The sequence below is a fragment of the Microtus pennsylvanicus genome, chromosome 15 (genome assembly GCF_037038515.1).
Source record: "Microtus pennsylvanicus isolate mMicPen1 chromosome 15, mMicPen1.hap1, whole genome shotgun sequence".
Lineage (NCBI taxonomy): Eukaryota > Metazoa > Chordata > Mammalia > Rodentia > Cricetidae > Microtus > Microtus pennsylvanicus.
The window spans coordinates 67,443,921-67,731,772 of NC_134593.1; the positions used below are offsets into that span (position 1 = coordinate 67,443,921).

Here is a 287,852-nt window from a genome sequence, read left to right on the forward strand (position 1 = left end):
CCCAACACGTTCCCTCTCATCAAAGAGAAAACAGTAACACATACTAAAAAATAGTGTGAGCAACACTGTAATAACAATGCCTGGGACCTGTGCTCAATGTTTCCCATATATGAATTAGTTCATCTTGTTCTAAAAACAGAACACTCACCGGGTGCGAGGATGCATGTTTCGAATCCCAGCACTCAGGAGGCAGAGACAGGAGGATCTCTGTGAGTTTGAAGCCACAGTGTGGTGGTTATTCTTGTTTGTCAACTTGGCTGCATCTGGAATTAACTAAAACCAAAGCAGTTTGGCACGCCCATAAGGGATTTTTTTCTTCTTAATTAAATCATCTGAAGTGGGAAGACGCACTCCTAGTCCAGATCTTCTGAGAGGAGATCCACCTTTAATCCAGATCTTCTGAGGTGGTAAGATCCACCTTTAACCTGGGTTACACCTTCTGCTGGCAGCCTATAGAACATGGGGAAAGGAAGCTCTCTCCTCTCCTACTCTTCACCCTCACTGGCAAATCTATTCATTCACTGGCGTCAGAGCCTACAATCAGGTGAGACATCCAACCTCATGAACAGAACAACTACTGGATTCTTGAACATTCCAGTGGTAGACAGCCCTTGTTGGAGTATGTGAATTATAGTTTGTAACCCATTCTAATAAATCGTGTGTGTGTGTGCGTGTGTATGGTGTCTATGTATTCATTCTATAAATCCTGTTCCTCTAGAAAGCTCTGACCAATACACCTGGTCTAGATAGTAAGTTCCAGGCTAACCAGAGCTACATAGTGGGACCTTGTTTTAATAAATAAATAAATAAATGTAAAATAGAACATTGTAAAAACAACAACAACAAAAAGGATAGCTATCATTGTTCTAATTAGATGAGGAAGCTAAGATACAGATAAACTGAATTTCTTGCCCAAGTCCCAAGTAGTGAAAAATTGGCAACCAAAAGAAGATAAAGTCAGTGGAGCTGGAAGCAGACATGTTCCCCAGGGAGGGGCGTTCTCTGAGTGGAAACAGAGCTTGCTGTCAGCCTGCTGGGAGGAAGCACAAAGGGAGGAGGAAGTCTACTTTGGAAACAGCGGTCTGTCTCCCTTGTAGGTTCCACTGCGGATGAGGCAGATGAGAAACTACAGTAGCCATGTCTTTCACGTGTGTGCTTTAACATGCCCAGAAGGTGGAAAAATATGTTTCCAGTACACGTCCTGGGTCCTGAGGAGGCTGCCATCCCCTGGGAGGAGGCACCCAGAGACACATAGGTGTGTACGTAAATATCTATGGAGCCCGGCAGCAGTGGCGCTCGCCTTTAATCCCAGCACTCGGGAGGCAGAGGAGGCAGGCGGATCTCTGTGAGTTCGAGGCCAGCCTGGTCTACAAGAGCTAGTTCTAGGACAGGCTCCAAAGCTACAGAGAAACCCTGTCTCAAAAAAGATAAATAAATAAATAAGTAAATAAATATCTGTGGAGCATGGAAATAAAGTTTTAACCTCTATTCCCCATGCTCTGTGAAACACACAGGGTACCCCACTGACTAGCAAGGCTCTATCCCATGTTAAGGTCTAAAAATGCCACCGTGGCTTTGTGTTGGCTGTGAATGAGCTATCCGACCTCTTGGCTGAATTGTAACTCTCTCATCACATGTTCCATGTTTATTACCCCATGGGCAACACCCCGTGGTCCAAGTGTCAGCAGCAACACCTTCCCTGACAGCTAGGCTGTTCCTGCCCAGCATTGTGGGGCTGTTGGACTGGGACGAACTGGCAGGGAACAGAGAGAGAAAAGAGTGACCTGATGTTCAGTGACAGGGACGAGAAGGTGCCTAACACACCCCATACCCTCCAGGGCTACAAGGATGCTTTCCTTCCACCTCCCCTCTGAGACTTCATTAACCCAACGTGGCAATCTCCTAAACCAAGCTTGTTAAAGTAAATGTCATGGCTCCCCATAGGGATGCTTTGGGCTGCTATGTTGCATGCGTTGGCCAAATTGTAGAGACAATGTTCAGAGTTCACCAAGCTGCTAGATTGTAAAAGCACTGTTCTCACCCAGAGAGACTGGAGTGAGACTGAGATGTAGTGTTTTGTGTTTGCTTTAATCAATGATGTGTTTCTTGCTGAACGGGCCTTTCCCACAAATATTGAAGACAGCTGCCTAATGCCTCTCTATTAGTACCAGCTCACATCAGCGGCTAGGCACCTTCCAAAAGTACTTAATAAGTACTATTAGAAGATTTGCTTCGCAAGGACGGCAGTCTCACCAGATGCAATGTTGTGTTATTAGACAAAGGCGGTCTTAAAATGCTTTCAAGGTAGCATTTTAAAAGTAATCTTTTATTAGATTGCTTAGTGAGATGCCCTGCGAGCACTTAAGACTCAGAAGAGGTTGAGTTCACACAAAGAACACGCTACCAGATGGTGACAGGAATTACCCTATCCCAAACTTAGATTGTTTTACCCCTGCCTTTTCACCTACAAGGTTGACAACACAATGTCTTCCTTTGGAGGGGAAGCAGGTCATGTCTGTCTTCCTGCTGGTCCAGATGTCTTAATGAACAGGTACTTTTTATTACCAAGTATACGACAAGAATGTTTCGGTCCTGCTAGCCTACACTGACTGATATGATCATAAAGGATAAGAATACATTTTAATCTGCAATAACTCTTTGGAGCCATGGTTCACTTTCAAAGCTTCTTGGCTTTCACTAAGTTATCAGTTATTAAATTCTCTTCAACTCCCGCTGGTGCTGCCAGGAAACACCCAGAATCTCTAAAAGAGGCACTCTCCTAATCCTTAAATCCTTAGCATCTGTTAAATGTCTTTTGCCTCCTAATCTGCTCAAAAGTAACAGGAAGAAAATGCTGGGACATTTCTTAATTAAACAGTAAGAGATACATAAGGGGGATTTGACATCATCGCCAGGGAAAAGTCAGAAAGATGAAGATAGATTAAGCACCCCTAAATCCTAAGACATCTGATGTCCCTTTGGATGGAACCAGTTGGCTTACCAAGTGATCTCTAAGACCACAGCCTCTAGTCCATGTGTGTGTTGTTCTGTCGGGGTGAATGTAAGCAGAGGTCATAAAACTAGAAAGGGAACCATGGTGGGGGAAATGGGTACACAGGTCTGCAGTGGAAAGGGGTGTGCTGGGAGTGGGAGGGTACAGGGTAGGGGAAGAAGGGGGATGGAGAACAGCAAGGAGGAGGGGTCAACAAAAATAATGTAAATAGGACATAGAAAGTTTGTCACTTGAAATCCTAATTGAAATACAATAAAGTCTCTAAACCTAATTTTTGGGCTATGCATCAGCAAGGACAAGAGCTAGAAACTGAGCAGATAAGCCTCTCAGCTGAACAGTGCCAATCGAGCCGCAACCTGGACCCAGTTTTTCCTACCGTGTTTATTCAGATTTGGAGTCAACAAATTCTAGAACTGTCTTTTGCATTGTTGTATGGTCCCCAATCTTGTGGAAACTGTACTCATGCCTTAGTGGTTATCAACACATCAGAGGATGTGATAACAGTCTGGACTGACTGTCATGTAGTTGACTTCATGCGTCAGGCAGCAGCATTAACCTTTGCTCCTCTGTTTGAGCATCAGTTTCACCTGCAGGAGCTCAGAATGCACCATCCCCACTGTCCCTTAAGACTGGGACTCTCCCGTCTCCCTGTTTCTAATGAAAATCTGTCATCTGTGTTTCCATTATAAATGTGTTTCCGTTTGTAAAGTTGTCTGCTCTGCCTTCTGAGAAACACTCTTATCTGTGCAACCTTAGGAGCAACAAGCTTTTGTTATCTTACATGCCGATCACCTTCTCACAATTTCCCTAAGAGCCCAAGCCTCTTCCTTCACTCACAGAAAGCGCCCCCCCCCCCCATGGCTCTTTGGGAGAGTGTGCAAATTCTCCCTAGTGGGCACTTACGTGTGTGACTGTACTCTCCTCTTCGTCCTTTCAAACTTGTCTTTTATCAATTTAATTTGCAAGTCTTGGTGACTGAACTCAGCAGAATAAAGGGGGGTTTCCTCTTTCATAGACTCCTATGAAATAAGTGTGTCTTGTGCCATCTGTTCGCAGATGGTTATTAATTTTCGGACCAAACTTCGGTAGTCCGAAACAATGCATTAAGTACTAAAGTTAAGTGACGATTGTTTGTTTGGTTTGTTTCTTCTTGGTATACATCATAGTCAGTTTTCACAGATTCCATACATGAAAATTCACCTATTCGTTGGAATGTATTTGGGAGATGCGGTACCTTCCGGCACCCACAGGCTTGCACGAGGTGGGGCATCAAAGACCCGACTCTCCTGATGGTCTTGCCTCCGCTGAGTTTTACACAGCTGTTCTCAATGCTCCCACTGAACAGGTGTCCTTTCTCCTGTCCGTTTTGCAATCTTTGGCTCATTTTTTTCATACTTCTCGCCAGCAATGTTGCTGTCCCATGAGCCAGCAAACTGCTCACAGCATAATTCTGAATCACTGTCCTTTGTCCCTAAATACAAAGAAATCTGTAGCATGTCCTACAGAGAAAATATCCTTCAGACAGGGCTCCTGGACAGGAGTTGTATACAATGTATATGTATTTACACAGCTATGATGAAACTTTTCACCATTTTTCTATACTCTCTCTCATCACAATTGATTGTTAATGTGCTATTTAAGGAAGTGTGTGAGCAAATAAAATACTGGGAGGAATTTAATTGTCATGTTTCTGCTGCATCCTGCCAGCTTCACATGAAAACATAGCGGCATAGAATTTATGAGAGAATCACTGAAACTGTACTGCCTGGATTCCACAACTTGTCCACGCATCTGTATCCTGTTCTTGCAGAGCCATGTAGCACTGCACAAGACAGCCTGGGCAGCTTTGATTTCATCCCTACCTTCAGCTTCGGGTGAGAAAGGACAAACTGAAAGGAAGAGGAGCCACAGGTGTTCCCTTTGCTCTTTGCTGCTAGGCCATCATTTTGAGAGGAAGTTCCGGACTAATGGGGAAACATGTGAGTAAGAGGAGACGCAGTGGCTTGCCTGGCGATTTGTTGCGTTATAACATGGCTGCTGTCTTCCCGAGGTGCAGGCAACTCCTCAATCAAACGGAAACATGGCCTGGGGGCGCTGGCTGCTCTGCCTTCTCTTTGCAGGAAGAATCTGCTCACTGGACTCCAGATCTCACCGGGCGCTGCTAACGTCACGAACAAGGAACAATAGGCATGCATATTCTGGAGTTTTCCTCTGTTCGGGGATTATATCATCCCATCAGACTTTGTATTAAAATGCAAATTTAAAGAAAGAATTACCAAGAATTTTGAGATGGCGATGACAGAGCGGCAATGCAAGTCCCTTCTGAGCATGGGACATCTGGAGAGTTCTACTAGTCAGCTTCATGGTATTAGAGGAAATACATCTAAGGAAAAGGGTCCATTTGGCTCACCAGGGGTTCATCTCTACAAACCAGCCCTCATGGAGCTGTCGGAGAGCAGGAACGTGAGCATCCATGTAACTCAAGTGCGTACAGCTTGAACCAGAGCATTGTGGGAGATCGCGCAAGTCTTCTCCCGCAGTCTCCGTGGAAGGCGTGTACGAAATCACCACAGACCTTCCAGTAAGCCCTACCTCCTAAAGGTCCTTCCAACTTCCAACTGTATGGATAACCCAAGGGCTCCTGGAGGACATTAACCCTATGTGAACCACAGCGTGACCACACAAGTCGCACATCTGTGAAACTGACCCTGACACCCAGTCCCCGCGGAGCTGTCCACCTGGAATTCATAAGTGGCTTCTAGTATAGAAAACACTCGCTCATCTAAGCAAGGACGTTTTCAAAGTGTCCTCTTCCTAGGTGACAATGAGACCCTGAATAGTGGTGGCATCATTCACCCTTGGTGTTTGCCAGTTACCGAAAAAGAAACTCTGGACCTTAACTTGGATTTAACTGAGCAAACTGGAGAAAATCACTGAAAAGCACACTGAGAACTGAGGTATAGATGAGAGGCAGAGGATCCGCCTCAGGCCTGAGACCTGGGTTCAGTCTCCAACATCACCAATACATGAGTGTATATATATGCACACACTTATCTGTTACAAGCTAAGTTCTGAATTTGAGTGCAGAGGCACGCAGGGAAGCTCGGCTGTATGAAATACACATCTTTACAAAGAGATGAGCTTCAGCAGGATTTTCGAAATCAATGGCGCCCACGGGGAATGTCTGAAAGAAAAAAGAAAATCTCCAGGGTATGAGTAGGAAGATGTTCAAAGCTAGAAGAGGGAGCAAACAGAACAAGAAAAGGAAGGAAAAGAGCCCGTGCCAGCCACAGCAGCAGCCGCAGCGGCAGCAGGGGTAGCCTTGGGAATGAGCAAGGCTGGGAAGTGCTGCTCCTGAACCCTCAAGGTGAGGCCAAGAGTTGAAACTTCAGAAAAATGAGAGGAAGAAATGGCCAGAAACTCTGAATACAGATCCTCAGGGGAGAGCAGCCTGGAGGGACCGAAGCATCAGTAGAAGGTTCTGCGGGCGGATAAAAGGAAGAGGCAGCAGCTGGGGGCCGGAAATGGTTAGCAATTGATCGCAGGTCGTGTGGCCTTGACACAAGCAACTGAAAGGACAAAGGGTTTATTGGGCTCATGGTTCCGAAGTGACAGTACTTCAGGACGGGGAGGAGGCATGATGACAGGCAAGGAAAGCGTGGTGGCCAGAGCAACAGACAGGCAGCTCCTGTTTCCGTTCCCACACGAAAGCTGACAGAGAGAGCAGAGAGTGAGATAAGATTGTAAGCCCTCAGACCCACTTCCCCTTACAAGACCTCCAGCAAGGCTCCACCTCCCAAAGCTTTTCTGTCCTTCCCAGATAGCGCCACCAGTTGGGGACCAAGTGTTCAAATACATGAGTGTTCCGGGGGCACATTTCTCATTCAAACCACCGTTTACTCTAAAACCATGCGTGTATCTTCTGCTTACACCGGGCTGCAGCACATCAGAGCTGGTGGTGGAGGACAGACTCTCAAGTGGTCCCTCTGGTCTGTCTTCTGCTGCCGTGCCCTCTCCATTCAAGGGGTGGCAGAACCGATAATTTGCTTCTAACCAGTTGAAATCTGTGAAAGCAAAAAGCACATCACATACATGAAATTATTTTACAGAAGATAGCCGTGCCTGTCACTCAAGTTTCTCTTCACTGCTGACTTGTAGTGGTGTTGCTAAAGGTCAGGTAGGGAGGAACAGGGGGCTATAACCAGAGAACACAGGCAGGGCCTGCAGCCCTGGGACTGACAGGGCAGGGAAACCTACTACTGCCAATAATCATGTGAACTCCCTGCTCTGACTCAAATAAGACCTCACCTCTCACTGAGACCTTGACTGCAGCCTCATGAAACCCTGATTCTATACGTGGAATCCAGAAAGCGTTTGTTTCGGTCTTGCTTACCCGCCAGAACTTGATCGCAAGACTGTTGTTGATGACACCGTGCTTTTGGCCACAGGAAACCAAGCTGGAGTTAACTGAGAAGCTTCTGCTCCTCCTCTGGCCTGTGCAGAGGGTGTGAGGCAGGCTGCTGTGGTCCAGCACAGTACCCGAGGGCGTGGTGCGGGCTGCTGGGATCCCACACAGTATCGGAGGGCATGGTGCGGGCTGCTGGGGTCCTGTACCCTCTTGCACAGTACCGGAGGGAGTCATGCAGGCTGCTGTGGTCAAGCACAGTACCAGAGGGCCTAATGCAGGCTGCTGCGGTCCAGCACCGATGGGAGTGATGTAGGCTGCTGTCAGCTGTAAATACCCCTAACCAGAACACTGACTTGTCAATCAGGATGAGGCCTGTAGTCAAAGCTGAGATTGATGACTTATTTAATATTTGCTAAGTGCCGTGTATATTCCAGGCATTGTTCTGAGTGCTCCATCTTCATACAGCGTACATCATTGCTCACCATCCACCATCTCAAAAGGCAAAGGTAGACAACGGTGCCTGGGTCTTTCCAGGACAGAGTGAAGCCACGCAGCCTGTGGATCAATTTACAACCATTATCTCAATATCCGCACCTTCACATGATGAGGAGAAACAGCAAGAGCAGACTCATAACTTGCTCGTGGTTTTATTCTAGAAGTGGAAGTCACACTGGAGAGCACATAAACCCCAGGTGGTTTTGGTTTCAAGGCGAAAGCTAAGAAAGAAATTCCAGGTGTCCTACTAATATAGCAAACGGGTCATCTATTAATTAACTGGAAAAGGGAGATGTCATATTTAGACCTCATGGCTGCAGACTGCTTTTGAAAATAGGCTTTTTAATTGGGGTCAGGAGCCTGACTTCCAAGTGTTCCATTGGTATTGCTAATGACTGATGATGGGAACAGCCCACACCTGCTTGAGTGTCCTCAACTTTCAAGAAAAGCAGAGATCAGCTGTGTTGCCTCTAGGAGGCTAATAGACGGTCCCTGACATGTCGGACGGTGCACTACAGTTCCAGCTCTCCCAAGCGTTAGCCAAGCTTGGGAGGCTTTGGTAACACTGCTGTCTTTGACTCATTTCTGTTCCCATATGTAACCCCTCATCCATATTCCTATAAGTCACCCTAACAAAACTTCACCAAGTTGGACTCTAGTGGCATCTTTGCTTTTGTGTCTGGTGTTGGTTATTTATCTAGGGTGAATAGACATTTTTTTAACATCTCCCTGGAAATAGTGCCACCCATAATCCCTTGGGCCAGATAGAAGAGCCTAATTTGCATGTTCTAACACAGTGAGAGAAGCATCCCCATACTAAGATGAATGGTATCCTGGGCAGTGATAGCCAAGATCGTCCTCTCCTCCCTGTGTTTGCATACTGGTGCTCAAGCTCTCAAACTCCTACCGTTCTCACGCACAAAAGTCTAATCAGCATTTCCAGGAAAATATGTCGTGCCACAAGAAAATGTGAAAATGTGTAAGAGGCAGCAGAAAAAGAAAAAAATGCAAAGATAAATAAGTGGCCTCTGGCAGGTTCAAATTATACTAAGTCTCCTTTGGGTCTGTGACTAAGCAGATTGAGAATCTTCCTCTCTCTCTCTCTCTCTCTCTCTCTCTCTCTCTCTCTCTCTCTCTCTCTTTCTCTTTCTGTGACCCAATCCCTTACTGTTTCTCTCGCAGTCCAGAGCAAAACAAAGGCAAACTAAGAAAAACCAGGCTCTGATTACCCAAGGCAATCTCCTTCTACACTCCCTGAACGCATCATCAGAGATCCTCATCTAAGAGAAGGAACCAGAAACTGGACTTCTCTGGCTGTACTGGAAAAGTAAATGAAACCAGTAACGAAACAGATATCTCACTGAACATTGCACACCCTCTCAATCGCTGTCCAGTAAACAAAAGGCCACGGTGCCCTTTGGGACTGAGCTTCCCTGAGCTGCCTACTCCTCTCTTTCTGCCATCTTCCACAGCAGTGGGGAGATCTTGGACCCACCTGAAACCATCAGAGCTCAGTGGGCCCTGGAGTGCCAGCAAGACACGCAGCTCCTATCTGGGTGAACGGAAAGACTTGCAGAGAAGCCTTGTTGAGCTTTTCTTTCATATTATTTACTTGTTTATTTATTTTAAGGTCTATTTGTTTAATTTTTATTTGCATATATGTATGTAAGCCTTCTGCCAGGATGACCAGAAGGTTCTTTGTGGAGTCACAGGTGGTTGTGGGACATCTGATGTGGGTACCAGGAACTGAACCGCCATCCTCTGCAAACACAAACATTCTTAACCGTGGGACCATCTCTGTAGCCCCCTCTTTTGTTTTCTGATCTCTTTTCATATACATCATGATCCGAGGGCCAGTATTTCCCAACTTCATTAGTAGAATTTAAACTTCGAAATTAGTTTCACACACCAGGCACTCCAGAGAGATGTGACAAATAAAACCTGCACTTATTGAGTCCTTTCTCTGTTTCAGGATGTCACAGGCTGGATTTTAGACCCAGAAATTCACATGTTGAAGTATGTCAGAATGCAAAACATCTGGAGACAGGGCTTCTACAATGTGTGATTCAGTAAAAATGAGGCCGTTTGCTGGTCTCAGTCTAAACTGACAGGTGCCTTTACGGAAGGAGATATGTGGGCAAGCAGACAGCAAGGATTTGCCCACGTGAAGTGGAAAGGGGTCGGATAGATAGATAGATAGATAGATAGATAGATAGATAGATAGATATAGATATCTATCTTGCTTTGTCATTGTTTACAGCTAATCTAATACAGTATTCTATCACTATCCTTTTGTAGGAAAAGAAATGAAAAGCCTCAGCAGTTAGGAAGGGTTTTAAAACCATGACACAGTGAGTGTCTTATCTAGAGTTTAATTCCTGTCCTCTGCCTGCCTCCAGAGGCCACAGGATGAACACCACACACTCCTGTGCCTCTCTCTGGGAAAATCCTTCACACCATGCTCACATCTGGCTTTAGTTTTCTTCATATCTTAAAAACAACAACAACAAAACCTTTGTGTTTGGTTCAAGGCAGGGATTAGAGTGTCTGGAAATAAAGAAGCAACCAGGCCAACACCTCTGCTTCCTCTGTCCTTCAGTAAGTGTGTTTATTAGTTAGAATCTTAGACTGTGGAAACAGCTCCACTCACACTGACTTGAATTTTAGAAAGAAAGGAAAAAGGAAATTGAAGACAGGAGTAACTACCCACTCTCCCTTCCCCCTGGTTACATCAGGGGCAGAGAACAAGGACTCTCTGACCATCTCTAAACCCCACCACTGGAGCTGAGACCGAGGCTTTGGTGATCTTTCCCAGAAGCCTCAGGGAAAACCCCCTTCCACCTCAGCCTTGTTTCAAGCTCCTCAGCAGGAACTCTGTGACCAAGGGCACAGAACAGAGGACCTGGTGTGAGATAAACAGGTTCTTAGGAGATTAGTAGATTCTTATGCAATCTCAGAGATCTTGGGGCTCCAGGCAGAAGGAGAGGGGCTTCCTCAAGCCTTTTCCGAGGCTGCCTGCCGCTGGAGAAGCCGGAGTGCAGTGAGTGTGTGGCAGGTATAGTGCCCCTGTTTGAAGGCTGAGACGCACATGAATAGCGGAGCGCTTTAGCAGCACGCCTGGGGCCTTGGGTGCCATTCCCGGAAATGAACAGACGCAAAGATGCAGTTAGGAAGCAGGCGAACATAGCCGGGTAGCAGAGCATGCCTGGGACCCTGGGTACCATCCCCCAACCGAAAGAAAGAGTTCCTGCGGGGGATGATGAAAACCCTCCGGATCCAGGAGGTGGCAATAGCTGTGGAACCGTGTGGGTGTAGTTAATGCCACTAAATTGTACTCTTAAAATGGTTCAAATGTCAAATTTTCTATTATCATTAATTTACCACCAAAGTTCTTTTTTAAAAAATGAAAGAAAAATCTCAACATGTTTCACTTCCCCAGAAGTTAAAGTAGTCAGGGTCTCCATCCTTCTGGAACAATGTGTCCACCTAACGACAGATCTGGAGCACCTCCTGGAGCCCTTAAACAGTGCAGAGTCAATGGGCATGACAGAGAGGTGCCTGCTGTCAGCTTCCAGCACTTATTACTGGGCACAAATGCGAGACAGGATTCAGGACAAATAACCACTTCTTGGGAGCCCAGAACCCTTGTCTTGGTCTTTCATATAGAGGAAATAATTAACATCAGATCACTCAGTGTTGGTTTAGATGGGTTGGACAGGATTAGCCTCCTTCATTGGTATCTTCCAACAGCATTTAGTTATAGTGTTGAGAGAAAAGTAGTAAGTGGGATGGTGGGGAAGGGTGTTTGCTGAAAGAGAAACACCAGGACTAGGGCCCTAGAGGAGACTGTTCTCCAGCAGCTACACGGTTGGGGACATACCCAACAGCCTCAGCGACAACAGATGTTTACTTTCTGAAGGTAACAACCGGTATGAGTAGACTGCTCTGGGAGGAGGACACAACCCCATTATCGCCCCTGCGAAGCGAAAAGGGAAGTTCAAGGCAGCCATCTAGCTGTAAGGTGATGGCGCTGGTGCTCAGGTGTTCTGAGAGACTGCGCTGAAAACAATGGCTTTACATCCCTTGCCGAGGAATGACTTTTATCACGCCTGCCTCTTTGCAGCTAAGCTGGGAAATGCCAGCTGTGACAGCTTCTCAGAAAAGGAACAAATTTGCATGTTCCTGGGTTGTAAGAGCCCTTTGGTTGTAGGAGAGGCCTGATAATGCTGTCAAGAGCCCAGCAGACAGAGAGGCACCCAACTGCACCAGCTCCTCTCTCATGGTAGCTGACAGCAAACATCGCAGTCAGCACGGGATCAAAGGGCTGGGAATATCTCAAGTGAAAATACTAAAAGCACAAAGAAGCCCGTATCTCACTAAGAGGGAGCCATTGAGGAGGGACGTGTGCAGAAAGAAAGGCAATGATGTGGAGCGCATAAAAGTTACAGGCCTCAGACTGCACAGTGACGGAACGAGAAAGGAAACATGCAGCAAGGTTTTGAACTAGGAGAAAGGCCCCGAGTTGGGTGAGGAGGAGGAACGGGCAGGAACCACCACAGTCACTAAGGGCACAGGCGACAATACCATTGCATTGCTGTTTTCTGTGCTGGCCATTGGCCCCTGTAAACAGCTCCGAAAACACACTGTAACTGGGCTGGCAAGAATGGAGACCTTCTACACAGACATTTGTGCCCCTCCCTTTCCATAGCTGCTGAAACAGGAGCTCCCAAGAGATTAGAATTTCCCAAGGAGTATCATTCGGAGAGAAGGGAGAGAAAGTTGGGGCCTGAGGTTATTCCCAGGAAGAGACAGGGCAAGGTTCTGAAAACTCACGCGGCGCCACTTGTAACCCTGAAGATGGACTTGGGGGAGGGGAGGAGGGATGACCACTGCCCCTCTTGGCTCCTCTTCTGGGTCTGGTCACATGGGCGAAATTTTCTTTTTCAGTGTTTCACTATTTGTTTATCCAGTGGCTTACTGAGGGCAGATGACTAAGCTGGCTTGCTCGAGTAGGTGGGTCCCAACCTCTGAGCTTTATTATGACTCTGCTAACATCCCCAACACATGGATTATTTTAACGGACCATTTTTCATTGATGTGAAATGCAGGGATGTCTAAATAGGAAAATAATCCAGAGAAAATCAGGGTGTGGGGGCACATGCATGTAATTCCAGAGCTTAGAAGGCTAAGGCAAGAGAACCAGATCATGCATTCAAGGCTAGCCTGGGCTACATAGACAGACAGTTTTTTTTAAAAAAAAGTGATGAGAAGGTGACAGGGAGATGGGGTAAAAATGGAGGAAGGAAAGAGGAAAGGAGAGAGAAAAGAAGGTAGCAACTAGTGATAATTAAAATAAACTAATTTCATAAATACTAAAAATCTAATTAGAAATGCCAGTAGTAAATTGTTGCCTTATAAGTGAAGTCTTCATTAAATGTGCCTGGTAACTCCATGCCTATGAATAAGGAAGCAGTTAACGGGGTCTTCTCAAAGGAAGACTGCATCTTCTAGCAGAATTTAAAGTATTTAAAACCTAAGTGCCAAATGTTTTAATTCATACAATATTTCTCAGAATAAACAAATAAGTGGGCTCCCCTGGAAAGAAGTTGTGACAGTAAAAACTGATTAGCCACTTAGAAGTTCAAGGATGTTGAGAGGGTGGACTGTTTCAAGTCCACAGCCTCGTTATCTAGGGCTATCCCGTCCTCCTTTATAGTCACTTGCTGCCATGCTCTGCACGAGACCTAACGTCTTTGTGACCTTAGGTGAAGGTCAGATGTGCAAACAGACCCCTTGATTCTACCAACCAAAAGACTAAGAACACCACCAACCAATAGACTAAGAACACCACTAACCAATAGACTAAGAACACCACCAACCAATAGACTAAGAACACCACTAACCAATAGACTAAGACCACCACTAACCAATAGACTAAGAACACCACCAACCAATAGACTAAGAACACCACTAACCAATAGACTAAGAACACCACCAACCAATAGACTAAGAACACCATCAACCAATAGACCAGCACCACCAACCATTAGACTAAGAAAGCCACCAATAAATAGACTAAGGACAGCACCAGCCAGGAGAACTAAGAATCCCTCCAGTAAGCTTCAGAGGCCTGTGACTGGAACATTCACTTCTCCAAAACCTGAACTAACCTGATGTTTCCATGCTGTGTTTGAAAAGTGTCTTTGTTTCTGATTTTCTTTCTTCTGTTACTGTATAAACTTGACTGGACTGTTACTACATTGGAACATGGAGTCTAGGAAAATTTGAATCTCTGTTTCTAGGCTCTGGTTATATATATGATGTATTATATTATTATAGATAATAAACTATCTCTTATTCCCTTTGAAATAAGGGCTGTGGTTTTTTTGTGAAGACAATATTATTTCAAAAGGGCAAACTTTAGACAAACTAGGTGAGGACTGTGTTCTCTGTGTACCTGAGTCCTCCTCTCAACCATGTAGCCTGAAACCACCCCAGACACCTAATAAACAGTTGCTCTCTCTACTATCAGGTCAGATAGGCCAGGTGTAAAAAGTGAACCCTCCACTGAAGGGCATTTTCTGATGTTTTACTTGCACGACTAATTCAAATACTTATTCCTAGTTTTGATCCATTTATTCACTCTCTGTTCTTAGAAACAAAACAAAACAAAAATCGTTTTTTCCCTTGACAATAGTTTCCGTCTGTTCTTTTTGAGATGCTGGAGGTTGAACTTGGGGTGTCAGAACATCATCCAGGTAAGCCCTTTAGCACTGGGCCATGTATCCCCAGCCCTCTTCTTATTTTTGCTGTGAGGAAAAGTGTGGTGTTTGAAAGAAAACGGCCCCCAAAGGGAGTGGTGCTATTAAGAGGTGTGGCCTTGTTGAAGGAGGTGTGGCCTGAGTGAAGGAAGTGTGTCGCTGTGCGGGCAGGCTTTGAGGTCTCTTTTGATCGATCTTCCCTCAGTGTGACACCAACACAGAGCAGCCCCTTCTCCAGCACCACGCCTGCCTGCAAAGCAACATGCTTCCGCCATGGTGATGATGGGCCTCTGGAGGTGCAGACCCCCACCTCAGTTAAATCGTTTCCTTTACAAGAGTTGCCATGATGTCTCTTCACAGCAATAGGAACCATAACTAAGACAGAGGTTGTACTAGGGACTGGGATGTTGCTGTGATGGGACTTTCATGCTTTTGTTTGGAGGAATTTGGACTTTAGTACTTTAGGTGAAGAAAGCAGTGGAATGCTCTAAGCACAGATTAATGGCCCATAGCAGTAGGAACATGGAGGACAATGGTACTGAGAATGATTTGAACTTGGGGAGCAAGAGGTTTCAGAGGAGAATACTAGTATGTGCCCTAGCGACTGGTCTTATGATATTTTGTTGAAGAATGAGGCTGCTTTCTACCCTTGTCCAAAAAGTCTGCTTGAGGCTAGAGTGAAGAGTTTTAGATTAATTCTGTTGGCAGAGAAAATCTCAAAATAGCCTAGTATAGACTCTGTCGTGTGGTTATTAGTGGTCACTCTAATGAAGATTTATAGTGAAAAGGAACAAACTGAACAAAATAAAAATACAGAATGTACAGATTGAGAAAGGGGGCACCAGGCAGTGGAATAGAGCTACGGCCTGTGTTTAAGGAGACTAACAGATTAAGAAATGGAATAAGAGGAGTTGTGACCTGGGGCAAGATCCCACCCAGCTAAGTTTCCAGCTTGTGAAAAGGCATTAGAGAAAAGCTTAGAGCCTGGTGTGGCGGAGCTCACCTGTAATCCCAGCTCTGGGAAGGCAGAGGCTGGCAGATCTCTGCGTTGAGGCCAACCTGGTTACACTGAAGAAAACAGAGCGTTGGTGAGGATGTAAGTGAGCAAGGGGGTCATGCTCCAGTTCCAGCAAACAACACAACTTCTGCTCAGTATGACACTCAGTCTATTTCCTGTGGCCCGCGTTATCAACATGTAGCTCCTCCTTCCGCACCACGCCTGCCCAATGTTGCCGTGTCCCACCATGGTGATAACGGACCAAACCCGTGAACTCTAAGCCACATCTTCAATTAAATGTTCTCCTTTATAATAAAGTTGCCATGAGCCGGGCGATGGTGGCGCACGCCTTTAATCCCAGCACTTGGGAGGCAGAGGCAGGCGGATCTCTGTGAGTTCGAGACCAGCCTGGTCTACAAGAGCTAGTTCCAGGACAGGCTCCAAAGCCACAGAGAAACCCTGTCTTGAAAAAGCAAAAAAAAAAAAAAAAAAAAAAAAAGTTGCCATGATCATAGTGTCTCTTCACAGCAGTAGACACCCTATCTAAGACCCAAAGTCTCTCTAGATTTCCCAAGCTAAACTTAACCCTCTGATCCTTCCCACCTCACCCTTCCAAGGAACTGGCATTTCAGGCCTGGAACTCGAGTAACAGATGTCAGTGTTTAATAGAAAAATAATTTTCTGAGGCTGGAGAGGGGGTTCAGCGGCTCAGCATGCTTGCTGATCTCGCAGAGGACCAGAGAACCAGCTCTCAGGCTCTAGCACCTGCATGGAGCTGGCAACTGTAACTCCAGTTCCAGGAAACTGAACACCCTTGTCTGGCTTGTGTGGGCACTGCATGCACATGGTACACAATGCATACATGCGGGCAAAACATCTGTGTGTGTAAAATATAAATAAATCAATCTTTAAAATTAAAAAAAAGCATTTTTTCCAGTCTCCTGATTGAATACACATCTATAAATAATAGTAACTAAATTGTATCTGGTACAGATTTTCAAGGAAGGAAAGAATTTTCCAGCAGCCTGAATTATATCCCAAAACTTTGATTGTTTACTACCAAGTAAAAAAAGATGAAAATGAAGTTCTGGCCATAAAATATTGCATTAAATTCTTCTAAAATTAATAAAATTGTTTTAGAAAAAGGACGTTCTGGACTGAGGAATGACTCACTGGTTAAGAGCACTTCCAGAGGACCTGAGCTGAATGACCAGCACCCGCACGGTGACTCACAACCAGCTGTAACCCTCACCCCAGGGCATCTGAAGCTGCCTTCTGGCCTTTTCAGGCAACCGGAATACCTGCCACTCACAGACAGACAAGACGCCTATATTCATTTAAATAAATGAATCTTTGAAAAAATGAAGTTCTGAGAGTTTCCCAGGAAACCTTTTCCTTTGTAAAACTGTGTGCTTCATCCATTCCAGTTTCTGAATTCATAGAGAATCTTCTGGTATTTCACACATACCCACTCCCAGAGAAAAGGGCCAGAAGCCTAGTGACGCTGTGCAATTTTCAAATCCAACACAAGAGGGCAGGTTTTGCTTTGTTGTAAACGTAATTCCATCTGGCTAGTGACGGATGAATGGTCATCGCAGTTAAGGGCTAAGTCAGAAACAGTCAACCGCAAGCGACGTGAATGAGTCAAGGGGTGGGCGACTTTGGCAGTGAGGTAGATATTCTTCTAATAAAGAAAGCCACGCTCAGGCCTTCTTCCTACACGACCCTGTTTACACATCGCATCCCGAAGGTCAGACTTGCATTGCTGTGGCAAAAAAAAAAAAAAAAAAGAAAGAAAAAAAAAAACAACACAAACGGCAATTGGCCTCTCATAGGAGCTATAGCTCACAAACTAGCACAAAATACACCCTCTGGATTGGGGAGTTTCTACCTTTTTGTTTGTTTTGTCTTAGGAAACCTTGACATCCGCTCTGGCTCCCAATTTTCCTGAGTGTTAGTTTCAAGATTTCATTTAATGACCTGCCAAAGCGTGATTAAGTTTACTGGAATTGGTTTCTATTCCAACTGCCATTACAGCCAGAGTCAAAGCATTGTCAGCCTTCCTGTCGGTTACTCCTCAGAAAAGTCAACCAATGAGACGGAAATTTCACAGGGGAAAAAAAGTTCTGTGGTGAATGTAGACAAACCCTTTCCCCGGTTGTCGTTATTACCTGAAGATTACCATGCAACATTTATTTGCCAGCATGAACCCTGGGCTAAGAGCCATCTAAAGACGGCAGGACAGGAATGAGGATGTGCGCTCACTATTTGCCAAGGCGAGACCTTTTTATAAAAGGGATTTGAGCATCCATGGACCCGTGGTACCCAGAGGCCTTGGGGTCATGGAAGTAGTCCGCCCCAATTATCCAGAGACCCTAGTTATCTTTATGGGGTGTTGCTGCTCAGATTGACAGTGTGGACACAGCTCCGGTGTGTCTGAATGAGCAATTCACCCTCTAGTCCCCTCCGCTGGAGCAAGGCTTCCACAACAGACGCTGGAAGGCTCTGCAGTCACGAGTGTGAAGTCTTAGAAGAGATAAGTAGACATCTTAATTTTCTGTTTAGTCTCTGTCGGCAGAGGGATCAAGAATTGCTGAGATTAGGAAAGCTCACCTAGAAACCAAGTGAAGCCAAAGTGTCCACTCGTCAGGACCACACCTCATGCGGGCATCACTCACAGCCTGAAGGGGGCGCTGTGAAACTTCATGGCAGCGGTGTCCTGTCGGATCTAATCCATATTAAAACACACCCCAGACGCTCTGAATGAAAAGTTTGAGATTGATACATCCACACATTCACCCAGAAAATATTTACAGGGCAGTCAGGATGAGCAAAGCTCCCTAAAAATGGGAAGGCTTGAAACTCAGTTTTCTCCCCGTTGTGTTGACGATAATTATCCCCCACAAGGCAGAGGCTCTTTTATGCGCATATCCCAATTAACAACGTGCATTTCCTGAGTAAGGAAAGATACTTACCTACAAAGACAACAGAGTGGTACTAAAGGGTTTACCACCTGACCTCTCTCCAAGTCCAGACAAGGACTGAATTGCCTCCACCTCACTGCCTCCACCTTCCTTCTGAAACTCTTCTTGGAGGCTTCTTGGCATCCTCGACCTGGGAGCTTGGACTGAAGAATTAGCAAGGTAACTCCAGCAGTGTCTCATGTCTGAGGGCAAGGATGAAGGAGCCACCCCACCCCAGGGTGGAACTGTAAAGACATGGCAAGAAACACTTCATGTGGGAGAGGCTGGGCTCTCCCTTTCCACCTGTACCTCAGAGATCCAGAGTCTGAAAAACTTACCCACAAAGTCAACCGTCCATCTAAGGGCAGATTTTTAGAAGTAACTATTATGTATGTGACATGTATACATATTTCAATATATTTGTGTTGAGCACACAACTTAAAAATCAATCAATGTCCCCCCAAAGCCAAACAATAAACTGGAAAACATTTATTCTTATTGTCCCCTTTAAAAGCTTTCTACTTGTTTGACAATATAAGATGATACAGACACGATTCAGATTGTTCATTTAAAGTATTATGTTCAACTATGAAATCCCAAGCAAGACACATCAAGGGCCAAGGATCTGAGACCTGTACGAGAACTCAATTCACAAAAAGGTTTGCTGCTGCACCCGATTTCACTTTGGGATGGCAACATCATGAATGTACCCTATGGAAACTGTTCTTCGGATACACATGCCTTCCCTTATACTGAGTGTGTAAGTGTATAAAGTGATTTGTCCCTTTTCTTTAAAGTTGAATGTGCCCCATCATTGAGAAGAATAGCCCTGAAACGCTCAGTGACATTTTCTGAGTTCATTTGCATAATATTCAATATAGGTAAACACCAACTCTTCACCATGTAAATTTATCCTACCTTTATGGCTGTTAAAAAGCTTTCCTAACTGATTTATTATGAGGTCAGGAGATTGTATTCCTTTTATGTGAAGTACAAAATTAGAAAATTATTTCTTTTAAGAAAACATAAAGCATAATATTTATTTTTAAAAGTTCCACATGCTCTGGATAAAAGAAGCTAAGTATGAGTGATTTCTATTTATCTCTACCTATGGTACACCTTGCTTTAATAAAATTTTAAGATAATATGATATATGAAAATTCTGATATGCCTGAAAAGTAAGATAGTGGTGGTGATTTGCATTATAGAGTTATGTATAAACACTCACCTTTAGAAACCTGATTTCCCATGGTACTTTTATTATATAATTGATTTATACATAACTTTTCCAGAGTGTATCTACTTTACACAATTTTATCTTCATTTTAGTATTTTTCTTTCATTTCAAAAGTAGGATCTGGAAATATAGAGTCGACAGCCCTGACCGCGTGAATGAGCATTGTTTGGGCCCCAGGAGCAGTGTGAACGACAGGATCCAGATGTGAACAGATGACTGTGGCCTTTACTCCACAATGGAAGCTGGGATTATCTGGGATGATTCGGCTGAGTTTTCCCTGGGATACTCCTCTAACTTTCCATGACTTGGAAGAAGTCCATCTCAGCTGGGCATCGTCCCTTTGTGCCGTCCCTCCGAGAGAATGGCACTGTTCTTGGTAAAGTGTGCACCTGTTTACCTCACAGCCCTCACTCAAGGCGGTTCCAGAGACTGTCTAACACCAATATTAGCCAACATGGCTTGGCACCTATTATCAGGGAAGCATTCTCATCTTGTTTCCTCTGTGTCTGGCTTCCTCTGTGATGACGGCAGATTTACTCGTTCCTCTTCCCAGAATTCTCCTGTTCTCATCACCCTACCTCTACTTCCTGCCTGGTTGTCCCGCTTATACTTCCTGCCTGGCTACTGGCCTATCAGCGTTTTATTAAAACAATATAATGTAAGTGACAAGGTATGAGACCATTGTCCCACAGCACTCTTGCCCAAAGACAGAGAGTTCCTGGAATGCTGGAGAGAGATAACAGCCACGCATCTTTCATTCCTCTAAACAAGTTTGTTTGATCCATCTGCACCAGATGTGCTTGATTGCATGTGGGTAAGATTCACAGGCAGGAAATACATCAGGATGTATGCTTGCCCCTGATTGGACCTGATGGGCATTAACTTAAGCCATTGCAGAACTTGACTGGAGACCATTTTTCTGGGCAATCAGACATGGAACTGGCCAGTATTTAATTAAAACTTGCTTCAAATTTGACTTTAAACTGTGGAAGTAGTCTCATTCTCAGTTGTGGTATTAACATTTTCTAGTGGGCCCAGCGAGATTCAAACTACCCACCAAAATTCTAAAGCCGAACCTTTACTCTGGAACTCTGGTGCTGAGGGTACACTTCAGGAGGCACTTGCCTTCAGATGTTGCAAGGCTCCATAGTTGCCTTCAGTTTGTGGACTATCAGAGTGGACTTCCATGTCAAGAAATGCAACAAGCACCAACAGAAGCCTCCTGATGAGTCAATCTAGTTCTGTTTTGTGGGATCCCTATCTGGGATGTGGAGGAGGTTTGATGGGACCCTAATATTCTTCCATTCTGGGCATATAAAATAGCAAGACATCACCTGCCTACCTGTTTCTGGATGGAAAGTTTTGCTTCTTTCCCATGTAAAGTTCTGTTTGTATTGTTGGAAAATTTCGTCTGTGTGCTTTTCACAGAAGTCATGTCTACCTGTTTTGTTGGAAAGTCTTATCTGTGCTTTATGGAGTATCCATAAGTTCTGCTGCAAGCATGGAGATGAGACAGAAGTGGGTCAGATGTTTTTGTTGTCTCCGTGTGCCAGCCATTGGTTACTACATGACTGTCTTCATAACTGGGCTCAGGTTTATCTCTGAACTCTCTGATCACTGGATTCAGGTTAGCGTGGGTTCAGATGTCTTTTTGGTGTCGATACCGTTAAGGTTGTTTGATGCTATTCATTTCATTTTTGAAAGCTAGCTCTAGGGTTGTGTTGTGGCTGTCTTCTCTAGACCCAGGAATATTTAAAAAGTTCCCTCAATATCCTATGTCACGAGAGCCCTGACATTGTGATGAAGAAAGGAGAGCAAAGAAGAACAGCCGAAAAAATTAGACCTGGTTTATGCGAACATTCTGTACCTTGGGGTTTACAAGTTATTTTATTAGCTATGGTTAAAAACCTATGAAAAAAATTAACTCAAAAGTGGTAACACTGGGAGTTGATAGTTAAAAATCTATCCGTAGGTAATCTTAAAGGAACTTTTGGGATATTAGCAACAACTGGCTTTCTGCCATCTTAGGCAGCCACATGGCTGGATGCCATCTTTGTTAGGGTTAGAGGGTGGATATCACATGACTTCACCACCATCTTAGGCAGTCATGTGGTTGGCAGCGTTTTGCTAGGATTAGAGAGGCAGATGTCATGTGACTTCACCACCATCTTGATTAAAGGTGACTACATGGACCGGGCCTACCAAGGAGGCAACAACAGGTCTTCAAGATATTTTGGATTAGGATGGATTTTTGTATGATAGTTCCTGTGCTGTCCTGAAAACAAGGTTATGAAAACTAGGATTTAATAACAATGCTTATTTAAGAGTCACCGAGGTGGTATTGGTTTTAAGGGATCATAGAGAACAGCTGAGGCTTGCCACTGCATGGCAGGGCTAGCGTTTCTAAAGAGAGACCAGTTGCAATGGGGGACCTCAGTAGTTTGGAAACGCCGCTGCCATGTGATAGTTGCCTGAAGCACCAGTTACGATGAAATGGTGCAGGCTGGGATCTATAAGGCAGGCTGTGTATTTGCTGCCAAGGATGGGGTCAAAGAGGTGATCCAAGCTCAAAAAAAAAAAATAACAAAAACAAAAGGATTGTGAATAAATCCCAGATATTGAGCTTTGAATTGTTTGTTTCTAGTGTATTGGAGCATGGTTTTGCCACATGCAGGTTATGGTTGTGCCCTGTACCTAAATCTTGTTTATTTTGATACTAAAAGGAGCTTCAGTTAAGAAATTGTTGTTCTTAACACTCCAACTTAACAGAGATAAAGTCATAAAGTCCTTTTTCCAAAGTCAGGCATTTAGACAAAAGCCTCCATTCCCTGAGGGCTTGAAGAAAACTTCTGCAAAAGCTAAAAAAAGAGTCGTTCCCCTTATCTCTGGCAAAAGGGATCTGTGGCCTTCAATTAACAGACTACTGTGCTGCTTATTAACTTCTCAAGGTCTACGCTAGACTCTAGGCTCCCCGGTCCCTGTTCACAAGCCCTAACCCAGCAGGTCCTAGCCTTATGAAAGCTAATAACTACTGTAAACTGCTAATGATAATAGAAACACATGCTAATGGTCAGTCATCTTATAAATGGTAGGATTCATTAATGTATTCAGAACTATACTTGCAGGCATATAAGTATTCATATGATTAATTACAGAAAAACGTTTTATTTAGTTTCATGTGTTTTCAAGGTTAAGCCTAGGTGTGTTTCGCTCAGATATACTTAATAGATAATGGTCTTCAAACTTGTCAGAGATCTGGTGAATATGGTATTTAAAATGTTTCATGGAAAAGCTTGCTATGACAGAGACTCCCAGCTCCTAGCAGTGACCCCAAGACCTCCAAAGAAGACGATGGAGCACCATGATGACTCCACCTGGATTGTGGTAACACTAATCACTGGGCAAGACCGCCCAGTGCCACACACTAATCACTGGGCAAGACTGCCCAGTGCCACACACTAATCACTGGGCAAGACCGCCCAGTGCCACACACTAATCACTGGGCAAGACTGCCCAGTGCCACAGCTGCTGCCGGGACCTGGTCCAAACTGTGTACAAGCAGAACACTGGAGACTTGGTTGCCCCACTTTGCCTAGACAAAGTAAGGTCAGCCACCACCCTCATGTATCTCCTTCACAGGAAAGCCTCTCACCTCTGGGCCTGATGGCCAAAGACTGATGCTGTCCTGGTACCTCTGCCCCCAATGCCATGGAGCCCACAAGAGCCTGGGATGATCAACTAGGTAATGGACTACATGTGTATTGACACACAGGCCATTTGTTATGTTTTTTGCTGTAATTTATCCTTCTCGGGTCTCTGGTGGTCTTGATGGCTAGGGTAACTATAGCTTTGTCACCTTAGCTGCAGCAGACAACCAGGTTATTTCCCCCAAGACTGAAGCCAGGAATTCACAGACAGGAATTACAGCAGGATGTATACTTGTCCCTGATTAGATCTAGGCTGAAGGTACATTAGGATGTATATTTGCCCCTAATGGGAAATACTCAACCAACTGCAAAACTTGATTTGGGGCCATTTTTCTGGGAAACCAAAAATGGAGCTGGACAGAGTTCATCTACCTGGCCAGTATTCAATTAAAACTTTCTTCAAATTGGACTTTAAACTGTGGTAGTAGACTTATTCTCAGTTGGTGGGATTAAGAGGATGTGGTCTGAGTATGTTCCACACCTCCCCAGATGGTGGTATATCTCGCAGATACCCTGTGAGTTTGCTCTACTCCCTCCCTTCCCTCCCAAAGTCTGGACATCATCTGAGTGTGATCCCTCCAGCCCCTCACACTAGCTTCATGGATTAACACCTAACCCCCATTATGAAGAATTAAGAAGGCAAAATTTAAACTATTGTTTTGGAGGTGAGCAAGTAATTAGGATTCAATAAGCCCACCAGAAAGCCCTTACCGAATTCTGGTGCATTCTGTAAAAAGGACAGAGACCACACAGATAGACACAGACACTTAATTCTTGCTATGTGATTCATGTAATGTTCTATACAACCTTAGGATTATTTCAACAACAAAATCACCAAATTCAACACTTTGTCCTTGACGCCTATAAAACAGTGATAAAAAAAAACTTCTTTTCTTTATAAAGTTAGCTTGCTTCATGTGTTTCAATATAATAGTGAAGTGCTGACAAGCATACTCCCCACAAACACTACTACATGCAAAGATATTTTGACTGATCTCATCCTGATTTCAAAACACACTTATCTGCAAGTTTAAAGGGATCTATTCAGTGTTTATACTGTTTTGGGTGGCAGTAGTGGTGATGATGATGGTGGTGGTGGTGATGATGATGATAATGGTGGTGGTTGATGTGGGATTTCCCTCTGTGTGCTGTGATTACCATTAATGAGTAAAGAAACTGCTTTAGACCTATAGCAGGGCAGAACTTAGCTAGGCAGAAAAAACTAAACAAAATGCTGGGGAAAAGAAGGACAGAGTCAGGGAGACACCATGTAGCCCCACCAGAGACAGACACCTGAACTTTAGCCGGTAAGCCACAGCCACATGGTGATACATAGTTTAATAAAAATGGGTTAAATTCATATGTAAGAGTTAGCCAATAAGAAGCTAGAGCTAATGGGCCAAGCAGTGATTTAATTAATATGGTTTCTGTGTGATTATTTTGGGTCTAAGCTAGCCAGGGAGGTTGGAAACCAACAAGCGACCTTCTTACAACAGGTGGTGGTGATGATGATGTGGTGGTGGTGGTGGTGGTGGTGATGGTGGTGGTGGTGGTGGTGATGGTGATGATGTGGTGGTGGTGGTGGTGGTGGTGGTGGAGGTGGTGGTGGCGGCAGTACTTTCAGAACAGGAAGAGGCTTAATCAATATAAGGATTTTTAATCAAGGTCACAGATAACTGACCCCATCACGCTTTGGTGATGTGATAGGTGCAAGCATCACTGCTAATATGAAATAAGCAAAGCAGCAACTATATGTAAGCATCTCTGTCAGGGGCGGGGTGGTCACCATCACTTCCGAAGATCACACGTGGGGTCGTCATCAGTACCAAAGAGCTCATGCAGGGGTCATCATCACTCCCAAAGAAAGCATGCTGGAGACTTTTACCGAAAGCAAAATCAGTGAAGATATATTTAGTTACTGCCTATGCCAGGACTATGGCTTGGCCAGCCTCTTTCCTAGGGTAAGACAAGAGCACTCTAGGCATCCTCCGTGTATCTCTTGCTGCTTAGATGTGTCTCCATTAAGGGTGCATATCCTTTGCGAAGCCTTCTGTATTGAAGGAAAGCCAGCATCCCCAAGAGACCGACAAAAGCTCCTACCGTTCCTGTGACCACCGAGAGGGTGGTAGTCCAAACTGGAGCTTTTTCCGCTGAAATGGAAACAGAGAAGAAGACCCTGTGATTACAGTTCCATCAGTCAAACACCGCTAGTGGAGGAAAGACTGTTTGCCTTTCGCCTGTACGTTTCTTTGCAAAGCAAAACTACCCTTGCCGCAATTTTATCTTCTGGTTTCTTGTAGTTTATCACACCCACAACTGTTTTTTCAGGGAAGCTGGAAATGTTATTCCATTATTTAAATAAGACTTATTAGATTTTGTAAATCTGTTCCAGTAAATGTTTAGGTGCAGAACAAAATCTCTAAGGAAATACAGAACAGCTTTAGTAAGCTAGAAACTCATTAGAAGACATAAGAGCCAAGATGGTCTTTGGGGGACTGTTAAACGAACAGCCCTCGGTAGGAAATTCTGCTATTGTCTCTACCCTTGCAATGGATGATAAATACATGTCAGAAATGCAATGGACTCTCCTGGCAGAGACACTCACCAGCAGAAGCAAACCGTATCTACTTCAGTCATGTGAATAAAATCTGAGCCTCTCACACGGCAGCCCTAATCCTCCACTCATGGCCATAGTGTGGAGTCTCCCATGGAGTCAATGTGGTTTTTAAACATATTTATAGCTACGTGTCATGTCCTTACAGCTTAGCAACTGCTGCAGGTCCCCTCCAAGTCATCTCTTTCCACACCTGACCCTCATTTCCAAGACACAATACATCTCATCCTTCTCCAGTCACACCAAGGGCTATGGCCTGTCTTGGCTCTGTCTCTCCAATTGGAATTTCATTGTCCTTTCCTGGTAGGATGCACAATCACTCATTTGATGCTGGTTCTAAGTGCTTTTCCTTTTTCCCTTTCATAATATAGTATTTTATTAATTATTCTAGACTTACAGGCACTGTCTTTGGCTATACCTTCTACACTTTCTCCCAACTCTTTTCAGATCCATCCTCTATTTACCCACCCACCTCCAACTTCATGTCCTTTTTTGTGATAACCCAGGGAGGCCAATTCATGCTGTTCATATTCCTGAGCACAGGGTCATCGGATGGCACATGCTGCACCTATCAGTGTTCCCACTCTTAAAGAAAACTGACTCTCCTCTCTCTCTCTCTCTCTCTCTCTCTCTCTCTCTCTCCAAGAAGCCATCCACTTGTGAGCAGTGCCTCAGCTGTGGATAATGGCTCATGAGGCTACCCACCTCAGTGGTAAACTGTAGACTGCCTTGATCTTGTGTGGGTGATTGTGTATGAGCTGTATTCTGTATACAGCTTCTTAAAACAGGAAATTTTGCCAGGCATGTTAGCACACGCCTTTAATCCCAGCACTTGGGGGACAGAGGCAGGCAGATCTCTGTGAGTCTGAAGGCAGCCTGAACTGCTATTTACATACCAAGATTCAAGCCTGCCAGAGCCACATGGGAAGACCCTGTCTTAAAAACAAAACAACAAACCGCAGATTTTTATACTATCCTTCCTTTAAGGAGACACCAAAAATGACTGCCTCTTACTGTCCAAATCCTGTTTGCCTTTTTAAAACTATTTTTGAATTGTGGTATTATAGATTTTTGCCATCGTGGCTTTTTAAAATGTAGTTTGGTGGTATTAAAATACCTTCACATTTGTATGTGACTGTCATCGCCATTGTCTATAAATGATTTCTTGTTTTAGAAAACTGAGATGTTCTAATAAACCTAGGGTGATTCTTAGTCTTCCATAAGACTCAGTGACTCTCTGCCTAGGCCCTTCCAGTATAGCAAGGTGTGGGAGCAAAAGGACTTTCATTCTGCTCTTTGAAGTTAAGATTGCTTGAGCCCATAAAAGAAACAGACCAACAATAAGCGTATTAGCAGGAGAAATGGGCCTCAAAAGTCATGGCTGCGTAACTGCATGGGAGCTCCACACAGTGTCAACCTCTGAGAACCATCCAGTGGGAACTGGGGTGATTGTAGGGAAAGACTCAGGGGGCTTTCAGGGAAAATTGATGGTGTCCCTGGAACAAGCTCCCTGGACTCTGAATGCACCATCAAATCTAGTCTGTTCTATTGATCCTCTGGAGCACCGGGCTTTAGGTGAATGGGGACTTCAGAGAAAGCCCCTCCCTGCACTGTGGGAAGGAAGGACAACAAAGAGGGCAGGGAGGGGGAGACGGCTCAGACACATCTGATAGCTCTAGTTGAGAGCATCCAGCCTGCCGACATGCCGCACTCTGAGAAGTCATCTGAGCGGAACCAAGCTTTCCTCTTCTAGACTACAATTAAAGCCACCTGTGCCCCTCCCTGTCCATACTCTCCTTGTGTCTGAAACACCTGCTCAGCTACTTGGTGGCTCCCAGTCTTCTCAAGTCCAGTTTTTCCATCCATCGTGTAGGGAAAGTCTTTCCCAAGTCCCTTTCTTTCTATCTTGGGTTAGACAGGGATGAGACTATCCCTCCTCACAACCCGCCCAAAGATACAGGGTCAATTTGAGACAGAAGTGTTAGCATGCAGCAGATGCCACGGCCTAGCGCTTCCTTGGCTACTGAATGAAAGAACTCAAAAGAAACAAGAACTGCGAGAAACCCCTGCAGGGAAACGGTCAGCTGTGAAGCTGCACAAGCTCCCAAACTCGCCCTCTCTCCCATTTCTCCCCACAGTGTGCCGTTCCTCAGAGGCCAAGCCCTTTGCTCTTTGTTTCATCTCCAGGACTTCCCACTCTTGGTGGAGAGTGTCATCTAATTCCCCGGGGCCATTGGCTTCTTTGAGTCTTCCTCCCTGTTCTAGAAAGATATCCTTCCCTATTTTCAATCAGTTGAAACCAGTTTTTCATGTAGCTACAATTTAAAAGCTAGACTAAGAAAGCATGGGTTTGGAACATAACCTCTGCATATCCCAGTCTGCTATGAAGCTCAAAGCCATCCTGGGTATACCTGTCCCTGCACATCAGCGTCACCAAGGCTGATTCAGAACACTTGGTGCAGATGCAAAGTCATTTCTCCGTATCAATCAAATAAGCAACAGTTGGCCTTCCAAACTACGCAGTGACTCTTTGTGACGGCTTTGCATGACCAATAATAATCTTTTCACATGCCGTATTCTATTACTTTCCACAACAGCTGAGGTTTTGCTATTTTCTGGCCTTTAATCTTGGGATGATTTGTCTCAGTAATCACAACCCTGCCTGCAGATGAGAGAACCGGCTCCTGCCTGCCCACAGGTAAGTGAAAGTCGCTTGGACTTCATCAGCTGCGCATCTCAACAGTCACAGGGCAGATTCATGGATCTGATGAGTGCAGATAAAACTGTCAGATCAGGCAGAAGAGTAAGACAGCAGCTCTGTAGAACAGGGTCTCTTAACAACTTACAGTTTTCCCAAATGATCTGCATCTAGCCCCTGTATGATGTTTAATTGGTAGCTTAATGACTTATCTTGTTAAATTCAAGGTATTCTCAAAAATAGCCAATAAACTTAACTCAGCATGAATGCTTCAATTAACAGTCTTGCTTGCCATTACAAAGAAAGAGAGAGAGAAAGAAAGCTGCCTTAGAAGTTGAGTGAGTCACCCACGTAGAAGCTGTATTCCTTACCTGCCAGATCAATGGCATAATTGTAGCCAAGTTGGTCTGCGGTTAGGAAGAGTTCCTCATTAGTCACTGGCGGGAAGAAGGGAACCATGTTATACATCCGATTGTGACCAATGGGTGCCAGCTCCTGAGGCCAGGCTTCTGTGGGAGGGTTGTTTCTCTTCAACCACTCGTCAAAGATGGCATCTGTAAAGGAATGGAGGACCTGCAAGACAATTGAACACAGTGCTGATTGGCTAACCCAACTCAAGCCCTCTCGGACAATGGAATGCAGTTCTCGGCACGGGAGAAGCCGTACCCAGCCTAGTCCTGGTGACACATGACTGATGCTTTCCTGTGCACTTTGCAATGACTTGTGGACACAACTCCTCAAAGGACATGGGGAAGCCCTTGATGGAGTGGACAATGAGAGTTTGTGTTGCAGATGTCACACTGGTTTGGAAACATCTGAGCTCGTCAGCATATTGTGCTAATTATTTCTCTCAGGAGAGAGGCAAATATGATAAATACGTATTTACTCAAGATTCACCCATTTGAGTTTAGCAGAACAGAAGAGGTAGCATTTACCATGACTGTAAAATAAATGAGCAATAAAAAGAGAAATGGAAACATTGAAAGTGGATTTTCAGATTTTGCTCACCCTTCACCTACTCGATTTATAAACCTTTCACTTGAATTCTTCGTATTGCACAGCAATAAAAAGTCCAAAACTGCTTGAATACACAAAATGCATCTTTTTATTTTCTCAAAGAAGCTGTAAACTGCTTTTCAAACACTGCAATCATTATACGTTTCAAAACATCACCTGTGCAATCCCCATATGCACAGCCCTGATCTTTTTTAACAGGGTGTAAAAGCAAGAGTTCAGCTGAGACTCACACCTAGCTGTGAGACTTCCTCTTTCTTGCCTGAATGGAAAGTTGAGGGTGATCATGGCTAATATCTGCTCTTCCTCCTATGTCCTAGAGTGGTCAATTCACAGACACCATACACAAGCTCTACCTTGCTGGAGAGGCAGCCATTTGGGGAAGAAGCCCAACTTAGTCATGCAGAGACACCACATGGAGAAGCCAAAGGGAACAAAGAGCTAGTCAGACCAATGCATTGAGATCCTGACACACACTGGCTCAGTAAAGCCACTGTCCAAATGCATAAGAAATCATGAGAAATTAAAGGGTCATGGAAGCTCCGAGCCAAGTGTCAGGTCATCCCTAACACAGCAGTAGATAACCAGAGGAGAGGGAGAAGGTCTAAACAGCCCAGGACAGACTTACCCTTACACCAACACGCAGAGAGAAAACTGTTTTTTGAACCCTAGTGTGGGTAACTGAGAAGGATTGGTCCATAAGGCTTAAGATGAGGAGGACATGGCTCACGAGCGATGACCACTGAGAGCATTGAAGACATCAGTAGTGGACACTGTGGGACACCCTACACAACACATGGCAGTGGGAAGATGGGAATAACACACAGCAACTATAATAGCTTCTGTCGTGTGGGAGCTGTTAGCAATGGTGACTGTCACGTCAACTACAGCATCAGTACTTGCACTAGTTTAACAAGGAACAATGGCTGATGGGAGAAGAAGGGGGAATTCGTATTTTATCACGATAAGCAGGCTACTCTCCCTCCAGCATCACGTCTTTGTAGATTCAGCTAATAACAAGACAACATTTAGGAGGGCATATGGTCCATAATTAGCGCTTAACAAATACACTAATTGATATTGTTAGTGCTTGTTCCATGTCAAATACTACCCTAAGAACTTTACATCTAATAACACATTGAAACCTCAAAACTGCCTGAGTTAATGGATGTTTTTTTCATGCAACGCTCAGAGTACTGTAAGGAAGGACCACAGCCTGGGGGCTTTAAACACCACAAACTCCTAGTTCTAGAACACAGAGCTCCAAAATAAGATGGGAGTAGAATGAATTCCCTCCAGCGATCTTTATCGAGGCTTCATCTCCCCATAATGCGTGCTGGTCATGTTCAGACTCCTTCTGTCAGTAGAGACATTAATTACCACTGCTTGCATGTCTCTCTAAAGCCAAGCTGGAATTCTGTTGCCACTAACGGTAACCGTCACGAGGGCTCTGACCCCACAGACGGTCACTCCTGAAGGTAAAGAGTCACGAGGGCTCTGACCCCACAGACAGGTTACTCCTGAAGGTAAACCGTCACGAGGGCTCTGACCCCACAGACGGTTACTCCTGAAGGTAAACCATCACGAGGGCTCTGACCCCACAGACAGTTACTCCTGAAGGTAAACCGTCACGAGGGCTCTGACCCCACAGATGGCTGACTGTGGAGAGGCTGCTCTGAGAGCCATTTCCTCACAAAAAGAATGATTTCTGCCTGCTCTTCCCTCCTTCGTCAGACACCTATCCACACACTGCCTTTCCGCCACTGCCACCATGCAGTGAAGACCCACACCAGACGCCTGTGCCACGCTCTTAGGCTTTCCAGCCTTCAGAACCATACACAACCATACACAAAATGAAATTTTATTGTTTACAATTCATGCAGTCTGGAATTCTGCTATAAGAGAGGGAAGTAAGCTAAGGTCCCTTGTATAATGGGATCAGGGACCTACAACCCTCTAACATGACCTTGTCTGAGCTCATGACATCCAAACAGTCATTTACCAAGTGGTTAGAGACTAGGGCTTCAGTATGCCAGTGAGGGGAGGGAGACACAGTCTAACTAGAATATAAAGTACAGAGGCATTGAGAGTTTTGTCCCAAAGCACACAGATGGCATGAAGAAGTAAGAGTTAGGACCCAGAAAGTCTAACTCTAAAGCCAGAGTTCATTTCACAATAAAATCTTTATCTCACTTAGAATTCACTGTACACCTCTGTACCTGAGGGCCAGGAGGTATGAGTGTGTGCTAAGTGCCTGCAGAGACACGGGAGCCAATGGAGCGAGAGCTACATTGATAGACCACTTGACATGGGTGTTAACTTAGGTCTTCTGAAAGAGCCGTCTAGTCTAGCCGCCGAGCCATCTCGACAGCCTATCCTCATCCCTTTAAAGACAAAGCCAGAGTTCTTAAACCACATATTTCTTTTCCCACACAATAAACTGTTTCCACCATTGCTCTAACTCTCAGGACTATGCAAAATAGAAATGAGTTTTTAAGGCTTGACAAGGAGGAAGCACAGATCTTGACTTAGGAGCTCCTAAGCCAGTTATAAACTGTTATGGCCACTGAATCCGAGTCAGAGATAACACTGTCATTAGGAAAAAGACAAGAGACCCTCAAGACACAAGGAAGATGCAGGGCTCATGCTGCAAGAGGCTAAGAACTTGTAGAAATCCTCCCAGTGCAGAGCATGTAATTAAAAAAATCAGACAAAACTCCAAAGCAATTTATAACAGGCAGAGATAAAAGAAAGGAGGAAAATGATGAAAGACAATAGGTCTCATAAGGGCCATAAAGCATACAATAAATGCTCTAGTAGGAATCATATATAGAGTGCCCAATTTACAGGATGCAGTAAAAGAGGGGGAGCAGTGTGTTCTGAAAAGATGCAAAGAGTATGGTTAATATACGGTGAGTAATAACTTATCCAAGGCTACAAAGAGACAAAGTGTAGCCCGTACAATGAGTGCTTTTGCTAAAGCTGTGAACATCGTTCCTCAGCAAGCAACCTTGGGTTTTCCTTGGGACATTAATTACATCTTTGTTAGACACAAGTTGAAAATGAACTTGGGTATTACTGCTGTAATAGCCAATGTTATTTCAGGGTCATCTATGAGGAGCAAAAGTCAAGTAAACGCACATTATTATGGACCTTTATCCACTACCTAGGGACATTACTGTATTTTGATATTAAAAATTTAACATTTAAGAAATAATGGGGCAAATTTTTGCACAGTTCTTTTCTGCTCTGTTTAAGCAAAGTAAGGAGAGGTACAAGGAGTGGGTGTACTAACTCTCATCTCAGAAGCACAGTGACAGAAAATGTGAGCACATGGCTAAGAAACTTTTTAATGTAACCCTTGCAGGAGAAAGCAATCAATGAACAAACATTCTTCTCACCAGCAAGAAAATACCATACAAGAATGCATATAAGGAAAAGGCTACTGCCAAAGGGCCTGAACTCAAGAGGGCTATAAATCCAGATTCTCACCATAGTAGAGAAATGAGAAGACTTTCTGCACCTGGAGACAAGAAGCTACAAACAGCTGAGCCCCGCTACAGAAGGATGCATGCTTTATTGAGGATCAGTGTACTGCAGCTTTGTTAGCCCCCAGGAAGACAACCTTTGGAGTCCAGACGCTCTCATGGTGGCGACATGTTAGTGCTAGAGGATCTAGACTCGGAACTCAGGGGTGAGTTCAGCTTGATTGTTGAGAAGTCCCAAGGGTGGGTGGGAGCGAGGACACACGGGTGTTACGCTCTAAATAAAACTTCAGGTGAAGTCAGGCAGTGGTGGTGCACACCTTTAATTCCAGCACTCAGGAGGCAAAGGCGGGTGGTGCTCTCTGAGTTCAAGGCCATCCTGGGCTATGGAGTAAGCTCCAACTATCTCAAAACCCACCCCCAAAAAATATAAGGTGATTGCTCAGCTTTGATACAGCAGGGAGGGCTTGATATGCCAGATTTTGTTGACTTCCCAAGAGAGCCCTTACCCACCCTGAGGAGTGGATGGAGGGAGGTGGATGGGGAGGCGGGAAAGGGGGTTGGAAGGGGAACTAGGGCTTGTATGTAAAATGAAAAAGAAATTAATTTAAAAAAGCTTAAGGTGAAAGGCATAAATAAACAAAAAGTTGAGCCAACCTGATACAGTGAAAGAATTCCTAAGGACACTTCGTTTTCAAAGCTATTAAGGCTAGTTGTGCTGGCTCATGCCTTTAGTCCCTGCCCTGGAGAGATCTCTGTGAGTTCTGGGCCAGACTGTTTTTCATAGTGAGTTCCAGGCCAGTCAGAGCTACACGACAAAGTAAAACAAAATCCGCGTATGCATATATGGCTATGACTAAATTGTATATACCATGCATGACGTACAGGCCAAACAGCATGAGTGGAAAGGGAGCTATGGTGAACACTGGAATTCAGTTGTTAATTCCTTGAGGGGAAAAGTGTCTATGGTTTTGAAATTTCTGAGCATACACAAAGGCTGGGTGCAACCGGGTTCTGCTATTAATGTATCGCCTTTCAAAGGGGTGGCCAGTCAGCATGCATCCCTGAAGAGAGGGAACTCTGGAGGTGTTAACATGGAGTCTGCCCAGAGCTGCCCCCAGGCCATGTTTTGTTGCCGAATCATCAAAGCCCTCTGCCTTGAGAACTGAAGCTGATGCTAGACCATCCTAGATCTTCACATAAATTACAGTTTGCCACTAGAGTCATACTTTATCTGATCGATAAGGAAGTGCATTTAATTCAGTTCTTGGTACCGACTTAGTTCTCAACTGTGTGTGTGTGTGCTTACAAAGCCTAGGGTTGAAAAGGCCTTTAACATCTGCCAAAGTAGCACTCCCAGATGAACCCACGGAGACTTCTGCCAGCAGTGGTCAGTCATCCTCCCCAGCACTTCGCCTCCTACTCAGACATGATGCTACTTCAGAGCCAGTGACTGAATGTCTGTTACATGAAAGCTGCGTATTAAATAAGTTGACACTGCATTTATGGAACATAAATATAGTAAAACCAATGGCCCCATCTTTTCAAAGCAGACATGCCCTTTGCCAATTAGCATTCGCTCTGCCTAGCATGACCTAACATCACTAAATTAGCTCAGCTATAATGAAAGCAATTGTGATGGGACCGAGTGAAGAACAGTCTCAACTGACAAAGGCAAAATTGTTGGAAGAATAACAGAGTAAATGTGAGTGGGAAACTCTGCTCAGGCACTTCCTACTCCTCAGCGTCTCTGAATCTTGTGTTCCAGGCCTTGCAAACAAGGAGTGTGGTTTAGCCCAGAGAGCTGTGTGAAGTTAGAATACTATGTCTGTATTCACACCTCTAGAATAGGAGCTGTCGTTGAATAAACGCTTGATAATAAAACAGCTTCTTAATAACAGAAAGTAAAATGGGGGATTTGGAGGGCTGAGCCCAGGACTCCACATCTGGCAGACAACACAGTGTACCAACCTCTGCCTGACCCTAAGAAAAAGTCCCTGAGCATGAAAGGGCCAGGCTAGATGTGGTATCAGTGACCACAACAGATTTGCATAAACTAAAAATAAGCACATAAAATGAAAAATTTAAATTTACATGAACAGGTTGCTAGATTTTACATAAAAATATCAACACAAAGAATGTTGCAACCTCTGAGTCACATAGAGAACAAATCCCTCTCACTAATTCTGATTCTATTGGGATTTGGGATTTAAAAATATTATATGTAAGTTATGATGAAATGAACATACAGATCATATAAAAGCAAGTGTAAACAAGTGCATAGAAAAGATACTTATAAGTTCACTTATAAGAGACATTCAAATGAAAATTTCTTCACCTGCCAAAGTAGCAAAGAAGGGAAGGAAAGACAGCATAGGGCCAAATACATAATGACAAAAGGAGGAGCCAGTGGTGGGTGAGGGTGGCTCTGCCACGCGGGCAAATGCCTTATCCACACTTCAGTCCAAGGACTCCATCCTGTCTGCTCGCCTTACCTGCTCATGTTATTTATCATGACATTTTTTGTAAAGCAAAGCATTAGAAACTATTGCTTTGACCTCAATGTGCTTTGTCTCCATCAAAACTCACGTTGACTTTCAATTCCCAATGTAAAGCTGTAAGGGGGTTGTGGGAACTTTAAGTAAGCCATGAGGGACCTGCTTCCTGATTGGCTAATACTCTCTTCCTGGTAGTCAAGTGAGTGCCAGAGCTGCCTAAGAGGACCAGAGTCCAGCTACTAGAGTGAACTATTATTGAAGGTGGCTTCCTCAACTCTTGGCTTCCTCTCTTAAGGAACCCTTTCTTGCTGTCTGTCTTTGTCGTGCGTTGGCTCTACATGAGCCCCTTAAGTCCAGGAGATCCCAGTACCTTCTCAGACCTCCAGAACATGAGCTAAATAAATCTGCCTTGTACAACTTCCCCAGCCCCAGGCTTTCTGCTACTGCCAAACACAGTGGACTAAAGCAGTGTCCACCTAGGAGAGACTGGTTAAAGTCTGATGATCAATCTGTGCAGCAGATCACCAACCAACCAGAAGACAAGGGAAAGAGAACACCGTTTATGAATGGGTGTGTGCTGGCATGGAAGGGAAGTAAAGGAGAATGGACAGGGAGGGGAGAGGAAAGGCAGGGAGAGAGGGTAGAAAGGGTCTATCGTACATTTCCATTTAATTAAATATGTAATTATTTGCTTATATGTCTATAAAATATTATGTAGGGTAAAAAACAGTAACAAAATGCCTGAAAGATAGCAATGATATTAAGATTTAATTTTAGACATTTTTACCTCTTATGTACTTTATTCAGTTCAAGATTCAAAATTTTAGGGAGAGTGGGAGGTACAGTCCAGGAGCAGACATTTGGTTAGCATGCTTGAAGCCCTGGCTTAAATCCCCAGCACTAAATGAAACTGAAAAGTTAAGAAACTATGGAATAGCTTTATAATTAAAATAGCTAAGTAGAAATATATTGCATATAATTTATAAAGTATAATATTACTATATACAACTTGAAACATGAAAGAAAGTATAAAAATTGAAATGGAGGCTAGAGAGATGCTTTGCAGAAGACCTGAGTTCAGTTCCTAGCTCCCACATAATGTTCACAGGCTGTAACTACTCCAGGTTTTCAATGCCCTCTTCTGGTCTCCATGGGTACTGCAAGCACATGGTGCAAAGGGGAATAAGCACACACACACACACACACACACACACACACACACACACACACACATAGACGTGAATTTAAAACATCTAAATGTAAAAACTGAAAATGGAATTACGAGATTTGAAAGCCTTTTTTCAGGCTGGGGAGATGTCTCAGTGGATAAAGGAGTTGCCACACAAGCATGAGGTCCTGAGTTCAGATCCTCAGAACCCACATGAAAAGGCAGGAGCTATTGTGTATACACCTATAGAGGGAATTTGGAAAGAGATGTATGGCAGGGTCCCCTAGCCAGTCCGTTTAGCTAAGCCACTGAGTTCCAGATTTAGTGAGACAATGTCTCAAAAAATAAGCGGAGACTAATTGAGACACTTTATAGTAATCTGTGGTCTGCACATGCACACACAGACACACTATCCTCACAACTCAGGTTTCTATCACTGCAATACAGACTATGACTCAAAGCAACCTGAGGAGAAGTGGTCTGTTTCAGTTTACAGTTGCAGCCCATCAGGAAAGAAGACAGGAACTCGGGGAAAGAACTAAAACAGAGACACGGAGAAGTGCTGCTCACTGGCTTGCTTCTCTTGACTTCTCAGTTTGTTTTCCTATACACCCAGGACTCCCTGCCTGAGGGTAGCACCACCTGTAATGAGCTGGACCAGCCTACATCAATCACCAATCAAGAAAATGCCCATGGCTCTATCTGATCGAGGCAGTTTCTTCCAGTTGATATTCCTTCCTCTCAGATGATGGTACCTTACATCAAATGACAAAAACTAGATGGGGATGGGTGGTAATAAGAGGTCTTTGGAGTCTCGGTGCATTTAGAATTATAGTAGATTTGGTGGAAAACAAACACATGAGTTAGTATTACCACCTAGCCAACTCACGGACTTCCCAACCAACTTGAAGAACTCATTACATGTAGCTTGTAAAAAGATAATGCTGAAGCCACAAAGAGAAGTCACCTCTTTCCAGCTAGAGGACTTCTACCAAGAAGATGAAGGGAAGAGTCCTGATGAGGCTGTGGAGAAAGGTGAACACTTCTACACTGTTGGTATGGACTTAGTAAGGCCATGATGGAAAACAACAGAGAAGGGCCTTGAAAATGAAAATGAGAGCTACTCCATGCTCCCAAACTCCACCCCAGGGTTTACATCTAAAGGACATAGCATGCCAAAGGACGCCTTCTATTTCTCATGGTACTAGTCACAGTAGCCAAAATGGGGAGTCAATCTCCATGCACCACAGAGGACTTGACCTTGAAAAGGTGGTACAAGGGCCAGGAACACAGCACAGTTGGTAGGGTTCATGCCTACATGGGATACCCCATCCCCCAAACCACATAAACTGTGTCTTGAAATATAACTTTAAATTACATGGAAAAGTAGCGTGTATATACAATGAAACACTGTTCAGTTACCTTTTTTATTTAACTTAGGGTCTCATGTAGGCTGGGTTAGCTCTAAAATTACTATGCAGCCAATGATAGCCTAGAATTGCCAATCCTCCTGCCTCTACCTCCTGAGTGTTGAGATTATAGGCATGTAGTACCATGCCTAGCTTCTGCTCAGTTCTTACGGGTGGTTTATGGTGTGGCCTTCAGTGAAAACACAGGTGATCTGCAACACTGGTGTGAGGTAGAATAAACTAGGCACAGAGACCAGCTGCATGCCCTATTTAAAGAGAGTTCCCAAAAGAGCATCCTGAGGGTCTAGCACAGCTTCCTTCTCAACAGGTAACTATTTAACGTTACAGTGTACTGGGTTTTTCATATTTTCTGAACTATATCAGAATCTGATACAGAAGAGAGCAGTGATTAGCTTTCCGGTGGCCTAACCTCATCTTCCATGATGAATGCATGGATTTGCTGTAACTCATAAGAATGATTAGAATTTCAGACATTGCTTCAGAGTTTTTCCCTCCATCTAAATGCTCTGCCTTCTCTTCCTTCTTATTGTGACCCTACACAACTGAGCAGTTTTCTTGCTTGTAGAGACTTCATGAGAATAATCTTAATAAAAAACAGTATGCAGCATAGTTCCATAAATTGCCTCACGAATCTGAAATTTCTGAAGCTATAACTCTGTCAACTAAAATAGTTTAAACCTAAATCTCAATATGAAAAATCATTTAAAGCCAAATTGACTTCAGCAGAACCTCTTTGTAAACAGCCTTAAGTACACATGGGTTCTGATACCAGTGCCAAAATGTTATTCCCTCCACCTAACGAAGGCTCCGGCTTTCTGTTTCATTTTATTTTTCATATGTATACAATAATATATTATTACTCCTCCCCTAAATTTTCAATATGAAAGGCATCAAAAGTAATAAAAAGCAAGGCAACCTGATGTCTAGTCCCCTTGTGCTGCATTTGAGCTGTAGTGTGTTTCATTAATAGAGCTAACGTGTGGCTCCCAGCTAGGACAGGAGAAGAATAGGACTAAAGGAAACATGCCACGAGCTAGGACAGAGGATTATGAGTTCAAGGCCAGCATGGGGGACGTGGTGAGACTCCATTGCCAAACAGAAAACATGAAAGGTATAGAGAAAGATTGGGGACGGGGAGAATGCCCTATAACCTGACTTCAAACAAAGAATGTAATTCCCTTGTTTTAAGGGCCAGCAACATGAAAAAACTATGAGCTCATAGCGTTGAGTGAAATAAGACAAGCGTGGTCCTCCTGCCTATTTCTCCACGTCGCCTTCTACTGGGACACTGCACTCGGTAGTTTACACAGTATCTGTGGCTGCTTTCAGGCTTCAGTGGACGTGCTGGGGATATAGCTCCACATCTGTTGAGCACACCCTAGAACCCAGGTTCAGTTCCCAGGACCAAGTACAAATAAATAATGAAAAGCAAGGGAGGCAGGGATGGAGAGAAAGCAACAGAAAAGGTGGAGGGGAGAGGGAAGGGAGTTGAGAAATTGAGTAAGTGCAACAGCGTCTCTCGGGCACAGAAACCCCAGAAGTTTGCTATCTGGCCATTTACAGAAAAATCTGCCCTGTGCCTGTAGGCTTTAATGAGGTTCACGGGCTTCCTCACGGAGATAGGAGTCCTAGAGAAAACTGGTTTACTAGCATTTTGCTATTATTTCCTTTAGGAGCAGGGGGAGGTTTGTGATCTCACTCTCAATGTGTTATAAGAACTGCACGATTCTCCTGAAAATCATTTGAAATACTGACAAAAGAAGTTATGACATTTTCCTAATGAACAGGGCTCAAGTTTATGGTTGAAGGTGCACACTTTAATAAAACCTTTGCTAGAGACCTAAGAGAAGAGATGACAGATAGATTCTGGAAACCTGGGCATGAGCTGAAGTGGAGTAGCCAAGGCCATGATCTGAAACATGGAGCAAGAGACAGCAAGCAATGTCTTAGCTAGGATTTCTACAGCCACGAAGAGACACCACGACCACAGCAACTCCTGTAAAGGAGAGCATTTAACTGAGGTGGTGGCTCACAGTTACAGAGCTTCAGTCCTTTATCATCCTGGCGCAATGGCCACATGCAGGCAGGCATGACGCTGGAGAGGTAGCTGAGAGTTCTGCATTTGCAGACAACAGGAAGTGAACTGAGACACTAGGTGGTACCTTGAGCATATAGGAGACCTAAAAGCCCACTCCCTCAGTGACACACTTCCTCCAACAACACCACATCCACTCCAACAAGGCCACGCCTCCTAATAGTGCCACTCCCTTTGGGGGCCATTTTCTTTCAATCCACCCCAGCCAGCATGATGGAAATGGCATAAATATGTCACAGATTAGTCCCCACCTGGTCAGAGACAGGGGCCAACAGGCCACACTCCTGAGAACCCCATCACGCATTATTACTATACATACTTGACAGGAGAAGCAATTTCTAGCAGGAATAATTAACCCATCATCTTAGACGTCAGTATTTACTAACACTCATTTTGGCCCCTGTAGAATCCACCCAGGATCCCCAGTAATATATTGATTCCTGGGACTGTACCCTTCACACTCCTGGGCAAGCTGATGTCATTGGAAACTTTGCTTTCACGGACACCCTCTTCTTTACTCCGCAGGTCCAGTAAAGGACAGTGAGTAACCTTTGAAATCCCAGGGACTCTGTAGCAGCTGCCTCAGGGCAGGACTGTCTGCACTAGATGAGAAGATAAGGAATGTCAATTAAGGTTTGGGAATTCAAACCCTAGGTGTAGTTCTCTAATCCTCGCCCACAGGCTACCACGAAAACCAGTGTTATTTTTAATGATAACATTCAGATTTTCTCTGGAGTGTGTAGAGCATCATCACGTTATCCCGAGGTAAAGTTACCTTAATAATTAATAAGCACGGTGTTTATCCCACTCAGAGAATAAGACATGTGACCTGCAGACGGGAAACAGAGAGAGGCCCGTGTTGTTCAGTGATACTCTCCTGATTGAACAAGTTGGGGCTAAATGAAGTCAAGCTGACTCAGAATCCAGTGTCCTTCTTCCTGGTGTCATGTGACCTCCCAGCAGTCTGTGAAGACAAACTTCTCTAAACTACTGAAGCTGTGAACTGACAAGTTCACTCAAGTTCACGTATTGACGATCACTCTCATTGACCAGCCTGCATTTAGAGATGTAGGAGGTAACTAGGGTTTGTTGAGGTCTTCAGGGTGAGGCCCTGATGTGACAGAATTCGTGTCCTGCTAAGAAATAGCACATGAGACCCCTCTCTTTCCACCATCAAGGTTACAGCCAGGAGGCCCAGGAGGAGAGCTGTTGCGACTTGAATGTGAAATGTCCCGTATAGATTCTTGTGTTGGGACGCCTCATTCACACCTAGTGGCACTGTTCAGGAAGATATGACGGACATTTAGAGGGTGGAAGCTGGCTACAGGAAGCGGCTCGCCAGGGGAGGACTTTGAGGTTTTATAAGCTGGCCCCACTTCCTGCTCACTCTGCTTCCTGTGTTGATGCAGGGTGATTGGCGGCTTCTAGTCCTTCCTGCCTTGCTTTTCCACCTTGATAGCCTTGCATTCTAAGCCACTTTCTCCCTTCCTGCTGCTTCTCCTCAGGTGTACTGGTCACACAGACGAGAAAAACTAACACAAAAGCCTCATCTGATGCTAACTGTGCCAGCATTTGGACCTTAAGCTGACTGACCCCCTGCCCAGAACAGGGGCGCTATTTTAAGCTAACAAGTCATTCGGGTGTTTCTATAAAAATCTGAGCAAGCTAAGATACATTAATAAAATCCAACAGATGAATGAAAAAATTCTGGAAGAATCTAAATCCAAAAAACTACCCAAAAGTGAAAGCACATTTCCTTTTATGAAGGATCCTAAATCATCTACCTAAGACACACGGCTCTGAGGAGAGACGGCGAGCTTGTCGTGTGAGTTGAGGGCCTCCAAAGTAGATGCCTTGCTGGAGCTCAGCACTAGGAAACCAGTGTTGCTGCTCTGTAAATCTTCCCAGCTGACTTTAATCAACGGCGCTTGAGAAAGAAAAAGCAACCTCAACACAGGAACTGGCCTGGTAGTGTCAGCTAGGCCTGGCTGTGCGCTGTCAGACAGAGCTGTTCCATGGAACACCAGCATCAGACAGGGTCCCCTGTGACTGTAATGGATCCGGACCAAGCCAATATAACCTATAGGCATGTCTGAGCACAGACAAAATACCCAGGGTCCTCTTTGCTGTCTGCCACAAATGACTGCAGCTGATTGACCGATAAACAGTGTCTAGTCTGCCTTCCCTACGGTTAAGTGCTTTGAGTCCCCAAAGATAGAATCACCCTTTCTTCCTGACAGGATCGACCCAGAGTGAAAATCCCATGCTTGTTTCTTCAAACCATCTGGCACAGACCCAAGGCTGAACAGTCTTCTCTAATGTCCCCTGGCCAAGAGTTTCCCACCTCTCTGCACTCTTTCCCTGGAAGATATGATAACCCAATGTGTTCGTCTGGGGCAGAAGTAAACAGCTGCTGTATGTTCCAAGCCCTCAGTGGATGCCTGAACTGAGGTATTTGTTAGGTAATAACAACCTCGTATGTAGCATGTATTTCCTCTACATGCATACCTATGATGAATATCACCCGGGAATAGTAAGAGATTAACAAACTAATAGGATGATATAAAGCAATAGCATATTACAATAAAATTGATATGACCATATTCATCTTTTCTCTCCTCCAGACCATGGTAGGACCACCTCTTGGGGAAACACATTGTTATGTGCAGCTGCATACCGTGGCCCTGTCTGGCTCTGTCCCCATTGGAGCCGTCTCCAGAGAACTCCTGGAGAAACTTCTCTTTAAGAATTTATGTAGCTTGGGGTTTTGAAGGTGATAACCCGTTGCCAAGCATTGCCAAAATCCCTGTTTGAAAGTGAGACTGAAATCAGATTTCTCAAAGCCAATCATTGCATGTGGGATGTTAAAGAGCCATAAGGACCCCGAGTAGCCAGTGCCAGCTCTTTCTAATGGCTGTCTTCTCTTCCCATAGAAGGATGAAGTCAAACAGTACGTGATTCAAAATCTAGGTTTCATATCACCACCATGATTGAAGCATTTTGGTTCTCATCAAGCCAGCATTCCTTGTCCCCCTTCTTTTGTCTAGCCACGCCTTTGTTGTCTATAGGCAACAAGCTAACGGCCATTTCATTTGCCGGTAAAACGTGATTTACAGTTGTGCTAATTTATGGTAAGCATTTTTGTTCTATGATTGACAGAACTCTGCTAATTGTACACTACCTTCTAGACCGTAAACTCCTAGGTAAGCTCATCTAAACCCAACCATCCCTACAGGATGGGCTTCTGAGGAGGGGCTTCACATGCCTTCCAGCCACGCTTCCCCTGTGGACTAAAATCAGTGGTTATGTACACCAAACCTTCACTGCACTGGGAACCCAATGAGGCCAACAGATTACGGAGGAGTTCCATCTGGTCTAAGTCTCTGAACGTACCACAAACACAGGGTCATTGGCAGCTGAGTGCGGCGAAGCATTCGTTCCATTCAGGAAGGAGTGGACCAGATTATGAAGGCTCATGACTTGAGAGTCCAGAGTGCCGTCTGCTTTATCAAAACCTTCCAGAGCATTCCTGAGAGAAACCAAAGCGTCAGTGACTTCAGTAAAGACTGGCACAGGACTCTGCTATCTCGCCATCTTCTAGTCTGACTCTGCAGCTGCCTGGCTGAGGGTTCTTTCCTTTACCCTTTTGTAAGGATCTCCCGGAAGGGGCAGGAACTCAGTCAATGCTGCCCTGCCCCCGCTTGGTTACATTGCTTTCTTTTGTGCGCAGTATAGCTATTTATCTTTATTCTTGTTTTTTAAGCCTTGAAAGACAGGGACTATGTTTCCTTCAGATTTTTATTGCCAGGGCTTCTTATCCTGTTCAACACATGAGCTGTGTTCAATAAATGAATAAATTGAATCAACACAGATAGGATCTTGTATTCATATTTCTTGGTGAAGGAGACTTTTGGCTTAGCTGGAAGACACTTATGCTTCTAAACGCACCCCAGCATTTCCCTTCTTCTTCTCTCTTTTCCATCTATATCTTCAGGAAATCTAAACATCTGCACACTGACACGGTGGTATTCAAAAGTAAGATGACCTTGGAATCACTGAAGAAAATGTTCATGACCTTTTCTTAGAGTTTCCCACCCAGTAAGGATAGGCGGGGTCCTAACAATGTTTGTTCCTTATCAACTTCTAAAGAAGCCTTGATTGTGACCCAAGAACCCCATTTTAGGGGCCACTCTCAGCTCAAGTCTAGGGAGACTGCAGCCTGGCTTAAGAGCATTTTTTTTGTCATAAGGAAAGATGAACACATGCTTAAACATTACCCTTGACCTACTTTTTTCTTAGTTTATTTCAGACAGGGTCTCATTATGTGTCTTTGGCCGGCCTACAAGTCACTATGTAGACCAAGCTGGCCTCAGACTCAGAGAGATCCATCTGGCTCTGCCTCCCCCGCATACTGGGATTAAAGGCATGCTCCACCATGGCCAGTTCTTTGCCTACTTTTGAAATAAATCTCAGGGCCATGTCTACTTCTAATACCAGCTCCAGAGCCCTGCAACAGTCAGTAGAATTCCTGGAAATACTGCGGCTAGCCCCATGTAAGTTATGCGATTTATGTGGGATGTGGTGAGTTCTAGAGAACAAGAACAAATCCGGCTAGGAGAAGGTCACACTCCCTTCCCGGGGGTGCTGCACGCTTTGTTAGAACCTTACGTGCATACACACTCTTAACTCTCACTTTTTAGGGTGAGAACCACTGCTCTCAGGTATTGTAGAAGAGGTAAGTGCCCACCTGAAGCTGAAGGTAGAGTTCTGGAAGAAAGGTGGATTGTCGAACGTCTGGAGAGACAAGCAATCTTGCACATTCTTTAAGGTTGGCAGTTTCTCGCTATTTCTTCCTACTTGGTTTCTTCTTAACAAGCCCTCATAGGTTCCATTACACAGTGTGACCCGGCGGTTGTAGTCATCCAAGCTAAGACGTACAGAATTGGAAACAATATACCTTAACTTTGTGAGTGACATCATGAAATTTTTTCCAAGCAACTCAGGAAGGGGCACAGTCATTAGTTACTTTACACGGTCAGAAACAGGCACGAAACTATGACCATTCAGAAGTCATCATGGACAGAAACACTTCAAAAATACAGTTGCCCAAAACATGAATGCAGGAGTCAATGTGATAATAATTTCCATTCCGTCCAAGATAATGTGACAGTGTTTACAAGCCAGATGGTGGCAGCTGTGATTGTAACTGAGTCTGAAAGAGTTAAAGGGGTAATATAGCAGCCTCTATTACACTGAACCAAGCCAGTTTGGGAGGGATATATGTGTAGAGCTGGGGGAAGCATTTAGGCCAACTGGAGACAAACAGGAAGCCAGAAAAACAGATAAAATTATACAGATAATATGCAGTACTGATGTGGGAAGTCCTTCTGTATATGTGCTGCTTTTATTGGTTAATGAATAAAGAAGCTGCTTTGGCCTGTGATAGGACAGAATACAGCTAGGCGGGAAAAATAAGCCTAATACTGGGAGAAAGAAGGTTGAGTCAGTGAGATGCCACGCAGCTGCCATAGGAGACAGATGCACTGGAACCTTGCCAATAAACCACGAGCCTCATGGTAAAATATAAAATAATAAAAATGTGTTAACTTAAGATGTAAGAGTTAGTCAATAAGAAGCTAGAACTAATAGGCCAAAAGGTGATTAATACAGTTCCTGTGTGATTATTTTTGGGTCTGGGCAGCTAGGAACGATCGACCAGTCTCTTACTACAAAGTACTAAAACATTTTTTAATATTTAAAGTGATAAAGGTCCCAAGAACCTTGATTTGATTGTCCTATATTAAATACATACATGCATACACATACACACACCCACACATACAAAGTTATCAATATTATACCTCATAATTTATATAATTAAAATAGTTGTAACAATTATTAAATAATTATAACTTTAAAATAATAGGTGCATATGTTTATAAATAAATCATAATGTATAAATAATAATTTTTAGTTCATATACTTATTTATGTGAGTCTGTGCACATGTGTGTAGGGTACACAAACCTGGGGGTTATATTTCCTTGGCAAGAAGCCAGCAAGCACCACCTGGCCTCTTAAGTCTGACCTCCATGAATCTGGGGTGACGGACCTGCCTGGGATGCCTGGCTTGTTATGTGGGTGTTGGGATCAGAACTCCAGTTTTCATGATTCTTGGTCAAGTCCCTTTACCATGATGTCACCTCTGCAGGCCATGAAACAAACATCTTTTAAAGTAAAAACTAAAAGCCACATGGGGAACCGAGTGAACGCAGTTGGATCTCAGTAGTTAGGCAGTAAATGTGAGGGTGAGAGGGGGTTCACAAGGCCTGCTGTGGGCAGCCTGGAGTCTCAGAGTACTAGTTCATGGGTAGAGAGAGATTTTAATGACATTACTCATGGGTTTCAAAGAGTGGAGGAAAAAATTTCCAAGTGAGAATAGAATAAAGACATGGGCAGAGATGGAGGACGCCAGGACCCTAACACCAGCTCACAAAAGGCCCCAAGGCATCACTTCCAAGGTGTGTTCCAGGGAGATGGTCTCTGAAATGAGCTCCAGATCCAGGCATGCTTAGGCTCCCCTCAACGAGGAATACTATGTTCACTTGCGGAGGCTGGAAGATGGTCCAAGTAGCCTTTAAAAACACGCACATTTTGAGGTGAGTATTCTCTAATCTCATACGATCACAGAAACTTCTTACCACATCAGTTAGGAATAGACATAGGTGTGGTGGGAAACGGTCTTCTATGTGACTGACTGAAGCTGTGCAAAGGTATCTGGAACATCCTGCCAGCTGAGGTCTGGCCTGAGAGTTTCAGGATGTGAAGAATACAGCAGACAGACTCCTGTGGCAGGGCTGGGCCCCTCAGAAGAGATACGTGCCCAGGAACCCTGACTGGCCAGGGAGGTAGTCCTAAAGTAACTGAATATGGGGGCTAGGGAGGCAGAGCAGTGCAAGTCAAAACATGGGCATGTGGGAGAGAAGAAATAAATGAAGGAAGGCAGAGGAGCCTGCTGGGGAATCTTTTTCTGATGCACAGTTGTTATCCCTTGTCCACAATTTTATTTTTCATGGGTAGTTACCTGCAGCCAATGCTGGTGTAAAATATTCTACAGTGAGCTGAGAAACTAATTGGAAAGAAAAAGAGAGACTGTGTTCACAACACTTTGTGACTGTGTTGCTTTATGATTGGCTTTTTTTGTTGATCTCTCACTGTACCAATTCATAAATTAAATCTGATCATAAGTAGGAAAAATCAGAGTGCTTAGGGTTTGGTACTACCTGCAGTGTCAGGGGTCCCTGGGAATCTTGGAACAGATCCCCAAAGGACAGGCAGGAGACTGAGCTGCACCTGAAAAGGACATGTTGAAGAAAGAATTCTTCCAGGACTCTGGGCTTTGAAGGATTAAGAGATGTTTTTGAGTCTCCCACATCCCAAGGTCTGTGCTTCTGTGCCGCACAACTCCTTGGGAACCTGTGAGCTAGCTTTTCCAGAGGCTTCTACAGAGTCGCACATGGGGCCCCCTCACCTAGCGCCTACCGTCCAGCAGCACCCTCCTCACCTCCCCCATGTGTATCCAGGGTCTAGATGGTCCTCCTTCTGTCTCAGAACCATCAGCTCCACATACCTGTGGACTTGGCCTGACTCTCTTCTTGGCTTTACACACACACACACACACACACACACACACACACACACAGAGAGAGAGAGAGAGAGAGAGAGAGAGAGAGAGAGAGAGAGAGAGAGAGAGAGAGACCCCTATTATAGAACTTCTCAAACTGGAAATTCATTTGCCACAAACTGATCTCTGTAAATGCAGAAGGCCTGGATCTTATTCATCCTTCTGTTCCCAGCGGTGTGCTTGATGCTCGGCAATTGCTGGCTGAAGGCCGGAACTGCTCCTGAGGGTAAACCCACGCCCCTGGTGTCCAAACGATGCCCAAGAACATTCAACCCGTTTGTATGATTTCCGCACATTTACTTTTTAAAATTTGAGAAGTTTGAATGTTTAAGCTCCTACCTCCCCTGGGGAGGCGGGGAGGAGGCTGCTTTAAGGACCATGTAAGCAAAGCTCCACATACCAGAGAGAGAAAAAGACAGAGAAGCACAGTCCTGTCACCCAGAACTGAGGGAAAGCAGTCTCCAGAGCTCCGTTGTGTTACCTGTCACACACAATCTCCCAGGTGGAGAATCTTGAGTTCTGACTGATCAGCGTTGGATCATCTTGTCTTGCTGCTCCGAACAGCTCGTCTGTGCAAACGTCACACTCCGTCTTTCCGGTTGCAAAGTTCCAGTAGGGTAAAGCAAAGGACTCATTGCCGATGAGTCTCTGAAAGTGAAGGTAGGTCCCGTCACTCTGTGTATGTGCCAGATACGACGCAGAGGTGCGTAAGGCAGTGGCTGGCATGTTTCTTGGCCAATTGTATAGCAAAACCAGAAATACCAATCAAATGGGTCTTTTAAAAGTCAGTATACAAAAACATGTTCGTATATGTCCACATGAATGCATAAATGTCTCATATGCATTTGTGCATATGTGTAGATAAGCACAAGGCAACTGTTCTGATTCAGTGCAGAAGATCCCACCATTTGCAACAAAGTAGACAAACCTTGAGGACATTACGCTAAGCGAAACAAACCAGATTTTAAAAAGAAAAAAGGAAAATGCTGTATAATCTTATGCACATGTAACATCTGAAAGAGAAAGAATATCAAATGCGTATAAGTAGGGAGAACTGGGAAGATGAAACAGTCCAGAACTGTAATTTCAACAGGAGGGAAAATTCACAACATTTTGACACATAACTAATTTGTCAAGAGAGCACACTTAGATACTCAACACACACAGAAAGGAAAGCCATCTGAAATGTTGAGCATATTACTTTCCTCGACTAGTTACCACCGAAATAAGTGTATCAAACACCGCGTATTCCTCAAAGGCAAACACTGTTTAGATGATGCATGCAGGGTTTTCACCAACCTGGAGATCTCTTTCCAGCCACAACAAATGGTATCTGTGCCAGGTGACAAACGCAGGTCCTTGGTGTGAGAAATCTATGGCCTTATAGGGGCGTCCTGGTCCTAACACAGTTGGGAAACAGATATCAGAGAACAGAATATATGAGATGTTAAACCTTATCCGGAGTGTGCCTGTGTCCAAGGAGTCCACAGTGCCTTAATTTAAAAACTATTTGTCTGTTAAAGAGGCAACAGTAAGAAGGATGATTAAAAGAGTCCCAAAGGCAATCTGCATTGCACAAAGGAGTCTCTTCCATTTCTCCAAGGTTTAATTTTTTAGCAGAGAACCCAGAAACTCAAGTCATTTTCAGTAGTCAGTGTCCTGTTACATAGTTCAATTTTCCCACAGTAATGCATGAACATAAAATGCTGTCTAAATGTGTGGATCATTAAGACCTAAATGAAATGTATTTTAAAGATATTTTCTGATTTGCATAAATTTATAACAGAGATATTACTTAGTAATGAAGCAACGGCGACCATGTTAATGCAGCCTTTGTACAACCAAAAGAAACCTTCAGGAATTCTGCCTCACCCATCAATCAGTGAGAACCAGCAGCTGACAAGCGTGGTCACTGAGACCAGAAGACTATGCTGGAACCAATTTAGCTGGCTACTGGAACTGCCAATTTTAGTGAGGCGCTGTGGGCAATTTAACGCCCTTCTTGGTGCCTGCTCCATCCTTCTTCTGCCTTCCACAGCAGCTTCTGATGACACGCAGAAGCCTCAGCTCTCTTTAGTTCTTTCAAAGCACCTGTAATAACTTCAGAGAGCTGAGCGGACATGAATATAAATTGAGTCCCTAGACAGGACCAGAAGCCACAGTTTTCCTTTCCTCCTGAGAGGCTACCCTCTCATAAAGCAAAAATTCTTCAGAGTAATGATGGGAAAGCGATAAAGGCTCATAGCCAGAGGAGCCCAGTCATCTGTCGAGGAAGGAAGATGGATGCTGAGCTGCGAGGCAGGCTTTAACAACGCTCTCACTAAAAACAGGCTCCTGCTGCTGCTGTTGGCCACGGAGCCTTCTTAATAAAAGGGTTTTTGGACTAAAGAAAAGTTTCAAGTTTTCTGCACAGAATTATGAGAGGGACAGCAAAGGATGGGAACCAGCAAGAAAGAGTGAGACGCCAAGGGAGAACTGCACCAGCCCAAGTGCGCTCGGGGACTGCGTCGACCCTCACCCCAGGGGAGCGGGGGACCAAGAAGGAGGGACAGCAGCAGAGATACCAAGTGTACAGACTACTCTGAGAAGTTGTGAGAAGAATCTAGAACGGATTTGAACTCTCCAGAAACAAACCAATGGCTTCTCCCGAGTCAGTCGGTCACAGGGGATGAAGCTGCGGCTGTTTGATTAGTGACGTTGCATAACCGTCAACCTCCTGTGCCCCAACGGACCCCCAAGGTTTAGGTTCCGGGGCAGGGGAGTCCTCAATATTTCATAAGCGCTACTGTTGTGGAGGCGGAGGAACACGTGTACAGTAGATAGTGCACGCTTGCGTGGGTGTCCAAGGACAACTCTGTGGACTCCGAGGAGCCTCCGAGCATTTTGGAATAGCAATGTCGAGTTCTTCTTGCTTAGCCTTGCGGATGAGTATGCCTCTGTTGGATGCTTCAGAAAGCGGTGAGGTGAAAACCATGCTGGTGGCCAGTGAGAAAGTAAAGACACTTGCCGAGTGAGCCTGAGCCTGACCCATGCAACCCACATCAAGGTGGAAGGAGAGAGCTGAACTCGGCAGAAGCCACCTGTCCCTACTAGGAAGCAACCTCGAGTAACTTCCAACGGAAAGTCAAAAGACGTGTGGGTTTCAGAAGCCCCACGCTTGTAGCCCAGAGACCGCAGTTCTGAACAGGGAAACGCTGCGCTCCTGGCATGCGTTCAGTTAATTCTCTCATTTGAAGAAAAGGCCAAGACCGGCTTTTAAGTCAAAGTTGATTTCTTTTTTTCTTTTCTGGAATCAAAAGGAATTTGCCTCCACTTTACCAGCTCGCGCCTTTGAGGATTAAGTTTCACAGAGAGCAAGGATTAGGCTTTGAACCAGGAATATAAGTGAGGAGGGGCTTGCAGTGTCTGCGGAACAGGAAGAAACGGCCCCATTTGAACTACGGGCGGTGTTTGGTGATTCTGCCAGTCCAGGGAGTAACCTCGCTTGAGGTTGCTTCCCGTTAATTAACTTGTATCGAATGACTTCCACCCCGTACCCAACCCAGACACACGCCTCTAATAACGGAGGTTAAACCTATGGGGAAAACCCACCTAATAACGTGTCTCGAACAGAATAGTAATGGAGCCAGACAAAAAAGTCATACACGCTGCAATTGGCGACCTGTGGCTGGGTCCCGTTGGGTCCCAGCAGTCCCAGCCAGTGCTGCGTGGTGATCACGTAGTCTGGATGGACAGTTTTCTTCGCCAGGTCTAAGGCGGTCAGGAACTGCTCCCTCTCCTGGGAAGTCAGGGAATGGATATTCTGCCGGAGGACTCGTGGCTTCCTCTCCTCACAGTTGGGTCCGGTCCAGCCAAACTTGCAGTCTCCACAGTTATAACCAGCGAAGTTTCCTGGTTGATAAGAAGAAAACAATAGGGAGTGAAGGTGAGGTTATTCACTTTGGAAGAAAGTTCTCAGTTGGAATTCCGGGTAGAACGGAAGAGACGAGATGTTAGGAGGAGCCAAGAAGGGTCCCGACACGTGAAGGAAGACCATGCCGCCACACAGAGAAAGCACAGGACAGGGGCCCCTGAGAACCCAGGCCCAATGCTGCTGCCTTGTTCTTGGGTTTACAGCCTCTATGACTATATTACTGTACGACAATCATTTTTCATTGTTAAAGCGAAACAGGAGGAAGATCTCATTCCCAGGACCTTAGCATGTGTCTAGTTTTGGAAATTAGGTTTTCAAGATGGCACTTAAGCCAAATGAGGACCCTGGAACATCATCCCCTCACCCAGTATGAATGCTATCTCTGTACACACAGAGGGAGGACCCCGTGAGAACACAGGGAGCTCATCTGGACCTAGGGATCTGAGAATCAGACACCAGCCCTGCTCACACCTTGTTCTCGGGCCTCCACTTCCAGAAGAAGTAGAAAATGAATTCTGCTCCTTCTGCCACACGCTTTGCAAAGGCTTGTTGTAGCAACCATAGCAAAGGGACTCTCCTGCCCCTTGTGTCCCAGAGCTCTCTCTTCTGACGTCTCTCTACACTCCAACATAGCATGACCTCGCTAAGCTCTGCTGTCCAACAGCCCACACCACTCGACTAGCACAGACTGATCCATTGGCTTAACAGTTCCACACACAGGAGACAGAGGCAGGTTGATCTCTGTGAGTCCAAGGCCAGCCTGGTCTACTAGTGAGTTCTAGGACAAGACAGCCAGGTTTGCACTGAGAAATCCTATCTCTAAATAATTATAATAGCAAAGAAGCTGACTTCAGCATTTGGGTGGTATCTAACTCTAAAAATCCTGGTTTATTTCACCAAGGAGACTATGTTAAGGCAAAAATCAATGGTGCCTGGCAGATCATAAAAGTGAATTACAGACCATGATGTCAAGAAGTGTAAATCGTTTAGAATTTGCTGTCTGCCACCAAACACCTGTGCTTTGCCATGCGCAGGGAGCAAGAACTAGTGAGCAAGTTCTACGGCGTCTCTGAGGACTGGTGGCCAAGTCCAAATTCTATGCCTGCCTTTGCCTCTTATACCTGTTGGTTTCCTTTGGGCGTAATCAGTGCCTCATTCCTTAGGGAGGGAAAGTTCAGCTATTATTCCCACAAAAAGATAAAGGCGCTTATCTCCAGAACATTAAAATGATTCCGAGCTATAATGCCAACGACCAGGCCCCTGCTCAGCCACAGTCTCTACCTCACGCCCCCACGATTATTACCTGTTCCTTCTCATGCCTGGAACACTTTCTCTTACCTTCTTCCTAAATCCCTCCCTGCATGAGCTACTCACCCATGTTCTGCCAGAACTGGCTGAGGAGGTGCGGAACCCAGAGCTTCACACGCGCAAGACACTGACCTGCACCCCCCCCCCCCCAGCCTGGGTCCCAGCAGACAGAAGGACCCGAGCTGAATTCAGCCACTTCCACTCCCCTTTATTCAAGTATTTATTTTTAATCATCAAGGAGACCTGGCTCAGTGGTGGAACTCTTGATTTCTACCCCAGCATCTTTAGGACAAAAAGGGAGAGGAAGAAAAGACATGCCACCCACTGGGGTAACTTTTACAGGGATAGCTTTTTTTTTATAAGTGATTGAACAAATTTTATCTCTGACAAATACTTACTATTCAATTGAGCACTCCGTCAAACTTGCAGCTGGTTTTAAAAGTCTACTCCAAAAGTACAAAGTCATCTATGGGATGGCTTCAATGGGAGAGAAACAAGACCAGTGTGGAGCCGGAGGCCAACAGCGTTGGACAGGGGGATGTACAAAGGCAAAGGATATATGTGCCTTTTGCTCTTGATGTGTGTGTTGTTGTTATTGTGTCCCATGTCTATGTGAGTCCGTGTACATGTGTGTATGTGTGCATGCCAAAGGTCATCATCAACTGTCTTCTATATCTCTCACTGTTTCTGTGAAACACTCTCTCACTAAGCCTGGGGCTCACCAATTCAGCTAGGCTGTCTGTCTGGCCAACAGGCTCCAGGACGTCATCTGTCTCTACCTCCAGCGCTGGAGTTACAAGCACACATGGAGAGCTGGAGAGCTGGTTCAGAGGACCCAGGGTGAATTCCAAGCCTGCACATGGTGGTTCACAGCTATCAGCAACTCCTGTAACAAGGGATCTGATGTCCTCTTCTGGCTTCCGCCATCTTCCGGGCACCAGGCATGCACACACCTGGTACATAGGTATACATGCAAGCAAATGCTCGTAGACACTAAATAAAAATAAACAAATACTTGTAAAAATAATGAAGTCTTTTAAGGGGGAGACCGGAGGGAAATGGAAGGCAGTCTCACCCGTCATGCTTGCTGGACCTTAATGAAAGACCTATAGTCCCAGAAACCCAAGTGGTAGGCACTAGGAACAAAATCGGAAAGGCTGATAGTCGGCATTGTGTTATCTTAAATCAAACACTCTCTTTCATAAAAACAAATCAATAAAGTCATAACAGAAGGTCAACAAAGTTCTGAACCTCTCTGAGCTTGCCATATCAAAATAAGGGTTCTGCTCCACAGAGTTCTTGTGAAAATAAGTGTGTTGGTATAGGGCACAGGGAACAGTGTCCGGGGCACAACAAGCTCCACGCTACTGTTCAGTCTTCCAATGGCAGCGCGATGGCTACTTCACTTATCCCTATCGTGCGCCCTTGAACATTACATCATTTCTCCCTTTCTGCACAAAACGGGATCAACACAGCTCTAAATAAATGCCATTTAGTGAGCGATGAGAGGAACACTGGAAATTGGGGAAGAGGCATTTTTAAGCATTGGGGAATACAAACATAAGTAAGGCACCGTTGCAGAGGAAATGGGGATGCAGGCACCAACACCACTGTAACTGTAGGAGAGGTAAAAATGGGAAGAACCCGAGGTTTGGGATCTGACAAAAGACAAGACCAGCATTCCTGGCTTAGAAGACAGCACTGCTTCACAGCTGAGAGGAACACAAAATTGTAATGGAAGCGAGTCACACACACACACACACACACACACACACACACACACACACACACGGAGTTAACCACTCACCAGAATGTACTTGCTACTTGTGTATAATCCAGAAGCTTACTCAGTTAGAAAATTCCTTTTCTACATGTACATTGGGTCCCTGGGTCCCTTCTACTTTTAGCTTACAGACCTACCTGGTCTGTAGAATTTGTCAAAAGACTAGAAACAACTAGAAAATGTAATGTGTCAGCTTGGCACGCATGCTGCGTATTTTTTTTTTATTTTTATTTTTCTGGTTGTATCTTGCACCAGGCTAATACAAGTTACTCCTCTCCTTCATGGGTCAGTGGTAAGAAGTGCAAGACGAACACACTTTTTAAAAAAAACCCTACATTTTGTTGTTGCTGCTGTTGTTGGGAAACAGGGAAGGAGAGAGGAAGACTCTATCTCACACTGAGTGTGTTCTTGAGCAAAAATTCAATTTCAAGAGTTAAAATTCTCCCCTAACTTAAAACTAGGATGAGGAGAGAGAAAACAGCTCCACACCACATGTCCCTACATGCACTGCGCGGCCCAAACTCAAAACGCTATTAGACTAACTAAGCTTAACGACCACCGATTAGCGAGTTTACAAGGAAGTCTAAATAGCCTACTCCTTTTAATTAGAGATTCTATTATTTTAATAACAATACTTTATACTCACAGAGTTTCTTTCATCTGCAGAGCTCAAAAAGGCTTTACAAGTGTGGTTTCATCATTATCCCCATTTCAGAGATTGGAAAATGAGGCACTTAGTCACTTGTACAAACAGGACGTTCTCAGCCAACTGTGCACAAACTATGTGGTGCCCAAGGATTTCAAAAGCCCAAAGGTACAGCTGCAACTGGCGTCTGCTCATAAATGCTAACTGTCAGGTGAGACCCCGAATGTGGTGGCCAACACCCGAGCCTCCCGACTTTACAACTAATTCCTGACAATTGCATTCAGTACTTTTCCCCCAGTTTATCCCAATAGAGAAGAGAAAAATGATTTATCACAATGTAGAATAAAGAAATGCTCTATAGAGAATTGGGGCACAGAATTTGCTTATTCTAGTTTAGGTTTTTTTTTTAAGTTTTCCTTTATGGGGCCTATAGTAGAAAGCTAGGAATCATTATTTTCTCAACAAATCAGCAAGTGCAAAGGTCACCAGCACTCTGGTGGCCAGATGCTAATTTCCATCTCTGCCTTAGAAACTTCGGGGTGACCAGGAGAGTCCCAGGTGCTCTGTTTGCAAGATATTTCGAGGGCTCCCAGAGCCAGGGGCCTTTGGGAGGCTAAAAGTCAGACACAAATTCCACAGAGTACATGAAAACACTACCCACTGAAGGTAAATCGCTCACTCTTTAAGGAGGAAGAAAAAGGCCATGTGTTTGTCTTTGAAACTTTGACATGCCACAAAATGGGGAAAACTACAACACAAAGCGGGTTTCCATTGCAAGTCTCTACGACTTGGTCCTGTGTCTCGAGACTCCAGGAAACAGACCATCCAGCCAAGAAAAGTGGAGCCGAGGGGGACTGAGCATGTAGAGCATGGAGCTCAGTGGGAGAATGTCTGCTTAGCGTGGGTAAGCCCCCGCTGGGTTCAGGTTCCAGAATTTCAAAAGGAAAGCTTTTGTTAAGTTGAGAAAAGGAGAAGGAAGAGGCGGTGGGTCCATCATCTTCCTCTTATAACCCGTGGACCGACCTGAAAGACACTGTGTTCAGTGAAACAAATCCCCCACTGTCAAATAATGCCTGGCCCCTCCTAACAGAGGCATCTGAAGTGGGCAACAAACAGAAGGGATGGGAGGTGGTGGTTAGCAGGGACCAGGGCGGAGGAGGAAACACAGCAGCTCCTGGTAAGGAGCACAGAGACAGAGTGGTGACTAAGTTTTGGATATCCACTCTATGTTCAGCATGGTTCAATATGAGATATTGTACGTGTAAGAATGTGCTGCCAGGCTAAAACGCAAGTGAAGTCTTCCTGCAAAGCCACAAAGTCAAGAAAGGCAAGGGAACTTCTTGGAGTTGGTGGACGTGTTCATTACCTTAATGTAAAAGAAACAGAAAAGTGAGGCTATCCTTATTAAATTGCACATATAGATTGTGTGCAGAATTTTCTGTAACAATTGTGCTTTTTCAGTCTTTATTTATGTATGCCTCTGGGTGTTTGTCTGGTTGTACATCTGCACACCAGAAGAGGGCATCAGATCCCATGGAAAGAGTTATAGATGGCTGTGAGCCATGTGGGTGTGAGACTTGAACTCAGGGCCTCTGGTAGAGCATCCCGTGCTCTTAACCACTGGGCCATCTCTTCTGCCCCCAGCAACTACACTTCCTAAAGCTGGATAAAGGGAATAATTTACCAAACTAAACATTACGAGCAGCAGCTCTTACGCCGTCTTAACAGACGTGTGCATGCAGCAGAGAAGGAACAGTGGTCTTGAGTGAGCTGCGGGCAAATGAGCCATGGGAAGGAGGCGAACACAGGCAGAGGAAGGGCCCTCGAGGGTGGTTATGGGTGATCAGTGCGGGGACTTGGAGACTCAGCTCCGTGAGGAAGTCCTGCTTCTAGGAATTGGCCTCTGGAAATGGGTTGTCTTCCATGTGAAAGGGTGTCCCTCTGACTCTTCCGATCAATAATCAAACACTTCCTCAACAAAGAGACACAACAAGCCTGCCTTCTATTCTACTATGCCCAGCCATTTTCACTTCCGCTTCCTAAAAGCGAGTGTGCTTATGCTCTCTGAGTGGAAACTACGCAGGTGGGGTAAGATGAGCTAACTGCTTTATCTGACCGACTAGAGCATTCTGCTCCTCTACCAAAGAGATCCTCAGCTTTTGGAAGACAGGGAGTTTGCCATCTATTGACATGGAAATCATTGCCATAAAAGGCTCTGAAGGGTTGGAGCCAAGGTTACCCATGTTAGTGTGGTTTCAAATACCACCAGCGTGGAATCCAGGGTCCCTCCCCCCAACGGGACTGAAAACCTACGAAACAATGTCTATGAAAACAAATGCTTTACTGGCTCAAAAATGGATAACACATATTCAATATGCAATCACAACTTTAGTCACCATTGATATGCAGAGCAAAACCAGGACCTGGAAAATCCTTTGACTCTATTACAAGGACTGGGGACACAGCTACTGTTAGAGCCCTTGCCTGGCAAAAACATGGTCCTAGGTCCAGTCTTTCGGGGCTTCTGACATGATGGCAAATGCATCATGACGAAATTATCAGGGCAGAACTTTCTAAGGTCTCACCCCTTCCCTTTCTGATAGCATTTCAGACCCTGACACAGCTAGACCCTGTGTTTCAGCAGCACATGGGAAGGCAGAAACACACCGGAAGGGAGGGCGGCATGCAGCTGGCCACTGAGGGACAATATCCGGGGGCTGTGGTGGAGGGGCTGTTCGTCCTCCCAGACACTGAATGCTCATCACAATGGTTTCTGGAAACCAGAAGGAGTGGGATAGAGGAAGAGTGAAGAAGCCCGGAAAGGCAGAGAAAATGTAGATTTCAAACAAACAGGTATTGGGGGAGACAGGATTGCACGGGAAGGACAGTGAGCAGGTCTGGTAGCAGCCAGGGTGGAGCTCAGACAACAGACGGAAGCTGCTGAACCCACACACTTCACTGAGGAAACTGCTTTGCTCCATCTCCCCAACTTTGGCCAAGTTACAGTCCAGTCCTGGCTTGAACAGGGCAGGCGGACAGTTAGTGGTCTCTTCAAATCATGAGAAACGCTGAGGCCAGGACTAGGCAGCACCTGCCTCCTCCTACCGCTGGCTGCCAAGCCGCACCCAACGCCCCAGCAAGTGTGAACCCATTGCAGGAGAGGCCCCAAACCATCTTGAAAGGACTTGTTCTTGTTTCAAAAGTAGGCTCCCCATCTCTACAGCCTCCCCTCCCAACAGACAAGCCAAAGGTATGTTGGCACGTGTTCAGAAATCCAGGTTTGGCCCACAGAGTGTTGATTTAGTTTTCCTAAGTACATGTACACGAAGTGGAAGATGCACCCAGTCCATCAATCAGCCTTACTAACTAGACACCAGTCTCATCTCTGCCTCTGGAGGGCTCACTTTCCCTGTGAGGATTCTCCACCAAGGACAGATTCCGAGGGAAGCAGCATCTACCCAAGGGCCTCACCTGCACACTTGCATGTCCGGTTGAAGAATTTTCTCGGCCATTGTTCACGATCATCCTGGTTCCGGAGGATGTAAGGGCCACTCCAGGGCCTGGTATCTGTCTGCACCTCTGTGCACTGCCCACGGCCTTCCAGAGATCCACAGATGTTGGACAGCTCGGGGCCCAGGGGTGGGCAGCACTCTTTGTTCAGCACCCCTTCCAACGTCATGCAGACCCGGGGAAACTGAGCCCGAACTCCCAGCAGAATTCCGCACCCCAGGCAAGCCAGCAGAAGTCCCCATTGCACAAGGCCCATGCCTTCGTAATTGGGAGACCTGAGCAGGCGTCCCACCTCTATTCTGCCTGGCTTTGCCTCTTGCCTTCGCTCACTCAAATCCTTCCCTTCCCTTCCCTTCCCTTTTCTTTTCTTTTTTCCTATTTGTTTTTCAGTTCCAGCCCTTTCCTCTCCCTCTCAAAATTCCCACCTAAATCGCAGAACCTGCACGTGTGCACATGGGTACACGCCCGTGCACATTTGTGTGACTCAGACAGCTAACGCAAATTTAATTTCGGCAGAAGCTCCTCCACCATCAGATTTAATGAGGGGAACACTTCTCGCCAGCCCTCCCCGTTAAATCAGGCCCCGTCTAATTGAGTTAATTTACAGAGCGCTCCAGCCATACTGCTTATTATGCTCCTGTTCCTAAGCCCCCTTCTTCTCCCCTCAGCCCTTGACTTTAATTGCCTTGAACTCAGTTCAAAAGCCAAGCACCATGCTGCCTTTATTCTCTCTGCCTCGCCAAACCACGGGGCCCGGTGGGGTTGGGGGAGAGGCTGGGAGAAGCCATCATTAGAGGGATTATAACTAGAGAAATCCTCTTTGTTAGCACATGACCCTAGGTACACAATGAAGCTGATAAAGTGTCTGGCTTTGTGTCAGGAGGGCAAAGCCAGCCTCTTTATTGGGCTCATGTGCCCCAGCCAAGCTTGTGACCTCAGAATGCCAGTGTGTCAATAGACGCAGTGAGCATTCCGTCAAAGGCCCCTTAGGGACCTGCACAACGGCTGAGCGCAGCTCCCCTCATGACTGCCTACTGACGTGGGAGAGAGGCCCACAGGAGATCATGCAGCCCCTGGAATAAAAAAGCGTTTATCTAAGGCAGTGTACAAGGAACTGCTTTGTTGTGCAATTAGGAATCCTCTTGCCTCCAGATAATAACCTCCTCTTCTCTTGCCTAGTTCATCCAGGCAGCAGGCTGGTTTTGATTTGCATGGGAGAGAACGGTACTGGCGATTCACAATGACCCTCTTGCTGTAAGGACGGCAATGGGACAAGTCAGAGTGAGGTTTGCAAGGAAATCTTTTGATTGCATTAAAGTTTGGCATAATCAAGCTTAAGTCTAGGAAGCAATGATCCTGCATGCTTCTTCTGGGGGGAGCTTGTGAGCGTGCAGATGGGCAATGGTGGCCATTTGTCAGGGCATTTGCTCCTTCGTGACGGGAACAGGACTGTCTTGGTGCTGGGAGATTTAGACAAACTACTGGAATTGCTCCTGCTGGAGTCTGAGAATATCTTCTACATGGACATAAGGCACCTAGTATTATTTCTAAGGAATTAAGAATTGCCTGCATAGTGGCCCATGAGTTTAAGCCCAGCATTCAGAATGTAGAGGCAGGTGGGTCTGTGTGAGTTCAAGGCCACCCTTGTCTGTCTGACGAGGAGGTTTCATGGATCTGCCTCTTTCTGCCCCCAGCACTGGGACTGCAGGGCTGCGCCGCCATTCCTGCTTTCTTCATGGATGCTGGGGATTTGAACTCGCGTCACCAGGCAAACACAGCAGGCACGCTCCTGACTGATCATCTTCCCAGGCTCACATGGGCATTGCTGAGACTCCTCCTGGTTCTGTTGCACAGCCAGCGTGTGGCAAGAGAGAGAATAAACTCGAGCCCCAGGTGGAGGCTTGCAGTGGCGTCAGCAGAGACCAGGTATATATATATTCCTTTCTTACGCCGTTGGAGCCGATTTCCACAAACTAGAGAGTGTCCACAAGAGACATTTGTTCTCTCACAGTTCTGGGGACCCAGGGTCTGAAATCCAGGCAAGGATAGCACGTATCAACCATCTGCAATCCTGTGGTAGCCCTGCCCCTTCCAGCTGCTGGCAGTCCTTGGTGTCTGCCTCTGACTTTGAGTGTACCTACCGTGCTGCAACTCCTGACATGGTCAGCAAGCATCTTCCTTTTTTATTTCTGCACCTGCCCTGAGTCTATCTCTTCCAAGGAAACCAGTCGCGGGATATTGAGCCAACTGGGATAGTCCAGGATGCTCCCAGCTTGAGATGATTATACCCACAAAAGGTTTTTTTTCAAACTGGATCACATTTGCAGGGTCTGAGATTCGTGTCTTTTGGAGGGTGATAAGTCAACCACTGACAGAAAGAAACTTAAGTATACTAGAATCATCATGCCTAAGAGTTGGAAAGGACCAAAGACTTTCTGGACCCTATCATGCCATCTGTCTGTCTACTGATGTCCACTCCAGGCCAGCACTGGGAGCCTGGGGATTTTAGTTTGAGTTCTGTGCAGTGGTGATGCTCTGTAGATGTCAGAATCTTCATTTCCGGTCTCAGACTGTCCCGTCTCCTTTTCGTGGGAGCCCCTGTAATCTAACAGCCCAGAGTCACTTTCCTGGCCCTGGTCAGAACTGTGAACCTCAGACCCAACTTTCACCCACACCAGTCCTGTCCAAGATCTAGACGCCGTCAAAGCAAAATTGTGCTATCTCATCACATCTGCCCTCCTCTGGAACCAGGACCAGATGCCACCACGGTCCTGGAATCTTCCACTCCTCTCTTTCCTCCTTCCCTGTCAATGCTTCCTAACGCACTTCTGTGAGATCAAACACCTCTCCACGCGCTACTCATAGAGCAGTCAGCAGAGCACAACCCGTGTTCCTGGCCTGCATCAGGATGAATAGAGTATGGACAGAGAGTGGGAACCGGCGTTTAGAGACTTGGCATTGCTCCAAGCTCCGGTATATGCTCAGTCAGGTGCGAGCCTCATGTGCACAGCGACCATGCGCGTTTTGATTTCATGTTGGCCTTCAAACTATGTTTCAGAACTTCTGTACCATAGGTAGTTTGGGAAGAACTAGACTAAAAGACCCTGCTGGTTCTGTCCAATGCCTGCCTCTCTCCTCCTCTGCAGAGCGCTGCAGACGCTAGGACACAAACAGGCCCATTCCTCTCCATCTTGGGCACTGTGCTGCCGTTTCTCCTGCCTGGATGGCGCTCTTCTGGCTTCTGTCACTCAAGCGTCAGCTCCTGAGAGGAGCTGGGCCTTGCCGCTTGCTTTCGCAGCTTCTCAACCCGGGCCCCTTGCTATCACATGCACGGTTTCATTTTCTCCACAGAATTCATCTACACGCTCATTGTTAGCCTGGCTTACAGAAGAGGAAGTGGAGGCTGTGAGAGCTCAGTTCACAAGGCAGTAGGAGAACCGTGTTTCCCTCTTTCGAGGTCCTTTATTCCCTGAGGACTCTGGGACAATCCCTCAAAATGAAGAAAAGAAGGAAACATGTTTCTTTTTAAGATTTTACCTTTATATGTATGTGTGTGAACCTATGTGGATGTGGATTATGTGAGCCTATGTGAATGCACATGTGTGTGAACCTATGTGAATGTATATGTGTGTGAGCCCATGTGGATGTGTGTGAGCCTATGTGGATATATACGTGTGTGAGCCTATGTGAATGCATATGTGTGTGAGCCCATGTGGATGTGTGTGAGCCTATGTGGATATATACGTGTGTGAGCCTATGTGAATGCATATGTGTGTGAGCCCATGTGGATGTGTGTGAGCCTATGTGGATATATACGTGTGTGAGCCTATGTGAATGCATATGTGTGTGAGCCCATGTGGATGTGTGTGAGCCTATGTGGATGTGTGTGAGCCTGTGTGGATGTGTGTGAGCCCATGTGGATGTGTGTGAGCCCATGTGGATGTGTGTGAGCCTATGTGGATGTGTGTGAGCCTATGTGGATGTGTGTGAGCCCGTGTGGATGTGTGTGAGCCCATGTGGATGTGTGTGAGCCTATGTGGATGTGTGTGAGCCCATGAGGATGTGTGTGAGCCTATGTGGATGTGTGTGAGCCTGTGTGGATATATACATTGTGGAAGCAGTTTCAGGCTCTTTGGGAAATGAAACATAAAGATAAGCTATACAAACACACATACACAAAGATTTCTGTACACATCTAAATGTGATAAACACATAGCGGAGACAGGACTTAGGAAAGAATTCAAAAGGATTGATCACTGAGAGGTGGATGGAGGTGACCTCACGCTGCAGATATAAGACAAAGGACTCTCCAAGCACAGGTATGATTGCAACTCCAAGACATTACAAAAGGGACATCTGCGGGGCACTGAGCAGCAGAATCCAGGAGGACACCACACAGGGAAGACTGAAACTAGCTGTTGTCAATAAGAACAATAAAAAATTAAGATTCCCGTAATGAATGTCTAAACCCCAGTGAAATTTACCAACATTTGAACTTGGATTTCCTTGGGCTCTTGGTTATATTTTCCTCTGGAAGCTTAGTTTGGCAAGTTCTGACATCTCCAAATTTTAAAAATGTCTAAGGAACAAAAGAAGAATCTCTGTGAAGAGAAGCCATGCGGATCACGGAGCTAAGTGATCTCAGAGAAGAACTCTCTGTAGAGAGATGTTCTTTGTACCTTCTCTTCATGGTTGAGGCAGGAGTGCATTTAAAAAGACCTTCTGTGGGCATTCCTTTTGTTGACAGCTCTTAGCACCACATCACCCAAAGACTGAATACACATCCGAGGAAGGGAGCTGGACGTGAGGATCTTTAAGCCCAGATGGTTCAGGGTCAGGGTGTAAACCTTTGTCAACTAGGATGGCAGTGCCTGGCTTCACATCTGAAACAGGAAACGACAGCTTGCATCTGGGCAAGCCGCTGCCAATCAATGGCTTAGAGTTGCTGCTAAGATTAACACAGAGAAAACACGTGTGTCTTTCTTCTGGCTGTCAGCAAGCTGCCTGCTCCTTTCTCAAAGGCCTCCGAATGGGAAAATCCTCCCCATGTTTCAGCCCCTGCTGGACTCCTCTGTCTGATGTCTTTTAATCTGTTCTCTACTGCCGCATCACGGGGGCCTGAGATTAGATTCTTTCGCCTCCTGTATCCAAATTGTTTACTAAATGGTGGGCATCTGTCCTCACATGGTTTTACTGTCTCTGTCTAAGCCCTTTTCTTTCCTGGTGGGGTGAGGCGTTTTGTTTCTGTTTTGTTTTGTTTCCAGAGGAATTAATGGTTAGGAATGGACTGTGTGGCTTCTGGTAAGTAGTTTTTCCCATGTAATTTTGATCGTCTACCCTGAGGCTCTGCTAAAGACCAAACTCCTTCTAATTCTGCACCGCTCACGCCCCTACCTCGGTCTTCGGTACACCCTCCTGGGCCTCGAGGGCTGATTCTGTCGTTGTAGCCTGATGCTTCATCTGGTCCTTGAGTATTTGGTTACATGCACATCTACACTTAATGAGAGATTTGGATGAGCAACTGAATGACTTCTGCTTCAAGTACCGATCTGTGGGAGGGAGACCTAACTCCCCATTTGACCCATTTTGCAATAAACCCAGTGTGCATGCACTCTGCACTTGCAGGAGGCTCTGCGCTGGTAAAATAAGTGCTGCACACATTCTAATTGGCATGAAGAATAAGAACCTGGAGTTGGATATTAGGGGGAAGCTGAGAGCACCAGAGAAGCAGAGCAGTCAGCCGCTAGAGATCTTCTTACTCAGCCCCAAGAGACCCAGCTCCTTTCTCCACCCCTCCTTAGCGCTTCCACTTGACTAACAGCCAGCCCCTTCCTCTGACCTTTAGGAGAGCTTCACCGGTAGAGTACAAAAAAAACATCACCACGAACAAACCCTCATTTAATCATCCTCAAAGCCGGGTGGTGGTGGCGCACGCCTTTAATCCCAGCACTTAGGAGGCAGAGGCAGGTGGATCACTGTGAGTTCAAGACCAGCCTGGTCTACAAGAGCTAGTTCCAGGACAGGCTCCAAAACCACAGAGAAACCCTGTCTCGAAAAACAAAAACAAAAAAAAATCATCCTCAAAGTGCTCACACCCTGTACTGGTCACTTCTCTTACTGTTGTGACAAACTACCTGGGAAAGGTAGCTTCATGAGGGTTTATTTTGGCTCCCAGGGTGTCCCTGTGGGGCGGGTGTGGCAGCGGAAGCTTGAGGCACTGGGCACAATGCATCTGAAATCCACGGAGGTAACTACCAGTGCCCAGCTCCCCCTGTACTTCTCCAGGGTTGTAGCCCACACTAATGGGATGTGGGGTGAAATGGGTACCAAAATCAAACTGATTGATATATCTTTTTTTGCAAGAACAATTAAGATTTATTTTCTGGGTAAGCTTCGTGCGCAAGACACAGTGTCATAACTATCATGGCTGTGATGTGCACGGGGCCGTTAAAACTCATCCATCTGCACATCGCAGCCCTGCACACTTGGGTCTGCATCCCTCCCTTTCGCCCACTCCTCCTCTCTGCTCTCAAGAACGCTATGTTTCATAGACTTGGTCCATGGCTGAGATCATGCAGTTCCCGTCTTCCTGTGCCTGTCATTTGACTTGGCACCATGTCATCCGTTTATCCATGCTATTTCAGACAGCAGGATTTCCCCACGCTTAAAGTCCGAATAACAGCCATTATGCATAAATACCACCGTTTTCATATCCTCATCTGTGCACACCTTGCTTGCTCTGAGCAATAACGCTGCCGTGAACGCCAGCTGTTGCTTTAAATGTGTTTTCATCTTTTACATCATACAGAAGCTAGGTATGGTGGTACACAGTCGTAATCCCAGCACTGAGGATGTAGTGGGAGGATTCTGAGTTTCAGATCAGCCTGCGTTATGTGGCAAGGAATGAAATAAAGGAGAGCAGGAGAAAATGAAGGAGGGAAAGAGGGAAGGGAAAACTGACCCTCAAATGATAGAGCAAAAATCTCTCCCAATTTCTTACATTTGTAAGAACCCAGAGCTGGAAGGGAGTCAGAGGCAGGCGCTTGATGTCTAAACGAAACTCCCTCCACTGCCTGAAGGACAGAGTTACAACCATTCATTAAGAAGAAAAAGCACGAACTCTCCACCGCCCCAGACCCATCCAGTTTAAGCAGCCTTCATCTTCCACAGCAGCAAACTTTCTCGATACATCATGTAGCATCCCAAGCCCTGGAGGGGAGCTCCCACTTGGAGGTAATCTATCATAAGATACTGAAAATGACCTAACTCTTGTCCACATCATCCCGTCCATCGCAAGCAAGGTTTTCACAGCTGAACTTCCGAGATAAAGAAGTACATGTAGGCCGGTTCTTGTCAGGAGTGGTCAGGCATATCTGTGACTGAGAGCAGACATGCCCCGCCATCACCTTGCTGCTGGTAGAGAAGCTGAAGTCAGCCTTCTCTCCCTCCCTCCTGCCTCTCCTCCCTACCCCCCTCCCCCGCCACACTACTCCAGCTTAAGTGACTTATAGAAACAGATGGAAGAATTCGGGCCTAGGGGACTGATGATTGGCACAGAGGTGAAGTGTCAATCTAATTAATCCTTATCAATAAAAAGTCAGGAGTCAAATATTGGGGTAAAAATGTGGATGATCATAGAAACCGGAGCAGCAACCAGTTACCTCCTACCTCTCTCCTTCCTGTATCCAAAATGGACCCAGATCCGCTCTCTGCCCGGCCTCATCACTTCCTGTCTCTCTGTACAAGTCCTCCAGACCTCTATGGTTAACTAGCAGCTGGCTCTACCCTCTGCCTCCGAACAAGCTTTTTTTGTTAGAGCACAAACAAAATGTCACACAACATAGAGGGAATTGCCTGCATCCCGTTAAAACAAATCACAGCAGTTGAAGAAATAGTTGGTTTCAAGATTGTCTTGAAATTAAGTTAGGGGAAGCAGGATAGAAATATCGGGTGGTTTCAGAAGATAAGGAAAGAAATTCATGAGACAACTCAAAGGGATGTAGGAACAACCGGAAGGGAACCCTTATGGCCAAATCTGAAGCAATATGAACAATAAAATAGTGGTAGAAACAAGACATAAGACAAATTCTCAGCAGCCTGAACTGATGTTAAGAAATTATAGATAAGCATGGAAGAAGAGGCTGCAAAGCCCAATTAACAAACACAGAAACAACTGAACAGATTCCGCAGCAGTCACCACGGCACGGCGATGGAAGTTTGAGCTGCTCGGTGTCAAAATTATCTTCCTAGAAGACTCTCATCCATTGGGAGGGGAGAGTTAGCTTTTAGGGGTGGGGGGGCTATCAAACACCACCTTAAACAGGTGACTAAATTTAATATAACCAATAAAAGAATTTAATGCCGCATTATCACCTATGACATGATACCATTCACTGAGAACACAATGCCACATTATGTCTTTGGCCCAAAATATTCAATATCCATTCATTTGTGAGAAAATACCAGACAGATACATTGTGGATTTTACTACTGTCATCCTGTCCAGTGCTCCTGGAGCATCGTTTACCTGTACAACAGAGGACTGAAATGGTCGGTCTCCTTCGATGGTAGCAGAGCCATAGGAAACAATAAAAGACGAGAGGAAATCCAGAGCTCTAGCAACTCAGCGCAGTCTGCAGATACTAAAAGAAAAGTTGGCGGAACTCGAGAAGATGCCTACATGAGCTGTATCGTTGTGTCAATCTTATCTCCGGGTTTTGGTTGTTATGTAAAATACTGACATAAGGGAAGCTGGGGCTGAAAAGAAGACAGGAATTGTCTCTGCATTTTACTTCTTCCCTTTTTCTGCAAATCTAAACTTATTTCAAATTTTAAAGTTTAGAAATAAAAACCATTCCAAGAATGGAGCCCCATGAAGGAGATAGGCAGCCTGAAGTAACACATCTACAAGCAGAAGAATGCTTGCAGCCAACAGGAGTGGGACGAGGCAAAGAGTGGATTCTAATTCCTAGAGCTGAACCAAGACAGCTGCTTTGAGAACTGTGAAGGAAGAGCATTTCTACTGCTTAATGGACGTTGGGAGAATTTGTCACAGTGGCCACAGGAAGCGGATACAGACTCCACCGCAACTGTCAGTCAGTCCCATCGGGACTGCTTTGCTTTCTCGCTACCTCCTCCACTTTGGCTTCAGTTCCCTCGCAATGCTCTTAAACTCCATTCCCCATCATGACCATATTGTAAATACAATTCCTTCACCTGTCTTCTTGGGATTAATCCGAGCACTCGGGAGGCACAGACAGGTGGATCTCTGTGAGTTTAGGGCCTGCCTGGTCAACAGAGCAAGTTCCAGGACAGGCTCCAAAGAGTTATAGAGAAACCCTGTCTCAAAAAAAACAAAGCCCAAGGGAAGGTCTTTGTTAGGTCTACAGAGCGAGTTCCAGGACACCCAGGCCTGCATAGAAAGACCCTGTCTCCGAAAACAAACAAAACAAAACAAAACAAAAAAGGATTTCCATGATCTCTCCCTCAAGCCAGCCCTCTTTATAACAGGGTTCAGGATATGGTACAAATTCTATATCCTGCTGACCATATTGGTTTGTGGTACTTTTCTACTCTTTCCTTTAGAAAATTCATCACCAATCTCTGGTGACTTTGTCATCTTAAAGCGTCAGGTTCAATCTTCTGTCCTTGGTCACCTGAATGGGGCCATGGCCTCTTCACTGGTTTTAAATCCATTCTCCATTTCCTTCAGTCGGTTCGTTTCCACAGGCAGATTTATTATCTAAAATACAGGTTTGCTTTAAATGTCTACATAAAATTAGATATTTGAATAGATTCAGTTACCAGTGGGATTAAACTCTCAAATCCCGAATGTGGACTCCAGGCCAAAGCGATTTGGCCTCTTGCCCTCTCTGCGGCCTCATCTGAATCCATGCCCTCTTCAGTCCCCACAGGCTTCTTTCTACGCTGTGGTTTTATTCCAGTTCTTAGAATACACAGAGGTTTCTCACTGGGAAGTCTTTGTGCACGCTCCTCCACTGAAATGAAACATTCTTTCTCTCTTGGTCATTTCTTCTTCACCAGTGTCATCTCAGGAAATCATTCATGATCTTCTTGTCTAGACATATCCGGTCATTATATTCTCCTAGAGTCCATAATAATTTACCTTCGTCATCTGTATCTAGGTGAAATGATTAATTACCCTTTGTAGCTGTTGGCTTACTATATTTCATTCCTCTACGCTGTGATGTTTTTTAACTGTTTTACATTTATGTCATTTTTGGGATGGGTGGTTTGTGGATCATGGCAATCATAGAAAGGTCAGAGGTCTCTCATCCCACCTTGTGGGTCCTGGGGATTGAACCTGGATTATCAGGTTTGGCAGCCAGTGTCTTTTGCTGTTGAGCCACCTCACCAGACCTGGATTGTATAATTCCACTAGAGTATGAAGCCTACCTGTCTACCTAGTAACAGCTTCTGCATCTAGGACAGTGCCTGAGCTTGATAGGCTCTCAGTTCATTGGAGATAGAAGATGAAAAGTAGGACCTTGCAAGTCCTGGTTTTACCCCCAAGAAGTTTGTCTTTGAGCATTAGACTTATCTCATTCAACCTCATGTCATCTCAGAAGACATCAAGAGTTTGATGTAGAGATGCTGGTGAGACGGCTTGCTTGATCCAGTGCTTACCTCCCAGTCATGAGGACCCAAGTTTAGGAGTGCCCAAGGCACAGGGACACTCGCCCTCACTGTAATCTCCTTGTCAGGGAAGTAGATATAGGTAGATACGGAGCTCACTGGCCAGTCAGCCTTACTCAGTCAGGGAAGTCCAGGCTCAGCAATAGACCTTGCCTAGAAAAGTAAAGTGGAGGGACTGGAGAGAAGGATTGTTGGTTTCAAGCCCTTACTGCTCTTGAAGATGACACAGGTTTGGCTTTTAGCACCCACATAATAGCTCACAATTGTCTGTAGCTCCAATTCCAGGGGATTCAATGACTTTTTCTGGTCTCCACTGTTACTCTATTCACATGGCACACATACATACATGTAGGCAACACAGACAAATAAAATAAAAATCACTTTTACAACAAAATAAAGTAGAGCTGATGAGATGGATTGGTGAGCAAAGGTGTGTTGTGGGATCATGCTCTTGTACCCTATCAAGATTTAATAAAGTGCTGATTGGCCAATAGCCAGGCAGGAAGTATAGGTGGAGAAACCAAACTAACAATGATGGGAAAGAGAAAGGTGAAGTCAGGAGATGCCAGTCAGCTGCCAGCAAGAAGGTCATATAAAAATGAAGTAAGAAGCCGTGAGCCATGTGACAAAGCATAAATGGAAATATGGGTTAATGTAACTGTAAGAATTAGCTAGTAACAAGTCTGAGCTATTGGCCAAGTGTTTATAATTAGTATAAACCTCTGAATGGTTATTTGAAAACTGGTGAGTGGGAGAGGAATGTCCAGTTACAAAATGTGCTTGCCACTATGTCTGATAACCTGAGGATAATCCCCAGAGTACATATGGTAGAGGGAGAGAACTATCTCCACATGCCTGCCACGGCATGGGCATGCCCACATTCATACACACACACAGAGAGAGAGAGAGAGGAGACTGATTGTTCAGTTCCCAGAAACCCAGACCTGAATAATCACACAGAAATTATATTAATTATAACACTGTTTGACCAAAGACTTAGGCATCTTTCTAACTAGCTCTTTCATCTTAAATTAACCCATTTCTATTAATCTATATATTACCACAAGGATGTGACCTACTGGTAAGGCTCTGATGTTCTGGTGTTCTTTCTCTTTCGGTAACTACATGGCATCTCTCTGACTCTGCCTACTCTCTCTATATATATCTTCCAGTGTGGCCATATTCTGCACTTCCATAGGCCAAAGCAGTTTTATTCATTTGCCAATAAAAGCAACACACATATAGAAGGACATCCCCCATCAACACACAGTATAGTGAGATGAATATCTAAGCAACTTAAAATGGAAATCGTCCTGTGAGTCATGGCCACTGTTATATGGGCTTTACATTGCCTGGAGTTAGCCAGGAGCTGAGGTCCAACTCTGCTCAACTTTACTATCTTCAAATCTATGAGCACTGCATGGGCTGAAACGATGTCTCTTTCCTAGATTTTGCAAGGTGTGGTTGGGTCTAATGGTCACCTTGCTTTATACGCCCAGGGAAATGCAATTGCCTAAAAGCCAACCACATTGTAGAAGAACCTAGAAAAACCCCACTGACAAAAGATGAACAGTTAGCACTGAGAGAAAAAAAATCTAAACACATAGAGAGCTCTGAGACACACTGAAGGACATCTAACAGAATCTTTAAGCGGTCCCTATCTGACTTTATGATGTCTCACGGAGGTCAGAAAGGGTCCAAAGGAGCCTTAGCACACAAATCTTCCTATTTAACATTCCCAATAATCTCCATGTTAACCCTTCAACAGCCTTCAGATATTGCGCCATTTGCTGCAAGATTATAATTAGAATCAATACAATGAATACTCACTATGCAAAGCAATTCAGGGCTCTTTCAGCGCGAAGTTCCATTTAAACTGGGGGAATGAAAAGAGCAGACAACCCTTTGTTCTGTTCATTTCACAGCCCTGCAAATGGCCTCTTGGCCAAAACAGCTCCTCTAATCTTTAAGTTTTAATTAGCTGCCCACAATTCATAAACTATCAAGAATTAAAAGGCTGATACCTCATCCTCCCGAGAAATGGCACACAATTAACCTCTTTTTTCTGGTCAAAGGCAGAAATTGAGAAAGGGTAATGACAAAATTAATCTATACTGGTGGCAAGGCCCGCCATAGGGCGGGAAACAGCATCGACTCCTGCATCAAAGGGGTCAGCCATGGCTAGTGTGTCGCGAATCACACATTTCTTCTGCCTTTTATGCCCTGACAAGGTATATGGCAAACATTGGGCCCCTGGTATCTAATAAAAAGGCTTAATGAGTCTGTAGAATAAATCATTTAGCTCGGCTTTCTTTTCTTTCTGAAGCAGGCACATTAGGCTTTGGACTGCATGAAAGTGCTCCTTTTCTGGGGAGAAAGAGAAGGGTAAGGAAGCCACACCTTCCCCGTATACTCCCCAAAGCAAAACTGACGCTGGCTGCAGAGCCACACGGAGTTGATGGCAGGAACGTTCTGCATTTCTCCCGTAATCATTCTCCCAGAAAGACAGATCCTATTTTTTTTTTAATTCTTCAGAGCAAATTACATGGTAAATATTTAACGAGAATCAGCCATGTCCACTTAAACTTAGTTGAAGACTCACAGGGCAGAATCAAGGCCATCCCTTAGAAGACAAAGGCTTTTCAGGACAGGCTGTCAGTGCAGTCCTGAGATGATGTCAGGATGAAGCCTGTCTGTCTGGTTTCACCCTCACCCAAGGAGAGGCTGTGAAAAAGGGAAAGATACTGAGCCTCCTGGAGCTTCTTTTGTCTCTAACTAAAGTGGTAATAAGATCCTGTGTTGAGAGGATGAAGCAGGAGTTGACTCAGCACCTGGTACGTCGTGAGCACCTGATAAGATCAGCTGATATTATGATTTCAGGTTTCACCTCCTAAGCACGTGCTGGGATCAATCCCCAGTACAGCAATACTGGGAGGTGTTTAGGTCATGAGGCTCATCCTTCCTATATGGATTACTATGGAATGAAGGGCTCAAGGGCACACGGTCAGGCTTTTGCTGTCTCACCCTCTCTCCACTATGGAATGATGCAGCAAGAAGGTCCTCACCAACCACTGGCTCATTGACCTTGAATTCCAGCATTTAGAACTGTAAGCCAATAAGTGCTCATTATCAATTGTCTTTAATATTCAGGCAGAGTAGCACCATGGACTAAGACATCTGCTATTTTGTCAACATTAGAATGCACATTCCTTAACAGGTTCAAGAGAAAAGCTCTTTCGTGTTGAAAATCATTTAGGACTTGCTGGTATGGAAGTGCAGGCTAAAGAGCTGCAATGGCTCTATTGAGATATAACACATGCGCGTGTGCACACACACACACACACACACACACACACACACACACACACACACACCAGCCATTCAAACTGCAAGTCAATTGTTTTAGTATATTCAAAGCATTGCAACTGTCAACACAATCTGTTACGTACTGCCAAAAGAAAAAGGTCCAATAGCATCTGTCACTGCTTCCATCTCTATAGGTTTATCTACTCTGCACTATTTCATAGAAAGAAACCATGGGCTGGTTTTCACTTATCATAATGTCTTCAAGATTCACGCATGCAGGGCTGGAGAAATGGCTAAGTGGTTAAGACCACTGACTGCTCTCCTAGGCATACCAAGTTCAAGTCCCAGGACCCACACAGCAGCTAATAACCATTTTCAAATTCAATTCTAGAGGATCTGATATATGTGGGCAAAACACTCATACACATAAAGTAAAAATAAATCTTTAATTATGGGATTTCATGCTTGTCATATAGATAAACTATTCTTTGCTTTTTGGTAAAGTATAAATACAATGTTAAACAACTAAGAAGGAAAGAGCACCATAGATCACCATACCAACCTTCGTATGCATAGGACTTTTTTTTAACTCACACTGTGTGTTGACATTTAAATGTGAGTGGCTTCATGTCTATGACACAATAGTTGTAAGTGGCTGATGTTTACACCTCATCCGTGAGCCCCCAGGAGTGAGAAGTGTTAGCAAAATAGGGTTCAGAAATTCAGGACTCAAACACGGCATGAGTCCAGCGCATCTTTTCCTCATTGCATTTGCAGTGACTGCAAAACTGCCTGCCTGTGGGTGACTGTGTGAAGCATATAGAAACACTGTCTTTGCCTGAGAGGAAGCAAACGTGATAAAAGCCACTTCCCATTGCTGTCGTTTGCCCAACACACCCTCGCCAGACCTAACTCTTCAACTTCAAATGCATCACAGTTGCAGCCGGGGCTGACTTCCTCCTTGGAGAAACAAGCCACTCCTTTGTTATATCTTCCATGTTTCCAGTCCATGGATAAATCCCTGTGTGAGGTCCCACAGCATCACCATCCCAAAGCCATACCAACTGCTCCGAGAGACTTTCGCCATGGATGACGGGAATGGATACAGTTCCTTCAGTACCTAAGCCCCGAGCAGAACTGCTACCCATGGTTTGTCACACATGTGTCCTTTAGTGTACACCCTTCCGTTACTCAAGTTGCCTTCCCTCCTAAAACACAGAGAAAGGACCCAACATTATCACAGCTGCAGAGGGAATATTGAGTACATCATCCTCTTATCATTTTATATTATCTTCCAGGCCCACATCAAAGTGATTTCTCAAGAATTGCTATGCCTAATCTTCACTGTCAGCCTGACTATATTTAGAATCATCTGGGAAACACAGCTCCGGAGTATCTGGAACAGTGTTTTCAGGGAGATTTAACCAGGTGAGAAGGCCCACCATGGCAGCAGGTGGCAGCACACCAGAGGCTGGAGTCATTCATCTGTGCTTCCTGACTAGGACGTGCTATGAATGACTACGAACTGTGAATAGGCCCTCCCCAATATCTATCCCTTCTATGACCCACTGGAGTGCTTAAAGGGGCTGATCCTTCATGCTCCTGCCTCTGTGCCTTTCCCCACGGCAAACCAGGAGCCAAAGCAAATGTCTCCTTCCTTGGGTTGCTTTACCAGGAATTTTGCCACAATGATGAGAAAAATAACTAAAACCTTACTAGTCTTCCTACCTAACCCCAGAGTCTGCGGATCTGTAGGCAAAACCTGGGTAATACCTTAGGAGAGGAAGAGGAAAGGTAAAAAGAGTTCTGGAGTTGATCTGTGGGTTTAAATTCAATAAAATGAGATAATAATTATCTCCCCCCAGAAAACACACGGATAGTGCTATTTACTTCTAGATTGTTCCTTCCAAGAAAGAGCTTCAGTTGCAAACCAGAAGCCAGCCAGGGCACAGTCAGTGTAATGGATTGTATTAAATGCCACCTTTCAGGACTTATAATCACCTAGGGATGCAGGTCTGTACACACCTCAGGGAATTTCTAGATTAGGTTAGTTTCTGGGCGTGACCATGAGGGATTTATTAAATGGCCCTAGTTGAGGCTGAGAAGGTCCCCAGCAAGGGTGGGTGGTACCACTCCATCGGCTGGGACCCTGGACTAAATACGAAGACAACAGCCAGTACCTGTCACCCTGCTTCCTGCCTATAGACATCATATGGTCAGCTCCCTCAAGCACCTACTGCAGACACCTGCCCTCCATGATGGACTGTACCCTCAAACCGTGAGTCACGTAAATATGCCCTCCCTTAAGTGGCTTTTAAGGGTCGTGCGTTCATCAACAAGAAAGAAAGTAATATACGTGACAACTACAGCAAAGAATTCTCAAGAGACACTGTGGTTAACGTGGCATGGGGAATCGGTGCGGTCTGTAGCACCTTCCAGTAAGGTTACACATCCAAAGCCCAGCAGCAGTGTCAAGGAACTGGCTGTGGTCACTGACTCTCACTGTGCGGGCTGAGAGGGAGGCCACACAGGTACACTGTCAGCTTTATCCCTTGAGACAGGTGTCCCTGCTCCCAGCTATGTTTCTCCTGCTTTGGTACCCTTTAGTCAGGCTGGCTCAAAGTTTTATACAAGTGGGGCAGAGTGTGCAAGCAGAGCCCACGCTGAACTACTGTCTGTTTTGTGGCCTTTCAGTGAGGAATGACAAATGTTGCATTTTGAGATTTTGCACATTTTTTTCTTCCTAATAGCAGAATCGTGTCTTGGTCTACGGTCAGCTTATTTTGTACAACCTCAGAAAGTTGACAGGGCCTATGAGATCCAATGGCATCTGCTGGAGACCTGTTTCCATGGGGTTCAGGACCCACAGAGGAGGTGTAGAGTGAGCAGGGTGGGGGTGTGGGCGTTAGGAGGTAGTAGGGGACTTAGGATGTCTACCCTTGAATTTATTGAAAAAAAGAATACAACTTTTATACTCTGTGGTTGCACATAGGATTAAATGGGAGAAAGGAGACATGTGAGCTGGGGCGTGGCTTCACATCAGGGGCTGAGAAAGCTAGTACTCACCTTGACAAGTTAATAGGCACCAGTCAGGTGTTAAAGAAAGGGCTACAAGTTCCTTTTGCCAGAGATAATACAAGCCCCTGGTACAAGGATTTTCGGGGAATGAGGGTGGGGGATCAGACACTCCATTACAGAATATTGCAGGGTTTTTTTGTTTCTTAGTTTATCCAAATATCGAAAACTTAAAGTGAGCAAAGATGAAGCTAGACAAATATTACTGTGAACCTACATAGACCTTAGGAATTTATATATCCCAGCTAACAAATACACCTTATTTGTCAAGCATAGTTACTTATCTAAATTTTCTAGCAGATTGGTATTAACTTGTGGGAGACTGTCATTGTATATATTTTCAACCTTCCCCAAAGCCCACAGAAAATGTCCCACAGGCATGATAGTGAGAATTATTAAAACTGGAAGCAAAAGGGTGCAGAATTGTGAGTCCATGGTGCAAATGCTGGAGCGTGGCCCGGCAGCGACGGTCACTCTGCGGTCCGTGCCCTGCAGCGACGGTCACCCTGCGGTCCGTGCCCACCATCACCTGTCTTCCCTAAGCCATGGAATCTTACCAGGACCACCAGTGCAGGCCTAGTCACCTCTTACCACCTCTAGCTGCAATGCTGGGTAGTTATTGGTTAATTTTTATTATCTTGACACAAACTAGAGTCGCCGGGGAAGAGGGAATCTTTGCGGAGGGATTGTCTTTATCACCCTGGTCTACATATATGTCTACGTGGTGTTGTGCTTTCCTGTCGCTTTAAGGGACAGGCCACGCCCACTCCCATTACCTCTGACCTGCCCGCCGCCATCTTGGGCCCTTCCTTTTCTGCTTCCTTGACGTGTGTGCTTTTTATTATAAGGAAGACCTGGGAATGTTATGGTTTGGGTCCCTTTAAGAGACAAGCCACACCCACTCCCCTCCCCATCCGCTGAGGCAGGCTGATCTTCAGCTTCCGGCCTGAGCTCGCTCTCTTTTCCATCTTCCTCTTGGAGAGGCGGCTTCGCTTCTCCCTCTCTCCCCACTTTTCTGCTTCTCCCTTCTCTCTCTCTCTCTCTCTTTCTCCTCTTCTCTCTCTCTCTCTTTCTCTCTCTCTCTCTCTCTCTCCCTCTCTCTCTGTCCCCCCCTTCACCCTTCCTCCTCCATAACCCCCTGAATAAACATTCAACCTCACCCTGCATGTCGTGTCTATCCATGTTTCTGTCTTCTGCCTGCCCGCCATGTGTCTCCCTGCCTGGAACCAGCCATTGCTCGGGGACCAGCAGCCTACTCTGCCTGGGGCCCGCTGCCTGCTGCCACATGGCCCGCCACCACTGCTCTGGGACCAGCAGCTGACTGGCTGCTCCCAGGGCCCGCTGCCTGCCACCACATGGCCCGCCACATGGCCGGCCGCCTACAGCATTTCTGCTGACTACTGCCACCAGGGATCTTGGAGCATTTTTTAAAAAAGAATAACACATGGGCTTTGTCTTCATTGCTGATTGATGTGGGAAGGCCCAACCCACTTTGGGCAATGCCATTCCTCGGCAGGTAAACAAACAGGTAGCCAGTGTTTCTTCGTGGTCTTTGCTTCAATTCCTACCTCTAGGTTCTTGCCTTAACTTCCTGCATTTGTTTCCCTTGGTGAGGGACTGTAACTTGTAAGTCAAGTAAACACATTCCTATCCACATTTTATTTGGTCAGTGTTTATCAGGTCAGTACAGCAGCACACGGTGGCATTTAGCATGAAGATCCAGGGCAATGACAAGTGTCTTTCCAGCAAGCCAACACCATCTCCATCCTCTCAGTCTTCACATACCCTGCTACCCCAGCCCTGCCCTTCCAGAACCATCAGCACCAGAAACCACAAAGAGATCACACTTAAATGTTTAAAAAGTGCTAAGAGATAGCAATCCTGTTCAATATAATCAAATCTACTCAATCATAATTTTCTACCCAATTTTAGACACATTTTCTATCAAAAAAATAGGTCATCTACTTCGTACCCATTCACTGTTACCCTTTAAAATGAATCTCCTCTTCTTTGACCTGAATAACCTCTTTAGGGTGGTGTGGTGATTTGAATAGCTATGACCCCTACAGTCTCACGCAGTTGAATGCCTCGCCCAGAAGGAGTGGCACTATTCGGAGGTATGGCCTTGCTGAATTAGGTGTGACTTTGTTGTAGGAAATGTGTCCCTGTGGGAGCAGGCTTTGAGGTCTTATGACTACACCCAGTATGGCCGAGAGTTCACTTCCCATTACCTGTGGATCAAGATGTTGAACTCTCAGCTCCTTCTCCAGCATGACATCTGCCTGTGTACTGCCATGTTTCCCGTCATGATGATAATGGATTGAACCTCTGAAACTGTAAGCCAGCCCCAATTAAATGTTTCCTTTTATAAGAGTTGCTTATAGTCATGGTGTCTCTTCACAGCAATAGAACCCTAGCTAAGACAGCTGAGTTGGTCAAACTTGAATAAAATCGTCTGTGTCATAAGGATGCCCATTTATGGGTGAACATGCCACAGATACTTTATTCTCTGTGCTCTGACCAAACATGTGTTTCTACATTAACCTCCATCCGGTACCCAAAGAAGCAAAGAAGCTTCTCTGCTGGGGACTGAGAGCTGCACTAATCTACGGTTTCAGAGATGTGATTTAGACGGTAGTTGGACACTATGTTCATTTAGCCAAGTAATGACAGTAGGTTCTCTCCAGAAGCCTGCAAGGCTCCCCTCCAAGGCTCCCCTCCATCACAATTCTCTATCACTAGGCATGTGGTTCCCCCTATGATGCAGGCATAGATCCGATCAGAAAACAGTTGGTTACCCCAGCACTATTGTACCTAACTATGTCTTGCCAGATTGGTCTTTCTTGTAGCTCAAAGGATTCATCACAGCCAAGCAGAACACCCCGTTCTCACAAGACTCCGGAAACATTGTAGAAGAAGGTGTAGAAAGATTGCAAGAACCAGAAGTTGGGGAGCTGTTTTGAAGGTGATTGGACCAATGAACTCACAACGCTCCAGAAGTTGGGGAGCTGTTCTGAAGGTGATCGGACCAATGAACTCACAACGCTCCAGAAGTTGGGGAGCTGTTCTGAAGGTGATCAGACCAATGAACTCTCAACGCTCCAGCACCTGTAGCTGCACGCATGCTCATGATCAAGTCATCCAACATACCTGAATGGAGGAGGGGATGGGTTTATGAGCTGCCATCCCTAGCTGAGGAGCTAGGGGCCAGAGAGGCTATTGTCCCTATGGGTGTGGTCTCTGGTAGGTGAACCCGGCTCCAGGGAATGGCCTCACCACACATAGGTGACAGCACAGCACAGGTTGGATGTGGTGGGCTACTAAATAAAACAAAAACATGGTCTTGCCCACAGTTTCTGAGAGTCAGTCCATTATCCTCATGGCACATGGCAGGACGCAAGGCAGCAAGCATAGCCCTGAAACAGGAGAGAGCTATGTCTGGATCTACAGTCAGAGAGAGAGAGAGAGAGAGAGAGAGAGAGAGAGAGAGAGAGAGAGAAATAACCCACCACAGGAAAGAGAGGGACAAGGGAGAGACAGACAGAGAGAGAGAGACAGAAATAACCCACCCCAGGACAGAGAGAGAGAGAGAGAGAGAGAGAGAGAGAGAGAGAACATGAGAGAACCCACTGCAGGAGAGAGAGAGGGAGGGAGAAAGAGAGAGAAATAATTCACCCCAGTTGCACACTTCCTCCAACACAGCCACACTTACTTCAACAAGAACATACCTGCTAGCCAAACTAATCCTTCTCAATCCTTCTCCCTGATGACTAAGCATTCAAATATATGAGACTGTGGTCTTCATTCTCATTGAAACCACCACAGGGGATAAATGTGTTGTATGCCTATACCACATGCCTCAATACTAAAACATTATTTTAAAAATTCTCTATGGAGGGGAGAGAGGGAAGGTGAAAGCTATGTAAATATGGCATTTATGTATGAAATTCTCAAGAAGGAATTTAAATTAATATTCTCTACGTAGATCCGTGGTGGGTGTAGTGGAAGCACTGCTTTATGTGTTGCCTCAGGCTGGTGCCTCACGCTGGCTTGTCTCAAGAGCAGGACTAGCATCTGTAACATGCAATAACGATGTTAATAATAATAATAATGTTAATTGCAATGTAACATGTAATAACATCGTTTATTCGTTTATAGTCACCTTGTTTTCAACTTTGAAGGACTGCTGACACGTTAAAGGGCATTATGTAAAAACAATGTTTAGCTGCACGCCTGGAAACCAGAGAGGACCCTATAAACTGGTGACTTCCGTTATTCTCGGTGCTTTGAACCTGGTGTCTGCCAGGGATGGGTTTGCTCACTGTGCTGTGGATAATATATCTGGGCCTCCCAACCATGCTTTAGCCTAGTCACGATAACACTGGAATGCATGGTACAGTTTGCCAGGACCCTACCTCTCATTTGGCAGTCTGATGTGACCCGTGGGCCACTGGCTGGCCTTCTTCCAAATGGCGGCCTCCTGTTGTCTGTGCTCACTCCTTAGAGACCCCCTAGAGAGGCACTCATCAGCAGGGCAATCCACTATCTCAACATGTATGAAGGATGACGGTGGGAGATGCATATCGACGAGACAAATCCAAGCAGTTGTATTTCTGGTCTAGCTTTAAACATCAAACAAGTTGAGATATGAATATTATAGCATGATCCATAGAAAAGGTGAAAGTATGATCCTAGGCTAATAAAAAGGGCATGATACATGTACATACTCATTCACGAATGGCCCCAATTAAATATTCAGTGCTCATCTCGTTTTACTGTGTGTTAAAGACTATGATAGCTTTTTTTTTTTTAATCATAGCTCTGACCTCAAATGAATGTTTGGACAGCCCCAGGGCAGACATGAGATTTACTCCGCTCCCGACGGCAGCGAGTTCCCACCTGGACCACCTTCTCAGTTCAGAGCAGTAGAGGCGCCCCAACCTCGACACGGGCGCGTTGCGCAGGCGCAACAGCGCCTCCGACGACACGTGGAAGTGACCGGCTGCGATTCTACCCCGCGGGCTGTCGACCACACATCTGCGAGTTTGAGACTGGTTTGTGGAAAGTCCTTGGGTGGAGGGATATTAGGAAGTGTGACCTTCGTCGGGCTAAAATTAAGTACCAGCTGCCGAAACCCGGGATCGAACCAGGGACCTTTAGATCTTCAGTCTAACGCTCTCCCAACTGAGCTATTTCGGCGCCGTGTCTGCTCCTCCTCTGGTATGCTATCTCTGAGTACTTCACGTCCAGTCGTCCTGCCCGTGTTCGTTAATAATTAACTCCAATTCCGTATTTTTTTTTCTCTTTGTTCTGTCCCAGTAACGATTCTCCGGTTTTCCCAGCCAAGAGAAACACGACCCTAGTCCCTCCTAGACACCAGCTCGGTGCTCAGCCCGAGCGCAGGCACAAGCGGGGATGCGGATTCCCGCCATCCAGGATTCGGGGGTGCCCTGAGCAAACGCGTTCCACGTTTGCACCGTGCGGCAGTGTTTCAGATCTGCGGGCTCTCAGAGTTTGCCCAGAGCTGTTGCGTGACCGTGTGGTGGGGTCGCCGGAGGTCAGAGTCCTCTGGCCAGCCCTGGCTGCGGCGTTTGCAGAGTACCTGCCACCCACGTCCTGCCACACCTCGGTTCCAAACTCTTGGCGTGGAATCTGCTTAGCAAACGCTTGGGCAGTTCGTGAAAGATGGGTCGATGTTCCTGCGCGAGTCACGCAGGCTACGAAAACTCCCACTACGTGCGTTCGGCCGTGCCAGGCATCTTACTGAAATTCCGTCTGCTTTCTTTTTCTCTCCAATTAAACAGTACTAATCTCAAGGCAATTGACTTTCTTTGACCGCCCACTTACGAGGCCTTTTCATTTACCCGGGAGCAGCGCAATCAGTTTGGATTGACGGATGGATTAAAATGTGAAAGGAAAAAGAAAAGTAAGGAAGTGTTTGCAGCCTTCATTGCGTCCCCGAAGTCTGCATTCTACAAACGAGTCTCTGAGCCCCCTACTGTAAAAACAATAAACAGAGATCAACCAAATCCAGGCAGCTAGAAAGTTCCAGAATTAAGAGGTCAGCGGATAAGGAGGTGAGAGACGGAGAAGAAAGGATCTGGAGATGAGATCGGGCTGCTTAGAATGGAGTGGGGAGGTAGGAAAAGACGCGTCCAGCTCCTTTCCCCGTTCTCCTGAACACTCCAGCAGACTCTTCGCAAGCGGCCGCTGTTTCCAGTGACTTCTCTGTGCCCCGACCAAATTGTGTAGCAACTCAATCTGTGGCTTTCTCTTACTCCATGGTGGTCGCCAAGACTCGGGGAGATGCGGTAGTAGTTTGAATGAGAAATGTCCCCTATAGTCTAGAACATTTGAACACCTTAGACCCCGTTACCGTTTAGGGAGGGTTAAAAGGTGCAGCGTCTCTTGGAGGAAGTACGTCAGTCAGGACCCTTAGAGCTTCTCCCGGGCACTCTGGGTGGCCAGCCTTCCCTCATAAAAAGTTTCTGGGGGGGGGGGGGATACCTTGCTCAGCCTAGATATGGGGGGAAGGCCTTGATCGGCCTCAAAGCAAAGTGCTAGGCTTTGTTGACTCCCCATGGGAAGCCATATCCTCTCTGAGGAGTGGGGGGGGGGGGGCTGGAGGAGCGGGGGATTGGGAACTGGATTTGGCATGTAAAATGAGAAAAGATAGTTTTTACAAAGAAACAAATTAATTAAAATAAAATTTAAAAAATATTTTAAAAAGTCACATTCCGGATTCTGAATCTTGTGTCAAGGACTGAGCTCTCCTGTCTTCCTCATATCAAGCCCTGGAGAAAGAAGCTGTGAAAACAGGGAGATTTTCACAGGAATGAATTGTTGCTGAGTTTGAGAGAAAATATTGGTTCATCAGAAAGACGGTAGAGGCCAGAAGAGCCACCATAGCAAACGTGGAGGGTCAGGTGACAAAGAAGTTGAGATCTGAAATATGGATAGGGATGTGGACAGGGATTCTAGCCTGAAAAGAAACTGGAGACCCGGTCCCAGACAGGAAACCGAGCGGTGGGTGGGAGAGCGAGACAGATAGGCACACCTTGCAGAAAGGGGGAAGAGGAGACACACACACACACACACACACACACACACACACACACACACACACACACACGGGGGGGGGGGGGGACTCAGGCTGGCACGGGAGAGGGAGAGGGCGGGGCTTGTCTCTTAAAGGGACAGGACAGACTATTATACTAGCCAGATCTAAGACTAATAAAACTTTTAAAAAAAAAGTGTTGTATATGTGTTTGATAAAATTTCAAGCTGCTGTCATTAATTATCTGTTCTTAACTTTCTTCTTTTTTTTTTACATTCTTTCTAGGACCCTATAGAACATACAAAACACACATACAAATCCAAACACTTTATTTTTCTCTTATTTTAGTATTTATCATAGAAAATTTTTTAAAATGATGGAAGTAGGTAAAAAGGATATAGGAGCACTCTGAAAGGATTCCTATTGGTCCAGACTGGGACAACATGCGCATGATGGATGAGTAAAACACAGAATAGGGTTGTGGTAAGGGCAGAGTGAAGACTCCTTCATAGAGCTGAACCACTTGCGCCATGGGTTAAATGTGGTGGCCCTGGCCATTTTCCAAGCATCATGGTAGATTCATTCTGTGACTGGGTGGCTGGGGATGTCACTCAGTTGCTCAGAGTGCTCGCCTAACCACACAGGAAACCCTGGATCTGATCCCTAGCTTTGCATGAAGCCATGAATGCTGGTACATGCTTGTAATCCAGGCACGTAGGAGGTAGAGGCATGAGGATCAGAAGTTCAAGATTATCCTCAGTGAAACTCAATGCCAGCATGGGAGGTATGTGTCTCTGTTTCAGAAAAAGGAGGAAGGAAGGAAAGGATAGTGACAAGAAGAGAGACAAAGAGTCACCTGTGGATGCCAAGCCTACATGGGCAATGTTCTATGAGGCCAGCAGCACAAAGCTTCCGACATTCCCTCCATAATCTATTTAATGGCAGCAAGGGGACAAGGAAAAGCTACAACATGAATAAATCCAACAATGGATTGGATTGGTCATCAGAGTTAAGATCAGCAATGAAGAACATTTGGGCATCGAGTGCCCCAAGACCCACACCCTTGGATAGAATCAAACCAGACATAAATATGTTGAATTTTACCATGAGTAACATCCAACAAGCAAAGGCCATGGGACCTTATCTTTAGGAAATGCACAGGATCCTATTCAGGAGGATTCGCTCTCAAATGGTTCAGAAAATAAACCAAAGGATAACATTAATTCATAGTATTTTATATGTGCATATAGATATACATGTAGACATAAAAAGTTGAAAAGATACTAACAATTGGTGTATCTGGGTAAAGTGTATACAATTTCTTTGGCTGATTTGTAATTTTCTTGAGAAGTTGTAACTCAGATTAAATTTTTCTTTTGGTTATTTTCTAGAGGGAGAAAGTTTTGGTTAAAATCATTGATGTTAGAACTGAAAGACAGCTTTGGTATAGTTAACCCAATTCACACATTTTGTGTAGCCAGAGGCTGCTTGTTTGTTCCCTGCCACCCAGACCCAAATAATCACACTTAAACTATATTAATTGCAACACCGCTTGGCCAATGACTCTAGCTTATTCCTAGCTAGCTCTTACATCTTAAATCAACCCATTTCTATTAATCCATGTATCACCATGTGGTTGTGGCCTAATGGTAAGGTCCCTTCCAGCATCTGTCTGTGGTGGCTACATAGCATCTCTTTGACTCCGCCTACTCTTTCCTTCTCTATCTGCTTGGAACTCATGCCTTGTCCTACTCTGTGCTGCAATAGGCCCAAAGCAGCTTCTTTATTAACAGCATACAGAAGGGAATCCCACATCAATTTTGCATGTCCAAAAGCTGAGGCCCAGAAGAAACACGGTACACATGACCTTTGTTGTATTAGTTGTATCTGTCTGCTTGAACAGCCACAACAAAACAGAGATTGTGTGGCTTACAAAAGAGAAATTAATTTTATCCCAGGTTGGGACTGGGAATCTAAGTTCACTGGGTTTCTGTTAGTGAATGTCTCTCTTAGCAGGCCTTGAGAAGTTAGCTCAAGCTGGCCTTGAACTTGGAGGCAGCTCAGGTTGTCATTACACTGCCCCCACGCTTCAACTTCTCACCTGTTGAGGGGATACATACACGCCACCACATCCAGCCACTTTCACTTTCTTTTAACAACCTTATTTTAATTAAAAGTTGTCGAAATAGTCTAATTTTAAAGCCAGAATTCAGGACTAGGCCACAAGCTTGTTTTTAGATATTTTCTTATCTGTCTATGGGTTTTGAAGCCTTCTGTGTGTCGAGAGTAATACCTTCACTTGATGAATGCAAAATGGTTTCTTCAAAATTATGTTAAAGCTATAGCTGAGGGGAGGAATGTTAGAAAGTTAATAGATTGCAAATATCATCAGTGTGTTGAATCGATCCAAAAGAAGTTAATTTATTTAAAGCCATTAAGCCACGGGTCGATGAAGACCTTATTGTCTTTTGTTTTTGTTCAATTACTCACATCAATATAAACCCTCTGGGTATACTTACCAGGCTGGAAACAGTGAAGTAAATTATACTCAAGAACAACCTACCAAGCTGCTTGTGTGTTCTAATCCAATCCTCCCCCATCCATCCCACAAGATAGAACTCCCCTTTGCAGATTTTATAGAATGCCCCAAAGGCCAAAACACTTGGGTTCTACAACTTGACCGTTCTAAGCTTGGGCACTCTAAAGTACGTCTTATCCTAACTGCTTGCGGCTTTCTTTTGTGAATCAGGCTGAAGCAGAACGCATATTTGCCCTTATTGCAGGGACTATCTATGGAAGTGACCGGAAAAGCAGCATCTTGCTTTGAAAATGGTTGATACTTGCTTGTTTGCCTCAAGATACACTTGCTTCTTTACCTTAAGATACACTGCCCAGGATTGTAGCCACCGGGGAAATGCAATTGCCTAAGCTTCAGTAAATGATCCTGTATCTATGCTCATGCAAGCAACTTAATTAAACTCAATAGGGTTCAGTGGGACGGACACACACACAGACACACACACACACGGTGTGGGGGTGAGTCATGTATGTAAGAAGAGCTTTGGTTAAGGGAAAGGGTTTAATATGACAGAAAAGGGGCTGAGAGAAGGTAACAGAGGGGTAAAATAGGACCAAAAATGTATCCATTATGTTGGTTTTGTGTTGCTATTCTTACCTCTTCCCCATGACTCCAGTGTCTGGGGCAGCTTGTTTATTGGGATAGCAGTTAATATATATATGTATATTTGGAGACAAGGGAAAAAGTGAAATACACCAGAATTTCCAGATCTTATAATCAACTCCAGTGAAACATTCAACAAAATCTTTAACTTTACAAGGTCAACTCAATGATCTATCATGACAGAGCATGGGGATAAAAATATCTTCATAAGTTAAGTTTATTCTTAACTTTCAATTTCCTTTCTGAATCAAGATGTTTTGACCTTCACAATTACCAAGGAAAGTCAGAGTGTGGTGATTAGACTATTGTAGCAGCTGAGGGCATTTGATTAGTGCCTTGGCTTCAGCAACCACAATCACAACTCCTGAGAATTCGAACCTGACTTAATTTCAGCTATGTGAAATATTTGCAGAGCAAATCAGAGGTCGAATGCATATTTGGAATGTGATGCAGACAACAGGAACAGATTAATTTAAGGAAATGCACATTTTATAAGCATTAAAAGCTTAGAGCCTACCTTTGGTAGGTAGCATGCAAATAGTTAAAATGGGCATTTTCTTCTGGAATATTTTATTTTTGACAAGGTAAATTTGCTTCATATTTTGAACTATGGTTATTCAGTTCTTTCTTTCTCTCTCTCTCCCTCTCCGTGTGTGTGTGTCTGTGAAGGGCAAATTTATTCCCAGGGCCTTAATTAACATGCAATGTTATTTTTCTGGAAACAGACACATCTTTTTTTTTGTTTAAATTTATTTATTATGTATACAGTATTCTCAGTATTCTGTCTGCATGTATGTCTGCAGGCCAGAAGAGGGCACCAGATCTCAATACAGATGGTTGTGAGCCACCATGTGGTTGCTGGGAATTGAACTCAGGACCTTTGGAAGAGCAGGCAGTGCTCTTAACCGCTGAGCCATCTCTCCAGCCCCCAGACACATCTTGAAGGTTTATTCAACCTAATTTGCTGGATATTCCACATCTCACATTTCTCTCATTTTAAAGTTGTACTAGCCTTTGTCCCCAACTTCAGGGGTTTTCATAACTCTGGACAGGAAGACAGTAATGTTTGTCCTCCATGCCAACAGCCAGCAAACGGGAGTCAGGGAAAGCACAGAATGTTGGTGGACATTGAATAGGGAGGGCGTCCCAGCATTTAGAACCAAGGGGACACACAGAACTAGACTAGCGGCTTTGATTTCTGAGCATTGACTTAACTAGGGGAAAATGATGACGGGGCTTCCCCATTCTGCACTTAGAATAGAGGTGTTACACTGATAAAACAGTATCCATCCCACTGTAACCGTTAAGTGTGTCAATTAGAATAAGGGAAGTTGTAATCTCAACTGTAAATTTGGTCAGATTTAAAATTAATATGTTGTTTGTTTCATTTTGATTTTTTAAAAAATATTCATGGGGGGCCCTGGAGGGGTAGAAAAGGGCATGGAGGGACTGGAAGGTGAGCAGAATTGGGGTAAATAATGTGAAATTTCCAGATTCAATAAAGAAATCATGTGTGTGAAGATGTTTCAAGCAAGGTTTAATGGATCCAGGAAGAGCCACCCTATAGTGGGTGGCAGAAAGGGAAAGTGGGCTCTGTGCCAGCCTTCATCTCCTGACTGCACCCATGCTCCGTCCTCCCCCCCCAGCTCTGTCCCCCCCAGCTCAGCAGGGGCTCCGGCCTTGACCCGGATTAGGTACAAACCACACCCAGACACCTGTTTTCACAGACTTCCTTTATTAGCCAGGAAAGAAAAGCTAAAGTGGCTGCTTTCTGACAGAGGCAGAAAAACAGCAGCAAATGACCTCGTGAGTGTAATGCTAAGAGAGGAGGGGGGGGTCTGTGTTATCCTGGGCTAGGATGCAGTGGAGGAGAAGGGAGGGCTGTGTTAGCCTGGGCCAGGATGCAGTGGAGGAGAAGGGAGGGCTGTGTTAGCCTGGGCCAGGATGCAGTGGAGGAGAAGGGAGGGCTGTGTTAGCCTGGGCCAGGATGCAGTGGAGAAGGGGGCGGGGTCTGTGTTAGCCTGGGTTAGGATGCAGTGGAGGAGGGGGGGGTCTGTGTTAGCCTGGGCCAGGATGCAGTGGAGGGGGGGGTCTGTGTTAGCCTGGGCCAGAATGCAGTGGAGGAGGGGGGGGGTCTGTGTTAGCCTGGGCTAAACAGAGCCACCAAATGGAAGCAAGCGTTCAAGTTCATGAGCCTCTGGGGGACACGGCTCATTCGAGCCACCACATTCTTCCGGAAGTTGCTTCTGTCAGGTACTTATGTAGCCGTGAAAAAAGTACTAACGTACATGATCAGCAGTACCGAAAGCAATACTGGAATTACTGATGATGAACACCAAGAAGGATGAAGGAAAAGCTACTCACAGGTAGGAAAGTAGGGGTCTCCTGACGGAGGCTCCGAAGGCAAGTCTTTCCAACCCAAACCCCACGTAATCATCAAAGAAAGCACACGAGTTACAAAGTGTGACATTCAAGGAAGAGGAGCTGTCAGTGGTCTTGGGGATGGGGTGGAAAACAGCAGGGGGCTCTGCCTGGAATGGGGTTTAGGGGGTCATGTGCTCAGGAAGAGAGGCCAGAGAAACAGAGACAGACTGCCAAAGACAAAGAACCTGCCCCTTTAAAGCCTTCCAGACAGAAATGCTGAAGATGCAGGTGCACCTTTAAGGCATTAAGGAATGAAGAGAGAGACTTTCTCCTGGAGTAGCTTAGACACGGTTGAGCCCAGTTTGAATTCTCCACGTCTCTCCCCGTGTCTTCTGTCTAGTTTGTGGTCTGTGGCCTGTCTGTAGTCTGTCTATTGTTGTCTGTGTCTCATCTGTCTGCCCCTGTGGCCTGTCTGTAACAAAGGGCTTTCCTTTGTGTTTACTGAGTTGCTGTGCGAGGGGAAGGAAGGAATGAGGAAGTTTCCTACAGAAGTCTTTGAGTTTCTCAAAGGAAGAGGTCATTTTACTGAACCAGGAGAGCACTCAGAATCACACGCAGATGTGATCAACCTTATCCACGTTTCCATGGGATATTTGCTTTTCCAGGTTGTTTCCAACCTGTCGGCCACTTTCAGCAAACGATTACCACAACACACATACGTACACTCCGCTGGGTCAGAGACATGGAAGAATACATGGGTCAGGGGTAAAGCGATGTACTTAGCTTAGATCTGGAAGCCGATCCCACGGAAGAACAAGGCACAGAAGCTCTGGTCACACTGTGCTCGTAGGAGCAGGTTAAACAGGCTGTGTGCACAGCAGATTGACGGCAAACTCGACAGTTTTAGATCATCTCTGTGTGGGTTATTAACCGGGTTTAAGGGCTGGCAAAAGTTGTCTCTTTCAAGGCAGGAGTGATTTTTCAGAAAAAGATAAGACATACAAATCCAGGAATTCAGAGATGATTGTGTTTCCAGGGGCTACAGGCCTAGCAGAAGAGCAAACCCATAAACATATGAAAAAGATAAACCAGCCTGGTCTACAGAGCAGAGTTCAAGGACAACCAGGGCCACCCCACAGAGAAAACAGCAACAACGAAAAACAAGCCTACAAAGCAGGGGAGGGGAGGATGAGATGGCTCCCTAGGTTAAGGCACTTGTCTCCAGTCTGTCCTGAGTTCAGTCCCAGGACCCACATGACAAGAAAGAGTCAATTCCCAGCTGTCCTCGGACCTCCACATATGCCCCATGGCCTACAGCCCTTACCAAATTAATAAAATCAAAGGACAGGGATTTAAACAGTGTGCTTTGGCTGGCATTTATATCTACTAGTGTAGTGAGCCGGACAGGATCGCCATTACAAGATGGCGCCGACATCCTGTCTTGTTTGTTACAAACAACTCCATATTTGGCTATTCACTGAGAGCTGCGTGTCCCCGCTTCCCGCATGCGCGGTGGATGTGGATTCTTGGGCCTATCCCGATGCGGTCTGGTGTCAGCTGTTGGTGGCAGCCAATCACAGGGCGACCCGTGTGCCAATTCCCTATTTAAGCGGCTGCCTAAGTGCACCCCCTTCCCTTCGCTTCCTGCTCTCTCTCCCCTTCGCTTCCTGCTCCCCTTCGCTTCCTGCTGCCTCTCCCCTGTGCTCCCTGCCCCTTTGCTCCCTGCCCCCTCGTTTTCCTGCCCCCTCCTTTCCTGCCCCCCATCAATCAAGGGCACTCCAGTAAAGCGTGATCTGAGTGGAATCCTGGTGTGGTGGTCGTTCTTCCGTCACCGGCAAAGAAGTCCCCCGCAACTGGTGCCGGAAACCCGGGAACTTCGGTCGCCAGGCGAAGGGCCGAAGAGGATTTATAACTCAACACGCGGAGTGGCGACGTCGGTAAGTTTCTCCCAGTATGCTGGTTTCAGTCTCCCCAAGTATGCTGTTTGCGGGAGTGGGTTCTTGGGTGTTTGGTCTCGTGTTCGTGGCGTTTGTGGTGTTGGTACTGGCCTGCTTTCTCTGGTTGTACTGCCTTAAGTCTGGCCGCAACCTCAGAGCGGGGAACAACGTGGACGTTCCGAGAGAGGGGCGAAAGGCCCGAATTAAACACAAGAACGGTTTTTCAGATTCAAAGGGAGGAAACTTGGAAAGGCCTGAAAGAAAAGTAAAAGAAAAGGATCCTGATACAATCCTCTCTAAAAGAGAGGCTAATGAGAAGAGGGGACGTCCCCTCTATCCAGTGCTCGAGGAATTTGCGGGCCTGGATCGGTCTGAGGAGGAGTTAGACCCTCAGGAGGAGGAAGAGCTGGAGAAAGCCGCCTCTGGTAATCTTAATGTGTCATCCTATGATAGGCTTGGTAGAGATCTGGCCGCTAAACAAGATATGCTAAGGAAGGGAATTATATTCTTCTGGTTCGAGTTACCGAGGCCTCCAGATTTTGTAGAATGTGAACAGCTGCGGCTCCAAGGCCAAGCAGCACGGAGGATCTGCAAAGCTGCAAACACAGGACCTGCCTTGAGGACCGACAGGCTAGAATGCTAGGCCACTCCCAGCGTGGGCCTCAGGGCATAGAAGCGCAGCAGGACCGTAGTAAGGCTCACCAGCTTAAACGGTTGGGCCCAGCCGCTCTGCTCAGCCACACATCCAAGCAAGGCTGAGCACATGTTCTTGTGGTTAAACAACTTTGTATTTAGGCCCAAAAAGGGGTATTGCTAAGTTTTGAGGTAGATATTTGCCTAATTTTAAAAAATAGACATAGTGGGAGACTCCCAATGCTGGGGAAACTCTCACTTGGGTCTTGGGATGGCGCGGGCCCCCGCATGGCTCGCCGGAGCCATCCTTGCTGAGGTCGCACACGTGGCCTTGGTTGGCGGGGGAGGAGTTCAACCCCGAGTACCAGGAAAAAGAATTTTTGAAAAAGGAGGGCACTGCCCAGTGGTCCAAAAGGGTCATAAATTCCAAAAAATCCGCAGGTGGTTGCCTTGGGACCACTCCCAAGGTCGTAATCGGCTAGTTCTTAAAACAACAAGCTGATAACCACAAGGAGGAAACTCACTGTTTCTCAGGATTGTTGTCAGGATTACAGGTCTGGCTTTGTCTTCAGCTGGTTCTTAGGGCAGGGTCGCTGAAGCGGCTAGTCCTGGATTTTTGGTTCTTCTCTTCCTGCTGGGAGAGTCTGGTTTGTTCAGGTTTTTCAATACGATGTGCGATCCAAAGATGACTGTGTCCGTTTACACTTCCAGCAAAAAAAGTTTTTTCTTTACCCACATTTTCTTAAACATAAATTGTTAATAATAATTTTTAATCTTGGTCATTTCTACAAGGATAAGGTAAAATCTTAGAGTTTTGGTTTGCATTTCTCTGATGGCTAAAGGATGTTATGTTTGAAAGTTTTTTAACTGTCTCAGTCATTTTTAAGTTCGTCTGTTGAGAATTTTCAGTTTAGGTCTGTAACAAATATTTTTTGGATTAAAATTTTTAATAACTAATTTCCTGAGTTCTTCATATATTTTTGGAATGGATTTATGATAAGTAAAGATCTTTTCCCACTATATAGCCATGTTATACAAAAGTTTCTCAATTCAGGAGATATAATTTATGGTTTCTCACAATGTTTGTGCCACTGAGGCTATGTTTGAGATGTGGCAAAATGTGCTTCAAAATTTTTTCTCTGAGGTTCAACATAATTTTTATATGATGAGGCCTTTGGCTCATTTAAACTTAAGTTTTGTACATGGAGATGGATGTAGATCTAATTTCATTTTTCTACATGTTGGGGCCTGGTCTTGGCACCCGATAAGATCCAACAGACTACTGCTATAAAATTTCTGGGGGCAGTTATATCCCCTTTGACGGTGACCCCTCAAGATTTCCATTCGCACCCATCATTTGAGGACACTTAATGATTTTCAACAATTATTGGGGGACATTAATTGGATTAGGGGTATTTAAACATCCCCCGGGCAAAGTTGTTGCCCTTGTTTTCTATTTTGGAAGGTGATCCAAATGTTAATTCGAACAGAACTTTGACCCCCTTGGCTGAAAAGGCTTTAAAACAGGTGGAAAAAGCAATGACTAAGGCACAATTGTGCCGAGTTGATCCTGATTTGCCTATATTCTTATGCATCTTAAAAACTGCACATTACCCTACTGGGGTGCTATGGCAAGATGGCCCCTTGTGGTGGATCCATGGTAATTCTTCAGGTACCAAAACCATTCAATATTATCCCGAGTTGGTTGCTTCTCAAGCGGTATTGGGGATAAAACATTGTTTAACATCTTTTGCTACCATGCCAGATAAATTGATTATTCCCTATACCAAGGGACAGGTGGAGACATTGGCAGCTACAGTAAATGAATGGGCTGTTTTGGTTTGCGCTTTTCCTAACCTTATTGATAATCATTATCCAAGACATCCCCTATTAAATTTTGTGGAAAGGAACTTAGTGTATTTTCCTAAGGTTACCTTTAAAAAGCCCATTAATATGGCCTTGACTGTTTTTACTGATGGCTCCAAAACTGGCAAAGGTGCCATAGTAATTCAAGGTAGGGATCCCATTTTGCTTGATTTTCGACCTGATTCCCCACAAGTCACGGAATGTATGACCGTGCTGGAAGTTTTTAAAAGATTTTCAGAACCCTTCAATTTATTTTCAGATTCTAAATATGTGGTGAATGCTGTTGCCTCATTGGAGGTGGCTGCCTTTGTTAGAAATTCAAGTACAGTTTCCAATATTTTGTGTCAAATTCAAGCATGCATTTTACAAAGAGATAATCCCTTTTTCATTGGACATATTCGGGCTCATACTTTGCTTCCAGGACCCATGTCTGAGGCCAATGATTTGGCTGACTGCCTTACCCGGTCCATGGCTTTGGTCGTCTCGGACCCTGTAGAATTAGCACGAGATTTTCATAAGCTTTGGCATGTGCCTGCCAATACCCTTAGAAAAAAATTTCATATTTCCAGAGAGATAGCCAGAGAAATAGTTAAAGCCTGTTCTTCATGTGTGACCTTTTTATACCCCCCTAATGTTGGGGTCAACCCTAGAGGGCTGCAACCTAACGCGTTGTGGCTAATGGATGTTACCCATCTGCCTGATTTTGGCAAATTAAAATATTTACATGTATCAGTGGATACCTTTTCGGGCATTATTCATGCCACGCCCCTAGCGGGAGAAAAGGTAACTCCTGTAAAAACAGGTTGCCTGGAGGCCTGGGCCGCCTGGGGAAAACCCCTATGCTTGAAGACAGACAATGGCCCGGCATATACCTCCCATGGATTTCGTGCCTTTTGTGCACAGCTCCAAGTGACCCACATTACGGGTCTTCCATACAATCCACAAGGACAAGGTATTGTGGAGAGAGCCAACAGAAATATTAAAGAAATTCTACAAAAACAAAAAGGGGGAATAGCTGAATCCGCTTCTCCCAGGGAAAGAATCTCCCTTGCTCTCTTCACACTTAACTTTTTAAACCTAAATGAGTCGGGTACTGCAGCAGCTGAAAAGCATGCAGCAGGCCCTATGGAACAAAAGGAATATGTGAAGTGGAAAGATGTATTGGATAACAAATGGTATGGACCGGATCTTGTGTTGGCAAGATCCAGGGGAGCTGTATGTGTTTTTCCACAGGGCCAAGAGGCTCCGCTTTGGGTTCCGAGCCGGCTGACACGCATGATCAAGGAAGTTCCTAAGGATGAGACTGAGTCTCTGGAGAAAGTTCCTACAGACATCCCTGATGACGTGGATCCAGTGGAAGGCGGAGCACTGAAGGGGAATCCTGTCAGCCTTCCCAAAGGCGATGCCTGTTCGGCATGATGCCACAGTTCTCCCCAGATTTTTACCTTTTAGGAGAAGCACGTAACTTTAAAGAGAAAGGGTCCCTGTGCTTTCAGTTGCGTGGGCATGTTTTTTGGCAAGCTGCCTGGGTGGCTGTGTGTTGTGCCTGTGGTTGGTTTGCTGCCTTCGAGCCCAGACCAATAGGGATAAGGCTATATTGGGATAAAGTTATAATCTCTCAGGCATTAGCTACTCTGGAGTGTGGCTCCTTCCCCCAGATATGGTTGTTAGCACTAAGAGACGCTTAGAGCTTCCATCCTGCACAGCCTTTGCACCCCATGGGATCTGTTGATCCATTGCACTTGGGTAGGTGTGCGGATGTAGGCTTCTTCTGCACAGCCTTTGCACCCCATGGGATCTGTCGATCCATTGCACTTGGGAAGGTGTGTGGTTGTAGGTTCCTGCGACACAGCCTTTGCACCCCCGGGGTTCCTCGAATACCCATTGCACAGGGGAAGGTGTGTCCATGGAAAATATTTTCCATCCTCGATCGACCAACACATCATGAGGTGGGGGTCAGATTGGATGACGTTAGTCCTGCGCTCATTGCTTACAAACAATAAGGGGGAACTGTAGTGAGCCGGACAGGATCGCCATTACAAGATGGCGCCGACATCCTGTCTTGTTTGTTACAAACAACTCCATATTTGGCTATTCACTGAGAGCTGCGTGTCCCCGCTTCCCGCATGCGCGGTGGATGTGGATTCTTGGGCCTATCCCGATGCGGTCTGGTGTCAGCTGTTGGTGGCAGCCAATCACAGGGCGACCCGTGTGCCAATTCCCTATTTAAGCGGCTGCCTAAGTGCACCCCCTTCCCTTCGCTTCCTGCTCTCTCTCCCCTTCGCTTCCTGATGTCTCTCCCCTTCGCTCCCTGCCCCCTCGTTTTCCTGCCCCCTCCTTTCCTGCCCCCCATCAATCAAGGGCACTCCAGTAAAGCGTGATCTGAGTGGAATCCTGGTGTGGTGGTCGTTCTTCCGTCACCGGCAAAGAAGTCCGCCGCATACTAGTGTCCTGCCTTGGAGTGACACACCCAGGTTATGGGCAGAAAGTTGCCGTAGCTTGATGGAAGAGGAGGGACCCATGCATCACTGTGAATGTTCAAGAGGAAGTAAGCACTGTGGGAGAAGTTGAGCCCAGGAGACAAAATGACTTGCTTTGAGCTTTGCCCAGCCTTTGTCACCGGTGACCCCAGTATGAGCACCCTCGGTATCTGCATGAGACCCTGGGACCCACAACACAGATCCTCACGGCCCGTGTAGTTAACCTACGGTGAACAGCCGGTCTCCAGGCACCAGCCACAAACGCTGGGCTCCCAGCACGGCACTATTCAAGCAGACCTGTTGCTTGGTGCCGAGCTGGCCCGAGGAGATGGTGGATGCTCTGACCACGAGGCTGCCTTCCTGCCTCCAAAGCCTCAGCCTGCACCACCGTCTGTCCACCGCTAAGTCCCTCATCTGCACTGAACTGCTCCCTCGGGACCCAAGCTCCTCTTTCTCTGCGGATAGGGAAAGGGCATGCACAGGTACCTCCTGGCACAGGGGGAGGGTACCTCCTAAATGCATGATTATTTAAAAAACATTACAACAAAATACATACTAAGAAAGCCACAATCTGCACAATTTTAATATATTAAAATATATTGATATTTTATAAATAAAACCACTGTAAACAGTAGATACATGATAAAATTTCTGGTACAGGTCATATGTAAATCAACAACTGATTTAAAAAAGGTGAGAAATTTTACCTTACCTTTTTAAAAAACATCTAACCGAATTTTACAAAATTATCAAAAGTTAAAAAGTGCTCAATATGCTTCATTTTTGTTCCATTTTCACACCATCAGGCCTGAAAGATTAGTCAGGACGTAAGAACCGAGACTCAGGTGCTGGGGAAGCAGGGGGGCTGTGCCACCACCTGCCTCTTCTCAGAACCAGGGGCCTCGTCCTGCCCAAGTTCACCACGTCTGCTGCTGAGGAAATCTCCACACGGAAGCCTGGACCAGTACTGGACTTGTGAGGACTCTGCACCGAATCCCATCCGGGAGGGAGAGCTGGCACATCATTAGGCACGTGATTTCATGTCACTGGGTGAGGTAGGAAATGTCCTTTTCTCCGACTGGCTGTTACATAAATGGCGGCTGAACTGGAAAGGGCTCCAAGGCCTTTTCTGCGTCCTTCCAGTTGTGGAAATTCTCTCGGTACCACTCAACTGGCAGGAAAATCAAGACAATGAGAAAGTAAACACTAGGCACTAACAAGTGTTTCCCGAGCCCCTGCTATGTCAGCAGAGCCTCACCTTCAAGCCGGCCAGCGGGACTCGCCCCCTGAAAACAGGAAACTGGCTGTTGTCTTCTGTCCACCGCAAAGGCAGTTCCTGCAGCACTAACTGTGCAGGATGCTGGCGACACCTGGACTTCAGCAGTCTCAGGTGAGCACAGTCACTATGCTGCCTTTAAAGCTACGCTACAGGAAAATGAACACTTATCTAAACATGAAGATACAGGATCAGGGAAAATGAGACGATGGGTCTCCCTATGAACAGGGAAAGTCGGTTTACGGTGCGCACTATTGGGGAGGTAGGTTTATGGTGTGGACATCAGGGGAGGTCAGTTTACAGTGCGCACTACTTGCTCAAGGCTTTGCATTAAGAAGCCTAAGTCTAGTTAAAAAAAAAAATGGAAGCTATCTTTGTTTTGGGTTTTTAATATTTGGACAAAGTATATTGCACTTAACATTTTGAATCAAGACCTCTTTTTTGTGCATTTGAGTATATCCTTTCCTATGAATATAATTCCAAATAGTTTTTTGTTGCTGTTTGGTTCTGTCTTTTGAGACAGGGTTTCACTATGTAGCGCTAGCTAGTCTGAAACTTGTTATGTAAACAGGCTGGCTTCAAACTAAGAGATCCTCCTGCCTCCACCTCCTGAGTGTTAAGATTAAAGGCATGTGACTGACACACACACAGTGTTTCTGATTTTACTAGGTTTTTCTGTACATGTGAATTTACAGAAATTTTCTTCCAACACCCCACTGATCTCCACACGGACCAGTCTGCAGGCCATAAGAAAGAAGAAAGCTACACTAGCAGGCCTGAGTGTGGACAGAACACAGAGGAAATGAGAACTGAGCACCCAAGATTCAGGAGGAGCAATGAGCAGCTAAGTCCATTAAACTCCAGAGACTCAAGAAACAGCTAAGAAATCGCTAGAAACTGATGAAGAGCTGGGGGGCAGTGGGTTTCTCACCGAGCTCTGCCAACCCTAGTGTTCTGAAATGAACGGCCTTTCCTTCCGCTGGTCTGCACTGCCCCCCAGATGGTCAACCGATTACACACCTGTTTTCTTTATTCCTTCTTCCCAGGGCACTTTGGGCTTCCATCCTAAGCTGTGGATTTTTTCAGACTTCATTGGATATCGCATGTCATTGTGAGGTCTTGGAAAGCAAAGATTTAAGATGACATTGTGAACACACATTTGCACATCTAAGACACAGAATGCACACCCACACATCCTTATTGTGAACACATATTCGCACATCTAAGACACAGAATGCACACCCATACATCCTTATTGTGAACACACATACGCACATCTAAGACACAGAATGCACACCCACACATCCTTACTGTGAACACATATTCGCACATCTAAGACACAGAATGCACACCCACACATCCTTATTGTGAACACACATCTGCACATCTGGCTAAGACACAGAATGCACACCCACACATCCTTATTGTGAACACACATATGCACATCTAAGACACAGAATGCACACCCACACATCCTTATTGTGAACACATATTCGCACATCTAAGACACAGAATGCACACCCATACATCCTTATTGTGAACACACATACGCACATCTAAGACACAGAATGCACACCCACACATCCTTATTGTGAACACACATCTGCACATCTGGCTAAGACACAGAATGCACACCCATACATCCTTATTATAATTCACATTAGAACAAAATCACGCCAGGGACAAGTTTATTGTGGAAAAATTTTATAAAATATACAAACCCCACAACTACCAATGCCTCACATTCTCTATAGCCTAGCCTTTCAATAACTTATTTATTTCTGCCACAACTTCAAGTACAAATGAAGTACCTGACATATAGAAGAAAATTTACAAATGTTTGATAAATGAATAAATAATCATCAACTCATACAGGTACAAGTGAGGGCTCCTGAGTGCTTACCTTGGGGACAAGATGCACTGTCTACATATAATTAACACTTCTGTAAGAAAATACTGTCCCAACTTCACAATGAGAAAAACCATACTGGGAAAGAGCCAACAGCTTTCTTTAGCCTGTGGCTAACAACAGTGCTATCCTTTACCTTTCTAACACTTACAACCAGGAAGAAAAGTTTGACAGAAAATCCACGAGTTGAACTGATGTGGGAGGTCCTTCTGTCTATGTGTTGCTTTAATTGGTTAAGGAATATAGAAACTGACTTGGTCTATAGCATGCGGGGGGGGGGGGGGGGGGGGAGGCGAAGTTAGAGAAAAGCCATGGAGCCACTGGAGACAGATGCTGGAAACTTTACCCAGTAAGCCACAGCCATGTGGTGATATACAGATTAATAGAAATAGGTCAAATTAATATAAGAGCTAGCCAATAAGAAGATAGAACTAATAGGTCAAGCAGTGGTTTAATTAATACAATTTCTGTGTGATTACTTTAGGTTTAAGCTAGCAGGGGGTGGGGGGGCAGGGGGGACCAACAAGTGGCCTCTTCAACACTGAACTACTTTCCCGGTGAGCTCACACAGCTTGTAGTTTTCCAAGCACCTGAAACGTCCTGTCTCTCCAGATATCCCAACTTGTCACTCACCTGTCATGGACGTAGTCCACCCAGCTTTCTGTTTCTGACTCGGAACTGGTCTCTTTGATCTGTCAAAACGAAGCAAGCTCCTGAGCCATGTTACGGAATGAGACCACAGAACAATTGTATCTGATAGCTGATAGAAGCTGGCAAGGAAGACAACCACCTACCTCCCAGAGGGAAGGGAGGAGGAGGGCCAGTGGGAAAGCTTTCTGTCCTTACAGACTACACGCCATCCAGAGCACGGAAAGAACACACACTACATAAACCACAGGAAACGCCCTCAAGCCTGTGGTGAAACAGGTGGAGGATGTACGCTAGCAGGAATTTATCTTGTCAGCTCTTCACTTTTAAGTTAACGAAATGGCAAACTATTGACTGAGCAGTAGTCTGCCTGAGAAATTTTCCCTGTTGGCTCGTGTATTTCAATCCTTGCTTCCGACTGGTGCCACTACTTCAGGAGGCGGAGCCTTCACTGTGTATCACTGGGGCCGGACGGAAAGGATCTAACCAGCTCCTGCTCTGGCCTCCAGGCCCTGTCGCTTGCCCCCACCAACACCGTTATGGACACTAGCCCTCAGGAACACTAAGCCAAAATTAACTCTTTTCCCTAACTTGCTTGTGGTCATGGTGTCTCACTGCAGCAGCAGGAAAGTAACCTATGCTTCATTACTGTCCTTAGTTTGGTGACAACTTCACAGATCCCCTTAGAGAGGATACGCACATACATACCAGCTGTATTAGCTCTTTCGCAAGCTGGACAACGGACATTTCAAAGTTGGTCCCAATGTTGTAAATTTCACCTGGCTCTCCCTTCCTGAGGACAGTGAGAAAGGCTTCCACGACATCTGCAGCGTAAAGGAAGTTTCTTCTCTGAAGCCCCGATCCATGAATACAGCTAAGTGGATCAAATGTCAGAATTACGCAGTGCAGAAAGAAGCTTCCAAACCAGGCGCAAGCGGTGAGCAGTGACTCCTGAAAGCCAATTTCCAGAGGCCCTAGAGGACTGAAAACATTAGTTCCCTTGAAATTTCCTCCTTATTTCATAAAACCTTTTTGAGGATTCTTAATTAAAAAAGTGGAAAATATGGCTCCCTAAGAAGCATTTGTTAATTTTAGACTATAAATTCATTTTGAAGAAATCCCTAAGTTGAGTAGGGTTACACAGAACTGTAACTCTGGTCGCTTGGGAAACCAAGACTAGAGGATTCCAAGTTCAAGGCCAGCTTGAGCAGTTTCAAAAAGTTAAAAAAGCAACAATACCGAACTCACAGGGCTGTAGAGGAACTGGGGCTACAGCCTGCCAGAGTGTGTGCCTGGAACGGGCGGGCAAGGCCTGCTTCCAGTCCCAGAACCGAAAAATTAGGGAAAAAGGAAAAGCAAGATCTCCATTTCTACATTAACCATTTGGAAATATAAAATTATATATAGATGTCAAAATTTTATTTTGCAACTCTAAGTTCCATGGCAGATAATTTCAGATTTTACCTTAGTAAATTATGGAGATGCAGTTTAGTTATTAAAATACTATCACATTAAATGGAGAAAGCGTTCCTTAGTTAGCAGAATGTTCCAGTCCATGGCCTTCGTAAGATTTTATGGCTTTCAGAGATTGCTACTGAATACTACCAGTATGGCAGAGAGCACACGAATGCAAAAGTGAAAAGCAACATACCATTTCCTGCCGTGTTGCAGCAAAGATATAAATTTTGGAATAACCTAGAAGAATATTTAAATGCCATTTCAGACTTTGAAAATGACATTAAAATGAATTTAAACTCATATATTAGAAATTATTACTGAGATACATGTGGAGCGATGAATACATTCTACTTCTTTTAACCTAAATTCATGATATTTGGCAACTAAGAGCACTCTAAGATAGTTTGTGATCTCCTAAAAGCCTGAGGATGAACACACAGGTGTAGTGGGCATTCAGAGGAAGCCGCCGTGGACAGTTTGCAGGCAGCACAGGCCGCTTCTTTGGAGATTTCATCCCCCACCTGAAGACAAAGGTTCGAGGCCCACAGGCTTGCCAGCTGGAATGTGTCAGGTTGATGGAGTGAAATCCGAACCCTGAGTCTCACGAGCTCCCACGCGACATCCACAGAGCACGTAATTATGTACAATTACAACATGAATTACTTCAGACAAATAACTGCTGGAGATTGTTTTAAGTAACACTGCAATCACTAAGGGCCACTAAGAACATGGAGATAAAGCTCACCTTCTCGGGATACTGATGTGGTCCATAGACGTTACTGCTTCTGGTGATGACAACCGGAAACTAGAGTGAACAACCGGCACTGATGTAAGGGAAGGGTCCAACCACCAGGGTCAGCTTAAAGATAAACAGCGTAGGAACACTGGTGCCTATCGGACGCACGGTCAGCACTCAGTGAAGAGCCTGTCATCCTGACATTCAATAGGATAACACGGGAGGATTTCTAGTTCAAGACCAGCTGAGCTATGTAGTGAGCCCCTAGGTTTTCTGTGTCTTTTTTTTTTTTTTTAAAGTCAGGCCTTGTGATGCATGCTTTAATACTAGGAGTCAAGAAACAGAGGCAGGTGGATCTCTTCGAGTTTGAGACCAGCATGGTCTACATGGTAAATTCCAGACCACCTAGGACCACACAGTAAAATCAAATTTTAAAAAAGACAGGAGAGTGTAGGGGTCAGACAAAAGCAGAGGAGCAGTAGGAAGAACAGGCTCCTTCTCTTGTGGAGACAATGGGAAGAGGGATGTAAAGGAGGCACAGAGTCAGGCTAAACACTGAGGCCTCCCACATGCTAATGCCAAGACGACTTCCAGCAGTCTCCATTTAATTCAATGGTAAGATGGTAGACTCTCTCCACTGAATCAACCCTTACAAGTAAAAAGGACCACCACAAAAAGCAAGAGAACACCAAGGAATTTCTGACTTGACCCCTAATAACCAATAATGGCCAGTGGGAAGCCAAATAGATGACACTGCAGCTGCTAACACTGTTCTGATTGAACTCCAGAATGACACTGTCAGACACTGGAGCTGATAACACTTGTTCTGATTGAACTCCAGAATGACGCTGTCAGACACTGGAGCTGATAACACCTGTTCTGATTGAACTCCAGAATGACACTGTCAGACACTGGAGCTGATAACACCTGTTCTGATTGAACTCCAGAATGACACTGTCAGACACTGGACTGCTAACACTTGTTCTGATTGAACTCCAGAATGACACTGTCAGACACTGGAGCTGATAACACTTGTTCTGATTGAACTCCAGAATGACGCTGTCAGACACTGGAGCTGATAACACCTGTTCTGATTGAACTCCAGAATGACGCTGTCAGACACTGGAGCTGATAACACCTGTTCTGATTGAACTCCAGAATGACACTGTCAGACACTGGAGCTGATAACACTTGTTCTGATTGAACTCCAGAATGACGCTGTCAGACATTGGAGCTGATAGCACCTGTTCTGATTGAACTCCAGAATAACGCTGTCAGACACTGGACTGATAACACCTGTTCTGATTGAACTCCAGAATGACGCTGTCAGACACTGGACTGATAACACCTGTTCTGATTGAACTCCAGAATGACGCTGTTAGAGCCACCACATTAGGCCCCCAGGTCTACCTCATGCAGAACCAAGACTGCTGATCACAGAGACAAGCAACTGCTGAAAAAGGACTCTGTCAGCCTCCACCTTGTAGGACCCTGGAGCATCTCGCTGGACCTGCTACAGTTCAGGTGAGCGAGAGGTCGAGCCTTTGTTTTAAGAGTTCAATACTTATTAGCCCTTACCACCTAAAGTTTTAATCTAGGTCTTCTATGCCAAAGCTGACTTAGAAGAACTTCAGAACTCAGGCCTGGTGAGATGGTTAAGTATCTCCTATCAAGTCTGATAACCCAGCTCAATGAATGAATCCACAGGGTGGAAGGAAGAAAGTGCTTCCATAGTTGCCCTCCGGCCACGACGCACATATTACAGAAAGAACACACAACATACATTCACTTACACATACAATACATAAATATTAAAACGGTTTCAGAAATCAGTTTTTACCTTGTATCGTTCCCAGTAAGACTGCACAAAGCACTCAGCTGCGGCTTTAGATGAAGCGTAAGGGTTTGTAGGTTGTTTGGGTGATGACTCATCAAACTCCTAGTTTTAAAAGGATACTTTTGAATTACACACACTCTCCAAATAGAAAATGTATTACAAGATCTAAGTGTGTGGCTTAATAGCAGTCTGTGTTGAATCCAGAGGACCTGGATTCAATCACAGCACACACCGTGAGTGCACATTAATATACACACACACACAGCAAAACACAATTGAAAACCAATCACACTACTAGTTTGAAACATCAATCACTACATCTAAGAAACATTTTTTTGTTTGTTCTGGTGGTATACATCTGTAATCCCAGCACTTGGGAGGTGGAGGGATGAAAACAGGAATTGAAATCTTGTCTCACTGTTACTCACTACCCATCCACTCCGAGAATGACCGTGGCCTGTTACTCACTGCCCATCCACACTGAGATTGAGATTGACCGTGGCCTGTTACTCACTGCCCATCCACACCGAGATTGAGATTGACCGTGGCCTGTTACTCACTGCCCATCCATACCGAGATTGACCATGGCCTGTTACTCACTGCCCATCAACTCCGAGAATGACCGTGGCCTGTTACTGAGCCCCAACAGAGCATGTATTTAAAAGAAGGACTGGAGGAAAGAAACGATAGACTGAAGAACGGTCCTGTCTTTTTGTTTAAAAAGTACAAGAATTAGGAATGATTTCGTATGAACACAGCCAGGTGTGGTGGCATATCTCTGTAATTCCAGCATTCAGGAGACAGAGGCAGGAAGACCGTCAGGCTAAGATCAAACTGAGCAACACGGAACTACAGGCCAGCCTGAGCTACACAGTGAGACCCCGTCTTCAAAACATCAACAACAAAGGAACAGATTCCAGTTTCAACAACAATTTGGCTGCACTTGTCATTGACATTCTAACGTGTTTTCTGCCCAGAGGAGCTGGTGAGCCGGTGCATGCCGCAGCGCATGAAATGACAGCATTGTGTTCTACAACTAAGACTACACATGAGACCTGCTGCTGTGCTGCACAACACTCCGACCCTGAGTAAACGTGTACCAATGCTAACCGTCCCTCACGTGACGTGGTTCCCTTGATAGAAGAAGCAAGTATCACTTTGGAGGGTGACACAAAGCATGTAATTAGAGCGCAGGAAAAGACCAGTGAACTTCAACAAGACAGTCTTCTATACTGGGTACAGTAGAGTGTGTGTGTGTGTAAGTGTGTGTGTAAGTAGAATCTACTTTCTAAGCTTACCTGATCGAGACTGCCTCCATATACTTCATCTGTGCTGACGTAAATAAATTTCTCCACTCTGGCTTCATAAGCAGCACTTACCAAGACATGAGTGCCGTAAACATTGACATATGTAAACTCGAAGGCACGGACAAACGAAAGATCTAAAAAGGAAGAGGGAAAAGCTACAATGATTCCGTTCACCAAAAAAACTGACTCAGGTTTTAAGAGTGCTCACTTCCCATTACTTAGCGCATGTGAAGTAGGCTTAAGAAAGAACACAACACAGGCTGATTCGTATTCGGTTTCATGTAGTCCACAATGACCTCAAACTTACTATGTAGCTGAGCACGACACTGAACTTTTATTTTAATTAATTTCTATGTGTGCGTGGGTGTTTATGGGGGTGAGCACATGCGTGCCACACCCTGGGTGTGGAGCCATTCTCTCCTTCCACCATGTGGGATCTGGTACCAAATTCAGGGTATCAGGCTTCAACGGGAAGAGCCTTTAATACATTGAGCCATCTCAGTGACCTAATCTTCAACTTCTGATCTTCCTGTCTCTCCCTCCCAAGTGCTGGAAAGACAGGTAAACATAAAGAACAGATAAGCAGCCTGGGACCTTATTTAATTTTGGTTCATGTGCCCCACTCCTCCTTTAACAAAGCACTTGGCACTGGCAACCTCTAACTCTACCTGCCCTGGGCTACACGGCTTCTGATTACATGTACACGCCTCTCTGAACCACAATACAAGCTTCTCTACCCCTAAGAATAACCAAGTACAGAGAGTTTCTACTCAGAGACATCCCTGGTTTGGGGCCCATATACAGGGAACTGCTAGGGTACTGTCTACTTACTATTCTATACCCACTGTGGTAGTTTGGTAATTGGCCCCCATAATCTCATAGGGAGTGGCACTATTAGGAGGTGTGGCTTTGTTGGAGTGGGCATACCTTGTTAGAGAAGTGTGTCACTGTGGGGCAGACTTTGAGGTTTCCTGTGCTCAGGATACTGCCCCGTGTCTCAGCTGACTTCCTGTTGCCTGCAAGATGTAAGACTCTCAGCTCCTCCTCCAACATCATATCTGCCTTCACACTATTCCCATGATGCTCCCCATCATGATGATAATGGACTGAACCCCTGATACTGTATAAACAAGCCACTCCAATTAAATGTTTTTCATTGATAAGAGTTGCCATGGTCACAGTGTCTCTTCACAGCAATAGAAACCCTAAGACACACATGCATAATTGGGCACACCTATGATTAAAATCAGATGCATGGGAAGGGCCATGCAAATTAGGAGAAATGATTATCTGACCTTACCTACCCAATCAAGATAGACAACCACCAGAATTATGCCCCTTAGTAACCAGCTCCTTCCCTACACTCTATCAACACAGAGTCATAACCTGGGACCTTCGAACACCCTTATCACACGCCCACTGTGGAGCACTAACACAGGGCACGTGGGCCGGCTGGACTTATATACTGGTGGAAAAGCGCTTGCCTAGTAAGTGTGATGCTAGTCCCCAGTGCGACCAGTATGGGGGTGGGGGAGAAGCTGAAAACAAAACCAAACACCCTAAACTAGAAACAAACAAACAAAAAACACAGGACAAGGTGGGAAGAAGTACTTGAACTTGCTGGAGATAAACAGTCCATATCAACAATCTACAAATAATTTATAAAAACAAGAATAACCCTACAGTAAAATACATAAAAGACACAAAACAAATAAATGGCCCTTAAGCTTATGAGGCCCAACTTCACTTATAATGAAGAAAACTCAAATTTAAAACTTTATCAGACTAGTAAAAAATAAAAACATTGACAAGAGGGCCCAGTAGTAAAGAGCACTTGTTCCTGCAGAGAACTCAGGTGTGATTCCCAGCACCCACATGATGGCTGAAAACCATCAAGACAGCAGATCTAGGGGACCGGATGCCTGCTCTGACCTCGACAGGCTCCTGCACACATGTGGCACACTGCTGGAAGACTCTGCTGCTTGAGGCTGTAATTCACAGGTAGCTCTCCAAGCTCAGCGGATATGGAGGACTCCCTCTGCCCAGGACTGCCTCCCTACCCTGTCTGAAGTGTCTCTAGGCGTGGATGCACGACCTTATTTGGAAGCTGTCCCTGAGCTTGAGTGCCTCACTCATCTTAAGTGATAACTAGGTGCTGTGCCCCAGGACCCCAGGACCACGCTGCCAAGTGCAAATTAGGTGATGCCCAGCTGTGATCCCCATTACCCTCACCCTGAAATGAGCCCATCTGTCTCAGTGAACTCAACTTCCAGAAGGCTATTTCTGTCATACTCAAGGCCGCACAAAGCCCTGCATGCACCTCTGCTCCCTCTGTCCTCGCCAACAGACCACGAGGAAAAGGGAGGCCCTGGTACACATATTTACACTTGGGAGCACACACTTCTAATAAAATATTTAAAAAATAAGAAAAGGTATTTTGTAGCTGAGGTAAGCAGATGGAGGATCACACTTTTGCCCAGCAGGAGTGAGCCTCCAACACTGTTCTCGGCCCTGCTACCGTGCGGCCCTTTACTGCAGTTCCTCATGTTGTGCTGACCCCCGCCACAAAATCATCTCCACTGCTACTGCAATTTTGCTAATGTTATGAATCATAAAGTATCTGATATGCAGGATATCAGCTATGTGACCCCTGGGAAAGGGGTATTTCACTCCTGAAGAGTTCACAACCCACAGGCTATTCAAACCCAGAGGAAGGGACCGGGGGATGGGCAGCTAGACTGGCTTGTGTTTAGCCCTTGACCCACACCTATGAGCTGCAACTCCACCTCTCAAAGGGCCTCAGAACGTGATGTCTGGAGGCAGGTTTCCAGAGGGACTCAGTCAAAATGAACCCTGTAGGTGAACACACATCCAGACGTGTGCCCTTACAGAAATAAAATCTGGACCCAAAACTGATGCAAGGGCATGAGCACAGAGGAAAAGCCATGGAGGCCATGGAGAAGCAGGGCATGCTGGGAAACCTTGAAGACAGTGTCAAGGGCAATGACGTTATGCCAAAGAGGACTCAGGCTGCTTCCAGTAGCTGACAGTAGGCATGAGCGCTACACCACAACACCACAACTGACCAAAACCAGCAAGAAAGAAAAGCTGTGTTAAATCCATGAATTCGTAATGACTCCTTACAGAAACAGAAGAACCATGTCAGCGCGCAGGCAGAGAAAAATAAAGCAGCTACACTGACTGCCATGTCAGCTGAACCCCAAGGTGCCCTAAGAGCTGACACGAAGAACCCACTCTTAAATTTTGATTTAACAAATGAATGGAAGAAAGACAGTGAGAAAATCATCATTGCTAAGACTCAAATATACACAAATGTTGACCACCCAAAATAGTGCTACAGAAAACAGTAAGACTGATGTTTACCAGAACTGAAAAAATGAAACACAATAGACCTAAAGCTTAGCTAAGAACAAAGCTAGCATGCATGATCTGGGAAGAGGGCAAAGGTCTCTGGACTCTGCACTCTGAAAGCTTATTACACTATATCAGGTGACCACAGACGGACTATGTCCTTTCCAAACTAGCAGTGGGAAAAGAAAACAAAAACAACTCCGAAGCTGAGTCTTTAAAAGAGAGCAAGCGGGAGGATACCAGGGATGACCAGACAGACTTTTCAGAAGAAGTAATCTAGGCTGAGGATAAGCTCAATGATCGAGTGCTTACCCAGCACGCACAAGCTAAGTCATGCGGCCAACAAGTGCTGGAAATGAACTATAGGAAAGACGTTCCAAGATGACATGGCCATACCAAACCAGCTAAAAGGATCTCGACTTCACCAGGGAAGAAAGATGACTTCAGAACTGGGGCGATGGCTCAGCAGGTACGGCTGCTGCTGCGCAAGCAAGAGGACCTGAGTTCAGACCTCAGCCCCACAGGCTATGCATGTGTGTGATCCTGAACTGTGGAGTGGACACCAGAAATCCCAGGAGCACGCTGGCTTCCCAGCCGAGGCTCAACAGTGGCTTCCAGCTTCAATAAGAGGCTCCATCTCAGATAAAGGTTCAGCTAGCCAGGAACACAGAAGAGATCGCTACTTCTCATTTTTTCTTATCAAAATACCTCTCATTAAGGTATTTCAATATGAAAAATGTAATAGACTCTTTTTTTAAAGTGGGCAAGTGATTTCAACAGTGATTTTAAATTATCAAAAAGCATTTATAAAAACCATCTGATCTCACTGAAACTTGGAAAAATAAACTTAGACCCCCACATAAATGAGTCTATCCACCACACAGTGCTGAATCTGAAAATTGCAAATCAGCATGACTTCTCGGCAAAACTGCTTGCCACAGCCTCGCTGCTGGAGAAAGCCAATCTCATGACCCTGCAGACATCAGACAGGAGGGATCCTTACAAGGACATGGTACATGGCCAAGTTCACAGCACTTCTGCTCAAAACTGCGCGGAATGAAAGTGAGCCAATGTCGGGCAGGAGCCAAAGTGGAGCCGCTGGCCTTTCTTACGCTGGAACACTGAGGCAGCACAGTGAACACACTGTACCACACCCATTCCCTAGTATTTCACATGTGGAAAGAAACTGACAAAAATGTTTTACAAATCTATGTTTGTATGCACATGTGTGAGTATGTGCACAAGGACACACGTAGTAGAAGATTTAAAAGTGGCCCAAACAAAAATATAACATCTAGGGCTAAATATTAGTCATCAAAACCATAGAGAAGGGCGGAGGGAAGCGCAGGGTTGCGGCTGCAGGAAGCAGGAGCAGCAGCTACTGCCAGCGGCAATGCTGCATCCAGGCACGTGAGGACCACGGTGAAGACCACACGGGAGGTCACTATACTTCCAATTCTTGCCGTATGTCCCAGGGGAAAGGTTTGCTGAATTATTAAATAGCATCGCAGATGCACGAGGTGGTGCGGATAATGCTAACTGGAGCACCGCCACTCAAGGACATAAAACAACACCTATGATCATCTTCTTCTTCCTTCCGGAAATAACCGTTAGTCTGAGTTTGGTTCAGCTCAAAAGTTTTTTAAAGCCAGTTTTCATGTTCTACTTCAGCACACACGAGTTAAAACATCACCTAGAGAAAGCCCCAATTGTCAGGTCTGAGGATGTAACTCAACCAATAACATGAGTGCCACTAAACAGGCAGGGGGGGCTGAATGGATTCCCAGGATCCACATAAAAAACAAACTAAGTCCTGACTCCCCCAGGGACAAGGGACTGCTTCGGCCCAGTGGGTGTATCCTTTTTAAGACTTTGCTACGTCCCTGCATACTCATCCCTTTACTGACTAGGGAGAAGAGGCCGGTCACAACCATAGCATAGAATAGTGCTTACCTACATGTGTCTGGGCAGCGAAATGTAGCACTATGTCTATTTTCTCCACCTCGAACAGCAGCTTCACAAAGTGTGAGTCGCAAATGTCACCCTGCAGGAAAGACAAACACGGACAGGTGAGGGTCCCTGAGCACCCGCACTCCGAGCAACCAGCCTGAGTCCAACAGAAACCGTCACTCAAGCAGCCAGGCAGGTACTCTACCGTGCAGTTCTTTAGCATCTTACAACACATGCACTTAATTCAAGATATTTTTGCAGATATGTCCAAGCAATAATTTTGCTGAATACCAACTTGTTAAATACTGTGCTGACTTTCATCACATACTTATAAAGCTAAGATTGCAAGAAAATTTTTTTTAGCATTAAGAAAAATAAGCCTTTCCAAGAGCTATACAAACATATATTTAAAACAGACCTAACTACTGGAATAATATTGGCAGTGTGTTTAATCACCACTAACTAACATTATAATGCTCTGATGCTTGTATGTATTTTTTTTTAAGACAAGATTTCTCTGTGTGACAGTCATGGCTCTGTAGACCAGGCTGGACTTGAACTCACGGAGATCCACCTGCCTCTGCCTCCTGCGTGCTGGTATTAAAGGCGTGCGCCACCACCGTCTGGCAACTGGTATATATTTTTAATTCATGTATTTTGTGAACTATTCATAGATTTGCCAAGGTACTGAAACTCAACTGCAGCTTTTTATGTGACCTCAATCGACAAGTAGAACTCTCTACACCATGTACTGTTCTGGGAACTCTCTGATCTTTAACACACAAAGATTATGATTTCTGCATGACTCGAGAGGCAACGTCATCGGAGCTTCCATACCTGTATAAATTTGTAGTTTTGCTTGTTAGAAACAGGTTCAAGATTCTTCAAGCTTGCACAGTAATCCAGCTTCAATGAGAGAATATGGTGGGGGAGGAAACACACAAAGCAAGGTCAGTTCTTTCGATGGCAAGTCAATACAGTTTGAAGGTCACACTCACTAATGCTAACACTGATACAAGAATCACCTTCCAACAACGCTTCCCCGTTCTACACAGTTTCCCACATCCTAAAAGTAAACCTAGGCCATTGCTATTTCCAAAAGAACAACTCCAAGAGAAACGCTGTTAGGATCTCTTGAAGACAGTGTTCCTGATCAAGCTCCTCTTCATCACCGATGGCTAAACACTAAAAATGTTTAGTTCTTCACAGAAAACAAGCAACTGAAGATTTTAAAAAAAAACCCTGCTTTATATATATTTAATTCATTGCACCTCTTCTTCTAGCACGGCAAATCAGCGCTCATCTATTTAAGAACTCTTTGGGGCTCAGGAGACAGCTCCGAGGTTAGGAGCTGAGGTTGGTTCCCACCAACCACATCTGGTGATTCACAGCTGTCTGTAACTCCAGTTCTAGAGGTCCAGATCCAACACCTCTGGCCTTGTGTGCACATACCCATAATTTATCTCTTTTTTAACTTTCATTTAGGTATTCTGAGGCAAGGTCTTACTATGTACCCTTGGCTGTCCTGGAGTTCCTTAGGCAGAGAAGGCCGGCCTTGAACCCACAGAGATCCGCCTGCTTCTGCTGGTTGTGGCATTGGACACCAGGAGGTTTGTTAAAGAGGCAGACGTGGGAGAATCAGAGGTTTGAGGGCAGCCTGAGCGCTATCCTTAGAGCAGGACAGATGGCTCAGTGGGTAAAGGCACTTGCCACCATCCTGATCCTGGGAGCTACAGAGCGAAGGAAAGAAATGACGCCCACAAGTGGTCTTACTGTCTCTCTATGCACAAGCTGAAGCTCATACACGCCCCTGCTTCCAAATAAATAAACGATATGAAAGAGAATTCTGTTCACCTGTTTATAACTTTAAGACAGAAAAAAAATGCCAACAGTTAACAACTGTTCTTTACCTGTACATTTTACTATTGCATTTTATGAAATTACAACCATTTGTATCTTTTGATTAAACTAAAAAACCATACTCTTCAGTGAGACTTCAACTATGACCACCAGACTGTCCAAGACTAAACTAATGTCACTGTAGTCAGGATCTCGCGTGTTCCTGGGCTGGCTTTGAACCTGCTATACAGTTCAAGGAGAACCCTGACGTTCTAATGCTGCTGCACTTACGTCCCTAGTACTCGGATGACAGGCAGCTGCCACTGCAACTCGTTTTATTATGTTCGAATGCTAGTACTCTCTAGTGTTCTAGAAAGGAGGTTGACTCTTGTACATGAAGCTCACTTTTTATAAACTTACCTTGTCTAGATTTATGATGAGATAGTTGGGGTAATCTTCTACTAAGGAGACAATCACGTGGGATGCACTACAAGGACAGAAGGACTTTGTGAGTGACAAACACTAACACCCCCCCCCGGCGATTCCTCAAGTTTCCCTGAGCTGTGGAGCAGCAGGAAAATACCAAGAGATGACATCACACTTATACTCTGGGTTCTTGGGTGTAATGGCAAGCACTGAATATCTGTGTAGATGATGCTGATACTTGGTGGCCTTGTCTCTTGCTTTCTAGGACATTCTTGTGGACCAGTCCTTCCAGGCAAGTACCAGCACTTTCCCACACCCACACTCCTGTTCATTAAGTGAACCGTGGCTTCCTGGTACCCTCAGCAAAGGGACTGTTGAAATTGAAAGGGCCACGGCTTGTCAAAGCAGTAAACAGGAATCTCTGTATCCTCACACAGGGGGCACTGTGTTCCACAAGGGGAGAACAGGTTCCTGTTTATTACCCATCTACTCAACTACTACCGAAGACCCTCACAACATAGACCGGGCCTTTCTGCAGGCACTTCATGGACACCAGCCTGCTCTCATAGAGTTTATAGTCTAGAATGGGGACAAGGCCATAAACAAGTAAACATATAACGAAATTTCAGGCCGTGTTAAGTGGGTCAGTTACCTAGGGTGGTCCCGTAAGAGCTCCTATGTCGCTATGTGGGTAAATTAACACCTGAACTGGACAGTGCAAACAGCCTAAGCAAAGAAAGAACGTGTACATGTCTCAAGGCAGGAAGGGCTCTCCAAGAGCCCTGAGAGGCTTGTGACAAACACAGCAAAGCAAGAGACTCGGTTGGTAAGCAGGGCTTGAGCACTCAAGTCTTCTAGAACTGATAAGAGATTTCGGACTTTATCACAAGCCGCACAGAAACCACAAGTATAAAACTATGAAGCAGCGGCATCTCACGGCTTTAAAAGCAACGACTTTAAGCAACGCTTGTAAGGCATCTAAAGGAAACGCGCGGGGGGGGGCAACCAGGGGAGGCACGGTAGCTGTGTTCAAGGCAAAAGACCGCAGGATCAGGCCTAACGTGGTGAGAAGTCAAGTTATGGGCAACCTTTGACACCAAGAAAACGGGCGCGCTCATGGAATGTGGGTATGAGTGAGCCTCGCACAAGCTGCTAAGAGGTTTTGCAAACGTGTTCTGAAAGAAAAAAAGACCGAGTCCCATCACGATCGCCGCATGGTGTCGAGACGCGCTGCTGGGAGGCTTGGCAGAGAGAGACTGAAGGAAATGCAAAAAGCTCAACGCGTGCACCTCAGAAAGTGACAGTGGCAAACGCCTCGGGCAGGTAGGAGGAGGCACACCACCACAGCACCCCGATACAGTCGCAGTTTCAAAGCAACCTCGTTCTCGTCGACCCCAAAGTGAGGGAAACTGGGAGGACGGTCCCGACCGTGCATGAGGAGCCTCCCCGCCTCGGATGGGGATAAACTGAGCGGCCAGCACCGTTACCTACATGAAACCAGCGCCGCCGGTCACCAGGACCCGCTTTGCGTAGCTGCCGGGAGGACCAGACGGCTCCTCCCGGCCAGGAGCCGACATCTTTCCGCTCAGCAGCGCCAGCGCCGTAAAGCGCGGAAGCCGGAGACCCGAGGGAAGCACCGTCCGTCACGACGTTTTCGCGACACGCCCCGCCCCCTCAGGACACGTTAAAGGGAAAGCCTCAGCCGCTTCCGGGTTCTCCCAGACCGCTGCCCGAGGGGCGGGGCCGGCAGCGGCTGCGCAGGCGCAGACTCTGCCTGGGCTAACCTAATCCAACTGAGGTCACTGGGGAGCTAGGGTCCTGAACGTGTTCTAGGCAACTGTACCGTGTGTGGGTTACTTCTGTAGATACTTAGACGTTCGGAGTTAAGGATGGGTGACTTCATTCTTCAGCTGTGTCCGTAGACTATCCCCCAGCCGAGCAGCGACACCTCGGGAATGGGCGCAGTCTGGAAATTGGAAGTTGCCCTGCAAAATTACATTTTACTGTTGTTAATATGATCACACATTGTAAAGGCTACTTGCAATCACGATTGAGATGTTTCGTAAATACCCCTATTGGAGCTTACTCTCTTTCTCGTTTGCTAACTCTGCCCCATCCTGGCCCACCTCGCTTCACTCTTATCACCACGCTGCTTCTGCCCTGGCCTACATGCCTTTCCGTCGAATGTCTGCTAGTGTTTACCTACTCCTTCAGTTCTCAATTTGAGGGCCAGCCTATTGGAGTCTTTCCTTGACTCAATTTAAACAGCAACCCATATCCTAACCGCGCGGAATCATTTAATATTAGCATTCATTCTTAGTGTTCATCAACATACAGACCCGTGATGTAATTGCTCACTGTCTCTGCTCCGTGGAGGTAAGGGTTTTCACTTCTCTGGGACCAGATCTATCAGAATAAACATTCATCAGCAAGTAGGTTCATGAAATAATTGCTCATTGCCCCTGGTATATTAGAACTGTTCTAATATAGTCAGCTCGTTCTTCATGAATTTGGAGGCTCTCCCAATTGAGAATGGCTGGCAGCTGTATTTTTTCAAATGAATGCAGGCATCAAAAGTGTGTCTTTGGTGTAAGAGCAGTATTACTGATCAAGAATGAAAACGTGAGATGAAAGGAAAAATCTGACAGTGGTCAAAGTCGGTTTTCTGCTTTTCTTTCGGAACCAACCCCACCCCTATTCTTGGCATATTATAATTCCATTAAAAGTTTAGACAAGCTAAGTTTACTAGAGTTTTATTTTAGAAATCAATGAACAAAAAAGCAACATTCAGGAAGAAAGTTTCAAAGAGCACCACGATGCAATGTAGGCAGTCAGTATGTATAGAAAAGGGTGGGGGTTTTGGTTCGGGGGCTAAGAGCAAGCGCTGATCTTCCAGAGGAGCTAGGTTGGATTCCCGGCTCCAGGGTATTAGAAGCCCTATTTTGGCCTCCAAGGGCACTGTACCTTTATGGTACATAAACATCATGCAAGCAAAATTCCCATACACAAGAAAATAAATCTCTCTTTTTTTAAAAAAAAAAGGTAATATTTAGGAAAGACTTAACAGATTATAGATCTAATTGCACCTTCTCAAAGGGAAGCCTGATACAATTCATCTTCTCTATGCAGACATAATTGATCAGTTGGCAGCCTGTTGACTAGTTGAAGTTACTAAGCTAAGCTGCAGTATTCAAAATACTGGGGGCCAGTCTTTAGGCAAATTTAGTTTAATAGCACATGTATTTGTAGAGGCTTATCTGAAAAGATCCACCTGAGACTATTAACAAAGGCTACCTTTCGGAGTAGGGTATTGGCAAGGAATTATGAAGTCAGAACTTAAAATGTTGCTCTGTACCCTTGACTATGAATGTTTTTCTAAGGTGCATGAAAATTACTCATATTTAAAAAGAACTAGGATAATTTTTAAAAGTCTCAAAATATTAATACCCTTATTCCCCTGGGAAGCCAGGAGTGCTGGAAATGCTGATAAGAGAGTTATTTAAATGGTGAGGTATGTTGTGAGCATGCTATAAAAATAACTTGCTGAATGGAAATAATTTGCACACACTTATTCATGAAACAATTTTTGGTTCCTACTTTTGCTTTCATCAAGATGCTCACTGACCTTCTGCAGCTTTACAATAGAGTGAGAAATTCAGAAGAACCAGAAGTCATTTACAGTACTCTGTGACCTGACAGGGGAGTGAGGTTTTCTTTTGTGTGTGTGTGGCGGTGGGGGGGGGGGGAGGGCTTCAAGACAGGGTTTTTCTGTAGCTTTGGACCCTGTCCAGGAACTAGCTCTTGTAGACCAGACTGGCCTTGAACTCACAGAAATCCCCCTACCTCTGCCTCCGGAGATTAAGGGTGTGCACCACCACTGCCCTCCTGGGAGTGAGGTATTCTGTTTCCAAGAAACCCAACTCAGACTCAGGGTGTCAGAAAGGCTTCTTGAGGTATGTTGGGGGATAAAGAAACAAAGCGAAGCTAAGGAGGAGCTGTCAACTAAGAAGTAACAGCCAAAGGAGTTCGCAAACCTCATCAACACAGAGGCTCAGAGTGTTTATGGGACCGGATAGCGGTAAGGATGGGCATTAATTGAGAGAGGGCATTTGAAGTATTTGAACCCATATTCTCAGGAGCGAGGGTTGTGGACTAAAAGCGATGAATACCCTTTGAAATGATGCTGCTGGGAAGGGTGGTTTGGTTTTGTTCTGCTTTTAGCATTCTATAACTTTAAAGTCAGAGGTGGAGTGTGGCTAAGAAGTAACATGGGGAGGAGGTCAGTTGCCACAAGCCAGTTAACTGATGGCTGGATAGTGTAGTGGCTGCGGTTTCATACCATCCCCAGAAGAAAAGCGCGTAATGAACGTGATCTTTAATTCTCAGCTGTCCGGCCTGGTGGGTGATGATATAGTTCCATCAGGATGGAACCCAGAATTCATGGAAGGAAAAATCGGCTTAGTGGCAAGAGAAATTAGTCTTTTCAGTTTGGGCCTGTGACGTGTGCTTGCAGCATTAAAGTGGGCTTAGGCGCGGGAGAGGAAAAGCAAAAGAACATTCTCTAACTTCGAGCGCGTTTTCCCGGCAGCAGCAGTGCGTTCTTTCCTGGAAAGCCTCAGACGTTGATGACAAGCGCTCAAATGCGCAGTGGCCTGGCGCGCAAGAGCTGCTAGGGTGCTCGTTTGCAGTGTCCCCAAACAGCATCCCAGAGGCTCCATTTAAAACTGGCGCCAAGTAGCGGCACCGCCGGGGAGCGCTGGGACCGGCCGACCAGCACGTCCCGCCCATCACGGCCGACGATTGGCTACCGTCTCCGGCTCGTGGCGACGAACCCGTGCCTCATTGGCTGTCACTCTCGGACTCCCGCCCCCTCGGCCCCGCCCCGCTCTCCGCCGCCGACGTGGGTTGCAGGCCCCAGGCGGTTGCCAGGCGCGCGAGCGAGCGGGCTGCGGGCATGGGCGGCCTGCGGCTGCTGGCGCTAGCCCTTACGTGCAGCTGCTGGTGGCCGCAGGGCGGCCAGGCCAAGACCCTGCGGGGCAGCTTCAGCAGCGCCGCGGCCCGGGACGCCCAGGGCCAGAGCATCGGCCATTTCGAGTTCCACGGTAGGTCCGGGGCGGGCCGTGGGCTGGAGGCGCGCGGTCTCCCGCAGGCCCGGGGTCGGTAGGCGGCGGCCGCGGCGCCTCCCTCCCGCCACGTCGTCCCGGCCTCCCCTGGATCGCCGCGGCCGGGCGCCTTCACCAGGCCGCAGCCCAATGCACCGGAGAGCGGTTTCCATTTCCCCGACGCTCCCCGGTGCAAACGGGACCGTCCTGATGCATCTTTCCAGAGCTGTGCCCCCTGCTCCGCACTTGGCCTCACTGTGTGCATTTGGGCCCTGTGGTGGCGAGTGAATGTCAGCGCAGGACCCGAGCTTTCCGGTTGTTTGTAACACCGGTTGCAGGAAACGTACTAGGAGCGGATTTGGGATCTGTCATTGCCTCCCCTGTTTGGTTACCGTGCTACCGTGCAATAGATTTACCCTGTGCCTAGAGTTCAGTTGGTGGAAATGCGTTTAAGTGTCGAGAAAGTTTCGTGGTTGATACACTCTAGCCTGTCTGAAAGGGCTGCATTTTATTCTTACTTCCTGATATCCCCCAGGAAAAGCAATAACGGTTTCATTTGATGAATTTGCGATTCGTCCTATTAGTTTTGCTCCAATTTATTTGCTCTCTTAGTTTTAGTGTTTTCTTGGCACTTTGAATTTGACACTACTGCATTTGAAGTGAGTAAATCCCTTAATGTAGCTCATCTCTTTGGCTTATTTGATCGAGCTGCAGCTGTGGCTGTCTGCGTACCTGCTTAGGGAGTCTCAGAAGAAGACAATGGTATAGAAAGGAGAAGCTACATTGCCGTGGGAAAGATTGTCAGGTCCTGGAAATGTGCAGAATTAATGGTGAAAAAGGATGCTTTAAAAACACAAAAATTGAAGATTTTATAATATATGGCTTAAAAAAATACCAATTTTTCACAATCTGAATTTCCTTCCTGGGTGAAGGAAGAAGAGACCCCTGAATAAGCAGCTTCACTGTGTTTCTGTCATAGTCGCAGTCCCTTACCTCCCGGTGCTCTGAGAACTACCAGTGCTGGTCATCAAGGCACTATGGGAGCTCATGCCCCACAGAGATACCCATAACCCTGATCGTCATTACCTTGTGAACACGAGGGACACATGAAATCTAGTTTACCCAACACCCCGGGTGTCATTCAGGAAGGGTTCCCAGGATAGTGTTACATGCTGTTGCAGGGGTCTCCTGACAGATCGGGGAAGGGATAACCTGTGCACAGTTGGTCTCTCTTACATACTATGCACATTTGATTCTCTTATGCGTAGTTCTTGCCACGTTTTGGTCGGTTGCAGTGTAACTGGGTAAAGCTGTACCGAGACAGAACTGCAGCTTACGCTGAGACAGAACTCCTACCATTTAAAGTGCTAGTGGAGCTCTCGAGTCACTTGGTAAAACCTGATGCCGTGTACTTAACTCAGTGACCAAAGAACTTAAGACTAGGAAACTGTACAATGTTGAGAGGTCCACGGCTTCACCTCTTTACCAACCTCCCATCTCTCTACAGGCAACTACTTTTGATATTTCAAGAAGAGCTAATACCTATACTCGTCAAAGTGTTACACATGATAGAAACAGAAGGAGCATTGCCAAAATCTTTTTATAAGGCTACAGTTACCCTGATACCGAAACCACACAGATACTCAACCAGGAAAGAGAATCACAGACCACTCTTACGAACATGGATGCAAAAATACTCAATAAAATACTGCTTTAGTTCTTTACATGACTGAACTAGTTGATAATTTTTGTTTTCATGCCAAGGTGACCATGCCCTTCTGTGTGTCAGAATCAACAACATAGCGGTGGCCGTTGGGAAAGAAGCTAAACTCTACCTGTTCCAAGGCCAGGAGTGGCTAAAGCTGCAGGAGAGCAGCCCTGGGTACAGCTGTAGTGAGAGGCTCACCCGGGCCCAGGTGACAGGTGAGTACTGGGCCTTTGTCTTTGGCCATTAGATGTATTTTCTCCCCTTTCCTGTGGTCGTGTAGTACAATGTAGTGCATGTCTGTCTTTACTAAGATGTCTATAAATTTGTAACCACATACAAATAACTGATGATATTTTGGTTAGCAGGAGAGGAGCAGGTTCAGAGCCTTGAGTTTGGCTGGTGGGAGAGGAGCAGGTTCAGAGCCTTGAGTTTGGCTAGCGGGAGAGGAGAAGGCCCAGCACCTCATGCTTGGCTACCAAGAGGGGTAGTTTGCCAGTTGGTGTTTGGTCTGGCGCTACAGAGACTTGTCCTTGTTTCACTGTAAACTTGTCAGTTGTTTAAAGCCTTGGGTTTTAGAACTGTCACTTGGTTTTCTTACACCACATGGTCCATACTGTACCATGTCTTACATCCATTTACGGAAGCACCATTTCCTCCATCGCCAGAGTGCAAACCCACAACTGGAAATCACTGTGAGTGACTTGGGGATACCTGTGCATAAAGCAAGCGGAGTGGACTGTGCTTAGGCCCTCCGTAAATGGAGACTTCCTCTGTCTGGTCTCTGGACTGGCTTCTCTCCACCCTCAGGGTCACAGCCACTCAGTACCAGTTATAATTGTTTGACCAACGTCTTAGACCTTTTACTGGCTAGCTCCAACTACAAATCAACCCCTTTCTATAGTTTATATTTACCATGAGGCTCTTGGCCTGTTACCTCACATCTTGCTTCTTGGGCAGCTGCATGGCATCTCTCCAGCTCTGCCTACTCTCTCTAGATCTCTGTTTGGATTTCCCACCTGGCTTTACTCTGCTAACCCATTAGCCGAAATAGCTTTATTCATCCACCAATAAAAGCAACACATATATAGACGGACCTCCCACATCACCTGCTCACTCTGAAATGCTACAACTGCAATTACTACCTTTTGGGGAGTTTTCGATCAGGGTTTCTCTGTATAGCCCTAGCTGTCCTTGAACTCACTCGGTAGAGCAGGCTGGCCTCAAACTCAGAGATCCACCTGCTTCTGCTGGGATTAAAGGCGAGCACCACCACCTCCTGGCTTGGAATTCTCCTTTTAGCATGGAGGAAGATACAGCACTGGAGTCCTGTGGAATCTGCTGTCTCTGTTGTAGTCGTGCATCTAATTTCCTTCCCTGTTCTCTAAGACAGGAATATTTTGGGGATTATGAAATGAAAGCTAGCAGGAGGGGCTGGAGAGACTGCTCAGTGGTTAAGAGCACTTGCTGCTTTTGCAGAGGGCCTGAGCTCAGTCCCAGCACCCACATCTGGCAGCCCATGATACCCCGCAAGTGTCGTGTCAGGGAATCTTTTTTTTTTTTTTTTTTTGGTTTTTCGAGATAGGGTTTCTCTGTGGCTTTGGAGCCTGTCCTGGAACTAGCTCTGTAGACCAGGCTGGTCTCGAACTCACAGAGATCCGCCTACCTCTGCCTCCCAAGTGCTGGGATTAAAGGCGGGCGCCACCATCGCCCGGCTGTGTCAGGGAATCTTATGGCATGTGAGTTCACCAAACTCATTCCATACACACACCAGTTAAAACAAAAGAAAGATAACAGAAAATAGCAGTTTTAGAGGAAATGGATATGATTTTGTTAAGTTTGGAGGCCTAAAATAAAGTACTAAAGAATATATGCTCATATGTATTACATAGTTTTATATATTTTTTTAACCTATGTATTTTGTATAAAATGTTGTGTCCTAATTTGCTTCTCTGTTATAATTAGCTCTGTGACCAGACGTTCCTTGGGGAGGAAAGGGTTTACTTCAGCTTACAGATAACAGTCAGTCTTCAGGAGAAGGCAAGGCAGACTTGAAGCAGGGCAGGAGCTGAAGCTGGATCCTGGAGGAGTGCTGCTTGCTGGCTGGCTCCCCGTGGTTTCTTCAGTTTGCTTGCTCTCTCTCTCTCTCTCTCTCTCTCTCTCTCTCTCTCTCTCTCTCTTTATTTATTTATTTTTTTCAGGACAGGGTTTCTCTGTGTAACAGTCCTAGCTGTCCTGGAACTAGCTCTTGTAGACCAGGCTGGCCTTGAAGTTACAGAGTCCTCCTGTCTCTGCCTCCCCAGTGCTGGGATTAAAGTCCTGCGCCCCCCACCCCCAGTGTCAGTTTGCTTTCTTATGTGATGCCACCCAGCACCTGCTCATGGAGCGCACCACCCACGGGGGCTGGGCCCTCTCTGCTCAGCCATCACTTAAGAAAGTGCCCACAGACTTGCACACGGGGGCCGGGCCCTCTCTACTCAGCCATCACTTAAGAAAGTGCCCACAGACTTGCACACGGGGGCTGGGCCCTCTCTACTCAGCCATCACTTAAGAAAGTGCCCACAGACTTGCACACGGGGGCTGGGCCCTCTCTACTCAGCCATCACTTAAGAAAGTGCCCACAGACTTGCACACGGGGGCTGGGCCCTCTCTACTCAGCCATCACTTAAGAAAGTGCCCACAGACTTGCACACGGGGGCTGGGCCCTCTCTGCTCAGCCATCACTTAAGAAAGTGCCCACAGACTTGCATACAGGCCTATCTGTTGGAGGTAATTTCTGAACCTAGGCTCGCTCCCTTTTTCAAGATGATTCTGACTTGTGTTGAGTCGACAAACCAGCTGGTGTGTGTGTGTATATATGTGTGTGTGTATGTTTTAGTAATTTCATCATTTTTTTTAACAAAATCCTAGCCTTAAAATCTGTTTAAATGTTTAAATTACTAATGGTCATATTTACAGTGTATTGCTTCTGAGGAGCCTTAGTGAGAAAAGCACATTCATTATTTCATGACACTGTAATAGGGCCACGTACGTAATAATCCATGGAACGAGTACATGTGCAGAGCAGTAATGTGATTTTTACAGAATAACAACCGTAATAAGCTTGTTATTTTTGCCCTGCCCTTATGTAAAGCCTTACTTCTGGTCCACACTGAAAATGAGATCCATCTGAACTCTCTGTGCTGAGTGCTGCTAATAGGCACCTGGAACTGAGCTAAGGGTGGCTGTGAGCACTGTGTGGTGGATGCTGGGAACTGAGCCCCAGGCCTCTGCAGGAGCAGCAGTGTTCTTAACCACTGAGCTATGGCTCCATCCCCAGCGGGAAAGACTTTCCTCGTGTGTGTGTGTGTGTGTGTGTGTGTGTGTGTGTGTGTATGTGTGTGTATGTGTGTGTGTGTGTGTGTGTGTGTATGTGTGTGTATGTGTGTGTATGTGTGTGTGTGTGGTGTGTGTTGTATGTGTGTGTGTGTGTATGTGTGTGTGTGTGTATGTGTGTGTATGTGTGTGTGTGTGGTGTGTGTTGTATGTGTGTGTGTGTGTGTATGTGTGTGTATGTGTGTATGTGTGTGTGTGGTGTGTGTTGTGTGTGTATGTGTGTGTATGTGTGTGTGTGTGTGGTGTGTGTTGTATGTGTGTGTGTGTGTGTATGTGTGTGTATGTGTGTGTGTGTGTGTGTGTGTGGTGTGTGTTGTAGAGCTGTTGGGTATTGGTGCAAGGTTAAGTTAACTGCCACTAAGTTATACCTCCAGTCCAGGCATTTTTATATACTAGAAACTACTGTCCGCTTTATTTAAAAGTAAGCACACAAGACATTTAAAGACACTAAAAATTAGTATAAATTTCTCTTAAAAACTAACATATGCCAAATAGTTTGTTGTCAGAATAATACAATATTACATAGAGAATAATTTGCTGTCTTATATAGCTCATACACATGATCCCTTTCATGTGTTTGGTATTCTGTAGAAACCATTTTAGGCATTGGTGCTTCACTATGCATTCTGGTTAGCGGTATTCTTTTCTTTTTATAGTGATTGGACAATTAGCCAGCCGTTCAACACTTCTTCAGTGATTCACATTTGTTAATATGTGAGATACTAATTACACTCTCATGGAACATGCCTGCCATGTGGTAGTCTTTTGTCTCAGACACAATAACAGCATTGCCAAGAGACTTGCTGCCAGAAGACAGTGAGACAGAAACCAAACCCAGTGTCCCTTTTGGAAGCAGCTCAGTGTCTCCATTTATGTAAGTCTGTACAGTTTAAAAAAGAAGCCGTCTCACCGTGGGACTGCAGCGTCACAGTTCTGTGTCATGCCATCGTGAGACAGTCTAGGTGCTAAGATGGCAGCCCCTGTTTTGTAAAGACAAGCCCACATTTGAGCAACCTCATTTGAGCCATGTGTTGATGTCATGGTGAAGTCTTACGAAGCGCCTTTGAGTAGTTAACACAGACCAAACTCTTAGCCAAGATTTTTCAAGATTCTCTCAAGACAGGGTTTCCTGCAACTCACTCTGTAGACTAGGCTGGTCTCGAGCTTAGAGCTCCACCTATCTCTGCCTCCCAAACACTGAAATGAATGTGTGTGTGTGTGTGTGTGTGTGTGTGTGTGTGTGTGTGTGTAGCTGAGAAAGATTCAGGTTCCCAGCTGTCAATTTCCTCCTAGCTGAGGAGACAGGTCTCACCAAAGCTGGAGCGGGGCTGGCAGGGTTGACATGTAGTTAGTCCTACATACGTGATAAATACCGTTCTAGAAGGTTCACAGAAGTTGGTCTTCACATCTGTTATCGACTGTGGGTCTTACCTTTATCTTGTCCACACAAGAACTCAGGTGGCATACTTGTCTCAGTTTGCCTTAGTGTCTAGAAGGTTCACAGAAGTTGGTCTTCACATCTGTTATCTACTGTGGGTCTTACCTTTATCTTGTCCACACAAGAACTCAGGTGCATACTTGTCTCAGTTTGCCTTAGTGCTGGGTCTCTACATCACAGTTCGTCCCTGAGGAAGTCAGGTCAGGAGCTCAGACAGGGCGGGAGCCTGGAGCGTGGAGCTGATGCAGAGACCATGAAGGAGTGCAGCTTCCTGGACTGCTCCTCATGGCTTCCTCAGCCTGCTTTCTTACGGAACTCTGGACCACCAACCCAAGGATGGTACCACACACCAGAGGCTGGGCCCTCCCCCACCAATCACTAGGAAACTTTCTTACAGCCAGATCTTATGGAGGTATTTTCTCAGCTGAGGTTCCCTCCTTTGAGATACCTAGTCTGTATGAAGTTGGCATAGAATTGTCCTGCTCAACGCCGAGGCCAGGTTCTGGTGCAGACCTCTGTGCCCAGTGTTCGCGGGTTTGTCCTGCTGTGTCTGACTCTGGTGCGCACCTCTGGCCCAGTGTTGCTGTGTCTCTCACTAGAAGAAACCTTGTTAGCAGGATCGTTTTCGGACATGAGGCTTTTCCCTAGGTAAAGCTTCCATTTTACATTTAAACTAAGGGAGTTACTTCCACAGCTGTGACTGCGGCGGCTGCGTGCTGTGACAACGTAGTTAAAAGGATTGTTTAGTTTGTATTTCACCGCATAATATAACTCTTAAATGTTACTAACCCACTGACAACTTTGTAAGTATTTATTAAAAATTCAGTTTCAGTGAAACTGTTTCTCTTTTGTGGTATGTTATTGATACTTTCATAGTGATTTCATTGCTTAAATTGATCATTTTATTATGCTTTATAGTCCATATGCTTTATTCTAATATTACACCAGGGCTTGAATTTTTGAGGCAAAAAAACCCCCAAAAACAGATTTTAAACTTAAATTAATTCTATTAATAAAACATTGAAAGCATTGCTTTGAAAGGTACTGTTTTCTTTCTCTCTAAGTGACCATGAACCAGACAGAACATAACCTGACAGTGTCCCAGCTCCCGGCTCCCCAGACGTGGCATGTGTTTTATGCAGACAAGTATACCTGCAGAGATGACGTGGAGAGTCCCCAGGTGGAGGATATCCCGTTTGAAATGGTGTTACTAAACCCGGATGCCGAAGGAAATCCATTCGATCATTTCAGCGCTAGAGAATCTGGTAAGATGTGTGTTTGAATATATCCTAAATACATGAGAGGTTGTGCACGCGTGTCTTCATTTTACAAATCCATCCTAAATACACGGAGAGGTTTGTGCACGCATGTTTCATTTTACAAATCCATCCTAAATACACAGAGAGGTTTGTGCACGCGTATCTTCATTTTACAAATCCATCCTAAATACATGGAGAGGTTTGTGCACGCGTCTTCATTTTACAAATATACCCTAAATACACGAGAGGTTGTGCACGCGTCTTCATTTTACAAATATACCCTAAATACACGAGAGGTTTGTGCACGCGTCTTCATTCTACAAATATACCCTAAATACAAAAGAGGTTGTGCACGCGTATCTTCATTTTACTGTCATAGAGTATTAAAAATGAAAAGCAGCCGAAGTTTAAAAAGCAGAGTGCTGAATTTTATATAGCTTGGCTTTAGTATTTTAAAGACAGAAAATAAAACAAGTTATAAAATATTAACAGGTAGCTGTATATACAGATAATAGAATTGTATCATTTCTAGTTTTCTTTATACATTTTGGCATTGTTTTTATAAGAAATGTTAATGAACTCCACAATCCACATGGAGGTATAAACTAAACTACTTTGTAGAAATCTCCCTTCCATTAGGTTTGAACAGGCTCAGACCTTGCTTCTCTGGGTTCTTACATTATAATGGTCAAGTCTGTGGTGTTTTCTGGAATCAGATTTATTCAATACAAGTCTTCATTAAGATTTTAGGTCACTGTGCCTTACCCTACTGAAGTGAGATTCTGACCACATAGAGATGATTGGCATGAACATGATAAATGTGCTCTTACATGACCGGTTTGTCAGTTAACATGCTGGAGTAAGCATCCCTGTAATCCATCCATGAAGGAAAAGGTTTAGGGTTCGCTCCTTCACGAGTCAATAAAGAAACTGCTGTTGGTCCTTGTTTGCCGTAAAGCAGTTGAACAAGAGTAAGGCCACATTAGACATAATTGATTAAGTTCACTGTGTAACTTTGCCAACATCAGGAAAACAAATCCAAGTGTGTAATAGGGGGTCACATGGAGTGTGGGAGGAAGAACAGTCAAGTGTTAGAGTGACAGTGGGGCGCCAGCTGTTTTAGACTGATGCCTTCAAACAGCACTCTGTAAAGGAAAAGTTTGTGAGGACAGATTAACTCAGGCCTTTGGCTGATGACACCGTAGGCTGTAGATGTGACTGGTAGTCAGACTGCCATGTCTAATCCTTGCCAGCAATGCCAGTGGCTGTTCTCAGTGCTGTAAGATGGCATCAGTGAAACCCAAGTCCATGGATAGCGTTGGGCAGGCAGGTGTCTGGACTAATGGCCCTCGTGTGGTTTGGGGAACCAAGCCTCCATTATTTCCCTGACAGTTATTTTAGGACTGCTCCGGGCTTATGAGGAAGTAACACCCTGCGAGGCCACAGGCCCCTCTCCCTGCTGCCTGTCAGCAGATACCAGACCTGCAGCTCTCTGAAACCTCTTAGACCTTGTTTTCCTTGTCCTGGCTTCTTGTCCCTAATTTGGTGTCTGAACTTCAACCCCACAGCATAAAGCAATCCCATTTGCTGTGCTGGGCCTCTAAATGCCAGTGAGTCATTCTTGCCCCGACTTTCCCTGAACTTGCCCACACCTCTGATGGTTTTCTGGCACCCAGGGTTACTGCTAGCTTTTCTTTAGAATTTACACAAATAACTCTAATCCATTTGCCAGTCCTAGGCTTGCTGGCCCCCTTTGCCTGTCTTCGTGACTGATTGAGTATCCAAAAGCTTATTCTAAAATGGGCAAGTTACCCAGGTCATGGCCTAACAGTATGTGATCAGTTATGAGATCTGCGCAGAGCCAGCCAGCAAGACTGTTTATTTAATAGTCGGAAGAACCCAGAGGTGCCTTGGATTCTTTTGACAACTTAATTTATTGAAATCCAGTCTGTGGTTGGCTTACTTTCTGAACGGTTTATTATTTTCTTGACTAAAATGCACAGAAGCTCTTGTGAGGAGGTCTATACTGAAGTGAAAGCTGGTGCTTATTAACCCATCGCTATACAGCTGAAGAAGATGTATATACCTAGAGAAGCCTTTTTGTTGTTAGTTTATGTGTTCAAACAATAAAATATTGAGAGGCAAAGGCAGGCAGATCTCTCTAAGTTCAAGGCACGCCTGGCCTACAGAGTGAGTTCCTGGGCAACCAGAGCTATTGTAGTAAGACCCAGTCTCTAACAAAGCAAAAAATAAAATAAAAAATAAATTCACTTCTCCCATGACTCAGACTTGTTTTGGGTGGTGGGGCAGGCGTTGAATCAGAGCTCTGAAGTTGTTTCTCATGTGCAAACCACTGTTGCAGAGAGCTGTGTCCCACATCCTGTGGAAGGTGTGTCAGCTTCGTGGCAGAGCTCCCGAGGGTCCTTCCTCTTGTGTAGACTCAGGATAGAATTTGTTTCCAGGGAACAGTCTCCAGTTCTTTGAGAAACCTGTTCATTTGTCTAATTATATCCTCTGCGGAAGAAAATTTGATTTTCTGTTTTTTCCTGAGAATTGACCCTAGTTGAAAGGTTGAAGGTAAGTAACCTGCTATAAACGACACAGAATTAATACTGCGTGCTATTCTCCCTAAACTTTATAGCCTGCTTTTTTTCTTTCAGTCCAGCTAATGCTTTCTAGACTTTGATTAGTCCCTGATTTGCAGTAAATCTAATTTTACAAAACCAACGGAGGCAAATCTGATGTCAGTTAATAAACTAGTAAGTAGGAATATAGGACTTTTCAGGTAGGAATACTGAAATCACTCCTTTAAAAGATTAATCATCAATTTGAGAGGGGCAGGTGGGAGGCGCTAGAGGAGGAAGGGAGTGGAAATGATAAACATATATTATTCATGAAATTCTCAAAACAAATGTAAAACGTTAAAAGATAATAAACTGTATTTTCTGCTCTTGTTTGAAGTACCTAGACTCTTGAGAGCATGTTGCCTAAAGCAGACAGCTAGTTTTTATTGAAATAACATAGTATTTGCAATATTTTCTAGATTTCAGCAGACATATTTATGCCTTTCTGTTTTCCCTTTTCCCCTACATGTTCTAAAGATAAGTGGACCACCACTTAACTCTAGTAAAATGTTGCAGCTGTGGGGCTTAACGCATGTGATGTAGCTAGTAAAGATACTAGGTATTTTAAGAAAAAGGTCAGGTGGCGGTGCACACGTTTAATCCCAGGACTCAGAAGGCAGAGACAGGTGGATCTCTGAGTTTTAGACCAGCCTGGAGAGAGAGAGAGAGAGAGAGAGAGAGAGAGAGAGAGAGAGAGAGAGAGAGAGAGCGAGAGAGCGCCTTTGTACGTCTTTGGTCTGACCAGGTTCACACATCTTCCCTGTGTCGGCACCAACAGTTTGCATGTTGGGAATCGTCAGATGGTTTTGAGAAGCGTGGTGGAATTGCTGGGCGCGGAGGCAGGAAGCAGGCTGGGCAGGATGGAGCCCCCACTGCCCTTCTCTCGCCTCTTTTGCTTTCCAGTTGCTCACTGAAGCTAAGGCTGCTGGATGCCGTCTATCTGGTCTCCCTGCTCAGTCTCTTGAAGCCTTCTTTACGGCTTGCTTTATAATCTACACGTTTCCTTCTAAGTGTTCACCATCTGCTGTGTGCTCGTCTGAGTTTTCTTTAGTGTATACTGACTTTTAAGACTTAGTTACCCACCTGTTTTAAAATTAGATTTTAATTCCAGGGTGAACAACACAAATTGCTTTCTTGTGACTGCTAGAGGCAAAACAAGTAAATTGGTAGCTGCAGAGAAGACAGTCTTAGAGCTGATCTGCTAGCCTGGAGTAAGTCCTTAAAGGGTGTGTGGGCGACAAGGTGAGACTCACTTAGTGAAGACTTAGTTAACAAGAGTCAGTGTCTTAGTTTAGTTAGTTTAATATATTCATCCAATCAGATGTTTTTCTTTGTTCTTTATAAGCTTATCCTTTTCTGGGAACTATATTTACCACGGAATAAAGTGCCTTTGTCCTTAAGTTATTTTGATTTCTCAGTAAATGGTCCCGGTTTTCTTGTGCTGGATCTCTGCAGAGCGCAGCAGCTCCTGAGCCTGGGATGGGCGCTTCACAAAGGGTTACAGCTGAAAAACTTAGTGGGTGCTTTGTACACTTTGTGTAATTCTTTAAGGCAAAGAAGGAAAACTAAAAACTAAGATCAATACCTGGGCTAGTGTAAGGAATTTTATTGGCCCACAGCTTTTATTGTGTTGGTGCAACTGTATTTTCTGCCTTTTTCCGGTGCTCTAGTAATCTAAGGATTACGGTGCCATTGTTCTAAAGTGTAGTCTCTTTCTATGAATGGAGCATTCAAATAGTTTTTTTTTTTTTGGTTTTAAATAGTTTTATTTTTTTTATTGATAAAAGAAGAATAAAGAAAAAAAAACAAATTTCCACCTCCTCCCAGCCTCCCCTTTCCCTCTCCCTCCTCCCACTCTTCTCCCCTTCCTCCCACTCTTCTCCCCCTCCTCCCACCCCTCTCCCCTTCCCCCCACTCCTCTCCCCCTCCCTCTCCAGTCCAAAGAGCGGTCAGGGTTCCCTGCCCTGTGGTAAGTCCTAGGTCCTCCCCCCTCCGTCCATATCTAGGAAGGTGAACATCCAAACTGGCTAGGCTCCCACCAAGCCAGCAGATTGCGTAGGATCAAAACTGCGTGCCATTGTCCTTGGCGTCTCATCAGCCGTCATTGTTCGTCATGTTCAGAGAGTCCTGTTTTATCCCATGCTTTTTTGGTAATAGTCCAGCTGGCCTTGGTGAGCTCCCAGTAGATCAGCTCCACTGTCTCAGTGGGTGGGTGCACCCCTCGTGGTCCCGACTTCTTTGCTCATGTTCTCACTCCTTCTGCTCTTCATTGGGACCTTGGGAGCTCAGTCCATTGCTCCAGTGTGGGTCTCTGTCTCTATCTCCATCCATCGCCAGATGAAAGTTCTTCTTACTTAGCTTCTTTAGGTTCACCAATTGTAGTCTCCGTGCCCCCTATTTATGGCTAGAAACCAATTATGAGTGAGTACATCCCATGTTCTTCTTTTTGGGTCTGGGATACCTCACTCAGGATAGTGTTTTCTATTTCCATCCATTTGCATGCAAAATTCGAGAAGTCATTGTTTTTTTACCGCAGCGTAGTACTCTAGTGTGTATATATTCCATACTTTCTTCATCCATTCTTCCATTGAAGGGCATCTAGGTTGTTTCCAGGTTCTGGCTATTACAAATAATACTGCTATGAACATAGTTGAACAAATGCTTATGACATGTGATAGAGCATCTCTTGGGTAAATTCCCAAGAGTGGTATTGCTGGGTCCAGGGGTAGGTTGATCCGTTTTAGTAGGTCCCATTTATTCAATGTTGCATTAAGGGCAACATTGAATAAATGGGACCTACTAAAACTGAGAAGCTTCTGTAAAGCAAAGGACACTGTCACTAAGACACAAAGGCAACCTACTGACTGGGAGAAGATCTTCACCAACCCCGCAACAGACAAAGGTCTGATCTCCAAAATATATAGAGAACTCAAGAAACTAGACTTTAAAATGCTAATTAACCCAATTAAAAAATGGGGCACTGAACTGAACAGAGAATCCTCAACAGAAGAAGTTCAAATGGCCAAAAGATACTTAAGATCGTGCTCAATTTCCTTAGCAATCAGGGAAATGCAAATCAAAACAACTTTGAGATATCATCTTACACCTGTCAGAATGGCTAAAGTCAAAAACACCAAGGATAGCCTTTGCTGGAGAGGCTGTGGAGGAAGGGGTACCCTCATCCATTGCTGGTGGGAATGCAATCTTGTGCAACCACTGTGGAAGTCAGTGTTTCGGTTTCTCAGGAAATTCGGGATCAAATAGTTTTCAAAACTGTTCCACTTCTAGCAGTTGATGATTCTTCTGCCGTCTTCTCAGCACTGTGTGGCTATCATCTGTGTAGAGCAGGAGAGACACCCAGTGGCAGAAGATCTTTTTGCTCCTCTGGCTCCCTTGCTGATGGCCCCACAGTGATGGAGTTTAAGCAGTTTGTTTGCTGGTTTTACTGGGATGTGTCTCCTGGTTAGGTTTCTAATTTTTTTTTTTAAAAAAATAATAAAAGTACTTTCTTTTTTCCTCATTATTTGGTGTTTAACCTAAGTGGGAAGCTAGCGCAATCTCAGGCTTCTTATTGGAATGGGAACAAATGCAAGTCCGTCCACAGACTCAGCAGAGAACAACCTGTGTGCAGCCAGTACTGCACACCGGGTTCGGGGGAATGGGAAAGCCCTGCTCTTAGGGAGCGCTGTAGTTTAACTCAGCGCAGCTGACCTCTGCGTGTGCAGTCAGCCACAGATAAGCAGTATCATATGAAAATTTGTCTATTCTGAAAACACGCCAGCTTTCTTCTCTCCAGTGGCCCCTAAACAATGTGACATGATGCCTCTTTATCTAGTGCTTACGTCACACAATAATCCAGAGGTGATTTAAAGTATAGCAGGGTATGCATTGGTTTTTATACATAAATACCATGCATTTTATTTAAGGGACTTGAGGATCCATGGGTTTTAATGTCTGAGAAATTCTAGGGACCAGTCCCCCTTAGATTGAAAAAGAATTCTGTAAATGAATCCCTTAAATTTAAAACCACAAAATTCCCAGTCTTCTAATTTTCCACTTGGAATTGTTGTGCCCAGATTACGACCCCCAGAGAGAGACCACCAGAGAGGCCCAGACTGTAATAAGCAAGGTTTAATTAGTATAATATGAACTAGTTCGGAATCCCTGTTTCCAACACCTCGTTGCAGTGAGGTAGAGAGAGGAGTTGTATCTCCTCTGTGGGGTAAGCTTTTAAAGGTGTAACTACAAAGAGGCTTTTTGAAGCTGTTTGGCACGGGTGCAAGAACTTTTGCTCCCCCCCCCCCATCCTGCTAAGTCAGCTTTCTCCTTGTTTTCTTTATCACCAGGTGGCTGGCTGGCTGGGCTAAGTGACCTTGGGGGGGGGGGTGCGCTGCTAGTCTGTGTTTCTAATTTTAAAATATTTTGCTAGGAAATTCTCGTCCCTTTGAGAATAAGGGTGAGGGTCTCACAGGAATGGTGGCCATTTGTTTGTTGTCGTAGCTCTGCTTCAGGATCTGATTGCCAGAGGGTTTCCTCCTCGGAAGTGCCAGAGAAGAGGGCTCTGGACGTAGATGCCTTAAAGCTTTGCCCCAATGAAAATCGAAGGTAACAGAACATTCCCAAACTGTGCTTCACAGGGTTATTATCAGAGTCACTGTAGGGCTTTGCAAACCAGGCTGCCTGGCTTCATCCTCAGTTTTGGGTGATAGATCAGAATTGGGACCCAAGAATTTGCGACACAAGTTCTGTGTTGATTTTGATGGATCAGGGACCACACTTGGAAAAGCATAGTCAAGGTCTGTTAAGCTACTGGAGACAACAAATGTTTTGAAGTTCTCAGAAAAGACGCACACTTTGACCTTATAAACTGTATCTAGGTGAGCACTGAAGTAACACTGGCTTTGTCAGGCGAAACAGAGTTTGCGTTTTCAGTGAGTCGCCATCCTGAGCGACTGCTGTTCCACAGATTGACTTTAATCAGCTTGTTTTATGTTGTCTTCTTATAGTTAAAGCTTGGTCTTTCCGTCTTTCTTCCTTACAGAAGTGAGTGTTTTGACTACGGTTTCAGGACAAGCACTAGAGGTCACTTGACAAGATGTAAAAGCTGTCTAGTGCTGCCCTGTGTTCCTGAAGCAAACGCCCTCTCTTCTCTTCGCAGGGTTGCATGAGTTCTTTTTCCTCCTTGTCCTGGCGTACTTCGTGACGGCTTGCGTTTATGCTCAGTCACTGTGGCAGGCTCTTAAGAAAGGAGGGCCCATGCACGTGATCCTCAAGGTCCTGACAACGGCACTGCTGTTACAGGCGGCTTCAGCCTTAGCCAATTACATCCACTTCTCCAGGTAACCACTGTGTTCATCATTACAGCTAATCAGTCCCAATTAGTCCAAGGCATTATGCTTGCTTAGATTATGAACATTTTTCACATCTGTAATTTAGATTAATGCTCTCAACGCTCTCTTCTTCAATTCCTCAGGTACTCCAAAGATGGAATCGGGCTGCCTCTAATGGGAAGTTTGGCAGAAGGTGAGAATCCTTCTGAGTACATTTTCAAAGATAAACTTGCCATCTTCTTTCCTTCTAGAGAGAGAGAGAACAAAAAAACTTTACTTTCAGCTAGCGGGGTAGCTAAGTAGTAGAGTACTTGTCCAGCATTGAAGGAGGCCCTGGGTCTGATCTCCAGCACTGTAAGATGATCATGGTGGTGGTGGTGGTGGTGAAATAATTATTTTTGCTGTATTTTTTTTACTTGCGGTTAGTCAGAACTCAGCTGAACTAGAACAGGACTGTAGATTTAGCTCTCAGATCTTTGATCTTACTAGTAAGTCATGTGTCTAGCTTAACTCTTCACGTCTGTTATTCACATGTACTTCCTCAGTTTATCCTCAGTGAAAAGTAGATGCGCATTGCTTAGATGCACAATGAGCACGTGGAGGTCACTCCACTAGCGAGCTGAAGAGCCCAGTTTCCAATCCCATAGGTGATTCTGTTTTCTCCTTGACAAACTTACTGTTCCTGATGCAAGGCCATGGTACACACCTATAATTGAGCTGGCTTCACATCTTCTTTTATTTATAAGAGAAGCTTAGTAATTTTAGGAAATTGTAAAGGTTTTTTATTCATGACATTTTAAAGAATACTTCTAAGAGAAATCAAGTCATGCACCGTCATTTACACTAAAAAATTAATGCTTTGCTAAGCAACAGGTTTTGAATATGGAAGCATAGAATTGACTCTTTCTTTTCTTCTGATCTCATCACCTATTTTGATTCAGAAACTTCAGGAGCTTTGCTACCTTGTGAAATCATGGGTACAGTTCCCCTTGGACAGGAATATGAGGTGTTGTCCTTTCTGAACACTGTTTATACCTTGGCCTCTCCCTTACTGTTCTTTTGAGCATATTTGGATATTTAATGGAGTCATGATCCTATGGCAGGACGAAACTGTAGAGATAACTTAGGCGGTTGAGGAAACTGACACCTGAAGAGACAAAGCGCACAACACAGACCTTAGCAGGAGCCTCTTTCCGAAACTGAGGGTCACTGAATATTAGTCCAAGTCTTCTGGATGTGAAATCACTGGGTACCCAACTTTTCCTTTTCCCTTCAGTTCTGGTAATTCTAAGACTTTTTGCCTGTGAAGCAAACATTCTATCGCTGAACTCTGTCCCTAGGTATTTGACAGTGGGGTTCACTTTGTGACTGTCTTTGAGCTTACAATGTAGCCTAGCTGCCCCCAGACTCAGAGTCCTGGCCCTGTCTCCCATGTCCTAGGATTCAGTGTGCACCAGCATGCTCTGTGCAGTGCTTGTAGGAACAGTAGTGAACTGATGTGGCTAAGTGTTTGCAATTCTTTCAGCAAAAGAGTTGGGTAGTTCCCTGGTTCAATTCAGGAGAGCAGAGCTCTTATGTGATAAAGTATAAATATGTATACATTTATATTGTACAAATATATACTTATAAATGCTTTATAAATATATCTATTTGTATATAAAACAGGTAGTTATTTTCAGCAACTATGAGCATAGGTTCTTCTATCCAGTTATGGTATTTTATTGATCTTTGTAACCTGGTGTATGACATAAGCTGGAAAATGAAAAGGATTGCCCAGGTGTTTGTTTTGTTTTGGAGCTTATATAGGAATTCCTTCAGTCAACTTTGTCTGGTTAACTGACTGTGCTTGTGAAATGGTTAATGAAATCCACTGACGTCACACGTAAACATTTGTGACGAAAGACAAATGTGATTGACCTGATTAGGGTGTGTCCTTCAAGTGTAGCGACAACTCGTTAGTAGCGTTCACTACCATACATATATGCGCATACTTACATAAACCTTTTCTGGGGAGACAAACATCTGTTCTCTGCAGAGAGCACACCAAGAACAGACCCAAACAATTACACCCAAGTCTGGGTTGGCAAGCCAGTGAACTGGTTCGGGTAAGCTGTGGTAGCCTGAACAGCTTGCAAGCAGCTGTACCCTGAGGAAGCCCCCGACTCATACCAGCCGTTAACTGTGCTTCACCAGGAATTTGGGGGCGCTGTGGGCCTCTCATCACTCTCAGGTTAGTGGGCCCAGTCTTGTGCAGGTCTCCCTGTAAGTAACCAGAGCTGCCAGGAACCCAGGAAGACAAGGAAGCCTGTGCCATGTCCAGAAGACAGTGTCACAGCAGTGCCTGTAAAACAGTTGTTTCAGTGTGGATGGCAGAGCAGGAGTAAAGCTGTCAAGATGCATCGAATGTGTACGATTGTTGATAAACTTTTGATGTGTAGCTCAAAAATATAAACATTATACCCCACCTGCTTCTGTGTCTCTACAGGAAGTCTCTTTCCCAGAGCATGACAGTTGTGTTAGCTGTGTAGGGGTGGGCAGATTGCTCCATTGTGATCACAAGCCATTCAGATACACGGTGATAAAAAGCCATAGCTTTCATTGTAAGCAAGCAGCTGTTAATTTATAAGATAAGTGTGTGTGGAACCGGAAGCATTTATAGATTTTGTTTGTTTCTGTGTGGTGTGAATCTATGTGCAGGCGATTTGTAGAATTCCTTTTAAAGAGGTAGCTTCCCCTGCAGTACAAGTGCTGGCCACCTGGGGGCACATGGCACTAGTTCGTGAAGCTCTGCATCTGTCTGGGACTCTGACGTGAGGGATGCTATGGCTATGGAGTCTTATACTGTTCTTTACAGTTTTCAAAATCCTCCCATCTTATAATTTATCCATCAAATGCCGTTAGCACCTCAGAAAGGATGCTGATATCATCTACATTGTAGAAATCACATTTAAATTTTGTCTCTTGTCAGAATTGTACACAGCAATAAAAGCTTTAAAGAGAAGACTAGCTTGAAGGTTAGACGAATATAGGCAGAATATAGCCGTGTATATACTTTTTAAAATGGTAGTACTTCCCTGCTTTTATAACTAATTACAAATTTTATGCCAAATATTGAGTGTGTTAGAACTATTATATATTAATATCTCTTACTGAATTTTCTTGTTTTTGTGGTTTGAAAAGGGGAATTCTCATCTCAATATAAAATGTGCCAGATTCTGTGAATTTGAAACTTTATTGATTTTGGTTTTCATTTTTCTCCAGTTTTTGACATTGCCTCCCAAATCCAGATGCTGTACCTGCTTCTGAGCCTGTGCATGGGGTGGACCATAGTCAGGATGAAGAAGTCTCAAAGCAGGCCACTGCAGTGGGACTCTACCCCTGCGTCCACAGGCATCGCCGTGTTCATTGTCATAACCCAGGTGAGAGCTGGCCCTGCAGAAACCACACCTGACCATGTATGTCTCGCTGCAGGACAGAAACAGGGAATTTAAGGAATGCTCACAAAATGATGAAATGCCCTCACAAATCTCCTGGGTGCTAGTGTATACACAGCAGGGACTGGCTTACTAAAAATACATTTCTTACTTTTTCTGTTTTCTTAAATATTAAAAAAAAATCTCACATTTCTTGGTGCTGGAGAGGTAGCTCAGCAGTTAAGAGTAGGGAGGCTGGTCTTCCAGAGACCCAGGGACAATTTCCAGCTTCCACATGATGGTTCACAGCCGCTTTCAGAGGCTCAGACACCCTTTTCTGACCTCTGCAGGCAAAAAAAACCCATATACATGAAATAAATTAAAAATAAACAAACTTGTAAAAAATCATGTACATTCTCATTTCTCAAATCACAGCTCTCTTAAAAGCCAGGTTTTAAATCATCATGTCTTTGTAATTTTAATCCATTGTCACAGACAAGTAGCTGACTGATAATTAAGGTTGCCATTGCACTGGACCGGGACATTGAAAGAACTGAAGCCTGTTTTAGACATAACTGTGCTCTGCAGTACCAGCCACCAATGCCAGTGATACCAGCAGTCTATCAGTAATAAGTGCATACGTGTGTGACCAGCAGTCTATCAGTAATAAGTACATACGTGTGTGACCAGCAGTCTATCAGTAATAAGTACATACGTGTGTGACCAGCAGTCTATCAGTAATAAGTACATACGTGTGTGACCAGCAGTCTATCAGTAATAAGTACATACGTGTGTGACCAGCAGTCTATCAGTAATAAGTGCATACGTGTGTGACCAGCAGTCTATCAGTAATAAGTACATACGTGTGTGACCAGCAGTCTATCAGTAATAAGTACATATGTGTGTTATTAATAGACTGACTGCATGTTAGCACTTGAATATGTAAACACAGAATTCAAATATGGAAAACCAACTGACAGGAAATGGTGGTTCTATAATCACACTTCTTTGTTGTAAAAGTCAAGTTTAGAAAATAGATAGATATAGTTTGGTGTAAAGAGAGAATAGGGTAAGGGAAGAAGAATAATAAAAGTATGTGTGTATCTGTGTGTGTGAGTGCATGCACACGTGTCTGCACATGCATGCATGTTTGTGGGGGAAGCGTGGGAGGTACATAAGCATGTGGGAGGGTACATGAATGTGTGTCTGTGTGCATGTGCATGTGCGTACACACACGTCTGCATGTGCAATTTAGAAATATAGTAAAGAATATGAAGACACGAATGAAAATAGTAAAACGGAGAAACATATAAGAGTATCAGGAGGGAATTTCTGTGAGTATTGAAAATTCACCCGCATTTAATTTCCAACTGTTTAAAATACCCTGACCTCAAAAAGTAGGAGTAAGACAAAAGACTGCATTACTATGATACAAGGAAAATAACGTACCAATTGAAAATCGCGGGCTTCAATCATAGTTAAACATGCTGTTGCTAGAACAAAATAAGTTACACTGGAGTAAGTTAAACTGGAGTAGCAGTGTACAGATGGGAGAGGAGGCTGCCCAAGACCCCTACAGCCAGGGAACTGGAGTAGCTGTGTGTGGGGGGGTACGGGGACGGGGATGGGGGACTGTCCATGACCCGTCACGGCCAGGGAACTGGATTTGTGTTTAGAGCTGGGCCTCATTATGTAGACCAGGCTGGTCTAAAATTCACAGGGATCGCCTGCACCTCCCTAGTGCTGGGATTGACTGCATGAGCCACCATGCCCTGCCCAAGAATTGGATTTAATACTGACTTTTATTTACCAAAGGTGTTTGGAAGTGACTAATGTCTCATTTTGAAAGCTGAACTTCCATAGGAAGCCCAAAAAGTATTTGATGGTAAAAAAGATTACAGTAATTTAAGTGCTTGGTGTTTAGTTGGGACAGAGGAGCATGGGTAGCAATAAACGGAACAGCAGAAAGAAAGCTATGTCCCAGTAACAAGACGACAGGGAAGGTCAGCAGGAGAGTGAGGTGTGTGGCAGTGCCCGGGCTAGCACCAGATGTGCGTGCAGGCTGACAGCAGCAACCTGCGCCCAGGCCCCAGTACCGCACAGCAATAGACCAACCCACACACATGCACCTTCACATATATAATAATGGTAAAATAAAATCTAAGTAAATAAACAAAACATCTTCCTTTACGTAGGGAAATTGCCAGAAAGAGTGGCATTTGACAATTTGGACTTGGCACGTTCTGTTAGAAAAGGTTGTGAGCTATCTGAAAGTGGTCTTAAATTGGGCATGGTGAGGCATGCCCATATTGCCAGATCTCAAGAGGCAGAGACATGAGATTGCTGGAAGTTGGAGGCCAGCTTGGTCTTCTTCATGAGTTTTGGACCAGCCAGCGATACACATCAAGACTCTGAAAAAAACAGGCAAGTTAGCCTTGAGATAGGAGAATTGGGGTAGAAGGAGGTGGGTTTAGAAGGAAGTTCCCATTCTTTCCTTGTCTCATGATGTGTCACCTGCTGGAAAGCCCAGGATCCTGAGAGCCGGAAAGGATCAGTAGTTGACAGCCTTTGCGACCGACCAACCTTGCGTCCCTCAGGAAGGTTTTTCTCACATATGCAGGATGCTCACAAGACTTGAGAACGTGTTTTGTTGTGGATAGGTGTGTATATATTTTTCTCTAACTGTTGTTGTTATCCACAGAGCGTTTTGCTGCTTTGGGAGCAGTTTGAAGACACTGGCCACCATAGCTCACATTCCCACCACAGCTTGGCTGGGGTCCTGCTCATCATCTTACGGGTTTGCCTGGCACTGTCGCTGGGCTGTGGACTCTACCAGATCATCACCATGGAGAGGAGCACGCTCAAGAGAGAGTTCTACATCACATTCGCCAAAGTATGCGCGGGGCAGGCAGGGCTTCCAAGTGTCCAGTCCCTCTGCTGTCCGTGTCCAGAGCACTGCTCTAAGCCTTCTGTCGCTCAGCTAATCTTCACGCATGCATGACCTGGTTACAATCCCATTTTACAGAATCCGAAACAGTATTTTCCATGTAATCTTTGAACGGCCCATTGGCCTACATCTTGGTTTTTCCTTTTCAATAGTGAGTTTTCTTCTCGTCTGTGGGAATTGAAAAACGTGTTTTTAGCAGCTGTTCCCTGTCTGAGGCACCCCTCTTGGAGCTCCAGTGTTCTGTAACCAGCTTAGGAGCTGTCCTTCCATACAGGATGCATGCAGCCTGGAGGCTGGCGCATGTACTGCGTGGCTGTCCCATCCCATCCGCCTGCGTCCATGCTCTGCATCCGTGTGCCTGAGAACCAGAGAGCAGACTGGATTCGTTCTGTGCCCATCTAATCCAGATGCTTTCTAGTAGCACAGAGTGAGCTCTCTCTTCTTAGTTCTCATCGCTTTCTCCTAGAAGCCATACCACTGGCCCTACATTTCTTTGTTGGAGGAGGCTGCCTGTTTGTCCAGCTGCTCAGAACCAAAATAATCACACAGAAACTATTGAATAAATCACTGCATGGCCTATTAGCTCTAGCTTCTTATTGGCAACTCTTACATATTAATATAACCTATTTCTATTAATTTGTATATTGCCACATGGCTGTGGCTTACCAGCTAAATTTCTGACCAGTATCTGTCTCTCTGAGTCCACCCCTCTTTCTCTCAGCATTCAGCCTAGCTTTCCCCACTACCTAAATTCTGCCTTGCTATAGGGCCAAAGCAGTTTCTTTATTCATTAACCAATAAAAACAACACGCAGACAGAAGGACCTCCCACCATTTCTCTGCCAGAGTTTACATGTCTTTCCCTCTCTTTCCTAAGAGAAGTAATGTACTAGGCGCTATCTTTCCTGTGCCTCAGTCTTCGAAGTGCCTCGAGCATTATGAACTTGTTTCAGATTTAATTTTGAAAAAGATACATTGTGACAGTTCATGAGAAACTAGAGAACAACATTTGGAAAACATAATGTAGAATTTCCTGTGTTCGCTCACCCTGTTGCCTCTCCTCTGTGCTACCATTCTGTCAATCAGAGCAATCGCTGGGAATCGTCGTGGGTATTGTTACGGAATTCATATGACGTCATGGCTTCATGGCTTTTTGCAGAAATATTATACATTTGTGCCTCACTTTTTCAGTGAGCACAGCATTGGTAGTGTATATTATATATATGTAACACTATAAATGTAATGTTGTAAGTACTCTAAAAGTTACCAATTTGGTCAGAGAAAGGAATATTAATGTTATAGCAAAATGCATCTATTTCTACATTTTATCTCAAGTTTACTCTGAAGTTCAGTTGAGGCCAGTCAGGACCTACGTGCGAGAGAGTGTTAAGATTTTATTTTTATTTTTTGAATATGTGTGTTTTGCCCTTGTGTGTGTACACACACACACACACACACACACGTATATATATACACATATATATATATATCACATCAGATATCAGATCCCTGGAACTAGAGTTACAGACAGTTGTGAGCTGCTGTGTGGGTGCTGGGGACTAACCCTGGGTCCTCTGCAAGAGCAGCAAGTGCTCTTAACTGAGTAGTTAAGCATTTGCTGAGCCATCTCTCCACTCTAGGTCCTAAATATTAATAACTGTTCTTTGATTTTTGATTCCTGATCTCAGTCTGTAGCCCTGGCTACCCTCCAGCTGCAGTGGGGTTTCCTAACCCTGAGAAGACTGCATGTATTCTACCATGACATGTGTGTTGGTTTTGTTTTTAACCTGATGCATTTCAAGTAAAGACAGCAGATCTTACTGGTTTGTCGATTTCTTCTAGGGCTGTATCCTGTGGTTCCTATGCCAGCCAGTGCTTGCCTGCATTGCTGTCATTTTTAATGACTACCAAAGAGATAAGGTAATGTTTTCAGATCTCTCTTTAGAATGTGTTAAAGCAGGAGATGCCTAGTTAGCCATTCAGAAGTTTCTTGAGTTCTTTATTTCTTTATTTTTTTTTTTTTGATTTTCGAGACAGAGTTTTTCCATAGCTTTTTTTTTTTTTTTTTTTGGTTCCTGTCCTGGAACTAGCTCTTCTAGACCAGGCTTTAAACTCAAAAGAAAATATTAAAACTGATGTACATAAGTAAGAAGTTAATAAACATTAAAAAATAACTTAAAAGTTAGTTCATAAGCAAAATGGTAGAAATCGTGTTTTTGTTGGTCTTGTTTGCTTTTAAACAGGATCAGAATATATAGCCCTGGGCCTCAGGCTGGAATTGGTCCTGCTGTTTCTGCTTTCTGGGTGTTGGGATTAAAAGCACAAGCTACCACACCCAGCCTAGATAGAAGTAGCTGTCATGGGTGTTAGCCTATTTCAGAATCGCGTTTTATAAATTAAATTAGGAGGATATGTAATGCATCTTTTTTAAAAAAGAGATGATTAAAATTGTTCACTGTGTACTGCCAACAGCCAAAATAGAAAATGTCATTGCTGTAACAGACTACAGAGTAGATTACCTGCCTGCCCTCATCAGCGTTCCAGCAGGAGCTCTGCCTAGTGTTTACAGATGTGAGTAGTGCGCCTACTGCAGCAGAGCTGTGGCTGAGGCAGGAGGATGTTTACAGATGTGAGTAGTGCGGCCTACCGCAGCAGAGCTGTGGCTGAGGCAGGAGGATGTTTACAGATGTGAGTAGTGCGGCCTACTGCAGCAGAGCTGTCGCTGAGGCAGGAGGATGCCGTACTGCTGTTACTAAAATGGCCGAGTCCTGAGTTTTGTAGCATGTGCACCCTGGGGAGACAAGGAACTTCTCCATCTACTGTAGTAGTAAACTAAAGGTCAGTCCCAGGCCTGAAGGTGGCCTGCTTTCTGTGGGAGGGGCTTCGTGAGATGCACCCGTGGCAAAGGTGAAGGATGCAGAGGAGGACGCATGGTAAGTTAAATGTAACTTTTCTCTTCCTGCACACAGTGAAACATTCCCGTTCCTTTTCTTTCTTTCAGGTTGTTACAATAGGTGTTATCCTTTGCCAGTCTGTCTCCATGGTTATTCTCTACAGACTCTTCCTGTCGCACAGTCTGTACTGGGAGGTTTCCTCACTCTCCTCAGTAACACTACCACTGACCATTTCATCTGGACACAAAAGTCGCCCTCATTTCTGATACTTGATTCTTGTTAGAACAAGAAGTGACGTGGACAAGTGCAATAAGGCTCCAGATGCGGTGACGTCCCTTCATGCCTTTGCCATGAGAGACAGAACGGGATAGCAGAGCATGCTATTTACACAGCTGCATTCCAGCAGTGCCAGACTCAGAGGTAACACATGTTCTGTACTCAGACAATAAACTCTGGAGAGAGGATCTTGTTCCGAGGTGACTGCAGCACTTTTGCCCAGGAGGTCAGCGTGAAAGAGCGGACTTGAATGGGTGTGGTCGAGTGCTCACACTCAGGTCTGATGGTCTCAAACAGTCTTCACTCACACGGTCACGCTTGTGCAGAGCCAGCTACTCCAGGTATGACGTCAGAGTGAGACGCTGATTTTAAAACTACTTTTTATGCTTTAAAGAACGTGCATTTCATATTGCAATTTAAAGGAATTGGAAGTGAAATTACTCCAGAAAATAAATAGAAAGTGTGTTAACAGTTAAATGAATCAGCTTCTGTTTATTCATAGGTAGAGTTATTCTGCAATTTTTGCTTGTGTTGTTGGCCCTAGTTCAGGCTTTTTCTTGGTAGGAAAGGATTTTGGAAAATCTTAGATACATTACATTGGCTGTACAAACAGAGGTTTTATATCTGAGCACTTGGGTAAAGGAACAAGCAGTTTTTTGTATTTAAAAAGAAAGAAGGAAAAAGTAGTATATTATATAGCACTAAAATTTTAATCCTGAGGTAATTCATTTCTCTTACGTTAAATCCTCAATTATAATTAAGCTGTATACACAGATTAAATTAACAGAGGCATTTCACATAAATATTGGTTTCAGTAATCAACTACCCATGAATTCCTGCCCAAGGATACTTAATCAGGATTATATTTTCGGTGAATAATTGAAAAACAAAATGCTCACTGGATTTGTTATAATCCATGTTGGCGCTGGATTGTAAGTAGTGCCATCTTGGATCCTTTGTAATAAAGCTGAGTGTGTGTGTGTGTGTGTGTTGTTGTCCCCAGATTGTCTGTAGTTTTCTAAAAAGTGCCCAACTAAAGAATTGCTGTGGTTGTCTGTCTGTCCTCTGCTGTGGTTGTCTGTCTGTCCTCTGCTGTGTCTGTCTGTCCTATGCTGTGGTTGTCTGTCTGTCCTCTGCTGTGTCTGTCTGTCTGTCCTCTGCTGTGTCTGTCTGTCCTCTGCTGTGTCTGTCTGTCCTCTGCTGTGTCTGTCTGTCTGTCCTCTGCTGTGTCTGTCTGTCCTCTGCTGTGGTTGTCTGTCTGTCCTCTGCTGTGGTTGTCTGTCCTCTGCTGTGGTTGTCTGTCTGTTCTCTGCTGTGGTTGTCTGTCTGTCCTCTGCTGTGTCTGTCTGTCCTCTGCTGTGGTTGTCTGTCTGTCCTCTGCTGTGGTTGTCTGTCTGTCCTCTGCTGTGTCTGTCTGTCCTCTGCTGTGTCTGTCTGTCCTCTGCTGTGGTTGTCTGTCTGTCCTCTGCTGTGTCTGTCTGTCCTCTGCTGTGGTTGTCTGTCTGTCCTCTGCTGTGGTTGTCTGTCTGTCCTCTGCTGTGTCTGTCTGTCCTCTGCTGTGTCTGTCTGTCCTCTGCTGTGTCTGTCTGTCCTCTGCTGTGTCTGTCTGTCCTCTGCTGTGGTTGTCTGTCTGTCCTCTGCTGTGGTTGTCTGTCTGTCCTCTGCTGTGGTTGTCTGTCCTCTGCTGTGTCTGTCTGTCCTATGCTGTGGTTGTCTGTCCTCTGCTGTGGTTGTCTGTCTGTCCTCTGCTGTGGTTGTCTGTCTGTCCTCTGCTGTGTCTGTCTGTCCTCTGCTGTGTCTGTCTGTCCTATGCTGTGGTTGTCTGTCCTCTGCTGTGTCTGTCTGTCCTCTGCTGTGGTTGTCTGTCTGTCCTCTGCTGTGTCTGTCTGTCCTCTGCTGTGGTTGTCTGTGGTTACTGATTGACAGTTACTCGGTTAGTATTTGTCAAGTTAATTGACCTTTTGTTTCCCTCTGGCTATCTTTAAATATTTTTATCTGCTTACCATGTTTTTAAGCAGGAAATGGTGCAATAGTCTGGTCATTGAGCTTTTAATGAAAGACTCCAGGTAATGTAGCATAATTAAAAAGTATCTGTGCTTTTGTCTTTATTTTTCCCTTGCATATGGTGTCATTGAAAATGAAAATATTTTGCTTCATTTGAAAGGTAAAATATATTTGCAGCTAGCAAATCTGCAGAGTAGTGGAGTCCAGCCCGTGACTAGCGAGGCTTTCTCGCAGCACTCTGGCCTCCTGCGGCACGTGAGCTGCAGGGCAGTACAGAAGTGTAAGGTTCTCAGGGAGCTGGGCCGGCAGGTGACCGCACACAGGACATGGACCAACGTGCCTGCATTTGCAAAGCTTCTAATAGGGCTTTTGTTTGTTTTTAATATATCCAGTTGCTGATAATTTATATTTTACTGTTAAGAGCTGTTACTAAGTCAAGAAAAATAGTTGTTAATGAATGTGTGGAACTATCCATTGCCTAACAGACTCAAAGACAAAAGTTTCTCATGACATAATGGTGCCTGTTTTTTTTCTTTCTTCCTTCTTTCTTTCACTCCTTTGTTTCACTCCTTTCTTCCTTTGTTTTTTTTTTGTTGTTGTTGTTATTATTGTTGTTTTGTTTTGTTTTTCGAGATTGGGTTTCTCTGTGTATCCCTGGCTGTCCTGGAACTCGCTCTGTATACCAGGCCGACCTCATACTCAGAGCTCTGCCTGCCTCTGCCTCCCAGTGCTGCCTGCGCCACCACCTCCCAGCTGGCTTTGTTTTCTTAACCACTCTCAATCAGCAGGATGAACCATCCCTGCCCTACCTTGTTTTCTCCTATCAGACAGACAATGCCTTTTAAGTTATGTTTTTTTTTTAAAAAAAATAGCCTTGGACACCCCCATCCTGTTAAGAAACACTGTTTTCTTTCTTTGAGAAAATAGGAAATGTTCGATTTTATTGACATGTATAATAATGTAAACGCCAACTATCATCAGATGTTTTAACTTCAGTGTGAGTAAACCAGGACCCATTTAACTGAGTAGGAATAAATAAATGTTTCTTTGGAGCCCACCAGACCTTTTTATTTATTTACTTTTTTACTTTACTTTCATGATTTATTGAGCATGTTTATTAGTTTTATGTTTTTAATTTGAATCTGTGTGTGCATGTGTGTCTGGGTACCTATGGAGGCCGGAAGAGGGAGCCTCATCCCCTGAGTTGGAGTTACAGGCATTGGAGGGCCTCGAGCTGTGGGTGTCAGGATCCCAGTCCCCTGAGAGCAGCAAGCACTTGTAGCTGCTGAGCCATCTTTCCAGCCCCCAGTGTGTAGTTTTTCATTAGGTTGAGTGAATGTTTGTAGTTAGGCGTGGCTGGTGTTTTCACGATTGCCCTGCAATTGTGCTCAAATTGGAAATGAACTTCAGTAGCTATGAACACACAGAGCACTTTCATGCCTAAACCAGTTTACAGCGGACAGGGAGAGTTCGTCCGGGGCTCGATCTCAAATGAAGGAAGCTATAGCTGACACAAGTCCAAGGTCAATACTGGTGAGACTGGACCCTGTATGTGAGCAGAACATGAGCCCTTCGGCATGTTTCCCTTGGGAGAATGCAGCTGTTTGTGACACATGCTTACACCTAGCTCTGTGGTCGCAAGTCTCAGAGGATTTAGGTTTCGATTTGAGATGATAGGATTGTTACAAACAGCCAAGCAGCTGCAGGCGTTATGAAAAGAGGTTTACCACCTTTAAACCCAGCTTGGACTCGTGGACGGGCTTTGCTGTGAAGTTTGCATCCTGCGGTCATCTCTAAGTGTCCTCCTCCTTCCGCATCTGGTCACTGTCCTCACAGCTCTGTGTCAATACACTGACATTTTGACCAGGGCAATAAGAAGTGAGAAGGAACTAGAAAAGGATACAAATGTGAAAGGAAAAAATCAAATTATTCTTTTTGGCAGATGATATTTAAAACACAAGAGACCTGAAAGATCACACACACACACACGTACATGTGTGCTCACACAGAGAGAGAGCCCTTGCTCTATAGTTTCAGCAGCAAAGCAAGATAAAGATACCTTGAAATAAACTTAACCAGTGAATTCAAAGACCTTTAAAATGAAACTTAAAACTCGGGAAAGGAAACAAAAGACATTTGGGGATAGACCTCCCAGAGACCCATGGCTTAGAAGAATATGAAAACAAATATTCCCAGAACAACATTCTGATAAAAGCATAAAATCAGCATATTCAGTTCAATTCTTATCAGAATTCCAATGCCTTTCTTTGTGCATTTTTTTTTATCTAAAAATCTCATGGGATTTAAAAGACCCAGATAACCCCAGAAATCCTGAGCAAAGAGTAATACTGGAAGAATCACCAAGTCCAATTCTAAGTTATACTGCCAAGTCATAGTAGCAAGAACAGCATGCTGCTAACAGAGCAGCAGTATTAGCCTAAATATAAGCCCACACAGCTACACTTTTTATGAGATGCAAAAAATATACACATTAAAGAAAAGATATTGTCTTCAACAAGTGGTGGTGGAAAACTATATATCCACACATGAAGTGATATAACTGGATCCCTGTATCATACCCTGTACCAAAAAACAAACAAAAACCAAAACCATCACTGACAGGATTGAAGCCCTTACTGGTAACCTAAGCTGAAGCTCCCGGAGGCGAAGGAAGGAAGGACACTTCTCAATAGGATTCCAGTCACTCAGGAGACAATGCCGATAACCGACAGATGATGCTGTGGGTGTTTGGTGTAACAACCTCCAGATACCCAAAGGAAATGGCATTACTAGGAAGTGTGGCTTTGCTGGAGGAAGTGTCACTGTGGAGGCCAGCTTTGGGATCTCACATATACCCAAGCCACGCTCAGGGATTCAGTTCACTTCCTGCTGCCTGCCTGTCAGGGTGTAGGATTCAGCTCCAGCACCATGTCTGCTTGTCTGCCACCATGTTTCCCTCCATGATGGTATTGGTTAAAATCCTGAAACTGTAAGCCACCCCAGTTAAATTTTTTTCCTTTATAAGAATTGCCATGTTCATGGTGTCTCTTCATAGCAATAGAAAGCGTGTCTAAGACACATATTTCATGAACACTAAGCTGCTGCACAGCAGAAGGAAATTGTTAGTTGAGTGAAGAGACACCCTACACCCTACAGAGTGGGAGAAAGCTTCACCAGTTGTACGTCTGGTTGATTAAAATCCAGTGTATATAAAGAACTCATATTAAACAAAAAAAATCATAAAACGGAGTAAAGAGCTGTTGAGTTCTCAAAAGAGGAAATATAAATTGCCAATAAATATTTTTTAAAGTGTTCAGTACTCTTAGTCACTAGAAATAAAACCGTTAAAATATTTTGAGATTTCATCTTCCTTTTGTCAGAATGGTGGTCACTAAGGAAACAGCAAGCTACAGAGATGGCTCACAGCTGCCTGTAACTTCATCCCCAGGAAGACTCAGTGCTTCTCGCCTCCTTGGGCCCCTGCACATACTCACACACATACACATCATTTTAAATCTTAAAATAAGAAAAGTACTGGTGAGGATGTAGACCAAAGACAACTCCTATGCCCCAATATGGGAATGTAAATTATTCTACCACCATGTGAATTCACATGTAGGCCCCTCAAAAAGCTATAAGTAGATCTACCATGTGACTTGTGTGCACCTGAGTGACTTGAAATGAGCACATTACAGATACAGTTGAGCATTCACTTTACTTGAGCAGCAATGCTTCCAACAGCTAAGTTACGGAGCTGAACTACATGCTGAATAACAGGAATGGATAAACAGGTCATATATACAACATAACCCTCTTCCATGAACAGAGTGAAGTTATGTCACATACTAGAAAATGGGTAAAACTGGAGATAGTTATAGTTCACTACTGAGTCCAAAACCTGCTTCTTTAAAATGAGTGATAAACTTTACAACCCTATATCAAGATTGTCAGAGGGGAAATAAAAGGGAAAATACAAAACACTGGTAATAAGAATAAAAGCTACCACACTGCAGAAGAGAGAAAAACTGAAGAGCAAAGGAAACGTATAACTGAGATAAATCATGACAATTAAGGTGAAACAGCTGGTGTGCTGTAAACTATATGCGTAACATGTGGGCCTGCTTGTTGGGGTTTCTGTCCTGCCCAGTTCCCACAGCTGGTAAATCCCAAAAGAAAATTACACAGAGGTCTCCATAAGTTATAAACCGATTGGCCCATTAGCTCAGGCTTCTTATTAACTCATAACTTATATTAGCACATTATTCTTGTCTATGTTAGCCACATGGCTTGGTGCCTTTTTAGGCGGGGCAATCACATCTTCCTTCTTTGATGTCTGGACAGGACTAAGGAAAGAGCTTCCTTCTTTCCAGAATACTCCTGTTCTCATTGCCCTCCTCTATTTCCTGTCTGGTTGTCCCACCTATACTTCCTGCCTGGCTACTGGCCAGCCAGTGTTTATTTAAAACACAATTGACAGAATACATAATTGTCCCGCACCATGTATGTCAAGCAATATTGGTCCAAAGTGCTTGTCATGCAGGGCTGCCAACCTGAGTTCCGTCTTCAGAGCTCACGAAAAGATAGATGTAGTCATTCACATCTGTAATTCCAGGACTCCTAAAGCAAATAGGAGGCAGAGACAATTGCCTGGGGGTTCGGTCCCAGCCAGCCTGGAGTACAGCATCAGCAGGAACAACGGAGACCCTGTCTCAACAATGTGGAAGGAGAGAACAGCTCTCTGTTCACCTCCACAGGTGTGCCCACACTGACGCCTCAGTAATTAATTGAAAAAGGGAATGTGAAGGGCTTGTGGGCTTGCCTGTTTTATCAATGGAAAGGTTGCTGTGACTTCGAGTCCTACAAATTTTGCTAGATGTTTGATCTCCAGTGCAGAAGTGTTGAGTGAGGCCTAATGAGATGATTAGCAGAAGCTACCTAAATGGACATCAATCCATTTATGTGATCTCTAGAGATCGGTTGATGATAAAAGTTAATCCATCCATTCTGGTTTTTTGTTTTGTGTCTGTGTGATCATTTGTCCTCCCAAGCCCTACCATGCTTTTATGCAACACAAAGACCCCTGCTAGATGTCATCACCAAGCACTTGACTTTCTAGACTCTAGAACCACAAGGTAAACTTTTTTCCTCATAAATTTTACAAGTTAGATTAGAGTATTCTTTTATAATAGAAAAGGACAAAGACTCTATCTATGAATGTAAGCACTAATACCAAGTAGGTTTGCATTAGTGAGGACTTACCGGGTTCATGATGAATTGCCTTTTCTAACATTGCACATGACCAAGACACACTGAAGAGTGAATAAATACCTCAAGAAGTTCTATAACTATTTAAGAAAATGAATCCTGATTAAAATACTAATGAAATAGGAATCTGGCCTAAATGATTTTACTATAAATTGTATCAAGTATCTAAGAAGAAATAGCAATTCTAAGTAATATGTTTATCTATGTTTTGGTTTTATTGCTGTGAATAGACACCATGACCATGACAACTCTTATAAAAGAAAACATTTAATTAGAGATAGCTTACAGTTTCAAAAGTTTAGGTCATTATTGTCATGGTTGGAAGCATGGAATGTGGAGGCAAACATGATGCTGGAGAAGGAACTGAGAATTCTACATCTTGGTCTACCAAGCAGGAGAGACTGTGTGCCACACGGGGCATAGCTTGAGCATATCAGACCTTAAGCCCCACTACCACAGTGGCATACTTCTTCCAACAAGGCCACACCTCATAATAGTGCCACTCCCTATGGACCAAGCATTCAAACACATGAGTCAATGGGGACCATTCCTATTCAAACCACCGAGCCTCATAGCTTGTAACCATAACATAATGCAGAAAATGAATTCAGTCTAACCTCAAAAGTACCCATAATCTGTAACAGCCTCAAACTTGTTTAAAAGTTCAGAATCTCTTCTGAGAGTCATGCAGTGTCTTAACTGTAATCCCCTATGAAATCAATTTAAAAAAAAAAAACAGATGATGGGGGCTGAAGAGATGGCTCAGAGGTTAAGAGCTCTGGCTGCTCTTCCGGAGGTCCTGAGTTCAATTCCCAGCAACCACATGGTGGCTCACAACCATCTGTAATGAGGTCTGGTGTCCTCTTCTGGCCTGCAGGCATACACACAGACAGAATATTGTATACATAATAAATAAATATTTTTTAAAAACAGATCATATACTTCCAACATATAATGGCACAGGATATACATCATCATTCCAAAAGAGAGGAAATACTGGACCAAAGCAAGACCAAACCAGCTGGAAAAACTCCAAACTCTTCATCTCCATGTCTGATGTCAAAGTGCTCTTCAGATCTCCAACTCCTTTCAGGTTTGCTGATTGCAACACACTTCTTTCACTTGGGTGGTTCCACTCCCTGTTAGCAGCTCTCCTCAGCAAATATCCTATGGCTCTGGCATCTCCAGCATCTTGCCAAGGCAATCCAGGTTTCACGTTGACAGCTTCAAGCAACAGCCTCTATAGGGACATTCAGAGACACCCCTGACACATACCTACCTGGTTTCAGTTGCTTTCCTTAGTCACAAGGGAGATTCCATAACCCCTTTCTTCTGTCCTAAAAGCCAGAACAATGTGGCTGAAGCTGCCAAGTTCTGCTGCATACTGGGGCTGGACTATGGCTCCTTGTTCAATTACATCTTCACCAGCTTTCTGTTTTCAGTGGCTTCCTTCACTACTTACGCTTGGCTGTCTTGGAACTTGCTCTGTAGACCAGGCTGGCCTTAAATTTAGAGATCCACTTGCCTCTATCTCCAGAGTGCTAGGATTAAAGGTGTGTGCCACCACACCTGACTCGAAATTGTTCTTTCATTCCTTTTCCTAAATTGGAAGCTTAGCTGAATGGGATCTTGCCCTGAGGTTACCGCTCCCTTTATTCCATTTCTTAATCTGTTTATCTCCTTGAACACAGAACTTAGTTCCATTCCACTTCCTGGTGCCCCTTTTCTTCTCAAATTGTTCTACATCTTGTATTTTTTTCTTTCTCAGCTTGCTCCCTTTCATTTTAAAACTTTGTAAGAGTGAATACTAATAATCACATGACAGTGTCTATACTAGGCTACTTTGGGAATTCATCTGTCAACAGAATTAATCCAATTCATTTTAGCCTAGGGCAGGCTCTACAAGAAAAGGCAAAAAGTATCCACATTCTTCACCAAACTATCACAAGAACAATCTTTAGGGAACATACTAATTTTTTTTTCCTCTGAAACTTCTTTGTTTTTACATTAAATATAAACTAATTGGCCTAGTAGCTCAGGCTTCTTATTAACTCTTATAACTTATATTAGCCCATAATTCTTGTCTATGTTAGCCATGTGGCTTGGTGCTTTTTTCAGCAAGGCAGTCACATCTTGCTTCCTCTGCAGCTGGGTCACGACTCTCCTCTGAAACTTCTTAAGTCAATCCCCCACACTTCAAATCACCCTTAGCACTACTGTCTTCCATGTACCTACTAGTATGGCCCATTAAGCAATGCTTCCTAATCTAAAGTCCCAAAGTCCACATTCCTCCAAACAAAAGCATGGTCAGGCTGATCATAGCAATACTACACTCCTGGTACCAACTTCTGTCTTAGTTTGAGCCTCATTGCTGTAAAGAAACACCATGGCCACTGCAACTTTTTCTTTCTTTCTTTCTTTCTTTCTTTCTTTCTTTCTTTCTTTCTTTCTTTCTTTCTTTCTTTCTTTCTTTCTTTCTTTCTTTGCCTTGAAGTTCTTGCTATACTGTCTTGGTTAGAGTAACACCAAGATATTTTATATTGTTTGTGGATATTGTGAAGGATTTTATATCTCTATTTTCCCTAATTTCTTTCTCAGCCCATTTATTGTTTGTATATAGAAGGGGTATGGATTTTTTAAGTTAATTTTGTATCCAGCTACTTTGCTGAAAGATAGTTTATCAGCTGTAGAATTTTAGGGTTGCTTCTGTATACTCTCATATCAACTACAAATAAGGATGCTTTGACTTCTTCCTTTCCAATTTGTATACTCTTATCTTCTTTAGTTGCCTTAGTGCTCTCACTTAAACTTTAAATATTGTATTGAGTAGATAGGGAGAGAGTGGACAGTAGATAGGGAGAGAGAGAGAGAGAGAGAGAGAGAGAGAGAGAGAGAGAGAGAGAGAGAGTGTTATGTACCTGATTTTCACAGAATTGCTTTAAGATTCTCTCCATTTAATTTGATATTGAGTATTGGTTTGCTGTATATTGCCTTTGTTATGTTTAGGTATGTTCCTTGTATCTTAATCTCTCCACGACTTTTATCACGAAGGGGTGTTGGATTTCGTCAAAGTTTCTTTCAGCACCTAATGACATATGATCATGTGGGTCTTTTCTTTCAGGTTGCTTTTACAGTGGGTTACACTGACAGATTTTCATATGTTGAACCATCCCTGCATCTCTGGGATGAAGCCAAATTGGTCATGGTGGATGATTTTTCTGATATGTTGTTAGATACAGTTTGCAAATATTTTATTATTTTGCATCTATGTTCATGAAGAAAATTGGTCTGTAATTCTCTTTTTTTGTTGAGTCTTTGTGTGGTTTGGGTATCAGGGTAATTGTGGTCCCATAAAATGAATTTGGCAATATTATTCCTACTGTTTCTATTTTGAGAAATAATTTGGGAAATATTGGTATTAGCTCTTCTTTGAAGGTCTGGTTGAATTCCTTATGGCACTGAGCTTTTTTTTTTTTTTTGAGACTTTTAATAACTGCTTCTCTTTCCTTAAGGGTTATAGGTCTATTTAAATTGTTTATTTGATCTTGATTCAACTTTGGTAAGTGATATTTATCTAGAAAATTGTTCATTTCTTGTACATTTTCCAGTTTTGTGGCATACAGGTTTTTGAAGTGTGACCAGTAATTATTTGGATTTTCTTGGTGCCTGTTGTTATATCCCCCTTTTCATTTCTGATTTTGTTAATTTGGATATTCTCTCTCTGCCTTTTAGTTAGTTTGGATAGGGGTTTGTCTATCTTCTTGATTTCCTCAAAGAACCTACTCTTTGTTTCATTGATTCCTTGTATTCTCTTTGCTTCTATTTTATTGGTTTCAGCCCTCAGTTTGGTTAGTCCCTGCTTATAGTCCTTTTAGGTATGTCTTTTTGTTCTAGAGCTTTTAAATGTGCTGTTAGGTCGCTAGCATGAGACCTCTCTAATTTCTTTATGAAGACAATGCTTTGAACTTTCCTTTTAGCACTGCTTTCATTGTGTCTCATAAGTTTGGGTGAGTTGTACATACATTTTCACTGAATTCTAGGAAGTCTTTAATTTCTTGATTTATTTCTTTGTTGTCTGCCAAGGGCCAACCCTGCCAGATGACAGGTTCCAGTGAGGAGGTAGGGAGTAGGCAAGGGGAGAAGTGAGTCAGGCCATAGTGGTGACAGGAAGCAAGCAGTAAGAGTTCTTTATTCGTGCAGAGTTCACTCCTCAGGGATAGAGCCTTATTGTTCCAAGGTATAGATCATATCAGTCTTGTTTCCAGACATGTGTTTAGCCTTTTCTCTTGCACATCTGGGATCATGAGTGTAGTCGTCATGATAAAACATGACAGAACATAGTTATCTTTTACAACCATGTCTCTTGACTTTAGTCATGATTGATAAACAGAGTTATCGTTTATAATTATTTTTACTTATCAAACCCATAGCCCAGTTTTTAAGAATCTAGAGGCATATAACAGCCTGTTCTCAGGCTGTAGCTCTTGTGGCTTCAAGGATGCTAAACAGAAAGAAAATCTCCAAGCCATCCTGGGCAAAATGCCATGTCCTGAGCAGTGTATTATTAACTCTTAATGGTCACAGTGCCCAAGAAAAATCCCCATGGCAATGCTGCTGGAGTTATTATTCAAATTCTGGCATAACACAATGTTCACATTTTACATCTTTATAGAATTTATTCATATGTCTGATCCTGGCATTCTTTTGTTCCTTGGTCATAAGACACCACATTGGCTTTGCATGAACTAGCTTTTCTAAAAAAGGGAGGTCCTGACACCTCATTTTTTATCATCTTTCCATGCCGTTCTTTGTCCATCAATATCAGTTCCTGTGTAGGGCAGAGGTAACTCCAGCTAGTCTGGCTTTGTTGCTGTCTATGCCACATAATTGCCTGAGTGTTTAGTGGAAAAGACTTGAAGTCTGATCTATGGCCAGCTCCTCTGGCCCACTAAATCTTACTGACCTTGCTAAGTGTACTTTGATTTGATTATCTTGTTTCTGAGTAAATACAGAGGCAGATGTTTTTATGAATATCTCAAAGCCTCATAAAAAGACTTCTGTCTTCGTTATGTGTGTCACAACCTCCAAGACATGTGATAATTGTCTTTCTGTGTCTGGGTTACCTCACTCAAAATAATGTTTTCTAGCTCCATCCATTTTCCTGCAAAATTCAAGATGTCGTTATTTTTTTCTGCTCTGTAGTACTCCATTGTGTAAATATACCACATTTTCCTTATCCATTCTTTGGTCAAGGGGCATTTAGATTGTTTCCAGGTTCTGGCTATGACAAACAAAGCTGCTATGAACATAGTTGAACACATGTTTTTGTGGCACGATTAAGCATCTTTAGATATATACCCAAAAGTGGTATTACTGGGTCTTGAGGAAGGTTGTTTCCTAATTTTCTGAGAAATCCAAAGGGGTTGTACCAGCTTGTATTCCCACCAGCAATGCAGAAGTGTTCTCTTTTCCCCACAACTTCTCCAGCATAAGTTGTCATTAGTGTTTTTGATCTTGGCCATTCTTACAGGTGTAAGATGGAATCTCAGAGTTGTTTTGATTTGCATGTCATGAAATACCTTGTTTTCATCATCTATGGTGATTGAAATTTTGCTGGTATAGTAGTCTGGGCTGGAATCTGTGATCTATCGCCCTCTTCTGGTTTTCAGAGTCTCCATTGAAAAGCAGCGTGTAATTCTAATTGGTCTGCTTTTAGATGTTACTTGGCCTTTTACCTTTGCAACTTTTAATATTCTTTCTTTGTTCTGTATGTTTGTGTTTTGATTATTATATGTATGAGAACTTTTATTCTGGCCCAATCTATTTGGTGTTTTGTAAGCTTCATGTACCTTTATAGGCATGTCATTCTTTAGGTTGGGAAAGTTTTCTTCTATGATTTTGTTGAATGTTTTTCTGTGTCTTTGAGCTGGGATTCTTCTTCTTCTTCTATTCCTGTTATCTTAGGTTTGGTCTTTTTATAGTATTCTTGATTTCCTGGATGTTTTGTTTTAGTAATGTTTTAGATTTAGAATCTTCTTTGACAGATGAATCTATTTCCTCTATCATATCTTCAGTACCTGAGATTCTCTCTTCCATCTTTTGTATTCTGTTGGTGATGGTATTCTCTAGTTCCTGTTCACTTACCCAGATTTTCCATTTCCAGAATTTCCACAGTTTGTGCTTTTTTATTGTTTCTATTTCCATTTTCAGATCTTGAACAGCCAGTTCCCTTCACTGTTTGTTTTCTTTATGGTTTTCTACACTTTCTTTAAGGGATTTATTTATTTTTCTCTAATTTTTTTGTTTGTCTTATCCTCAGTGTTTTAAGGGAGTTTTTCATTTTTTCTTTAAGGACCTCTATTATTTTCACAAAGTTGGTTTTAAGGTCCTTTTCTGGTACTTCAGCTGCGTTTGAATGCTCAGGCCTTGCTGTCATTGGATAGTTGGGCTCTGGTGGTGCCATATGGCCCTTTCAGTGGTTGACTGTGTTCAGGCATCTGGGTTTGGGATGATTATAGATGTAGGTGTTGATTCCTGAGTTTGTCTTTGTTGGATGAGTGTTTTGTTCCTTGGTTTCTGTTTTTTTTTTCTCTGATCTTCTGGCCTAAGTGGCAAGTGGTTCTTGTAATTAGCAAGTCTTCAGGTCTAGGAAGGTATCTCTTCTGGGGTTTTTGCAGCCTGCAAGACCTCTAGAGTTTTGGATGCCAACTCTGCCTCTGTGGTTCCAAGTACCTGTTGCATAAATAATAAAAACCCAGAGACAGATGTTGGGGTTCAAGCTTAAAGATCAGAGAAGCCCTACTAGTTCAGCTGGTAGTGCATGGACTCTTAATGCCAGGGTGATGGGTTTGTGCCCCACATTGGATGCCAGATATAGCACAAATAATAAAAACACAGAGACAGTTTGGAGTTCAAGTGGAAAGATTAGAGAAGCAAAGCAGCCGACCACTAGAAAGCTTTCACCTTTTCAAACTGAAAAGAGTGAGTTACTGTCTCATCTTGCCTTATATTCCCCTCTAGTGCTGGTATTAAAGGTGTGTACCACCACTGCCCAGCCTCAATGGCTAACTAGTGTAGCTGCTGGGATTAAAGCTGTGTGCCAACACTGCCTGGTCTGTGTGGCTGACTGGTGTGGCTAGCTTTGCACTCTGATCTTCTGATGGTCAAGCAAGCTTTATTTGTTAGGTGATAAACAAAATATCACCACAAGTACCTGTGTGACTCTCGGGGTCTGAGTGCTTGCTTGGTCTCTGGGGTAAGGCCGGGCCACGAGTAAAGCAGAAGTTTTCTGCCAGAGTTGTGGGCTGGGCTGTGATGCTCAGGGGAGGGTGTAAAATTGGAGGCTGCTAGGCCAGCTTTAGGGAGTGTGAGCTGTCAGCGGGCAGCTTCTTACCTTAGGTCCCTAGAGCCCATCTGGCCTCAGGTAAAGCAGAAGTCATCTGTCAACGTCGTGGACTGGAATATGGAGTGGGGGTTAGGTTGGGGGGCAGGTGCAGTCAGGGGCTGTTGTACAGGCTTTGAGGAGTGTTAACAGGTGGCGGGTGGAGTCTTACCTTGGGTCCCCGAACCAGCCTGGCCTCTGGTAAAGCAGTGGATTTGTGGACCAGAATCTGAAGGCAGGGGAGGAGGTGTGGCTGAAGTTGTTTTGCAGACTTTAAAGAGTATTAGCAGGCAGAACCAAGGCAACTCTTATAAAGGAAAACTTAATGGAGGCTGGCATACAGTTTCAGATGTTTAGTCATTATTGTTATAGTAGAAAGCATGACAGTGTGCAGGCAGACAGGGTGCTGGGGAAGGAACTGAGAGTTCTACATTTCTGATCCACAGCCAGCAGAAGGAGACTGTGTACCACACTGGGCATAGCTTGAGCATATCAGACCTCAAAAGCCCACCACTAACAAGGCTACACTGCCTAATAGTGCCACTCTCTATGAGCCAAACATTCAGTCAAACTCATGAGTCTCTGGGGGCCATTCCTAGTCAAACCATTGCAATATTCCAGAAAAATAGAAGAGACAGATAAGGTGCAGAGAGAAATGTTCTTTCAATGTACCTGGTCAGAGTCATTGGACACACAGGCCATGTGGAAGTGCGCCTCTGCCCAGTCTCACCTTAGACCAAAAGACAAATGGTCGGCACCTAAATGTAGAACACAAGACTTTCAGAGCATATAAATGAGATCTTTATGTTTTGTCCTCAGACACCAAATGCGCAATCTAAAAAAAAAAAAGAACTGATGATTAGCTTTGTAAAAATTAAAAACTTATGATGTGCAGAAGACAGCACTGATAGAATGATTAGAAAGCCGTAATCCAGGAGTCAGCATTGTAAGCCATACAAAGACTCTGCAAGGAGAGTTTCATAAAGGTCTCCTAAACCCTAGAGCGAGAAGTCAGCCCAGTTTAAAAATGAGCCAAAAGCTTGAGCAAGCATTTCACCAAAGAGAATAGAAGACGGCAAATCAGCACATGCAAAGATATTTGCATAATTAGCTGTTAGGGAAATGCAAATTAAAACCGTGGTGAAATACCCCTGCACATCTTAGAGTGACCTAGATGAGAACACTGAGATTACCAGGACCTGGAAAGGGTATGGAGCAACCGGGATTCTCCCAAAGCTCGGACAGCAATGGAAGATGGTGCAATCCTTTGGAGAACAGTGTTGGAGTTTCTTGCAAAGTCAAATGACCACGTGACTGAGCAGTATGATTAGTGGGCACCAACTCGGACAAAGGAAAGTTTCCATTCACACCCAAAACAGTGCATAGTACTTAAAACAGTCTGCCCATGCTCAACATTCTAGAACAAGACAGATACCCCTTACTGATAAAGCCTACTATATCCTGGCCAAGGAATACTACTTGTCAAGAAACATCAACAGATCTCAAAGGCCTCTGCTGCTTTCAAGAAAGTGATTGTCAAACTCTGTGCTGTGGGGTCCCATGTAAGTGGCATTCCCACTAACACAGCCATAGGGTGGAGGGGTCAAACTCTGTGCTGTGGGGTCCCGTGTAAGTAACATTCTCACCAACACAGCTGTAGGGTGGACGGAAGGTGGTGGCTGCCAGCACAGAGAAGTGGGTTCACCATGACTGGAAAGGAATAACAGCGATGTACTTCTGGGTGCTGATGGGTGGGCTCTGTATTCCCATTGTAACCAGCATGTATTTATGTAGTAGTTTTCTACTACAAAATTTATCTTAAAATTTAATTTTGAGATAAAGGAATGTTGAATGCTGTCATCTCCCAACATCCAAGAATATAGTGATAGACATATCTTTTGTTTTATGTGTGTGACTGTTTTTGTTTCTTTTCTGCTGCCCTGATAAACATTTCCAAGGTGACGGAGAGGATTATTTTGGGTTATAGTTCCAGCAGGAGGAGTCTGTCGTGGCAGGGTGGCGGGCGCAACACTGAGCAGCAGGCATGGGGGCAGGATCGGGAAGCCAAGAGCTCACGCCTCAGCCATAGCCGCCAAGCAGAGAGCACACTGGAAGTAGGCAAGGCTTTCAGCTCCAACCTTGCCAGCAGTGCCATAATCCCCCAGGAAGGCCGCACTGCCCACACCTCCCCAAACAGTGCCATCAGCTGGGCCAGTTGTTCACACAGACACACAGGAATAAAATGTTTAAAGTTAAGTTTTTGCCTCCTGTATCACTTAATATTTTGGATTTATTGACACTAAATGCCTCAGCGTATGGCTGTTTAGGAATAAAAGAAGCTGAAATCCTTCATAATTAAGATGTTAAGATACACTAGAAGGAGCATGGGCTTCGTCGCAGACCGACCTGGTTTCAAAACCCAGTTCTGCTAGTTTTTCCTCGACTTTCCTCGGTAATCTCTCCGCCACTGAGGAAGGGTCTCACGGAACAGAGAGAAGCACCGTCAGATCCGAGAGGTGAGTCCTAATGTCACTAAGTCCCAGGATCATCGTGGCAAGTGTGGACAGAGTTGTGACTACCTGGCTCCATGCTCCTATGTATAGGTCTAAAGGGTGTGCGGAATTCTTGGTGAACCCAAGGTTATTACTAATCTACCATTCATGGAGATGATATTTAAATGGCCCGAGATGAAATGTTTGTTTTAAATGATCATACATATGTGATTAAGACAGAAGGTAGGTGTGACTGGACGGTGTTCAAGATTCTGTCTAACTCACACACGACTGAATTCCAACTAACGCCCACACAAAACAAGCTTTTACATCTCGAGCCTAGCCTGTGAGCTCCATAGATCTTTTAAGAGATTAGCTTTTAAGACTTACTCAAAAGCCAGCGTTTGTAAAATGTCCCCCTCAGGGGCAGGCAGAGGGAATAAAGCTTTTAGTCTTCTAAACCTGGAAAATATCTTCTTTGTGGGTACAGCACACATTGATGTCGTTCACGTTCTCAATCGAGTCTCTGCACTGTGATCAACTTTATTCTGAAAAGACTCCAGGTTTCTTGGCTATGATAAAATATGTGACATTCAATGGTTGTGAAAATTTACTCTTTTCAAGTTTACAAGCCCTTCCTACAGGTGCAAATTCTGTCCTTGACTGTTGCTCAGAAGTGTGGATTATACAATGGAATCATGAAATTAACCTGAAAATTGCGATGCACAGCATTCCAGGGCAAAAGAATTCAAGTTTTAAGTGTACAGCAAATATTGCTGCTCATGACCTCTGTTTGGATTTTGTTACTTTCTAAATATGAATTCTCTTCACCAAGGCGGCCTTCCTCTACCTGCGTTTCAGCCTTCTGAAGCCAACTCTCAGATTCCTCCGTTTTCCAGTGAGCCCTCCCCCCCTTCCCTCCCGGGGCTCCACCAGTGGCTCAAGCTTTCCCTGAGTTCCAACAGCTGCAACGTGTCTAAACTGCATTGTCTTGACAGCGTTGGCTCTAGGGAGAATGAGAAAGGAGCCAAATGATGAAAACAAAACATTTCACAGGGTTCCTATGGATACGCCCTGCCACCAGGAAGCTCGCGCTGAATGGGGTTGAGTCACTCACTGCTGACGGCCTCTCCTGCTGGCCACCCCTTTTGAGTGTCTCAGAAGAATCACTGAATCTGTTGCCTGCAATCACACCACTAAAGGTGTGCCTTTTTGCCTATAAAATCCATTCCTAAGTAGGTTATAGTGTTTGAAGTGATTTGTTACAATCTGTAGAGATAAAATATGAATATGGAATAAGGGTTGTGCAAACCAAAGTGAGAAATGGTTTGCTTTCTGTAGGGGAGTAATCAAGAAATAATGAGTGCATTCCAATTAGGGTGCAGCCTGGGAACAGATGGAAAAGACTTCCTTTATTGCAGGTTAAACCTGGTGGAGCCAGACTTGGTGATAACGAGGTGGTACCGCATTCTTTTGCGTCTGATCTTAGGGACCACCACATCACTGTGACTCTCCTCTTCGGGAATTTGGGTTTTAGTTTTCGTATATCTGCTTCGAGTCAGGACGCAGGTGTAAACAGTGCTGGATGCCCCTGAGTTCCCGGTGGCAGTGAGCCCATAGGGAGTATGATGCCATGTCATTTAAAGACTTGAAAGGAAATGCTTCAAATCTCCATCGTGGGTGATTTCCCTGTAGCTGGCCTTTTCTATTAGCTCTTCCTGTATAATTTTTAAATGACTTTTCGCCTGTGACACATATGGGAAGCATATGCCCTACTTTGTAATTGGCTGCTCAGTTTTGGACATGAAGCAGAGACACAAGCGGTGTGACCCATACAGGTCTCGTGCTGTCACATGTAAACATGGCTTCCATGTTCTTCAGTCCCCCAGGATGTCAGCTCTGTGTGTTTTCACTCACGAGTTTCTTGATTTCGGGCTTTATTTTATTTCTTTTTAAATCAATTCTCAGTCTAATTGTAATTTATTCTGACATGAAACAATAGTGCTTATCCAGATGGGTTAGGGTTACAAGAAGAACAAATCGTGCCTAGAATAATTGAGAATCTCTGGGGTAGTTTATGACCTCTGTAGTTCTTAGAATTTTACAGGTGGTTGTAAAACCAGAGGGAAAGACCGCTCTGTGGAGTCAGGAAGAGTCTAACCTTTCCTCAAATTGATCCGGTTCACCTTGCAAACACAGTAGTGATAGCATGCATGGGGGATGGATATAAACTCACTGTTGACTTCCCAAACACCCTGGGCAATAAAGACATCCAATTACAGAGATTTTAAACTTTGGAAAGATAGATGCATCTCGGAATCAGTGAACCCTGGGTCCTTTTCTTATGAACACAGACTACGGCTTTTCCGGTATATCCAGGGATGAAAATTTGAACACTAGCTTGCTCTACATCATGCCAAGAATGAAGTTCTGAATGTTAGAACAGATTAGAGGGAGGGACTAGGTGTGCTAATTTGCTTAGAGACTTATTTGGTCCATGAGACTGAGGCTGTTCTACTGAACCAGCTTGAGAAGTCCTGGAGGCAAGGGACCCTAGGGATCTGTGCAGTGGTGTGCTCCCGCCAAAGCCAGCACAACGTTCCTCTGCCAAAGGCTTCAACTACATGGGTGACTTAGGCCTGGAACCTCCTCAGAGCATGCAGTGAGGTGAAGGTGACATTTTGTCTTAACGTTTGTGTCTGTATCGGAGCAGACAAGCAATCTAACTTAGTCGGATCTCAGGTTGGAAACAGAGTCTTAAAGATTATCTGAAACAGTTGCCTTCTTCTGCTGATAAGGTCTCAAGGTGCCAGAGGTAAATTATTTGCTGGCAACCCAGTCTGTCTAAAATACCTCTCTACTTGTTCATATTCCTGCCATTCACTGTCAGAGGTGCTGAGGATGATGTCATTGTAATAAGTGTGCTAAATTTAACTGTGTGCTTATTTGTACATATTTGTTTTATGTTTATTGTGGGGAAACTAAAAAAGAAAGAGCAGTGACATCCTCCTTATTTACAGAATTCAGGGAAGTGGTTAAACACATGTTATCTAACATAATTCTCTCATCTTCAAAAGGAAATTAATTCAAATACTTGAAGCAATTTACCGGCTGTCACATCGCTAAGTGGTGGACTCGGGAGGGCATCTCACGCCTCGTTGTGAACCTTATTCGTTGCTTCATTCCATCCCCTTATCTCCAGTGGAACAAACTTCAGGTGAAACATGGGTGCTGCCTGGAAGACAGCTAGTCTCGGACATTGACAGTTTCCTAGAACACTCGTGGGCCTTTGGAGCAGGAGGGCAGCCACGGCTTGGCGGGAATCCTGCCTGGTACCGCTGGGCTTCACTGGTGTGGAGAAGGAAGGACAGGCAGGTGTATTTCTTGTCTCTGTATTGCTGAGTTTGGCACACATCCTCTTCATCAGCAACTAGAGTGTCATTCATTCATATTAAACAGACTTTCCTCAGAGTATTCAGAAGGGAAATTCTCACTTTACACTTCGCTATATATTTAAGCTGTATACCTGTCCAGCTTGTGGTTTTGTTTGTTTGTTTTGCTTTGTTTTGTATTTTCAAGACAGGGTTTCTCTTTCAAAAATCTTGAACTGGCTGTCCTAGAATTCATTCTGTAGACCAAGCTGGCCTCGATCTCACAGAGATCCGCCTGCTTCTGTCTCCCGAGTGCACCACCACAACCCTGCTCCATCTTATTCTTAATCTACTGGCTGATTTGTGTATCAATTTGACACAAGCTAGAGTCATCAGAGAGGAAGGAGCCTCAGAGGAAATGCCTCCATGAAATCCAGCTGTAAAGCATTTCCTCAATTAGTGACCAATGGGGAAAGACACCAGCTGAGCTGGTGGTCCTGGGTTCTAGCAGCACCCTCCATGGCCTCTGCATCAGCTCCTGCTTCCGGGTTCCTGCCCTGTCTGAGTTCCTGTCTTGACTTCCTTTGGTGATGAACAGCAATCTTGAAGTGTAAGCCAAATAAACTGTTTTTCTTCTTCAAATTGCTTTTTGGTCATGGTGTTTTGTTGCAGCAACAGAAACTCTAAGACACTTAGCAAGTCTCATTAGCCTGCATTGCTTCTCCCTCTGCAAACATATGAACCCCATGTCCCTCAAAGGTTGTCGACCTTGGGTTCAACAAGGCATGATATTAGTGAGAGGTAGAAAATGCTCCCCCAGATACATAGCTTTGGTATGGTGCTCTCTTGCCATACAGTTCTCTCCACACACACAAACAAGTTTTAAATGAAATTGTAAAACTCAAAAGTTTTCTTTGCATTTTCAAAACCATGAAAGACTAAATTATAGTTAAACTTAAAATATAGTAGTGAAGATTACATAGTTTTGTGTAAGATAAATGGGACAGAACACAGAGCTAAGACGTTGACTGCTACTCACATCATCAATTGCGAAGACAATTAAAAAAGTTCTCTGCAGCAAACGCCACTGGATGATGGGGCAAATGGGAAAGTAACAAACTGTGACCCTGAACTCACCCCACAGTCCCAAAGTTCATAGGAGAGGAATAATAGGCATGGGACACAAGCGTTAAGGCTGCAAAGCTCCTCAGAGAAAAAGTTACGACAGACACACAGGAAGCCTCACGCGGGCAGTGGACATTGCATGCACGGAACCACGGAAGAATCTTAACCAGCCTGGATAGATAAGTTGGACACATAAATTAGGAAAAAACTCCCAGTGCAATTTGCAGAAGGGGTCAAAAATCTTGAACAGGCACTTCACGGAAAACAAAAAAAACGAGACACGGAAAGGACATGAAGCTGAGGAAGGGGGGATCTGGAGAAGGGAAATCGGACACAGGAGGATGAAAATATTTGTATACATTATGAAATTTTCAAACAAATAAAAATCATTTTAAACTTTTTAATAAAGAAACCGAGAGATGGGAGTTTTCAAATGGCAAAAGTATAAATTAACTGAAAGTCCCATAGGTTGCTGTTTGGAACATAGAAAGTCAGATGGTTTGGGAAAGTTATCGGCACTTTCTTATACCTAGGCTCTTAGACCTAGCAATTCTACTCCTGTGTCCTAACAGAACTGCTATGGGAAGAAAACAGACATCCACAGAAACATTTGCTGGAACAAATGTTCATAGTTGCTTTATTCCCAATAGTCAAAAACCTGGGAACAAACCAAGTGTCCACACAGAGGAGAAGGAAAAAGCAAATTGTAGTGACATAAAAATAATACCAACATTAAAGAGGAGTGGATGAACAGCAACGCAGTCATGTCACAAGATCGTGTGGAGCAGGAAGCTTCTATTCTCAAGTGAAGGAACATTCTGTGGTCACGTGAAGCTTTAGAACCAGCAAAGCTAAGCCATAATAAAAGGAACGTGGGCAGTGAGATCGGATTAGACAGAAACACACAGGAGCTCTCTGGTGTGCTAGAAACAGCATTTATTGGGTAACAGAAACCAACACTGTGGTCATGAGATCTATACACGTATCAAAACCCATTGAATTGTATATTTATAAGCTATGCATTCTGCTAAAATGATAGTGGAGACTATAAAGGCTGTGGTAGGTGCAGATTTGAAAGCAGCTAGCAAATGAAGTTGTCTGGCGTAAGCAAGGGAGGTGCAGAACAGAGACATCAGACTGCAGTGGAATGCGGCTGTGTGGATTTCACAAGGCAGAGAGAAGCTGGAAGGTGCTACTCCCGGCTGCTAGGATAGCGGGGCTCAACCACTGTAGAAGTCCGAGCACCTGCTGGGTGGCGGTGGTATGAAAGGACTAAGGATAGAGCAAAGCAGGCAGAAGAAAATAAACTGAAACAACATGAAGTCGAAGTCGATTGCATTCTAAATTTAAAAGGCAGGGCACAGGGATTAAGGGAAAAAGCCCAAGTCTATTTCTTAAAAGCAGAAATATGAGAGGGGTCAGGCACGGGGAGACATCCCATGTTGCACCAGTGGCAGAACTGTGTAGAACAATAAGAAGAATGATTTATGCTAGACTTTTAGAAAGAATTTAGTGACTCGACATGCTCTTGTCTGCCGAAGGTTAGTCGCAATAGCCTTGTGCCCACTGAAGCACCGGAAAGGGCTCTTGACGGTGATGCTTGATCTTACTGTACCTTTTAAAGTTGGCACAGCACGTGGTGCAATGCTAGGCTCGCAGAGCTTCACAGACAACATCCGGCTGTCGCGGTGAGTTTCTGCTCAGTCCTCCTCCACTGCAGAGGTGGGGATTAGAAGGAGAGAGAAAGGAAATGGTGAAGGAGAACCACGGTGTCAAATAACGTTTAGGTAAATGTCAAAGGAGCTCTGCCCAAAGCTGCCAGGAAGGCGGCAGAGAGTGACCGCAGGCTTCAGGTACACCCGCAGGGTTTATAGGGGAAGTAAAACTATCAAAATGATGACGAGTAGGCGGGGAAGTGGACGAGGCCCACCCTAGAAGGACTGACATTCTGGCAAAAGCACGCGGACGTGGCCTGAGCAGCGCACAAGTCTGGGTGCGCTGGGGTGGGGCAAGTCTTCTGCAAGGCCAGAGGAGGGCTGGAGTTGGCGGCTCCAAACACTGGCTGGCAAGCCGAACAGCGGACAATCATAATGTGCTGAACGTCAGATTAAGGAACGGTTTTACCCACAAATGCTTTGGGAGGAAGGGGATGGGAGAGCTTTGTACTGAAATGGCCAGCCTTGGATTCAGCTTTTAGTTGCTGAGGTTAAGTCCATGCCAGAAGCAGCTCAGAAGGTGTGCCAGTGTACCCTGGCGGTGTAATGGACCAGGAGTGGGCAAAGATGACAAAGAGAACTCCCAAGATTTCGGTTTAGTTAGGAGTGACAAGCTGGAAGCTTATTTCTTTCTGTTGTTGTTGTTTCAAATGGTGGTGGCTTAAAAGAACTCAAACGTCTTTGTTGCAGGGTATGTGGGTTCAGAGTCCAAATCGACACTACAGTTCTCGGTGGAGCTGCGTTCTCAACAGAGACATCCCCTGGTATGCTCAGTTGCTGGTGGCACTGAGTTCCTCGCAGTCCTAGGACTAAGGACACTAAGTTCTTGTTGGAGTCTCTGGCCATCAGCCATAGGCTGCTCCGTCCTCAGACCTTGCCATGGGAACCTCCCAAAGGCTCTCGCAGAACACAGTACTATACTTCAGAGCCTGCAGGGGGCGTCTATGATCTTTGGGTCTTCTTTAACCGTCTCTCCTATTTCTATTAGGCCCACTCAGGTTCCTCTCCCTTTTGATTAACTCAAGGTCAACCAAGGTCAACTCAAGGACTCTACCTGTGCAAAGCCCCTTCATCTTTGCCGCACAGCATAGCATCACCAACCCGAGGGCCATGTGGGGCACTGTGTCACCTTGAGTGGAGCCCTGTGTTCGGTGACTTTCTCTCGAGCACGTGTGATCCTTGGAACACATCCCACATCATTACAGATACTGAAGAATCATTTTTCTGGGCTGAGGACCTAACGCAGGGTTTTTGCCTAGCATGTGCGAGGCCCTGGGTCCAGTCCCACGTCTGCAAGAAACAGAGGCGCGCCTCTCTGTTTACCAAGCCTGCCTGTTTGAATATAAGCCGGAGCCTAAAGCAGAAATTCCCCCCAGCTGCAGGCTCAACACAGATTCCCATGTTGTGTTTACTCTTATGTGCGTTCTTGTGTTATGTGTAAACAAAAGCGCTTTGAAATAATATTAACCAGTTCCCATTATATATTTGCTTCTCTTTGGTAAGAGAAGTTCCCGGGGAAAGTGTGTTAATACCACTTTTATTTTTGCTTGCTTTAATCAGCTATATGTCTTTATTTTACTTTCTGGGCTCCCTGGATTCAGGAAACTAACACATCCTTTCTTGGGTTTTGGGCTCTGAGAAGTACCTTCATAATGACACATTATTATGTAACTCTCCAGAGCATGACCTCATACAGTAAATGGTGGTCGGTGTGATGCCTGCTACCACACAGTTGATGTCCATGGGCAGTATCGCAACTTGCTTTGACAGCCTGTGGGTTGGCGTTTTTTACAGAGAGAGCCCGTGTTCCAGCTGCAGAGTTGCCCCACAGAGGTGAAAACAGTTGATAGCTGAGCGTAGGCACTGCCTGCAGCCTCCCGAGTTTCCTTCAGTTGCAAGAACAACACTGAACAACTTGGTGGATGCCTTCATTAGCAGCCGTTTCACACCTGGAGAGATAAAAACATTCTCCAGAGCTCCTTTGGGTCTACCTGTGACTACAGCAGACCAGCTGCAGAACACCTGGGGTGAGGGGTGGCGAGGGGGGCACAGCACAAACAACCCTTTTCTGAACCGTCTGCCCTTGTGTTCAGGTGGGATGTGCATCTGAAGAGGCCCGGGATATGCACCCCAGCACCGTTTTGCTGTTGGCAGTTGGTTCCCCCACTTTGCTATGGAAAAACAACTGAGCTCTCTCTCCCAGTCTCAGATTATAATACACACGGGTCATTAAATTAGATCAGTATTTACTTATTAAACATCAACTTTAAGGATTTAAAAATCCTTCCTTCTTAAAGGCCCAAACTTTACATGGGATGTAAAATTCAAAGGTTTACAAACAAGTGTGCTCTGGTGTGTGCCGGATGAGCTTCAGTTACGAGGGAAAGCAATCTTTGAAGTCTATCAGCCCTTACATGTTCTCAAGATCTTGAGGATCAGGCCCTTCATTTGCATTTTCGTATTTTCTTTGGCTCAAAATAGATTTGATTAAAAAACAAAATTTGGCAGGAGATTAATCCATAATAGGATTTTATTGCCTCTGTTATTTAAAAAACAACAATGTTGCGCTTTGAGGTGTGATTAGCTCAAAGGTACAGCAGCTGCCTCCCAGATACGTCTCATTTCGCTTTCCTCTGTACCCGCCCACTGGCATCCATGTTTGCGCTGTGTGTGGAAGCGTGTGCTTTTATCTGCACCATTTTCCCCTGCCAGCGTGCGACAAGCCGGTCTTTGTAGTTACTGTGTGTGTGGTAAATGTATGGCAGGAGCCGGTCTGTCTGTCTAAAAGTGCGCATAACAGAGGTGAGAACTGCGAGAAGTGTACAGTTGGGGTTGAGTTGCCCGCCCTGTCTCGGGAAGGGATTCCTGAACTTGACTTGGATGGCTCATTTTTTCCCATATGACATTTTGACTAATATTTTCTGAACACAGCTGAGAGTTGAACAAGGCTCATGACGGAAGGTAAGTTCGACTCTTGACATATATGGTCTGAGGCAGATGTGCACTTCAAAGACAACTCCGGTAAACACACAGAGTGGGTCTGGAGAAGCTGTTCGGTTCTTGTCTGTGTTTGGGAGTACTACCGACTCTCTACACGGCTTCATCCTTTCCCTTTACTGCCTGTGCGTGCACCTGTGTATCTGTGCTTCTGCAGTTCACTCAGTAGGCATGTGCATACATACATAAGCATGAGGAAGGACAGCTATAGAGCACCCAGGCTTATGTCTAGTTCATGCATCTCTAAGTCAAGTTGTTTACCTTCACGGAAGGACCCGCTGGCCTTTTACAAATCCAGAACGAGTTCCACACACAGCTCCTGATGTAATTCTGGACAAGCCCTATGTCTGTGGAATTTTTTTTTTTTTTGCCACTGTGTCAGAAGACTAGGAATTGTTTAATCTTTGGTCAATGAATGCTGGACTTTCTCATGGACACCTACAAGCGATTTTCAAAGGTGTACATTGGAGGAGGGGAGGGGGTGCTGCTGGCCCCAGACAATGTGTGTACTCTGCTTGAGCCAAGTGATTCCAATTTTTTCCTACAGTGGTTCTACTGAATCACACAGCAACTGGTAGTTCATAGAGACTTTTTGTTCCTTTGAAATGACACTTCATATCTTTCCATAGAGAAAGGACAAAGGCGCTCTCAGCAGAGACTGTTGCATCTTCTCCCTTGTTCCCAGCGCTCTGTGGGGCTGTCACTTCTGCTCACACCCGTCAGCGGGTGATGCTGTCCACCTAGCTTGCTGGTACGTGTGTGTGTGTGTGTGTGCGCGCGCATGCGTGCGTGTGTGTGTGCGTGCGTGTGTGTGCGCGTGTGCATGTGTGGACGTCTTCCTCTCCCAGTAGATTAAACATGGCGAGGACAGGGAGGTAAATGTGGTTGTTGGGGCCTACCCAGTGCCTGCATCTGCCTCACTTCTGGCAACATCACCTTGGCCTCTCTTGAACATATCTGGTACCGCTTCTTCAATCCAATGTAGCTGCCCACTCCCTGCCCCCGCAGCGTGTGACTCCCCAGCCCTGGTTCTATCTGGGTGCGGGTTGGTCAGGCATGATGAAGGCTATGCCAGAGCCTCACACTGAGACAGCTTGGGGGTTCTGTGGGAAGGGTCAACAGACAGCTGCATGGACCCAAGTTAACTGAAATGAGACACAACACAAAAGGAAGGACACCAAGTGGAGGAAGGGACCTGTTCCTGGACTCAGCTGTGTCAGGTGCAGCTAAATCTCCATGGCTTTTCACCCACATAAGCTAGTGAAACTCGCTGTCCCGACTTCCATCTCCGACTAACTTAAGAAGTATCTGCTGTTCACCCATGCCAAGATGAAGAAAAGAACACTACGTGTGTCCCATGAATGCTTGCTTCAATCTGAATGTGAATTATCCCGATGATAGATAAAGTGTCAGTGTTTGCCTCTGATTATCTTTACTATATGATAGGGAAATAAGAAAGAACTTTGAAAACTTCCTCAGAAGAAATTAGTAAGTGTTTTCGTTCGGTGTGTTAAGAATATTAAGCCCACACTCTCAGCTCTGGTACCTGTCGTTGTTAAAGAAGATCGTGAAGAAATGGTCCCTAATTTGACTGGTTTGTTGCATTATCTACTAGAAAAGATAACACAGTCACAGCTGGGGAAACCCCTCAAGATCCTAAAATGAATCACACACTTTAGTGCCATGTACAGTTCATAGAGAGTTTGTGTGTGTGTGTGTGTGTGTGTGTGTGTGTGTGGTGTCCTAGGAAGATTATGGACTAAGATGTCCACATGCAAGGGAAATAACCAAAAGGGAAGGCTGGAATACGTCCAGTTTTCAGGATCAAAACTACACACACACACACACACACACACACACACACACACACACACACGAATAGCTTGAAAAATACCAGGTTAGGAGCTCGGAGCTCGGAATGGGCCTTCATCCACAGGTCTGGAGGCTGAAGACCCAAGAACACCATGGCATCCCCGCTGCTCCGGGAGGTCCCTGTGAATGCCTCATGTAAGCTTCCTTCAAAAGGAGCAGGTGTGCCTCATTCGCTGCAGTAAAAACGAAAGCTCATCCAGAGGAGGCAAATGACCGCCTCACTAAGTGGTTCCTGGGGAAGACCAGTCCTTGCAGGGACCTACAAGCTAAGTTAGCTTTCAGGTTAAAGCCTTAGGGGCATAGGGAAGGCTGCTGAGAGGAACTACCTTGTGGCTAGGTAACGATTCCTGACACTCAATTTAAGATAAATTAGTAAATCAGTGGATGGAGGCACAAGGTATCCAAAAGATATTCCTAGCAAAATGAATTGATTTTTGTAGACCTGGATGGATCCTGGAGAATACAAAAGGAAGAAAATGCAGCCACGTTCAATTGACGTTAGAGTATAGATAGATATTGGGGAGTAAAAATAGACTGGAAAACTCCGCATGATTTCTAGGCTGAAGTGCCAAAATACTATCCATGGATGCATTTTGTGTATTCCTTTTCTCACTTTTGCATCCTGACGTAACTTCTCCTTGGATCACGGTTTAGGGCGTTAGTGCTGTTTCACAGGGCTGTTTTCTTTTCTTGCACATGCACATTTGGTGCATAGCCTACTAATACAAGAATCTTGATACTGTCTCCATCTGGGCTATCAGAAGGCAACAGTGGACAGCACCTCCATGGCAGCACTAAGCTCCATGTCTTAGTATTCCGGAAGACACCAGGGTCTCTCCTCGCCTCTGTCACCATGTTCCCAGCTTCCACTGTCCCTCAGCGCCTACCCCGAGTGAGGCCTCAGCCTGGAAGGACGCAAGCCTGTTGGCTAGTTCTGCTCACCTCTAAGTCCCAAGCAAAAACGGCACTTCTCACTCTGTGTGACAAAGAAAGGATTACACACTGGAATGGCACCGATGAGCAGACATTTTCTTAGTGGTCACACTTGAGAAACACAGAGAGTTTTTCAATCATTTAAAGGTAATTCTATCTGAGAAGACTGAAATAATCCAGTTTGGGCCAGACCTTCCTGAAAGGCAGAGACCATTACAACTGCGGACTTTTCCCTTGAGAAACCCAAATCCACTACCAGAAATACTGAAAAGATGGGGCGCGCCCTCCACTCCCCCACACCTCTGTTTGTGACTTCCAAGGCCTGCTGGAAACCCCAGTTTTTTGTCCAGTCTGGAGAAACACCCGCAGATGCAAAGCTGTCTGGCAGGCAGGCTCCAGTCCATTCCCTCCTCAGCAATGGCTCCTGCCCCCGGAGTGGGGAAGGGGGATCCCCTGAAAACCCAGCTCGTGCTGAATGGTTGGATTTTGATTTCATCTGCTGCAGAGAATCTGTCAGCTAACCACGCGGTTTCAGAAAGGAACACCCCACAAGCCAGGGCGACAGGGAGTCAGACCACTAGGGGGATGGTTGGCCGTGCTGGGCTGGAAGAGTGACTGTTGACTTTTAAAAATGACTGCGGTTCAACAATTTTAAAATATTCATTAGTCAACTTTAAGGACACTCAGAACGAGAATTCAATCTTTTTCATGCTAACTCCTATCTCACCCAAAGCCACCAAATGCCTGTAAACAGCCCTTTCTTGTTTTAATTGCAAAAGGATTAATGGGCGCTTTGAAGTAAAGGCAGCTTCCACTACCTGCTTCTAGCAGCTTCCAAGCAGGTGCAGCCCAGAAGCCAGGCCCTGCCCTGACCGTGTAGCTCGCGGCGTATTTACAGAATACACTGGTTATTCCATCTTGAGTTTGCCCACGTAGCTATCTAAATTCTCCTCGACCGACTCAAAACCCAACAAGAAATCAGCCAAGGGTGGCTCTGCCCCGATGATCACAAAGGGATGGAGATCACACAGGATTTAAGAGACAGAAAGGAAGAACCTTTTCTGTTGTTGTTGACAAAGAGGCAAACTAGATTTAAAACGGGGGTGGCTATGAAGTAAGTCTGTGTGTGTGTGTGTGTGTGTGTGTGTGTGTGTGTGTGTGTGTGTGTGTGAGGGTTGCTTAGACAAATTCCCAGTAGTTTTTAGAGCGGCTTCTCCAACAGATAAGCCACCTTACTAGGGCTGTGTTCAGTTTCAAATCCTGGGCCTGGTAGCTTCACAGAGGCTCCTTGGAGAATGCAGGGGGATAGTGTATCTGGAAAGGAGAAGAGAAGGAACTGGTGGACATCCAAGAGCCTCACAATTGTTTCACCCATCAGACATCTATATTTAATTTGCGCTTATTTGGGTCCAAGCAAAATAAATAAATAAATAAATAGGATGGGGAAAGAAAGAAAAAAGAAAATTAAATAAGTATAATAGAAGAATAAGGCGGGGCCGGTAGTTCTGGGCAAAGAAGGGCAATAAAGAGGATCTTTGTAACTACGGATAGTGGAATAGGCTTTTCCCCCTCCCCACCAAGCAGAATGTCAAATTCTCTCCCCCTTTTTCCCCTCTTAAAGCATGCTAAAAGGAAAATTCTTCACAGAATCTTAAAGAACTTTTTTTAACACAACAGCTGCAAAAATCTATTTTCTAAACAAAGATTTATACATATTTATATGAGCTTAATCCAGATTTTTTTTTAATAAATCATCCTCAGAACTGCAGAGGTAAACTATATGTAAATACCTCAAGTAATAGGCTTGTAGTGCAAATCACATCATTTTATCTTCAATTTTGCATTCGTTTTTCTGGCTTAAAGGTGCATCAGAGATATGCATTTTAGCATATTCAGAACACGGGGCGTGAAATTAAATGTTTGACAGAGTGAGAAAAATATACAGACTTTGGAGATGCCTTAAAAATAGTAATTTATGTAGATCTAGAGGAGTGAAATCATTTGCAATGGAGTGACCCTCTCTCCAGGAATTTTGTGCTCAGTGTTCTTCCCTAATCTCCCGCTGTATCTTCATTTTTCATTGAACTAGCCAGTTTTCTGCGGCGCCGTCTTGTAGATAAGGAGAGTGCTGAAGAAGAAGAAAGGACGCTCGGTGGGTCCGTTTCCATTGCACTTTTACCCAAGGCAATGGGCAGAATTTAACGGATTCCTTCCAACATATGTTTTTGCCAGATAAGTAAACAGTGTGTGTCGGAAATGAAAAAGCATTTGCAATTTAATGACATTACGGCTCTCAGCTCAGGCTGGCGTGCTGCGAGGCGAAAAGCAGAAAAAGAGAGGAGAGCAGAAAGAGAAAAAGAACAAAGTTCATCTTCGCCTTTGTGCGTTTTATCAAGGAGAATATTACTTCTTTCCCCTCTTGTTCTCTCTTTCTTTCCTCGTCTTTTGGCTTTTTTGTCTCACTCATTTACATCTCCCCCCTTCTCCTGCCTCTCTGTCCTCCGTTCAGTCTTACCTTTTCTTATACTGCCGCGGACTCATTTTCCTTCTCTCCCCTTTGTGACTCCTTATTCATCTACTCGGGCCATTCAGCTTTGCCTTATGAGAAGCTGTTTATCCCACAATGTATCTTTTTTCCTGTGTGGGGCTGTTACTGCTATAGCTCACAGTCAACAGGATTGTTGGAGGGATTAGAACGTTTCATTTCAAAGCACTACAAATCTGCTCTCTTCCCTCTGTCCCTGCTCCCAGCTCCGCTGATACTTGTCATTTCAGTGCACACCCTTCGTAGCCTTTAGTCTCACACCTGGACACCGAAGCACCCTGATGTCTAACCACTGATCTTCACTGTCTTTGCCTTGTACGCCGAGGCCTCAAAGCTCTCAAACCTTCTTCTTAAAACCAGAGAGCCTTTCTCTCACTCCTAGCTGGGTTCAGACTGGTTCAGGAAACCACGCCATGGGTCAGAACCGTGTTTTCCTTGGCAGGGGCAGGGTGAGCTGCAGTCAGTGTTTGCCGACATGCAGCTACTGCGTGTGACACCCCTCTTCCTGTCAGACATCGTGCCAGTGACTACTAGAATCTGTTCTGGAGTTTCCCATGATGCACTTGAATGTGCATGGGGGTGGTATATGATCCAGGCAACACGGTAACTGTGCTCAGCTGTGGACTTAGGGCCATGGAAGTCTACACGGACAGACACACAGAAATATTATCTTCCAGCCTTGATTTGAACTTACATCCCAGAAGCAAGAGTTGACTGGAAAATCCAATATTTTTCTTCATTAGCATCCATAGCATTTTTATTTCTAGGGTTTATCTTGGCTGCCATATTTTTACAGCCAGAAATAAGATTCCCCTTTTGAGGCAGACTAGCTAGACTACCAGTCAGCCCCATTAGGAATGAGGAACATCTCCGAGGCTCCTTTGCTGCCTAGAGTTGGTCTGTCAATCTGAGCAGTTCCTAAAAAGACAACTTCTAACATGAAGATTAGGGCCCATCGTCGTCTTTTTATTTTCATGAGGCAAGGTAATGCGTTTCAAGCATTGTTATCATGAACCCTTGACGCTCAGCCCTCTAGATTTTTAACATAAATCTCATTCCAAGAATACACTTGAAAGTTACTTGTTCAGTCCTAAGGTTAACCTGCAGGTTACACGTAATTGAAAGGACCATAATCACATTGCAACCCCTGCCGCAGAAGGGCTTTTAAAAGATGCTTAAATAACACCCTCTTCTCTAAAGACATGCACATGTGTTTACCATAAAATTAGATCTTCCCCATCTTCCAGACCCAGCCCTTGGTAAGTAGAAAGAAAATCTATTTGGACATAAGGTTGTAAAGTAGCTGGAGGTGGTAATTTAATCAAGCAAGGATATATTTCAATGTTTCTCTGGTCTTCTGGGCATTAGCACTTTAAATTCATTATGTCGGCTTGACAGATATTTGCAGCCTTAAGGATGGAGAAATGAAATCCTAGAAGTGCAGCCTGCTAGAGGATATCTATTGAACTTAAGAGATTAAAATGGTATAACCATTGCAACAAAATGGAACACATCGCATTTCTCATTTGTTCCCCACTAAGCACGCGCATTTTGCAGATGTAAAATACAGTCTTCTCTAATTATAAAACCTGGCTCGAGAGCCGGGGCTCCTAACGTGTTGCTCATGAAGTGGATATCAGAGAGGAAATGCTGGCTTCGTACAGAGTCTGAAGATGAAGAAGGCTTCCATTTGGGATTTTCTGTATCAATCGTTGATTAAGGAAAATGGTTCAGTAGTTACATGCACCCTTCCATAAGAGGCAAGCACCATGCCTGTGTTTCCTGCGGCAAGCAAGTAACCAAATGGCCAAATTACAAAAGCAGGTCTTAACATACCTGGGACGTTAAAGCTGCTGTATCATTATGCCAATTTAGCAATGTTAATGATCTGTACTATTAATTCATCATCCTGAAAAATAGGGAAGAGTCGCCATAATTAACGATATTAAGCCACAATTAAGAAGCCATCCAAGCCGTTGTAAAGATCCTAGCGTTGATAAGGGCGTTTGTTGTATTACACACCTCTGACCAGGTACATTTTGTATAGAATACTGTTACAAACAACTCCCCAGCCTGAATTCAGATATGTCAAAAGAGCAGCCACCCACGGAGGCAGTGGCACCGGCTAGACGCCTTATCATCCCTTTCCATCGCTGGCTGCGGCTTCGCACTTTCTTACAGCAAGGACCAGCTTTGAAAAAGGTACAACCTTTTAGCATATCTGCTCTAATTCCTCACGGAAAAGCAAAATCGGGCTGTCTAGTGAAATTCACATGTGTCAGACAGAACCTCTAGTCCCCCGAGACTAGGGTCATCTTTGAAAGCCACATATCAAACGGCACAAAATGAACATTTGATGTTGTAAAAATGGAGATCCTACACAGTCTAAGTCTAAGCCAAAGTCGCCTATCACCAGATGTCTGATAAGTTCCTCATTCTCCTCCCTCCCTATTTGAAGTCTCTATTGTGGAGGGGAGTCTTTGGGTTACTAACAACACCAGGAGAGATAAATGAGGTCATATAAGAGCTGGGCTGCAGCCAAGGTGACAACCCTTTTAATTTTCCATGCCAAAGTACCCCCTTTGTCTTTGTCAGGATAGACCTGCTGGTGATAAGGGACTGGCTCAGCGCATGGTGTTTGCCATGCGAGCACACACTGGCCACTGCCCAAACACCCTAGCCGAAAGAGCAAGCTCCAGGTTTAATGGCAGACCCTGTTTTGAAACATAAGACAGAGAAGTGACTAAGAGACAACTCCTGGCTGCCACATGGGCTGGTATGTAAGAGCACACCTGTGTGTATGTGTGTTTGGCACAAACGACAACTTCCTCTTCCACTAAGGAGTTACATGAGCCCTTATATAAGGAGTTAACATGTTCCTTATATCCTTGCCGTTGAGGGGCCTACATTCTTTCTCCAGACACGTTTTATGTGCAGCTATCCAGATGTCCAAACACCCCGGTAGTGTGTCCGTCGTCAGTAACCGTCACCACTGTGGAGATCTGAGTGATGACGGAAGCTAAGGCACAAGCAGACACACACAGCTGACACTCGCTGGTGACGGTGGAAACACCACATCCCGCCTTATCCTGAACATGGTGTTAGAGACGGACATTCGCAGGGATTCACAATGAACGCCTGTATATACTCATATGGTTCTTTCTCTCTTCTTTTTTTTCTTTTTCTATGAAGCCCAAAGGCCCATTGCAAACTGAAGCGGTGCCCAATGTGTTCAGCATTTGATCACAAACCTACACAATGAAGAAGCTGCCACGAATCCCTTCCTCCCACACGGCATGCCTTCCCACCCTTATACTGCATCTCTAGGGAAGAGCACCCACACACTCCACACCCCAGGCCCTGTAGTAGGCAGTGCGCTAGAAAGGCCCGGACAACAGCGAGAATGCACTCTTAGAGCTGGGGAGCAGCTCTTGTCCACCTTGAGTGACAGGAGACTGTTCATCCCAACCTTCCAGCTCAGCGGGGATCTAATCACAGAGAATTATCCAAAGAACCAAATCAGTCTTTTGGCTAAGAGCAAAGGAAGAAGAATCAGCTTCTCCAGGGGAATGCTGGGAGCGTCATGACGGCTACTGTTGTGAATCTGTTTCCTTTGAGATTGAAACATTCCGTCCTGCAGGGAACGAACGTCTGCAACTGACCAGATTCTTTAGGATCCTTCCCCCACAGAACGTAATAAAAGCTGAAGGTCTCTCTCAGAAAAATAGAGTCAAGCTGCAAAGAAGAATCTCAAAAGAGAAAAGCCGTGAAGACTCCGAGAAAACGCAGAGACCAGCCACGCTGCCTGGAAGGGCTTGGACCGGAGTCACTTGGAAGGACTCTAACCTGTTGAGAGCCAGCAGTTTGTGCAGTGTTTCAGGTCCCCAGCTTTGTAAGCCGTCACCTTTGCTGGGGTGTGATTTTGTGCCGCAGCTTGCCTGGTCTGTAAGGCTGACCAGTGGGGCTGTTTTACTCTCTGATCTTCAGGCAAGCTTTATTCATTAAAAATACAAAAGAAGCCGGGCGATGGTGGCGCACGCCTTTAATCCCAGCACTCGGGAGGCAGAGGTAGGCGGATCTCTGTGAGTTCGAGACCAGCCTGGTCTACAGAGCTAGTTCCAGGACAGGCTCCAAAGCCACAGAGAAACCCTGTCTCGAAAAACCAAAAAAAAAAAAAAAAAAAAAAAAAAAAAATACAAAAGAAATATCACTACTTTTCCCCTTTTTGTCTAAACTTCCTGTTGCCTGCAAGCCAAGATGCAGGACACTTGGCTACTTCTCCGGCACCATATTTGCCTGCACACCGCCATATCCTACCACGATGTTAATGGGTACCACCTCTGAAAAAGTAAGTCATCTCAATTAAATCTTCTCCTTTCTAAGAGTTACGGTGGTCATGGAGTCTCTTCACAGCAATAGAAGCCCTAGGACAGAAGTTGGTGCCAGGGACTGCGGTATTGCTATGATAGGCCTGACCATGCTTTTGTTCAGAGGAATGTGGACTTTGTGGGTCTGGGTTAGGAAAGCAGTGGAATGCTCTAAGCACTGCTTGATGAGTTATACCAGTAGGAGCATGGAAGACGGTGGTGCTAAGAGTGATGTGAACTGTGGGGGGCTGGCTCAAGAGGTTTCAGAGGAGAAGAATTTTAGTATGTTGCCCATAGAATGATCTGGAAATATTTTGGTGAAGAAAGTGGCTATTTTATGCTCTTGCCCAAAGAGTCTTCCTGAGGCTAAAGTGAAGAGTTGTGATTAATTTTGTTGGCAGAGGAAATCTCAAAAGAGGCTAGTGGTTTTACTCTGTAATATGGTTATTACTAGTGACCCTTACATAGATTTATAATGAAAAGGAGCAAGATTTGTACAGGGGAGAAACAGAGCACTGAAAATGGAATGAGCTAAGTCCTCTGTTTAAGGAGATAAACAGATTAAGAAATGGGATAAAGGGAGTGGTGACTTCAAGGCAAGATCCCACACTGCTAAGTTTCCAACTTGTGGAAAGGAGTTAAAGAAAAATATTAGAGGGCTGGAGAGATGGCTCAGAGGTTAAGACCATTGCCTGCTCTTCCAAAGGTCCTGAGTTCAATTTCCAGCAACCACATGGTGGCTCACAACCATCTGTAATGGGGTCTGGTGCCCTCTTCTGGCCTGCAGGCATACACACAGACAGAATATTGTATACATAATAAATAAATAAATATTAAAAAAAGAAAAAATTAGAGTCGGATGTGGTGGTGCAAGGCTTTAATCCCAGCATTGGGAAGGCAGAGGCTGCAGATCTCTGAGTTTAAGGCCAATTTGTTCCACAGAGCAAGTTCAAGGACAGCCAAACCAGGCAGTAAAGGTAACCACCAACAGCAGAAAGCTGGCGAAGATGTAACTGAATGGAAGGTCATGTTCCAGTCCCAGGAAGCAGTAGAATGCGGCAGCTTTGGCCACATGGTTGTGGCTATAAGGGTGGAAGAAAGGGGCTGTGGAATTTGTTCCGGAAGCTAAGGAAAGCAGCTGAGACCAGGCATGTGTCAGGGGTGTCCCTGAATGGAGGTTCAGAGAGGCCATTATGTGAAGCTGTGAAGATGAAGCCTGGTTTGCCTTGGAGACCCCAAAATGTTGGACAGCCATGGGATACGTGCCAAAGAGAGCTGATAACAGGAAATGGAACCAGCCCAAGAGAAAGAAGCTGACAGGAGTGGAGCTCTAAGGAGCATTTGAACATCTGACGTGGAGATGAAGTCTGGAGTTCACCTAGCTGGTCTTTGGTCTTGCTTTGGTTCAGTATTTCCTCATTGGGCTCCCTTCCCTACATTTTTTAGTCTTTACAATCGACCTTTTCCAGGTGTTTGGTCAGCTGGGAAAGTGACGTAATAACTGGCTGTCCCTGAAGAGTAGCATCTAGTGTCACAACTTACATATAGTGTGACACTTGTCTTCCAAGAACTGTCTAAATCGAGATGCTTTGGGGTCAAACACAGACTCTTCTCTAATCAAAACAAAGCTTGAAGGACGCACCAGTTTGGTGTTAATTTCTTTTTTAAAACCCAGAGGTAGTTCATTCTTTGGCTCCCTCTGCTCTGTTGTGTTAACACTACTTCCCCCAGAGGATGTGGAAATCCTGATTCTTACTCACTTGTACACGTGACCTGGGTTGAAGGGAGGGTTCTTACAGTAGATCAATTAAAGATGAAATCCCTGGGTTTAACCCTAATCCCATAGAAGTGTGTCCTTATAAAGAAGCAAAGTTCTAGACTGGCAAATGACACAGTGGGTAGAGATGCCTGCAACCAGGCCTGACAGCCCGTGTTCGACCTCTGGGATCCGCATGGTGAAGGAGGACTGGCTGCCACAAGCCGACCTCTGGTCTCAGCACATGTGCTGTGACACATTTGTTCCCAAAATAAAATAAAATAAACAAATAATCTAAGTTTTGGAAAGAAAAGCTGCGGAGCTCTGTAGAGGAACATAGGAAAATGCGTGGGGAGCAGGATTGGAAAGCTGAGTCTGAACAACGCGTGCCTCACGTCCATCAGAGGCTTAAGAGAGGTGCATGGAGTGGATTCCTCCTCACAGCCCTCAGACGGAACTACCATCCTTTCAGAGTTCCAGCCTCCAGAAACAGTCAGTGCCTGTGGTTCAAGCTACTTCATCTGTAGTCCTCCGTACAGAAGGGAATCGATGCTTTCAAAGGAAGAGAGAATGCGGATTACCTTCTGTAAGTTCCCTGCGTGTTGTTGCTGTTCCTGGTTGACGGCAGCTCTGACGTCAGAGGCCTCCTCTAGACCCAGTCGCTAGTTGAGGTTAATGTCTGACCACTCCCACAAACACTCGTGTGTGCCTTAGCCTTGGTCTCTAATGTAGCAATATTCAGAGATGCGTCTCTGGAAGGTAACTGGAGCTTGTGCTGATCCCATGAACCCATGAAAAACTAATTTATCAATTTACAGCTTAATGGGCAATTAGGAGACACTTTAGGAGGTAAGGTCTAGTCAGGGTGTGCCTCAAGAAGTAGATGGTCCTTCCCACCCTACCTGCTAACTTCTCCTCCTGTTTTACTTCCCAGCCAACCATTATGAGCGCTCTTGCTCTACCATGGGATCCTCACGACGATGGTGCTAGGATAACGCCCCTTAACCCCCTGAAACTAAGAGCCAAGAAGAAACTTTGCCCCTTTAAGTTTACCCATTCAGGAGTTTTGTCTAAGTGATGGGATGTTAACACCACAGCCTTGATGACGTGAAAAAGAACCACCTTTGTGGACATCATGTTCTAATAAATCCAACTCTGCTTTTCAGGGGTTCTTTATTCTCTTAAACAGATTTTACCTTTATTTTTAATTCTGTGTATGTGGACCAAGGTGGAGGGTGCACTTGAGTGTAGTGCCCTTGAAAACCAGAAGACGGCACTGGCGCCCCTGGAGCTGCAGGTTGCTTAAGCTACCTAAGGCGGGTGATGGGAGCCAAGCACAAGACCTCTGGGAAAGCAGTGAGCTCTCCTAAGCACGGAGACACCGCCTCATTCCTAACGGTTCTTTAAATTTCCAGTATCATTTAAATTTCCCTCTAATTATTACTTAATAGCTATCCCTCTGGGGCCTGGAGAGATGGCTCAATGATTAAGATCAAATACTGCTCCTCCAGAGAACCTGAGTTTGATTCTCAGCATCTATCTCAAGTAGTTCACAATCACTTGTAACTTCAGCTCCAGGGAGTCCAAATTCCTCTTCTGCCCTTGGAAGGGCGTCATATGCTTAGACATAGACACACAGCTATCTGTCAGAGCCTGCTTAGGCAGAACTCAGCTGGGGGTTTTCTGGGAAGGGGCGCCGAGGCTGAGGAAATGTTAGATTAAGACAGAAACACAGATAAATGGGAGGACGGGAGGTCAATATTAAAACTCTGGGCTGTTTGGCTGATTTGGCATGACCAGACAGACCTCCTGATTCTATCCTGTCTTCTGTTTCTTTTATCTGAATTTCCTTTGGCCTCGAGGATCCCCTATCCAAACCCTTAGCTGACTTTGTAGGAGCTGGCTCCTACATCTAGCCACATAACTAAAAATAAAATAAATCTTTTTTAAAAAGTCCCCAGAAGTTATTATTGTATTTGATTTTTAACTAAGTATCCTCTCGATGAATGAGGTTTTAGTTCATGGAATAAATTCCTATCTGGCCTTATTTTGAAAGTATAAGAAACTGATTTATATGAGACATACCAGGAACTTTATAAATAGCGGATGAATTACAGAAGAGGCATACCTACACAGGCCAGCAGGCTTCATAGCAGGTGGATTAATTTAAGAAATTTCTAGAAGAGCCAGGAGATAGGGAGCAGAGCTATAAAATGCTGTCGTCCTGACATGACTGGGCCAAACACACAGTGCTATGGGTACCTACACAGATAGTGATATTTTGTGTTTTGATAAATAAAGCTTGTCTGAAGATCAGAATGCAGAGCTAGAGGCCAGGGAGTGGTGGCTCACACATTTAATCCCAAGCCATGCAGAGACTTGGGTTCCCAGCCCTCCAATCTTAGGCCTCCCACCCCACTCTGCCATCCCTCCATCCCATCCACTCCCTGTATCCCACCCCCTGCAAAGTGACTGGGCCATGGACAGCTCAGATACTTGGGGTTCAGATGCTCACCTAGGATTACAAGATAAAACACAGGATACCTAGTTAAATAAAAGTTTCAAGAGATTTTAAAGCTACAAAGCCTTAGTAGAAATATAGGCAGATTTAGTAAACTTCTACTAAAAGGCGTTTGTTGTTAATGAACCCCCCACTTTATTTATATATACCAGGGCGCCTCTGTGGCTTAAATGTCACTTTCTCAAAAGAAACATTCCGAAGACCCACTCTAAGGTAAGTTCTTCTACTGGTCTTCAGACGACACCATTGTCTGCTGTCTTCTCAATCACATTGATGGATTTGGAAGTGTATTTATGTGTCTGTATTTATTTGATCCAAGCTGGCCTTCCCCAGGAAGCCAAGCATCATGGTGCTTTTGTTTGCTATTATGCTACTGAGCCTGTGACATTTATTAGATATTCAGCATGTGTTTGGCCATTGACTGGACGTATGAATGAATGAATGAATGAACCAGGCAAAGTCTTATGTAGGAAAATGCCATGTTTTATTCCCACCCAATGTATTTGGTTAGACATATAATGAATCCATAGATTCACAGGAAAAGATCCATCGAGGAGTGAATGGAATTTTCACAGAATCTGTTGGGAGTTGCATTGTGTCTCTTTAGATCAGGCAGCACACAGCTCTATCTATAAAGGTGTTCAAAGAATTCCGGATTAACCGTAGCCTCCTCTAACATAGCGAATCTGCCCTTCAGATTTCTGATTCTATTTTACAGCAGAATTCTGAATAGATGTCTTCTTCGATTCATTTGTTTAAAATGTTCCAATTAAACAAAGACACACCGCTGTTTATTAATTGGAGAATGAGCACTCATACACACACACACGCACACACACATATATACTCATACACACGCTCACAAATACACTCACATACACACATTCACACACACTCGCACACACATACACTCACACACTCATACACGCTCACACACTCATACAAACACACTGACACACTCATACACACACAAACACACTGATACACTCATACACACACTGACACACTCACACACACACGACTTCTAAAGATATTCATTTCCACTCTCTTTTTAGCTGTCAATCTTTATTTAGTGTAGCACTTTAAAGGAATAAGGGGCAAAGGCAGGTGGATCTCTGTGAGTTTGAGGCCAGCCTAGTCTACGTAGTGAGTACCAGGACAGCCAGGGGTAAAGAGACCCTGCCTTAAAAAATACTGTCTTGTAGCCGCTGAAGCTATTTCCCGCCATCCTCTGTAGCTTTTCTTGTGTGTGTGCTGATATATACCACAGAAGTCTTTTTGCTTGTCATTAACTTTGCCAGCTCATGCTGGTGAGGTCCAGGCCACAGGCCGTGGAAGACGCAGCTTCTCAAACCCACAGGTCTATAGCCTAATGGTATGTTTCAAATTAGTCACAAGTTCAGCATGTCTCCAGGCTCACACAGACGCAGAGCCCTGCAAATCTGGAAGCGCTGTGGCTGCCGGCCACTGCAGAGTTGGTTCAGAGTCCCAAAGCGGTTTGAGAACTGCATCCACTTGCTTAGCTAAGCATGGAAATAAAATGTAGCCAAAAATACTTGCAAAGCAAACAAAGCAAAACCAAAGCCTTAAGATTATGTAATAGTTTTCTAGTCAGACAGACTGGCTTTTTATATATATAAGAAAATACAACCACATAGCAAATTATTTTAACTTCTATGGTTTACTGGAAGACATTGCAGTTTTCTGCCAGTCCCGGACCAGCTTCGTGTCATGGGAGAAACGTCACACAGCTGGACAACTCTGGGTTCACACCTTCGTCCTCCTGGCAGCCACTTTCCAGCCCGGATTCCACAAATTCCTAATTAGAGCTGCAGAGTGGGAGGCACTAGCCACTGAGGCATCTGGAAACCGGGAAAATGCGAGCTTTGGAGCTTGTGACAGACATTTGCTGTGCCAGTGAGCATGCCAAAGGATCAGATTAGGCAAACTTGCTATGGCCTGTCAAGGAAGTTCACCACCATTGATTTAAGTGTTTTGTTTTCATTTTTTTAAATCAGTACCTGAGATGTATACCTAGGTAAAATATATGAAATATATGAAATACATAAAAAATATGGGGAAGGGGGAGAGGGTGACAGGAAGGGAGGGAGGGAGGGAAGGGAGAGGGAGGGAGGGAGGGAGGGAGGGAGGGAGGGAGGGAGGGAGGGAGGGAGGGAGAGGGAGGGAAGGAAAGAAAATTTGGAGAAAAATCTTTAATTTTATGGAGAGGAAGCATTGTTTTTCTTTGCAGATTAGCAAATAAATTTAATGTGACTGTGCTACTATTTTTGCTAAATTCAATGGCTGCTTGCAACATGAATATGTGCTGACATGTCTTTTTTAAAATTTAATTTATTTTTATTAGCAATGCATTCACATAGTTCAAAACAAACCCTGGCTGGCATATAACAAAAGCTTTTTTTCTCTCTCTCTTTCCACTCCATTCCCAATCTTTCTTCCATGCCTCTTTTATTTTCTTTCAAAGTTTTCAGGATTTTCTTTATATTTAAACACAAGCGTCAGCACTTTCGGAAACACGCTCGGGTGAAAAGAATCTAAACCAAATTGTTGCGAACACAAAGCCTTGGTCAGATCTTTGAGTTTCCCAGTGGTTGGACCTTCTCACTCGCTCTGGTCTTTTGATTTCAAAATTAGGATTCTATGCTAAAATAGTTAAGATTATAGGCATGTCTGTGCAAAGTTAATTATTTTTCCATAGGAAGTGAACCAAGCTGGGTTCTCGGAAAGTTCCAAAGATGATTTTTTCTCTCGCTAGGTGGCGCTCACGTGCCTAGAGGTCTCGGTGAGTAGCCAGGCCTGGCATCTGCAGGTCAACAAGCCTTGGGTGGTTACCATGGAGACCTCCACTAGCACACAGAGAGCAGAACTTCAGTATTTCCCTCTCTGAAGAATGACTCTTCCAGCCATGGTTTTGCTCTTCGCTGTATGTAACCTGGTAAGCAAAGAGAAAACCTTGTTTCATTCGTATTTCTCTGCAGGGTGAATTATGTAAGGTTTGTGCCCGGGAGAAGGGACCCGTGGACCACTGCTTTGACTTGCAGGACAAAGCCTGAGAAAATTGGAAAGTATCCCTCATTGTAATGATACTTCACTTGTATTTTAATAAATAAAGCTCGCTTGAAGTGATGGGGAAGCTCTGCCAACCAATCACATCTAACTAAGGTGTGGCTACCTGGAGCCCAGGAAGAAAAACTGGGATGACCCAGGTTCTCTCTCTCTCTCTCTCTCTCTCTCTCTCTCTCTCTCTCTCTCTCTCTCTCCACGGCTCCCACCGGACAGATAGGAATTCAGACCTCCCACTCTTGCAGCATGAGTTTCCCCTTATAACCATTAAAATATAATTGTTATTCTTGAGCTGGCCTGGTTATTTATCATACCGACCTAATTCGCAACACTAAGTTCAGGGAGTAAAGCAACCCCACTGGTCAGCCTTACAGACTAGGCAGTGATGATACACACATTTAATCCCAGTAGCCACACTAATTTGCCATAGAAATTGGGCGGTAAGATGCACGCCTTTAATTCCAGCCCTAGAGAGGAATATGAGACGGGAAGAGACAGCTCTCGATTTCATTCTGAGATTCCTGAAGGCAGGATCGCCATTTCAGACTGAGGTAGAAGTAAGAGCCAGTGACTGGCTGTTTTGCTTTTCTGACCCTCAGATTGAACCCCAATGTCTCTGGGTTTTTATTAATCGTGTTACACATCACCCATAAATAATTTGGAAGGTGTTCTTACTTTTCTCTGAAGACCCTGAAGTTTGAATTTCATAACAAAACAGGCTTGAAGCATTTTAGAAAGATTCTATTACCCTTCTGGGTATAGAAATGACCACTGCCTTATAAAGGGGCAACAGTGATTTGTCCATCCAGACTCCTCCCACCCCATGTAGTGACTGCAGGATAACCCAAGCATTTCTTGCTTGACATTTAACCAGAACAAAAAGTCAGGCACTCCAACAGGCAACGAAAAGGGGGGGGGGAAATCCAACCAAGATAAAGGAGATATACATGGGATAATTTTATTAGCTACATTTTATATCAAACACAGGTTTTTGCATATGAGTTCACCCGCTATTACCCCCTTGTGTTCTGGTTGCCATGGATGCCATGATGGCTTAGACAAAATCCGTGTTCATGCCTAATGGGAAATGAACTTCCATCAACTCCTTCTGCCTCACAGGAACCACTCCAGTCAGCCTGGGTGACTTTATATACATCACCCTTTGTTTTCTGTCATCCGTGTCAAAGTGCATGCCATACACCCCACTTCCAGAATATTTCCTAATTCAGACAATGTCCCATAATGAAGTATTGTGTTATGATCACAATCATGACTTGTAAGTGTTTGTACCACTATAAGTTGGGGACAACCTCAACTCATGTGGGGTGTGAGTTCATCTGCTGGAAATTAATCTGACCTCTGAAGAGCAGAATCTGTTGACCTCTTGTACAAACAATGTGGTCTCAGGTCTCATTTACTGAAATGCCCCTTCCGTGGTTAAACACAGCGAGAAGCTTGTTGCAGAAAACTCTCTGGGAAAGATAGGGTGTCCACTGATTCTTTGGGGAATGGGGCCTGGTAGGGAAAGGGATCACATGGGGAACCCTCCACTGGGTATCCAGGATCACGGTGAGGATACGGTGAAGGGTTTTCACCTCTGGCTTCCAGAGACCACGAGAAAGGGCACAGTCCAGATTCCTGTTCCCCAGAGGTTCTTAGAACAAAAGTTGCGGGGAAACCCAACATTCTCAATCACCTCATGTTTTCATACAGTCTTCTTTTTCTTGATTCTTCCCCCAGAAAGTGGGAAAGACAGAAACTATGTGTTCTGTACTCAAATGGCTCCAGTCATCATGGTGTGTGACACAAGTCCTCTATCTCAGGGCTTCTTGTGCATGAGGACACAAGCAAGCTTTGGTGGGGTTCTGGAGGTGCAGGGTGGATGTTGGTGAGATACAACGGAAAGGCCTTTGAGAAGAAATACACAGCTGGCTAGAAGAGATGAGGGAGACACGCCGGTTGTTTTTAAGCAACCAAAGTCTCAGCACATGGTACCTGTGTTCTACAGAGGGTCTGGGAGCCAGTCACCTGACGTTTTCCTATGCCTGGTGTTCTGAGCTTTGCTCTGGTGTGGTCCCCGAAGTGCAAAGGCGGCAAAGTTTTCAGCCTGTGAAGACTCAAAGAGAAGGGTCCTAGAGGCATAACCACTGTCCCTGCTGTCCCCCAGCCTCCTGCCAATTTCCAGCTGCACACAGGAGTCACCATTAAATCTTCTCACAGTGTTCTACGGTGCCTAGAAAAGGAAAGTGGAACAGCCCTCCCTACAAATGAACACCCCTTTCCAGCACTGTGGCGACAGCTTGTTTGTACTCTAACAAATAAAGCTTGCCAGAAGATCAGAGGGCAGAGCTAGCCACTAGTTAACAATAGAGGTCTGGAGGTCTGTACAGACAGGCAGAAAGTGATATGTCTGGGCAGAGAGAGGAATATAAGGTGGGAGGAGACAGGAGGTTGGCCCTTTTCGGCTGAGGAGTTAGCAAGGCAAGAGTTGGCTGTGGCTTGCTCCTTCCCCTCTTAGATCTTTCAGCATTTGCCCCCATATCTGGCTCTGGGTTTGTTTTTTTAAAGACCAATTAGAACTCATGCAATACAGCATATCTTCTTCAATTCCATGTCTTTGAAACTGGCCAACTTTCCATCTCTTTGAAACTGGTCAAGTTTAAGTGACCGTCTATCCATACTCAATAAATGTCCTTTGCATAGAATGTTTTGCTTCAATCACCCATGTAATCATCCCAAATTAAAATGGCCATAGTGGAGATGCTGTGGCCACCATTTCCTTGGGCCATCAAACTCCAAGTACCCAAATAGCATCCTAATTATGGTTTATTGGGAATGGCAAGATAGCATGGTGTGTCTCTTGTAGGGGGATGTGTAAGAGGGATCTAGAACAGGTTTTCGACTTCTGATGATGTGGTCTGTAAAGGCAAAACACAAAGACGTCAACAGCGAATCCATGACTCATGGCATGCCATGATAAAGGATCTCTGAGGACACAGTCCATCAGGAAGGAAGTCAAACAAAAGGCAAAAGGACTTGACAGCAATCTCAAAGGCCAATCAGAAACCTCAGCAGACCTGGAGGAACCGCTCCAGGTGGATGAACAGTGTGACTGGATAGGCCTTGGTGGAGTCTGTGGAAACCGGAAAAGAGTGGGCTGTGAGCTGGAAATGTGGATTGAGGCCAGAGTGTGGAAGGAAACTAAGGCGCTTGGACCTCATCCTAGTGGTAATGAAGAGATAATGAAGATTTTTAATTAAGGGTTTGGCATGATTAAGTGGTGTTTTAGGGAGATTACTGTGGCAGCAGTGAATTGGAGGGGGGGGAAACAAGTAAGAGATTAGCTAGGATGCTATTATAATTATCCAGGCTTGAAGCAGCAGGGGTCTAGGGGCAGTGGGAATAGAAAGGAAGGGTGGAGAGAGAGAGATAGCAGGAGGGAATACCAGGACAGTCGTGGCGACTGGGGATGTGCCTGACAAAAGAAAGCCCGGGCAGTAGTGAGGGCGGGGAATCAGGAGAGATGGTCACAGGGGGGTGAACAGGGAGTTGGCATAGCTGAACCTCAGTGGCTTCATGGTGATCTGTGATGGAGCCCTGCAGGGCAGCCAGAATAGCTACATGGGTGCTTGGAGAACCTCTCTCCTGTAAGTCAGCCCGACCTCTTTCCTCAGAAAGACCTGCCACCCAGTGACTAAGCAGTTACCACGCAGTGTGTGTATTTGGGGATGTGTTACTACATACCAACAGCAAGGAAGGCGGAATCCAGGTCATTTGTTGAATATTTTAAACTCCCAGAAAATGACTTTTTGATAAGTCACCCAACTATTTCAAATGGATATTTTTAAAGGCAGATTTCCCAGGTAATATTCCCAAATGTTTAAATTTCCTCCTTTTGGGAGGCTCAGCTTTACGGCACCCAGTACTGTTCAATTACAGAGTCATTTCCATGTTGACCGTGGCGGAGGCTGTGCGGTCTTGCTGGGACTGTGCAACTGCCTCACGACTCAGGGTGAAATGTACAAGAGCCCCCATAATCCTCCTCCTCAAAGGCCCCTTACCTAATTCTCTCATGCAAATTAGCTAGAAGAGAACCTTCCAGATTGCATTTATCAGGGAAGCGCATTCTTCTAGCAAAAGGGACCAACTTGAAGAAGCACCACGTCCTTTGGTGCATGCCCGTGACTGATGGCTTGTGGCCACTTGGAATTCCCCCAACACAGGTGCCTCCTGGCACTTTGCTTTAAAAGGGAGCGCACTGTGCATCATAATGTGACCATGGTACCAATACAGTAGCTGTGGACTTCACCCTCGGGTGTGACATTCAGCGACCGTGACTCAGTGAACGCTGTTGAGCTTTTTGCTATGAATTCAAGGGTCCCAAACAAGTCAGATAAGTGAACCATTGCCCAAAAAAGATCAGAGAGAGAAGAAACTTCACTTAAACCTTGAGAAAGAAATCCTGTGGAAGAGTTCACCTCCAAATCAAGAGGGGACAACACCCACACATACCTCTGAACAGCACTTGGCTTTCTAGGAGACTCACAGCTGTTTGGAATTTCTAAGTATTTAATTTCTAAAATTAGTTAATTTATTTTTGGTGTATGTGTGAATGTGTGCTGTCTGTACAGGAGCCTGCCAAAGTCAGAGGAAATGAACAGACATCCTGAAACTGGAGTTACACACGACTGTAAGCCATCATGTGGGTACCAGGAACAGAACCCAGGTCCTCTGCAAGAGTGGTAGCCTCCCTCTACCTCTGAGCCATCTCTTCAGCCCCCTCCTAGGTATGTTAAGGTTTCAGCTGTGAATTTAAGTAGGTCCCGTGGTATTTTTTAATGTGAGGGTGTCAAGAGCAGATCTGTAGTTAGTTAGAGGAGTTACAATCGTCTTGACTGCCTGTCATCAGGATGTGGGCACTTCATGTTCACCTCACTGGTCCAGTCTTCACCTGCCCTCACCCAGAGGCACAGTGCACAGACTGACTCAGGATACACCGTCAGCCGCTCAAGCCATCTCTGGTAGACGGACGAGGTAGCGGAATAGGCTTCCTTCCAGGTGAACCCACCATGGGCAGATACCTGGAAGAGTATGATGAGGTCTTATGCATCTCTTCCCCCACCACAACCTCTCCTCACACATGCTGGCTTAGCAGATATTCTTATTCCCCGGTTCTGTGCCCTAAATTGCTATCATTAACCAAGTATCCCGGCATGAACTATGCTTTATAGAAGATGGAGAATTTTTATTACATAATCAGGAAGTTCCAACAACCCAAGCAGAATGGATCAGACTGGCAGAGAGCCCCTTCCTTTTTCACTGAAGGTCCTGGCAGGTCTGAAGTCACATCTTTGATAATATCTATGTATCCCGAGCACTGTTCTGTGGATCTGCCACCCAACTAAAAATCCCCTCAGACTTCTTCAGAATGACCCCAAACCTTGATTTGAAGCCCTTAGGAGCAAATAATTAATGGGAGTTCTGGGCTCAGAAATAGGTGGAAATACACAGAAATATGTATTTTCGTTTTTACTGAATTGGTTAAAACTTTCTCTGGTGTACCTAAAGTTTTAGTTACTCTGCATTCAGGTAAGTTCAGTTTCGGTACTAAGGTACATCTCCCCGCACGTGTTACAGCTCATTGTTCCTGGGTACCATACGAGAAAACATGGGCTGGAAGGTGGCTCAGAGAGGAAAGGAACCTGCCACCAAAGCCAGCGATCTGGGTTCTGTCCTGAGGATGCTGCCCTTGTCAGGAGGAAGCTACTTCCACAAGCTGTCCTTTGACAGGTGTGCCACAGCTTGCGTCCTCTCACGGCCACAGAACAAGCACTGAAATAACAGAGAAAAAACAAACAAACACCCAGTGAAGAATCCAGCCTCAGCCCATCCCCAGCAACCTGAGTCAGAAGTTCGGTCTTTGTTTCCTTCAGGAAAAAAAAATTACAAAGGTCAAAACTAATCTTTTTCCAGTTGTTCTTGGGTGAAAGTAAATTCCGAATTTGTCTGTTATGAATCTGTTGCCCTTTATTATGTGTCAGAAGTGGAAATGGTAGCGGACTGGACTGTGGCCATGATATATGGCTTTACACGCTCTCTTCTCCCTGTTGAACGAGCATCTTTTCATGAAGTACGTCTGAAAGGGAAGACTATGCCTTCAAGTCGCAGGGCTCCCAATCACCTAGTCACCAGCGTGATTAGTGATTCGCCTAGCAATGAGCTCAGAAAATTTCAGGACCAAAGATCTCCAAACCGTTCAAGCTTCTGCTACTATCATCACACACTGAACAGGAAACACAGGGTCTAGGATCCATGAAGCAGGGGCAGAAGTGATAGCTCAGTGGTTAAGATCACCAGCTGTTCTTCCAAAGGACTTGGGTTCGATTCCCAGCACCCACTTGGTGGCTCACATTCACCCGTGGTTCCAGGGAATTAAACAACCTCTTATAGCATGAATTCTAATTGTTCTTAAAAATAAAACCCTGGAGTCAGGTGTTAGAGGGTGGAAGTGAGATCAGAGGAACAGAGCAGTCAGCCCCTAGAGAGTTCTTACCTCTACCAATGTTCAGACCACTATGAGACATACTTTCTTTTGCTTTGTCTCTGACATAGCAAAGCCCATAGTGACTTCAGGGTTCATAGTAAAGCTCATAGTGACTTCAGGGTCCACCCAGAGTGCCAAGAAGGCTTAGGATCTAGTTATGCTTCTGTCACCTAACGGCTGAACTTGAAGTTCTGGTAGGACGTTCACAGATTTCCAGCGAGCCTGGGAATCTACCTGAATCCCACCACGTAGTAGTTAAGGACCTCAACAGCTCTCACTTTCTCCCTGTGGGCTGAGACTGAAGAGTCTCCCACGTCCTCTTCTCTTTTGCCCTGTGGCCTTTAGTATGAGCTTACTCACACTAATAATAGTGAGTAATAGAGTGAATACTTGTGAGCTATTACTTATAGACAATTTACATTGGTATAGATTCATATATATTGATACAAATTTAAATTATATTTGTTTTATTGAATATGCTCCTATTTCTGTTTACAATATTTGTGCACCTATGCAAAGTTATTTTGCCATATTGTATGCATACATGCTTCTACCTCTGCTTAAGACATTTGTATATTGATACAATTTTAAGATATATTTATCATATTTTATTATACATTTCTACCCCTGATCAGGATACTTATACATTTTTTACATTTTGAGGTCATTGTCCTCATTTGCTGCACAGTTGTTTAAAGATTGTTTTATATTCTAATATGAAGTTTTATTTTTTAAGTTATACAGGTATTAAGTATTATAAGTCAATAGTCAACCACGTTTGTCATACTTATAGTTAGACTAATGGGGTTCTTTAGATACATAGAGATTATATTCCGCATAGATAGGTAATCTTCAACCACTTCAAAGAACTCTAGAATATGGCATTTAAGTAATTTAGGATTCTGTTGACGTGAGACATGATTGCTCCTGGCAGCACCGATCTCTACCCCTGAGAGAATGTTGAGCACTGAAGACACTCCACTTGGAGCTTGTTTTCTTCTTGGCAAAACTGGCCTTTGGGAAAGGAACAGCTCATGCCTCAACCACTGACAAAATGCATGATGTCTGGACAGGACAAACGGGATACAAGAAAAAAGACTGTCACATCTTGCCAAGACAAATTAAGATGGTTTTGAAAATTTTCCTGCCTTGGAAAATGGTCTGTCAGTTACACTAGGCCTTAGCCAAAGTTGGTTGTTCCAGTGTTTAAATGAGACTTAGGGTGATTGCCCAGGTAGACAGTTGTCTCTGTCATCTACTATACATTTTGGAAACTGCTTGATTGCACTTCCTGCCTACTCAAGTAATATTATCTCCATTCTCAGGTCTTCGATGGGGTTGAAGACTAGATAGTCATAGTTACTTTCCTCTTAGGACTTAGCCAAGCCATTCTAATACAAGACTTAGATTCCTTAGGATAGAATAATTATTGAAACATTCAACATATGTTTCTTGCTTAATATTGTTTATGCTGGTTATAATTCTAATTTTATACTTGACATCTGTTCTTATTGTATATAGTTTTGTATTTGGTTAGGAACTCTCTTATTCAGACAGAAGGGGGAGGTGATGGGGAACCTCCTCAACCAATGGCTTTTGAAAGGCTGGTCCAGGTTGGGTGTGGCTTTGAGTACCAAAAGGCGCACATCCACCGCTCTTGTTCTCTCTCTCTGCTCTCACACCTGGATGCTGGATTCTGTTCCTATTCTCCATTGTGATCTATGAGTTCCCCTTAAATAAAAACCCCTTGTTATACCTTATTTGGAGCTAGTGTGGGATTACTTTATTCATGTTCTCCTTCCTCTGGTGCATTCCCCTTCAACTTTATACAAAGAGTCACATGAGGTCAAAGATCATTGTTCTCTTCCTTTCATGGAAAAACTGGAAGAGTTCTGTACTGAGAGGAATAGTAGAGTCCATTGGCATCATATTAAATCTTTCCCTGGGTTCAAGGATGAATGAGAGTTCAGAAAGTCAAGGTAACAAAAGAAATTAGCTCTGTAGAGGATCCGAATTTTGACTGCACAGGTTGCGTACCAACCAACCACTGAAACACCACTTTAAAGTATCATAGTACGCAGCCATTGGTAGTAGCCCTATGTAGCTGGGGTGGTCATGGAGGCAAACAGACTATTAGCCAGAGGATGTGTGATCAAAGGCAAGCAAAAATGCTTGAGCAAACCAATGAGATACTCGCCGAATGGATAATGAGGCCACATGTATGTGAACTAGTTGATTACCAAGCCTATAGGAGGACATGTGAGACATGAAAAAGTATTTTAATACATCCAGACATGTAACAAGGGAGAGGAAACCAATGTTGAGGTGGGCAAGGTTCATGGTACTGAGTCAGATAAATAAGATTTTGAGGATGAGTTGACAGGTTGTCATAGAAGCATGTAGAAGTTGGGTGCTTGCTGAAGGGACTCTGGCCAGCTTGGGCTGGGCACGCATGGCTCTGGCTGGCCCTGCCCTTCTCTCCCATTCCCTCTGCCTTGCTAAAAATCATTAGATTATATTCCTAAAGCTAGTCATCAAGGTCTAGTCCATTATTTGACCACTTCCTCTTCCTGAGGCTGACTACCAAGGTCCAGCTATCAAAGTCTGAAGTCCAGCAATCAAAAGCCCCTTTGGTTCATCTAATTAATATGTCCTATTAAGCACCTCATCTTAACCCAGGTTTTCCCCTTGTGCCTTTATAAACCTACATTTTCCTATGGGCCATGTCTATCTCCTCTTTATCCAGAGACCGTCCTTTGTCTTTCTGGGACAAATACTTCTGCCCCCTTTCTCTTGTTCCCTTCTCCTTTTTCCTCTGCCACCATCTTTGTCCCTTATCCCTGTCCTCTGTCCCCCTGGGGCAAATAAATCTTCTTTGTGCTGAGAATTTGGTCTTGGGGTCCTGAGTGGATACTTGTTCCTTCACCTGCTGTTTCCTAAGGTAGACATTGTCTACATGGACAATTCACTTTGAGGATATTCAATATAATAAAAACGGGGGGGCTCTTGACATTCAAGAGCTTACATTAGAGAATAGACCGTATTTGAGTTAGTGTCATAGCTACTTTAATGTGTCAACAAACTGGACTAAATTGACGCTGTGACTCCATTGCTCGAGGACTTGCTGGCAGGCACAAATGCTGACTTCAATCTTCAGCATGAAATGAAGGCGGGCACACCTTCTATGCACCTGTAACAACTCCACCATGAGCTGGAGGTGAGGGCAGAAGGATCAGAGTCAAGCTGCTCCTTAGCTACACAGTGAGTTTGAGGCCATCGTGGGATGCATGAGACCCTGTCTACAAAACAAATACAAACAAACAAACATAAAAATGAAACAACAAACCAAAACCAACAAAAAGCCTTGACTGGGCTATAATACTCACTTATTTGACTAACCATAAATCAAATGATATTTCAAGACGTTGAATGAAGCTGTGATGGACATTGTCATTCATTTGACCTTAAGTAGTAGAGAGCCTTGTCGTGGATGGGCCTCCACACTTTAGAAGCATACAGTTCCTAGGAAACCTTGCAGCATCAGTTGCTGCCACCTTAACCACCCTACAAGCATGAGCCAACTCCATTCAAGTCTCCTCTGTCTCTGCTGATGCGTGTACATATATACTAAATATCTTCGTGTATGTTTTGAACGTATATTTTATGTGTATTTTATATATGGCTGTAGTTACTGCGGTCACAAGTGGGAAGTCAGCACAACCTTTTAGGAGAAGCAGGGAATCTGAAGTTTTCCTACTCAAAAGCTTCCAGGGCGGATCTAACTGACTAGGTGTAGCCAAAAACCAAAGCTGGGGAAGGCTTCGTTGGCAGCCTGTTAACCTGGGGGTTTTCTGGCTGGCACTATTGGCTTTGGGGACCAAGCAGAGCAGGGGTTTTGTTCTTTGCTTCCTTCCCCTGGGTGGGGAGCCATCCCATTTATTATCATATGCTAAGCAACAACTTATGTTATTCTACAACACTAGATAACCAAAATATGTCTCCAGATATCCACAAATGACCCGGAGAGGCAGTGTTGTTTGAAAGCCACCATGTTTACACTAAGCATGTGTTTTCCTGGATTCATTCTCTCTCTGCTGTGACTTCACGGTCCACTCTTTGTGATGATCTCTGAGCACCTGTTGGCTTCAGTTTTATCCTACAGGAAGGATGAAGAGATGAAGACCTTAGGCACCTCTCCAGCCTCCTCACAATCCAGTTCTCACAAGTTCTTCTCCTTCCCTGAACCCAGCGCTTCTACAGAACTCAGAAGAGGGGGTGGGTGTTGAGTATAAAAAAACCCCAACAGAGGGGGAACCTTGGGAAGTGAAAGCAATCAATTTTCATTAAATGCCGACATTATTAATTTATGCAGGAGTTATATCTAAAAAAGTAAAACAGATAAATATAAAAATTAGACAAACAAAAATAACAAAATTTTTAAAGTAGATGTCCAGCTTCCTAAGAACTCACAGGGACCTGAGTAGGCTTACTGGTGTTAAAGCAGATAAGAACTCCAGAGCAGAGGGGCATGCACAGCTCTGTGTGTTCATCACTGAAATGAATCTCTTTTGTGTGGGCATACCATGCGCCAGCAGGCGCACATCAGGACCTGTACTTGAGCTCCGCCCCCAGTCCTTCCTCGACAGCACCGCTGGAAAGCTCTGCCGTCAAAGCAGAGCACATTTAGAAACCGAATCCAGTTTTCATAGGGGATGGTTGAGTGAACGGAGCATTTTCACCTTTAGAAAGAGCAGATTGAAGGAGAACAAGATAACTGCCTCCCAAAAGCTGTTGGGAAAGGAGAGCCGTTTCATTCTCCTCTGCTCCCCAGAGCGGAGCGGAGCTTGCATTAAGGGGCCACCAGCACAAGGAGGTGGATTTGGGCTCCCATGCAAAGGAAGGCAGGAAACTGAAGGCATTATGTACCCACACAGAGCAGAGCCTGCCAGTGTCCACAGTGGTCTTATCCCATGCAATCCCCATGAGCTGCAACCATTAGCCCTAGTTTTAAAGCACAGGAAATGGAAACTGGGGAAAGTTGTTTTGTTTTGTTTTGTTTTGTTTTTTTGTTTTTTCGAGACAGGGTTTCTCTGTGGTTTTGGAGCCTGTCCTGGAACTAGCTCTTGTAGACCAGGCTGGCCTCGAACTCACAGAGATCCGCCTGCCTCTGCCTCCCGAGTGCTGGGATTAAAGGCGTGCGCCACCATCGCCCGGCTGGGGAAAGTTGTTTAACTGCTCCCAAGGTTACACCAATACTCAGTGTCAGAGTGACGCCCCTAGGCTGGCTCTCCACTCCTACCACCGAACTCAGTGTCAGAGTGACGCCCAGAGGCTGGCTCTCCCATCCTACCACCGAACCATGAACTTTCCAACAGTAGTGCTTTCCAAAACATTCACGTGTGTTGGGGGTCAGAGGCGGGCCCTTGCATGATAGACAGGTGAAGGTAGACCAGCCACCTCAAGTTGTTTTCCAGTTTGTCTGATGCTGACAAAGCACTTTCCCATTGCAATACTGCATGTGGCTCCATGGATACCCATTGCGTAGCTGACAAAGCACTTTCCCATTGCAATACTGCATGTAGCTCCATGGATACCATTTCCTGGAGAGACACGGCACGTACATCTACTTGCCCTAGATAAGAAGCCCATGACAGACTATAGTATGAATACCACCAAAGCCAACTTGGTAAACCAATGAGATTTATTGGGGTGACTTAGAGGAATATGGGTGAGGGGTTACTTCCAGGAGCAGAACAGACAGCTGCATCACTAAAGCCCACCCCAACATGAGTGACAGCTCACAAAAGCTGGGAACCAGGAGCACACTGCACAGCCTGCAGGCAGCTCCTCGGGTTGGAGGGTGTACTTTGCGGATGACTCTGATCTAAACCTCTTCCATGCAGCTCAGCTTGTTTCAGCTTCTTCCAGGTCTGTCTTGGTGGGTTGTTTCCTAATTTTCTGAGAAACCGCCATGCTGATATCCAAAGGGGCTGTACCAGCTTGCACTCCCACCAGCAATGCAGGAGTGTTCTCCTTGTTCTACGTCCTCTCCAGCATGAGCTTCCACTTGTGGTTTTGGTCTTAGCCATTCTGAGAAGTGTGAGATAGTCTCAGAATTGTTGACACTTGCATTTTCTTGATGGATAAAGATGTTGAACATCTCCTTAAGTGTTTCTCAGCCATTTCAGGTCCTTTGGTAGAGAATTCTCTGTTTAGATCTGTACCCCATTTTTAATTGGATAATTCAGTTTGTGTCTGTTGACAGAGGTTTCTGTCCTGCCTGGTCCTGTAGACATTCATCCCAAAGAAATACACAGAGGCCTACATTAATTATAAACTGGTTGTTCTATTAGCTCAGGCTTTCTTATTAACGAACTCTTACATCATACATTAACCCATTATTCTTGTCTGTGTCAGCTGTGTGGCTTGGTACCTTTTATCAGTGAGGCATTCTCATCTTGCTTCCTCTGCATCTGGGTGACAACAGCAGACTGAGCCTGAAGGGGGAAGAAAACATTCCAAATATCATCGAAGTCCATGGAATGGGAGATCTGGGGTGGGGAGTCTATGGAGAGTCTCTTGAGTAGATCTTTGAAAGGCAGCTATGACATCCAGGTAGAGGAAACAAACATAGAAGAACCACAGATTAACTCCCTGAAAGAATAATTTACATATGTGAGGATGACTGGCCAGGACCGTATGTATGCCTGTGCAATGGGCAGACACGGCGCTGGAAAGATGAAAAGCTAGGTCTCCCTCTCATTGGTTGTCTCTTCCTCTTCCTATTTCTTGTTATGCATTCAGATAGCTAGAAACTGTAAGATCCTTCCGAAGCACAGTGTGGTGTCTTGTGGCAGTCGTGGATATGATGAGAAAGAACATTCCATCAACAGTGGATGGGAAACCCTGAGATGAAAAGATAGAGCAGCAAGCACGCAGATCCTTCCCAGGTTCAGGTGTAACTGCTGAGCCATGAAGAGTCTTTTCAATTACGGGACGCGAAACACATGCTGCTAATTCAGGATGTTCAGTTACTTTCCTTCTGTAACGTGTGTACACAAAGAAACGGTACTGGGAATGCACTTTTAAGATCTATTGGGATGATGTCTTAGGTGGGGTTTTTATTACTGTGAAGAGACACCAAGAGAAACTTATAAAGGAAAACATGTAATTGGGTGGCTTGCAGTTTCAGAGGTTTGGTCCATTATCATCATGGTGGGATATGGTGGTGTGCAGTCAGACCTGGTGCTGGAGAAGGAGGTGAGCATTGTACATCTTGACCCATAAACAATAGAAAGCAGTCCGACATACTGGGCATGGCTTGAGCACATATGCGACCTCAAAGTCTGCCCCCACAGTGACACATATTCCAACAAGGACATATATACTCCAAAAAAGCCACACCTCCTAATAGTGTCACTCCCTATGAGCTTATGGGGGTAATCACATTCAAACTGCCACATTCCACTCCCTGACCCACAGAACCTTGTAACAATATCAAAATGCAAAATACATTTATCCCAGCTTCAGAAGTCCCCATAGTCTATTATAGTCTCAACAATGTTTAAAAGTCCAAAGTTTAAAGTCTCTTCTGAGATTCATGCAATCTCTTAACTGTAATCCCCCATAAAAACAAAATTAAAAATTCAGATCACATATAACATATAATGGCACAGGATGTACATTACTATTCCAAAATGTAGGAAAAGGAGCATAGTGAGGAAATACTAAACCAAAGCAAGACCCAAACCAACTGGGCCCACTCCAAACTCTGCATCTCCATGTCTGATGTCAAAGCACTCTGCAGATCTCCAACTCCTCTCAGCTTTATTGACTATAACACACTTCTTTCTCTTGGAGTGGATCCGCCCCCCTGGTAGCAGTTTTCTTTGGCAGGTATCCCCTGACTCTGGCATCTCTAACATCTTGGGGTCTCCAAGGCAACCCAAGTTTCACACAATGGCTTCTCTGGGCGTCTCCATTCAGAGACACCCCTGCCGCACGCTTGGCTTCGGTAGCTCTCCTTGGTTACTACTTGACTCCAAAGCCAGAACCATGTGGCCGAAGCTGCCAAGTTCTACTGCTTGATGGCGCTGGATCACAGCCTCTCGTTCAGTTTCATCTTCACCAGCTTTCTGTTTTCCATGGTTCCTTTCACTGCCTAAGCTTGGCTGTCCTTGAACTTGCTCTGTACACCAGGCTGGCCGTAAACTCAGAGATCAGCCTCTGCCTTCCGAGTGCTGGGATGAAAGCCTTGCACCACCACAGACAACTCTAATATTTTCTTTAGCTCCTTTGCACAAATTGGAAACTTAGATGGGTGGGATCCTACCTCAAGGTCACTGCTCCCTTTATTCCATTTCTTAATCTGTTTATCTCCTTGAACACAGAACGTAGCTCCATCTCATTTCCTGGTACTTCTTTTCTCCTCAAGGTTGTATTTTGTATTTTTCCTTGCTCAGCTTGCTCCTTTTCATTATAAATCTTCATTAGAGTCAAGACTGATAACCACATGACAGAGATTATACTAGGCTGTTTTGAGATTTCCTCTGCCAAGAAAATTAATCCAAAACTCTTCACTTTAGTCTCAGGCAGACTCTCAGACAAGGGCAAAAAGTAGCCTCTTTCTTCACCAAAATATCTCCAGATCCATCTCTAGGCGACATTAAAATTATTCTACTCTGAAACCTCTTGAACCAGCTCCCCACAGTTCTAATTACTCTTAGCACCACCATCTTCCATGCTCCTAATGGAATGGCCCATTAATCAGTGCTTACGGCACCACTGCTTCCCTGACCCAGACTCCCAAAGGCCACGTTCCTCCAAACAAACATGATCAGGTCTGTCACAGCAACACCGCAGTCCCTGATACCAGCTTCTGCCTGTGAAGAGACTCCATGACCAGGGAAGTTCTTACAAAGGGCTTACAGTTCCAGAGGTTCAGTCCATTATCATCACAGTGTGACATGCTGCATGCAGGCAGACCTGGTGCTGGAGAAGGAGCTGAGAGTTAATGCAGCTTGACCCTCAGGCCAGCAGGAAGTGGACTGAACTTCCTGTGGTTCAGTTAGTCATAGCTTGAGCATAGGAGTCCTCAAAGTCCCCGTGGTGATGCACTTTCTCTCGACAAGGCCACACCTCCTAATAGGCTGCACATATGTAAGTGCACTGCACGAATGCCTGGTACCTGTTAGGCCAGAAGAATGGGCCAGTTCCCTGGAAATTGGAATTAACGACAGCTGGAAGTCACTATGTGGGTGCTGGAAACCAAACAGGAGCCCTTTACAAGAGCAGTAAGTGTCGTTAATCATTGGGTCATTTCTCTACCCCTGGTGAGGGATGTTAAAAGTTAACATAGGTCTCCTGTGTTGGTGAGCTTTTGTTGCTCTAACAAACACCTGAGGTGACCTAGAATTACAGATGCCAATATAGACATCTCATAGTAGAGAAGACATTTATTGTAGGGAGAGCCTAGAAGTGAAATGGTAGCTGGAGAAGGAAGTGAGTGAGGTACTGGGAATTTTGCTGTGGGACAAGGGTCTTTCATCCTGACACTTGTATTATTTTTAATAAAATGTTCCCATTTGCCAGTAGCCAGGCAGGAAGTAGAGCAATGAGAGAAGGGCAATTTTGAAAAGAGGACGCAGTCTGCAGTCATGACCCAGTTGCAGAGGAAGCAAGATGTGACTGACTTGTGAAAAAGGTACCAAGCCACATGGCTAACATAGACAAGAATAATGGGCTAGTTTAAGAGGTAAGAATTAATTAATACGAAAAGCCTGATCTACTAGGCTGATCGGTTTATGATTAATGTTGACCTCTGTGTGTTTATTTGGGACTAAATGGCTATGGAACCTGGTGGGACAGAAACCTCTGTCAACAGGTTTCATTTGCTTTGTTGTGTGTGTGTGTGTTTAAGGGAAAACTGCAGGGAGAGTTGCCTGGAGCCACGTCCTTGAGTATATCATAGGGTCTATAAGCGTCACCTCCTGGATAACAGCTGTTATAGATAGAAGTTTCTGTCCAGATCAATCCTGCAGCCATTCAGTTCCAAAGAAATACACAGAGGCTTATATTAATTATAAACTGTTTATCCTATTGGTCAGGCTTATTGTTAACCAGCTCTTGCAATTTAAATTAACCTATAGTTCTTGTCTATGTTTAGCCATGAGATTTGGTACCTTTTCTTGGTAAAGCATTCTCATCTTGCTTCCTCTGTGTCTTGTTGGTGACTGACTCTCTGCTCCCCTCTCAAAAGTCACATTAAGCCAGAAACCATGACTTTGAGCACCTGGACTAAAAGGAATGCAGTTTCAATCGTTTAAAGCAGAAAAAAAATAAACAATAACAAACGAAGACACAAACATTTCCCCCTCGACTAAAGAGGCCCCAGACCTATCTGTCTGCAGCCCTGTTGCTAGAATGTGGTACCCCGGAAACAAGTCACCAAGAGCTCTGGTGTTTCAAGGATGTCGGAGAACGTTATTCTTAGTGAGCCAGGGAAGGGCACGTCGTGGAATACGAGCCAAGGGCAATGGTGGAGGGCTTTGATGTGGGAGAGAATCCCTTCCTTACAGCATACTTGGTTCCACATACAAGTCAGTGAATGAGATGCATACTGGGAAATGGATTACCGTTCTGGGAAGGGATGCTGTGGTAACTATTCTTGGTTGTCAACTTGGCCGCATCTGGGATAAACTAAAACCTAAGTGGCTGGGTACACCTGTGAAGGATTTTTCTTAATTAAACCACTTGAAATGGAAAGATCCATCTTTAATCCGGATCTTTTGAGGTAGTAAGATCCTCTTTAATGGGGGCCACACCTTCTGCTGGCAGCCTATATAAAGGACATGGGAGAAAGAGGCTCGCTGTCTTCGCCTGTTTGTCCTTACTGTTTTCTGCCAAGGCTATTCCTTCACTGGCGTCAGAGCCTACTTCTTCGGGAATCTGGTATACTGGAGACCAGCTGAAACAGCCGGCCTCACAGACTGAACAACTGCTGGATTCATGGACCGACCATTGGCAGACAGCTATTGAGGGCTAACAGGACCACAGCCTGTGTGCCACTCTGATAAATCCCCACATCCTACCAGCTCTTTCCCTCTGGAGAGCCCTGGCAACTACAGAGGCATTCACACAGAGGACCCGAGGAGGGTGCTTCCTGTCCTAGAGCTCTGGAAAGGCAAATTGGCAATCGGGCACAGCAGCTATTACCAGAATTATGGCCATCCCCTACCAATTAGAGGTGGTATCATAGAGACAGTGTGTCTCCTCACCCCACCCCTTCTGCTCACCTCTGCACACTCTAAGATCCACACATGCTCCTGATCGTCTTGAGTCCATATTTGCTTCCGAGCCATTCTTTAGTCAACAGAACTACCTGGCATTCTGCAAACCTTCTACCAGCTAGCTCTAGACTCCCAGACAGCCAGTTTCTATTAGAGTGACCTTCAAATCCATTTAAATGTAATGAAAATTCACCAAGGAACAGGTCGGGAGCTAGGCCGATGGGTGATGTAAAGAGATGTCCCAAGCCCGTATCATTTTTTTTGGGAAAGCCCTGGACCTCGTGAGCGGGGTCAGAGCTTGGTCTCAGTTATGTCAAATTTGAGCAGGAGCACAAACCTTCTCTAGTGGGTTGAATTATGTTAACTCTAGATTTGTGTTTCGCAGACAAACTCTGGTTGGAGGGTATTTGTACCCTGCTCGGATGCACATCCAGCCCAGTCAGAGCTGAGGAGGTCCTTCCGCAAACTGCTTCCCAAGGCTCCCCAGGAAGCTCTGTCAACCTCACGGCGGCAACGCCTGAGCCTGCGGTCCTGAGGACCGCTGCTGGAGCTTGAAGCAAAGGTTTGAAGTCCTAAAGACCTGCTGAGGTAGGGATCTTGTTTGGTCTGCCGGGCCTGGTCCAAGGCTACACAGTAGCTTCCAATCTGATTCTCGGATCTGAGCAGGTGCTGGGTGCGATCCCGGCTGTCATCAAAAGCGTGTTCAGGAGAGACCCAGGGATATTGAAGTTGGGGGCAGAGAGACTAGCGAAGCTGCCAAGTCCTATTCTGTCCCTTTTCACAGGTTCCAAAGGCCATGGTGCTGTGATTCTAGGGGGACATATACAACGAGAGAAAGCGAAGATTTGGGAAGTGTAATGATGGACGGTTGTCCTCCGCGGCCACCCTTGGGTCCACAAACATCGGGAAACAAACGCCTTACCGGAGCGCAGCCTGCTCCTTTACCTCATTTGGCAGGTGGGTGGCTCGGGACCCTCTAGTCGCCAGAAACCAATGTATTGAACTCCTCAGCAACTGCTCTTCTTTGTAACATCAGCCCAAAACTTTGGGAACGGAGAAAAAAAAAAACTGTATCCAAAGATCCAGGAGTCAATGTGAACTTAACTGATCCGTGCCACTCGGGATGCACAGGGGTGTGAGCCACGTGTGGGGCGCACAGAGACTCGCTCAGGCTCTGGCGGAGGCTCAGAACCGCGGGAATCCCTACTGGGCACGGTCCCTCCTCCCCGGCAACGCTAGGCAAGAGGGTACAGCCGCTCATGTTTATTCACGCCCCTTAAACAGCCGGGTTCTCGTAGACATTCATCAACCGCTCAAACTACTCACTCAAGTCTAAGATCTTTCTGTCGATCTGACTGGTTGGCTATTATTTATACTGCAGGAAAAAAATTCAGTTCCTGAAAAGGTCTCACCACCCATTCTGACGTTGGGGTGGCTCACGAGGGAGCTCGTCGCGGGAGCTGCGACTGCGCTCCCGGATTGTCCTAAGGATCTAATCCGAGGTAGTTCAGATTTTTCTGGAAGACTTCACCTTTTCCTTGAAGACGAGGTCCGTTCCGTAGTCCTATGAGAATGCTGTGTCTTTGCTTTAATAGCCGCTCCCCCTCTCCCCGCACCCATCAGACAACTTTCAGGTTGCTAAACAACAACAACAAATGTTTTGAATGCGAAACTTCAGGGGTTAAATTCGTGGATGAGAGAGGGCGGTCCGGGTCACAAATCCTCACTTTAAAGTAATTCCATCCCTGGGGTGGGGCCTTCAGGACGTTCTTCTCTTCGGGAACTCTTTCTTCTGCTGCTGGTCCCGCTGGAGCGAGCGCAACCCCTTTCCTGCTACCTCCCTCCCCAGCAGGGTTTCAACTTTTCGGCTGATGCAGAAGGAGCCTGGCAGGGAGGTCAGTGCCCTGCTGATGCCGTCAGGAAAGGTCTCAACCCTGCCTTGGTTGACCCCAAATTAGTGTCACTTCCGCCCCTTTGGTCCTCAGTCTGTCTGCCCCTTGACTTTTCTAGACTGGCTGTCCCTCGTTTCTTTGGTGTCGCCCTGTACCTCTCTTTTGCCCATGCTGTCCTGAAGAATGTTCCAGACTCTGCAGGGCTCCTTACTACACGGCTCCTTCAGCTTTCAAAGTAAGACCACCAAGTCGATGGTTTTAAAAAAAAGCCTCAGCAGAACTTCATTTGAACTTGAGAGAGCTAGGAAATATTTCGGCACACAACTCTCGGGTATTATGCATGTAGTATCAGCCCCACCCAAAAACTTTGGCTTCTGGGGTAGCCCGCGTAAATCTCTAGCGTGGTGAAAACTCGGTGTGGACTTGCACGTGTTGGGTTCATTCTCCTGCAAGCTAGAAAATAAAAAAGCTGGGACCCATTCCAAGTCTCAGTCTCTCAGTCTCTCTCTCTCTCTCTCTCTCTCTCTCTCTCTCTCTCTCTGTGTGTGTGTGTGTGTGTGTGTGTGTGTGTGTGTGTGTAGGCGAGCTCGTGTGCGTTGACCGAATAAACGAGCTTTTGGAGATGGGCTATCCACTGAGGAAAAAGAAAAGGCTATAAAGGCTCCCAGAACTCTCCAGGTTGCCTGCAGAGGATTTTGGGGAAGACTAGTTGGACTCCCTGGGGGGCCCTGAATTCGGTGAAATACTCTCAGGGAGAGCTGACTCTGTGAGAAGCTTGCTCCTCCCTACTGGAGGTCTTGAGGGCCGTTTTTTTCTAAGACTTTTGGGACTGCTCCCCACTTGATGAAAGGTTGGCCCCAGCAGAGACAATCGATATGAGAAGCTTCACTTGGTCTCCTTACAGCAGACAGTGCTTTTCCTTCCGGGATCTCGGCTTTCTGCAAATGGCTAATTACCTTATGGCGACCCTGAAATCTAATGAGGGGGGGGGGGGGAAGGCAGTTGCTTCGGGAAGTGTGAGTGCAAGAGGAATTAACCATTCAGGAATCTCTTCCGGTGGCGTGCCCGAAGAATACCTTGCAATTTCCCTTAGGAAATCTGGTGTTACTAGTCGCTCTCTACTAGAGTTCTTCACCTACAGGCTCGAAATGAGTATTAGGCCGTGTGTCTCCAAGCCTTTGGCTAACACGTCCAAGAAGAGCAACGAGGCCTTTGCAATTTGCACCTAAACTTGCGTGTCAAAAAGTCACTAAATCACCCCTCCCTGAATGAAACTAGGACCTCAGAGGGGATAGAAATCAGCCGCAGACGTCTTTGGATTTTAGTTTTCTCTCGAGTCCTCTGGAAGGCTGGGCAGCAGAAGTGGCTTGGGGGCGGGGAGGCAAGGCGAACGTGGAGGGAGCCCACCAGAGCACGGTTACCCGACCCTTGTCTACTTTCCTGCTTTTCCAGGATACCCCTGAAGGCCCAGCAGCCACGGTAACCGGAAAACCCAGCCGGACAGCTCCCTGCCTCCCGCGCACCCACTACCCTAATCCTAAGACGTAGTTCATCCGAGAGACTCCCTTAGCTACAGGTATTTTTGCAAAGATCACCCAAGATTTTCAGATTTGCCCATTTCTAGGAATTTGTATGTTTTGAGAAGAGCCAAAAGCTAGAAGGCTCCAGTTACATTTTAAAATGAACAAGGCTTTCCCACCACACTGGCACTTAGGCCAAATGGCTAGGGAGGGGGGTGCTTTTTATTTTGAGAACGGGAGGCACTCATTTTTGCCTTAATTGTGAATTTCACTGCCAGTTGTCAGGGAGGCCTGGACTTGGCTGCCCAGTTCAGAGACCATGAACCTCCACCTTTGCTAGGACACAACGGCTGGGTGCTCCATAGTCTGCTTTGTTTCATTAACTGAAGGACAGCCTAGGCAGCGGCTGCAAAGTTAGACTGCGGGGTAGCCCAGCAGCCGCCAAGCCTGGGAATGAAACACAGGAAAGAAACCCCAAGGCCCATATGGATGCTCCCAGGGCAGGGAACCCAAGAGCACCCATACCACGGCACACACAGGGTGGTGTGCAGCCTTGGCTGGCTTCAGCGAAGATGAGTCCTGTCCCTCCTTCCTGTTCACTCTAGGTGGCTAGAAGCCAGAAGTGTGTGTGTGTGTGTGTGTGTGTGTGTACACAAATAAGGCCTCTTTTTTTTTTTTTTAAAAAAAATGCTTGTCTGTAAAGGAGTGAGCAGGGTTTCTTAGAAGAGCAAGCTGGCCCTGCTCTCCCAACTCCATCCAGTGAGGACTGGGAAAAAAATGAGAACAGGGATGTGAGTGATGGCTCCTGTAATTTTAATACTTTCTTCTTCTTCCATCACCTCCACCTTCTTTTAGAATTTACCTCCGTCTTTATCAGTGGCCCAAGTAAGCTGGGGGCAAAATCTTCATCAAGGTGGCCGCTCCTTCATGAGTAAGAGCTGGAAAACTGAAAGCTGTACTGTGATCTTCTCGTCCCACGAGGGGGCTGCGCCCCCCCCTGCAAATTTATACTCGTTCATTCATTCATTCATTCACTCATTTCACACCAACTATTCATGGAGCTCACCTATCATGTGCCAGACGCTGACTCCGGAACACAGAAAGAAGGGAAATGCGGCCCTCCCCGTGGAGCCGCAGGATTGGTCCCCTGGAATGCTTGCCAGGCGCGCTGCGGCACACAGCCCAGCCGGTAGACCCGAGGAAACATAACTTTTACTTCTCCTTTCCCTTTTCCTTTCTTCGACTAGCAAAGGACCATTAATTAGAAGAATAATTACGGCTACCCTATATTATTCCAACCTGTTCAATTTCTATCTGCTGCAGACAATGCTAATCATGGCAATTATTGCTTCTGTAAACACCCCGAGGCAGCACTCTTCCCCCCCCCCCGCAGTGTGTGTGTGTGTGTTTAAAGAATATATATAAAAAGTTCCCCCACTCATTTACATAGCTTCATCCTTACCTTTTCCCATTCAGCCCGAGCAAAAAGCATATCTATTCAAAGCCCTTGCAAAAAGCATATCCATTCAAAGGGCATTTAGTCCATTTCTTTCTTGGCGGGTAAACCTATTCATCAATTGTTCTGCCTTGTAGATCGCATTCTAATGCTAATCTAGCGTGTTAAATATCTTTTTGTTCCCCTTTCAGCGTTTTGTTATTCAGTTTATCCAGTTTTGGTCACCCATTTTATTTATTTATGCGCCTGCTCCTATTCAGGGGCTCATGTATTTTTTATTATGTTGTTCCACTGTCACGCAGTGTCAACTTAGTCTATTCAATGGGGGCTACTTGAAGGCCGGAGGGACAAAGCCGGTACACATCGCGCCGCTATTCATTCCGGCCAGCTGGATCGGCTGAAAAAAAAACCTTGTGAAAAGAATCGCCTCACAATGGACACAGAAGAAGTGCACAATGCTAACAGTTTTCCAAATACCAGCGATTGGTTTCTTCACAATGAGGAGAAAGCCGTCGCTTTTTCTTAGCTCCACTTCAACAAACAACGCTGTCACAAAACCTCCCAACCCCGCGTTTTGTTCCCGGACAAAACCTCCTCGACTGTCTAAACGCTCCCACTGAAGGACAAAAAAAAAAAAAGAAAGAAAAAAAAAAGCTCTTTTCACTATTTTCTTTTTTCCCCCTGCAAGAGAGAAAAGAAAAGAAAAAAAAAAGGGGGGGGGGAGATTGTCAGTGAATTAATAATATCAGTCTTTTAAAAGAAGAAGGTTGACCTTTGAGATGGACTGAGGGAGAAAGAACAGGGGAGAGATTAATAAAGTTTGGATTCTCTCTCTCTCTCTCTCTCTCTCTCTCTCTCTCTCTCTCTCTCTCTCTCTCTCTCTCTCTCTCTCTCTCTCTCTCTCTCTCTCTCTCTCTCTCTCTCTCTCACGCCTGCCAGAAAGACGCTGCCACTTTGGGCGGGCGCGACACTGGGAGGACCCGGCCCGCAGCGCCAAGCTAGCCGCGCTCTGATTGGCTGGCGGGCAAGTCCCTCTCCACCCCAAGTCTGTGCTTCTTCTGCGCCCTTGCAAAGACACCGGGCAGCCTGAGCAAGAGAGGGAGATGGACACTGGTTAGTCCTGGTTGGGGAGGAATGAGACTGTCCAAGGAAGAAAGCTCCGAAGCCTCCTTGTCGGCTTCCCTGAGTCACCCCCCTGGCGGCAGAGTTCTCCAACACAAGGCCTTTTTGCTCTCACACATCACTTCCACCTGTTTGCTCAAAGCCCAAACCAACAAGCTCGGTCCTTCTCAGACCAGGTTTGTGTAAAGCTTTGAGGCAAATAAACAAACTGAAAATCAGAAGGGCAGAACCGAGGTGGGGGATAGAAGAGAGTGAGGTGGCGGAAGGGCAGAGTCGAGAATGCACAGAAATAGAGATGGAGAGGCAAAGAAACCGGCTCTCTTCCCCTGGCCACTGCGCTGTTTCTGTGGCTCACTTTCTGGTACCCAGCACCCGCACAGCCTCCACACCTTCCTGCCTGAGCGCTGCTCCTGCTACTCCATGCCCACCCTTAGAACACCCCATCCCGGATACTGCAGTCTACTTGGCCAGAGGCCCTCTCTGGATGTAGAAGCCGCCAACTTGTTAGTTAAGATCACTGGAGATGCCTGATAAGGAGTCCCGGGAGTCTGCCTACAGAGTGCCAACTGCAGCGGGATGGCTGAAGATGCGTCCCTGGTACTCCTCCCCCCCCACCCGCCCTTTTCCCGGTGCCTCCTTTCCTCCCCTTTCCCATCTTCCTAGACTTCTCTCATTCATCTATGCTCGAAAGCCTTTCTCCCAGAAAATACAGTACTTTGGGAAAGGGTGGGAGGAGGGGGCGCGAGGGGGCGGGGTATCTTCTGCGGCTGGGGCCCTAGCTGGTAGGCTGGGCTGAGAGGTAACTAAGATTTAGGGCTGGGGTGATTTCCAGCAAGCCGCAGGAAGTTCCGTGTTGAGAAGTGATGGGCTGCTACAAAAGAGAAAGACGAAGCTTTGAAAGGATTTAATTAACCGTGTCAGGGATAATTACCCCTGGACAGTCCAAATTAGTTTTGCATAATCGCTCAGAACCATATGAATTAACTTATAATATTGCAAAGAGCCCGGGGAATAACAGGAGAGGGATCGTTTTAATTACTGAATCAGGGTCAAACCAGCAGAGCCTATTTCTCACATTTCCAAAACTTTTCATGGTTTTTAAAATATTATTCCGTTGGGAGAAAACAATGACTTTAAAGACTCGGGCACTTATGAAGATGTGCCGCTCGGGCTGACTTCTGTCAATGGGGAAACAGGTTTAAGACTTCTACATACAGAATCCTGAGGCTTCCCAACTCAGGACTTCGATTTTCCTGAGTTTCAGACACCCCACCCGCCCGCCCTCGAAATATCTACCAGTGCCCTATCATTTTCTTTCTAAAACTAAAACGCTGTATGGATTTAAACTTGTCTCGAGTGGAGACTTGCCTAGCACTGGAAAGCCAGCCCTCTGGTTAGAATCTGCCACACTGCGCTTCTATTTGAAAGCTATTAGCACGACAGAATAAAGCCCTAAGGAGGCCAAAAGTTGTACATTTCTGTTGGCAGTGATTACTCTTCCAAGTAAATCCTTAAAGTGCAAATCAGGAATACCCTAAAGATATGTGAACAAATTACACTGATTTAAGTGGCGGGACTGCTCTGCAAACAAGATAAAGTGGTCGGGCAACTTTCCCCTCTGAAAACGTGGCTGGAAACCTGGAGCAGTCTCGCCGTTCTCAAAGGGCTCCCTTCTGCTGGTTCATGAATGCCTGCCCCCACCCCCGAAAGATAATGCAACTACTTCGGTTTTTTTCTTTTTTAAATCTTTCCTATTCACGATTAAAAATGTGATAAATCAGGTTTTTGGCTCTGAATAACAATGACCTGATTTAGATTTCCTAGTAAATCTATTCAAAAGTGAAACAAAGACGGCCTTTGGAGGATACCTTACATTTCACCTGGGCCAGGCACCGTAAGGGCAATTCAGATAAAAATCTTGTTAGGAACTCAACAAGAAATAGAGGATTTTCTCTTTTCCCTGGTTCAGGCTTTATTTAAACTCTTTGTTCAAAAAAATGAACAGAGTGATAGTAAGATTCTAATTTACAGATATAGCTTAGACGCATCTAATATTAAATTAGAAGATCGCACAAGAAATCCATTTACACATAAAAGTTAAAACCAATAATTAAACTTTTAAAACTTTATCTTACATAAAGCCAAAATGAAACTAAATACATGTTAGCAACTTCATTCACAAACATTAGTCAAAATATATACATTTAAAAAGGAAAACGCTATAATTTGAGGATTTTTTTCCCTAAAATGTATTTCATCAGAATTCGCAAGTGAATTGCAGGCGGTCTAGAAAACAAGCTATTCGGAAAGGGAACTCCGAAAAACACATTAAACAGCACGTGCCAGAGGAATGCTAGATGACAATGAGGCATCCTTAAAAACAATTCTGTGCTTTCTGTTTTTCTTTTCCAGTTTTGCTAAGTAATAAATATATAGTTACGACCCAGACAAAAACGTCTGATTTAATCTTAGATAAAATTGCGATTCTAAATAGTTCCGCAATTCTTAAAAGTTAACTTTGACATTTGCTCAACATGTTTTTTTTTTTCTTTTCTGTTTTTGAGTCTAAAACCGAATCAAATTTAGGGCAATGAGAATAACACATTTTCTAAGACTCAATGTTTTCATTGACACACACACATTTACAGTCTTGAGGTGAACTCAGCCATGAGGGGAAACCAGCATGCGAGCTTTCCATACTTTCGTTAACCTCGTCACAAGCCCAAGCCAGTGGACTCAGGGAGACTTCTAGTAGATTTTCCAGGGGCAGAATATCCAACTGACAACTTCCACCCGCACAGATTTTTTTTCTTGTATTTCTTTTTCTTGGGGAAGAAAGAAAAAGAAAAGATAAAAGAGCTCCCGCTTTTATTTGCATACTGGATGAAACAAAAGAAACGGTGATCATCTCCCATACAAAGGCCAGATTCGAGCCGGTCACTGGTCAGGAGCAGATCCGGTGTGGGGTCTGCAGAGTTCTGCAGGGTTCAAACAGTACGGGCAGAGGACGGCTGTCCGGAGCCACCCTTCTCTAAGAACCTAAGGACAGGTCATCAACTCTCCCCTTTGCCACATTTTTCAAACCTAACGTCAGAACCGGGTGCATGCAACACAGACCGAGGAGGACCGGGGAGGGAGGATCGATGAGACACACACACAAAAGCAAAAAATCCAAACAACAAAACGGGAAAGCCCACCTTTGTGTTAAAGTTTCTCCTCCCACCCACCTCTATGGGTAAACGCAACAGGTTCCGAAGTGCAAAGCAAACGCCGAGCTGGCGGAGGCACACAACCTCGCTCTTAAAGCTGGCTGCAGAAGTGCGGGTGGGAAGGGATCCTAGAATCCACACGCACACTCTCGCTCGCGCCCTCGAGCGCTCGGCCACTCAAGCCACGGCTGGCTGGCATCTCCGCCTCTGCCCGACACCTATACATCTATGTACATACAAACCGGGCCCCCGGTCGCCCGAGGGCGCACCGGAAGGCCGCCAGTCTCGTACCTATACATATGTACACGTGCGCACTCAGGTCCTCGCGGGTGGGCCCCGCGGGGTCATAGCGCGGCCGCGTAGGCCGCGGGGTAGGGGTCCAGCTGAGGCTTGCCCATGCCTGGCAGGAGGATGTAGGCGAGCGGCGGCTGCAGCCCGGGGCTGGGCCACGCGCTGCAGTTGCACGGGATCATATAGCCCGGGTTGCCCGGGCTGGGGTGCGAGTGCGTGTGCCCCCCGGCGGCCGCCGCGGCCGCTGCAGCCGCCGCTGCCGCACCGTGGAAGGCACCCGCGCCCGCGGTCGGATACCCGAGCGACGATGCATACGGCAGGCCGGACGACGACGAGGAGATCTCTGCCATCTTGGAGCCCAGGTCGAGCAGCGAGTAGGGGCTGCCCGCGGCGGCGGCGGCAGCGGCGGCGGCAGCGGCGGCCGCAGACTGCGGGAAGAAGACGCGCGCGGCGGCGGCGGCCGCCGCGGCAGCCGCCTTCTCCGGGTTGGCGAGCAGGGACTCGGGGACCAGGCCTCCGCCCGCGCCCGCGTGCAGCCCGGCTCCCGCCTTGAGCGCCGGATGCTCGGCGTCCGCCACGCCGCCCAAGCCGTAAGGCACCGGGAAGGCGAACTTGTCCTTCTTGAGCAGCGTCTTGGGCTTGCGCCGGGGCCGGTACTTGTAGTCGGGATGCTCTTTCATGTGCATGGCTCGCAGGCGCTTCGCCTCGTCGATGAACGGCCTCTTCTCCGACTCGGTGAGCAGCTTCCACTCGGCGCCCAGGCGCTTGCTGATCTCGGAGTTGTGCATCTTAGGGTTCTCCTGGGCCATCTTACGCCGCTGAGCCCGCGACCACACCATGAAGGCGTTCATGGGGCGCTTGACGTGGTCCACCGGCTTGGACATGCTGTCGCCGAGCCGCGGCTGCAGCCCGCCGCCACCGCCACCCGGGCCCTCGGCCTCTGCCCGGAGGAAATCAATGTTGACTGCTAGCGGGCACCCGCTCAGCCGGCGGCCGTGCGTCCGGATGTCGTTCCCGCTCGGGAAGAGGGGAGCTAGAAGACCAGCCCAGGGCCGGGGCGCTGGGGTCTCTCTGGTCGAACTCTAGGAAAAATCCTCTCCGGGACCCTGGAACTTCTTGACAGTGTCCCCACTCAGCGGTGGCACTTTGCTCTCTGCTTCCTTTTTGTCCTTCTGTCCGGTAGCCTTTGCTCGCCAACTCCCTGCAGGTGGCCACTGCCCCGAACGGCTCTGCCCTCTCCAATGTCTCCAAAGCCTCAAATGCCAAGCAGCCCCGAAAGTTAAGTGAGGGAGGATCCACCAAGTTGAGCCGAGGAGCCCGCCGCCGCGTGCTGCCAAGTGCCAAAGGGGGCTCTCGGCCGCTGGAGTGTTTGGGTTTTCCGCGGTGACTTTCTCATTTGACAGAAGCAGATGGGAGTGGGGGAGGGGTGGCCCGCGAAGAGGAAGAGGAGGGGGAGGGTCTGGGCACACAGAGCACAGTGATGGGTAGAAACACAAACACACCACCACACCACCGGCCGGTCCGGTGGAGTCAGGGCGCGCTGATGGAACCCCTGATCCGATAGCTTTGCTGAGGGTGGCCACTGTCCCCTGGCACCTGATTCTGGAGCGTCTCTCTCCGCGGCTTCGCTCAGGAGAGGTGAGGAAAGAGGTGAGATGAGGTTTTGAGCAAGCCTGAGTCGCCGGGTCTTAGTGGAAACCGTCCGGGCTTTCCGAATCTCCGCGCCAGGCTGTCCCCCGGGCCGTGCTTGCTCCGCTGGCTCCCAGCCCTTCCAGGCTCGCACGCCGACTCGGGCTCCAGGAGCACTCCAGGCGTGGAGAGCGGCGCAGTGCAGCGCGGCAGGCCGGGCCCGGGCTGCTTCTCCTCCGGCCTCCGGTTGTCGTAGCCAGACACTAGCAACTAACTTCTTGCAAGTTTCCGGCCCGGCTCAGCCGCGCCCCTAGGTGAGCGCGCCGCGAAGCGTGCGCCCGCCTGCGTGTGTGTGCCGTGACCCGGAGTCCCTCTCTCCCGGCTTCTCCCGGGGCGGTAGGTTGGATGGGTGCAGGGACTAAGGTACTGGAAGAGGGGGATTAAAGAAAACGCGCCATCACCTCGGGTCGCAGGTCTGTGCTGGAACTGCTCCTGCTTCCGTGACTCGGGGCCCCTTCCGGGCCCAGGCCGTCGCTCCGCTGCTCCCAAGGTGGCTGGAGCCCTCTGTAGCAGCTCAGGTGAGTGTCGCCACCTGCGAGTGTAGGCGCTGGCAGCGGACGCTGGGTGTGCATGTCCAGCCGCGACAGTGTGTGAGTGTGTGTGAGTGTGTATATCCTGGGTGTGCGGAGGAGGAGGAGCCGGGGACTCCAGGAGGGAGGAGGGACCAGCGGAGCCTCCTCCCGCTCTCCAGCTCCCCGACCTGAAATTAACAGATCCCCCACCTCCCGCCTTTCGCCCCCTCCCAACACTCCTCCTCTTACTCTTTTTCACTTTGAGTGCAGGTTTAGGCGAGTGGAGAGTCTGCCGCGCGCCGCGGAGTCTGCGCACTGTTTGGCGCTTGGCAACCCTTGGTGTCACTGGCGGCTGCCCCTGTTCGACCCGGCGCTACAGTGGCTCTGCTGGCAGCTCCGGAAAGCCTCTTTCCGGGAGGATAAAGGTGGTACACCGGAGGAGAGGAGCTGCGAGAACTGCGGTGGAAGAGGGTTAAGCCTGAGGAGGTGTGGTGGGGACGAGGGGGGAGTCGTCTTCGAAAATATTTGAGACTGTTCCGAAAGGCAAGAAAATGCTCATTTTCCTTGGAGGGCCAGATGGTTCCCGCATTTTCTTGCCTGGTGATGCACTCAGTCCGAGGTAGTGGAGCGAAAAATAGCTTAGGATGGACAGGGCATTTTTGGGCAAGTTTTCGGCAAAGGAGCGAGCCTAGGCTGAGTCTGAATCCTCATCGGAATACCCAACTCTTTCACAATTGTCTTCTGCCTTGTTTGGATTTTTTTTTTTTAAATCTGGCCATCAGAGTCATCTCGTCATCTCTTTAATATCACAGTTTCTCCACCGCATGGTAGGGGGCGGGGAGAGGTGCCTCAAATCAGAAGTATAAATCATTTCTCTAAACAAATAAAAACCCATGTTCCACACTGGACTGCGTTTATGCTGTTGGCGCACATTTTCTTGCTTGGTAATTAGAGCAATTATAATTGACACTCTGAAGAAAAATCAAAAGGCATAGTTTTGTTTGCACCCCCGTCTCCCATCTCCCTGGGATTCCCCCCTCCCCCAGGTAGTTTATGCTTCAGGCTGTTTGCTCGCCTTCTTACTTTGGCTGTTTGCAAGTAACAAATTTGTATAAACAGTTAAAAATTTTAAATGTCTTTTTGCAATGTATGATGTTCAATTTGTTCACACACCGGACCCTTAAAGCACTGATTGAAATTACGGCGTTGCCGTGAACCGTTTTGTGCGTCTATTTATTAAAGAATTAGGCTTGCTTTGTTGCTCATTTAAATTGAAGAATAGCGATTGCTTTTGAAAATGTTGGTTGGGATGACAGACATGCCAGTCAGCAGTGGCTAAGTGGTTTCTGTTTTCCTTAGCTGTCATGTTTGTAAATGCTTGTTTCGTATTGTTTTTGCCCTTCTGTTGCTAAAACAATTGAACTGATTACTTTAGAATCATACTTCTTTAACACACTCTAGAAGACACTGTCATTCACAGACTCTGGGTGGTGCAATGTTAAGACACTAGCGGGTGTAATTACGTAGACTAGGATATTAAATATACTGTTTCATGATGATAAACTACAAAATTACCATCTCTGAGCGTTCAGCCTACCAACTTGTATAATAAGTTTGAGACAAAAATCTTACACACTGACACACAAAGAACATATGCATGGAGACACAATGTATGAAAACTGTTACTCACTAATCATTCCGAATAAAGTTGAGTTTAATAGTGAAAATTATCTTGGCATAAAAATGACTGAAGGTTGAAGAAATTAATTTATGTTGGTATTTTAAACAATTTTATGTGTGTCATGTTTGTTTTTGAAATCTTCAATAAATTATGATTGCATTGAAATGTTTGTATATATGACCAAAAGCTATGCTTATATATGCTATATGTTGTCAATATCAAATACATCAGACTTCCTCAGGCAGCCCTGGTGTAAACTGCAGTCATACCTTTAAAGTGAATGAACCAAGTTAGACAGTTCTGTAGAGAGCGACGGCACAGACAGGACACATTGTGTGTTCACTAGACACAACTTTGCACATTGCAGAATGGGAGGAGTTTGATTTATCTGCTCTGGACTTTTTGAGGATCAGTATTCTTGGCCTGAGACCTTCATATCCAAGAAAAGGGCACCCCAGTGATTGTGAGATGAAGTGGGTCCCTGTTATCTGTCAGCCTTTAGACCTCTGGCCTGAAGCTGGCTAACCCCTGTTATGTAGACACATGCAAATCTACACTCACTTTTAATATGCTCCTATGCTGAGTTCCTGTCGGTGGAGTGGTGTGTGCAGTTCTCTCTGAGTGGCCGGTGTGAGGAACTTACAGAGACCTGTGAGTGTGATGGTCTTGTCCAAGTCCAGGCTTTCTGCTCAGCAGCCCCTGAAAAGGGTCTGTTTCCCTGAGGGACGCAGTAGCACCTGGAGCTACAGTGTCAGATAGAAAACAGAGACACACTTGCAGGGAAGTTTGTGGGCGCCCAGATACTTAGCTTCCTTCTTCTTTTCCCTTATAGCCTCCTCTGTAATTGGTCTCCTTTCCAACCCCACAACCTTCACTAGGAGGCAGCAATGAGGTTGGTTGGAGTAGAAAAGTACCTGGCAACAGAAAACCAGCCGGCTCCATTACCTTCTTCCTAAATGAGTGGAGTCCTCAGGTTCCAATATGAACCAAGATACTTTCTTCCATCTTTTCAACCATCCTCTTCCTCCTCTCTCCCTTTTCCCCTCCCCCCATCCTTCTTCCTCTTTCTCTACTCCCCTCTGTATGGTATTTTAACTGCATGGTTCTGGAAGCAAAGGTGATACTGTCACGGTACAGAGACCACGCCCCTCTCGGTGGGACCCACCTGGACGCGGAGAGCCGGCAGCTATGGTGACGGAGCTCTGAGGGTCAACGCTTCAGCACACGCTGCTGTGAAGGAATCTTACTTTAATCGAAGCGCCAAGCAGCCTGCCGGACCTGTTAGGAAGGAAGTGGTCAAATGATGAGGGCTGCCAGCATTTTGTAGGCTTTTCTTCCAGCTCTGCTTACCCCCTTAGCTCCTAAGGGGGTAGTGATGGAGTCTAGTCGGGACCCTAGCGAATTAAAGAGCCGAGAGCAGGTTAAATCAACAGCTACAACTGTAGCTGCTTCCTGTGGCTGTGAAGTGCTTGTCTGTTTGAGGTTCGGGTTCCTTGATTTTCACCTTACTTGTGCTGGTCAGGTTTGGGGACACCTTTCTCTTCTTGACAGTGTCCAAGAGCTGATAATAGCTCAAAGACCTTTCCCGAATGACAAAGCAAGGAACACCAAAGCTGTCCCCTCCTGCCTCTTCAACCTCCTGCCCTTCCCTACAAAAAGAACCTTTCTAACCTAATTTAAGACAATTGCACAAAATCCCAAGATTAGGCCTCAAGAACCCTGCAAAAGTAGCAGAGAGCTTTAATTCTCTGTAGATAAATGCTTTAAAGCCATTTTTTTGGGGGGGGAGTGGTAGTGGTGGTGGTTGCTATGCTTGAGCAAATCCAGAGATGCATCACAGCCTCTCATTTGCCCTGTGGTGATAAACAATCCTCCCAACTTTCTGGAGTTCTCAAATGGAGACTGAATTTGGGAGGGGGGCTGGGTTGATCATGCACAAATCACCTGTTGATTAGAGAAAGAACAAATCTGGGAGAAGTTCTCCCAGATGCCCCTGCTGTGCCTGGGAGGTACCTGGGAGCTCATTCGAAGCAGTTTCCTGGCTACCAGGACTGAGTTCTTAAGGGGCCAGGCCTTTCACGTGGATCATCTTTCTGTGTTTTTAGGAAAGCTCTCTAAAGTAAGAGTTACATTTCTTAATTTATAGGTTGTAAAATGGAGCCGGAGAGCAGGTAAGGCCTCTGATGTAGCCCAATGACAAATGACTGGATTTGCATTATTCTGGTTACTTCAACCTCCACTGTCCCTCGGAGTCCCAGTGGACAGTCTCTCCTGTCTTCCTAGTTTCTTAGCCTTTTTGTGACTCAGTTAGGGCCCTCTGAGGGGATGCAGGGGACTGGCTGATGGTAATTCTCTTGTAAAGTGTTCTAAGGGCCCACAGCTCCCCTGAGGATTCCTCCCACAGTCCCTGGTCTCCTCATCCATATGTGTCAGCTGTAGTCCTATGCTCTAAGTCCCTGGACCTCCCAAGGCTAACACTGAGCCACTGCCAGCCCCAAGCACCTTCCTCTGATAGCCAAGGATCTAATCTTAGGCCTCTCTCCCTAACCCCAGCTGTTGTCCCGCCCCTCCTGTTCCCTCTACCAACCGGTCCAGTTTCCTTTTCTGAACCATATTTGACTTAATCACAGTTCTCAATTCATGATACATTCTCATAATTAATCAACCTATCAACAGCCTGCTTTTATTATTTAGTTCATCTATATCTATCTATCTATCCATCTATAAGCATGCATGAAGCCACTATCCAAAATAAACCTGTTCATAAACTTAAATCTAACTAGATAATGTGTGCAGTGAACTTCTCACCAGCCCCCAAACCCAGCCTAAACATTTGATGTTTGTATAGTTTTTTTTTAATATAAAGTACCCTTAAAAATGATTGTTTTAGTTTTTTAACTTGTGAAAGGTTTCTCCAGGACACTTCTGTCTGTAGTCTCTATTGACTTCTTCCACCTAACTGTGTGGTTTGGGGACATTAGTACTCCCTGTTCCTTCATCTTAGCTGCCATGTAAACATACTGCCGTCTACTTCTGCTAACTGCCTTGTTGATGGCATGAATAGACATTCCCAATAGTGTTCCCTGTGTACCAGCGTGAAATCTGTGAAGTGGGAAATTCACTTCATGCTTATTTCTAAGTGGGTCTTTTACTGGTTTAGTCCATACATGCATGTGTTTATATGTGTGCGTGTGTGTACATACAAATGGATATTATTTACAACTATGACTACCATCCTTTGTTCATTATATGTGGGTGATAATACATACACATATATGTTTGATATGTATATATGTATATAGATATTATAGATATGAATCAGTTTCATTATCTTTCAGATGTTTGGTCTTGTAGGAATTATTCTCTCATGACGAACATCCCTCTGAAATTGTTATTTGTAGATACCATGAGGTTCACTTATTCCGTATAGATCCTCAGGCTTTAGAACTAACAACAGACAGAGAAAGCTTCCCTGTGCGCTCTTCCTTAGAGCTGCCTTGCCCCAACTGAAGATCACAAGCACTGATATCTGTGCTTTCTGTTTTGCTTCATAATTTAGTTCTGCAGTCTGTCTGTTTTTGCATTATCTGGCATAGCAAATCCTGTCATTGTTATTCAAAAATATTTTGAATACTCTCAGCATTTGTGTTTATACACAGATTTGAGAACAAAATGTCTGGTTATAGATATTCTTTAAAACCCCAACTATTATCCTGAGTGAGGTAAGCCAGACCCAAAAAGAGGAACATGGGATGTACTCACTCATATTTGGTTTCTAGCCATAAACCAAGGACATTGAGCTTATAATTAGTGATCCTAGAGAAGCTAAATAAGGAGAACCCAAAGAAAAACATATAGGCATCCTCCTGAATATTAACCTTCAGCAAGCAATGAAAGGAGACAGAGACAGAGACCCAAATTGGAGCACAGGACTGAAATCTCAAGGTCCAAATCAGGAGCAGAAAGAGAGAGAGCACGAGCATGGAACTCAGGACCGCGAGGGGTACACCCACACATTGAGACAATGGGGATGTTCTATTGGGAACTCACCAAGGCCAGCTGGCCTGGGTCTGGAAAAGCCTGGGATAAAACCGGACTCTCTGAACATAGCGGACAATGAGGACTACTGACAACTCAAGAACAATGGCAATGGGTTTCTGATCCTACTGCACGCACTGGCTTTGTGGGAGCCTAGGCAGTTTGGATGCTCAACTTACTAGACCTGGATGGAGGTGGGGGTTCCTTGGACTTCCCACAGGCCAGGGAACCCTGATTGCTTTTCAGGCTGGGGGGAGACTTAATTGGGGGAGGGGGAGGGAAATGGGAGGCGGTGGCGGGGAAGGGACAGAAATCTTTAATAAATAAATAAATAAATTAAAAAAAAATAAAAAAAAAAAAAAAAAAAAAAAAACCCCAACTATTTTTGGTAGCCTTTAAAATTAAGGTTGCTATAAGCCTGTGTGTTGAGAATTGAATGTTTATAATATTGACCTTATAATCCATGAACCTAGTATCTCTTCATTAATTTTGCTGAAATGAAATAAAATTTATTTTTTTCAGTGAGAGCTCTGTGTGTGTTTGAATAAAATTCTTACATCTCTATTATTTGTAGGTTTTTAGAGTTTTAACTCCATTTTATTTTTTAAACTACCTTACAAAATAATGTTTTTATTACTGCATTTACATACATTTTAAAATATTTTAAATATTTTTAAAACATTTATTTGCTAAGACAAAGAGCATTTTTTAAGATGCTGCCTTCAAAAATGATGTCTTTTAGGGATTTAATTTTCTCCCTTTTTTCAATGGTTAGAAATCATTTGATTTTTATGTTGATTTTTAGATGGCAATCATGACAGCAATTAAACATATATTCATCTATCTACTTAGTTTTGCGAGAGGGTCTTACTGTTTTGCTTTGAACTGATGGCTGTGAACCAGAGGTCTTTCTGTCTTAGCATGTGCTACCATCCAGCTTGAAAGCACTTTTCATGCTAGAGTCTCTACATTAAAAACACCTGTAATCCTGAGAGTTTCATCCTCCTTCCTGGCCCTTTTGTGTCTCACTGTACTGTCCACCCTTCATTTCTGAGCAGAGGGGAGATCTTTGTCTCTGTGCTGACCTGTGAGCAGCTTCCAGGAGGAAGTCACAAGTTTTTGATTTTTTTTTTATTTGTTTTCAGAACTTGGTACTTTGAACAATTCAGATATTCTGGCCTCATGCCACCAAACCCACAGGCACACACAGATGTCCCCACAATCTTTCTTAGATATCTTTTTCTCAGTTTAGATAGCTGGGCAACCAAGACATGATTCTTTATCTCTAGAGTAAGAGCCCTGCGTCACTGCAACCCTCCATGTTTGGAGGGCAGGTCAGAGCCTTCAACTGCTCCACATTCTCCGTACCTACATAAGGATGCTTGTTGACTTAGTTATTTTTTTTCTAACTTGATTAGTATTTGTTTCTTTTATTTGTAGTCAGGAGGCAGCCTGGTCTACAGGGTGAGTTTCAGGAGAACCAGTGATATACTGAGAAATCATGTCTTGAAAACCAAGCAAAAAATTTTTTTTAAAAAAGCAATACAAAGTCAGGAAAAGCAAAGTCATAATTCCTTCTAATTTTTCCTACATGAACATGAGAGGACCTCGAGCAGGAATTCTGATTATTAAAAACCAGTGCTTGACCTGACATCATCAGTCTAGCTGCCTGAAAAGTTGACTAATGACCTCAGTGGACTTGTCACCTCCAGGAATTTGGAGAGCTACACTCCCTTTGGATGCTCTGTGTGTGCGCTAAACATTTCCGCCCACTAACTTCCTAGGTGACCTGTCCTCTCCTCTTGATAACTGTCAGCCTCCAGTCTCACAGTCGGGTCTGCTGTCAGGAGTGGCTGCCATGCTGGGCTGGTTTCCGTGCTCTCTGGAAACCATGCCAGATGTTTGTGCATGCATGTCTGAGAGTCAGTCCATCTATTGCTGCCAGACAAAGCCCTGTTCGTGCTAACATTCATCTTTGTTTATTCATTGAAGACAAAAGGGGCTCTCATTATATCACAATTCTTTTTTCATAATGCGTTGTTTCAGTTGTTTTATCAATGAAATCCCCTCTTGGCTACAAGGGCACATGGGAATGACTTGGGAAGCTAGGAGCAACTAGACAAGAGAATTTTCTCAGATGCATTCACTAGCAATAGCTTCAGGTAGCTTTTTAAAGAACCCCTTTTTTTTCATGGTTCCAACAGGCTCAGTTAAGGACTCCGAGCTTACTGCTTCAGGTCCTAGCTCAGCTACCATAATCTAGTGCCAGTTGTTCTTGGTTACAACTATTAACCCCCAGCGTTTCCTCATTCAACTTTAAACACCCCAAAGGCAAGGACTGTATCTTTTTTATCTTTAAACCTCAAGGCTCCTGGCATCAACTAAGTGCTACATGCTCTATGTCCCTGTATGCACAGCAAGAAGAGAAAACAGGATGAGGACTTAACACCACGATTCACATACAGTATTGCTAAGATAATCTTAATTAATTAATGCCCATGATGTCTGGACTAAAATTAGAAATGACAAGACTTAATGTACCCCCATGTAAAAATCCTATAGCCTAGCCTCTGTTATCAAAACATATCAGTTAGGGGGCTGAGACATGGCTGTGAAGTTAAGAGCATTTGTTGCGGTTGCAGAAGACCTGAGTTTGGTTCTCAGTACCCACATGGCAGCTCACAACAGCTTGTAATGGCAGTCCCAGGGTATCTGGTGCCCTCTTCTGGCCTCCTTGGGCATCTGCCCACACATGATGGCACACATATACAGATATAAGTGAAAATAGAGTAAGAATAAAGAAAGACATATAAGATGTGGTTTACCCTTCTCTTTCTCTGTGATCAACTTGTGGTTATTTAAATTCTTAATAAAATGAAGACGTATCAAATATGGTTTGCCCTGTCCTCTCTCCATGATCAATTTGTGGTGTTCCAACTTCTTAACTAAAAGGATTTTTTTTGGTTGTTTTTACAGTTCTTTATATTTCTTTTATGTGTGTGTGTGTGTTGGCAGGCAGGCCATGGCATGTGGTGGAGGTCAGAAGACAACTTGTGAGAATGGATTCTCTCCTACCGCTATATGAATGCCAAGGAGAGAACTTGGCCCTCAAGGCTTAGAGACAAGTGTCCTTACCATCTCTTTGGCACTTAAGTCTGTAACTTTAAGTTGTTACTGAGGGCAGACAGGTTACAAAACAACATTTATTAAGTTTAAATTTAAGTGTTGCTTGGCTGTGCCTTTTAATAGTTCCTTGGCTATAAAGGAAAAACTTATAATGTGATTAAATCATGCTTTTGCAATGGATTCTATACTCTTGTTGGATCTGTTCTTTAAAAATCATTCTTGGAATATTTTAATTGTAAATGATGCAGTTTTGCCTTTAAAATTCTTTGGACCTGAGGCAGTGACAATTCAGATCTCCCGGGGTATCAAGACAAGCCTCCCTGCAAATCCTGCTAGGTCACCTTCATTCTGAAGAAGTATTTTCTTCATCTCTTCAGATTGTACTGATTTATTTATAGATAAGTTAGTAGTATAGTTGTGAGAAATGATTTTCTTTTAGTCTTTTTTTCTCTCACCTAGTCTGGGTTGATCTCACACTGAGGTAGGTGATGATGATCTGCCCCCTTCAGTTCTTCCCGCCTCTATCCCCCCACCTCCAAGGGTGCAGCTTCTCCACCTGGTTTACATGGTGCTGGGGGTTTTGCACAAGCACCCTACCAAGAGGTACATCTCTGGGCCTTTTTTGTTGTTTTCTTTCTGAGACAGGATCTCATTGTGTGTTCCATGCTTCTTCCCCAGCACTGGGATTTAGATGGCATGGTGCCACCATACATGGCCCCAAACTTTTTTTTTTTTAAAATAAATCTTGCTTTTTAGCCAAGGAGACATCTGGGGTGTTGGTTGGGTGTCCTGGACTCTGTGTGGAACCCTGAGGGAGAACTATACTTGGGTGAGCTCTTCTAGGCACAGAATGCTAATCAGACAGGCAGATTTTCTGGGAGGGAAAGGGAACCACAGACATCTCCTAGGAATGTTCACACCACAGTTACTTGAAAGAGTTAGTCTCCATCTCCTCAAGCCGACTCACCTTTGATTTTATGCTACTGAGGAAATGTCACTGTTTATATTCTACCAGGTGTGCACGCGTCCTCAATGGCTACGGGCTTTGGGGGAGACTGAGGTGGAAGCAAGTCCTTCATTAGCCGTTCATGAGAGTGAAGTCTAGTAATTCGTTCACCCCTAGAATCTGAGTTGGTCTTGATGACTTGCTTGGCCAATACATCACGGCAGTGTCATTCTGGGGTCTCTAAGTGTAGTCATACGAAGCTCCTATTGCTTGCAGTCCTGCTCTCTGGAAGCCCCAGGCTGCCGTGTGAAATTTGCAATGGCTTCAAGACTGCGTATGTAAGACGTGCTAGCTAGCATGCAGTGCTGGCTGGTTCAGACCACTGGGCCATCCCACCTGGCATGGCAGACCTAAAACTGATTCTGCCCTGTAGCCTTCAAAGCAGTTTATAAATCAGAGGATTCCACCAAATGACTTTTGTGTCATTCGTTGAGATGGGAGAACCGTCCAACTAAGCCCAGTTGATAAAATCATGGCACAGGAAACCGCTTGTTTTTATCAAGTCACTGTGTTTTGGGATGGTTTCTGAGGCAGCAGCAGACAGCTAGCCCAGCCTTCATCTGGAAATCCAGGGTTAGCATCAGTTAAACAAACTAATCTACCAGCTTACAAGTGGAGTGTTGGTAAAGACTCCCTAAGTTAAACAAACTAATCTACCAGCTTACAAGTGGAGTTTTGGTAAAGACTCCCTAATTCCGTTTATCCCTGGAGAGCCAGATTTAATCTTAACAATTAGTATCGTCACTATAGTTACTGATATACAGCACAGACTGTAGAATCTATAAGAGAAGACCTCCGATCTAATAATGATAATAATAATAATAATATAATGGCCCAAGAACTGTAAAACCCCTGTAGTGCTCACCTCCACCCCTTCCCCATATGAAATCACGGGCAGTTTGCAGGGCAGCAGAGGGAGAGGGGCACCCTTCTAGCAGTATTTATCTTCTGTTTTGTGTTAATTACCTTCCCTTTCCAATTCTAAAGTACTTAAGCCTTGACTTAGTCACCAGCTATGCAGGGACAAGTTCTCTTTCCTAAATTTTTGAAAAGTAGAAAACTCATTTTCCACTGGAATGAGACCATTTCTTCTCTTTTTTATTTATTTTTAAAATTTATTTTTATTTATTTTTTATTTTTATTGAACTCTACATTTTTCTTTGCTCTCCTCCCTACCTCTCCGCTCCTCTTCAACCCTCCCCCAAGGTCCCCATGCTCCCATTTACTCAGAAGATCTTGACTTTTTCTACTTCCCATGTAGATTAGATCTATGTAAGCCTCTCTTAGGGTCCTCATTGTTGTCTGGGTTCTCTGGGATTGTGATTTGTGCGCTGGTTTTCTTTGATTTATGCTTAAAAAACACCTATGAGCCGGGCGGTGGTGGCGCAAGCCTTTAATCCCAGCACTCGGGAGGCAGAGGCAGGCGGATCTTCGGGAGTTCAAGGCCAGCCACCAAACACTCGGGAGTTCCGGGACAGGCACCAAAGCTACAGAGAAACCCTGTCTCGAAAAACCAACCAACCAACCAACCAACCAAACAAACAAACAAACAAAAAAACCACCTATGAGTGAGTACATATAATAATTGTCTTCCTGTATCTGGGTTACCTCACTCAAAATAATGCATTCTAGCTCCATCCATTTGCCTGCAAAATTCAAGATGTCATTTTTTTTTTGTTCTGCTGTATAGTACTCCATTGTGTAAATGTACCACATTTTCCTTATCCACTCTTCGGTCAAAGGGCATTTAGATTATTTCCAGCTTCTGACTATGACAAACAATGCTGTTATGAATATGGTTGAGCACATGTCTTTGTGGCATGACTGAGCATCCTTTGGATATATACCCAAAAGTGGTATTGCTGGGTCTTGATGAAGGTTGTTTCCTAATGGTGAGACAATTTCTATGATCAATAAAGTTACTTTTCAACTGAGTGATTACAGATTGAAGGAAATTGTTTTACCATATATATATTTTTTAAAAATCCATACATAAGGGACTGGAAAGATGGCTCAGTGGTTAGGAGCAGTGGCTTGGGTGTGGTTCCCAGCACTCAAAGGGCAGCTCACAGTTGTCTGTAACCCCAGTTCCAGGAGATCTTAGGCCCTCTTTGGGGGACACCAGGCACACCAGTGGTTCACAGGAATATGAGCAGACTATATGTGTAAAATTAAAATTAAAAATTTAAATCCTTATATAGGGTCAAACCTTAGATGAATACACAGAATCAAATACATTTCCTCCTAGATAATATTTCTCTGCAGCTGGGAAGATTCTGGAGTCCTCATTATAGAGGTGAAGTTAAGGATCCCACCTCCTATTCTTTTTAATCCCTTAATGTCTAATTTCGAAGTGTACATGAATAAGTTATATTCATTTGGACTGAGAAAATGATCTGTGCTTACACAGGGCCCAATTATACATCTAACAATGATAGTGTTTTTAAAAGGAACAGAAACAGACACAGCTGCAGGGTCCAAAGCTTCGCCTCCAGATTACCATACAACAATACACTTGGATGACGTTGGCTTGGTGGTGTTCCCTTTCCTTCGCCATAGCCATGGGCTTCTGCTTTCATCCCTTTTTGAGCATACATTACTTAAGGAAAATATTAGTAATGTCTGCAGAGATGGATTAATACATTCCATTACTGACTGGACTCCTACTCAATCTGATGAATCAGTGGTTTTGTGGTTTCTGAAATCAACAGAGCCCATCAATTAAAACACATATTGCAATTAATGTTTTTAATTGTAAACACTGACAAGGATGCTGCCTGAGAGAATAGCAGTATGTGTTAAGAAGGCAGGTTGGAGCAGCCCCGTAGACAGAGCACCCCACAGAAGACCCAGTGTGCTGTGTTCGCTACATACAAGCCGCCAATTCACCCTGGGTATTTCGGTCTCTTCTTGTTAAGATGACAGTACCGATATAGCCCTACGCTAAGGTGAGGCTGTAAACATAAGCAGGCAATGCAAGGGAATGATGGAAATTTCCACTTCTGATAAAGCATCTATGAACTTCCTAAACCATGAGTGGAGACAGGTGTGTCAGGTTCATGTGGGCAGTGGGCATGGGGGCAGAGCATTCTGCATAGGAAGGAAAAGCTGCCTTCCATCCAGATGGCTACAATAGGAACTTCTGCTTTTGTTTTAAGATACATGCGAGGTGTGCTCACTCTGCTTTCCACACTGACTCAGGGACTCAGCACCCTTCTCTTCTCCTAGCGGCAGAGCTCAGCTAACTAGCAAAGCCAACTGTCACATTATACAAGGAGGATTAACTTTTACAACTTCCTTACAGCAATATATAATTTCCGCGATCTGGGGAGAGGGCTCGGTGATTAAGAGCACACATTACTCTTGCAGAGGACCTGAATTTGGTTCCTAGTGCTGCGAGTCAGGGCCTCGCAGCTGCCCATGACTCTGCTTCATGAGTGTCTGAAACTCCTGGCTTTAAGGGACACCTACTCTCGCACAGGTGCAGGTATATTATAAAAAATAAAAATCAATATTTGAAAAGGATAATTTACATACACAATGCAATCCGCTCATCTAAGGTGCATAACTCAATGTTTGTTTGTTTTTTTTCTGGTGTAGTCACGCAACCATGTGGCCACCACCATAGTCAACTGCAGAACATTCCGACCACTCCACAAAGGAATGCTGTCCCTGTTCACTGTTGCCTCCATTGCTTCCAGGTTGTCCTCCCTCCGCTCAGTCAGGACAACCACCACTTCTCTTACTGCCTTTGTAGATTGACCTGCTCTGGGCATTTGGTCTGAACCAGATCTTACGATAGGTGGTATGTGATGAGAGCTTCTTTTGTGGAGCATAGTGCTTCTAGGTTCATCCCAGTTGCAGCTTGCATCAATGGTTCATTCAGTTTTATTGGCGAGTGCTGTCTCATTGTGTAGACACTCAATTTAGTTTATCCAGTCATGAGTGCTGTCTCATTGTGTAGACACTCAATTTAGTTTATCCAATCATGAGTGCTGTCTCATTGTGTAGACACTCAATTTAGTTTACCCAATCATGAGTGCTGTCTCATTGTGTAGACAGACACTCAGTTTTGTTTATCCAATCATGAGCTGATGGACATCTGGAAAACACTCACAGTAGTCCCCATCTAAGATGCTTATTTGGGTTTCTGGTTCCAGAGGGTTTGAACCATGATGGTAGAGGCTTAGGTGGCAGGAAGAGGGTTCGAGCCCCGATGATGGAGGCTCAGGTGGTGGGGGCGGTAGCTGAAGGTTCCTGTTTCAAACTGTGAACAGGAAGCAGAGGTCTTGAACTGGGAATCATGGGAGGCTTTGATACCTTGAGCCTGGCCCAGTGACGTACTTCTTCCAGCAAGGCCACACGGCCTAATCCTATCCCAATGGTAGCAGCACTGGGGATCACACCACAGGAGATAATTCTCATTCAGACTATCACGAATTTAATCACAAGTTCTTATTCAGAAGTGTATTGACCAAGCTGCGCACAATTCTTTGTAGGTTTTCAATAGCTTTAGTTATTGATTTCTAATTTCACTTCATCATGGTCCGAGAACTTACTTGACACAGTTTGCATCCTTTTCTGCTTACTGTGCCTTGTTTCATGAGCTAACGCATGGACTGTCCTACAGAGTGGACCCTTGGGATAATGTGAATTCCAAGGTTGTAAGAGGAATTCTCTGCAGGTAAAGAAAGAATCTGTTAGCTCAATCTGTTTACAGTGCTGCTCATGTGCTGTATTCTGTGGTTGGTCTAGTTCTAAGCATCATTGAAGGTGGGGTGTTAGCTAGGTAGTGGTCCAGGTTTATAATCCCAGCTGCTCAGGAGGGCTGCAAATACAAGGCCAGTCTGTGCGACAGTGAGAAAGACCATGTCTCAAAATCATGTCATTTCAAGGGGGTGGGGGTGGCTGGGGATATAACTCAGTGTCAGAGTACTTGTCAAGTATGTATGAGATATTAACTTCATGCTACACACACACACACACACACACACACACACACACACACACACACACACTAAGGTGGGATGTTAAATTTTACAAATACTTTTGAGTTTTCTCTCTTTCCTTCAATTCTGTCAACACTTGCTTATTATGTAATTTATTTTGGATTCTGTGACAAGTTCCACGTGTAACTTTAATTGTTATGTCTTCCTGGCAGATGGAATATTAACAGTGTAACACCCGTGTTTCTAGTGACTTTGGTTTAAGGCTTGTTGGTCTGTTATGGATAGATCTGCTCCATTTTCCCTATGGTGACTATTGGAATGGCGCGTTGCTTCAGCTGTCCCACTTCCCACGTGTTTGAAGGTGCATATCTTCATATTTGCAAATAGTTGGCTATTTGAAAAGCATTTGATCTGACAGCATTAGCACTTGTGCGTAGAAAAGTGTTTGTATACTCACGCTTGTTTATTTTTTATTGATGCTTAAATGTAGCTTTTTCTTAAGCCAGTCTATTTTTGATGTTTTCTATTTTTAAATTTTGATTTATTAATTTTATTTTCCACTCATTTTTTTAAAAAAAATCTCAGTTTCTTTATCGCGTGTCCCGTTCACAGTGCATTCTCATCAGGACTCTGAGCTGGAGGCCTTGCTGCACCCCTGGAATTCAGGGGTCCTCGCTGTAGCTGGGCTTAGGCGTTTAAAGTCTTTGTCTGGCACGCAGCCATCTGAATGGCTTCGCACTTGATTTACCGGGACGTTGTGATCGTCTGAGGACTCATAGTCCATATTTCCATGTGTCTTTTTTTTTGTGCCATAATAGGATGGGCATGTCTTCCAGCTTTATTCGTGGGTCTTAGTGAACAGAACACACTTGAGGGCTCAGCCTCCAGAGTCACTGAGAGGAGAGAACGTCGTCTACTGTAGCAAGAACCACATCAAGCCCAACCAGACACAGAAATACAACTACAATCAACTGAGGTCCAGTTCTCCACCAAAAATAAGCATAGGAAAGAAAATGGCAAAAAAGTTTAAAATATAAAGTTAAAATGAATTATGGTGTGTTAATTATGTTAATAAAGTCCATTTTTCTTGAAATATGAAATCTCTGCTGTCCCCCTCCATGGGTTATAACCTAGGGTTTGTACCTACTCTAGACAAACACTGGTTTTCATAGAACACCTCTGACTGTCTTCCTAATGTCCCTGTTAATCTGCCTACCTCTGCTGCTACCAACTCCTAGGCTGCTAGGCTCTTCTGTTTGTAGAGACATAGCTTTACTGTTTAAACGATACCCTGGGGTATAAATTGTTCTACAGTATCATAAAATAGATGTTTGTCCCTTTGCAAAGATAGTGTCTAAAGCCAGTCTTGTGGATTTGGTTGAGCAGGGATCTTCTTAGTTGTCCCTTCTTCCTGTTATCTTCATTTTTGAGTACTCTTCAATTTAGACTTTGCTTTCTGGGAACTTCCTTGTTCCTCCTAATTGCTAACCTCTAACATCTCTATTGTTCTGAGACTCCTTCAGGCCTGGGCTTTCTCAAGCACTGTTCTAAATCAAGTTAGCATAGGGAACATTCCAGAGACCTCTGTTGTTTTGACTTGCTTTTGCCTTGAGCAGCACACCTTGGCCACGCCTTAGCAGTGGTAGGTGGGGCTGGTCCACTTCTCAGGGATCTCCCACTTCAGGGTACCAGGCGTCTGAGGTAGCTACTGATGTTCTCATATATGTCTCCACGTATGGAATCTGGAATTGGGCCAATGGTACTCATGGCGCTGGTATTCTGAGTTTTCTAGGCCTGGTATGGAACCTCCATCCTATGTATCCTACTGATGGCAGTTAGTCAGAGATTAGTCTCCTACAAGAAGCTAGGGTAGGGGGACACGCCATGCCAGTATCTCTTGGATAAACACTGCGACCCTTGACTGGAAGATGGGATGAATGAATCCTTTGATTTTCTTCATATCCACAGGCACTGAAGCAGAGACTTTAAAGTATTGTTCTGCTTCTTACCCAGAAGCCCCTCATACTGTCTTCCCATCGTGGTCTTATTAGCTCCATTGGTCCAAATCAATGTAAGAAAACCAAGGCTCTGGGCTCAGCCTCCCCGAGTCCCATGCAGTAGGTTCTAGTTACCGTTCAGCCACCATGAGGTTGTGACTAAGAAAGAGCTACGGTGTGTATATGTAAATCCTTCACCACCAAGGAGGAAATATTAGTCTGTTCTCACCGTGGGGAGAAGATTAAGTAAATAACAACAGGGGAGATAATTTCTAATGTGAGGAAAAACACACAGAGGACATATAGTCCATCTTACATGTAAGAGAATATTGCTCAAATATTAAGACCGACACAACTGCATGCATTGAGAATTGACTGAAGAAGGAACATTTGTCTATGAAAAGATGACATATAATTTATAAATTCTATTGGAACTCAAATTATTAGTTGATGTAATTATTTTCTTGGAGCTGGTGTAATTTATCAGTGCCGGTGTAATTACATTGACTCATAAAGATTAATATTTCAAAATTAGAGCTGGGTTTTAGATCTACCTCTGCTACCATTTCCTCATTCCCTCTTTTTATCCGCTGTGTTGAAAACACATCAGTATTGTAGGTTTTGTAGTTTTTGGTTTGAACAAAGTAACTTCTTTATTGGTAAGATAGAAAGAAGGAATTTGGTCATCTCCGAGGAAGCTCTTTTGAGCTCTGAAGTCTTGCTATCCCACATGACCCGGTTGACGCAAGCATTCTTTCAGTACTTCAACATCTACTCATGGTTATCTAGGTGTGAAGTGCTGTGTTAGGAATAGCAGATATAGTAGACATAGTCTGTGTTTTTATGACAGTAGCAGATACTTAAGCAGCAAGTGGAGTTCCATTGAGAGGAGAAGCAGGGTCTCCTCGCCACATCTGGAGGAGTGGCAAGCATTTCAGAGAAGTGTTTCTGAAGAAATGAAGTTGATGTTTGCATTAGTCCCTTCTTCCGGTCATTAGAAAACAAATATTCTGTGTAACATAAACAATGCAAACTTTATTATTATTATTATTTTCTTTGGTTCTGGAACTGGGATGGGCTTAACCTTTGCTTTCAAAGGGCATCTTATTGCTACCATCTCTGGAGGAAGGACACCACCCATATGGAGAAAGTCTCTGAAGAACAAAAAGCTCCTGATGACAGGGAATAACAAGGATCCCAGACAACATAGGACTCTGGGAAGTGAGTTCCAGACCTAGCATCATAGCAAGGATGCAGGAGAGTGGTCTGGAGCTGAAATGTGTTTGGAACCCATGTTCCTTTGGCCTTCCTTGCTACCTTAGACCTCACAGGACCCTTTGCTCCCTGCAGCTCTTCCATTGGTTATGTGTGTATGTGTGTGTATGTGTGTATTGTGTATGTGTGTGTGTGTGTCTCAGTGAGTCATATAGTATACCCTTTAGTCCATACATGGTTATTTCTAAGTGTTCATTGCAATGAATCATTGGTCTGGTTCAAGACTTTTGGCTTCTGCTACATAATCGATACTGGGCCCTCACAGGGACTCCTCTTGGGTATCCTGCTGTTGCCTTGTGCTGTGGACATCCTGTAGCTTTGGATCTGCCAGTCCATCCCCTTCAAGGCTTCAGCAGTTCATAGATGAGGTGGATGTTGGGGTGGGTTAACTCAACCCTCGTTCTGGGCCTGGGTGGTAGCTGAGTTGATCAACCACCAGCTCTCCCTCACTGCCACCACCCAGGTGAGCTCTCCAGTACTGCCCTGGCTGGCTCATCCAAGGCAGCAGGAAGCAGGGCCGGTTCTCCTGCTCAGGTCTGGCTCGCCTGCCCTCACGTCACCAGGCCCAGCTCTACTGTTCTGCACAGGGGAAGAACAGAACCAGCTTTCCCAATGGCTGCGGTTGATGAGGACAGGGCCAGATCTCCTGCCTGTCGCAGGTGGCAAGGGGCGAGGGGCCAGGGGTGCATCTCTTCTCGCAGGCCACCACGTGACAGACAGTAGGGCTACCTCTTCCTCTCTCATACCTTCAGGACCAGCTCATTTGCACCCCCACTGACAGGGACAGCTCTACTGGGCTGCCCAGGCAGGGGTAGGGCCTGTTCTCTAGACTGATGCAGTTGGTGAGGGGTAGGACCAACTCTGTATAGCCCTATCTTCACTGCTTTCGGTGGTAACAGGAGCCATGAGCATCAACACTGACTGAGGCTGTGGCAGGGACAGACCCAGACATGACCCCCAGCAGCAGTTCAGACCCCAGTGTCACCATGGCCCTGGGTGGCAGCATAGACTTCCTAGATCATCATGGCCCCATGGTTCTTGGTGGCAGCATAGGACTCTTAGATTGGCATGGCCCCTATGGGGATATCTCCCTTGAACAACATGGTCACAGGTGGTGGCATGGATTCTGGGAGTCCACAGATGTCAACCATGGACTGCAACACAGATCCCCATAGCTGCATCAGGGTCACAGACCAAGACTGTCCTCAGCACGCTCACCCAGGCCTAGAAGCACTGAGTATCTCTTGGTTGATTTCTGCCCTCCCAGGTAAGGACAGAGCTGTCTGCCCTTGGTTTTTAATGTCTTTCAAATTCTCCTCCAATTATGTACTTCCTTTAATAAATTCTGATGTCTATTAAAATCAGTAATCAACAACAACAAACAAGCAACAACAATAAAACTCAAAAACCAGTTTCATTCTCTTCTTTGAGGACAGGTTTCTAAGAAAGAGAAGAGACTATAGTTGCATCCTGATCTTATAAAAACATGAGAAAAAAGAACAGTCAAGAGGTTTCCTTCTGCAGCTTAACAGAGCCTCTAACTGGCCACAGTGGTCATACTGAGCTGTCAGGTTTAGTGAGGCCCCTCAGAGATGTGCTCAGCCCAGTCTCTCTCTCTCTCTCTCTCTCTCTCTCTCTCTCTCTCTCTCTCTCTCTCTCTCTCTCTCTCTCTCTCTCTTCCTGCAGTCTGCTGATGCAGATGTAGAACTCTCAGCTCCTTCTCCAGCACCATGTCTGCCATGCTTCCAGCCATGACGATAGTGGACTACACCTCTGAATCAGTAAGCAAGCCCCAGTTAAATGCTTTCCTTTATAAGAGTTGCTGTGGTCATGGTGTCTCTTCTCAGCAACAGAACACTGACTAAGACACTGTGTCGTTCCAGCTGGACTTCATCCTCTGGCTGGGGCTACGCAGTACCATGCTTTTAGTAACTGGCTCACTCAAGATTCATGAAAATAAGATTTTGTTTTTATTAGACAAATGAGTGGAAGGAAAATCAAAGAGGTGAATGAGTGTTTGTTATGTCTTGACATGTATGTACTTCATGTGAATACAAGTGTGTGTTATGTCTTGACATGTACTTCGTGTGAACACAAGTCTATGCTGAACAGCACTGGCTATTTTAAGATTTGTAAGAACGAGGGCAGAGGTGTAGCTGTGTCTAGCATGCATGAAGTTCTGGAATCTACAAAACAAACCCAGGGATCCTTTGAGTGTTTGATGATTATGAAGTAGAAAACACGGGTAAGTACAGAGAAGAAACAGACGCGAATGATCCCCAAGCCTGTACTGCAGAATTGGCACAAAGTGGAGCTTTGGATGTGAACATAGGGACAGAAATTCACTGACCACAACCTGGAAGAGTGCAGAACACAGATCTGGGTTCTGTTTGAAATCATTTAATGTGTTTCTTTCCTCTGGGGATGTGGAACCCATTTTAGATATTTGTTTGAATCACAAAGTCAAGCAATCTTTTAAATAGTGTTCAGTCTTCTGAGAAAATTGCAATATTGTTTTCACCCTGAAAAAAAGAAAAACAAAAACAAACCCTTCTGTTCTGTGTAAATTGGCTGTGGGTATCCTGGGAGCACTGCTCAGAGGACTCCAAAGATGCTGAACAGAGATCCCCGAGCAGGCAGTGTCCAGAGCATGATAAGTTAGGGGACAGAACACTTTCAGAGATGGAGGAGGAAATCCAAAAGGCACACACACACACATACACACACAACTAATAGAAATAGTTGCATGTGTTCTTAGCAGCTTCCTTTATAATAACTTAAAAGTATCCATGAGCACGGAGCGAAAAAAATATGCTGTGGTATATTAAAAAAATTGGAATCCTACACAGCAATGAAAAACTTTGAATATTTACACTGAATGTGCAGAAGTCTGGATGAATGTTACAGAATTCTTGAGCAAGAATATTGAGCCAGGCACGGATTCAGAACCACAACATTTCAATTTAATTTTGTATGTAAGAAATTTGCAATGCTAACATCTGGTGTTAGAAGTCAAAAGAGGGGAGAGAACAGATACTGATTGGCAGGATTCCATGAAAGTGTCCAGGAAGCTGGAGCAGATAAAATTCCACTCCTTTAGTTCTATGTTGATTAAATAAATGTGACTATTAGTTTACAACTCAGTGAATTATATGATGAGAACCTATGTCCTTTTTCTGGACACTTACAGGAAAATATTAAGAGAAGGTAAATTGGGATGCTATAAACATGCAATATCCCTTTGAGGAAAAATAATCTAAAAACCGCTGGCAGCCTTCAGAAGCTGCCATCCCTGAAGGTACTGGGCAAACTCTATGGCATTAGTAACAGTGCTTTCTGAACTCTGCAGCAGGAGCTGAGTCAGAGAAGGAGGCAGAAACTGGCTTAGTGTCCCATTAACCCTGAGGAGCACAGGAGTGTGGTGTTGGAAGTGAGCTGCGCTGTGCCCCACAGGAACAGGAACATCAGTTATTGTAACCATCAGCATAGCAGGAATCACCACCAAGTGGTCTGCAAGGAGATCAACAGCTTAGCTTGAAGTGACAGAATAGAATGTGTCCAAGCTGGATGCCCTGGGACTCAGACCCAAGCCAACATAGGAAATGTTATGATTTGAGTCTGAACAACTTCCCATGGGCTCATGAAGGACAGACGCAGTTTCAACTACAGTTGAAGGGCTGTAGTGGTGTAGGAGGCTGGGCGGGGCTGAGAGAGAGAGAGAGATTAGGGATAGCCCACAGAGTTGGTCCAGCCAGCATCTCAGGACTGAGCCAGGAACAGTGAGCAGGGACCCTCCCATGTTATTCCAGCTCTGCTTATCTGACTGGGCTTGAGTTTAAGTAGACAGCAACAGCTTGAAGCATCCTGAAACTGCATGTGTAGTACAACCTACAGAACACCAGGAAAGGGAGTGCACTGTCAACCGTCACTATGCAACATGGGGAGGTTTGGGTATTGGGGAGTTTACTCTTACAGGGCTCATGGGAAAGCCCTGAGCAGAGGGCTGGAAGGGATGCTGTGAGATGGCCCTGGGAATGCCCATGTATGACCCGGAGGACTTGGCACTTTCTCCTCCTGGGAAGAGCTGGATTTGTGCTTGATTACAGAATGTCACAGCACATCTGGCTGCTCATGGGAGTGGTTCGAAAGCTTTTGGCTTCTCTGCAAAGTATTATGAAAAAATCCTGTTGCCATATGTAATACGTTTTGTTATGATAATTGTGACATCTGAACCAATTACCTTTCTTGTATTTTCTAGATGGTTTTCACTTCTCTGAATGTTAAATGCCTCAAAGTTTAGGCAAACAACCCAGATGTGTCTTGACTTGAAAATAAAAATAAAGAAATATTTGTTTGTCTCAGCAGCTGTCAGGGTCTTTCGGCCTCATCTCTTTCCTGTCCTTTAACCTCGACAAGAGTTCCAGGATGAAGCCCGTCCTTAGGCATAGCCGTGTTAAAGCCACTCTATGCTCTGACTGAGTCTCAGAAACATCTATGGCAGTGAAATAACAACCCCTACCTGTCGGGAAATGGATTTTGTGTCCCTCACATCCATATGTTGAAGCTGTAACTGCCAGGGTGACCGCATTTGAAGGTGGTGGCCCATGGGACATCATGATATGCAGAGGTCACACGGTTGGTGCTCCTGTGGCAAATGACACTCTTGTAGGAAGAGAATGGGATTTGATCGTTCTCTGCCTGATGGGAACACACTGAGGAGATTATCATCAGTTGATACAATCCAGGAAGACACAATGAACTCAGATCACGAATGAGAAGAGAGGGTAATTATAAAAAAGAAAAGTATTTGGACAGTCCTCCTAAAGATGAGTTCCCCCATGCCAAATAATCTTGCTTCATTTTGGCTGTTTGAGATAGGGCCTCGTGTAGTCTAGGCAGAACTCAGACTTGCTCTGCAGCCAAGGATGGCCCTGAAATCTTGATCCACCTGTCTTGACCTCCCAAGTGCTGGCTGCAAAAAATACCTTCTTTAGTCAAATAGCTATTATCTGGATTTCTCAGAATGGCTCTTCTCAGGTTTTTGTAACTTTTGAGAAGTGTTTATCATGGGTCAAAACATTTTCTGTGCCATTCAGTTACAGGGGGAGAATCAGGAAGCCAGAGAACAGGGGTTGCTAGGGTTTGAGTGTGGTTTATCCGGGCAAAGCTCACGCTGAAATCCGATCATCAGTGAGGTGTATTGGAAGATGGATTGGGGCAGAGAGAGAAGGCCCTGCTGTCAGGAAGGCAGTCTGCACTCTGCAGGATCACATGGGTGGGGTGCAAGGCGATTGTTATAAAGTCCGGCTGCCCTTGTATTGTGACTTTTCCTCACACATTCCCTTCATCTTTCCACGGTAAGTGGAAACAGCAGGAGCCCTGTGTGTGGACATCTTAGCTTGTAGACTATAAACAAAATAAAGAACCTTCCTCATCGATGACCTGGTCTTGGGCAGGAAAATGGGGCTGAAGAGAAAGCAAAGAGGGAGAATGAGGAGCTGGTGGGCAAACAATGAGAAAGCCACTGAAGACTGATGACATGGGGGACAGTGAACGGCCATCGCAGGGTCACTGCATGTCAGCAAGAGTGACTCGGAAGATCACCAATAAAAGCTCAGAACCCTCAAATGCTGGGTCTCATTAAAATGCTTCTTTTCGTCGCTAAAGCCACAGCGGGCTTTCCCTTTTCTCTCTGTCTCCTGTTTTCAAGTCCCATTATGCTCATTAGCTCAGCCTTAACCAAATAAAAAAATTCAAATAGTGTCTCCATTAGTGACAAGGTCCTTTCGTTTCCTAGGTCACACTTTACAGATGTAACCTTGACTGTGCTTTGCTGTTGCCATTCACATCAAATAGCAGAACAAAATGACAAAAAGCGACTCTTTTCTAGCATTCTACATTATATTCAAGTGCCTTTATTCTTTGTGAGACACACACACACACATGCACTTTCATGCAAATAATTTTTACTCTTATAGACGCAAAGAACTTGATCTTCTGTTTTAAAATGTCTAGGTCGTTATTTATAAATTGTCTCTTTTTAATTTATAATCTGCAATTTCTTCTTTATATGAAGTTAAATAATTTGTTTGAACTATAAATAGCAATCACACAGTTTGAATCGAAGCAAGGCTTTTTTATAAAGACCATCTGTATGTGCTGGAGCTATGCATGAGCCAATTTCCAATGTCCCTGTGTTGTGGCAGGATTAAGTTATAGCTTAATTAAGTTATTGCAGTCGATTACGTTTCTTTGTATTGTTGTGTTTACACCATTGGTTGGTCTTTTATGCATTTTTTCCCATCCCATCTTATAAAGTGATTAGGACATAACTCCTTCCCTATTGTACTTATAAGAGACCATCACAGTATGGATTTTAAAAGAAAAGTTGAATGCCTAAACTCAATTGTTGCATTGTAATTCTGTCCATGGGGCCACCCACCTACACCCGACTTTAAAAAGAAAGTGCAATTAAAGGCAGAGTGCCACGATCAAGGAATTATATTCTTCCAATAAAAATAAGTCAACCTCACCCACTCCTGACCCGAGATAGGCCATCTTGGAGTTTCCTACAGGACAACATGGCCAGCACCCCCACGTCTTAACACAAGCCGTGACAGAAGATTATGCACAGATCACTTCTACTGGCGTCACAAAGCTGACCCGTTGTGTCCCCTGAAATTATGGGCACATAATCCTTGAATGTGCTGTGTAGCCAAAAAAAAAAAAAAAAACCCAAAAGAACAAACAAACAAACAAAAATCGAGCATGCCCTTTTTGTTTGCTGAGGACCTGGTGCCATATATAGGGGAATATTTAGTTCTGCCACTCAGTGATAAAATGTCATTCCAGGTACAATAACAGCCTTACCCAGTTCCAAGAGCCTGGGAACAGCTGGATGAACTGGGCAGATACAGCTGGAAGGGAGGGTGCTGAGAAAGTTTCTCTGCGCAGTTGGGAGGCCCAGACTGCAGTCTGATGGGATGGGTTTGTATGCCAGTGAGAACTAAGCTGGGAGGAAGGGGGCAGGTGTGAACGCTTAGCTACAGGAAAGATGCCCGGAAGTCGCTGCTTTTGAAAGTCTCTGGTCATTTCTCGCTCGAAAGCAGAGAGGGAAAGTATGAAAGGTGGTTTCTGCTCCTCCTCTGCTGGGCTTTTTACTCTTGTGATGATGTCTCTTCTCGACTTTGTCGGGGACAAGGATCCCATAGCTCAGTGGCTGCTGGTGTGGAGAGCATTGAGTCACGGGGGATGATGGTGTGACTTGAAATACTTTTCTGTACTGATCTGAAGTGCTGGGGATGGAACCCAAGGCCTCGTGCATGGTTGGGAAACGCTCTACCACCGAGTTAAAGCTTCAGACTGAAAAACAATATTAATCTTGAGGTAGAGTCTCACTAGGTTATTCAGACTGGCTTTGAAATCATTCCATAGCCTAGGCAGGTCTTGAACTAACATTCTTCTGCCTCAGCCACCCAGGAAACTGGGAGAACTGGAATTCGAGGCTTGTGCATCAGGCCCTGCTAGAAGTATCCATTTAGTTCTGTCTGTGAACTTGATGAGCCAAGCTTTCACTGACCCTTACTGGTCATAAGTACTCGGGGACAGTGGCCTATGACCGAGAAGAGAGTCTTGAAGTCTTTAGATGGCACCAAAAACATTTAGATTTGTAGACTGGAAGTGACCTAAAATCTAGACCTAACACCCTTTTCGTTTCAGAGGCCTTTGAGTCCACACTTCAGGAGTGCTTATATTCTTAGCATCTGGAGTGCTTATATTCTTAGCATCTGGAGTGCTTATATTCTTAGCATCTGGCCTGCAGCATCTTATGTTGATTTCTCCAGCTGCAAAATCTGGGGAAAAAAATCCCAATTAAGGGTGAGAAGGAGGAGGATTGGAGATACTTTAACAATAAATGATCCACTTATTTTATTTCAGCTCAATTTTTCTGGTGTCTTGTTTTTCACTTCTTTCCTTTCCCGTAGCCCCCCCCCCCTTCCTACCCTATCTCTTGTCAGCTCTGACTGCAGAATGTGCCCCCGACCATGACCGGTAGAGCCCATGGTATTGTTCTCAGCCTGAAAAACCTACATGGGTACTCGGAACAATCAGCCTTCCCATTTATCATCAGACTCAAAGCTTCGCGAGTGGCGAAGATGTAAATTTATTTAAACCTTAAATGACAGGTCTAATTCTTGCATGTGGGAAGCCAGCAAGAGGAGAGTGGTGTGATTGAGAGATACATTTCAATTAATTCTCCCACCAATGCCATATCTCTTCTGCATCAGAACCTTTTATAGTGTTAAAATTAACAATTATGCAGCTGATGGCTGGCTAAATCCACCAGGGGACCAGAGAGAGCCTCAGATAACATGACACATAGAAACCATTCAAGAGAACAATTCACGGAAGAAAAGTTACCCGTGTCAGGGATGACATTGGAAGAGCCCAATAGGAGTCGATGGGAAGAAGGGACATTGAGGACCATTGTCCATCTCACTTTTCTTTTTCTTAAAAAAAAATTGTGTTACAATTAAAAAAATAATTAGTTATCCACTAGCGGCAAGATAAACGTCTCTCCTTATGCTAAGGAAATAGTGGCCTTGGCAGGGAAGACCCTTCACACGGGAGCGCTGCTACAGAGAGCTGTCTCCAGATGAGGGGAACGGCTCATTGTAGAAGCACAGTGAGGAATGACAGGCAAGCCAGCATTGAGCAGCTCGAGTAAACCACCTGCTGATGTCAGTCCACTTATCAGTTGCAGCCGCAGAGGGATGGAGGTCAAGGACTCTGTCTCCAGGTCTCATCAATGACAAGTAATAAGAAGTCCGGAAGGATGTCCCCCCAGTGTTGGCTCCTGCAGAATGTGGAGCACTGTTTGCAGACTTCCTCCAGCATCTACACCAAGATCTTAGAGAAGCATCTGTGCTGGGGGTTTCATTCCTCAGCCTTCAGGTACCATGAGGGAAACTTTTCTCGGGCTTTGTTTTTACTAACTATGTCACTCTCAATGTAGGCAACGCACTCAGACTTAGGCGCATTTCGGGAACATCTGAGTTGAACACGACCAACCGACAACTACTGGGGTCTCACGGATTTTATATATCTAAGTCCTTTGCATAGGTTTATTCTCAATGTGGTTCATTTCATTTAAAAAGTCATATCTGTGCGACCTTGTTTTGTCGTTCATGGCTGTAGGCTTTGCGTTGAAGCTTCGCTCACGGTTTGCAGGAATATTTGACTTGCTTGCTCCACACAGGGAACAGTACAGGCTAAAAGCTTTGCTAAGCACGGGAGGTGACAACATTGCTACACAATTTTCATTTCTTTAAAATCATTTATTCCTGCCCCCACCTTGCTTACTCTGCCACTGGCATGCAGAAGAAATAAAAATCAAGAAGGAAAACGGTATGTTTTTTGGACAAGGTTCAACAACTGCCTCACACTGTAGTGAACTCATTACTATTCATAAGTCTTTAGTGAAGTATGGATTATAATGTCCTCACTGCTGCTTGAATGCAAAACACCTGGATAGGAGTTGTCTTCCTTTCGCCACCCACGCAGTTGTGACTAAACACGTCCACGACGCTGCGCAGCACTTCCGTGTTTGCCTTGAGTATTTTTTTTTGCCTTGAGTATTTTAATTAGGAGTCTGCCACGATGCTTCATTCTCCAGGAAGATGGAAATGTTTACGCTCCAATATTGGTAATCAATATTGATGCAGAGATGTCATTGATTTATGTAAACACACTTATTAAGATGTGGAAACATTTAATATTCACATTTAATGGGCATACCTAGCCATTCTGGAGAAGGTGCTCCAGAGATGTTGACGGTTTGCCGCATGGGAGATAAGCAGTTCGGACACAGGAGTGTGGATGCAGAGCTCTTTGAATCCCCTCCTTGAGCCGGGAGATGTTCAACAGGTGATACCCCTTGCTGCCAACTCTGACCCCTGGGATCAACACGGTGGATGAGAGAAAGCTCCCACGGGTTGTCCTCTGAGTGCAGGCGTACACAGACGTACACAAATAAAACTAATAAAAATCAAATTAACACCACACCAACATTTTAGTGAAGAGAAACTGAGATAAAATAGCAAAATTGCTAAACGGCTCCTATAAACTCACCTACATTGGATAGTTCATGGAAACGGAAACACATGACATATGGCTTGAATGTGTGGTTTCTTTAGCCGTACACTGTTATTTGTGTTGCAAATTAGATGAAGGCAGCAAAGCGGGCAGCTGCTCACTCTCAGGAGACCCCCGTCATGGTAGAACCAACATCTTGGATAAGGACACACAGTGAACAGTATGACTCCTGTTTTGGTAGAACCACCATCTTGGATAAGGACACACAGTGCACAGTATGGCTCCTGTCATGGTAGAACCACCATCTTGGATAAGGGCACACTGTGGACAGTATGACTCCTGTCATGGTAGAACTACCATCTTGGATGAGGGCACACTTTTTTTCCTATTCCTTTATTTGAATACTTATTTAGCTTTAATTATATATGTCTGTATGTGGCTATGTGTCTGTGAGTGCAGATTCCTGAGGAAGCAAAATGAGGGTATTAGGTGTGGGAAGACTGTAAAGATGGCCCACTGCTAAGAACCCTGACTGCTCTTGCAGGTGATTCAAATTCCATTCCCAGCACCCACAAGGACACTACAGGTATCTCCAGTTCCAGGGGGACCTGATGCCTCTTATGGCCCTTCTGGGTATTGGGCACTCTTATGCTGCACATTTGTGTGTGTAAGCAAACACTCATACACATAATAGAAACATATAGCTTCATAAAAAAATGAGGGCCCTGGGTCCCCTGGAGTTAGAGTTAGATGGGTGGATAGCACCTGACGTGATTGCTGGGAATTGCACACAGGTCCTCTGCAAGAGCAAGTGAGGTTCTAACTAGTGAGCCCCTCTCCAGACCCCTTCAGTTCTTTCAAAGTGAGTTAAATATTTAAACAGTTTTTCACACAAGCATATTCTGTGTTGAGTATATTCACCGTCCTAGCCATCCTCCCTCCCTCCCATTTGTCGCTCTGGTCCCCTGCACAGGTCACTTTTGCTTCCATGTCTTGTCTACAAACATGATTTTATGTAAAACCTAGAAATTGCAAACGAGGGAAAGCGTACAGCGCTCGACTGTCTGAGAACGCTCCCTTGGGATGGCTGACATTCCTTTTCTCCACTTAGCCAATGGCTAAGGAAACATACAAGCAAGGTAGAGTCACCACCACTTCCAAACGCCACTGCTGTGGTGGGCAGGCATGCTTCCTTCTTTCCTTAGTTCCTCAACTACTCACGGGGTCAGAAAACTTCATCAGCTGCCATCAGCAACACTCACGCCAGCATGCCACTCCAAAGGCCATTTCCCCCCTGAACCCAAAACATGTTATTCTAGTTTGTCCAATGAAGAGTTATTCCTAAAAGTCCCCACAGCCAATGACTGACACTAAGCTGTGTAAGATTTGCTTTATGCTCAATCCAATGCAGTGTTTTGTGTATTCTAGATTTTAAAGTTATTATTATTATTGTTGTTGTTGTTGTTTCTATCAGATTTACCACCAAGCAAGATTTGATGTAGTTTTTATATGCCATAATATTTCTTCAAGTAAAGCACTTTTATAAATAAATAAAAGTCCCCACAGTAGCAAAAGCCTTCTCTTATTCCATTATAACATCTGCAACTATGTTTGTGGTGCTGAGGATGGAGCCCAGGAGCTCACACGTGCCAGGCTGGCACCCTGCCCCTGGGCTGCAGCCCCAGCCTCTGGGAGTATTTTTTATAATACAAGCCAATACAATTACTACTTTTACTCATGAGTGTTTCAAAAATGGTCTGTAGAGAATTTGCAAAGGAAATTACACTGAAGAAAATAAGAATCGATAATCCTGCCACCTCCACTGAGCTAATATGGACTTTCTGATTTTACTTATTGTGAACATTCATATTTTTCAAGTTCAATCAAACTATTGAACCTCTCCATTATTTGAGGGAGAAATTCAGTGATAGATAAGAACAAATCTGGTGTTGGACAAATTTATAAATATTAAATTAAGGTTACACTGTTTCAAGGATTTGTGTCTTTATCCAATCAATAAACATCAAAACAAGTGTATCTTCCCATATTCTGAAATACTTTCTTGAAAACATAATTTTTAATATCAGCCTAGGGGCCTGTCTTGGTGTCTCACGTCTTTCATCCCAGTGCTCAGGAAGCAGAGTCAGGCAGATCTCTGGGAGACCGGGGCCAGCTGGTTTACAGAGAGTTCCAGGCCAGTCAAAGGTCTACGGTGAGACCTTGTCTCCAAAAAAAATCTGTAAGTGAACTGTGGCCCATTTTTGTTGCTTTCTGATTTGCTTTTACTATTAATTATCATTATTGCTATACTTTATTGCTATTTTAATAGCAATATATCTTGTTTCATGCCACCAGGGATGATGACGCTTCCCACAGGAACCATAGTCTATCTAACAAGAACTCTAGTACGAGGCATGAGGATACATCCTTTGCATTGTTGGTCAGGGACTCCAAGAGAGTTCCCACACAATACTAGCTATTGCCATTGTTCTCTGCTGCCTTCCAGAATTTGAAGGCGAAGTACTACTGTTGAAGACACTTCAACATAGGGCTTTGAGGAACTGAGCTAAAACGGACCTGGAAGCCTTCTCCCTGGGCACTAACTCTATAGTATTGCAACGTGTTATGAAAGCCACCAAGGGGGAAGAACAGTCAACAGTCCTACCCGACTGTAAAGCCTAGGAGCCATAGGACCAGCATGGCAAGATATCCCCCACAGCGCAATAATGGTGCTTACATCTAGGCAGTAATCACTGGCTATCTAATTAGACCAATAGGAAGGGATTCATGCCTGATACTTTAAATGCAGCCAACTACCCATGCTTAGTGAGGCCATGGAACCTAGAGAAGAACCTACGACTACCATGTCCTTAAACCGATACCATTTCTAACTTCATTCTAGACACATACCATTCTACCCATAGGTAGATTTCATCCTCGTTTCTCAACGGTTTATTTTTGCAGCAATTGGAGAGACCATCACAGAAGCTACACCTGATCTAACTGCAGAGAATAATTGAGAACGGGCTACCCAGCCCCAGTGGATAATATCTACAACACAACTCCTGCATCTAAGGCTCATGGAGCATCACAGAAGAGGAAGTGGATTTAAGAGACAGAAGATCAGGACCTCTGCCAGGAGATTGAGTCTTCTATTTACAACTGGAAAGCTGCACCCATAAAATCTCAATAATTTGGTAGACTAAGCAAGACCTTGACGATGACAAAGCAGTTGACAGGCCAGTGTGGATGGGGAGCTCCCACAAGGCCATGCACCTAAATGAAGAACTATAGGAAATTCATGACTGGAGAGCCAGTCTTCCCTAGGGATGAGCCCCCCTAAGTGGTTATCCACTTGCTAGTTAGTCTGCAGATACATATATCCATATGAGCAGCAATTATCCAGTGACTACCTAGTCAGTATATATATGTATACATACACACACACATTCACACACACACACACACTATATGGAATCAGTTGGTTGCATTTATATATTTAAATGTATGCACACATGTTCAATTATAATTAAAGAAAACAATACAGATAATGGATGAAAGTAGAAGAATGGCTTGGGAGGAAACCAAATATAATAGGGGGAGACTGAAGAAGATCTGAGTGTATTGTATACCCAGATTATACATGAATGAAATGTCACATACCTGCCAGCTTGTACAGTTAATAAATGCTAATCAAGATGGAAAAGGTAAAATAAAATACCTGTGTGTGAATTGTGGCTTTGGTTTTCCATGTTTTACTAATAAAATTTATGTCATATCAAAAACATTTTGAATGAGCTGCTAGATAACCTTTTATTTATTTATTTATTTATTTATTTTATTAATTTATTTATTTATTAAAGATTTCTGTCTCTTCCCCGCCACCGCCTCCCATTTCCCTCCCCCTCCCCCAATTAAGTCTCCCCCCAGCCCGAAAAGCAATCAGGGTTCCCTGTCCTGTGGGAAGTCCAAGGAACCCCCACCTCCATCCAGGTCTAGTAAGTTGAGCATCCAAACTGCCTAGGCTCCCACAAAGCCAGTGCGTGCAGTAGGATCAGAAACCCATTGCCGTTGTTCTTGAGTTCTCAGTAGTCCTCATTGTCCGCTATGTTCAGAGAGTCCGGTTTTATCCCAAGCTTTTCCAGACCCAGGCCAGCTGGCCTTGGTGAGTTCCCAGTAGAACATCCCCATTGTCTCAGTGTGTGGGTGCGCCCCTCGCGGTCCTGAGTTCCATGCTCGTGCTCTTTAAGAGCATGTAGAAGCGAATTACTGGAAGACATCATTGAGAGAATTGCTGAACCAAGGCAGCATTTTTCATAGGGATATTTTCACATATTGTTAAATTCCCTTCAAGGTATGATGGTGATTTATTTACACTTGGACCAGCTTTGGTTGGCAATGGTCATTTTTCTATTTCTTTGGAAATAACGCTATTGTAATTGTTAACATTTTCAGCTGCTCTCACAAGCAACAATAGCGCCTTTGTTGGCAAAGTTGAGCATTCTTTACAGGCTTGGGCCGGCCGTGTGTGCTGTTTAGGACTTGACTGCTTCCCTTTTCTTATCACTAAAAGTTCTTTGATAAGTCTTAGATCGTAAATTAAAATTTTGTACAGCTATTATAGTGGGAATGAATAATTTTCTGGGTCTCCGGCCAATTTTCCAGCTCATTAGAGATTGGCTTCAGCTGTTATCATGAAACAATCATGTAGGTATTTAGCTTGGTGCAAGCTTCATGTCATACACTAGTTACTCTCCATATGTGAGCTCCCCCCCACTCCTGTATGGAAGGGGGCTTCTGTTTCTCCCCCAAGGCCATGTCCGTATTGTCCTAGATTATTAGCCATGTTCTGCCTTTTAAACTCTAACACCTAGCATAGGCTTAGTACAGCCATCCTTAGAAAAGCATACAATTATTGGATAATTAACTGGAAGAATAAAAATGTCTCAGCTGTGGAGATGGTTCCTTGATGGAGGAAGGTCATTGGCTAATAAAGGAACTGCCTTGGCCCATTTTATTGGTTAGAACATAGGTAGGTGGAGTAAACAGAACAGAATGCTGGGAGGACGAGGAAGTGAGCTCAGACTACACAGCTCTCCTCTCAGGAGCAGACGCCTCAGAGAGACGCCATGCCCCAGCTCCGACCCAGGATGGACTTAGGCTAGAATCTTCCAGGTAAGACAGGTGCTCACAGATTATTAGAGATGGGTTGATTGGGATATCAGAATTAGCCAGTAAGGGCTAGAGCTAAAGGGCCAAGCAGTGATTAAATGAATACAGTGTCCGTGTAATTATTTCGGGTAAAGCTAGCCGTGCAGGCGGCCGGGGTGTTGGGGATGCAGCCCCGCTGCTCTTATTACTACAGTTCCTCGGTAGAGTTTGTCACAGGAGCCTGAGGACCTGAGTTTGATCCCTGAGTTTATATAAAAACCTAGGTGTGACGGCCTTGGCTTGTGATCCCAGAGCTGAGAGGTGATGCAGGTGGATCCTGGGGTTCACTGGCCAGCCAGGCCCAATCAGCAAGCCCACAGTACCAATCGAAACCCTATCCCACAAAGTAAAGTGGGCCAAGGGGTTGTCTAGGTTCCTGAGAACCTACATCTGGAGACCTAAACTGGTGAAAAAGTTGGATGTGGTAGTATGTTCCCATGACTCCAGCACCGAGTCAAGCAAACATGTAGACCCCTGATTCTTGTTGACCAGCCAGCCAAACTGACATGCTTCAGATTTAATGAGACCTTGTCTCCAACCATGCAGGTGGCAAGAAATTGAGGAAAGGCATGCAACATCCACTTTGGGCCTCTACTCATGGGCACATGTCACATATCAGAGGCAGAGGCAACACTGTAACACTCACAACCCTCCAACATGCACGCGGGCACACACACACACATACACACACACACATACACACATACACACACATACACACACATACACACATACACACACACATACACACACATACACACACATACACACATACACACACACATACACACACATACACACATACACACACATACACACACATACACACACACATACACACATACACACACACATACACACACATACACACACACATACACACACACATACACACATACACACACACATACACACACACACACACATACACACACAACCCTGTGTATGGCTTTCTAAGGACAATCACCTAACCTTACACTTGTGTAAATGCACAAATCTGCACATACATGATCATACACACAGAGTAAATGAATGGTATGGGATTTGAAAGGTAGTATCTTACACACCCATATTTTCAAATATACTTTTGTCAGCAGATGTTACTGATTCTGCTAGCCCCTTTCTTTTTCTGTCCTTACCTCTAGACTCTTGAGAAATATATCTGACTAGGCAACCTTTCATTTGCTCACTTGCTGGTAGATTTGAGCCAGGTAAGGTGAAAGCACACCTTTAATCCCCGCAGTGAGGAGGCAGAGGCAGGTTGATTTCTGTGAATCTGAGGTCAGCTGGTGTACATTGTGAGCTCCCACCCAGCCAGGGCTGTGTATATATATACAGTCAAATACACTAAAATAGTTATGAATCTGAAATCTGCTTCTTTTCCATCCTAGGTTTTAATAATGTTGTAGAAGGAGCTGCAGGCAGCGTTCCTTCCGCCAGCTCCTGGCTGCCTGGCTAGCTTATGCGCTGAAATAACAACACACAAACTGTATTCATATAAACACTGCTTGGCCCATTTATATTAATGTGTGTAGCACCACGAGGTGTGCTTACCGGGAAGAATCTAGCCTACGTCCATCCTGGGTCAGAGCTTCATCGTGTCTGCCTTGGAGAGCAGAGGCATGGCGTCTGAGCTCACTTCCTCTTCCTCCCAGCATTCTGTTCTGTTTACTCCACCCACCTATGTTCTAACCTATCAGGCCAAGCAGTTTCTTTATTAATTAACTAATGACCTTCCTCCATCATAATGTCTCCCTTCTCTTCATGATATATACTTTTAAGTACAGTGAACAGCACAGTTCAGTTATTTCTTGTAGTAAAGCTGGGGTGCTGTCTGATTTTAACTTTTTTTTAATGTGCTATCAACATTAAACTATGACTCATATTGAAGTCTCTCCTTTTTTAAACTATATCTTATGATTTCAAAAAGCTATTAAACTTTCTTATCCTTCCTTTTATTTAGCAATCCAGATCTATTTTTGTCTTTCCTTTTATTTTTATATCGATAATGCCAAGAATTCACAGGAAATAGACTCCAGGAATGAGACTCATTCTAGTGACGGTCATATCTTCTGAATGGAGCAGACTGGAGCTCAGCTGATTCAGGGGATGGACCCTTTGCTCCTCTCTCTTCCCCTACCATTTCCTCCCTTCCCCTCCCTTCCCTACTCCTTGTCTTTCCTCCCCTCTCTTGCCCTTCATTCATTCCTCTCCCCCATCAATATATGTGGGTCTTATGCACCCCATTTTGGCCTCTAACTTGTTACGCAGTGAATGACCATGTGGTTCTAACACCGCTTTCTTCCTCCCAGCGCTGTGACTATGAGCATGTCACTGAGTTGAGCCTATGAAGTGCTGGGGATAAGCCCTGACGCAAACCCTATTAACTGGGCTTCATCCACAGCCCTTTCTCATCACTCCCTTCACAGATTTCAGGAAGTTACTACTTCAGCTCTCAGACAGTTAATGTGTTCAGTGTGTATATGAATTCACTGAGAAAGTTTTCCCTTAACCCATTTGCAGAAATGCCAGTGGCATGCTGGACACATTGAAGGCTCTCCCAGTCTTGCCCTGGTAACATTGATGGGACACTCATTCCTTTTTGGATAGTGCTCATGCATCAGATCTTTACTGATTCATTCATTCATTCATTCAGTCCTCCCCACAGCTTTTCTACAATGAATTATGTCTTAGATAACATTATCTTTTGCAGAAAGTGTATGTTGTATTTTTCAGTAACATTTATTACTTTCACTGTTATTGTCTTGGTCATGCCAGACTGTCATTTGTGTTCCACGTTCTCCTTTGTCCCTGCACAAAGCACATCTTACTAATTCTGTCTGCCACCCCGCTCCTTACCAACAGCACTACCTTCCCCTCTTTTTCCTCATGTGCCCTTTTCTCGGGAGGGGAGTGTTTCTTATTGGGGTTTTCCTTAAAGATTTTCTCCATAGGCCTCTTGAGCCGGACCAGTAAGTATGCCTGAGCTGAGCTGTGACCTGTGTCCTTTATTAATGCAGAAATGGACACTCCTCCCCAAGGAGACACACTGGCAGTGTGTGTGTGTGTGTGTGGTTTTCTGTGTCAACTTTAATCTCCTGCTGACTCTAAGAGTCAAGCTTAATCAAATAAAACCATAAAAAATACAGACCCTGACAGGCATTCCCAGGGCTGTTCCTTCTTGCTTCAATTCTCTTCTGTCTCCATTTCTTCACCCCGGTCAAGTGTTTTCTGTCCCTCTTACTGTCACAAAGCTATGCTTTTATTGCTGCACTGAGCCTCAGACATGGATTCATGCGATGTGTTTCTTATACTTCAGTGGAGACTCTTTGCAGCCTGGCCCCTGAGTTTCCAGAGCCTCGGTTTTGTTCTGGAGGCCAGTGAGTTGGATTCTGACTCATCAGGAATGTCTTCTAAAGGTACTTATCTTTTTCTCTGAACATCATATCCAAAATAAACATCTATATTTCTCCTGATTCTATGAATCATGCAATAGACCCTTTGCTTCTTAGGTTAGAGCAGAGAAGAGTCTACCACGTAGGAAGTGCTCTCTAAATGCCTGTTGGGGGTGGGCACATCTGAACTTGCCTCGTGCCTTTTATAGCAATAATAACACGTTCATCTCCACTCTTACGTCATCTTTACTGCGGCAGGTAGCATTTGCTAGCATTGCTGGGTGCCAGGGACTAACCCTTTCTGAGATTTTTATCTGATGACAGCAGCTGGCTGGAACTTGGTTTTTCTTTAAAATAACTTACTTAATTTCTAGATCCTGTTGTAGCAGGACTGTAGAAACGTTGTCCTCAGTACTTTGGGGGTGTCATCTTCTGGACTCTTACAAAGTTTCGGGGTGACAGACACCACACTACATGCTTCATGACTTCCCTCCAATTTAAGGAAAATTTCTTTAATTTTTGAGATTACACTTCTGCCTTCCCTTTCCTCCACTCAAAGCCTCCTATCTCTTGTGTTGATTCTCCCCATGGTGACCCTCTGCTTGTGCTTCGGACTGACTTTCACTCATGGGACACAAGCAAACACTACCAGCAGAGTTCAGTAAAATGCTTGTACAAGACTTGTCTTCATGAAATGTTCCCAGCCGCTTTGGTCTGAGAAGCCCAGGCCCCAGTAATAAGAAAGCGAGCAGAGTTGAATCCTCCATGAGCAACCAATCAATCAACCCATGGTGCCAACTCCCATTCATACCAGCAAGGATTGTGGATATTCAAGTCCAGTTGCATCTCCAAATGACTAGGGCTCTAGTGCCATCGGAGGACTGGCCTGTCTAAGGTAGGCAATACACAGAGACCCGAGAGATAACAAACACTTACTGACTCAATACCTCAGGGTTTGCAATAGCTAGTCAAAGAGTCGCCACTAACAGGAAAAGGCCCCTTCTTCCTGGATACACCATGACTTAGATAGGCACAGCATCTTAAAGATTAGCACCGCTTTACCAAGCATAAAAGACAATAACTATTTGGCTTGACATTTTGGTGCAAGTCCTCTGTCTCATCATTATGTGTGGAATATAAGAGACTGGATATGGTTATAAAATAATTTAAAATACCAGATTTTCTACTTAGCACTTATATAGTGCTTATTCTTACTGAATATTCTGAATATATTATATTATTTATCATTCAACATTTCTACTTCATGTGTATATATATGTATGTATGTTTATGGGCATTAAAATTTAATAGTTATTCTATAACTCTCCTTATGAGAAAAAAATATGGAACCAATTTTGGGTTCAGTTTCTGTCATCCCTAAAATTATGCAAATGTTGGCTATTTGAAGGTCTGGGTTTAAGGCCTTGAGCAGGTATAGAGTGACACCAACCCTGGGGCACATATCACCTATTCCTGTGTTTATGTGCACACACACACACACACACACACACACGCACACACACACACGTGTGTATCACAGAGTGACACCAACCCTGGGGCACATATCACCTATTCCTGTGTTTATGTGCACACACACACACACACACACACACGCACACACACACACACGTGTGTATCACAGAGTGACACCAACCCTGGGGCACATATCACCTATTCCTGTGTTTATGTGCGCACACACACACACACACACACACACACACGTGTGTATCACAGAGAGACACCAACCCTGGAGCACATATCTCCTATTCCTGTGTTTATGTGCACACACACACACACACACACACACACACGTGTGTATCACAGAGAGACACCAACCCTGGAGCACATATCTCCTATTCCTGTGTTTATGTGCGCGCACACACACACACACACACACATACACACACACACACACACACACGTGTATCACCGAGTGACACCAACCCTGGAGCACATATCACCTGTTCCTGTGTTTATGTGCACACACACACACACACACATACACATACACACACATATGTGTATCACAGAGTGACAACAACCCTGGAGCACATATCTCCTATTCCTGTGTTTATGTGCACACACACATATGTGTATTCTGTTAATACAACCTAGCCAACTTCCCTTTTCAAGCAATATCTGACACAAATAGCTACTGTCTCCACTGTGGTTATGAGAGCAAGTATGCTAAATCTGGGCCTGATGCACCACCAACATGAAATTAGAGCCATTCTTATGGCCAAGTAGAGTTGTGTGCAGAAGTCATAGAACGTCCATACCTTGCCAATCAATTCCCATCTATTCTCTATAAATAACCCCAAGAGTGAGTTCACAGCAATTTATTTCCCCAGGGCTCTTTCCTGTGGTGAATGTTTCCCAGCTCATCCTTCTCCCACAGCCATTTTACATATTGTTAAGACAGGAAACATGATCCTGGGTTTCTCCTGGGAAAAAAGATGCCATCGGACACTTCTGGCAACCAGGCCTTCTGTGCTGTTCTTGGAGAATATGAGAGTTTCTTCCCTGAAGAGGGTCTCACCAAGATAACAATGGCATTCCTAACAAATCACAAATGTCCTTGGCCATTAAAATTCCCTCCTGCCCCAAGAGCCCATTTAGCAAATACCTTCCAGGTTCAAAATTCAAATCCATCTGTCTCTCCTGAGAAGGGCCTTGACCGATGGGTAGTCACACCTTTTAGCAGCTACATTATAATTTAAACTCAATCATAGATTCTAGAAGAGCACATTCTTCAGAGTTGCACAGACAGCTTTCTGCACGTCTTCTTCACCTTTTGAAACGATACAATTACCTATGAACTCTATGGAACATGCTTAGTCTGCTTCTCAAACTGTTCATTCAGTTGCTTTGATCCTAGCACTTTGGGGCTTGGCTTCCTAAGAGAAATACATGTGTTCAGCTTGTTCTCTGACACAGGGAGACAGAAATCAGGGTTTTGAAAAAGCGCTTTGTGTGTCTGAATGTTTTTATATTTCAAAAAAAAAAATTCTCCCAACTACAAATCAAATAGAATGCTAAGTTAGGAAGTATCCCTTGGGCATTTATTTGCTAAGCACAGACACACTCTAAGACTCACAAATGCTTTTGCACAGTGAAAAGGAAGTGTGGGTTCTATGTTTTGTTTCGATGGATTTGCTCTCTGTGGAAGGGATGTAGTTTTATTACTCTTCAGATGCCTTTTGGTTAAGTTTTAGTTATTGTATGTGTGTGCACGCGTGTGCCACGGTGCATGTGGGGAGAGCAGAGCATACTTGCTGGAGTCAGCTCTCTCTCTCCATCATAAGGCTGACACTCAGACCCTCAGGCTCGGCAGCAGGCACCTCTACCTGTTGGCCATCTCACCACCTCTACTTTGATTCTTTTAGTAGCGGTGCCTAATGATACCTTTGTTTTAATGTTTGAGCCATGAAAACATTTGTTTGCACATTTTGTTATTTTTCATAAACGGGTAAAACCGCAAAATTTTTGTGACATTAGATCTGAAACATGCTCAGATCAATAATAGATGTATTTACTCCTGGGCTTTTTGTTTAAAAAGTTTGGCCCAATTCTCATTTTCAACTTACATCCCTAAAAATATCAGCTTTGGAGGAAAACATGAACGACTGAAGCAAAGCCGCTAAATGAACCTTGAATTGTGCTCAGGTCTAGACGTGTCAGGCTGAGAAGATTCCCACTCTTGCTGTTCCTGGCTCATCTGTTCAATAGAATCCCTAAAGTTAATTTCTGATCAAGCAGGGCATGGGAAACCTGGGTCATCCCGGGCACGCTCCAGTGAGAAACTGATAAAGCAGTTGCTGGAACACCATGGAAAGGCGAAGGGCAGGAAGTCAAGAAAAGCTAATAAAAAAGTGCCGAGGAGGAAGCAAAGATGATAGAAGAGATTCTTGAAGTGAAAAATAGAGGCTTGAATATGATGTGTGCAAAAGAGAAAAAAGATGCCCACAAAAGAGGTCTTAAAGAATTGAAAAAGCCCTGGAGATGAAATGTTATATAAATATTGCTAGTCAGTTATAATCAACCATAGCAAAGCCATATGTTTTGTGGCTGAAAGAGCCAACAAAGGCAAAACAACCTCCTCAGCACTGGATAAAGGGAATGGGAGAAAAGAGTATTTATTAATTGAGGGAATGAAAGTGGAGGAGGGGTGGTATTGGGGACAGCTGAAGAAAATACAAGGAAATAGTGGGAGACACAGGAATGTTGAGAAAGTAAATGATCGATCAAAGGAACTTGGAAACAGATTTTCTGTATGAAGGAGTTATGCTGGTGTTAATCAAGAACTGATCATATTTAACAAATACATCGTAATTCGGCCACACACACACACACACACACATACACACACACACACACACACACACGAGATCATACCAGTGTCTAAAAGGTAAGCAGTAACACCAGTGGCAGGTACAAGAACCTGCACGAGATTGTTCATCAGTCTTACCAGGTTCATTTGTTGTTCAATTCCTCCATAATCTGGCTGCCTGCTATTAACCCCAGGCTCACGCTCCTTGTGCTAGGCACTCGTCCAGCCTCCTGCAGGGGATGCTGTGTGAATGAGCTGTAACAGTCAACCTGACCTAACTTAGAATCACCTGGGAAGAACGTCTCAGTGAGTAGTTACCTAGATCGGGCTGATCTTGAGCATGTCTAGGGAGGACTGTCTTGATTACTCATGGATATCGGAAGACCCAGCCCACTGTGGGCAGTGCCATTCTCTAGCCAGGGCTCTTGAATAGTATGAGACGAGAAACCTGGCTGTAGGCCAGCAAGGGTCCCTGTGTTTATCCTTTATCTGCTTTCTCCATCAGTGGCGGCTGGTAGCCTAGAATTGGGAATTCAAATGAGTTACTTTTTGTCAAGATATTTTTATCATAGCAACAGAAACAAAATTAGGAAAGTTACCATTCCACCTCTTGAGCTCTCAAAGGGGCAGAATCAAGAACAACCAGTTCTGCTGCTCAAGGCTCTTTTGCCTTGGGTCTCCAGCAACTTCTTTTCTCTGGGATAATGTCTTCTGACGTCAGCCATTGTTTCCAGTATCAAATACATCTCAAATCATATTCTTCACCACTCAACCGTCTACCTCAAACCTGGACTTTCCTAGACGCTGGGGTCACAGCAATACCTGACAGTGAGGAGGGACGGGGAGAAACAGCCCACGAGTGGACGTCTCTTGATTCCCTTGAAAGTTTCTCTCTGCTGCTGTCGATTTGAAGCCCTCACAGGGCAGGGACTTTTCACTGTTTACAATCGCGTGATTGTTTTTGTCAATTAGACATCAATAGAAAGACAACGCCATGGCTTTTAACAGATATGCACAAACAAAGACGAGCACACTTAAAAACAGGACTCACTGCATCACACGGAGGCTCTGAGCCCTTTGCTTTCTCCTTCACCGAACGGCAGAGCACACGGGTCTGCTATGTAAAAATGGTTAACTTTGGTTTTCAGCCATGAAACTGAAGTTGGATGACTTGTTCACAAAAAGAAACTCACAGGAAAAACCCGGCTTCAGCTCCTGAACCCCGAATCTTCAGATCAGGTTCCCTGACTTTTTGCTTTGTATTTTAAGTAGCACAGCGGAGCTCCCCCAAAGGAGGGCTTCTCTCCTGAGATAGGTCAGGAGATATGAAACAGTTCAAAGGGTGCGTTTTTGCTCTAAAAGCCGATGATCCTGGCTGAGGAGCTTGCTCAACAGCTACAGTGCTTTATGCACAAGCTTGAGGACCAGAGTTCAGACTCCCGGTCCACGTGGAATAGAAACCTTGTGGGCGTGGAAGCCCATCTGCCACCCTAGCACACAGAAACGGAGTCAGGTGAGTCCCTAGAGCAAGCAGGCTGCCTAAAGTAGCTGAGGCAGAGACTTCAAGTAGGAGACCCCAGTATGTAAAGCTGAGATCAACCAAGGGAGATACCCAACCAATGTCAACCTCAGAGCTCCATGTGTGCCCACTCCATGTGAACATGCCTACAAGGATGCATGCATACACACACACACACACACACACACACACACACACACACACACATACACACACACACACACACACAAAGAAGTAATCAAAAGGTACAGACCTGAGAGAAACTCCATATCCCATACCTCAAAGGGATAGATGACCTAGCAGAGTCCTTGGCCCTAAGAGCGTTCTTCTAAGCAACCTATATTTCTCTTGTATCCTTTGTAAGATAAGGGCTCAGTTCTTGGATGCTTGAGGAGGAGGGAGAGTGGTTGGCTCAGGGACTTTGTCTTAGTACTAAGTGAATAACTTTTAAGCTTAAAACATTAGTTTTTAAAGACATCTAGAAGTAAATTAGTCAAGCCTTACCCTGTCCTGTCCATCCTTTGGGCTTTCTGACTTTGCTTTAAAGGACAGAGGAGAAAGCACATTTCTGTGTCAGCTCTGGGAAGGCCTCCTACTTATCCCCAGTCCGGCCTCTCTTGGGTGCTGTGCTGTCAGGCATGGAGCCCGGAGTAGTCCCAGGACCATGCTGAGGAGCAGCTAAGCTATTCCCATCAGACATCTGGCCTGGGGCTACCTGAAAGCCCCAGCTAGAGAGATTCTGAAGGTCAGAGAGGTATCTGGCATGGCTCTCTGCTACTGTGGACGCCTAGTGTCTGTGAACCCAGTGAGATGTGATGGGGAACTCTGGGTAACTCAGGAGATTCCTACATGCTGGCACCCAGCCCACTCCATTATGTCACAGACCTTTCCACTCATCCTTGCCAAGTACGTGATCTCGAGGTTCCACTTGCCTTTTCTGCCCCAGGTCTCCTTCCCGAGCAGAAGGCAGCCTATGCACTCAGCACAGCATCCACACTCCGAGGTTCTTGCCTGTCTGTTTATAGGCTTCCTTGGCATCACCCAGCCATCATCTACTTCCTTGAAGTCATCCTGCAGCTGGGACAGAGACTCCATGGCCTTTTCTTCAGTTCCTGCCTTGAGTTCTTGTGCTGATTTCCCTCAGTGTGTGGCCTGAGAGTTATAAGCTAAATAAACCCTGTCCTCCCTAGGTTGCCTTTGGTCATGGTCTTTATCCCAGCAATAGAAACCCTAAAGACTGGTGCCGAGAAACAGCCCCTCTTTGGTTACAGGCTTTCCTGGTGAGCACACAGGGGACCTGGCTGCCCTACAGAGTGTATGTGCACACTTGTGCAGAAGATATATGTGGATATATTCAGATAGAGCTGAGCAAGGAAGCTCCTCATGGTGAAGTATGAAAGATTTAGAGCCTGAAAATTTTGCTTGTGGTTCCTGGTTCTGATTATAACCCTTTCTGTTTCCTTAATCCTGGGAATGGGGTAGCCACCTTCAACCTAAAGAGTTTGTGCTAAGTTTGGTAAAGCTTTCTTTCTTTCTTTTTTTTTAATTATGCAAGGTCATGCCATGATTGAAATAAGACATGGTGGAAGTGAACTTGGCAGATGGCATGGACAGAAGGAAGATGCTTCAGTTACTTTTCTGCTGCTGTGAGAAACACCACTGTAGGAGAAGGGCCCGCTTGTTTGTCCCGGGTGCCCGGCTAGCTTAGACCTAAAATAATCACACAGAAATCATATAATTTAAATCACTGCTTGGACCATTAGCTCTAGCTTCTTACTGGCTAATTCTTACATCTTAATTTAAGCCATCTCCATTAATCTGTGCATCACCACGAGGTTGTGGCCTACCAGCAAAGTTTCAGCACATCTGTCTCCAGTGGTGGTTCCATGGCATCTCCCTGACTCCACCCTTCTTTCTCCCAGCATGCAATCTAGTCCTCCCTAGCTCTGCTCTGCCCTGCTCTGCTATAGGCTCAAAGCAGTTCTTTATTCATTAACCAATTAAAGAAACACATAGACAGAAGGACCTCCCACACCACAGCACGGCCAAGGCAATTTACAGAAGGGATTCATTTGGATTACAGTCCCAGAGGGATGAGTCCATGCTGGCGGAGCAGAGATCATCCCATCTGGAGCAGCAACTTAGAGCTCACATCTCCAACCCCAAACAGGAAGCAGAGAGGACACCGGAAACAGCACACGGCTCTTGAAACCTCAAAGCCCCCCTACCCCCCAGTAACATGTTTTCTTCAGCAAGGCTATACTTCCCACATCTAACTAAATAAGGACACTGACTGGGGACCGAGTATTCAAATGCCTGAGGCTTATGGGGACATCTCAGTCACACCTCGACAGAAGAGACAGAGAGGATCCATGGATATCTCCGTGAGAACATGACGGGAAAGACTCCTTGGATTGGGGCTTTAGAGATTTTAGGGTGAGTTCAAGGATTCTGTCAGGAAGCCGGGAATGGTCCACGGGTGGATTGATTGCGCAGAAAGTGGGAACAGCGATGCAAGATTAAAGCTCTAACTGGCAAAGAAGAAGCCACCATTCATATTTCCCAAAATAGGGGATGCTTAGTTTTGTGGTTTCAACAATATCTTTGTCCTCGTCTGTCACAGATGGTAAGTGAAGCTGGTGTCCTGTAGAGTAAGGCTAGCGTGCTTAGTACCCTGTGTTAGGATTCCAGCGTTATACTCACCCCACCCGCACAGCTCACTGGCATTCAGGCAAACACCTAACCAGCCCAGAGGCCCTGCCACTGTTCGTCACTCTGTCATGTGGCTGCATATGGCTCTGTAACCATGCATAAGCTCTGCCCGCCTGTTCGTCCTTTTCCCCACTCGCCATTGGTGGACCATGTTTCCTCCCACTTCCCCTCCTCCCTTTACTCCCATCCTTTCCTAATAAATCCCTACGTGGCTTTGTTGAGCTCTGTGGTTCATGCCTCACAGCCGCAGCTACAACCCAAGAACAACATCCGGGTCCTCACAAAGCTATCTCCACCTCTTCCATAAACTGAACAACATTCTCTCCAACCCTGAGCATTCTGAGCAGAGTTTAAATACACAGGTTGTTAGAAGTCACCTGGCTTTTGCGGAAGGAAGCTGTTTTGTCTGTAAGTGAGAATGCAGCTTCTACCAGGAACTCATGGATACTTTAAGGCTCCAGTTTGCAGCAAGAATTTGTGTGTCATCAAGTACTTATTTTCTTGTGTTTGTGACTCTCCTTAAATCTTAACCTCTGATTGGACCATGACTGAGGGGGTGTGCCTCTGATTGGATCATGACTGAGGGGGTGTGCCTCTGATTGGACCATGACTGAGGGGGTGTGCCTCTGATTGGACCATGACTGAGGGGATGGATCTCTGATTGGACCATGACTGAGGGGGTGTGCCTCTGATTGGACCATGACTGAGGGGGATAGTCCTCTTATTGGAGCATGGCTGGGGGATGAACCGCTGATTGGATCATGACTGAGGGGATGGATCTCTGATTGGACCATGACTGAGGGGGTGGGCCTCTGATTGGATCATGACTGAGGGGGTGGGCCTCTGATTGGACCATGACTGAGGGGGTGTGCCTCTGATTAGAGCATGGCTGAGGGGGTGGGCCTCTGATTGGACCATGGCTGAGGGGGTGGGCCTCTGATTGGAGCATGACTGGGGGAAATGGGCCTCTGATTGGAGCATGACTGGGGGAAATGGGCCTCTGATTGGAGCATGACTGGGGGGAATGGGCCTCTGATTGGAGCATGATTGGGGAGACCGATCAGTTGGTAAAATGCATGTTTTACAAGCTTGAAGACCTCAGTTGGATCCTCAGAACACACTTCAAACGGGGGGGGGGGCGGCAATGCTAGTAAGTCAGTAGCACTTAGTGTAATACACACACACACACACACACACAAAGGCACGTGCACACATGCATGTACACATGCACAGGTACACACAGTCTTACTGTGGTTGTGGTTCCTGTCATATTCATTTTCACAAGCCAGCTGTGTACGCTGCCCTTAGTCGGTCTCATTGGTTTAACCTTGCTCGAGCAATGTGCCCCCAAATCCACAGCACCGTGTAAGGAAATAGTAGGTCTCTGCGTGCAGAGTCTAGGGTTCTAACAAGAACCACTGTCATCGTCCTAAAAAAAAAAAAAGAATGAAATGAAATGGTTTTTGACTGCGTCATCAAAAGATTCAACGTGAATTTTCCCTCCATGGTCAAAACCCTCTTTTTTACTTTAGAGTCTAAGAAACGAGGTTGATTCATGTTTTTATTTTTATAAGAAAGCGGAAGATTACAAGACCACATTCCTGTTGTTACAATCAAATGGTTTAATTGTATTCCCGTTTCTAATTGATGTCTTCACGGGGCAAGGGGGTAGGGGTTGAAAAGGAGGAGAGGGCTGCTTTTATCTTTCCAGGGCAGCCCCTTGCAAGGCTGCCATAGGCACGGCTTACCCAACCTAACCTCGCATTTCCTCATCTGTGAAATGGGGATAATGAGACGTGCCTCCCTCCCGGGGTGTCGTGAGTATTAATTAGTGTTTGTCAAGGGCTCTGAGAGCTTCAGATGAAAGGCCTGAGGAAACTCGGGATAAAGCGTGATTATGTGCAACCTCCTGCCTCCCACTTTCGCCCAACCGGGATCCCCAATTAACAGCCGGCTCCGTGCAGGTGACGCTGCGTGCAGACAGGACAAGGCAGGTTTTATTGGTCCATGAGGACACACCTATCCGAGGGAATTAGTTTTGTGAAAACGGTCATTATGCCAAGGACTTTTATTCCCGGCGGTTGTAGCTGTTAATGGTTAATATTAAATATGGAGTTTTAGGGATGGCTGGTTTCACGTTTCAATGGGGAAAGGCAAGGCCGTGCACTTGACATCCAAGGGGCTCAGGCGGGTGGCCCAGGAGAACTTACAGCCCATAAAATGAAATTATACTAGACGGAAGGCCGGCTTCAGTTTCTGAGAAACCAGCCGGAGAAAGAAGACAATGCTGCCTGCGTAATTAGGCAAGGAAGAAGCCACTCCTACCTATAATTTTCTGGATTCCAATTTCAAAGGATTTGTAACTTGCAAAAAATTAATTCTCTCATTAGAACCACATTTCATACCTGGCAGCCAATTAAGTCAATTGATGACATTAAAGGAGGAAAAAACCTTTTGTGGACGACTATTGATGACCCAGGACTTGAGGATTAACAAACCAATGGTTGATCTCCTAAGCATGGCTCTGACCGGCTAAAAGCTGATTAAACTAATGGATGGTCTTTTGGGAATGAAATAATTAAGTCATTCAGTTCTGGGTTTGTTTGGTTTTTGATCTGTTATCAGACTAACTATTTTACTGGTCTCTTCTGGAAGCAGAAGTTAGTTTCCAAAGCTCTGTGTATGGGTAACACTTTGAGCACTAACAGAAAAGTTTGGGGACACAGTCACACTTCACAACCACAGGCTTCTCTCTAAAACACAAGCTGAACGTCCCTTTAGAGACCACTCACTCACCCATGGAAGGACTGTGGTATTTATTTATTTTATTTATTTATTTATCTTTGTTTAAAGAGGACAGAAAACCTTGACTGATGGAATTCTACCCATTTTATGGGGAGACAACAATAAGCTGTTCTCTTTTCTAGCCAAGAAGGTCATCAACGGGATGGAGTTCTGCCGCATCTATAGAGACTGTGTGACCTATATTTGGGGGGATGGAGTTCTGCCGCATCTATAGAGACTGTGTGACCTATATTTGGGGGGATGGAGTTCTGCCGCATCTATAGAGACTGTGTGACCTATATTTGAGCTGTCTGGTAATTTGGTTGCAGAGAGAGGTTAAAAGCTGCCATTGTCAAGCAGAGCTCGTGAGCTGAATCTGTTGCATAAACAGGAGGCATGTTTACTTAAGAGTGAGGGCTGAGTTTGTCCAGGGCCTGAGCAAGCAGCCTGTGGCATTGTTGGCATCCACAGTACATGCCAGGAACAAATGATTCTTATCTGCTATGAACACACTTAGCCCATTATCCTAAGTGTAATTTTGATATGTTTGCTTACTAAAGCATACACACACATCTTTTTTTAATGTACAGATTTAAGTAACCTAACGAGGCTTCTCCTGTGTTCCTCTTGTTGTTTTAGAGGTAGTTTAGCACCAAAAAGCGTTTGTTCAGTCACTCAGCAACATCCAGTTTTCAGAGTGCCCTCCTTCCACTCAGGAATTTCTGGGAAGGCAAAGAACTACAAAAAAAAAATTGTTATTTGGTGTAGCACAGGGAGACAAATCTTGTTTATTTTGGGAAATCTTGGATGATAGAAAGGTATAGGGGGGCCGACAGACTACACATTTCAAGTTGTTGCATGGTGAGGAGGTGATGGGAAGTGGGCAGGAAGGAAGGGGTTGTCAGAAATGGAGGAGCTGCCTTGTGGGGTGAGGGCAGAGTGGGTGGGCTCATACTGAATAAGTCCTACTGGACCCAGGTGCCATTGGATGTCTCTAGGGAGTTTGGGTGGTAGGGTATGGCTGAGAGCTAGGGGTTAACATGCTTCAATATGTTTTCCTCAGGGCCTGCCTGGATTGTCATCAGGACCACCAAACCACAGGAACCAAAGCAATGCCCTTTACTTTTTTTTTTTAATTTGAAGGGAGTTAAAATATTTAAACATTAAAAATGGAGGCCCAGAGCTGGGTGTGGTGGCTGGAACTAGGGAGGCAGAGGCAGACAGATCTCTATGAGACTGAGACCAGCCTGGTGTACACAGCAAGTTCCATGCCAACTGGGACTACATAGTGAGACTTTGTCTCCGAAGGAAAATAATCTTATAAAAAGATACATTCTTGCTTCATTCGTGCTTCACCAATATAAACCTTTGCCCCCATATGCAAGTTTTCTCTACTCCCTATGCAAATGCAATAGCAATAAACACAAATTCTGTTTTCTTTCCTTGCTTAACTCAAGGAAGAATATTATAATTACATACCTCTGCTTTTTGCTTCATAATTGTAAATTTTATAATGGAAATTATATATATAATTTCCATTATAAAATTTCACACACACACACACACACACACACACACACACACACACACATATATATATATATATATATATATATATATATATATATATATATATATAGAGAGAGAGAGAGAGAGAGAGAGAGAGAATGTGATGTTTCCATTCATGCACATATTGTGCAATTGGCCCATCTGTCACATCAGACTGTCCTCCTTTCTTGACCTAACCCTACTGTCCTTCTGTGCAGCAGAATACAAGCCCTCCTCCTCCTCTCCTCTCTGGCTGTAAGACTGCTAGTGCTGGTCACCAACCTCTCCCCAGCTCCCACTCCTCTCCCCAGCTCCCACTCCTCTCCGCAGTTCCCACTCCTCTCCCCAGCTCCCACTCCTCTCCCCAGTTCCCACTCCTCTCCCCAGCTCCCACTCCTCTCCCCAGTTCCCACTCCTCTCCCCAGCTCCCACTCCTCTCCCCAGTTCCCACTCCTCTCCCCAGCTCCCACTCCTCTCCCCAGCTCCCACTCCTCTCCCCAGCTCCCACTCCTCTCCCCAGTTCCCACTCCTCTCCCCAGTTCCCACTCCTCTCCCCAGTTCCCACTCCTCTCCCCAGTTCCCCACTTCCATCGCTAGGGCCCACAAAGAGGAAGGAGAGAACTGACTCCCGTAAGCTGCCCTCTGAGCTCCACACATTCACTGTGGTATGTGCATGCGCACGGATACACACACACACACACACACACACACACACACACACACAGTGTGTATATGTGTTTATATGTAATATGTATGTGTAATAATAATTGTAACAATTTCTTAGTGAGTTGGAACTGCAGTTCCTGGGACAGGTTCTTTATTCAGTTAACCAAGGTATAAACTAGTAGTTTAAATACAGATGAAATATTTTTTTCTTGGGATCCAAAAATGTTTATATGGCTTAGGGTTTCTCCACAATTCAAAGGGTACTATCAGAAGAGCCCGAAATCAATTGTTTAATCACGAGATCCATGTGGTTCTTAGGTAAATAGTTTAATCACGGAACATTTTATTATGTGCAACTATAAGATTTTGCATTATTTAATTTGCTTGCTGTTGCTCTTCAATAAAAACTTTTAATAATAGGACAAGCCCTGAGCTCTTGGCGATGTACAAGATGTTACTAGAGCAATAAAACATGCGCCTATTGACTCCTGACTCACGTGGTACTTTAAAAAGATAATAATTCTAAGGAAATCACTCAAAGTGATATTCTTATTGTAGTCTAGATCATTCATGCAAGGGAACAATCTGAAACATTGGAAGCAATGCATGGAAGGTTCTGGGTGGGGGGAGCAGGCAGCATGATGAACGTTAGTGCCATGACTGTTTAACATATGCATTCTTCCTATGTTGGCATTTGCACGTTCCCAGTCCTCTTCTGCAGCTTGCTTTTGTCCCTTAACCCTCTTGCTCTGGCATCAGCCTGCCCCTCAGCTTCGATCCCTTTCTAAGAGAGAACTCTTCCACAGGCCGAGCCTGCCTTGCTCTCAGAGGACAATACCCAGGGGCGCTGCAAGATTAGGGACTTCTCTGAAATGGGCAGCTGTAGGGACTTCTCTTACCAGTTTATGCAATGACTTTATCCTCTGTGTCCCGCTCTGGGAAACATCTAAGTGGAGATGGGGAGAATTATTCTACGTAGAAGAGCACGGCACGTGGGGTCGTTCCAGCTAGCTAGGCAGGAACCCAGCTGTTCAAGGAAATGAAGGATTCACCAGGGATCCTTCTGTGAGGACACACATTGCAACAAACGCTTCAGTGTGTGTTAGGTGCCAGGCACAACTGCATGCTTCTGAGTAGGTCATGTTGTAAGCAGTGTTGGTGTGGTACCCAGGCCCTTACTTGTACCAGGGAAGCAGTTCCACTGAGCTGTACCCCAGGCTTGAGGTTGGAGACTCTGATGGACTTTTCCTCAGAATCACACTTTTGTTTTCTAACTGATGGGAAAACTGCCAATTCTTCTTCTTCCTCTTCCTCCTTCTCCTTCTTTTTAAACTCAGTTGTGTGATGGTAGAAAAGACTTTACTTTTGCCTTTTCATCTAAAATTTGGGAATTCATTGGAACAAAAGGTTTTGAAGGGTTTTTCAAAATACTCTGTGCATCCCAGTTGCCTGAAGGTTGGTTAAAATGTACACTCTCCGACTTTACTTCTGAATTTCAGACCCAGCAAGTTCTCAGATGAGACCTGCCGAGGATTACCCTTCCAGACTAGGACATTTGACCTTCTTATAATTCTCTGGTGTTTAGTGTGTTTCAACTGAACTTTCCAATCTCCTTCTGAGATTTCCCCTACAGCCTTCTAAGGCTGTATGGATTAGCACTTACAGAATTCACTTACTGTCCCTCCATCACACCAGCAGAGCCCTTCCACAGAGGTCACATGAAGGTCGGGAGCTCCCTTCCACCTAGGAATGTGTGAAAAGTCATCCTCCTTGAAAGTCATCTTCAACATGGTTTACCAAGATCTGCAGGTGAAGAGTCTCCCATAGGCTCACATGTTTACAGCCTTGTTCCTTGGCTGGTGGCACTGAGAGACATGTGGGACCCCCCTGCTGGAAACAGGTTACTACCGGTGGTGTGCCATGAAGGTTGTATCTGGTACCTGGCCCCTTCCATTTTGCATACTTCCTATCACCAGGCCACGAGTAACTTCTGCCACATACTTCTGTAACAGTGATTCTCTGTCTCACCACAGAATCAGTAGAACCAGGGATTATGAAGTGAGGTCTATGAAACCATGAGACAAAATAAATCCTCCCTCCCTTAATATTTTCCATCAGGAACTCTATCACAAAAATAGAAATATAGCACCTTATTGGCTAACCATTGTGTGGTTACTAAATTACTCAGATCTGTTCTGTTAAAACTTTTAGATTCGTTCTATCCTTCCCTTCCTGGAAGATCATTATGGATATGTTGGCCAGTTTTATGTCAACTTGACACACACTGGAATCACCTGAGAGGAGGAAACCTCAATGAGAAAAGGCCTCTATAGGGGAGGACCCAGCCCATGGTGGGTGGTGCCATCCCTGAGTTGGTGGTTCTGGGTTCTATAAGAGAAAGCCAGGTCCAGATAGAGAAAACCTCTGAACAGATACAGTATGCTTGAAAATGTGCTTAGGTGCTGAAGAAAGAAAAGAAAATGGGTATAGACAGACATAAAAAGTAGTTTGAAAATAATAAAGCAAAGTCTTTAAAGAGTGAGTAAAGTAATATAAAAAAAAGCTGTGTAAGGATGAGAAATAACATAATGTAGGACATTTGGACCCTTTATAGTGCTTTATTAGCTTTTCATTTTTAAATACTAACAAAGAAAAACCAGCGGCCACTGAGAGACACTGGACTGTAGGAAAAGAAACTGCTGAGTTCAATCAGCCTATATATTTTAAAGATGTGTTGACCTCAGGATGGAAATGGGGATATTAGTTACATGGAGAAGAGGCTTTGTTTTTGTTTCCATTGGAGAAGAAATGCTGTAGGTGCCATCCAGGTTGATAAAGGTCAGATTTGAACCAGAGAGACCTCCTGAAAGTCTTGACCACAGGCATGGAAGAAGGAACCAAGAAAGACTACAAGACATGTGACATGTATGTTGATCCCTCTACATGGGAACAGTTTTGAGACTGGATGAGACAGGATAAATGTTGTTGGCTACAGAGTCCTCATGACAGTTATGCAGTCCAACCAGACTTATAAAATGGACAGATGCTTTTCACCTGCTCAACCATAGAGCAGAGGTTCATCCCTAGCTGATCTGTCAACACCACACATTCCTTACTTGTGCTAATGCAGATATGTATGCCACCTTTAAAGGCTCGTGTGTTTTCAAAACAAAAGGATCAGAAATCACTGAAGACAAGACAAACAGGTGATCCAGCCTCACAGAATACCGCCCTTGCTGTTACCTGAAAAGTCTGCAGGCAGACCAACTTCACAGTGGCTAGCTAGGATGGTCCAGTCTCACAGACTATTCCAGTCAGGACTTCAGTTAAGACAACAAATGATACAGCTAGCTCTCCTGGGACTTGACCACTATCCCAATTTTTCTCAGGGTCCCCTAAAAATGCCATCACCCCCAGACAACAGGAAGTCATTTTGAGAACACCACACCTACATTCCCAAGAGGTGGGGTGGGTTTTTTGGTCACTCGGTGGGTAATAGATGGTTGTAATCATTTGAGGGGTGGTTATAAGTTGTTTTTCATCATGGTCATAAAAAAAGGAAGTGAGATTAAAAGGTTTCTTTCTTTTTCCTTCCTTTCTTCTTTCCTCTATCCTTTCTCTCCTATCTAACGTTGGGAGAAAAAGGAGACATGGGATGAAAAACAGGAGGCTATTGGAGTGGCAGGAGAAAAGGGTAGATTATTGAATCTACTTTTAAACTAAAAAACAACTACTAGTCTCAAATATTTTTACATTGGTATAGATTTTTGTATATGGATATAAATGTAAGGCTATTTTTGTTGCAACATGCTGTATATAAGGTATTGTAACTATGGAACTCATTTTAAAAATGTGATGTAATGTTCTAGTCCTTAAAAGCTATCATTATAAACTATTTGGGATAATTAAGAAATTCAGGTTAGTAGTTAGCCAAGCATAAAAATCAAACTTGTGGTCATGTTAGACATGCTTTCAAGGTTAAACAGAGATGTGTTTTAGGTAGATAGTCTTCAAAGAACTATTAAATACAACATTTAAGATGTTTTTAATAACATAAGGCTTTTCATGACAATGAGATACATTTGCTCCTGTCAGCACCAATCTACTTCGAAGAAGATGATGGGCATTGAAGACTCTTCATGTAGAGTTTGCTTTAAATGTGACAAAGCTAGCCACTGGGTGAGAAACTGCCCTTGCCTTAACTGCTGAAAGTATGTTGCTCAAATTGGACAAGCAGGACACGGAAGATGTTGACTGCTGGACTTTGCCAAGACAAGGTAGGTCAGTCCTCCTTGCTTCACAGAAAGTCTGTCAGATATTCTGGGCCTGTGGACCAAAGACTGATGCTCCAACATTTCAGAGGAACATTGGATGACTGTCCAGGCAGCCAGCTGTCTCTGTCAATTCTATAGTTTTGAAAGTTGTATGTGTTGCACTTTCTGTTTACTCAGGTAACATTTTATCCTTTTCATGTTTCTGATGGGGTTGAAGACTAGATAGTTATAGTTTTACAGTTTTCCTTGCTACCAAATTTAGAAAAGAAATTCACAAAAGAGATGTAAAGTTTATAAAGGTTGAGAAAAAAAAAGCTTAAGTTATTTATCTAAGAAAATGTTTTAAGGTCTAAAAAGATATTTTTAGTTTATAAATACAAGTAAAAATATTATAAAAAATGATTTAGTTATAAAATGTTGGTCTCAACAAGATAGGATAGATAATAGAGTACTTTCTCCAAAGTTGCTAAATACCAATAGTCTGGACATTGTGAATATAATTCTTACCTGATAATTATTTTTATCATATGTAGTTTATTGATGCTAGAGAAAGAGCCTTTTATTGGATTAAAAGGGGGAGATGTTGGAATAATCTTTTAGTCCACTGTGCAAAGGTGTGTCTCTATTTGACCTCATCTGCCTAAGGCACCTTCTGATTGAATTAATCCAAAGCTGAATGATCAGCAGCTAGGTGTGACTTCTGGGCAGAGATAGGAACTCTGAGAAAGAATCTGAGGCACAGAAGATTTGCCAGCCAGTTGTGAAGGAAGTCAGATGTATAGTACTGGAGAAGTAATGAGCCACAGGCAGAATGTAGATGAACAGAAACAGGTTAATCTAAGTTTTAAGTGATAGCTGGGAACAAGTTTAAGCTAAGGCCATGCTTTCATACTTAATAAGAATTCTCGGTATCTTTTCCAGGAGGTGATGGTTTGAAAAAGACCCGTTATAATGTACACCTGACCTGGAGGATCTTTGACTCTATCCATTTGGAGGGGTCAGGGGAATAGTGACCCCTGTGAACATGGCTTTGCCTTGATACTGACGACATGGTTTAGGTCTGCCTTCTCTTCAACACTGAATGAACTGGAGGCAGTGGGGCCTCCTGACTCTGCACTAGGGGCATCCACGTCAGTTGAATTTTCTGGGCAGCCAGTACCTGGCTGCATCTGTCATGCTGACTCTTATACTCTTCCTTCCCAAGTCCTCATTAAGGCAAACTTTATCAACAGCAAGCCTACTGGATTACTGATATTCAAAATCCATATTAATATTTGTATTCGAATAGGGGGTAGGGGAAATAGCCTTCTCTTGAGGTGTCAGTTTAGATACCACCCACTCTGGGCCTGCTGAGGTTTATTCAGCAGCAGCATGGTGAAGAAGGCTTTGGGGTGGTAGGATTGGGAATGAGATCTCTTAGATGCCTCACTTGGCTTACCGTTATTTGTTTTGTATGGCAGGGTTTTACACAAGGTTTCTTTTAAAGCTTTTTTAAAAACCACAGCTGGAAAAACACTAGCAATGTAAGCTCCTATTGAGCAATTATGAAGACAGAGATATGAGAATTAGCCTGTGGTCATGCTGTTCCAGCCAGCAGAGGGGAAGACACAGCTGCCACAGACTCAGGTGGCTGCATCCCCACATACCTGTCCTTGGGGTGCGAGTGGTGTGATTAACACTCGTCTTTATGTGTTTATGTTATTAACATGGAGTGAACTTTATTCTACAGTGGTTGATGTCTGTACCATAGAGAGGAGAGTCAGAGGCAGTCTCCAAGGCTACAGGGTTTTTTTTATACACATAAGTTCAGCCATTTTCAACTGTACGGTTCAGGGGTCTTTGGTAACATGTGAAGTCCATCACCATTGAATTACTCTGGGAGGTAATCTCGCATTCATGAATTAAGGAGTCAGCATTTTCTTTCCTTTAGCCTCTCTAGCCCAGCGCAGCTTCAATTCTTGGTGTAGGAGGTCCTTCTGTATTTGTGTCGCTTTCATTGCTTATTAAAGAAACTGCCTTGGCCTAGTTGATAGGGTGGAACTCAGGTAGGTGGGGAAGACAAAACAGAATTCTGGGAGGAAGAAAGCAGAGACAGACGCCATGGTTTTCCTGCCCGAGATGGACGGACGCTGGTTAGACTCAGTAAGCCACAGTCAAGTGGCGATACACATTAATGGAGATGGGTTAAACCAAGATGTGAGAGCTGGCCAAGAAGAGGTTAGAGATAATGGGCCAGGCAGTAATTTAATTAATACAATTTCTGTTTGGTTATTTCGGGTGTAAGCTAGCTGGGTGGTGGGGCAAAAAGCAGCTCACTCGTTCATACTACGAATTCTACCCTATGTCTCTGTGGGCTGCACGGTTCTAGAACTGTCATACAGAGGAAAACACACATATGGCTTTTCTCCCCTCTAATGGCATCTTCACAGGCTAGCCACAGATTAGCATGTGTTAGCACTTTGTTCACATATATGTACATATGTAATATATGTATATGCACTCATAGATTTCAATAGTATTCCAGTGTATGGGTATGCCGTATGTATTTTTCTCTATTGACGTTTCTATAGTATTGTTCTGTCTTTGGCAACACCCCATTCTTGTTTCTGGAAGTGTGTTTCTTTGTATCGGATACAAAGGGTGAGATGAAGTGAAAAGATAACCGTTGGCTACACCATGGCCTTCTTTGGAATCCACTAGTGGCCATTACTTAGCCCTGTAGGAGCTACCGTGACTGACTCGGAATGAGTCATTTTATCTCCCTGTGTCTCAGTTTCCTCTGCTGTCATTTGGGCTTGATGACCAATCTCACAGGGAGTCCTGAGCTGCCCTTGTTCAAAGCTCCCAAGATCTCAGATGTTGGACACAGCACATCAGACCTAAGTACAATGTGCTACCGTAATAAGCAGCCTCTGGCTTGTTTACGTCTAACTATCTTTTAAAAAAAATGACAAACATCAGTACATTTTCCCAGGCCTGCTGAGTGTGTTTCCTTCCTTCCCAGAACATGCCTTACTCTACGTCACAGCAGAGGTCTCCTCAAAGAGGCCCTGAAGAGGCCTTGTATCTGCCTCCTCCAATGCTTTGTCTGCTATTCTGTTTCAGAGTGGATACTGGTGCTTGAGGTTATTGGGCACCCACTCCACGCTAAGGTGGAGACTTTTGGTTCTCATATAATCCTGACCTCATATAATCCTGATGGCAGCAATACGATAAATGCCACTAGAATTTTAAGTATGAAATAACTGTGGTGAAATCATGTGACTTTTTCACAGTCCCAAAGCCAGGCTCTAAGAGAGGAAGGATCCAGCCGAAAGGCCTAGGGAGAACCTGTCAGAAGCAATTGTGCTGTTTGAATGGGGAGCCCTGAAATCCACTCTCAGCATGTGATAATCATTGGTTAAAATGAAGTCACAGTGGACTAAGGTGGACCCAAGTCTAGTAATAGTATTATCATAAGATAAAGGAGAGCAGGTTTCCAGTCCAAAAATGAAGCAGGACCTCTCTGTGGGATGACAAATGCAGAGATCAGAGTGATTTAGCCGAAAGACAGGAACCCCCTAGGGCAGGAGTTCTCAACCCTTTAACACAGTCCTGCGTGTTGTTCTGACCCCAACCACAAAACTATTTTTGTTGCTACTTCATAACTGTAATTTTGCTGCTGTTAGGAAATGTAATGCAGATATTTTTGGAGATGGAAGTTTGTCAAAGGGATCATGATCCCATAGGGTGAGAACCACTACCCTAGTGGCCCCCACTAGACCTCCGCAGTGAGAAACACCTGTCTGAGCCTCTGTGCACAGCATGGCACTGCCAATGCCTTGATTACAGACTCCCAGACTCCAAAATTATAAGCCAATAAATGCTTGCCACTTGAAGTCACCCAGTCTGCCGTACGGCAGCCCCTGGGAGCCAGTACACATACCTTCTGACATTTACAGTACAGCGTGTCCTGTCTCCCACTGCATTCTATATTCCGTGTTGTATTGGGTGAAAGAGCCTTCGCCACAGAACTGACACGTAGCTGAAGGAAAACGGAAACGTTGTGAAAAAAAAACCACTGGGTCTGTGTGTCGTTCTAACCACACGGCTGCCGTGGGTTCTCCAGAAATGAAGACGTAAGTAGAAGAGGCCTGACTCTGGAGTGGAATGACGTGTGTGTAAGCGGTGGTATGAAAAGGACGGATTACAGCCCAGAGGGGTAAAATGACCAGTGTTTAGGGTTGTTCAACAAAGGAGTAGGGAAGGCTAGGGAGAGAGCTACTTAAGGAGTAAGTCAAAGAACAAGAAAAGGTTCCGAACCTAAGACAGATTTTGAATTTAATATTTTCTAAGACAGCTTCTCATTTAGCCCAGGCTTATCTTGAACTTGCTACGTAGCCAAGGACGGCCTTGAACTCCCGATCCTACCTCCATTTTTTCAGTGTCTCACATATTCAGTTTGCAGGCAAAAATACAAAATCATGGATTTCATTATGACATTTCATAGACGTGGTTTATTTTACCTTGTTCTTATTCACGCCTCTCCTCACCCTTTGGATCCCGATATTTATCCAATATTTATCAAGACTGATTTTCTGGTTAGTCGATCTAGAAACTAAAGGTAAAGTGGATGCTCTCTCTCCGGGAGGAGCAGGGCTATCAGCTGACGGCAACACCGAGAGAAATTCTTTAAAGTGACATAGAGAAGGAGAGTTATGAGTGCTTTCTCCGGCCTTTATGAATTGGTTCATCCTTCTCTTCACTTCTTAAACTTCCCAAAGAGCCTAACCCAGGCTGGGAACCAACAAGTCAGCCAGTTTTCAGAGCAGTCAGAGCGAGCAGAAGACTAAGGGCCCACAGGGTCGGCTCTGATTCTGATCCAAATTCTCCAGTGACTGTCTTGTGATCTCAACTTAGGTTCCCTTCAGTTTTCTCTTCTATGCCATTCATATGGCATATAATAACAAAAATAAAAGCTGAAATACATGTGCATATGGAAATGCCCTTTCACCCAGTTAAGTGAGGAATCAAGCAGGTTGCTACAGGGTGCTCAGCGATTCTTCGGGCAGGAGCCAGGCCAGAAGGCAGGAGTGAGTGTGCTCTTTATTCTAAGTACAATTAATGATGTCAGGTGAGGGTTCGTGAAAGCCCAGGTTCACACATCAAATGAATTCCACTATTAACTTGATGATATTCAAAATTCATTGCTTCACATGCAAATCTTAATGAGGTAGCATATCTTCTAGGTATTTCAGATTAGAAGCTGAGAGAAAGCATAAAGAGGTTCTTGAAGATGAAGAGATGGCTCAGCAGTTAGGAGTGTTTTGTGATTTGAATTTGGATCCAAGCACTCATATTGGGTGTCTCTCACTGCCTGTAACTCCAGTTGCAGAAAACAAATACCCTCTTTTGGCCACTACATGCATGTGCAAACACACACACACACTTGTGCATACAAATAAAAGTCTATTTTTAAAAATGAGATTCTTCAGTAAACACACTAATGCATTAAGGTTTTCTCTAAAACCTCTGATATAAATGAAGAGTGTTTTCTCAAAAGTAATAAGAATGGACAAGGCAGTGGTGGTGCATGCCCTTAATCCCAGTACTCCGGAGGCAAAGGCAGTTGGATCTCTGTGAGTTCAAGGTCAGCCTGGTCTACAAATTCCAGAACAGCCAGGGCTATTACACAGAGAAACCCTGTCTCAAAAAAAACCAAACAAGACAAACACGCGTGGAAATTCACTGACTATGGGCTGCGGTGGGCAAACAATCTTATTTCCTTGGCAGAATCGCTTCTATGGGGAACACTTTCTCGTTGGCAGTTGCACCCAACATGACTCTTGGATCCCACAGAACCGGCCGCCGTTCCCTTTGCCAATCTTCAGTCTTGATATGAGATCATCTATCACAGTGACTTGCAGAAGTGACAGGAGACCTGGAGATGGTCACTAACGCCCTTTGTGCCGTTTGATCTTGAATTTGTTTCTATTGTGTGATTATTGACAGTTGATTGGCCTGCTTTCTGGGTGTTGTGAATATTCACCTCACAAGAATGTTGCCCGTCACTAATGATTGAAAGAGCCTTCAGATCCGCGGATGAAAGGCGGGAGATAAGTACACAGTGTTGCGATTGTTGATCCACATGGTTGTGAAGATTGCTGGCTGTCAGGAGTGTTTTATTGGACCCTCTCTCTAATGGTTGTGCCAGTGATGCTGACTTGCCTTCACAGGATTCTTAGTTCATGATCAGTTCTGGCTATGTACTGCTCTGTTCAAGCTGTCGAGAGCTTAAACTAAATGATTGCAAGGGTTTAGCCAAAATAGTTTGTCCAGTGTTGAAGAAATCATTTCAGCTTTTGTGAGCAAGGTAACTCTCAAAATAGGGGGAAAGCTACATGGCTTTTTTAAAAATTATTTCTTTATTGATTATTTGGGAATCCCACATCATGCATCGTGATCACCCTCACCTCCCTGTCTTCCCCTGTCTGCCACTTCCCCTGTGACCCACCCCCTCCAAATTGTCCATTTTGTGTTGCTCATGTATTCGCCAGAGCAGGTAGGAAGTGTCTTTCTCTGCCTACATCTGTGCCAGAAGCCATCAACTGAGGAGAGCTGAGAGGTGGCTCTCTGGAGCCTCTGCCACCACCTATACCACAATGCTATGGGCCAGTGAGGGGCGGGACTGCTGGCCTGGACTCACAAACATTGATATGGCTCCAGGCGGCAGTCCAGACCACCGGTCTCTGGCATCCGCATGGGCTTCGGTGGTAACACAGTCGCAGACATCAACACAGTCCTTGGCTCTATCAGGCCCATGGTTACACATGCCACTCACAGCAGCACAGCTCCCCAGGCAGCAGAGCCCGAGGACATCACCAAGGCATTGGGTAGCGGCACAGACTGTGTACACACACAGATCTCAGGCGTCACTGTGGTCTGGGGCAGCACACAGACCACCTATGGCTCTGGGCCATCAGGGGCCACGGTGGTCCTCCGAGAGGGTCCAATCCAGAAAGTGAGCCTTTCGGGTCTCAGGCCTCTGTCGTTGCCCAGAGCTGGGGGATCCCACAGCCAGGCTGCAGGTTCGAGGGGCCAGTCTGTGTCTGTATAGGCTCCAGGCTGTTGTTCCCCATCCCGCTAAACCTACAGGACAATGACAGCATGTTGACCTCAGCCCTCTCTCTCCCCTGCCCCTGCCATCACGTCTCCTGATCCTCCCCTCTCCCTAGTACAGGCAACAGTCTGCTTTTCTCTATCCCATCTTTCCATCTCCTATTGGTTCTTTGTCGTGGTACCCAGCATTTGGCTGTCTTCTGCCACTGCCCCAGGCCAGTTCCATTTCTTATGTCTCTCCTATCATTCTCCTGAGACTGGAATTTTTCATTCTCAGCAACTCAAGCATCTCGTAAGGAGGGTCACTAGCGCTGATGTTTTCTGATGGAGAGGGTATAGGCTCTCCTTCAGGCTCTTTAAACATGGTATATCTAACTCAGTAAAGTCTGTTTCTATGGAAGTCACCTGTTTTTCTGATTCCTCACACAGCCCCACCTCTCTCTTTTTGTTTTAACTGTGTATCCCTGGCTGGTCTTGAACTAATGTTGAGCCACCTAACTCTGCCTCCCAAGATGTGTGGGATTAAAGGTATGTATGCTCAACCAAGGCTACTGAACAGTAAATAGTTTATGTGCATGTATTTTCAGCCTCAGCAATTCTCAGACTAGTTGAACTGAAGAGAGATGAACAATGAAAATACCTTATAGAGGGGCCAGCAAGACAGCTCAGTGGGTAATGGTTGCCACAAAGCTTGATGACCCCAGTTTGAGCCCTGGAACCCACACTGTAGAAGAGGATAACTGACTCCTGCAAGGTTTCCTCTGACCTCCATATGGACTATGACGTGTGTGTGTGTGTGTGTGTGTGTGTGCGTGTGTGTGTGTGTGTGTGTGTGTGCGTGTGTGTGCGTGCGTGTGTGTGTGTGTGTGTGTGTGCGCCCTGGGCTGGAGAAATGACTCTGTGGTTAAGAGCGCTCCATGAGTTCTGTCCCCAGGTCCACACATAGTGCACTTACAAACATGCAGGCAAAATACTTGTACTCATAAAACAAGTTAACAACATTTTAATACCTTGTGCTAAATACAGTGATGGAAATCCACAGAGCATATGGTGGACTTCAAGAGAGAAGCGTGGGCAGCATTGCCCAGTGCCAAGAGGAAGCAAGAAAGGAGAAGATATGGTTCTCAGGACAGGTGGGCTAAGTGACCAAAGGCGTACAAGAGCCACCCGGAGAGGGAAGATTGGTAAATTTTATGATATATTGTAGTAGGAGGCTGCTTGTTCATTCCGGCCATCTAGAACTGAAATAACCACACAGGAACTGTATTAATTCAATCACTGCTTGGTCCATTAGCTCTAACTTCTTATTGGCTAACTCTTATATCTTAATTTAACCCATTTCCAGTAATCTGTGTATCGCCGCAAGGCTGTGGCTGATTGGGTAAAGTTCTGGCGTCTGTCCCCAGCAAGGCTGCATGGCTTCTCCCTCTGTCCTCTTTCTCCCAGCAACAGTTTAGTTTTCCCCACCTAAGTATATTCTGCCCTGCACAGGCCTAAGGCGGTTTCTTTATTAACCAATGGTATTCACAGCATACACAGGGAAAGCCCACATCGAAATATTGTAAGAAATATTGGGTACTTGGAGAAACTAGAGAGGTCAAAAGTGGCTGGATCATGGGAGTTCTGAATGTCGCAACCATGAACTTAGACCTTTTCCAATGGGAATAAAAAAGCCCTAAATATCAGCTGGACACTTAGAGAATGCTGGCTGGGAGGATGGTTTTAGCTTCAGAATGAAGAGGCCTGGGGTACAGGACCTTTTGGGGAGTGAAAACCAGAGGAAGATTCATGTGTAACAATGGGGAAGGAGACCTGTAGTAACTGGAGCATTCTCAGTTACACGCATTGCTGTGACCAAACACTTCACACAGACAGAATCACAGAGCAAGCACGGACTTGGGCTTCTGGTTCTGGAGTTTCCGTCTTCAGCCCCTGGCTCTGGGTCTACAGTGAGCCAAATACTATGCTGGACAAATGAGCTATCTGCTCCCTGTAGCGGAGGAGACAGGGTGGAGAGGAAGAACCACAAGTTCTTAACTGTGTCTGTACTTGGAGAAGACTGTGTTCTGTGAAGACGTCACACGCAGGCCATGAAGACAACAGGAAACAGGTTGCAAGTTTCCTGTCTAGTTCTTGACAATCCGTGTGGTTGAGAGTAAGGTCATACCTTTGAAGGGAATATTGAAAGCTCAGTCTTTTCCTGCCTCTCTTACATACAGCTAGCAAACTTCCATGCCTAACATTCAATAGTGATGCCACCTTCTCTATTCTAAAAGGTTTGTGTGCATTGGTGCTTTGCCTTTATGAATATCTGAATATCTGCCTGGTGCCAGAGGAAGCCAAAAAGAAGGCACCAGATCACCTGGGACTGGAGTTACAGATATTGTGAGCCGGCATATGCGTGCTGGGAATTGAACTCAGGTCCTCTGGAAGAGGCCATCTTTCCTAAAACAGGTTCCTGCTCTAGTTTGCATTTTGTATTCTCTCCAAAGGCTCATATATGCAGTGGTTTATAGTGATATTTTATTTGTGTTTTAATAAATAAAGCTTACCTGAAGATCAGAGTGCAAAGCTAGCCACACTTGTCAGCCAAACAGGCCAAGCAGTGTTGGCACACACCTTTAATCCCAGCAGCCAGGCCAGGTAGAGGCCAGGGAGTGGTGGCACACACCTTTAATCCTAGGACTCAAGGCTACCTTGGGCTGCACGAGAGTGAATCAGTCTAAAACAGAAACAGAGCTCAGACCTTTGATCCCAGCACTTGGGATGACACGCCTTTAATCCCAGCACTGGAGAGGAATATAAGGCAGGAGTTCAGTGTGGGCTCAGTCTTCAGTCTGAGGATACGTGGAGGCAGAATCTTGCCCTTTTGGTCTGAAGACCTGGGAGAGGTAAAAGGTCTCTCAAGTGGCTGACCGCTTTGCTTTTCTGATCTTCAGCTTGAATCCCAACCTCCGTCTCTGAGTTTTTATTATTTGTGCTACAGCGGTTAGTGGGCCAGACTGTTGTGCTTTGAGACATAGTAACACCTCCAGGAGACAGGACTTAGAAGAAGGAAATTATGGGGACATGACTGTAGGGACCACAACTCCCTCCTGTGTCTCTTACTTTCTGGCTGCCGTGAGGTAAGCATGATGCCCTGCCTTGACCAGGCTGAAAGGAACAGTCAGTCGGCTTTTAGGTTGATTGTCTTGAGTGTTTGGCACAGGGACCGAGAGGCAACTTACTGAGCACCAATGCATTCAACAATTTGATTTTCACAACAGTTTGGTGAAGTAATTGCTGCTTTTATCTCCACGCCTCACAGATGAGGAAACTATGACCTAGGGAATTAAAGATTGCCTAAGAAGTTGTAGAGCCAGGGATTGAACTCAGACTGTGGGTGATGACGTAGAGAACTGGGGTCCTAATCATTCCTGTTGGGAAGGGTCAGAAAACAGCTTGGGAATTTTCCTCAGAAAGGTGTACATGGCATTCTCAGATGGTCAGCAATGCTGAAAGCGTGCTCGAGAGAGACCCCAGCAACCAGCTCTTCTACCGCTAAGTCTGGTCCCAACAGGACACAGAGAAATAAATGCTCACGACAGCGTCATGCATTATAGCAAGACCATGAGAACCCGAAGTGTCAATCATCTGATGAAGGCGTACACATGTGCTATGTGTCCACAATGAAATATTGCTCATCCCTTAAAAATAACAAAGTGACAGTATGCTCTGTAACCCAGCCAGACCTTCAAAGCGCACTAAGTGAAATAAGTCAACATCCCAAGCCCCGTGTTATTCCCTTTAAAGGAAACGTTCAGAATAGGCTAATTCGTTAGATAGAAAGTAGATTAGCAAGTGCCGAGCTCTCAAGGGGCTGGGAATGGGCAGGGAATAGGAGTGACTGTTGATGGGTTTGGAGTGTCATTGCGGGTGACTGAATAGTCTTCAGTTAAATCTGGCTACGCTCGCACGACATTGGAAATGAACGAAGAGGTCCTGGGTAGTATTCTCTGAAATGCGAATTTTATGGGGTGTGGATTTCACCTCAAAAATTACTTCAATAACTCTATAATGTTTTAATCTGAATGCCACAAGTTTTAAGGTGCCTTTAGCATGAGGATTATTTCCATCGCTCATCCTGGTGAGTCCTGTGGTCAAGATGGAGTTGAGATGCAATGTCATTTGACTGTTTACCCCAGAAGAGGTTTTCACTAAGGTCTGACCCATACCGTGACACTAAGAGCCACGAGGACAAGTGCTAAGGGATGCAGGACACTTTCAGAAAGACTGTCGTACACGCGTGTGTGTTTTCCCCACTTTGATTCCATTCATTGTGAAGTTCAGGATGGTTTCAGGTATAACAAACAAGATGGAGCTACTGGCATCGCATTCAAAGACTGAAGACCCGGGCTAAAGCATGCCAAGTGCTGCATGCGTAACCTAAAGCCCCAGCCACAGGACTCTGCTTTCCTCCTGGGGATGGCTGGTCTCTTGGCCTGTCTTCTGCCTTCATCAAGGTCCAGCTGAATAGGACTGATGGCTGGAGCACTCCTCCGCCCCGGCCTTCCTGGACGGGCTATAACTAGAAAGACTTGACTTGACCTTTATTAGCCGTGATCCCCAACCAAACTGTGTCAAATCATTGAGGAAGAGTTCTTGTATCTTTTATGAGTGCGGACAAGATTACAGGATAGGATTATTTTAGAATAGTTACACTGTGACCTCCAGAGCTGTTTGCAAAGGTCAAATTCTCTTCACACACCCTTGATTTCCTTTCTCTGTTTTCTTTTGTCCTGTCAGACATAAATTCAGCGGAGGAAGAAGAAAGAGAAAGTATCTTTCCCCCTTTGGATGAAAACTGGAGAAGATAGTTCAAAGTCCCCATAGGCACTTGGAGGGCTGTGGGCTATGGTAGGCTATTTTCCACCGTTTAGCTTCTGCGTTATCGCCACTCCGTTTCTTCATTATTCTCTACTTATCACGTGCGGCATCACTGCAGAGCCCGAATAGAGAGTTGTAATTACCCGGCTGCCACCCGATAGCACCTCCTCTATCTTCTTATCTGGCTGGGCCTCGCTGTTTCAACGGCGGGTAAAACTCGCCCATGGCAATGTCTGTGATAGCGCATCTCAGAGATCCATTTAAAGTTTACTCATTTATCGCAGAGACATGCTGAACCCAGGCAATTATTAGATACACTCCCCAGCTTAGTCTCTCACTGAGGTTGCATTAGCTCCCTTTTGTACCAGCCAGCTTTTCCGTTCCTTCTCGGAAATGCTCGGGTCCTGACTGGAGACTGAAACACAATCTTAAGGAAACAGTGGAGCATCGAGAATATGAAGGGGCCTATGAACGTGTGTGCGTGCGTGGATATGTGTGTGTGCCTGTGCCTGTGTGTGCAAGGGTGTACATGCATGTGCAAGCTGGCCACTTGCTTCCAGCGTTCTTGTCTGCACACCTCCATGCAGCAGCGCACTCCTTGAAGCAGCTGCCCTTAGAATTTGTCCCGTCCTGTTCAGGCTTAGTTAGAGCACAGAAAAGCTGATACCTAAAGGAACATGGGGCATGCAACCTGCTCTTCTTTACCACATAAAATGGGTTTTTCTTACTTCAACAACAGGGTCTTGAAACAAAGCAAACGGCACCCATGTGTGCACACATATACACCATGACCCTCTTCTCTCCCTCCTGTGTGTGCACACATGCACACCATGACCCTCTTCTCTCCCTCCTGTGTGTGCACACATGCACACCATGACCCTCTTCTCTCCCTCCTGTGTGTGCACACATGCACACCATGACCCTCTTCTCTCCTGTGTGTGCACACATACACACCATGACCCTCTTCTCTCCCTCCTGTGTGTGCACACATGCACACCATGACCCTCTTCTCTCCCTCCTGTGTGTGCACACATGCACACCATGACCCTCTTCTCTCTCTCCTGTGTGTGCACACATGCACACCATGACCCTCTCCCTCCTGTGTGTGCACACATGCACACCATGACCCTCTTCTCTCCCTCCTGTGTGTGCACACATGCACACCATGACCCTCTTCTCTCCCTCCTGTGTGTGCACACATGCACACCATGACCCTCTTCTCTCCCTCCTGTGTGTGCACACATGCACACCATGACCCTCTTCTCTCTCTCCTGTGTGTGCACACATGCACACCATGACCCTCTTCTCTCTCTCCTGTGTGTGCACACATGCACACCATGACCCTCTTCTCTCCCTCCTGTGTGTGCACACATGCACACCATGACCCTCTTCTCTCTCTCCTGTGTGTGCACACATGCACACCATGACCCTCTTCTCTCCCTCCTGTGTGTGCACACATGCACACCATGACCCTCTTCTCTCCCTCCTGTGTGTGCACACATGCACACCATGACCCTCTTCTCTCCCTCCTGTGTGTGCACACATGCACACCATGACCCTCTTCTCTCTCTCCTGTGGCCCCAGGGACTGAACTCAAGTCCTCAGACTTGGCAGAAGCACCTGGGCCTGCGGAGACCTCTTACTGCTCCCTCAGAAGGGCTTGATGAGGTAAGCCGGGAGGGGCTATATATTTTAGAAAAAGAATAAAAATGGTTGGAAGAGGGGCTCCTACCGAGCAAGGTGAATTTCATCTGATCCGTTTTTCCAGCATTTTAATATTGACTTTTCGGCTCTCTTTGAGTAGCTGACTCTGTACTATGCTTGTACTAGCATCTTCTATACATTCCAGGTAAAATAAATTACAACAACAACAACAAACCCAAACAAAACGAAACAGAAGTCTTTCAATTCTCTGTTCTCAGGCAGGTGCTGGCTTTCCAATGAACATCACGTGTTTGTTTGCTAGGACTGAAAATGTGTTCTCTGTGAAGAAATAGTCCATTAGGTCTGTTCATGGGGCACCCAAAATGTACCTCGTAGCGGGACATTTGACTTTATCGTACCATTTGGAATGACAAATCGGTATTGCTACAGAAGGATCATCACAGAGCTTTTCTCGGTGGTCTCCCTGACACAGGAAAGGTTAGCCCTCCTGGGATGGGGAATCCCAGCCGGGAAGGACCCGGTGATGCAGGAATGAGGTTTGGTAGTGGCTGTGGTACCACAGGAAAGGTTAGCCCTCCTGGGATGGGGAATCTCAGCCGGGAAGGACCCGGTGATGCAGGAATGAGGTTTGGTAGTGGCTGTGGTACCACAGGAAAGGCTAGCTGTCCTGGGATGGGTAATCTCAGCCGGGAAGGACCCGGTGATGCAGGAATGAGGTTTGGTAGTGGCTGTGGTACCACAGGAAAGGTTAGCCCTCCTGGGATGGGGAATCTCAGCCGGGAAGGACCCGGTGATGCAGGAATGAGGTTTGGTAGTGGCTGTGGTACCACAGGAAAGGCTAGCCCTCCTGGGATGGGGAATCTCAGCCGGGAAGGACCCAGTGACGCAGGAATGAGGTTTGGTAGTGGCTGTGGTACCACAGGAAAGGCTAGCTGTCCTGGGATGGGGAGCCCAAGCCAGGAAGGACCCGGTGATGCAGGAATGAGGTTTGGTAGTGGCTGTGGTACCACAGGAAAGGCTAGCTGTCCTGGGATGGGGAGCCCAAGCCAGGAAGGACCCAGTGATGCAGGAATGAGGTTTGGTAGTGGCTGTGGTACCACAGGAAAGGCTAGCCCTCCTGGGATGGGGAATCTCAGCCGGGAAGGACCCGGTGATGCAGGAATGTGGTTTGGTGGTGGTTGTGGTACCACAGAGCACTTTGGTTTTGAGGAAGTTACCTGCCCTTGCTAAGCCTTGGTTTCCTCACTTATATAACAGGCAGAACAAGGCCAGCGATGCAACAGGATGTATAAAGATTGAGTATATATCCATGTAGGTTACCACTAGTGACTGTCACCTGGATTTAGAATGGCGGCCTGGAATGAACCCTGACTAGCCTACAGGCCTCTGAAGCAGTGTGACAGGGTGTTGCTGTGAACCACACGGTGTTGCCGTCTCTCTGGGCGAGGCAGGTGTCCCGAAGCCTAGTTTATTCCCCCCGCCCCTCCAGTAGCCAGGGTTGCTTTATTTAGGCTGAGTCACAGGAACCAGCTCATCCCATGGAGTGATGAAGTCACTTGGGGCTGTGTCTCTGCACCTGGCTTCTTTTCCTATGAAGCATTTTTGTTGCCAATTGCACACTGATAAGGAGACAGGGCATTGCTTTTAAATACTCTGAGGCCAGAGGACAAGGATGTTGGGGAGGGTTTAAGATGCAACCAGAGAAGACCTCCTTAAAACTGGAAGATCAAACGCTAAGTCTCTCAGAGCTGGGGAGAAAATTCTTGGCACAGTGCTTGTTGGGCAAGCATGGGGACAACGTCTGACCAACCTGAACCCACATAGGAAATCCCTGCTATGATGGCACAGTTGTCAGCCTCGCCTTGGGCAGGCTGAGGCAGGGGGATCACTGGAGTACATTGGTTTCTTCTGGGTGAGTTCCAGGTTAGAGAGAAACTGTCTCCAAAAATAAGGTGGATGGCTCGACTGACACCTGAGGTCCCTAAATATGTACCTATGCAAGGGTATACACACACACTCATATACACGGGCACACACATATACATACACACAAACAACATCACACACATACACCTGAGGTCCCTAAATATGTACCTATGCAAAGGTACACACACACTCATATACACGGGCACACACATATACATACACACAAACAACATCACACACATACACCTGAGGTCCCTAAATATGTGCCTATGCAAAGGTACACACACACTCATATACACGGGCACACACATATACATACATACAAACAACATCACACACACACACATGAACTCATATATACATATGAGCACACATGTGCACACACATATACACAACATAGATACACACATGAGCGCATATATACATGCACATATATACACGCCCGCACACAGACAGACAGACAGACAGACAGACACACACACACACACACACACACACACACACACACACACACACTTCTTTAAACCTTCCTGCAGAAATCAGTTTTAATCAGGAAAGAGTCCTGTCTGGCAGGGTAGGCTTCCCTTGTAACTCAAGTTTGCCGCCTGGAATAGGGCAGAACAAGGCGTGTGTTGGAATAAGCTTTTTTATGGTCACTGCCAATGAGGAGGAGACATGTCTCAGATGCCCGGGACCTTCTCCAAGGTGAGGCTATGCTGTGGGCAAGCACTTGTTGGCACTCCAATCAGTTATGAACCCAATTCTCCGTGAAGGCCCTGGATGTCACACAAAATGGGTTGCATAGACTCTCAGAGCCCCTGCACAGGCCGCCACTTGCTAGAGCCCCTGCCAATGGGCGATCTTCACTTTCCCATTGTTCTTCAGAGAGATGATGGACAGGTTTGTAATTCAGGCTCTGCAAAAGAAGATTCTCCTGTCTTCCAAATTTTTCTGCAAAGTTTCAAAGTTATTTTATTTTTCTTGAGACCGAGTCCATATTTTGAGGGCAGGCTTTCTGTGGAAGTTGTGTTCTCAGTGTGATGCTTTTTCTAGGAATCGGCAGAGGGGAAGGAGAGTGGTGTTTCTAGGAGGAGGACCGGCATGGAGGTTGTCGGACAAGGGAACGGCATATGTGTAGCCTTGTCCCTCCTCCCCTGCCACCTTCTCACACCCTGCCTTGGCCTCTACCAAGCCTCTTGGCTGCAACCCAGGAGGGCCCCAAACTCGGGGGTTCACGCTGTGCATGCTGGAGCGGCAGGAAAAGGCCGCGTGTAAACCCCCACCCACTCTAGAAGCAAGAGCCAGGTCATTAGTTTGAATTGGCTGAGATTTCTCTTTCTGTTTCAAACAGCAGAGATTTGTGTTCCATGTAGGCAGACACAGAACGGCATGTCGTAGCACGCGGTTTTTCCCTCGGCTTTAGCTGAGTCCCTGTACATCATCCCTCCTGACTCCCTCTCGCCACTCTGAATAAAAGTATAGGTGTCATTATGGCAGCTCCTAAAAGCAGGCCTATTGATCTATTAAAAGAAGCACTTTAATTAAGCAATAATATGTGGTTGAGGGAGGATGCCAAGTAATAAATGCCACCGAGTCGCTGCCAGGGAAGAGCCCTGCAGAAACACTCCGGCATTTGCTG

At 45.0% G+C, this 287,852-nt stretch overlaps 4 protein-coding genes and 1 non-coding gene across 6 annotated transcripts; 1 reads left to right on the forward strand and 4 right to left on the reverse strand.

Annotated features, from left to right (window-relative positions):
- Nucleotides 1–25,185: 25,185 nt before the first annotated feature.
- Dct (dopachrome tautomerase) lies at nt 25,186–60,169 on the reverse strand. Its single transcript, XM_075949338.1, has 8 exons — nt 59,388–60,169; nt 51,858–52,157; nt 49,566–49,666; nt 48,748–48,914; nt 45,331–45,510; nt 43,977–44,112; nt 29,265–29,466; nt 25,186–25,731 (listed from the first exon to the last, which is right to left on the reverse strand). The coding sequence occupies exons 1-8, from the start codon at nt 59,680–59,682 to the stop codon at nt 25,559–25,561; spliced, it is 1,554 nt and encodes a 517-aa protein (XP_075805453.1). The 5' UTR covers nt 59,683–60,169; the 3' UTR covers nt 25,186–25,558.
- Nucleotides 60,170–81,589: 21,420 nt separating this feature from the next.
- Trnaf-gaa (transfer RNA phenylalanine (anticodon GAA)) lies at nt 81,590–81,662 on the reverse strand. The gene has a single exon. It is a non-coding gene; the product is annotated as a tRNA-Phe (tRNA).
- Nucleotides 81,663–96,534: 14,872 nt separating this feature from the next.
- Tgds (TDP-glucose 4,6-dehydratase) lies at nt 96,535–114,359 on the reverse strand. Of its 2 annotated transcripts, none has more exons than XM_075949448.1 (12): nt 114,231–114,359; nt 112,734–112,800; nt 111,312–111,380; nt 110,478–110,568; nt 105,144–105,286; nt 103,849–103,947; nt 102,018–102,077; nt 101,466–101,509; nt 100,523–100,688; nt 99,800–99,858; nt 98,278–98,375; nt 96,535–97,152 (listed from the first exon to the last, which is right to left on the reverse strand). In XM_075949448.1, exons 1-12 carry the CDS (start codon nt 114,314–114,316, stop codon nt 97,067–97,069), a joined length of 1,068 nt encoding a protein of 355 aa, XP_075805563.1. In that variant the 5' UTR covers nt 114,317–114,359; the 3' UTR covers nt 96,535–97,066. The 2 variants fall into 2 exon arrangements, with proteins under 2 accessions (XP_075805563.1, XP_075805562.1); XM_075949447.1 differs by having other exon boundaries at nt 100,523–100,796; nt 114,231–114,353.
- A 3,256-nt stretch (nt 114,360–117,615) lies between these two features.
- Nucleotides 117,616–143,578, forward strand: Gpr180 (G protein-coupled receptor 180). Its single transcript, XM_075949583.1, has 9 exons — nt 117,616–117,841; nt 119,606–119,764; nt 125,424–125,624; nt 133,401–133,581; nt 133,716–133,765; nt 136,834–136,991; nt 139,687–139,878; nt 141,774–141,851; nt 142,933–143,578. Exons 1-9 carry the CDS (start codon nt 117,694–117,696, stop codon nt 143,089–143,091), a joined length of 1,326 nt encoding a protein of 441 aa, XP_075805698.1. The 5' UTR covers nt 117,616–117,693; the 3' UTR covers nt 143,092–143,578.
- A 68,728-nt stretch (nt 143,579–212,306) lies between these two features.
- Sox21 (SRY-box transcription factor 21) lies at nt 212,307–216,139 on the reverse strand. The gene has a single exon (XM_075949739.1). The coding sequence runs from the start codon at nt 214,733–214,735 to the stop codon at nt 213,905–213,907; it is 831 nt and encodes a 276-aa protein (XP_075805854.1). The 5' UTR covers nt 214,736–216,139; the 3' UTR covers nt 212,307–213,904.
- Between the last annotated feature and the right edge of the window lie 71,713 nt (nt 216,140–287,852).

What these genes read in the sequence shown, in the direction of transcription:
- Tgds (XM_075949447.1), bottom strand. Translation starts at nt 114,316, where the DNA reads ATGTCGGCTCCTGGCCGGGAGGAGCCGTCTGGTCCTCCCGGCAGCTAC. An exon ending in CTTACTGGGAACGATACAAG is followed by an intron (nt 102,078 to 103,848) that starts GTAAAAACTGAT and finishes TGTTCACTCTAG; the next exon opens with TTTCCGGTTGTCATCACCAG. An exon ending in CTGCAACACGGCAGGAAATG is followed by an intron (nt 100,797 to 101,465) that starts GTATGTTGCTTT and finishes TAATGTTTTCAG; the next exon opens with TCCTCTAGGGCCTCTGGAAA.
- Gpr180 (XM_075949583.1), top strand. Translation starts at nt 117,694, where the DNA reads ATGGGCGGCCTGCGGCTGCTGGCGCTAGCCCTTACGTGCAGCTGCTGG. An exon ending in CACCCGGGCCCAGGTGACAG is followed by an intron (nt 119,765 to 125,423) that starts GTGAGTACTGGG and finishes TTTCTCTCTAAG; the next exon opens with TGACCATGAACCAGACAGAA. An exon ending in ATGACTACCAAAGAGATAAG is followed by an intron (nt 141,852 to 142,932) that starts GTAATGTTTTCA and finishes TCTTTCTTTCAG; the next exon opens with GTTGTTACAATAGGTGTTAT.
- Sox21 (XM_075949739.1), bottom strand. Translation starts at nt 214,735, where the DNA reads ATGTCCAAGCCGGTGGACCACGTCAAGCGCCCCATGAACGCCTTCATG.
- Dct (XM_075949338.1), bottom strand. Translation starts at nt 59,682, where the DNA reads ATGGGCCTTGTGCAATGGGGACTTCTGCTGGCTTGCCTGGGGTGCGGA. An exon ending in CCGGACATGCAAGTGTGCAG is followed by an intron (nt 52,158 to 59,387) that starts GTGAGGCCCTTG and finishes CTTATCAACCAG; the next exon opens with GAAACTTCGCTGGTTATAAC. An exon ending in CCAATGACCCTGTGTTTGTG is followed by an intron (nt 29,467 to 43,976) that starts GTACGTTCAGAG and finishes ATTGTCTTGCAG; the next exon opens with GTCCTCCATTCCTTTACAGA.